General features: G+C 40.5%; 6 protein-coding genes across 9 annotated transcripts; 2 read left to right on the forward strand and 4 right to left on the reverse strand.

The window, feature by feature from the left end:
• Window positions 1-2372: 2372 nt before the first annotated feature.
• On the reverse strand, window positions 2373-57775 carry LOC148828420 (tau-tubulin kinase 2-like). The gene is made up of 16 exons (XM_088925983.1): window positions 57671-57775; window positions 39619-39769; window positions 35588-35735; window positions 29021-29094; window positions 27955-28095; window positions 26350-26454; window positions 19725-19790; window positions 17544-17636; window positions 17067-17192; window positions 16522-16679; window positions 14616-14820; window positions 13995-14203; window positions 13279-13804; window positions 8894-9127; window positions 6534-7432; window positions 2373-5581 (listed from the first exon to the last, which is right to left on the reverse strand). The coding sequence occupies exons 2-16, from the start codon at window positions 39685-39687 to the stop codon at window positions 5164-5166; spliced, it is 3471 nt and encodes a 1156-aa protein (XP_088782109.1). The 5' UTR covers window positions 39688-39769; window positions 57671-57775; the 3' UTR covers window positions 2373-5163.
• Window positions 57776-61367: 3592 nt separating this feature from the next.
• tmem62 (transmembrane protein 62) lies at window positions 61368-82442 on the forward strand. Its single transcript, XM_088926093.1, has 14 exons — window positions 61368-62163; window positions 63766-63877; window positions 64929-65066; window positions 67663-67708; window positions 67955-68096; window positions 69386-69510; window positions 70347-70469; window positions 71002-71157; window positions 71870-72029; window positions 73408-73521; window positions 74531-74615; window positions 75566-75670; window positions 76075-76193; window positions 78361-82442. The coding sequence occupies exons 1-14, from the start codon at window positions 61861-61863 to the stop codon at window positions 78685-78687; spliced, it is 2055 nt and encodes a 684-aa protein (XP_088782219.1). The 5' UTR covers window positions 61368-61860; the 3' UTR covers window positions 78688-82442.
• Window positions 82443-83843: 1401 nt separating this feature from the next.
• ptgr2 (prostaglandin reductase 2) lies at window positions 83844-92365 on the reverse strand. Its single transcript, XM_088926079.1, has 9 exons — window positions 92135-92365; window positions 91913-92031; window positions 90766-90957; window positions 89175-89345; window positions 86970-87179; window positions 86116-86237; window positions 85217-85304; window positions 85067-85106; window positions 83844-84218 (listed from the first exon to the last, which is right to left on the reverse strand). Exons 1-9 carry the CDS (start codon window positions 92166-92168, stop codon window positions 84154-84156), a joined length of 1041 nt encoding a protein of 346 aa, XP_088782205.1. The 5' UTR covers window positions 92169-92365; the 3' UTR covers window positions 83844-84153.
• A 1440-nt stretch (window positions 92366-93805) lies between these two features.
• mideasb (mitotic deacetylase associated SANT domain protein b) lies at window positions 93806-134441 on the forward strand. Of its 3 annotated transcripts, none has more exons than XM_088924620.1 (13): window positions 93806-93908; window positions 102841-104443; window positions 111985-112269; window positions 113181-113517; window positions 114820-114886; window positions 116124-116266; window positions 117772-117875; window positions 122536-122611; window positions 124183-124271; window positions 125410-125559; window positions 126031-126174; window positions 127642-127847; window positions 131687-134441. In XM_088924620.1, exons 2-13 carry the CDS (start codon window positions 103103-103105, stop codon window positions 131898-131900), a joined length of 3156 nt encoding a protein of 1051 aa, XP_088780746.1. In that variant the 5' UTR covers window positions 93806-93908; window positions 102841-103102; the 3' UTR covers window positions 131901-134441. The 3 variants fall into 3 exon arrangements, with proteins under 3 accessions (XP_088780746.1, XP_088780748.1, XP_088780747.1); XM_088924622.1 differs by having other exon boundaries at window positions 93850-93913; XM_088924621.1 differs by lacking the exon at window positions 93806-93908 and adding an exon at window positions 97341-97616.
• Window positions 134442-159299: 24858 nt separating this feature from the next.
• On the reverse strand, window positions 159300-169827 carry crip1 (cysteine rich protein 1). Its single transcript, XM_088924623.1, has 5 exons — window positions 169658-169827; window positions 163155-163249; window positions 162417-162474; window positions 159798-159850; window positions 159300-159541 (listed from the first exon to the last, which is right to left on the reverse strand). Exons 1-4 carry the CDS (start codon window positions 169695-169697, stop codon window positions 159810-159812), a joined length of 234 nt encoding a protein of 77 aa, XP_088780749.1. The 5' UTR covers window positions 169698-169827; the 3' UTR covers window positions 159300-159541; window positions 159798-159809.
• Window positions 169828-203247: 33420 nt separating this feature from the next.
• On the reverse strand, window positions 203248-234372 carry LOC148828425 (cysteine-rich protein 2-like). 2 transcript variants are annotated; one of them, XM_088925042.1, is made up of 9 exons: window positions 234208-234372; window positions 215636-215730; window positions 210073-210130; window positions 208758-208892; window positions 208174-208191; window positions 207119-207187; window positions 205347-205441; window positions 204852-204909; window positions 203248-204322 (listed from the first exon to the last, which is right to left on the reverse strand). In XM_088925042.1, the coding sequence occupies exons 1-9, from the start codon at window positions 234248-234250 to the stop codon at window positions 204255-204257; spliced, it is 639 nt and encodes a 212-aa protein (XP_088781168.1). In that variant the 5' UTR covers window positions 234251-234372; the 3' UTR covers window positions 203248-204254. The 2 variants fall into 2 exon arrangements, with proteins under 2 accessions (XP_088781168.1, XP_088781169.1); XM_088925043.1 differs by lacking the exon at window positions 208174-208191.
• Between the last annotated feature and the right edge of the window lie 11635 nt (window positions 234373-246007).

Below are 246007 nucleotides of genomic sequence, written 5' to 3' on the forward strand. Positions count from 1 at the left end.
GGTGCAACTTATGAGAACATATTTTAAATGTGCGGGCAAGTTCAAATATCAAAATGGAGTATCACATTCAGACCTTGCTAGTAAAATAAGAAAGCTCACAGTAAGACAAAGACTAGTTTCTGATTCATGGACTAGCTGATCATTATGTAGATCTTTAATTAGTATGTCGACTGCAATTACTGGGCAAGTTGCTGATCAAAAACACATTCTCATACTACAAGATCAGCATTTGCTCAGGAATGCAAATGCACTTTGTGGTAAATAAATTCTTCAACTACAAGCATACAAAATTCATAGATCCTCCCCACAAGCTGGCCTCCACTGCAATGCCACTAAATGATACCATAGCAAAACAGAACTCTTTTGTTGTAAAAATAAGTCTACAGTCTGCAATTGTGAGTGTTTATATACAGTCATTAAAAGATTCTTCTATTTTTCCCCAATCATTCAGAGTAATGGAAAGATCTTAAGATTTCTGGGGTTTTGAAATTAATCTACCTTAACAAAAAATGAATGATCTTTTTCTCCTGAGATACTGGCTAAGTGTCTCTTCTTTATTGTAGGAATAAAGCAGTACATAAATTGTAATTGCAAGTTGGAGTCTGTACTTATCTGCTTGATGCAGTGGACATAACATGAACCAGGAATGCAAATGTCTCTGCGGAAATAGCATTTTAATAGTCAAAGTTCTTACTTTGCTAGGTACTTTATTACATGCAAGAAAGTAACTTCAGCCTCCTGTGTTGAGATTCATCGGGACAGTCAGTAAAGGTCCTCAGGCATGCTTTAGTCTATGGCTCTAGCAATCTTATAAACTGTAAATAAAGTCTAAGATTGAAAGGCTTTAGGTCACTTGATTTATCTCCACATTTTTTTACTTCCGATGCATTCACAATATTTCTTACAGGTAAAAAGCAGCTTTGTGTCAGTTATTTGAACTGATTTATTTGACAGTGAGAAATGGTACAATCTGATCTGTCTGGATAAATAAATGTCCTAGTAGTAGTTGCTCATTTAAAACAAAGTTGAACAAGTAGAATATTACTATTAATAAAATACAGTAAACAAGGATGTTCTAGGTATTCGAAGGACACATTTCATAGAAAAGGTAAACTTTACTTAAAGTAAAAAGGGTAACACTTCAGGATAACACTAATTTGTAGTGTAACGTTTTCCTTAACACTGAGGAAGCCCTGTTCCGAATCGGCCACTGTATACTTTCAGCAGAGCTAAACGTCTTCGAACAAGGCAGAGCTACTCAAGCTGGCCATAAACAGGTTGTGTTTGCTTAGTGGAATTTCATATCTTGAGGAAGCAATCACACATGCTGAGCTGAAGAAGTGAGCAAACAAACAGTACACCTTCAGACAGACTGACATACAGGAAAAGTGTCCACAGTTCAGTAAACAGATTGTTTAAAAAAGTTTCTATCATGTTAGCAAGTCCCAAACACTACCATACTTGAGTCTATTTCCAGATTTTACAAATAACATCTGTGTGTGGAGCAAACAATCACATTCAGATTGTGTTAAAACACTGCTGGGACTGGATGTAGTGTGTAATTTTGGTACAGCCAGTACCTGTTCAATGATCTAAGAGATGGTTTTATACAGTTACCACATCTCTTTTACTATGTTACTGAAGGTCTTGTTATATTCAGTCTTGAAAATCCAAAACTTTATCTACAGTAAAACAGATTCACTGGAAGGTGTGATTATGTAGTGAGGGGTCCTCACTTTCAAATCTAATAAAAATTAACAGACACAGGGGTTCCTGATTTCAGTTTTAAAAAAAATGGAAAAAAGTAAGGACACTGCAGACTGAGTAAAATGGGTATTTAGAATAACTACACTGATGATCATGTTGTTCTGAAAGGACACAAGAGCCCTATTTTGAAGAAAGCTCAATGTCAGAGAACATGAGATAGCAGAAAACAGGGACTGACCGTAAGAGGATTTAAAGTATTGATGTATGATATATGAGAAGCACTTACAGCAAATGCTATGTTCCTTCAAATGTGGAAATGAATTTGGATTCTTTTTAAATGGAAAAAATGTGATTGTTTCTCACACTGTAGCAGTGTATGCACAACACAGGCGTTTGTCAAGAATAGGAAAAATCTATTCGGCAGCAAAAACACCAAGAATAGGAGAATTTTGCGTGAATTCTGCCAGGCTCAGCCCAAGCCCAGCCACATTTTCTAGCGGAACAGTCACCAAATGAGGAGGGGCTTGTAAACCTGAACCTCATTTCTCATCTATATTTTCAACAGGACTGAGATCTAGAGTCGTTCTGACCAGAGGATTGAGGAGGAAATTCCTCAGTCTTCTCAAACAAATCTTTTGCCTACCAGTGATTAATCAATGCATTAATTTGAGTGACAATTTTATTTACAATTACAGATTATCTACTGCAGTTAGATACAACAGCATGATGCAGATGTATCAGCAGACAGGAGGAGCATGGTACTTTCCCCCAGCCAAGAGCTGAACTTTCAAGCCCAGCTGGTAAGAGTTTCATATGGAACTGCTAAGGCCACTCTGACAGAAGGGGAGCTGTCAAGGACACTCTGACCTCAGGGCACTCACATGGACTGGGATCCAAAAAGAAACAATACGGTACATCTATAGCTTATTCCTTCTCAGAGTCCAGTCTTCTGAAAATGGCAAACCTATGAATAATTATACATTAGTTACGTCTTGTTCTGCATGCAAATATTATTTATTAGATCCTATAGTACAGTATCTTACAAATTCAAAAGAAATAAAAAAAGTTATGGTTGAAGTGTGTCAGTACTTGCAAAGTAATGTCCTGCTTAATCAAACTTCTGGAGTGTTCAGAATGCTGGAATGCCCAGCTATTATTTTCAGATGAACAAATTGTAAACCGTTAAAGTACCCCACCTTAAATCCAGAATATCCATTCCGAAAAGCCACAGATTGAAATGGGCATCACCTCATTCTGAAGCATTTTCATACTATCTCTCACAGTGAAGACTGCATTGGATGGGGTTAATGTAGTGTGTGGTAATTAAGTGCAATGTTTATCATTTGTACCTACAAAAAGGCACCAAACTAGGATCCTTTAGCATATCTGCTTTTAAACAAGCTCTGTTTAGTTATAAAATGCAGTCTTCAGTGTGCTTATTAGTTCTTAACTTTTGTTGCCAAAATCTGGCACAGATCTTATTTTCTGTTTCTGCAAACATCTAAAGTCATGTATTGCACAAATTATTTCAACACAGACCGAAATGCAGGCATGTGATTTCTAACCCATTACTTATGTTAGAAGAAAGGCTGAAAAGACATGTGGGAGAGTGAGGGTTTTTAAGGTCTTTTCTTTCCCAGAAAAAAGAATATTCTCCAAGATAACTAGCAGCATACCTTTCTCTTAGGGTCAGATAATTTCAGTACAGACACAGTTTGACAATGAGAATGCTTCCAATTAAAGGAGTCTTTTCACAGGATGGAGGCAGGCATCTCTATTCTAAGTGCTAACAGAGTGCTATTTAATGTTTTGCCGTTGTGGAAAGACTGTATTTCAAGTGCAACGCATGTCACCACAGACTTGTTCTGATTTTTGAAGCAGCAGGGCAATTTCAGTTCTACACCCCCTTCGTTTTACTTTTATTTTCTTCAAGATTGAGGAGCAGATCTGTTTCCCCACTTCTTTATTACATTGTGGGAAAACTGCACTGTAATAGAAAAAACTGAACACTTGAAAGGATGGATAACTACTGAGTGAACAGATGAAAGAGGGATGATCTTCCTTTTTTTCCCCTCAAGCCAACTGGACTCCTCCATCCTAAACATGCGATTGATTTTCTCCAAGAACCGAAGCAGGAATAGACTGCTTTCAAATGTACAAAGACTAAAGTCCTCTTCATGAATATGGCTGATAAATACATCAATAAATACCTATCTGCCCACATATTGGAATACTGGAAATACTTGTGTGATGTGTAGCAAATACCTGGGCATATGCATCTATATATTAATATGAATACTGTAAGCACATGTAATGTTAGCTACATAGGGGGTGCCCAGTTGCAAGAGAGTTCTGACATGGAACAGGAGGTGGTCTGACTCTACACTGTACCCCTCAGCTTTCTCCTGACCCCTGTTGGACATCTGGGAAGACAGCAAGCTGCTTTCCCTCCCAAAGCACAGCTCTACAAAAATAAATACAGGATTAAGTGTTGTCTGTGACAGCATCTGGCATTTCATTATCCTCTGTGCAAAGCAGGAATGAGACAGACTACACTGGATGTTCATCAGCCTGTTATAATCATGAGCTGAGACAGTGCTGATGCAATATAATTTATGTGTGTAGCTTAGGTGCTGAGCAAAAGTATTTAATATTCAGGTTTGGAAGTACTACAGCTTTGGGTCTGAAGTGCGTGAACAGGACTGTTGTTGAGGCCAGCTCACTAAAACAGAGAGACTGGTATTCTGGCTTGGCAATAAACACAATTTTAAATGACCACGGATGACTGTGCATTGATGGCAGACATGATGTCAAAACAGCAAATCAGCCCTACATGACCTTTTTTGAGGATATTGGTACGTGTCTCCACACTATAAGCCTGAGTGTTCAGAACCCAGCCTACCTCCATTCTGGAAATTGGACAGGAAAAAAAGACATAATATTAACTGTCCAGTTAGTGTTTTCCATGTTTCAGTATCGGAGAACAACATTCTGATATTTTGGTTTCTTCATAATTCTTGATCTTTAAGCATGAAGGGTGAGTCCTTTCTCCCATTCTCATTCCTGCTTTTCTCTTTGATTTCCAAACCGCTTTTATTGCTTCTGCACTGTGTACTCCAATGGTAACTGTACAGCGTGCCGCAATTCATTACTGAAACATAAAGCTGGGACTTCTGCTTTCTTCCACAAGGCCCACTCCCTATGCCTTAGGCTGTGTTCTTTTTTCTCCCAGGCCTGTATTTAGCGAAGCGTCCGGCGAGGACGCCTTCGGACCTCTTGGAAGTTTTGGAGAAGCCGTGCAAGGAGAGAAGAGCAGGAATGGGGGGGGAGACAGGCACAGTGCATATCGCATTTTAAATGCGAAAAGAGAGTGGAGCAGAAATGCGCCAGCGCCCTGTGTGGGGCGATCGAGCGGGGCCTGGGAATCGAACCCGGGGCTCGGTCCGTGCTGCATCATTATCTGCTGAGCTTGCTGGAGCACTTGCCCTCGCGGCTGGAGCCCTTGCCCCGGGGGCAGTGGAAGGAGCTGGAGCGGGCCTGCCGGCTGCAGCAGGTCTCCTGGGGGTAGGCCCGGCGGGGCGGGGGCGAGCCCGAGAAGCTGGGGGGCGAGCGGCTGCGCCCCAGTCCGCCCCCCCGGTGTTCGTGGCGGGACGGGGAGGAGCTGACGGAGCGCTGCAGGGAGGAGGAGCTCCGGGGGGAGGCGCTGGCGCTGCGGTGGGGGGTGGACGGGCTGCCAGCAGGGATCCTGGCGCTGCTCCGGGTGGCGGCCGAGCCCCGGGTCTTGGGTCCGCTGCCATTCTGCATGATGTGGGCCAGGCAGGAGAGCAGGTCTGAATCGCTGGTGCTGCTCGCCCGGATCCGGTACCGCCGCAACCTGCAACACCGATACAGGCATCAAGGGATGGGACTTACCATTACCCAGTAGATCCAAAAAACATGCAGAACTACTAAACATCCGTGCAAGTCAGAAACATGCACTGAGAAAATGGGAATCCTGCACTTGTGCACTTAGCAGGACCTGAAAGAGACAGCTGTGTACATACAGTAGTGCAAGATAGCATAACTTCACTAGTGGAAAACACACGGAAGTAGATTTAAAACCATGAATGGGAGGTACTAATTCGAAGTATTGTAGGAGTATGTAAGAATCTACGCAATCATGTTGTTCAAGCTACAGTATTACCCTGACATCTTTCAAGAACGTGATGGATGAGATCAGATTGGATGAGATCAGATCAGTTAACTACAAACAAACTAACCTCTTGTTTGTCAACTGTTCAAGCTCATAAAGGTGAATTCTGAAATCTACAGGAGCCAGGTCAGGGACATTAAAAAGTGTGATCTGCTTTCATGTACTTTAGTTTTTTTAAGATTACTGTAGCTGAGCTTCGAGCATGCAACAATGTGTTAAAGATACATTTCAAAAGAACAGCAAGCACTGCATTACAAGAATTAAGCCTGGAAAAGACTAAGACATACATTATCTGAACAATAAAAACTCACATGCTACTACCCACAAAAACACCAAAAGCCGACAAACTGCTCTACTGACTAGAAGAAGGCTACAGCAGAACAAAAACTGCTATACACTACAACAAACCAAAGGTATGTCCCGCTAAATCCTGAGCAAATGGCAACCAACCAAAAGATATCGAATTGGAAAATGTCATGAAGGAAATTTATTAGAGATGAATTTAACTTGCAAAAGATGAATACTAAATAAAAATGAGGACCTCTCTCTTCACATTCTCCTTCGCCTGTAGAGGACTGTACAGGAATAACAGAGGGAGGACACGACACCGCCTGAATGACATTCCGGCTCTCACCTGCTGTCCACTGCGGACCGGCTGGGAGGCTTTCCCGGAGGAGGACGCGGCACGAACTGTCCGGACAGTGGCTCGGAGGCCGGGACGGGAACTGGCCGGGGGATCTTGCTCTTGCGGGACAAAGGACCAGAGGAGGAGGAGAGGGAGAGAGGATCCTCGCCTTGCCGGTCCGAGCGGGAGACCAGGCAGGACTCATCCTCCTGCGAGCGGTCGGACGCGGAGGACACCTCTCCGCGCAGGCCGGACGCCGGACGCCGCTCGGAGGCGGGGCGCCCGGGTTCGGAGTGATGCGCCTTCTTCTGCAGCAGCTTCTCTTTCGCCGAGCCGGGCGGGGGGCACTCGGAGAGGCCGGGCTCCAGCACGGGAATCCGGCTGAGCCTGCGGGCGGGATCTCTGCGGGGGGGTGCCGGGCCTGTGCCAGCAGTCCCGGCAGGAAACATACCCCTCTCTCCTTCCTCCGCTGGGTGGGCATGGGTCTCTGTGGATCCATCGGGATATCTGGAATCACTCTCCATGTCCTTGAGCTCAGGGAAGGCACCCCTGCAGCCCGGGCCATTCACCAGCGGGGACAGGCTGCCATTGGCGATCACTGGACTCCGTGGAGGGCTGGGCGAATGGTGAGCCAAGACCTGGCATGGCACTGGGCTGGGAGCCTTTTTCTCAGGTTCCTCAAAAATGGAGTCTGCAGGCCTGGGAGTTGTGGGAAGAGGTTTCTCATCAGGCTGTCGCTCCGCATACCCTGTGATGCACAGGTCCCCGTGGCGGTCCTGGGGAGAGTGCATGTCAGCAGTAGTGTCCATGGGCTGGCAGTCTCCCTCCCGTCTCTCCACCAGGAGGCACTGTGGCACACTGTCCGAGGCAGACTGGGAGGACAACACTGAGGGCCGAGGGGCAGTGAGCTTCAGGAGACAGGAAATAAAAAAATGCCCGTGTCAGAACAGAAGAGACAGGGGCACCATGCCCTTCGCATTTACCTTTCAAAAAAGGGACAGCAAGATTGTTTGAGAACATTAACAGGGCTTACTGGGCTGCTGCTTCTTCAAGGATTTGTGTGGCTTTTTCTGTCCATGACAATCACTGAGGTTTCTTCGATCATCATTATTATTTAATTGTGAATGATCAAAATACACCATCAACACTTTTATTGATATACACTATGACAAAATGTTGGGCTGCTTTCCAGAAATTTCTTAGCTCCTTCGGCCTAATACATCCCTCATCTATACCCTTCTCACGTTTTCTCATGGTGTCACATTTCACAACCTCTCTGAGATTTCTACATAAAACAACATCAGGGATACTTACTCCTAGTTATAGGCTTCTACTGTATCTTTGTTCCATCTTGAGCTCTTAATGACCTAACTAAAACAATGCCTGACAATTAAATGGAATTGCCACTGTATCCAGGTTATTATAAAGCAAGCAGAACCACAATCCTGAGCTGTGAATATTTAGTTCAAGAAAATTTAAGAAAACACCGGAGAACGTATTTCTCAGTAACTGAACAAGGCCTGCAAGTTGCAAATGCAAAGCAGTTTCCAGTTCTAACATTGCTCCAAAATTGCTTTCAAAATCTACAGGAGTCAGAAAATCACAAAAGGCAAAGAAACCAGGAAACCCACCAGATGCAATGACTCCCAGCCTTCATGGGTATTTTGCTTTGAATGTTGGGTCAAGCACAAAAAAGCATGCACTGAAAAAGTTCTTTTACAGTACCAACGTGACTTGAAGTCCAAATACAAAGACATTTTCTGTACAAAAATGTGACATTCTTAAGCCAACACCAGAAATGACGGACAGGAATTGAAGCTCTAACACAAATCGGTTGTCGCTTTAAATTCCTTTAATCGTTACATGAATAAATATCGTGAAATGGTGACTGTGGTGTGCCCCTCTGCAGTAACCTTTGACCCATACTGCAAGAACAACTATTTTTTCCTTCCCTTCGCGATGATGGGTTGCCAGTGTGGTCCCCTACCTGTTGATGAAACTGTTCCTCTGGTAGGAGGTAAAAGACACCCAACATTGTCCGAAAAACCAAAACCGAGAAACACTTTTACTGTACAAGTAGAAGGTTCAGAGGATGAAACCCTTACAAAATAGCACTCATGGCTTGTGCCTCTGTGCTTCAACAAGACAAAGCACCTTAGGAAGAGTTCAACCAGCAAAGGAAAGGAACCTGAATCTGTCATGGGATCTACCTATCATGTGATTGGGTGTGCATCCAGAGCCCACATGGGCTCCCTCAGACTGATGAGCTGCAAAAATTGTCCAAAAAAAACACAAACATGAAGCAAGGAAAGAGTGAACCCAACCAAGACAAAGGTGATGAGGGTGTGCCAGGGAGGGCAGATAGTCACCTGCTGGAGCTGGGCGCGGGAGATGCGTATGACAGAGGGGTACCTGGCACCCCCCGGGACAGCCGGCAGCTTCCGGTGGCCCGGTGAGCGGGAGAGGACAGCGGGGTGCTCGGCCGACTGGCTCCTGCGGAGGCCGGGCGCTCGCTGGTGCAGGGGGTCCGAGAGGGTGGACAGGAGCGCGAGCGGGCTGGGGGAGCGGCTGGGCTCGGGCAGTGAAGGAGGAGAGGTGGGGAGCTGCGAGGACATGAAGGATGGGGAGAGGAATGAGAAGCGGATCTTGTGGTTGCCTGAATTGAGGAGTCAGCATCTCCTTAGGCAGACCTTTACCTGAAGACTGTGAGGGCAAAAAGATACTCACATACAGTACCAGTCAAAGGTTTGAGGACACCTCCTTGAAACACGGTTTTTCATGATTATCTGTGCTTTAAACTGTATAAACTTGTCTGTGCCACTTAATATTTAATTACATGATATGTGTACTTATATTCTTAAGTGAACTGCATTGAAAATGTTAATTTTTCATTTTCAATAAAATGAACACCCAAAGCAAGCAGATTTCAGTTTGAAGCCCAGGTTAGTTAAAAGTCAGAAATGTGTATAACATGGTGTTAGAACACTTGAAGTTTAAAATTGTCTTTGTTAGATGTTCTCACTGTTAACTAGCATGTTACCTCATTTACCTTTTTTCACCAATCAAAACGTTTCACTGGTACTGTATACAGTCATATGTGCATATGAGAGGAGGCATTACAGCCCATCTAACCTGTTTTGTAGTTAGCAGTTAATTGATCTGAGGATCTTAACCAGTGGCTTCTTGATAGATTAACTTAAATCTGATTAGGTTTCATCAAAGCCAGAGTACCAATGTACAATGATGTGGCTTTGTAGCTTCCTCCATACTCCCACAACCCTTAGAGTAAAGAAATGTTACATTAGGTGGTCAGACTCCAGGACCCAATGGACACAGGATATTCTGGTTTGAGCTTCAGAATTCTTTGAAGCTTCACAATCAATGCAATTGATTTGATTAGTTTATCATTCAAACATTTTTCCCCCCCAAAGTTTTACTACCTTTGTCTAATTCTTTAAAAAATCAGATCAGTTAAGTGACTGTACAAAATGCCAGGAAAAACTGTGGTCGTCCAAGTTTAAGTTTGAAACCTAGGATGAATGAAGCGATAAAACATTCTAGGTTCATGAGGTATGAGAGACATGGGTGCCTTGGTTATTTAAGAGCATGGCTTACTAGAAACATATTCAAGTGATCCTGTGTAAAGGAGATCTTAACTAACAAAAAATGACTCAAGTGGAGTGAAGTGATGCTAAACAAAGTAAGAAAGAAATAAAGTTAAAGCAAAATCCAAAGGATAACAACAAAAAATTAACTTGCTGTTCATTTATCACAATCTTTTCATTTTTTTAATATAACTGATATTGTTAACCTGGATTAAAATGTAAATTAGAAATGTTACACTGAGAGGAATAAACCTTTGGAGTGTTTCAGATCAGACTACAGACAACCAGCATGTTAACAAAGATACACACAAGAAATTACTGTTTTTTAGGCCAATGAACACATACTCCAACCGAAGAAAGTGAGCAATGTATAAGAAATAATATGTCAAGTGTACCTACTCAAACAGCACGGTCTACATGTACTGTATGACTATCCAGCATTTACACTGATCTACTCCTGGCCCTGTCTGCATTAAAACAGTAAAAGAATAAAGAACATTATGATGATCAGCTTGTGGTATTTGAATAAAATTAACAATGATACATCTGATCATACTGTATTGGTTGTACAGATTACTAATTGTGTGCTATGTGATTTTCCTGCACGTATACTATTAAGTCTATTATACCCATACGAGTTATCTACTCCAGCTAAAACAGGAGGAGCACATTAGTACTGCACTTGGTCTGCTTCATTTCAAGCATACAGTAGAGGTGACAGAGCTGTACTGTATTTCCAGAAATCAGTTTTTTATACAGTAGATACTTAAAGGGGTAATGTAATTATATTCCATACATATATGTAAGACATCTTACAAGATCCACCAACAGTTTCAGGGGCCATTTCAGAGGAGGATCAGAGATCTCCGAGCCTGGAGACACATTTCCCCTCTCCCAGCCATGATCACACTGACCTTTCTATCTGTGGTCCTTTCCAGGGTTGTCAGGGAAACACATCAGAAGCCATAATTATTCTCAAACTAGGATCGCACCTTCCACAAGCTCTCATTGATAGACTAAGTGCTTTTTAAGACCTCTCCATTCATTTATAGATTTTACTCTTCTCCTGGAATTTCTTTCCCTGATTTCCATTTGTTTGGACACTGTTCTTCATATGTCCCTGTGCCCTTTGCCTAGCATCTGAAGAAGGCTCAAAACCTTCTTCTTGTTTTTTTTCCTTTCTATTTTTCAGTATGGGATTAACCTCTGTTTCTTTCTTATATTAAAAAAAATGCCTGGTTGTCCTCTGCAATTGTCACACTTGTTTTCAAATTGAACTGTTTTTAAGTGATGTACTTAGTCATCCAAAAACAGGACAATCAATATGAAAATAGAGAAATAAGGCATAAGACCTAAGATATGCCTTTTATGGATGGCCACCTGTCTCTAATGCTTGGAAAGAAATGGTGATTCTACAACCAATATGACTAGAAATGTTCACTTGAGCTCTTCACCTCCATTTTGTAAGGAATGAGGAGTAGCTTCTCTACGCTGACGAAAAGAGTGCTGGTACATTCTGTGGATGCTCAAAGGCAAAATTAAAGATGTATTAAAGACAGCTTTACATGCTTTAGGAATTTCAATCAAAGCTATGATTAAATACTCATTGGACAAGCAATAGGCTACTGCATGGAGTATAAATACATAATACAGTCTGTTTCACAAAACTAAGTTAATTTTTCGTTATTCACCAGTTTTTCCCTACATCTGCAGAGACAGAGACATATTGAAGAAGACTGCTGTACTGAACTTCCACCGATAAAACAAGGTCTGAAACCCTTTGAATCACAAACTCAAGTGTCTCCAAGAAAGAGTCAATGGAATGGATAGGATAGCAAGCTGCACAAATTCACAATCTACATTACATGCCCAGGTCTTCTTTTAGGAAACTGTCTATAAGCAGCCAGTACACTAAGGCAAGAACCTTTCAGACCATTATGAAGCCACCAACCTCCTGTGTTGGAAAGGCCCTGGATAATGGCCTTCATAAACATATGAATTTACTAAAGGAACTATGTGCTTTGAAATACAACCTGCAACAAACCCTATTCATCAGCACCTGTTTTTATGTATCCAACTCTATTACAGGTGTACAGGTGAATCCTAGTAAACTGCTGCTTTGAGTCCCAAACTCTCAAACAAAAGGACTGCAGTAGAGTTGCACAATTGCAGACACAGCAAGTGTTGAAATGCTGATATACATTGTATTCTTCTATCCATATACAGTACAACATGCTTTCAGGGTTGCAGGGCAGGTCTGGAGCCTATCCCTGACAAACAACGAGAGCAAGGCAGGATGTACCCTGGATGGGGTGCTGTTTCATTGCAGGGTATGCACTGACACAAATGCGCACACTCACACCAAGGACAATTTTTCCAGAAGCCAATTAACCTATCCATTAATCTGGACTGAGGGAAAAAAAACTGAGCACCCGGAAGACACCTACAAGACCACAGGGAAAACAAACTCTACACAGATGATAGCCCTGGAATTGAATCCAGGACCCCAGCACTAAGAGACAGCAATGCTACCCACTACACCACTGCGCTGCCCATTATGTTCTTCCATATAAAGCTCTCCTTCACACCTGGATGCATGTACCCCAATACTCCAACTTACTTAGGAATTATAAGGAAAAGATGCTTTAGTTGAGGTGAGAGCAAAGTTTCTGAAAAACCTGAAAAATGTCATGGTAGAAGATGGCTACAAGAAAATTCTAACACTCCGGTTTTCATTTTACTTGAGTTCGTGCAAAACTAAAGCCCTGGATCTACACCCTGCCCCCCTCCCAATCCTGCAAAACAGGAATAACAGTTTCATTTGGATTTTTCCCTCTGTAACCAATAATAAATTGGAATTACTAGTTGGTCCTAATCGACAATACATGTACCACATGGGCAGAATAAGATCAAGCAGACAAGCTTGTCACGCTCACTAACCCATTGAAACACCTATCTTTTGACAGGCTGCACACACAGCATCTCACAGGAGAGTGAGCGCCGAGGGCAGGAGATCACTCCACTCTCACCAACATCACCCCACAAGTGTGCAGAAGCAACATATGGACCACACAGGTCAATCTCCACTCAGCACAAGCACCTCGTTTCATTTTCACCCTGAAGTTTCGGGAACTCCGACGTGCACATACCTGCGTGAGGACTCCCTCTGCCAGGGCCTCCGCTGGACTGGTGGGGGTGGCAGCTGGCAGGAGCGCAGGCTGGCCCACGCCAAGTTCTAGCCGTTCCACTTTGAGGCCCGGCTCAGGCCCAGCGCTGACCCTCTGGGCAGCAGGGGGGCTGTTGCTGAGCCGCTCTTTGCTGGGCATCTCCTCGACCAGCTGCAGAACCTCGGGTTCTTCTTCTGAAGGGCTGCTGGTGGCTTTGGCTCCTGGCCCCCCAATGCCAGCCCAGAAATCCTGCAGGTCCTGCTCACGGTCCACCACGACCCATTCCCGCGAGTCCACATCCTGCTGCCCAGAGCTTAAGTTCACGGCCACAAAGCCGCTGCTGGCTGCTCCCTCACCCTGCTCCGGGGAACCTGGGGAGCCCGGTTTGGACCCACCTGGCAGGAACTCCTCATCATAGTGCCACACCCTCTCAACACGCCCTGCGCTGCCCATCACAGCTGGGTTTCCCTCCTTGTCCTGGGCCAGGCCTCCCTGCTGCTTTCCAGAGCTGTGGACGGAGAGGGAGGGGCAGAGGACAAGTGAGAAGACCAACTAAACAAGAGAACAGAAACAGAACTTTAAAAGCTAAATTCCACTGAAATGGAAAAAGAACATATTTAGCATCTGGTGGTTCTGCCAAGAGCAGCAAGCCGGGTCTTATCTGGACTCGGTACAGTGAGGTGCTGTGTGACACACACCAGGCTTCGAGGAAGCGCTCCGTGTTGGGTTTGGGCTCCAGGGTCAGCCTCCTCTCCAGCTCGAAGCTGTGGATGGACCGCAGCTTCCTCAGCAGGGGTGGGTCCGACTGGGCTGTCTCCGAGCGCACCCTGACAGGAGACCCAAGGCTGGGCCCGGCATATGGGCTGTGGTTCCCCTGGTTCTGACTGTTTTCCTCCTCAGTCTCTACCTGATCACAGCAAAACAACCAAGGTGTGTCAGAATATTGATCTGTTCTTAAGACTAGCTGAGCAAGACAACCAATCCAGGTTACTGTCCTTATCTGTACAAGACAACTAAAGATAGGCACTAAAAAGAGTCACATTGAGTGTTAGTCCATTTTTGTGCTTATTAGTGCTGTGAACATTGAAACTAAAGGAAATTTACTCACTTGCATGATGTGTTCAAAATTTCAGTGAAATCAAGAAATGTCAATAATGACTTAATGCACCTTTTTTGGTCTGTGTGCAGCCACCTGTTTGAGTAACATGTCTCCAAGGTGGCGTTCTCTTCATATTAGGCCCAGAGAATCCTAGACCCCCTTCTGCACGCTTGGAGTGCGGAAGCTGGCTGCCCTGAAGCGACAGAGGGACCGGACTCACCTTCCAGCCCGCTGTTTTCACCCGGTTGCGGTTCCGGTCCAGCTCCTCCCAGACGTCGGGCTCCTGTGGGCGGCGCGGCAGCCCTGGTGAGCCAGGCAGGGCCTTGTCCAGACCATTCTCCCCGTCACTCAGTTGCTCGTCCTGTAGCACCTCATCGGTGTTCTCTTTCATGAGGTCTCCCGGCATCAGAGAAGCGTTGGCCATGCTGCAGGAAACGACAGTAACACAGCGTTATTCAACACCACCTTCTTTTCTAGGGAACATTCTTTAAACACCGGGGTGGGTAGGCAGTTGTGTATGTAACAGTGTTAATAGAGAGAGAATTCTGTTTGCTGTAGAGCCTTGTTGTACTTGAGTGACACCAGTGTTGTTTTCTCTACCAGCTCTTCCACAGAACACTTTCCAATACGTAAGAGAGGAAATTTCTTACAGAACTCCAGAGGTAGCTCGTCAAGAAAGAGGCTTCTTTAATGCAAGTCTAAACATTAATATTAAGTCCTCATTGCCATGTATCACAGAAACACAGAAGAGGAAAAAAAAGATTGATTAGTTGAAAAAATTACCTGTTTTGCATTATTTATGGTAATTCATTTAACAAACTCCCATTAATAATTTAGGTGCTTGAGTGCTTTTATGAATGAGACAAACAAAATTATCAGTAACAGTTCAGAACCGCTCTCCCCATGATCAAATAATTGTTTTACAACAGCATAATTTTTCAAATGTTTCTTTTATATACCAGACAGCAAGGTTTTGTTGGTGGGTGACAAGTTTCTATTTCAAAGCATAAGCACAGCATGTAGGATGTTTGTGAAAAACACTATTCTTTTAATTTAGTACTCAATTCACAGCGCACAGAAATATCAAGTGAAAACTAGTCAGAATCAGCATTTAGAGAAGATAAATATCCATATATATTAGTTCTGTAAAGGAGATGTTAACTGTGTACTGCACCTAGAGTACGATGCATGTAACAGGTTCTCAAATGCAAAGAAAAACTAACTCTTCTATATGCTTTCTGAAACCTTTGAAAATTAAGATGTTTTAACATCTGTTATGAAGTAAAATGGCAGTGATATCCTTAAGTTTTTGGAATGACTGAACTTCAAGGTTTTGTACAGTGACACTGATTCTTTATGTTACAAACATTAAATATTTCATCAGTGGAAAGCAGACAGCAAGCAAAAAATATAGGAGCGGGTTACCAAGGAACAAAGACAGATTAATTCCACACTGAAAAGCTCAAGGAAAGATGAATAAGACAACTTTTTCGTGAAGCCCTTACAGGTGTGCGAGTTTCACTTCCTCTGAGTTATCAAGTTAATCTGATAACAATGCAGCTTGCTGGTGGTCACTAACAGCACAAGATTTATCATGCTGACTGCACTGCCTATTAGTTTCAAATGTGATTGTTATTTGTTATGCTTCTTTTGATATAGTGCCTGCCAAAACAAAAATTAAATATGTAATCAAATGCATATGACAATTGTTTGATTATATTGTGTGAACATAATGCTGGAGAGCTCAGAAAATTACACAAATGCACATGGTATGTCTTCTACCACACCACTCCTGCTAAATGAATCACAAAGGGGAGATACAATTCTTTCAAATCTTCAATTCATTGTAATGATTTCACTTTCACTTGCCAGCAGCCCCCCTGAGTACTGATGTCTTGGGATGGCAGCTGAGGAAAGGCTGCTTCTACAAATCTGTCTCCATTACTACAGCAGTGTCAAAGACAGGACTAGCACAGTGGAATACTAGTTTCATGAACTACAATTGTATGGAGGCAAGAGACAAATTATGCCCCTTCAAATACCTTTACAACACAGATCATGAGGAGCCTGTAGAAATTCCTCTATCCTTCCAGCTGCTGTCAGTCTGGGAGGCGACTGGTACATACCCCAGCTGTGCAGGAGTGAGACGGGTATGCTGCTGTGGTGTGTTAGATGTGGTGGCAATCGTCAGCGTGCCATCCAAGCCAGTCCTCTCCCAGTCATAGGGGTCATTCTCCACCACACCAAAGGTCCTCATGCTGTTCTCAAACACCGACATCAGCAGCTGCACAGACAGAGAACAGCCATTAGGCATGTATTGCCCTGCACTGACACACAAACATGGCGCAGCATCAGTAGAGTATATAAAAGCATAGGAATGTAGGTAGACAGACGGGCAGTACTGTGGAGAAGTGGTAAGGGTGCTGGGCTCATACTGTAATTAGCAGGCTGTGGGTTCATATCCCAGGTGGGATCCTTGAGCTTCATCCAATTTGCTCTAGTAAAATGCCCATGATTGGGTGCAAATGTAAGTTTCTTTGGATACAAGTGTAAGCAAATTAATTTAGTAATTTGTGATAATTAGATGGGCAGACAGATGCATAGACATACTTTACAGTACTTAAAAAAAAAACACATGGAATTCTAACCTACAAAGGTCTTGAGGACCCACCTGGTAATCAGGTTTGGTGAAGTAGTCCAGGCTGCAGATGTGATCGAGGAAGATGCTGAACTCTGGAGGAAGGTGCTTCAGCATAAGCCTGTGGTCATAGGTTTCTTTCAGCTTCCCCACCTGCTCCTGTAAGGGACAGTAAGAACATGGCATCTGTAAATACCAGCATAAGCAATTAAGAACATCATGACAGTTACAAACAAGCAAAGTCACTGCACAAGGAACACAGCTTTCAGAATATGTAAGTGCTTCCTATTTCCAGGCCTAACTGCACTTGTTCTTGTACATTCATGCTTTCAAAACGCAGTCCGCTTAAACCCTTTCATGATGTGTTTCTTTACATTAATACTACACCTTTCCAGCATAGTTTTTTCTTCTTTTCAAGGTCTACATTCCTAGATGCTTATTCGTATAAGTAAGTAACTTTTTTCCAGACTGGTGCTTTTAAATTTATAGAACACAAAATGTGTCTCTGACCTTATCTTTGATCTTCCTCCAGGGTAACTGACCAATCATAAATTCCACCAGCATGTAGAAGAGGGACCAGAGGTCATCATGGCGCCCCATCTCCTATAGGTACACAATACACAGGAAATGTATGCTCAGTACAGCACACCCTTCACCATTTCATCTGGAGCATCACAGAAGAAAGGGAATAGGTTACAGTTCATCGATAGCTATTGTTTCACGAATGGAGTCTTAAAGGATCCTAGAATCCACCTGGTTTTAGAAGATTGTGTTGGTGAAAATGCCTACACACTTCATGACAGAATGATGTAAAATGAACATAAAAACATAAGAGAAAAGCCCATTCTGTCCATGTAGCCAGTTTGGCAGGTAGTAGCTTTAAAGATGCCAGGATATCAGCTTCAACAACATAGGTGGGCAGCATATTCCTGACCTCCACAGCCCTTGTGTAAAGGCATGATTTTCAGAGTTAAATGGACAGCATCTACTTATGTCTGCTCCTTTGTGTTTACTGTTCATTCTGAAGAAACCTGTATCAGGTCCTCTCAATCTTCTCAACTGAGGACTAAAAGGTTTCAGTTTCTTCAGCCTGTCAGTGTAGGAAATTCAAAAGGACCCATGTAAATCTCTATTCAAATCATAAACTTATGCATAGAGTAAAGAATAAAACACAAATACATGTTAAGACACCATTTAGTCCATTATGTCTCCCTATTATGCAATCAAGTTTAGTGTCTTAGTAATCTATCAAGTTTATTTTCAAGTCATTGTCATTATATTTATACACTGGTATATGGTATAACGAAATGCTTTAGCTAGCTCTCAGATGGTAGATAGCACAAAAAACAACAATACAATTGTGTAAGAAAAGAAAGACGGAGACAACAGGCAATGTGCAAAACAACAACAGTTGTGCAAAATCATAGGTCAACAGAATAAAATAAAGGATACAAAATTATACGGAGTGGAAGTCTTAACATGTGAGGCAGAAGTAGATTTCAATGTGCATTTGAGTTTTGATAGAGAAGGCACCATAAGGGTTCAGATCATAGGTGAGATGCTGCTGGGATTTTAATCATTTGATAGTGCGGGGGTAAAAACTGTCTCTGAATCTGGTAGTCTGGGCCCCGAATACTCCGGTACCGTTTTCCAGATGGTAGAGGGTCAAACAGTCTGTAGCTGGGGTATGTGGGGTCTTTGATGATGCTTAAAGCTTTTCTCAAGCACCGTCTGTCATAAATGTCCTGGATAGATGAGAGAGCAACCCCAGTGATGGACTGGGCAGTTTTCACCACCTGCTGTAGGGCTTTGCGGTCAGCAATACTGCAGTTGCCATACCACAACCTGTGCAACCTGTCAGTATGCTTTCTGTATTGCATTAGTAAAGGTTCGTGAGGATCTGCGCTTTCTTAATCAGACAAGTGGCATTGAGAGACCATGTGAGATCCTCGGTGATATGGACAGAAAGGAATTTGAAGTTACTGACCCTTTCCACTTCAGTCCCATTGATGTATAACCGTTTTGCAGTTTTCTGAAATCAACGATAGCCCCTTGGTTTTGCAAAAGTTCAGGGTGAGGTTGTTGTATTCACACCACGTTGTAAGGAGATTGACGTCTTCCCTGTAGGCCCTCTCATTATTGTCTGTGATCAGACCTACATTACAACTGTGGTTTCATCGGCAAACTTGATGATGGAGTTGGCTGTTTTTTTGCAAAAAAACTGGTAACTTACTGACCTTAAGTAAGTTTCTGGTTTTGTACTACAGTTCTGTGCACAATTTCAAATAATATTACTCCCTCTTGTTTATTTCCTTTTAACACATGGAAAATCTCATTCAAGGTGAGAAGTCATGTTCTACTTAGACTGAAAAAAGCTCCTAAGATCCTTCAATGTACTGTAAACTCATAACAGATATTGAGAGCCTTACACTGAGTCTTCCGGCTCTTCTCTGATGTATGGGACCTATATGCATTTTGTATCATATGCAGCATATGCAGGCTATAACCGTGTTTAGTTTTCCAGATTATAGTCTAATAATCACATAAAGTAAACTAAGTGATAATGTCTTGCGTTTTTTTTAATGAGATTTTCAAAGATGTCAACACTGGATTTTTAAGCAGTTTAGTTCTTGGCATCAGGAGTGTAGGCAGAAATTCACTGAAAACGGGAACACAAGGGCCACTACATACCTTATTCTTGTGCGCATTGACGGAGGCGTACCGCACTGTTCCTCTGAACCCTGCCACAGGCCGAGGCTGCAAGACAAAGAGACAGTCTGTCAACATCCCTCTATCCAGTACCCATCAGGCGAGGCCAACATAAAGCCCTTGTTTTTCAGCACGTGATTCGTCAATAACAGGGTGTCCTAGCAAAACCAAGAAAAAACCATGCATACTGACGCATCTTCAGCAGGTTATGTATGATTCCTCGTGACTAGGACTTGATTAGGATTGTTATTTTGATTGGCCACTTTTATTCCAATGAGGTTCACATCCTTAGATGTTTACCAGAGAATTTGCTTACTTTTATCTTCAAGAAGGACATGGCAATTCATTTTGCAGAAATATGGTAGTTATCTAGTTTGTATATAAGAGGTAAAATCTGCCATTACTGAGACAGATGCAAAACATATAAAGATTTTCATCCTCCTCCATTGCTTAGAGGTTAAAAAGCACCATTTTGTTAAAACCCATGACATCAAGCCAATGAGGCAATTACACTGTACGACTGTTGATTTGCCGAGTCTGAGGTCCATGGGAACATGTGTCACAGCTGGGAAGGAAGAGCAAACCTCCGGAAACCCCCAGGGTTCACTTCAGAGCAGTTTTCTATTGTGTGCAAACAGTGCCCCTGGGGAAACGTGCTTGCTACTGCCCAAGGATTTGCATGCTTAGACCTACAGGATAAAAACACACTAGAGACATTCCTAGCTATTTTGTTCCTAGAGTCCAAGCCTAATGACATCTTAACATTTTGGGAATTTCAACTGAAACATATATTCAATATATATATATATGTCCTGCATGAAATTCAAACAGCACAACACTGTTTCTGACAGATCTTTAAATCTCATCATGAGGAAACAATATAGGCTGCAGATTTTTGTAAGTACATCAAAGACAAGTGTAAAAGTTTTTTTTTTTAACATTAGGCCAAACAGGGGTTTGGGTGCTAGATTTCAACTGCAATCTGTTTGAATAACAAATTTCCTTAATATCTGACAAACATTTCCAATTTTGTTGCATCTTCTAAGAATTAGAAGGGGCTGTGAGCATAGACCTTTCTTCCCTCTAAAGCAGAAATAGCAAACCTTTCACAAGTTGTGAACAAATTCTGTAAGCAGAAAGTGCAATTGCAAGCCCATGAGTCTCCAGTGAAAATACTTCATTATTAACAGAACGTGTGCAGAGCCTTTCTTTTCTGTCTGAAAACATACTGACTTTTGTGCTTGTTTCTGTTCATGTAAATTCCCCCGAGAAGCAGAGTCAGGGGAATTATGCATTTGACGGCAAAACCGCGAGAGGAAGACGCTGAAATCTGGCCATCATGCTCCTATGTTATCCAGAGCAAAAGACATTCCATTTGGAGCTCTACATCGGCACTGCAGCAAAGCGCTATCCAATCCAGGCAGCCAGCCCCCACTATTCAAACACTAACACTGCACTCGGGAAAAGCTGATTTATTATTACTCCTGTTTCACATATCACAGTGCAGGTTCTGAATATGCATAGAGTTGTGAGCAAATAAAATACTAAGTAAACAGCATATTGGCTCTAAACCTCAAGCGCCATCTCAGAATGCTGCTTCCTCTGAAACTATCAAATTGCTCATCTCAGATTGTTAAAAGCATGAATAATGCCCCTCTTATAATTGTTCAATGACATGTTACTCATAGGTAATGTAGACAGACAAAAATAACAATGGTCACTTAAACCAGAAGAAAACCACTTGACTTGAGAGAGGATTTTGAGGCTGAGATAATCAGAATACAAACCAGTGTTCTTAAGTTACATAAACCTCCAACCACTTTCTTCAACAATTCATGTAATTCTCGCACCATTACTCTAGTAAAACCAACCACATCTGACAGAGGTGTTCAAATACACAATCTTTACACCACCTACAGTACTACTGTACAGGTGCTCCTCACATAGGATTTACCCAGAGGAACAGCTCATTCTGCATTCCCTCCCCAACGTGCGCAGAAGAACAGAACTGGTCAGACTCTGCTCCTTGGGGACAGGAGATTGCAGTTTCCCTTGAACACCACACCCATCCATTAACCTGCATGTCTAACCCCCACTTATGCTACCTATTCTCAAAGAAAAACACTCCATGCTAATTGTAAAATTAATTGTTTAATAATGCATATCTTGTTACTATGTTTCAAATGTGATTTACTTCTGATAGACTGCAGTGCAAGATGTAGGAGGTCTTCTTCATTGGACACAAATGATGTGTTAGGCCTCCAAATATGCCTCCGCAGTTTTAGACTAATTACTGCCCATCTCTAGTTGAGCTTTCAATTGGAAATTCTTCTTGGACCTGAATTGATTTCCAGGGACGTCGGAATAAGCCTGAGAAATACTATACATTTTTATAATAGCCAGGCCACATTCCTAGATTTCAAATGAACTGGAAAAATCTCAAAATGAATTTAACAGTTTGTTGCTTCCTGTTGTTATGCTTTAAAAATGTCTTATTTGTTAGCAAGTTCATGTTGTGTTAAATGTATTACGTATTGTACACATGTATTGTGCTATGTCTTTTACCTGCCTGTAAAGCAAATTTCCCAATCTGGGACAATAAAGGAAGTTCCTTTATTAAGTGTCAATTAAAAAAAAAATATCGGATGTACCAGTGCACACAAAATAATCGAACCTCACCATGTCGTTTATCCAACCCACTATATATAAAATCAATGAGGAGCTCTGCTAGACTGCACTAACACAAAATTCTTACCTCTGAACACAAGCTGTCTCTGCCTTCCATGATCTCTCCCTGTCAATATAGCATACACTGTAACACTTGCCTTTTTATAATATCTGTTACATGATAATTACAAATTTAACTGCAACTGTAAAATGAACAGTGCTGATCAGGGAAGAAGTGTGCTCAAATGTTTGTTTCCAATGATCTCAACATAACTAAGCACATCTCCTACTTGACTGATCACAATTAAATTGTTCCAAGTCTCTAGAAACTAAGAAAAATCTAAACTAACTCTTACTGCACCATTGCTGACCCTTACTGTACATCCTTTTCTTCTATTTTAAGAATCCTAAGTCATGAATTTTACAATTACTTTGTGTGATTTTTTTTTAACATGAATACATCTATAATGCCTTCACTGCTCACGTGGTAAAACAGTCAGTGAAGGGACTTCAAAGAGCTCTGTTTGACGGGTTAATGCTTTTTAGTAATCCGAGTTGCTGTGTGAATCTCAGTCCAAAATTTATTTCTTCCAATGACTGACACATTCTCTCTTACCTCAGACATGTCATCTCCGTGGTCACTGATCTCTCTCTGTTAAAACAGTGTCTGTCATTGTTAGCAATATCTAAATATTTGCTCCTTTCATAGAAATGTTTAAAGAATCTGTTATGCAAATCTGAAACCATATTCTTAAAAGTATTTTACTACACCTTTGTTACAGAAAAAGCAAACCAAGAATAAAGAACTACATACTGTAGCATCATTGAAGATTTTCCATCTACCACTTTGCAAGTTCACATTGTTTTCTTAAAGAAGAGACAAGGTATATATTTCTTGTTGTGATAAATGCTTTATCATCTTTTGCTCCCAAAGATTCAAACTGATGTTTGATTTGGCCTTATTAATTTGTCCTGAAATACCTAGTAAGCATTATACCTAAGTCACATTACTTTCCTCCTGCACAGAACATGGCAGACAAGGACTCCTCTGGCAAAACTGCCAGGTTTCACGTTGCTATCTGCAGCAGGAGCAGCCACGTTTAAATGCTGACAGGGGCAGACAACGTGGCTCGTGCTGACATTGTGCTGTAGGGCAGGAAAGCGCCGAGTGACAGCAGTGCAGAGAGACGAGGCTCGAGCCAGTTCAGTCACAGCACCACCCCTGGTTCTGTCAGCATCACTGTTTCCCAGATCCAGCTTTACTGGTCCGGAGTCCAGAATCACATCATTAACTGTTTGATTATTTTTTATTTTTTAACAGGTATGATTTACAGCGTCACATCACAGGCAATAGGCCTCTAGGCTGCAAAACATCTGCAGCTTACTGCATTCTCGAAGAAGACCCTTAAATCCAGCTCATCCACATGGAAGACCTGTGAAGGAACAGAGCCCCCTTCAGAATATCAAGTCCTAGATTCCGAGTTCCGAAATGCAAACACACACCTTGTCCTAACAGCAGCAATGCCCTGAGAAAGACCTGAACATTAGCCCTTTTGATACAGTCCATGACACCCTCTAAAAAAGAATAAATGGTAAAACCTCTGGCTTTCTTCAGGTTTGTGCTAAATGGGTTTTACTGTTCGTCCACAGATACTGAACTCCAACTATCCTAGTCTTACCTGCGATAAACTGTCTTCACTGCCCTCTCCCTGTTAAAATAACATTAGAAACAGTCATTCACTCACTTTCCTGCACACTTTTACTCTGAATTGTGTCCAAAACGGCAGACAATGTTACTGAATGAAATTCAGTTCAGTGAACCTGCTCATACAGAGAATGACAATCTGGTTCAAGCAGCACAGAAAATAACCCTGTAGATATACTAATACAAAATACAACGAAATAACCTATATTTTAACTCAATTCCTAATTGGGTACATGAATGCTATTTACATTTTATATGAGTTTGTTGAATGTTAAGAAATTTCTTGAATGTGATGACAAAATATTGAACTCTAGTCATGTGATTTCATAAAAAAATAGGCAATCAGTGTTTCATGCTTCAATTCAAAAATGCCCACACGAGGTATTAAGAAACTGTATAAACAACCTAAAAAGGCCAACAGCGCGTTAATAACTCATGAAACAACAACAATAAAATAAGGAGCAAAATCAGGCCGGATTTTTGGTGGTGCACACACTGAAGATTGTGAATACTTTTCTATTCTTCAACATTATCCAGTTCACAGTGAATACCTTTCTATTCCTCAACAACAATTATGACCGGAATACTTACGGATGGTCCTGAAAACTCTGTGACGATTCCTTATTTAAATCACATCCTCTTATTCCTAAACTCTTCTTTTGAAGTGAGCTTTTAAAATATGCTTTTTTAAAATATTCCAGTTAAACTGCAAAAGCTCATAAGGTATGGCAGAAAAGCAGCTGTGGGATGGATTGCAACAAGCTGATGTCATTGTTCTTAAGAGATGGGGATGAAATCTGAAAAGGCAGGGTCTTGGTAAGCTTCAGCACACTGTCCAAGTAAAATGTCATTAACAGGGATGCTGGGGTGGGGGGATACATGCAACACTGTTGACAGAAGCTTTGAAATGCAGAAACATTCATCCCTCCATTGAGAAGACAGTATTTTGGCATTGGAGTAGACAGTATTGTGCTTTCCCTCTTATGCAATTCATCAAGTTGTAGAGCCCTCTATTTAATCTGGCTGATAAGACTAATAAGGACCCAAATTATTAACAGAAATTATCACTCAGTGGTTTATATACAATTAAATAAGCTATTTTCTTTTAAAAGGTGGCAATGACAGTTAGTGCTACCGCCTCAGAACTCCTGGGTTAGGATTCAATTCCAGAGAGAGGAGCCCAGACCGTGTGGAGTTTGCACATTTGCCCCCAGACTGAGATTTTTTCCCCAAGTTCTCCAGTTTCGACCCACATACCACAACCGCACTGACTTGCATCTGCTTTCATTGCCATGTGTGTGTACGTGTAACGGCCATGTGATTGACTTGCGTCTTGGCGATCCAGAGTGTGTGGTCCCTGCTTGTGTCTCCCTACCTTGGGTTAGGCTATGGCTCACTAAAACCAAACTTACGGAAAATGGATGGATGATTGTATAAAAGCTGAATTTAAATCTACAGACACACCAGAAGCAGTGACAGAGGAGGGCTACTATGTGAGTGAGAAAAGGGGAGTGAAACCTTCCTCTCTATTTCTATTCCTGGTGGAGATCTCCAGCATTAAGCAATTCTTTACCAGCCGTGCGTTTTTCCATAGACTCTCTCATTTATCAGTATTTATTAGCTGAATGTCAACATTACATGGGAAAAAAATTCAAGAGGTTCAGATTTCTACATTTTGAGTCTCTTGTTTTCTTCACTTTTTCCACCTATAACACGGTGAACTAGAGCAAGATCAAATAAAATAATTAGCTAGCTTGGGCAATGTTACTCTAAGCAGAAAAGATCAGGGAATCTGGGACCACCTTTTGCTCTTTTCAAATAGTCGGTTCAAAGTTTTAAAACTAATTAGAAGACTCCTTTGTATTCCACACTTGTATCCTTTTGAGCAAAAAACATTAAAAATCCTCCTGCTGGTAGATGAAAAAGTCAGAGACAAAATAGTGGGACATGGCGAAAGGGAAAACATAAGAATCAATTAAATAATTGCTAACAGAACAGGATTGACTAGTACTAAGTACTGTGGAACAGCTACAAAGTCAAATGAAAGAAGCACATCCCTGTCTACAAGCCAGGCCTGGAACTACACTCCAGACAGCTCAGGCAGGCTGAGTGCAGACAGTCATGCGGCAGCCTGATATTGATACCACACGCATCTCTGTTGGTTTACTCGATAGGACTGGTGAGTCAGAAGAGTTGCTCTGTAAAAACAGATAATAATAAGGCAAAAGGACTGACCGGTCTCACTTCTTGGGTGATGGTGGTAAACTGGCGCGCAAGGCCGAAGTCCAGCATGTAGCATTTCCTGTAGGTGCTGGAGAAACGGCCCATGGCAAAGTTGGACTGGAAGAGAGCACAGGAAATGGTCCGGTAATGTTCCCAGCCACTGCCGCTCTTTGAGCGTTACTGAGATGACAAGAAATTAACTCAAGAGCTAGTTTTGCTAGCCTGCTGAAACAGACCTGCTGTTTGAGATCACCTCAATACATGTATCCATTCAAAACAGATGACCTCTAACCAAGGCATCTTAAAATATGCAACATTGAAAAACAAATGACAGCAAAATCAATGTGTTTAAAATATCTGCTATAAGTTTACATGCGATACGAATTGACAGGAGTGGGGGAATACAGTGGACACTTCCACACTGTTCCAGCACTACACTAAGAGTCAAAATCTTGCAAGCACACATGTACAAGCCCAGTCTGAGCTCTACAATCCTGGGTTAGAGCCTGGGTTAAGTCTCTAGTCATTTGTGACTGGAATTCCCCCAGCACAATTGGCATGTTGCACAGCGGCTATGGCATGTGAAAAATGAGTAGCTGGATGGCGTGTGGGTTGGAGGAGTCTGATTGCACTTCTTCATTCTCTGTTGTGTGTGGTCACAGGAATCGTAGCCGACGCACAACTGGCGACTCCAAAGTGGGTGAGCATAAAACATATTTGACCGTACTAAATTTCTAAACAATTAGCTTCCAGCTCAATCAATTCTAAAATCGAGGTCTTGACTTTGTGGTCATTAAAAACCCAAGGGCATTTCTCAAAAAGGGTAGGGGTGTTACCCCGGCATCCCGTCCAAATTTCCCATTGGCCTTTACCAATCATGGCCTCCTAATTATCACCATCTCTGAATTGGCTGCATCACTCTCCTCTCTCCACTGATAGCTGGTGTGTGGTGAGCGTTCTGGTGCACTATGGCTGCCGTCACATCATCCAGGTGGATGCTGCACACTGGTGTTGGTGGAGGGGAGTCCCCATTACCTGTAAAGCTTTTTGAGTGGAATGTCCAGACAAGCGCTACATAAGTGTAAGGAATTGTTATTATTAAAACTCTTAATTTTATTTATCAAAGCTTACCCCAGCATTACAACAAACACTTTAAGAATAAACGTTTTTGGAAATGAAAAGTAATGCAATAGAGATATCTTACACGACTATATGGCAACACAGGGCTGTTTTTCTTCCATATGGGTCTTTGTCAGGTTTCAATGAAAATAGCACTTGCATACTTTTGCAAATAAATAAATGACAGAATTATTTATTTTCTAATATTTGCTTTAAATGTTTCTCATTTAATTACGATGGGCAAGAAGAGCAGTACACAGTCATTCCGTCACACGTGATGGGACACAGAGACACATCACTATAGCTCTTGTGAACCCTTCTACTTTAACTTACAGCAAGAAAACAACTAAACCCGTCAGGTTCAGCTGCAATTACTGTCCACTCCTGTTCTCAGCTCTTAATGCCAGTTCTGGCTGAAAACAATGCTCAGAATGTCATTGAAAAGGTCCTTCACCTCCCTGCCCTGAATTAAGAAGCCATCTGCTAGCCCTAACTCACCGGCTTGATGTCTCTGTGCAGGAAGCCCACAGAGTGGATGCTCTCTATGGCCTCCAGGATCTGTCGGCCCAGCCGCAGGGTGGTGCTGATGGTGAAGGTGCCCCGGGTCATGCTGCGGCGCAGATCTGCCAGGTTCCGGCCCTGTGGGATGAACGGACACATGCTGGAGGACTGTGGCCTGAACACGTCACTGTCACGCACGCTCTACGGTCACATCTCGCTTGCGGACACACGGTCAGGTCAGCTCACGCAGCGCCATACACATGCTGACCCACAGCACAGAGAAATCCAAATGCTGCAGGAAGCACAGCAACCAGCACAGTGCAAATAAGAAGCCTTGTCACCGAAATAAGCTTTACAATTCACCAAACATACAACACAAAAGAACAAGTACACTCATATCCGGTAGCATGGCCTTGTGTATATTTATGGTGATAGCATGGAAAGGTACTCGTTTTAAGATGGCAGAGCTTGGTAAAATACAGAAACCAAAATGTATCATTTTAAGGTTCTACATTCCATCCACTTTCTAACTGCTTTTTCCAATTCAGGGTCGTGGGGAAGCCAGAGCCTGTCCCATCAAGCAATGGGCGCAAAGCAGGGTGCACCCTTGACGAGACGCCAGTCCATCGCAGGGTACACACAGACACAAACACATGCTCGCATCAGGGCTCATTTTCCTAGAAGCCAATTAATCTTCCAGCATGTTTTTTGAGCTCTGGGAGAAATGGGAGCACTTGGAGGAACATACAAGCTCCCTACAGATAGCACCCCAGTTCTAGAATTGAACCCAGAGCCCCGGAGCTGCAAAGCAGCACTGCACCACCATGCCCATATTGTCACTTAAAATACCTCCATAGGTCCCATATTGTCACTTAAAATACCTCCAGCAGTAATTAATTTGTGCAGTGCACTGCCCACAACAACCAAGAGAGAACAGCTCATTAACAAGAGTGCGGGTAGCTAATTAAATCCCATAATACTTTGCATCACAGCACAAACTTGAAGCTTCTTCAGAACCACGCTCCATCTCCCCAGTGGGCCAAAAGCCTCCTCCTTCCCATACCTGCAGCTCCATCACCACGTAGTTGAAGCGATCGTTTCGTCCACACCCGATGAACCGGCACACATGGTCCTTGCCTGCCAGAGAGGAAGAGGATCAGCACTGCTTTGAAAACTGATGCTAGCAGCACAGTATTCACGACGATAAAGTCACTGATTCAGTCAAATGCAGACTTCCTGGAAAACCGCAATTGCAATAGCCACATTAAGAAATACTTGCCTTCATAATGAAACGTACACATATTAACACACTCTGAACTGCGATGACAACCTGCAGCAGTTGAATGGGGGGTATTCATCCACCCTTCTAACTGCTTCATCCAACTCTCGGTTACAGGTGAGCTGGAGCTTATCGTAGCAAGCAATGAGTGCAAGGACACACAGAGACACAGACACTCTCACACCAGGGGCAGTTTTCCCAGAAGTCAATTAACCTACCAGTATACCTTTGGATTGTGGGAGGAAACCGGAGCTGAATGGGAGTATTGTTTTACAGAAAAACACCATTTGAACTGCAGTGCTATTTCTGTGAGGCGACTTTCCCCATTGGGACAGCCCATCAACAAGAGAAAATAGTATAGAAATCTATGTTTAAGTCAATGGTTTCCCTTTTAACCAAGTGTATCTTTAATCTCTCCTGTTAATTAACTTAACACTGTCTTTGAAGCATCTTATTTGCATTTTTCTTTCGAGTTAGGACTGAAAATAATCATGCAAACTAATTGAATTCCGCAATTTTACGATGCATCACGTATACTAATGGAGTTGTGCTAAGAACTGGTTTTCTGAGCTTCTTGCATTCTTCCTTTCTCAAACACTTTTGCTGTAAGTCATTAGCAGCTGTGCAGGTCATTTTTCATCAGGTCATGAAAAAGGCCACTGGACGTTTGCTTCACTGCTGCAAGAGCTGGAGAAAAGGAAGCCAGACAATTTATGAAGCAGTTTACAGCTCCTCAGGTACTCTGCACCCCAGAGCTGTGCCAGAGATGAACAGGACTGAGTCATTCATTATAGACTGCAGCAAGCAACTGTAGCTGACGCTCTGTCCTCTCCTTGGGGGCTGGGAACGTCCTTTACTCCTGAAGGACTAGTGGAAGGAGCTTTTAGTCTCCGCTTCACCCCCGTGACAGGCGGAACGATCCAGGCCTGATGCAGGAATCAGACGCGATGGACTGTTCAGCACAGAAACGCGAGGAGGGCGTGTGTTTCGCTGCCCGATTAATCAGCCAGCTGTCAGGCTAGGGCAAACAGAACACTGAAGGGGGGCGGGGGGAGACAACAGTGCAACACAAACCACAGCGGTACACATAAGAGCAGCAAAATTCAGCACTTGGCAGGAGAAGACTGTCCTATGTTAAATCATTTTTCTTTTAGTACACCAGTCTCACAGACAGCCTGTTTTGCCACACTAAACCCCGACTCCAGACTACCTGCTATTAGTTACGTTAGGCTACACAACACAACAAACAAAATCACAAGGCAGTTGTTCATTATGTGGGTTACATTTGATTTTCACACGCTAGTCTTTCTAATCTTTGCCACAGACCCAAAGCGATGCGTATTCCAGGCAGGCTCAGGGGGAAGACAGGCTGACATACAGAGGTCACCCTTCTCTGACAAGCCACGGGCTCACTCAGGTGAATAAAGACAAAAAGATGGAGCTGAAGGGCAGAATGAGCAGGGTTGAGCTCGGTTGTGAACTCGTCACAAGCCAGCCCATCATCTTGGGTGGTTTTTACACAGCAAGGCTGCAAGGCCATGAAAAACACTCAGATGTTTATTTCTCACACAGCTTTCAAAGATTCGTTCTGATATTTCAACACAAATAAATGCCCACATAATCTAGCACAGTGGTTCTCAAACTGTGGTACGCGTACCGGCAGTGGTACGTGGCGTGCCGCCAAGTGGTACAGTACGCCAAATGACCCTGGAACTGTGTCGTGTGCGCTGAAAAATCGAAAAAACTGAAGAAGTTTTCATATTTTGTATTTTAATACGTGTCGAATACGCAGCCTACGTACTACGATACAGTGCGCGCTAATACTTCAGTGGACACAAGAGATACTCTGTAATTCTATACCACTCTATAGGAATGCGTGCTACGGATGCAAGTGACCAATTGTATTTAAAAAAAGCTACTGTATCTCCAGCAAGTAGGGAGAAAGGAGAATGTGCGTGATTTTGGAACAATGCCAACGTTGTAAACACAGGAATGCATAGAAATTTGTGCTACGAACGCTGGTAATCTTGTGAGCACACGAAAGCGTGATAACAGAAAAAATATTTAAGAACTGTTCTAATTTGAGAAAAATACACCGAGCGTCTCTGTTTCGCTCCCATGCGCATGAAATAAAAACTTTAAATAAATACGGAAATAAAAACGGAAACGCGTAAAAATGCAAGCTTGCGGATTGCTAAAGCAGGTAAACTACAGTACACTATTTCTGAAGAACCTTATTTACCGTTGGCAAAAGAGCTGACATGTATTATGTGTAGAGAAAAAGGTGCTAAACAGCTCGACCTGCTGCCCCCCTCCCCCTGAAAGAGACAGTCATTCATGGAATTATTGAAATGAAGGATTATATCAAAAGTACACTGAGTCTGTAGTCGATTTGGCCAATTTGCTCGTTTACGTTAGATACAAGTTTGAGGGCATGTCCCATGAAGACTTTCTGTTCTGTAAACCGCTACCAACAGGAACTACAGGAGAGCACATATTTCAGCTTCTGAATGAATTTATCGAAGAGAATGGCCTCGACTAGATAAAATGTGTCGGAGTTTGTACAGACGGTGCTAGAGCAATGACAAGCCGACATAACGGTGTAGTTGCACGAATTAGATAGGTTGCTCCAGAAATTAATGTACGCATTACAACATCCACCGCGAGACCTTTGCCGTCAAGAAAATGCCTGACGATTTAATATCTGTTAGACTCTGTTGTGAATTGTATCAAGGCTCGAAAAATTAATTCACATCTGCTTTGCTCAACTAAACAGGCTCACCCCTCTCACTGAAATTGTGCTTTTTTATTAGTTGTTGTTAATGTTTTTTTTTTCTGTAAAACACTTCGAGAAGCCACCTTTAAAGGTGCTATATCAAATTAAGTTTATTATTATAATATTTATTATATGTATGTGTGAGTGTGTGTGCACGCACACTCATGTTGGTCATTGAGAATTTCTGGGGTTCCTATGAGATGATGACTTGTAGGTGGTACTTGGATGCTTTGGTTGGATTAGGGGTGGTACTTGGTCCAAAAAGTTTGAGAACCACTGATCTAGCACAATCAAATTACCCAAAATCTTAAGATGCATAGGATAGCATAAGGCAAAAGCAGGTAACTTAGTCAGTGTTCAACATTCTTCTCTATTAGACCATCAGCTGTCTGACACTGGAGAAAAATATTTTTGTGCAAGTAGTGTATGCGTAGCTTTTACCATTTCACAAAATGACAAATGCCAATAATCATTTGATGTTTCTTAACATAAAAAGAGTACAAAAAATGTCTCTAGGTCACACACAGAAGCCGTCTTCACTTGAGACTCTTCCAATGGGAAAGTACAAAAACACTCACAGTATTCCCTTGTACATTAATCTGAATTATCAATAATACCTAAATGGAACAAATAGAAAATGTTTGATGTTTCTTAATGCACTGATGGGAATTAAGCTCTTTGCACTTACAACACTGCAGTACAGCTGTTTAAATGACTGCTGGAGCCCCCCAGGAATTACATTAGGAAGTCCAACTGGTATGTAAACACTGTATTCCGATTACCCCGGGCAGATTCGCGGAATCGCACTAGCCCGTGCCAGGTAAATCTACAAAGTGTAAGGAAGGGGTGTGCAATAAAGTAAAAACTAACTGAATGCAGACAATGCAAATTGGACAACTTAAGAGTGCATACAATATATAATAACAAATGTTAATTTGACATACACCATTAGATTTTGTATCTGAAACACAGCAGGTAGTTAAGATTTGGAAAATCACAAAATCACATATTCTTCTGACCCTGAATAGGATTTAAAAAAAAATAATCTCATCTTTGACAGCAGTGCCTGCGCAGGCACAGGGAGGGGGAGGATTCTAGTGTTTCAATCTATTACCCTCAGATGAGTTGCAAATTGACCTGCAGTGCAGCATAACTTCTAAACATATTAGTGCTATTATATAAGGCAAACCTGATCCCAGGGCATTGATTTTCTGCAGCACAGCAAAAAAAGTAAAAAATGGAGATAGCTAAATGTCTCCTTTCACCACTTAGGAAATCTAATTGGAGTCTTGATCTGAAGCCCAGGTGCAGAAATCTGGAGCCTGTGGCTTTATTCCCACTGGACCCATGAGCTGTAGGATCCACAGCAGCTCCTCCATTCCTGAACCCTGTCCTGACGGCGGCCTTCTACATTATCTTGCCACAAAACATGAGAGTTCAGGCTTAAATGAAGGACTGAGAAAATTAATTCATAAAACATAATATCCAGGAACTGGTGGAGAACACTGTACAACATTTAGACTTTCATTAAATAGGTAATTACAAAACTTTGCTGTTTTTTCCCCCCCATTTCTCATATTTCTAAAACTACATTGATCTTTCTCTGTTTATCCCTACACAATCCACTCTTTTTTGTCCATGGTATTGCAAGTATCCTACTGTTATTTTTTGGCTATAATGCACAAAATCGATGCTTTACAGACAGAGATAAGATGCTCAAGGAGCAGGCTGTTAGTTTAAATGTCTCTTGGAAAACCCTACCCAGCTAATCCTCAAAGAGGTTCTCAGCAAGGTACTATTAAATCCGACAGCCCGTGAGCATGATGCGAACAAAATTTCAAAACCACCAGTAAACTTCCCCCAGTCAGCTTTGACAAACATTTTGATAAGCCACTTCCAACAAGACCATTTACAGTGCACAGCCCAGCAGAACTAAGCTGAAACAAAAAAAACACACACTTTCAATTATTAAGGACACTCTGGAGGGATGGATTATCTTACATGAAAAGATTTCTGTGACGTCATTCTATGATCTTTTAGTGGATTTTTTTCACCTTAGCCAACCTTGACCTTCGAATCCCCAGTTTTAATTAAAACCGGTATCTGCTATATAGCAGACAGAATTCATAACAAAGCTTTCTCGCTGAAAAGACATTTATATATTAGAAGTGCCAAATATATCTCAAATTAAGAGGCAAGGAACTGTATCGGGCACATATACCCAACTAACAGATCAATTATTCACAGAAGAGCAGACTGCCATTTAGTAAAAATCACTTAGATGAAATGTCATAAGTAGCATAAAGAACCGAGCTGCATTGAAATACAAGAGAAAATAATCTTGAGTACCTTTTTTACCAATTGTACATTCTCTTTCTTATCAAGACCACTCTTTTTGGTCATTTTTTAAACATGCACATTTCATTGTTCCATTTAGCGCTCAACTTGTGTCACTTCGAACTGCAAGACCTACACTCATCTTCAATATGCAAGACAACAGCAGAGCCTGTACTAGTTGTTTCTACAGCAGCTATAATTGACATGAGGCAAAAGCTCCCTTTCAGCTAAGAAGAAAACCCTATAGGATGGCTTACTAATACATGGAGAATGGTCATAGCAATATGTGGTGATGTGTAACCGTATACTGTATGTTGAAATTTACTTATAAGGTTATGCCACTGAACTAACAAATGAAACTGCCTCTGAAATGCCTCTAATCAGTCACAGCTGCTTCACATGCAGAGCTGCAGAAAAAGGAGATTCGCAATGACATTCTCTTTTCATTCTTCTCCATTATCATTTAAAGTGATATGACATTTGGCATGGTCATTTACAACTGAAAAAGCCACTGTTTATGTCAAAACATTGATTTAATAGATAAGTACAAGAAAAGCGATACACTGATTGCTTATTTTCCAACAGGACAACACAAGTGTACACAATGCTGAAGTTTTGCCGGACATCTTTGTCCTCTGACAAAGGTCCAACAGATATCTGTGTGGGATCAACTCACCAACACGCCAGCAATAAGGGACAACTGTGCCAAACCCTGCCAGGACTGAGTTAATGCTCATGGAGGTCATACCTTATACTGTATTAACTATGGAATGCTTTTATTTTTATTGTATGTTATGTTTCTTTAATCTGCATTTGTCTTCTCCTTTTCAGTGATTTCGTTTCATTTTAATGTTTAAAATATTCAGTTAATTAAATTTGAAAAGACCTGGGTACCGTCTTTCTTTTGTGCATACAACTCGATAAAACGAATTAAGAATTACTAAATTTTTTGTCAGAATAACCCGTTTGGATTGGTTTCCCGGTATACTGTAGGCTGGCAAAGTATAGCGACTAAAATTATTGTACCTCCAAGAGGAACAGTCTAGTATAAGAAAAGGGTATTTTTATATAACTGTTTGGTGACTGATGTAATTATAAATAATTTGTATATTTGTACTTATATGTATTATGAATAATACTGTCTTACCATAAATATTCCATATTTTTCATAACAAACTTTTTTAACCCGATCTTTAAATCGCACTAAAGTCAATACAAAGCCAGAAGGGGATACTGACCTTGCAGCTTCTTCAGCACGGCTACTTCCATCTTCAGCACCTGTTTGGGCTGCTGCGCCGACTCCACCTTCAGCGCCACATTCTCTCGCGTCAGATGGTCCACGGCCTCATAGATTTCCCCAAAACCGCCCCCACCAATCTTCTTCAGCTGGTGAAAACATGGCAGCATTAAAACCTTCTGGTCGGACCCCAGAAGCTCAGCAAGCCTGGGCCTGCTCAGTACTGGGACAGACTTCCCAGGGAAAACCAGGCTGTAGCTGTAAGTGGTTCTGGTGGACCTGTAGGTGGTGCTCTTTCCTCCAGAGTGCAATTTGACCATTAAAGAGCCTATAGTAGTGTATGGAAAAGCAGGCATGTTTAGTTCCACTGTGGTACTAATGCCTGTAGCAAATTACCCTCAGTAATCATAAAAATATTTGTATAAGCTGCTAAGGGACCCTTTAAAATTAAGAGCTTTATAAAAGCAATGAAGTGTTATTATGTATTAACCCAAGACAGAGTAAGCAGACAGGATAATTTGTGCCAGGTCTCTCAACTTGAGAGCTAACTGACTGTTCTGCTTTGACCTTACAAGAGTGTTTGTTTTCAAACTTCTAGAAAACCTTTCTGCTTTCTATGGTACTTTCTCTGAGCTTTGGTTGGCTTCTAGCTTTTTTCCTGCAGGATAGGAAACTGCTATAAATAAGTCTTCTGGCTCAACAAACTAGAATGGTTACTTCATGCTTTTAGCCATAATCACATCCTACCATTTCTTTAATCAGTAAATAAAATACAGTAATACTGAATAAAACAATGATAATGTTTGGCTTTTCCCTCTGATTGGTTATTACTTTTTTCAGAATGAAGAACGTAAAATTGTAACAACAAAAATAATAATACTGTTACAGTTATTGGAAGTGGCTATTGAGGTGTCTTAAGAATCTATAGAAAATGCTCAACACCAGGCTAGTGCCAAGATTTTCAGATCTCTCGGGAGCTTCAAAGCAGGAAAGGACCTGAGGTGTTAGCTAAGACACACTGATCAAAGAAATCATCTAGTTTACTTTTAATTAAGCTCTGGGTAAATGATTAAGAGTCATTAACCATCAAGGAACAAAGGCAGGTAGAGAGAGACAAGGAAGAACAAGTAAAGAATAAAGTATGTGCCAGGCAAGAGGTACTTGCTCGGATGAACAGTAAAGACCAGATTCTAATAATTAAATATTTGAACATTGTTAAGCGAGCTTGCCATTCTATTGTTTTTAGGTAACTGATTCCCTGTATAAAGAACCCCTAGATTAAAAATGGTCTCTGCTGGTTAACGGATGCATTTTTTAGAATAGGAAGACAGGTTTCTCATTCACTTGGCACATAGATTTTCAGACAGAGAGAGTGATTTAATAGTAGGTCGTATTTAGTTTAGTGTAGAACACAGATTTACTGTATCTCTCTTGTTGGCCTGTGTAGGTGTTATAGAGGATTTGAATACTTAGTAGCAGTGTGGGTTTTTTTTGGGTAGTCAGGATGTAGGCTACTGGGATGCCTTGTTTGTAAACAGAGTAACTTGTATGTTTTATGTTTTGTCTTGTTTAGTGCGTTTGTTGCTAAATATTTATTCAACCCTGCATATCTGACTTATTATTCCTTTCACCAAAGCTCTACCAGAGAGCAAAGATCTCAACTGCCTCTAATTATACCAACTGTTTGAGTATAGTCTTGGCATAATACATTTAGGTGTTGTGATTATTTTAATTATTGATTATCCTTCTCGGTCTATAAAATGTAATTCTCTATTTTCCAATTTTCTTATTTGTAACAATACAGCAACACTGACATTTTTAAAATGAATGACCCCAAAATAATGGAACTGTTACCCAGCTGTAGTACTGCTTTTTCAAGATGGCTGATTTGAAAAGGCCAGGGCTCTGTACACAGCAGCACATGATTGAAGGATTACTGTTTGCAAATAAAAGCATTACAAGTGGCAATCCAAACTCATAAAAGAACATAAAATTCTCAGAGAATACTGTGCAGTGGTTAGAACTAATATGGTTAGAACTAATATTGTTTACTGTACTTATACAACTCTGGGTATAACATACTGTAAGATGACAACAGTAACACAAGCTTTGTCATTGAAGAATGACATAATGTTTTAAGCATTAGGAATAAAACAAAGAACAGAAAACTTTTCTTTGCCATTTCTGATATTAAAGCCTGAAGAAAAACCTCTCATTGATTCAAAGTCTGCCCACAGGGATTCTGGGGCTTGCTGTGGAAAGCAGATTGTGTGCAGATCAGCATTTTAATGAGCAACATGTTCCTGCTCAGTACATCATTTGACCATTCCAGGCTCCAATTACCTCTTGAAAAGCTGCCCAATTGTTCAGATGGGAACAAATCATCCTTAAAAAAAACGCAAATTGCTTCAATGTGGGGGGGTTGGATGACGACTCCTATTAAGTATAAATAAGCCATTTAACTCAATGGAGATGAACAAACTCCATATCCAGCAACAAGCAATGTTAAGTGTTGCAACTTAAATGAAGCTGTTCATAATATAGGTGTAAATCCTCAATTTGCATTTACCATTTGTCAAATCACCTTGTCTATCCGCTGCGACCTTTGACGTATGACATATGTCTCTTCCTCTCCAGCCTGCTTACACTGCACAGATGGCAAACAGAAGATTGCTTGTGCCAGTAAAGGAAGGAGAAGAGATATACATCTTCTCAAATACTTTCAAGGAAATCTGCGAGGTCATCTTCAGGACTTTTGCCGACAGGACACGATGATGTGAAGCTTGGTTCACTCTTCCAGTCCATGAACTGGTTACTTTTGTGGAAACACTACATGAAAATATCTGTCCCTATGGGCACCGTAGCTGAGCCCATAGGCACCAACCTTTCAGACATACTAGGGGTGCTCATCCTGAAATGTATTCACATTAAAGCACTTCTCTACCCATTCACAAAAAATAAATCATTGCTTTCTATTAATTAAAGCTTCATCAACAACGAGAATGTTTTAAGCAGGATGTGTTTCTTAGAGTGGCGCTCCTGCTGATAAAAATATTTATTGTGTCTTCAATGTTCAGTGAGACAGAATCTCCGTGAATGAGGCGTTGAAATATTTCACTTAGCTGAACCTATCATCACTCACATTAATTTGGAATAAACTTCTCCTTAGTGAGACAAAACCCGTCATATCTATTCGCAGCAAATGCACGTGCCACCTTTAAAGGAGAAAACTGTTAAGTCCCCATCTTCTGCATCTTAATTTTTGTAAAATAGCATTTCCTTCTTGTCATGAAAGATTGTAGTGTGAAAATAAGACAGCCTCCCCACAAAATTTAAAAATGCCCCACCTGGGTAGCTGGCATCACCCACAGGGACTCCGTTTTTTTGCCTTAGAAAAAGGCAAACTCCAGCCAGCAGCTCCATCTATCTTAACGACACTTTTCAACTCATGACAACAGCAAATCTGTTGCATAGTCCACTTATACAGGTGAACCTTTGACTGCATCAAAGGAAACCTGGGACCAATTTCCTAAAAAATGTGAAAAAAACTAATACATAAGAATGCTGTTCACACTTGTACAAAAAGCTTATTTTTTCATTCCTTTTTTTACACATTACATTGAGCATACTACAGGTGACAATCTCTGCTACTTTCTGTTATGACTTTTATCTAACATGTCTTTCAGGAACTGCTTAGGAAGCATCTCAAAGCTGAGAGCATCTTTCGGAAGTTGAATGAATCATAAACCTCCAGCTGATTGAGGAAAGTTTATTTGCTTCCCTCAACACTTTTCAGCAAATGGGCTTGTTTAACTATTTTCTGAACGCATTATTTCTACAAACCACTTGGCAAAAGTAAAAGGAGAATGAAGGCAAATTAAGGTACACCACCTGATAAAAAAATCCCTTGGCAATATTTGCTTGTGCATGGCTTCCTGAGCAGTGATCATCTCGAAGGCTTCAGACAAAGACAAAGGTTTCTTTTATAGAGAGTGAAAAGCACAAAGGCTGATTGTCTGGCGATATACCCACCACTTTCCATCGCTCCTTGACCAGGAAGCCCACCGAGAGGATATCGGCCTGCTCCCCTCCCCCGCTCATCCTGCCGTCCCCGGAGTGGACTGGGCGCTTCTCCTAGGCACTGCCCAGGCCACACGCTGGCATCGGGACCACCTGCTGCTCACTGCGGAGAAAGCGCACAGTCAGCAGTCAGCACTGCAGGTTTCACGCAGCTCGGAATGGAAGGGTTTTAAGACCCATTAAAAATGAGAGGAATAATCATTGATCTCAATCAGACGTTTCTTGAAAGACAGGATACCTGCTTCAACAACATGGCTGGATAGCTTGTTCCACACTCGAATTCGAACATCGAATTGAAAGCAATGAAGATTCTGGTATTCAAGTAGGTGATCATCTTTGACAGAGACTCCATAATCGCTCAAAACCCTATCTTAAAATAGCAGCCAGAATCCTGACCAGGTCTGGTGCAAGTGTTCACATTACTCCTATCCTGGAGTCCTTGCACTGGCTTCCGGTCAAATTCCGTGTAGACTTTAAAATCCTCATGCTCACCTATAAGGCTCTGCATGGCTTGGCACCTCAGTACCTCTCTGAACTATTATCGCCCTACTCCCCACCTCGCAACCTTCGCTCTTCTAATTCTGCCCTCCTTACTGTCCTCCAAGCCCTTCATTGTATGGGTGACAGGGCCTTCTCCCATTATGCCCCCAAGCTCAGGAACTCTCTCCCCAAGGATATCAGAGAGTCACCTTCTCTAAACTCCTTCAAATCCAAACTCAAAACCCTCTTCTTTAGAAAAGCCTTTACTTAACAGGTTCCATCCTTCACCCCTCTGCTTTTCTTAGTACCACCATCCACGGTCTCCTCTATATATTGTAATTGTGTTTTATCTTGTGTATTCTTCTTATTTATTGTTGTTGTCATCCTGTAAAGAAGTTTGAGAAACCACCTTTAAAGGCGCTATATAAAATAAAGTTTATTATTATTATTATAATAAAATACGTCAGAACAAGGTAAGGCATGTATTTTAAAACGGTGAGCTCACCGAGTATACAAAACATAAGAGGGCTCTGGAAAATGCCGGACTGTACGAGTAAAAGTAGATTTAAACTTATTTTCTAATTTAAGTACTGTCTCCTGAGAGCCTCAACTGCTAAAAGAGCTCACCTAATGGCAGGCTGTGCCATGCTGGCTGATGTGTGACTGCAAGTGGGATTCCCTAAGTGGTGGCACATGAGAGTCTGAACACCTCTGAGAGTAAGGTGAAATAAATCAGCTGTCACTGCAACTCGGAGCCCCTCCAGTTTCTCTGGTGCCTGCCAGCTAAGTAAAGGATATGCCTCTCCTCCAGTCAGCGCTGGCCCACTTGCACCGGGCTGCGCAGCCTGTGATGGTGCTAAAGTAGACAGGTGGCTGTAAAGTGGGTGGGTTGGCCCACACCTCCTCATTCTCCCCATGGATGTGTGTGCAGAATTCCAAAATAGGGGGTTCCCAAAAAACCTGAAGCAAAAGTACTGCACAGAACTAAACAAATCACATTACGTTCTGCTAAAATGAATGAATTTCAAATTGCTTGTCCTGCATTTTTTTATATATTTTTTTTACAATGTTTGTCAACTTAAGTGGTGTATGTCTTTAATCTGTGAAACAGCAGGCTTGTTCTCATTATTTTAAAAGGCTTAGCAGATAACATTTGACAATGAGATAGTCATTAACCATGTTATGACTAGCTACATCACAAAAAAAAGTATCTGGGATGCCCTCTCAGAGAAGGTTAACCAAGAATTAATGAGAAAGATTGATATTGAACAGCATACTAAAGATCATGGACAATTCAAGGTCACACAATACTGAAGCTCCTTCAGGCTCCAGTCCTGTGTCATGCAGAGCCACAATCCAGTTATTCTTATAGGTCACCCTGTATCACCTGTTATTTCAAGATAAGGAACATGTGTTTAGACGCTCAATCAATTAATCAAGTTATGTTTCAATTAAGGAAGTACTGATTTTTCAGGGCTCAAGGATATTATGATTCTTGTTCCAAATTATCACTAAATTAGATAACAGAACACCACCTGTTCGACTGATCATACTTACATTGATCCTGGCCTTTAGAAATTTCAAGTCTACTGGATGGGGTCCCTCCAGGACTAGGATTTGAGACTACAGGTCTGCAGTGATTATTTTCAACACAGGATCCAGGGATACCTGTGTGTACCTGGGGACTGTAGAAAGCTCCAGGCAGCCAAGAGAAACCTCCCAGCCTAGTAGAGTGAAAAACCAGCACTCACACACCAGATCAGTGCTGAAAACATGTACAGTGGATCCATTTTGTTTTTTCACATTTCACTATTTCTGATAGCAACAGACTTCATTTTGATTGCATGTTGAAAATCTTCATGAAGGCTGAAAACCTTTGACCTAGCGAAAACTTTAATGGATGCTCCTGTTGCGGATATAGGCCACTGTATGGGTACCCTCCATCTCCAATAATGTTAGTTGCTAATTTAGCAAATACAGGGAATACAGCAGAGCTGCAGAAATAAGTTTTTAAACACCGCATCTTAAATTTTTGTTATATTGCTAAAAATCTGAACTATATAGGAAAAATGAGTGTTCAATGTACTTATAAAAGATATCACTGTCCATAAGTATCTTTTATGGACAACATTTACTACAGTTAACAAATTAGTCAAGAACACTGTCAGCATCAGCGAATGTCTGTGACCATAGCTATAGTAGAAACAAATGTAAAATAACAACCCTTGCAGATAAAAAGTTAGCACCATGAATACCATAATATTTCTAATATTAATATTTTACATTTAAAAATCCACCTTATCACCAATCTACCTGCTTTTTTGTAAAACAAACATTCATCCAAATTAGAAAAAAACATTTCAGCTAGCAATAGGAGCTCCTAATTAAAATGTATACACCAGATGATGCTGACAGGGCACAGCGGTGACATGTTCCCACACTGTAAACCCCTGTTAATACAAAGAAACATTTGCAATACTATGCTGAAGAAGGGAAACAATTTTCAAACCTGACAGTCTTTCACAACAAGAATCAGCCACAATTCTTTTACGTTTGTAGAAAGCAGATTATGTACAAATCCTTACCAAAATGTCCCTTTTTTCACCTTGCTTTGCAGCTCTGTGCCCGTCAAAACCCGTAGAAGTGCTCAAATAATGAATACTATTTTAAGTCTTACTATATAAACTATTTTAAGCCTTCCTAAGAAAATGAAATGGTACTTTGGAATGGTGGACAAACTGCAGAGGAATCTTTCAATTCTGCAGCTGTGAAAGCTATTTGGGTCAAAGTGCATGTCCAGTGTCCAGTTTACAATCAGAAAAAAAGGCTGCTGACAGGTCTCCTGAAAACACTGGCAATTTAAGTACAAAAACAAAAAAGGGGCATATTAACAAGAAAGCTGTCTGTTTCCATGGATGCCTTGAATCCAAGGACACTGTAATGAAGGAATAAAAGATTTTCCCATTGGTTTTCTATTCCTAAACACAGCAGTGCATTGCACAGGTGGTGGGTGAAATTTGTCTCCTTTTTGTCTTAGTCATGCCACGGCTCAGCTGTGAATGAGGGTGTCCACACTTGTTCAAAGCATCATGTATGCTGAAGAGTAGCCTACAATCCCTTTAACCCAGGTTAAAGGTCAAAGAGAAGATTAAAGGAGAGCAATCTGAGATCACTGGAGCTGACCAAGAGTTTATTTTATGGGATGACTCCAGCCCATGTCGCAGGGCTAAGAAATCAAACCAATTCTTCTCAGTCTTATTAAAATTGGAAGCATTTAGTTTTTCTGTAAACTTCTGGACTACAACATAATCCAACTGAGAGAAGGTCATTTGGTCCATCTAGTTTGGTAGTTTGTAGTTAATCGATCCAAGAAACTCATCCAGCCATGTCTAGAAAGAAGCCAGGGTATTGTCTTCAACAAAAGAGATGCATAGCTTGTTCCATAATCTCTTTTGGGGAAAAGAAGTGCCTCCTGCACCTCCACATTAGTTTTCACTTGTGTCCTCTACTGTTTCTCTGTTGTTTCTGCAGGGTTGACTTTGTCAGTGCCTTTGGGAATTGAGAATACTTGTGTTCTGTTAGCGTTTCCTCTGTCGAAGACTAAAATGGTTCAGTTCCTCCAGTCTTGTCAGTGGAAGACAATCCCTAAGCCCTTGAATTCATCTGTTTGCTCTTCTCTGGAATGATTCCATTCTATAATGTGGAGACCACATTGTACACAATATATAAATGAAGCCGTACTAATGAGTTTATACACTTTTAAAAGCTTGTCCTTTGATTTGGATTCAACAGGTCAAACTATATATACACTAACATTTTGTTTGCCTTTTTAATTGCTTTCCCACTGGACAATTCCATTGAATTGGTTTATCAGCTTGTTCTGCAATCACCACCGGATACAGCTACATATAGTGTGCAACACTGTAATATTGGACGGACAACATTAAGTCTGCTTCAGGTTTTGCAGGTATTCATTGCCATTTACAGAGCCTTTGTTAAGTTAAAAGCCAGCATCGTACTTCTATCAAAGCATGCAATGGAACAACACCTAGCGTTACCATAAGTGATCACAAAGGCTATATACATCATATTGTATATCATTTTGTGGCACAATCACAAACAGAACAACACAGCAAATTCCCAATCTTTTTTTAAAATACTTTAGTCACAAGCATTGAACCAACAAAAAACAACTTACTATAAAGGTAAACAATGATGTTCTTTGTTATGTTGAAGACTATCCTATAGCAAAATGGCAGATCTGTCCAATTTCTGTAACTCATATTTAATAAAAAAACTTTGACGTATGCATCAAGTGACAAGAACAAAGTAATTGTTGTTTAAGCTGGGCCACTGTGGTATAAAACTGCCCTGCAGATTTAATCATTAGGGTGGTAAAACTGAAACGTGGATCAACCATCTTCAACTGACAGTTATTCAAATACCATTTTAGAAGATGTGGTAATCAGATAGGAACGACAAGCCACAGCCAGGATAAGAAACGCATAATTAAATATTGCTCAGCTTTCAAGCAATATTAACCCCAGTATGCCATTAAAACATCGGTACCTGCATCAACAGCAGAAGCTTTTGGCATGCGGCACTGTTTACTCTTGCTATGTAACTGTGTACCTAAAAAGGGCTTAGGAACAAACAAATAGCCAATATGAATAGACCCTAGCTTTGCGATCACCTCAGATGACTTAAGAAAGATAAATAGATTGCAAAAACAAGAAAGCAAATCGGAACCAATTGCCCAGCACTAAATTTATCAGACTGCTTGTGATCTCTTCGCTCTTTAAGTTTTTTTTTCACAGTTGGCTTGGTATGAACTGAAAAACACAGCAAATACAGAACACACACAGCTGGTGATCTCTGCGGTCTGTATCTTAGTGGTTTGAAGAGTACGGGACGGATCAGAGCACAAAACTGCTCATCAGGTGCGAGTGTTTGTTAGGGACACCTGCTCATCAGCATTACATTTTCACACATTATTGTATGAGTCTGCTATTAGCAGGCCTTCTCTGACACTCTCCACTCCCTACAGGGGCACCTCAGCTGTCCGAACGTCTACAGGGGACAGCTTGAACTTATGCAAACACAAAATGGCATTTTCAGTCCGATAAACATTGCTCTTGCACCATGTGTTTGCACACTGACAGCAGCTCTGGGACAAATTCACAGCAACTGTCATCTCTGCTGGTTCTCAGGATTTTAAAGGGTCTCTCATTTTGCAATTAAAACCTATTTAATTAGCAGCATGATTCCAAAACAACTTGATAAAGTTGTTACTGTCAAGACTACAATTTGCATTGATTGAAATTCACTTCAGCATGTGACTACACAGTATAATATATGGATATGTCTGGGATCACAGGAGTTTTTTGGTCACCGATTTATTTTTCTGAACTAGATCTCAAGTGACTAAAAGGGTCCAAGAAGATATTCACTGGAAACTGACAAGACGAAATCAATGAGTTCCAAGGACCCAGCTGCATGACAATCACTAGACAGGAGATTTCGGGAGAGATCTTAATCTAGCAGTGGAACAATGAGGTCTGATGATGTTTACCTTAACAAGATGCTGAAAGTCAGAAAATATGATTATAATTTAGAAATATTAGCCAGTAGTTTTAATGCAGAAACTTGCATCCTGTAATGTAGACCTGTGTATAGGTGTCTTTAGGCTGCCATTTCTAGTACCTTTGATCCTGATCAGAAGATATGATCACTCTAGCTGGAATGACTTTTACTCCATCACTCTAGCTGTGGTGACTGTTAGCACACAAGCTGGACTCTCATATAAGTTACATTTCCACAGACCTCAAAATAGAAGAGTAATATAATGGAATGAAATGCTACCGATGCTTTTGATTGTCATGAGAAATTAAAATTCTCATTCAACCCAGTCCTTGTGAAAGCCCTTGGGAAAGGGATTCACGCAGAGCACCTCTGTGGACACAATGAGTTGGTAACAGGCTATCCATCACCTGCAGTGACCCCTGTGGCCTGCAGGGCAACCGTAAGGTTGCACTGCCGTCAGTGATGTGGTGCTAAAATTGCAATTGACACTATGAGGCCTGCAGAAAGCCTAAATTTCAGTGTATGCATGCATAGTTACCAGCACTCCTGTAATGACAGGAAAAATGCAAACAAACTATAGCCAGTTTAGCTATAAAGCTCTAATTGTGTTCCTATAGAATGCTGTGTTTTGGAAATGTTGTGTTACATTAACCAATGAGTAATATGACATTTGCCATTATTGATACAAATTGCTTATTTTATATATTACTTTTTTGGTAATTGTTTCAGTGAGCCAACAACCCTTATTAAGTGAATACAGAATGAATAAAAGTAAATTGCCCTAACATGATGTAACCACAGCAGTTCAGGTGGGTAGCCGAGTCAGCATGTGTAGACTGCAGAGGAACAAGTAAAGGTTTATTCCATGCTGAAAAGAGAAGAAAGGTTCCCGAAGAAGGCTCCACAGCCGAAACGTTGCGTTTCCTTTCTTTTCAGCGTGGAATAAACCTTTTACTTGTTCCTATATGATGTAACTACGTACTGTCTATGAGTCTTTGTTGTTGGAGAAGAGAGGTAAGGTCAAGCAGTGGTAAGAAGTTTTAAACAGGATTCACCATTTAGTTGCATATAGCTACGTATAGGTTAAGAAAGGCTTTAGGCAAACCTAAAACCATTTTGTATGAAGAACTACATTCTACATCAGCAACGTAGAAAGAAAAGAAATGGAAGGGGATGGAGCCTAGTGAAGAAAAAGGCCAAAGGGAGAGGAGTCTGATGTAGGAAACATCCTTGTTGGAAACCCAAATCGAACCCGAATCGTTAAAGGACACCCATTTTAAGGGTTTTAGTTATTCAAAAAACATGTGAACCATTTATAGCACATGTAGGCCACTCAACTAATTGTGAACACCTCATTTAGGTTTTTCATAGCAAAGTAAATATGCAAATCAGCACATTTTTTTTTTTTGCACTTTCTGCTGACATTTGTCTTGTGAAACCCATAACAATGTTCATTTTTAGCATTCAGGTTTTTGATTAGTCACTTTAAAGATAATCATTACATCATCAAGTATAACTCAACAAAGTGGAACATCACTGGACTAGGAGGAAAGGGGAGTACCATTTGCAAGGCACTGTATATTTTAAGATATGTGAAAATGAGCTTTCTTCTGCCACACCCAGAAGAACTGTGGTATGGTTTTAACCATTACATTTTCTCAGTGCACACTTAAAACAATAACACAAGGAACTTTGCAAATTCAATCAAAATGACTTCTTTTAGCATAGAGAAAAGAAAAGTAGCAAAATCAGAATGACTCAATGATTTCAGCCAGCATTTAAAAAAGGTACACAAACACTACAGAGTTGCAGAAAGTAATTCTTCTTAAATTAACACACACACACACACACACATAGTAAGCAAATTGAGGCATAAAACCTTGTTCCCTTGTAGCTTCAGAAGCCGAAAAAAAAAGTCCCTTCTGCGGCTTTAGAAAAAAAAAACGGCTTCTGAAATATCCTCCCCAGTGAGGGAGGTATTTAAAAATCCATTCACATCTTAGTGACTGCAGGTTCTGGTGAGGAGGGCTGCTTTGTCCTTGGGTCACTTGAGCTCCTCCCAGATCACTTGAATCATTTCTGGGAACGTTAAAACCAATGTCATTATTTAGTCTGCATTATGCTGCCAGCTGTGCATTATTGAACATTATCCATACCTGTCAACATTGAGCTTTTAAAATCCCTTGAAGGAAGATTCTGCAGTCACAGCTCTCAGTTCCTTGACTGGCCTGCACTGGAGATGATGTAAACCAGCACTACTTATACTGTACGTTTTACATTACAGTTCACATTTCTTGACTGTGTTGTAGAATCATGCCTCTCAGCAATGTGCGTGGTGTTGAAATTTATCTTTACCATAAAATAGTTTGAGTACTTAAAAAAAATTATTCAGGAGACTTGGGAGGTGTATTCGACATGGTCCGTTTTGCGTTATGTCATACTTCCAAAGGATGGAGAAAGAAACTATTTGGAACTGTACATATAAACAAACACAGCTGTAATAAATCATAATGTTTCATCTCAAAACCACAGAAATTTTTCCCCACAAAAGATTAATTAATTTGTACACTTTAAAATGTTGCACAATTCAATGCCATGAAAGTCTTTTTTCACACAACCCCTGATACAACAAATCCAAATGAGTCATCAGGTAGATCAACAAGAAATGATCATTAAAATTAAGTCATACTTATTTACTATTTCTTACATATTAGTGCAAAATTGTTCACTACCCATTTCTCACATTAGGAGAAAAATATTTCTCAGTAGGTACCAAGGGCTCCCAATGCTCTATACAAAACTACAAAAACAGAGCTTACATGTACTGTAACTCCACCATCCTTTTAAAAGAACGCAAAAATGGTTCTAGTGCAGATGAAGTAATTTAATGTTAGGATCCCTTATGTTTATCACGTGGAATGAAGTTACTACCTACAGTATGTACTGTACTTAAGATCATCCTAAATAAAGTGTCATTAAAACACCAGACAGCACACCCAAGCATGAGTCTTTCAAATGTCAAATAAAGATTTAGTGACAAAGGCACCAGTTTGCCAACTACAAACATTAAGATCTTCATTCAGGGAAAAACAGGATTTTCTTGCATAGATATAGGACTCCAAAGCTTTAGAATAGTGTACTGATAGTACTCATGGAAGCAACACTTGGTTTTCAGATCACATTTCTTTTTGTGCATTTTATGAGAAGCTAGAAATGGTTATCACCTGGCAACAACTCATAAAATCCTGTAGAGTCTAAGTTTGAAATGGGAGCCTCCTGAATGGCTGAACCAGTAAAGGTGCTACACAATCACGGGTTCAAGGTTGTGTTGTGTCACTAGTCAACTGAGAATATGAAATCACAGCAACACAACTCAACCTTGTGTAACAAGTAACAGGAGGATAGATTGGGAGTAGTTGACCAGGGAAAGCAGCAACATGGCGCCCCCTGCTGATTGCTGGGAGACTGCAGGTTTGAAGCACTGTTGGTGAGGGACGTGCCTCTTCTTCGGAAACTGGACTGTGGGGTGTGCAACACAATGGAGGAGTTTGCCCCCACTTTTTTGGATTCAAAAAAAAAAATAATTGAAAAGGATCAAACTGCCATGGATCCCCATTTTGTGAAGGTGGAACAGATTTACTAAACAACTCAACAAACTCAAGTATGCATTAAGTGCGCGTGCGCGCACACACACACACACACACACACACACACACTAGCATTCTGTCAGGCTCTAGCAAATGCCTGCTTCAGACTTCACTCTGTTGTGCAGAGAGGCCGCTACTCCTCCACTGACAAATGCATAACTTCCTCACACAGATCGGGAGGGTCAAGGTCAAAGAGAGAAAGAATCCGAGATGAAAAAAAACAAACTATGATTATCGCAGCAGGCCTTCCAGAACAACAACACTCATTAAATGAATAGATTAAAGGCCCCCAAAACCCAGTGTACTGAAGTCAGGCATTCGTCTATGTCAAGCTTTCAAGACACTGCCAAAGCCGGCAAATCACCACATAAGAGGTTTAAGAAAGTGCTAAACTGCTACTCATAGGGATGTTTTCTCACTTTAAACTGCCAAGTATGAGGAGATAGAGTAAAATGTCATTTCTGAGGCGGAAGGTTCCAGAGCAAAACACTAGGCTCCCATATGGGTTAAAGAGTTTTTCCAATTCTATAAGCAAGAATGCAAATCAAAATGCCCCTTATTAAACATCAATTTCACATGACAAAAATCAACTAATGTAGGACACTTGGAGCTCACGAAAAATTAGGAAAGGAGAAGTGGTAAGGCTGTCTTGATAGCTTACAGAACCATTTTTTAGAACCAGCTTATTTCCCCCTTTTTATTGGAATGCTTTGGAACTGCAGCGGTGCCCCATTACTTGGGATACATGAAGGCCAAACACATCCAACACGTGTGACCGGCAGTATGAATTTACATCAGCACTGCTTTAAACAGGGATGCTGTGCACAGTGAACGTCAGCCTTCCGCATTACCGTCTGTATCAGGCCCTGCATAGCGAAGAGGCCAAGCTAGCCGATACAGGAGTGCTTGCATTTTCTCCTCATCCTGTTGCTTCTGTTTGAACACAGGCTCATTGTAATGCCTGCAAGACATCTATAAAACCAATCAAACATTTGCAAAATTACATATGAAACACTGCTGATGAACATAAAAATACCATTGACCATTTATTAATGAAGGCAGCAATGCAGTTTATAGCAGTCTGATGACAGTGATATTTACAGAAGTGCAGAGGCTGACAAGTAAAGAACTCTATAACCAGTTAAATCTAGAATAGTGCAGCACTTCAAGGCATGACATGAAAAGCAGGGAAAACAGATTTTTATAATGAAAACCGGACAATGCAACCTAAGAAAGTATTGAAACTAACACATTCTGCTCTACCATGCCAGAAGGACTTAATAGAAAAATTGTTCCTGCTAATCTACCCCTTGAATTTTACACCAATTCCAAGCTACAGTATATGACTACAAACCACACTTATGCATCATCGACGTTTGTAGTCATATACTGTAGCCTACCATCATTGTAAATATGATTTTCTGCGCTGCAGTTTGGAATGACTCACAAATATGCCAGCAGGTTCCATATTAAACAGTCATTGTCTGTTTTTGGCTTATAGAAAGCTCCTAATTAAACCTCCTTCAACAACGTAAGATTTGCCATTGGAAGGTACTGCACATATTACTGTTTTGTTATTAACACACCAATTTATACTGCTTAAACAATCATTCTGATTTCTAATAAATGTTACTATGTATGCATCATATCCTGCAGAGCCATGCAGGCGAGGTGTGACTGTCTTGCGTGCTGTACATCCAGGACAGGATAATGAGGGTGATTCGCACACATCAAGAGTCTTTCTGATGCTGGACAGATGGGTAAGAATCAACCTAACCTGAAGGGAGCAGCCTGAGAAAAATGTTCAGCGTATTCACCTGGAGGAAAAGACAGGAATAGCCCAATTCTAACACAGAAAGAAATAACCGCTTACGATAAACATAGGTCATCATGTTTAAGCTGGGGCACCACCTATGTTGAGCTTTTGTTATTCTTTTCCTTGTGTTTTTGTGGGGTTCCCCCCCCGAGATGCTTCATTTTACGCCAGTCTTCCAAAGATATGGCGGCTATGTTTACTGGTCATTATATTGTTATATTGTCCCTCTGTGTTTGTGTGTATGATGGACTGGCCTCCCAAACAACTGCAGTCCAGGTTGAAACCTCTGCTTTCAGGGTTTGTAATGACTTTCACCAACAACAAGCACCTTCCTTATGATGGACTGAAGCATGATGCCCACGTTCACTCCCCCACCCCACTGGAAAACTGCTAAACCCTAATTAATAAGCCAGCTCCTGCAAGACCTGGAATTGTAACCACAAGCTCTCAGAAAATCTGTCTAGATTCCAGTGGCCTGATGGGTAAAAAGGTCTACCTCAGATCACTGTTTTGACACAGCACAGCCGTCAGTAAGGAAAAAAAAAAAAGCGCCGTATTCATTGACTTTCATAAGGCATCTGCTGCCACAACATAGGAGCTCGTCATCTCTAAAGCAAATATTTCAGCTTCGCCACATTTGCTCCAGTTTGTCTGAGGCTGAAGCCTTCCTTTTCGCAGCTTCTGACATATCTTTTGGATGCACACATATGCCTTTTTAATTTTTCATTTCTCTTTGCGAAAAAAATATACACACATACTCTTTTCACAAATTCCCCAAACGGTCTCTTAATAGAGTGGTTTAACACACTAATAATCATACATATGATGTTACTACTTTTTCCCCAAGGAAACTAAAACAATGGTTTTAAAGTCAGATGTGCTTAACGCCACCAAACAAACAGATGTTCAGATGCATGCTTGGGATTCTAATCTTGTTGGAACCATAATTTTACACCTGATCTCCTAACTCACTCCTTTAGATTCCACTGGATATTTCTCTACTTGCGGCGCATTCCGTTATAAGGTCACCATCGCCATTTCTGGATCCATTCATTTGGATTTTCAGGATTCTGGTTTGGATCCATTTACTAACCGCTTCATCCAACTCAAGGTTGCCTGGGAGTTGGAGCCCGTCCCAGCCAGAAACGGGCGCAAGGACAGGATGCCAGTCCATCGTGGGGCAGACACAGAGACATAGACACAATAGGACCTATTTTTCCCAGAAGCCAATTAACCGAGCAGTATGTCTTTAGACAGTGGGAGGAAAGCCATGTGAACATGGGGAGAACATACAAACAGATAGCACCCCAGGTCTAGAAGTGAACCCAGGGCCCTACAAGGCAGCAACCCTAACCACTGTGCCACTGTGATCCCCGCCCATCAACTTCAAATCTGGATGACATTGTGAAAGCCTAGAGTGGAATTCAGGCAATGCAGTGAGGTGGATACCCCTTCCTCTTACAAACAGTACCATGGGACCATTGATGGCCAAATAATCAGAACCTTGCTGTCACTATTAAAAGGGCACTTCATGGAGCACAGTGTGCCCAGTAATCATAGAGGGGACCTTGCATGGAAATTCAAGTCTGAAAGAAAGAGCACCACCATCACAGGGCTCCATCCAAGTACTGACCTGGCCCAACTCCCCCCTCTGGAGATCTGACAAGATCAGGTTACAGGGTAGCAAGACTATTGTCACAGACGGCAGACAGCAGAGAAATGAAAGAAGCCCATAACACAGACAATTCATTTCTTCCCTGGCAACTCCTTCAAAAAAAACTTTTACCTACAGCTACTGTAAATGTTAAAAAAACTCTAATAAATTATATAAGTGAAGCACTATAAAATGCTCAAACCTCCTCGTGCTAGGTGCCAATAAAGGCTCTGTGCTTTTGTCAGAGTTCTTTCTATTTGAATAAGGATGATGATTAAAACCACACACTGTAAAGGACTCAAGGATCAAATAATTCTATATTTTAAATGATTCATCAAAGCTTATAAATTTTTAATAATTGGTAAATATGCAAAGTTGGTGTACAAAACACATACATGCATGTTTTTTTATAGGGAGTTATTTGCACAAATGGAACAGAACTGATTTTCAGGGTTATATTATTTCTGTAATCTCTATTTTATTTAATAGGAGACCACTTCCTTTTGTCTCGATTTTGAAATATAAGATGTGGGAGTTCTTGATTGCACTATAAGACCTCATACTGCCAGAAACCTTACAATACACCTCATTTTAAACTACGACTGAAATAATGAATATGTTCACAAAGGAGCTTTGTAGCACAGGTATTGAATATATTTTTAAAGAATTAACAGCAAGATCTCAGCTAAGAAAATTACTCAATCAAAACTGAAAGGGGCTTTGGAGTTCTATACCCTAAGGTTATTTACTCTGAAACACTAATGTTCTTATGTTCATTTTAGTGTTCCATCACACGAAATAGCAGTAAGTTCCATTTCATTGGAGAGATGTCCATTCCTATGGACAAAGACTCTTTTTCAACAGATGACATCTTGAAATATATGACCAAACACGAAGTGTAGTGGTTTGAATTGTGAATTCTTGTGTTCACACCTCCCTAATCTTAAGAATACAAAACATAAAATACATAAAGCTAAAATATAAAATATAAGTAACAAGCACATCAATAATTTAATTAATCTCAAACTGCTGAATTTCTAAACATAACTATGCAGCATATTACCTACTGCACTAACAGTAGCACACAAAAAGAATTATCTCCTCAGATCAAACCTTGGCATCCGTCTACAAAGTCCATCTCCACATTCCAGCCTTGCCCTACACACAAATAAAAGCCCTCTCAAGACATTCAACAAACTGAGGAATAGAACGACTCTCATGACACTGATCCATTTCAGTTTTTACAAGCTGTAGATTGCTAAACATGTATTTCAGCTAATTAACATGATCAGCAAATTTGTACTCGCATGACAAACATATCGGGTTAAAAATGAAATACATGAAACAGATCAGACAGCAATGCATTAGGAGTCCTATTTGATTTCCCACATACATTTTTTAAATTGTTCCACCAAGGCTTACTGCATACATGTGCATCCTTCTCCTGATATCCTGTTTCACGATATTTTACTGCAGAAATGCATCTATCCCGAACTGGCACTATGCAACCTTTTACCGAGAAGCTGCTGACGAGCCGATTAGATCTCTCTCATAATCCCACTCCCTGCTAGAAACATTCCTATGGACAAAGACTCTTTTTCAACAGATACACCCCCACGTGGAATGTACTTCGAGTAACAGGAATATTCATAACATTTAGAAAACCTTTGTCACACACCCCATCTATGTGGACCTATAGGTGACACTCCCCCCTGGTTCAGAAATTCTACTGCGATGACAGGCGCCACTCCGCGGGAGGAGATATCATTCTTCAGATGAGATGTTAAATTAATTAGTCATGTCTGTCTGTGATCAGGAAAATCCCATGGACCTATTTGTCAGATAGGCCACTAACACTAGTTAAACGCACTTGCAGGCTTGCTCAATCTAGCTTAGATAAATGCTCCTCTCAATTAAATTCTTACTTGTCTACCTGATCTTTTGTAAGCCTCCCAGGCGGGTGCTGGATTTAAGTAGTGACTAAAGTAAGTTCCTTCCTACAGGCTAAAAACTTTAGGTCCTCTTGAACAAAAAAGCACTGTACCAATACAAAGCCTCATTAGGCACAATAATTATTACTAATCAATACCAGCATCACAGTAAGGCCTACAAGCATATTTCCATTTCTCATTTTCTGCGTAACCATGCTCTGTTTATATCTCGATCAGATGTCGTTAATAAATTCATCTTTCCTGGCTTATCGGTCCCCACACCATGTCACACAGTGAGAGCAGTTCTGGTTTCTCCTCTTCACTTCTTGCCCAGTGTACACAGTCTCGGTTTTACTCAGGGTTCAGCTCTGATCTGTTCTTGATGATGATAGAGTACAGTGGCTATTTCCTTCTGCCTTGCACCCAGCTCTGGCTCTCCTTGCATCTTTTAAATGGGACCTTTGTTTCCTTTAGATTTCCCTGCAGGACAAGCCCCCCCGTAGATCGCAGCCAGGCCTGGGCCAGGCCGACGGGTGGCGTGTTTGTGCGTCAGTGCCTCTCTTCCTCCTCCTTCATGAGCAAATACAGCAGGAGAAAATACTTGATTTTGTTTAACAATAGAGCTCCTGCCATGTGGACACACCACTCAACCTGACCCAGAGCTGTCCCGTGGCTGGATCTTTTCATCTCTGTGTGCACATACCCAGGGAGTGTTGCCCTTTTCCTTGAAGAAACTTTGAGCACTGAAAAGAGGACTTTTTAAGACAAATGTAGGCAAGGAGCAGAGCTGACAAACCTGTGTCTCAGCATCTTCCCAGACTCAGTCACAAACCAGGATTTGCTCGTGTGAGGGCTACCTTTACCGATTAGCTAATCACTGCATATGAACCATATTAAATATCACTCATCTGAGGCAAAACACATTACAAAGTATAATACCAACTCTTTGGATTCTGTGTGACAGGTCCTGAAAAAGAGAGAGGCTGTTCTCTCACCAGTGAAGGATACTAATTTCAGCCTCCTTGGGAAAGGAAAATATGTTCCTACTGAACCTTAAGAAAATGACTGGATCACACTCCACTCGATGACACTACACTTCATTTACGTTCTTCCATGTTTGAGTTTTTTTTTATGAAAAGGTGCTCAAATATTTTGTCCAAATAATAAATGAAAATTGTAAAACCAGGGTCTAGGTTCAGTTTTTGCCTGTATGTGTGGCCTTGTAAGACTCCAAATTAGTCTCCCTCACTAATTTACAAGCTATGCAGCTAAAATGTTAATTTGACTAATGATCCCATTAAAGACAGAGATCCCAATGCCATGTTTCCTTGTTTGAGTAACTTTATACTAACAAATAACATTATTTTAACAACCATTCTATTGTTTATTGTATTTTCTATATTTCATGAGAACTTACAAAGCACTGTACATGATAGCAAACAAAAAACAGGTACGTGTTAAGTTAAAGCAGTACATTAACCAATATCTAGAGGATAAGACTGAGTTTTTAAGACAGGAGTTGAAAGTGCTGAGTGACTTGCAAGATCAGATTAGGAATGGGAGATCATTCCACAGTCTGGGAGCAACAGAACAGGAAGTCTGGTCTCTTGGGGTCCCACAGGATTCAGAGTCCTGTACTGGGAATTCAAAGAGGGCCAAAGCACCAACAGTGCAAATAACACGGACCTGCATAGAGAGTTAACAGCTCACTGATGTAGCCAGAAGCCGAACCATTCAAGACCTTAAAAGGTAAGCAGCGGTACTTTGAATTTCATTCTGAAAATCCACATAATCGGTGTCCCTTCTAGCAACGTGGTGACTTGCCCAAGCAGTAACACAAAGGCAACAGTCTTACAGATCAGATGCTGTTGCTTCTTGAGTTTTAATTGATGCATAATGGCTTTGTTAAGATTTAATTCTGAACCACATTCACGAAAGTGTTACATTTAGACGCATACACGAAATTGGATTACTGCACAATAACCACTTAACGCATTCCCGTGCAACTCCTAATTAGATCAAACGAATAAACGCAATTGGATTAAGGAGAGAGGAAGGACAACTGTAAAATTAAAAACTACGAAACAACTCGCATCCAAGAGTGGTCAAATTATTTTACTACGTTCTACTGCACGTATTGTACTGAGACATGTCAAATTTCATTTGAATATCAACTCGAGGGCTTGTCTGCCACGCAAATACACAGAAGTCAAAGCAGGAATGCACTCCATTCGACTGTCATGAAATCCTCGGCTCAGCTATGTGATTTTTATTCATCTCCAGACTGTGGAATGAGACCAGCTGCTGTCCCCCGGCATGAACAGACAGCAGACCGAGGGTAAACTGATTTACAAAGCCAATCGATACACTTTCCCCCGTACCTCCCCTTCCTTTGAATTATTTACAATTCGAGGGCCGGGGATATATGCACTACAAGCCCGTTTCTGTAAAAAAAAATCAAAGGCATATCTTAGGCTGCTTGAAAGTCGTTTTCTTACCACAAGTTTGCAAGCGCATTAAACGGTACAAATCAGCCCGGAATGACGATTTAGTCTGCAATTCATAGAAACCGAGAAAACAGCGTTAAGAGCTTCGCAGCCGGTCTCAGCCCCGGACTCCTGCAGCGTTAAATACCCTTGCACCTAGCATTACTTTCGCCTCCCACTCGACTTGCTAGCAACGGAGTGCAGATTTATTTCTAACCAACAAACCCCGGACTGTGGACAACGCTGTTCCTGCCTGACATTTCTGAAAACCGTGCTCTGCTTCACACAACGACCTTGAAGAACCCGGGTCCGACTACGCCCGTGATTCCTTGCCATTATAAAAATCCCTAGTTTCCCAAACGGGTCCATATTTGTTGTCAAAACAGCAATTCCTCGGATCCCCCTACCTTCGCTGTGCGTGTATCCCTTACAGGGACACGGGTGTGGTGAGGAGACCTCCTTGGCTCTGCTTCAGTGTCGACGACGCTGTAAAATCCCCATGGTTAACGGTGTAGTCAAGACGCTGAATAGCAGTGGCTTATTGTTTATGCTGGCATCTAGATGTGTAAAAAAATCGTCCCTTTTCTCCTTCTCCGCTGTCACCTCAGCATCTCCTGCGGCTCCGTGGTGACGTCACGGCCTACCCTCTCGGCCACCGGCTTGCGCGCGCGCTCCCTAGCATCGCAACAGCCGGGTCGGAGGCGCGCGCCTGTGCTATTCAAACGTGCCCGCGCTTTAAACCCTTCCCCTCCCGAACATCAGGACAGCCCATTGACCAATGAGAGAGAGGACTGTGGACTAACGACGCAAGCGATTGGTCAGAACCGAGTTTTCAGTTCCTGGTAAGGTGGCTGGGCTCTCTTGAGAGTCCCACGCATTCATTGAATGAAGGTTTTCTAAATTGTTGGGAACGATACACGGAACTGTACACAATTTCCCAATGACAATTTAAGATTTGACTGTATTTTCTCTATAGATAATATATGGCGGTTTTCTATAGTTTAGCCCATATACCTGTTCTAGGGAAATTAATTGCATGAAAATACAAAACATGGTTTAAAAACTATGACGTCGCTTTTACAAAATGGTATATTGCTGTTTTTACAACGTGGCTCTTCAGGAATCTAAATTATTTCCTAAACGTTATTGAAAAGTATGATTTTGAGATAAGTTTAAATTGTCACCTTTTACTCCAATTTCTTATAATTCAAACCTGGAACTGAATCCATGCATGCTGTATCTTGGTATCTTCCCTTTTGCTGTAACATGTATATTATTTTAAAAATACGTTTTTAAAGGAAGTCCCATTAAAAGCGCGTTCACGCTGCACACGCAGTTTGGAGAATGAAACAGACGCGTGGATTTATCAGTTTTTTAAACGCTAATACAGGGGGGTGCCTACTGGGATTTTTTTTCTTATTTACGTCTAAAGAGTGTCGTTTTATTCAGTAGGAAAATACACTGCATAAAGGAAACAGGATTACGCAAAGAACTGTTTCCTAGGCGACAGGATATTTCGTAGCTAGGAATACGCCTTGGTACGATGAGATCCCTGGGAGTCGTAGTGCGTGCGAGTGGGACAGTAAGGCTTTCGCTACTCCAGCGGCAGCTCGCCGGGTACTGTGCTGCCAGACCGACCCGGGATCCCTGAACACACGACAGACTTTCAATGGCAAACCGTTTTAAAGTAATTTAATTTACTTGAAAGGTCCGCAGAATAAGCTTCGAAAACAACGAAACTGAAGAGCTGCCGCCTTATCAATAGTTTCCAGACAACCTTCATACTGAACAATTTAGTAATGCGTAAATACATCGTAAATTAAATGTGATGAATTCACATTGTTGATTTACTTCCACAATGAGGCTGTAGTGAGCTTCATTTTTAAAGTTTACCTTTATGGTTTTTAACTACCTGCTATATACATATTCCTGTCGTGTCCCTTCATTTACAGATCATCCTTATTTGCACACACTCCCAAAATATGAAAACTCTAAACGATTTTTTTCAGCAATACGCATTGAATTGTATTTTTTTCGTAGGTTTTATAGTTGCATGATTTTAAGAGTCATATAATCAAAGTACTGTATGATATGGAGTTATGGCGCTCGAGAATTCATTTCACGTCAGGTGCGCACATTTCTAAACAGCAGTCCGCTAGTTATTTTTTAGCAAAAAAACAAGACGATGTATTTTTACATTGCACCTATCGCCACCACATGAAAATACAATCCTCAGCAATTAGAAATCTGCTTGGATGAGTCTGAATTACTTCAAACTTCAAACATTTTTAGTCAAAATCTGTTACTATACGTCCTACAGTATATTCAACAGGGTCAAATATTCTTATTTAACGGCTCTTTCGTAGGACTAATTAAAAAGTCCAGGTTTTACTTCTGGTACAGATACAGAACATTCTGATGAGTGCTGATATTTTTCCTGCATGCTCTCCACTTCAGGTGTCTGGCACAAACATGTTTCTTAATGCAGGGGTCCCAGTCTTAGGCCTGGAGCTTCGTACCCCTGCTGGGTTTCATTCCAGCCGAGGCCTTGACTGAACTAACGAGGTGATTGAAATCTTTGCAAGTAAACGTTTTGGGGGTTTATTTTACTAAACAGCTAAAAGGGTGACATACAATATATTAAAGAGATGAAGTCAGCCATCCCTATTATTAAGTAAATCGCTGGTTCAATTGTGGAACCGAGAGCTTTTTCCAAATTGAAAAATTTCAACTAGCAAGCTGCGTCTGCATGCGTAGGCTGCAAAGCAACAAGGTTTATTCCATGCTGAAAAGAGAAGAAGGCTCCACAACCGAAACGTGTTTCTTTCTGTTTTCAACATGGAATAAACCTTTATTTGCTCTTAACTGATAGCTTACTACCTTACTTATCTAATAATTTCCTCATTTAGACATTTTTCAAAAGTACGGCTCGAAAACACTCAGAAACTTCAAGCTACCTAAAATATCTGAGATTTGAAGAAAGTAAAAAAAAGGTGTTTCAATATGGGGTTCAAATAAGTGAGGATAATCTAGAATGTTCCATTCGTTCGTTGTTGCGTGACGTTAAAAGACCTAACTTCAAAGTTTGTCTTAAATGTAGTACGAGAATTAAATTTCAGATGGTAAATTGAAAAGTGCTACGTGTTCTTCACTACGTTTTACTCTAAACATAATCTGACAGTGGGTGAAACGAGAAGAAAACGCACCCAGGTCACCAACCCATAGCATGCACGAGTTTAGATCCAGCAGTCAGCAGCGCGCCCCCTTCTGGCCAACATGCAACAGTGTGGAGTCCTGACTAGAGCTCTGGCAGGTTAATCCTGGGTGTATCATGAATGCGGTAACCTCGAGATGAGGTGAGATGATTGGCACAGATTGCCCCTGTAAAATGTTAAGCTATATAAATCAATGAAAACGTCAGCGCTTTGAATAAAAAGAATCAGTATACTACCAAAACCCTTTAATGCCGGTAATAACTATGTTGATCGGGATTGCTGTATTCAATTGTAAACGTTCATATTTTTGTGCATATTCAATGCGAAGAGAAGATAAATACATTCTTTGTCTTTTGTAAACGTTACTATTAGCTGCCAATTAGTTTGGTTACTGATGAATATCATTCAGTTTAAACTGTGGTGACGAGAGCGACATTCTCCGACCGGAGGACTTAATTACACGCTAAAATGCAGAGACCAGTGAAAATAAGATGCAGTACTCTTTACGAATATTGCATTCTTTTGCCAAAATGCAAATTCTCTTTACACTACTCACATGGGATAGTGGCACCTCATTTTAGTTAATAATAAACCACATTTTCCATAAATCATTAAAACTGAACACAACTACAACAACACGAAATATAAATGAAATATTATATCGGTGGTCGTGAATTTCAGTTTTATAGGGCTTTAATCCAGTTGTTCCCTGAGCGAAACAAACGGTTAGGAAATGTGTCGCCACGTTACGATGCACAGGCGGCGTCCTAGTTGCTCAAGGATGTCAGTGTGACGTCACACGCTTGGCCAACGTGTGACGTCACACGCAGCTACTCCGGATTAGGATTTTTGATTAAAGCTGTTAAACCGTAGATTTTTGGGCATAAACTGTAAGTGTATAAAAAATGCCTTCAAAATAAACAATTGAGTAGAAAGACAGTTGTTAGTCCGCTGCATAATATTTTGCAGCTGTGGGTTCTTTTTAAAGAGGCGCCGATCTGCGGGTGATCTGCGCAGACTTGTGCTGAAATAACTGCACAACAGACGGTGCGCAACAGCGGCCAGGCGAAAAACGCAAACCTGTGCAGAACTGCGGGCATCAGCGCTACAGTAACGTAATCCTAGTGGCTGTTGCGTGTTCCATAAATCGGCACTTGGGTTCAACATCTTAAAAATAAACTATTTTACGTGGTAGGAAAACTATGACGTGCTTGTCGGTGTCATCGTATTATTATGGAAAAACAGAATGACGGTACGGCACTGTGCAGCTGGTGGGGACAATAACAGTAACATTTGGCCTGCTGTTGTTGAATGGGGACTGTGTTGCGGAAGCAGGAAGCGCCGTGTGTTGAAGGCTTGCGCGTGCCGGCGAAGCAGAGGGCATGCCCACATATTACAAATGGGGACGCTTTAGCACTGCTGTGATTTCACCTGCTGTTTCCGGCGCCCAGAGCTTGCTCTGTCCCCGCTTTGCTCAGAGTCTGTTATCTGCCAGGATGCTCAAGATATTCAGCGGCTTGGTCATTGGAGGTCTGGTGTTCGCCTGCTTGGCATCATTGCTACTGGATGTGTACGATACCTCACGGTTTCCCAAGCCGAGTCGCAAAACAACCAATGAGACAGACTGGAATACCATCCCTCCTTATCCCGGCGAGGAGCCGGATAATATCTTCTGGTTTCTGCAGGTAAGGATCTGCACACAGTACGTATGTGCGCTGAGCTCATAGAACTTACGTCAGCTCAAGCTAATGTGAAGACAGTTTGGGCATGTCAGGTCACTATACAGTATAACTGATATGTTATTGCAGGCGGTTTCCTCGTGGTACGTACAGTAACACGATTAGATTGAGCAGGTGAAGCCATGGGCTAATGACATCTCTGTCAAACAAAACGAATAAAGAAATTGGTAATAATAAATTATCTGTATCGATCTTTGAGAGTACAATACACAATCTGTTGTCAGCGATTTCTTGTTTTTAAAATGAGGAATTAACTACGAAGTCTTATTGAGATCAGGATCTCTCAATCGCAACATATTTCCAACTTTTAAAAAAGGAGAATAATATATTTAAGTAGTCAATATGTTTTTTTTCACGATTAATTTTAAACAAGAACATTTATAAAAAATGTCATAGTCCATGGGTGGCATGGTAGCACAGGGGGTTAGCATCCGTACCTTGCAGCGCTGGTGCCCTGGGTTCAATTCCTGGGGTGTTATCTGCATGGAGTTCGTGTGTTCTCCCCGTATACATCTGGGTTTCCTCCAGGTGATCCTGGTGTTCCTTCCCAGTGTTCAAAGACACAGCAGTAGGTTAATTGGCTTCTGGTGTGAGTGCGTGTGTGTTTGTGTCTGTCTGCCCTGCGATGGACTGAAGTCCGGTCCAGGATGTATCCTGCCTTATCCCATTGCTGTCCAAGATAGGCCCTGATCCCCCAAGTCCCTGAATTGGGGGAAGTGTTTAGAAAATGGATGGATGGATGATCAACCATCATGTCTTTAAAATCTTTGTATGGATGAAGAAGGTTCGTAAAGATAATCAAAACCCAGTTTGTCTTCTGGAAAGTTTATCTGTTTGAGGTTTGAAAATAAGAGATTCATCTAACCTCAACAGTTTCAGCTTTTTCATTTTTCTTAGACATGGTGAATGACAGTAGTTCAGTCTTATATGATTTTTGCAATCCTTAATTCAGAATGGCAGTACTAATTAAAACTGATCAGTGTTTTTGGTAATCTTCTAGTGACCTTTTCGCAAGTAGGGATACAATCTATTGTTATTATCAATGTTGCCTATGTGCAACATTGGTACATTCTGACCTATATTATTAATGTTTAGTAAATAATAATTAACCTAAACTGGAACCACATGGCTCTCCTTTATGCTGATTTAGGAACATAAAGATTTCAGTCCTGAAAAATCCAATTTTAAATAATCTCGAAACCAGTGTACAGTATTGTAACTTAATAAGTGTAGGCAATATTAATGTACAGTATTATATATCTATAATGAATCTAAAGCTTTGGAAAGATCGTTTATATGTATATTCAATAGGCTACAGTGGAGAGTTATTATCTAATTCTAGGATAATTGACTTTATTCTTGGTAAATACTGAAATTTGAATTCTTGTTTAATTGTTAATAAAATTGTGAATGACAAGTAGAATTGTTCAAATATCTCATTATTGTGTGCATTAATAGAAATGATATTTATCGAGTCAAGTGTCGGTATTATTTATGTGAACATAACAATATGTCATACACTGCTTTGTCAATGTATTTGTAATCCAGGTGTCGGACATCCATATTAGTCGTTTTCACGATCCCAGAAGAGTTCCAGACTTTGAGAAGTTTTGCACAGAAACAGTGGACATCATTAAACCTGATCTAGTCCTCGCAACCGGTAATCTCTTCTTCATGAAAAAGTGTGGAGAGAAGTCATAAAATTTTATAGACCACCTAGGGAGATATTAGACTCCATTTCATGTTTGGTATAGATTTCTTTCTGCTAAACTGTATTGCGAATATGTACTGCCTAAAATTCCATTCTTGGTAGTATTGGGGCTTGGGCTATGATCAATATCCATTTTTATTTATTTGATGACTCAGGGCCCTTATTCAGAGTAACATTCAGAATATAAAGTAATACATTAACTATTATCAAAAAGAAATTGTTCAAACACATACAGTATCTATTTTGTAGATAAAAAGTGCATCAGGTCTGAAATAGACATTGTGTAGACAAGTTAGTGACTCAGGGATAGTGCCCCTTCTTGAATATTGTTTAAGGGGCTGTTGTTTCAGATCAAACTAAAGTGTCCTGTCATTAAGATGTATTTATAAGGACCTGGTAATGAATGTCAGTTAATGTCAAGATGGAAATATAATTTCGTTTTCCTTCTAGTATATGAGGCTCGTTATTTCCATGCTGGTCAGAATCAAGGACAACAGGTCGTTCTTGTTTCTTGACACTTTTTTTTGTTATTGTCCTAAGTGGACAGACATTACCATTTTTGCTTCATCCAGATCAAAGCCATTTACAGTTTAAAGATGCCTGTAAGACATGCTGGACAGCCTCCCTGTAGCAGCAGAGACTGACAGTCCTGCCTTTGTTAATAATTCAGCATCAGCATCAGAGTCCTGTTGTAACTGGTTCATCTCTCCAGGGCATAGGAGGGGGAAGGAGGCTGGACCGGACATTATTATATGAATTATTGAGACACAGAACCATATGCATCAATCAATTAGTGCTGCCATATTCCATATTTTAAAGTGTTCAGTGTCCATGAGTTCTGTAATAACATGGTAGCATTCACCTACAGTATGATTGGAGTAACACTTAGCAGATTTAGAATTCTGGGACAGGTCAGAACTGCTCAGAATGGACACACACTGTTCTTTGTGTGAAGGATTTGGACTTGAGGCACCTCTTTGTGTTTGCTTTCCTGTGTCAGGGGACCTGACAGATGCAAAGACCGAGAGCAAGGTGGGCTCTCTTCAGCACGAAGTGGAGTGGCAGGCCTACCACAACGTCCTGAAGCGCTCGAGAGTTCTGGAGAAAACCAAGTGGATAGACATTCGAGGGAACCATGGTACGAAAAGCAAATGCAGGGTGTCATTGCTACAGGCACACACTACAGGCGAACATTACACCATTACCTCCATCTTCTCTACCTGTTGTAATTAACATTGACTCTAAATTAGATCCTGTCCAAAGCATGATTGAAGTTATGCTGACGAGGAGACAATCTGTAACGTTTTTCAAGCTGTTCTTTTTATAGAACACCAATGACATAGTGTAATTACCGCATGCCAGCATTTTAAATAAAAGAACGTATTTCATCTGGATGCGTGCCAGAATTTGAATTTAGCCGGGAAGAAAATATGCAAAAACAACAATCAAAAAAAGAGGGTGGATTCATGTAAATGAAGAAGGATGTTGTTTAAGAACACGATGGAATGTTATGACTAGAATCTGTCATAACATTACGTCACAAATTTCAGATGAAGTGTGGGAGATCCCAGAATATGTTTCCCTAATATGTTTCCTTCTCTTGGTAATCTGCTTTCATGCAGTGCACCCTACCCTTCAGCCTTCTGTATTCTCAATGTGGGTACAGTATATGTAGGACTGGGGTGCCCAGCTCCAATCCTGCAGGACCAGAAGGGTTCAGGTTTTCCTTACTCTTAAGCCCATAATTACCTAATTGAAGTCATTAATTTCTTACTAGCCAAGTTGAAGCCTTTCCTTGTTCTTAGGAAGATGGAGAATTAAAGAGACATGTAAAATCTGAATATCGGCCTGGAGTACGGGAGTTAGGCTCTATTGAAGAAAGAAATCATTTGGCCAAATGACTTCCTCTTGTTCTCATGTGTTTAAAGAAACACTAGGTCCATCTCTAGGTCTACAGCATGTAGAATTCAGGTAGAAGTAATTATCTTCAGGAAATATGAAGGCACAGTACTTTGCCTTTGGTCATCTAAAGACTTTAAATACTCAGAACTATACATTATTATTTATTTATTATTTTGATTTTTTTTCCTCTAGGCACTATTGATTTTAAGAGGGTTTGTTTCAAAGAGGGGAGGTGAAGAGTCGTGGTTAGGACTCGGGGTCCCCGGCTGGAAGATTGTGAGCACTGCTGTTGTACCCCAAACAGTGTCCTTTACCCCAGTTACTCTAGTCCATACAACTGTGAAAATGGACACCCACATTTTCTGGGGATAACCCTGCCATGAACTAGCATCACGGTTGGGGGTGGGGTTGTCATGTGCTCTCAGTTTGCTCATTGCCATGGAAACTAGAATGAGCTCTGGTCAGGTGATGAGTTCTACACACTTCCTAGCTGGTTTGCAATACAGGTTTAGCTTCAGCTAAGCTGAAGCACAGAGCTGCAGCGCTGTAGGGTTGCCATTTTGTGTACTAGCAATGCCACTTTTCATATTCCACAGCGAAAACTGAAAATGAGCTTGGTATTTACGTGCATGCTGTGCATCAAAGACCCTAATTATAAAATCTCTTTGACAGCAGTACTCAGCAGAAGATCTGGTTTCATTATTATTAACCCAAATCAGCAAGCTCCTTGGCTCAGGACACCAGGATAAGGCAAATAATTGCCTGCAGATATACTCCTGAGGAGTCACAGACTTTGGGTGATTGCACGTGCTCAGTTCAGGAACTCTTTCTCCCCCCAAGCCAGAATGAAAGCCATATTTCCACCAGAGAAGAAGCCTCCCAAGACCTCTTCTGTGCCATTTTATTTTTTTCAGGAAGTAGCATTAGCCTTCTAGAATTAGCAGCAAAGTTCCTTAAGAGAATACCGGTACTGGTAAAGGTAAATCTTGTAAATGTAATCGCAAGATTTGCTGGATCCCTAAAAGTAGCTTTGTTCTGTTACATTTTCCAGCTCTAAACCAAAAATGATCCCCCATACACCCCACATTCCTTTAATTACTACGGGTATGAGCTTTCAGATGGGCTAACTGAATTACTAACTTGAGTAACTTGACTTGAGGAGAAAAGATTGATTTTGATGAAGAAACAAACTGTTATTATTTGGTATTAAAATCATGAAAAGCACATGTAGCTGATGCACAATTAGGAGTTTCATTTTCTTTATAAAACACAGCCTACTGTAGTTCAGATTTTAAAGCTGTCCGAATATTTCCCTCAGAGTACAGTTAAGACACACTGCTTACGGAGGACGTACCAAACACTTATATACCTGTTTAAGTGTAAAATGAAGCATTTGATAAATCTTGATGAATATTTCATCATGAAATTGAAGTTTTTCATCAGCACAGAAGTGGCATGATTTTAGCTCTGGGCCTGGCTCATTAGAAATGCAGCCTGTCAGTTTGCACAGGGTACTGACATTTATATAACATTTATGTGCATGTGTATTAATGTCTCATCCGAAGAATGATGCTTCCTATAGAGCTGTATTCCTGTTCGTCATACAGAGACATTGTTTTGGAAATTCCTCCAGAGGGAGGAGTGCCACCTACTGGTCCACAAGCACTTCTTGCAGTGATAGCCAGGATTTCTCTGAAGGTCTCTGTCCCATCCAAGTACTTACCAGGCCCAGCCTTTCTTTCTGGAATTTAGCTGTTTTGTAACTTTTGAATTTTAGAAGGAAATGTGCTGAGGACAACACTTTTTTCCCAAATAGTTGTCTTTCTTTCTAGATGCTTTCAACATTATATCTGTGGAGAGTGTCAACAACTACTACAGGTAAGAGGCTGGTCCTACCTTCTCTTTGTATGCATGTCTCTAGCAATGCTATAGAGGCAAAGATAATTTATAATTACTGGTTAATAGAAATATTGCCAAGAGGTTCATGAAGAAAGACTGTCTGTACCACAAAATACTCTAGAATGCACAGACACATTAATATTAAGGAACACCAGTGCCAGTCTGAATTTTTACAACAGTCTGTCTTCATTTCAAGTAACCTATGTTGTCGTTTTGTCGATTCAGGAAATACTCTTCTAATCAGAAAGTGGGCTCCTTTCACTACGTCCACCAGACCTCCTTTGGAAACTACTCTTTCATCTGTGCTGATGCCACTCTAACACCAGGACCCAAAAGGCCCTATAACTTCTTTGGAATTTTGAATCAGGTAGAGCTCAATTTTTCTGGCTTTCCGGCACACCAACCACAGTGCCTAAAAGTACAAAGGCTCCAGTTTTTATTCGCTGCAAATTTGGAAAAAGAGAGCATAGCAGTGGAAAGAAAGTAAGGTAGTTTATTTCACAATTATTTCACACGGGCTTGGAAAATGGATTGGTGCTCATTTTTCGTAGCACCTGAGCAAATGTTACTGCAGTGCAAAGCATTGTGGTGGTCAGTTTTTTTGAAGGATGTACTAGACGAGTGGGCTGTGTACCCACTGAAGAACATTATAAAAGGAGGGGCACAAGGCGGGTATGTTACACACTACTACACTACACACAATAGATGGCAGATGCAAAATATTGGAAGCAACCACGTCCTGATCTTTAAACCAACACCTGTCCATTTGTCAGAAGGCAGTTTGGTTGGTTTAAAGATGAGGATGGCAGGTCATGTGTGATTTCCTTTTGGGAAATATGGTTAAGACGTGAATTGCCATCTTGTCTGCACCTCCTGCCTTTTTACCAATAAGAGGAGGCCATTCGACCTACAGTATCTAGACCATTTGATATTGGCTGACAGATCTGAGATCTCATCCGGCTGTTTCTTCACAGAAGCCAGCTTCAACACCATGGCTTGGTAGCTTGTTCCGTACTCCCACAAACTGTAAAGTATGCTTAAATTACAAAACAAAATTTTTTGAAATAGGTCTGGATGTAGCACAGAAAACACAAGTTGAACAACCTATTAAGAATCAGTTTATGTTACAAGAGGTTGACAGAATGAAATATTATTTTAGATGTCCAAACCTGTAATGTCTCTCACACTGCTTAATACTGATTCTGATGCAATTGTTGTGTAATCTGCAGTTGTAACACTGTTGTCTAGGGGAAAATATGGAAAAGTAATAAAACATTTCTTGCTGTAGAAAATTCTCATCCCACAAGAAACATAGACTGAAGTAAAGAACGAGACCCTTTAAAACTCTTAACCTAATCCCATGCCATACAATGGTTTTTAAGACCAATTTATGTAAACAAGTCCATTTAATATCTTTGAAGGCTCAATGAACAGATCTGAAAATAGTTTCTTTATCCCTGTTTAAAACTGTATCTTCTGTGACCCAAATCAAGCTTTAGAATTTACTTTTGACGCAGTTGTTTTCTCCTTGCTGAAAATCATGCAGTAACTTAAAATCTGCAACTTAAAACGTGGTTTTATTTCTTTAGAGGGCTGAAAAGTAAGCAAGCAACTTTGTGTTGTTTAAATTGTAGTAAGCAAATATTTTCCTTTCAGACTCAAATGGATGAGCTTCGCAGCTTTGAATTAGAGAGCCAGAAGAGCAACCAGTCTATCTGGTTCGGACACTATACCACGTCTACCATTATCTCCACCTCTCCTGGGATCCGACAGGTGATGAGGTAATCAGACAAGACATACGTGTTTGGTTTTGTACAGGTTGCAGCTGAAGTGGTGTTTGTAGCTGTAGATGGCATTATTCCCTCAGACTCCAATCCAAAAGTGATGTAGGGGCTCTTACAAGAGGGTGACAAAATGTTAATCCAGTTACCTCAATTCAAATCAATAAGATTGAAAATCACATTTAACTACCATGTTATGGTGAAATTCAATAAAAAAGATTATGAAAAGGCCTACATGAAGTCATCCTAATATAATTCGGGTCACTGTCTGTTAGCTGTCACTAGGCTCAGTCAGTAAAGGTGCTGGTTGAGTGGTTGGGCCCTGGGGTCCTCCTGGTTCATATACAATGAACATTATCTTTGACAGTTGCAGATGGTTACAAAATTTACCATGAGGCATTAAGTTCCTTTAGTACATAACATAGACTTTAAAAATTGCCTCACTGTCTTTTATTCTAACATACAAATATGCTCAACATTGGAGACGCCATTAGAAGTTGAATTTCTTCAAAAATGTTAGGAAAACATGAAAGAAACATAGAGAATGCTAATGTGAAAAAAGGCTTCAAATATCAGTCTTGCTTTTTCATAGCTTCACATGTCTTCCTCGCTGCCAGTCCCAACTATAAAAGGCTCGTATTAAACTGTATTTAGTCTCCTGCTTTTTGCTTTTGCTGGACACGTTTGAACTGATAATACAGACAGAGTAAGTTCTTAAAGTGTTTGGCTTTAAAGTGAGATAAACATCCCACTAGATGGGATCTGGAGGGGAATCTGGGAAAGCTTTCCTCAAAGCGTCCCAGGCCTGAGTGCCCATTTCTGTCTCGGCTCTGCAGCTCGGCTGTGGCATACCTGTGTGGGCACCTCCACACGTTAGGGGGCCTGATGCCAGTGCTGCACAGCCGGCACCCGTGGGGCACCCTGGAGCTGGAGCTAGGAGATTGGATGGACAACCGCAGGTGAGACCACGCTCGTCTCCACACAGTACTCCGTTTGAGCCTCTGGAGGAACGGCTTTTGAACTGGAGCTACACAAAAACTCTCTTTTCTGGGAAGAGGGTGATAATGGCTAAGTAATAAGACACTTTAAGGTCTCATGGCCATCCATTAACAAATGATCAAACAGTGGTTCTTACATCACAGTTTCCCCATTTTTTTCAAAATCCATGGCGTTTTTAAAAATTCTTTGCATTCAAATTACAATCTGAAAGGTTACAAGCCAGACGGTAAGCCCTTTGGCCCTTCAACCAGATGTTTCTTGAAAGAGACCAGGCCAACAACATAGTTGAACACCTTGTTCCATACACCCACAACCCTTTGGGTAAGAGGTGCTCAAAATGCACTTTCATGTAGTTTCTACTGGTTTTTTGGTTTGTGTTTCACTGTTCAGTTTACAATGATTTCTGAATGTCCCCGTGGCCTGAGTTCTGTTTGGCAGCACACCAGAGTGGCTCTAAATACTGGCTTCTGAATACCTCCTTGCCTTTGTTAGGTACCGTGTGCTGGCCTTGGACCACGACATCCTGAGTTTCTCGGACCTGCGGTTCGAGGAGTGGCCAGTCGTCCTCATCACCAACCCCAAGGCTGCTCTGTATGCCCACCCTGACGCCGAGCCCCTAGGCAGGATCCGGCACTCCACACACATCAGGTTTGGGGAATCAGTCTCCAGAGCACCGCATACATGTTCCCATGATCACCAGGACAAAATAACAGTCAAAGGAATTTCCCCTTACAACTGTATGATAATTGATTTTAATACACCTGCTCATGTTTTCACTGCAGTTCCGAGTGTTACAGAAATAAGGCTCAACAAATACACTACAAAGCCAGTGGGTTCAGAGCCACAGTCGGTGATGCCAGCAGATTGTCTGAGGTTTTGCCGTAACTATTTACATGTCTGGAAACCTTTGAAAATGTGGTTATAATTCAATGTCTGTGGGACTTTTTCAGCCATGCACAGGTTACAGGCCCCAGTGATTTTTTCCCCCTACCTCAGAAAGTCAGTTAATCTTCATGGTATTTTTAGAGTAGCATTTTTCTGTTTTTAATTTTGCTTTAGCGACATATTTCTGCCTCTTTGGGTGCCTTGCCCCATATCTGGTCTCTTGTCAAGGGGAGAACTCCCATCATGAAACATAAACCCCTTCAAACAGATTGTGAATATGTTAGAAATTAAAGCTAGGGTTCTAGGTGCAAACAGTCTATGTAAATGTAAAACAGTCCGTGCAAAGTTGTCAGACATACAAAACATAGGTGACCTTTAGTCCACAAGCCCACACTGAAAGTATGTGATCAGGATTAGGAACTGTGGAAGACTGTGGGGCACGTCATCGGGCTGTCCTTGTGTTGGATCTTGTCAGAATCTTGGCTTTCTCGGAAGCGCCGATCACGGCGGTCTACGTGAGCATCGACCAGAAGCCCTTGGGTGAGGCCCGTCCTGGGAAAGGACCGCTGTATGTGCTGGCCTGGGACCCCAAGAGCTATTCTAAAGGGCTCCACTCCATCAGGGTCAAAGTGGAGGTAAGTGCAGTCAGTGCGTTGGGATGTGTGGAGGTGTCCTCTTCACTTACCAGGTTGTCAAAACAATTTTTTCATTCGAGTTGCAGTCTTTGAAGCCACTGTTTTTCTCAATTACAGAGCAAGAGATGTCGCTCCTTGTAGTCCCGGCTGGTTTTAATGTGAAGTATTTTCTGTTGAAGTTCATATTGGGTGTCCACAGGGTGTGTTTCAAAATCCCAGTTAAAGGAGTAGGTGCCAATTTTGCACGATGTGGTGAACTGAACTGCTCTCAAGATTAGTGGAAAGAAGGACAGGACACTGATGTCATACATGGGCAGGGCTAGCTTTTCTGGACACCATTACTGGAGCTCAACAACACACTGATGGTGCTCTCACGCTGCTGAAAACAGTATCTTATCATTTTTCAAAAACAAAATTGAGAAAATAACTAAAACCAGCTGAAAGGCAAATGGTCCATCTGTTAGAATGGGTAATTGTAAAAATAGCATAAAAAATATTTGTAGTGATGGAAAGTATGTAAAAGTGCATTTAAAACCAAGTACTAGAAAAAGCTGCTCAGCCACGTTGTGAAAGTCAATGCCCTAACATTTTTCTAGAAAAGGCTGGATGAGATCCTTGGATCACATACAGTAGCTACTTCCTGCCAAATATTCTAGATGGATTGAATGACCTCCTCTTATTTGTAACTGTTGTCATGTTCTTAAGAGAAAAATTAGATTTCATTGCTCACTCCCATTTTTTTAGCTGACAGAATAACTGGGTTTTGTGTGTGATATAATTTCTTATGTTTATGTTTCAACCTTGATACTAAGTGCTAAGTTGCTCATTTCACACATACAACACAGAAAGACGCATAGACAGATATCTGTTTTTGGCACTAAACGGGACTATCCTTGGAGCTCACAGGATCCCAGTAACTGCACCTACAGTATTAAATGGAATTATTGAGAGGTAAAATGGAGATGAATTGAGAGATGCTTAGAAATGAACTGTCCCGTCTTCACTGCATCCTTTCTCCTCTCAGGAGGTGAGAAGAGCTGATCAGCATCTGCTATTGATTAGCCTGATCTGGTACTAGTCACAGGGCTACCAGTCCCCTTATTTAAGTGTGTTTCATAAGTGCAGTGCCCGAGGCACTTGTTGGGTGGTATTGTGCGACGTTTGTCAGAGAGTAGATTGTATTTGAAATGTTTGAGGCTGACAAGCATAGCACAGCACGGCTTGTGAAACACATACAGACAGTTCCGTGAGCTCTGTTTTAAATCAGGGCTTGCTTTAGCTCGTACTCCAGAATGGGGAGAAGTGAAGCAGGGGAGAGGAGTAAGAGCACAGCGCAGCGCAGCGTGGCGTGTGTCACTCAGAGTCTCTCTCTGGACAGGACTCTGCTGGCCGCTCGACAGTGAGAGAGCAGCAGTTCACGCTGGACGACAAGGTGACTCTGGGCTTTGGGTTCCTGCAGTCCTTCATCCTCCTCACTGACCACTACATCCTGGTGAGAAGCTCTCCTGCTCGCACAGCTGCCTACAACATCACTGACTGTTTCCTGTGTGTGTTTCTGACTCATTTCCTGTCTACATTCCTACCCTGAAGGACAGTCCCTTCTTATGAACAGATGAACTGCAGTTAAATGGGAAATGATCATCTGAAAGTAGGGTCTGGGCCATGTCCATTCACAACGTAATGATCTGTAATCCTAAAAGATGAAAACTGCTAATGTCACCAAATTAAAAAGAGACCTTCGTCAGCCTTGTAACATTCTGAAATCTGACATATTTACACGATAAAGGGTTCTTTATCTTATTTGGAACAAACCAGTGGATTTTATAATCACTTATACAGCCCTTATATAAGGTATCTACTTAAAGAATTATTTCAAATGTTTGTCTGGTTTGCCTTTTCCATACACGTACAGTCCCATGATGTCTGCAGAGTTAAGTTCCAGATGTGCTTTTGGAAGTTTATTATTAAAAAGTTATATAATTTAAGTATTTTATTTCAAGTCATGATTCATCTGTGCAACATTTCTGTGACATCAGAAGAACAGCTGAATTTAATTGAATGATTCTTGACAGTGAGCAGTGTGAAAAGTGTGAGGGGGGGAGGAGTTTTGTCTTTTAAGAAAAAAGAATGAAAAGTATGCAAGCACCCATATCACTAAAATAACCAGATATATGTGACACACTAGGGAGCACAAAAAACAATAGTAATTGTGTGCTATGCAGGGCCTACAGCAGATGCTTAGACAGTTTTATGATGTTTCAAATACAGATATAAACATGATCTGGAAAAAGCTTTTTTTTTTAAAGCTGTGAAGTAGTTAAACGTTCCCACATCCACAACCAGGGATTTAAGAACTGCAGCAGATCTTTCTTCAGGAGAAATCGATTCTTCCCTCCCCACAGTGATAACCTGTAATCTCTCTGATGCGTACCTGCTTGACGACTCCCAGGAGTGTTGGAACCGCAGTTTGACAGCATTCTTCGGGACTTGTTTGTTTTTAGGCTAGAGTCGCCTTTGTGTTCCTGGTGCTGTTTAATGTTGCCCTGATTGTGGCTTTCCGCTACCTGGGAACCCCCTCTCTGAGAGGTAAGACACAGGCGTTTGTCCCAGCTCCTCTGATTTCTGTTCGGCACAAAGCACACCTTCTCCACGTCAGACTATCCCACTTATTCACACTCCTTGTTTCTACAAGATCGGAGAGGTGCACATTTTTCTTGCTCCCCCTATACCTGACAGAAACACATTTGCAGATTTTGGGGTGTTTTCCAGCTTGTCATTTAATACCCCTGTTCAAATCTGCAGTCTTATGAAGTCTTTTTTAGAAATTCCTATCATGCCATTTATTTCAAATGGTGACATTTAAAAGTATGGAGACCTTCAAAAGTACCTTTTGATTTATTAGCGTTTTTTTATTATCTCTCATTATTTTACTCATGGAGAAGCTTTCATTTAACTTTATGAAGTTCAAATTAGATCATTCTGGATTGTTAGAAAACTTAAGATGTAAATCAGTTCCTGCTCTGGCATGAGTTTAGTAGCACAGATCGAGTAGCAAATCCTTCTGATTTTCCATCTTGCAGGCCTGAAACCTATGAAAAAAAATTGAAAAATAAAGTCAAACATTTCCCCCTTAAGTTGTTTTTTACTACGTTGCAGAAAATGGCTAGGTAACTTTATAAGCTGAGGAAGAATGAACACAATAACTGCCAGAACAAGTGGCAGGCAATGCAAAAATTAAATATTAGAAGTAATTGTTTGAACCAGAAAACAATAAATGCAGAAGAGAAAGATTATAAATGAAAGCAGGTTGTCTGGGACTGTGTAACAAACACAGCAGACACTCAGATTCTGCTCAGACTCCACTGTTGCTCTTTTTTTACTTGATGTAATTACTGATTTGGTCCTTCAGTTCAAGACCCATAGAAATAACAGCAACGAGTATTTCTTGTACAGTAATTGTAATTATGCTGTAACTGTCTGCTGCTGAACTACTTTAAAACATTCTAAAGTTTTTATTGTATTTGTATTTTTTCCAGGATCTTCAGGTTTCTACTCCCAGGCATGTCTGTCTCTTCATGTTTTCAGCAAAGCCAACATGTTCTACTACTCTTTACTGCTCTTCAACCTCTACACTGCCTTCGGTGAGGCCATAGTACACATTGCACTGATGAGATAAGAAGATAAGAAGAGTCCAGTTTAGTGCCCTTTTTAAACATTCCAGTCCCACATTCTCTTTGCTGTCTTTCACATAGTTTAGCCCAATGCCATAACTCAGGCCATTGAGCCCCGGTGTTTATTTTCACAGATTAAAGAAAAGTGTTCCAAATGCAGTCTACCTAGGGCAATTTACATGTTCACCTGTCTGGACTTTAAGGCTCCTGCATTATTTTTGCTGTTTTATTCCATCATTAGGAAAAGAAACTGTAAAGTGTTGTTAAGATGCTCTTTTATTTTCCATTAGTGTTGGTGTAGTTGGTAAGTGTTGGACATACCAAGGCATTTTTCTGAAATAGTAACCGGCTGTAATGTCTTGTTTTTCCTCCAGGTCCCTGGTTTGTTGGAGAGGTTATTGATGGCCACAAGGGGGCCTGCTTTGCATTTGGGGTGTTTGTGGATGGCCACTTTCTAGAAGGAAGCTTGACGTTTGTCGTAGGAATCTTTCAGGTGTGTGATCTGAATTGTTTGGTGGCTAGTAGCTAATTATCTGAGAATATCTTTGCCGTGGGAAATTCTTCATCAGAGGAGCAGGACACAGTCTTGTGCAGATTCAGTTTTATTGAGCTCAATTAGTCCAACAACACGCGCCGGGTCTGCCCCACAGAACAGACAAACTGCAAGGGTTTCCCAGCTCTTGTATACAGTCAGAAGAAATTTTGTTTCACAATCTGAGTGCTTGTCCTGTTCTTTGATATGTAATTACTTCTAGTCCTACTCTGTCTTGCTCTAGGTTCTGTCCTTTGATATGCAGAAGACATTGGTCTGGTTTATTCTGTTTGTGGGTGTTGTTCCTGTCTTTTATTATGTAGCGTTAAGCCACTGGGGCTGCTAAAGCAAGTCCGCTTTTTGATATCTTAGTGTAACTTTTGTTTGAGGTTAGATTAACAGACCCCATCAACACCTCTCACAATGTGCTTAAGTGGTGATACTGTGATGCTGGATAAGTGAGATATATACATGTCCCACTTCAATCTTCCTCCTGCTTACAGTGGGTATCAGGTCATCAGCCTTGACAACATAGCTGGGTATCTTGTTCCAGATTCCCATAATCCTTTGTGTAAAGATTATACCTTCTCTTTTTAATTTTAAACAATCTGCGTCATAATACTTGTATGGGAATTAATGAGTTGTAATATACTTACAAGACATTCCTGAACTAAATTGTAGGGGTCACCTTGGACCAGCAGGAGAAGAGCAGAAATAGTTGAATTTCTTGTTATGTATGGCCAGTATTCACTACGAAGCCAGTATACAATAAATACATAAAACACAGCTAACCCAAATAATGTATATTAACTCTGGCACACAAATCAAGCTTCTTTAGGACATTCATCCCCTTTCCACATGTTTGGAATGAGATGGGCATGTTTCTTTTTACATTTTTAACAGAGAAAACACTGACACAATTGGCAAATGTGCAGTCCCATCTGTTTGTGCTCACGAGTGTCCTTCAGTTTTTGCTGCTTTTTCTTACTCTCATAAGCTATGTAATGTAATTGTGTTGTAAAGCGCGATAAAAATGCAGCACCATGTATTTAATTGCAAAGCGCACGATTAGAATACAAACAGCTGCTTAGCACTGCCTGGTATGCCCCTCCTGGGCCGCCCCTGTCATGGGTGTGGTTGTGTTTTTATGAAAATCAGCCCCACATTATTACTCCCGCCCCTGAACACTGGCCTGAGCAGGGCAAAGGTCAACGTGACAGTTGCTGGGCAGATCCAGATGATAGCCTCTTTAAAGACACGAGTATCATCAGAAAATGATACGCCGTCTTTAATCATGTCCACAACAAACTCTGCAGAAATCTGGTGTTACCGTGTCCTCTTTTCTTCTCATTTAATTGAACAGTGCAATTTTATATTGTACATTCACATTTCAGGTCAACCTAACTGACAATTTGTGCTCAGTTTTACATAGACAATACACACAAGAAGTAGCCCAGCTAAACCATTAGTTACCAGTACTCATTATTCATATAGCAAATTCTGTGATCGTAGAGGCCATTCACTGCAATGGTACTGCACTTTCACTGGGCACTGGAATGTTGTTTTTGTTCATAATTTTGTGTTGTGTGTGAGTTTACACTTATGAGCTTCATGTTGTAGTTTTTATAAAAAACATCGCCTTTTTATCAAGATTTATATAGTATACCTACATCATCAGTCACATAACAACATAACAATATATCAAGAGTTACATAATTTAACAATATTTGAGATAGTATATCCAGAGTTACGTTACAGTATTTCTAATACCCCTTAAAAATGAACTTCTGTCCTTAGACACTTAATTATCTCTGAAAGTATAATTTTTTTTAATTTACCTTCAAGAATAGAAATATTATTTTTTATTGAAATCTTACAAAGTTATACACCACTGTATTTTGTATTTCCATAATATTATAGTTAAGGTAATTCCCAATTAAGTTGAGTTTTCTTCATTATGTGTCAAAAGAATAGTAGTTCAAAACATTTTTAAAGTAATGGTGGACTTAAAATAGCTTTGTGCAAATCTTTCTAAATAAAAATTAAAACTCCCACTATATGATGCTGCGCTGTGCTGTAAATTGCTAATGTCTTCTAAAAAACAGTTGTGTTCTTTGTTTTGTTCCAGATTGTTTTCTTCAACATGCCCCTGACTTGCTATCTCTGCTGGAGCCTGAACCTGCGTTGTCGCGGCAACTGCTTTCGCTCCCATTTCCAGCGTGCTGGCAGGGTGCGGACGTTGCTGGTTAACCTGACCATGCTGGCGCTGCTGGCCTGGCAGGCGTACTCCTGCCACTTCCTGCTGGAGACATACGGCCTCCTGGCCTTCTTCCTGTCTCCTGTTCGCACCTGGGCTCTGGCCCTCGGCCTGCTCCTCGCCTATAGGGCCTGGACATGTCCTCCACCGCGCCTCAGTCAGTACACTGTGGGCTCCAGGGCCAGCTCAGCCTCTTGACAGCTGCTCATTCGCTTTTTCTGTACGTCCGCATTTTCCTTCCTATACTGAAAACACAGAGATTTTCTACAGACTGATAGCATTTATACTGTATTACCAAAAGTCTTGGGACAACAGCCATAGTAACAGACTATATCTGTTGACATTGTATTTAACATAGTGCTCAAGTTCATGCGTGGCCTTACCAATGCTGCAATCCTGCCAGGGATACTTCCCACTACCTTCTGAAATCCGACTTGCGGAATCCTCTGTGCTATTCCTCCTGCAGAGTGTTTTTTCAGTGCAGCAGGAGAAGTTAGTTTCTTGCTGTTACAGTTCAACCCACAGGTGTTGTACACGAGTGAGGTCAGTTTTCTCTCTGAAATGTTTTCAAGTAAAGTTCTTCCGGAACTGCTGTGTTAAACTCATAGCTTTGACACAGAATTGTGCCAGTAGATGTTCCATAAATACTGATAATTTTCGCTAGAACTGTTCAGAATGTCCTAATACATGAAAGGGATCAGGGCATCCATTACAAAAAAGTGGCTGCCCTGGACAAAACCGTGAGACTACGCAGCACCACAGCATCTCCTCCACATTCAACTATAAGCTTTTTGCGTGCATTGACAGACACACACTTTGGCTTGTGGATGCCTGTCCTGCGACAAAATCCTTATGTACATGTTGCAGTTCTTAACATAGAAAGAATACAGACAAATCTGTTGGTGTCTTGATCTCCAGTGTGGTGGTGGTTTTTAGTCCTGAAAACCAGTTTGTTGTTAACACGTTTTATGGTTAATACTGTAGGACTTAGTTTCTTCAGTCTTACAATTTTCTCCTCAGGGGACTTTAGAAATCATAAGTTCTCTGTAGTCTTATGGACTCTACCATTCCTTAGACTAACATGCCACTATAAAGCACTTGGCCTCTGACACGGTCCCAGTACTTTTGGTAATGCTGTCTTTATCCATAAAGATTTGTTACATTTGGGGTGTAATGTCTTCATTGAGACACTGTGAAACACACACCACTGAAAGATCTCCGTTTTATTTAGAAGCCCCTATTTAAAGATGAAAGGCAAAATGAAATATCAGCTCTTAAAGAATTCTGAAACATACATGTCAGTCTAATATCCACAACTCCCTGAAACTTCAAGGACCAAATGTGGGTGATAATATAAAGGCACGGTTACTTTATTATCATGTCTAAAATTGTATATAAAGGATGAGTCATAACTAATAAGGGATTTTCTTTTAGATAATTGCAGGTTCTGCTTGCAATATATCAGTGTTTTTTTAAGTGCACACTTTCCTTTATCTACACCATATAGGGAAGACAGTTTATCAGTGAATATTCTTTTTAATAATGTGACTTTATGTAAAGCAGGAAGTCGCATTGACATTCCAGTCTTTTGTTCTAGGAATAGCTTAGGTGTGCACTGGGAACAATCTTTAAAAGTAGACACAAGGTCTTGAGGCAGATACAAGATACAAACCATTACCTGGTTTTAAACTTGGCTCTTAAGAAAAAGGCTGTGGAATCTTCTGAACTGTGGACAAGGCTGCAGTTTAAAGTCTAATGTGAAAGGTTCTTCTTGTGCCCTACTGGAATACAGAACTAGTGTGCAATTTCTGGTCCAGGGAGATGAGAGTTACCCTGTCTCTCATCATTGTATCTCATCTCTCATCACTGTTGTTTACTTGATTATAATATCATGTAAGGAATATTCTCTATTGACTAGATTTCAATTGATGGCAGTTATACTTAGTTAAATGAGGAGATATTGTTTCATCTTAAGAGTTTTAAGTGCTTTCACCTCACTACATCATGTACAGTATATTCACGTCTGAAGCTGCACAAAAATGTCAATATATTGCTGTTATTTTCTCTTATACCAAAAAGAATATGGAGTTATGCAATATTAGTAACATTAAAATAATTGTGTTATATGATGCTAAGGTAAAAAAATTAGAGATACACAAGAGCACACCAACTCGGTGCTAAGTTTCTTTCCGTTTCACAGAGCTATCGGAGACCTCAGTTCAGAAAGTTGAAGAATCCCTCTGAAATTGTAAAATATCTCTGTGAAACTTACTGAGGTATAAGATAATGCCACGTTTTCAAAACCAAGCGCCATACTTTAGATTTTATTTTTTTAAAATAGGACTGTAAGCAATCTCAGAATTGTAAAGGCCTTTTAAAAAGTTGAATCATTTAATTAGGGGGCTTTTCAACAGTAAGGGGAACATTCTCTCCTCCCTTTGAATTGCTGACTCATCCTCTAGTATACTGGATGTCAAAACCAGTAGCATTAGTCAGTTCTCTGAGTAGGCACTTTGGGTTTTCTCTTCAAATTTTTTTTTTTAATAAAAAAATATAAAATATTCATATTTGGATATATCTGACTATGCTACAGATAGTAGAGAAAATGACTTAGTAGCTTGGTCCAGTGACATAAAAAGAGAAACAGCACTGGAAAGAAATGTATCAGTGACTAGGGACAGGAACAGATCAGTGGGAATCTGGTAGTGTGAATAAGAGAAGAAATCATATGAAATTGACAGAATTACTTCGATCTGGGTTTTTCCTGTAGTTTAGCTTCAATAGGCACTATTCAGTATTTATTAATAGACTACCTTCATACCTGTAAAGCAGCATTTAAGGCACATTAGCCCAAGCCAACTGCTTGTATTGAGCAATTTTTAGACCCCACATGTTGCTGGTAAGTAATGGTGTTATGTCGTAGTCTGTCCTGCCTTAACTGTTCAAAAATGTAAGATGCATCTGAAAAAATGCATTGCATTTCTTGTCACACACCTCACTTGTGTAAGTTAAAATATTGTAATGTACATTTCTTGTATCTGTTGCTTAAATGCAAAACACATTCATACTAGAGGGTTTGCTTGTCAACCTCTCACCTACAATTGTCATCAGGTTCTCTGACCAAATACGGCCGTATAATCCACCAGTACAATTCGAAAATCAGCCAGCACCAAATTATCTTTTTGACACATCAGATCAGCTAGTAATGTGTTTTGTAACATGTGGATGTGCTTGTGGAAACACTTGTTAGGCCATTACTGTATGCTTGTGGAAATCACTACTCTTGCCTAGTGTGGCAAATGTTCGTTGTTGTGAACAAATTTGGCAAAATGATTTTACAGGGACTGAAAATCCTGCTACTGTTATAAAATTAACAAAACAAATCAGCCTTCAGATGCTTTTGAAGTCAAAATGGGTGACATATTCAGTGCAATACAGGTATCTAAATTGTGGTGTTATTGTGTACAGAAATTGTGAACTTATGCTTCTGGACAATGGTTGCACAATCCTGCAAAATGCATTATATGTGCAGAAATCTGAAGTATTTCCTGATCTTGAGTTGCATGAGCAAATGTGCAGGTAGCTGCATGCTTGTGCAATTCAGCCAGTTTCCTGTTCACGATTTACTGTAATTCTCGATACTACAACAAAGTTGAACACTTTCTCTTTGGCCTTGTAGCATGAGGATAGAGAAACTGCTTTAGAAAAATTGCTAAAAATGAAGAACTCATTGATGCAAAGTCTAGTGTCTTTTAAGATACTGCAGTGATCTTAAATTTAGACTATGGGGGAAAGAAGGCTCTTTGCTTAAGTTGTCCGTCTGTTTTATGTTCACTGGCATTGTGACATGGAGATCTCTAGATTACTTACTCTCCAGCATCTTTCATATTTGGATGCTAATAACTCTATAATAACACTCAAGGAAATAAATTCTGTATGATAGTTATTTACAGAAGGAACCTCTTTATTTCATTTGGCAATCCACTTGAAATGATAAGTATAGCAGACTCAATGTCATCTTCTACATTATGTTGTCAAGGTTTTTGATCAAACACATGTCAAACCCAAGTGAAGGAGTGAGTATCCAGTTTTATTGCATTGAAAATAAATAGTTGTGTATGATATTTCTCCAAAATTAAGCAGACAAGATCAAGGTGGTATTCAAATAGCACTTTGTTCCTGACAACTCTGAAGTTTTCATTAATTTTTTTGTTAAGCCAACTTATATTTGATGGAATAATGCATTGCTTGAAATGCAATCAGATATAGTGAGGGATGTTAGTGATTATCTTAAGAATACTAAATGTGCAGTGCAATCTTGATTTTAAACATTTACTGCGATGTGTAGTTACTTGGTTTTAATGTATATTCCAATTATGGGTAAACAAGGCACAGCCATTGGCATAATCACAGGGCTTGCCTGTGAACTATGCATGCAGAGATGTTCACTTATAAGAAGGTAGGAAAACAAATTAATCACTACTTACAATCTGGTTACAATCCCAGTTTGTAACTGCCTTCAATAAACTGCCTGAGAATGCCAAAAAAAAACAGGGCGCTTGCACACTGCCAACTAGAAAACACTAAATCAGCCTTCAGTAATGAGCATGGTGGACCTGAACCCTGTTCTTTTAGTGCCTCACCTGTAGCCTGTAATCCTGTCACAAGCACTAATGCTCACGGACCAGGGTGGCAGGACCTCAGTCTGTACTTGATTCACCTCATTCTGAACCACAGTTGTCAAGACACCACAGGATGTCAGCTGTGAAGAACACATGCTGTTGTGTTCCTGGTTTAAAGCTGAGGTTAGTGGTCGTCTCCATGAAAAAAAAGCAGTAAAATAGTTGATAACTCACAATGGATTCGTATGACGTGATGCTACACTAAAGCCCGGTGGTGAATACAGGAATTATATTTCTGCCAATGTTTTTTTGAACATAGGAATGATATTAATGAATCCTCTGTGCATTTTTAAATTGTGAGATCGAGTGCTGTGATTGTAATTCCAATAAAATTTTTATTTTGAAATGTATTCTGCTTTTTGTGTCGAATCTGAATGCCCTTTGCTTTGCGGTTTTGTTGTGATAGCAGCTAGTCCCAAGTGCAGCTTCTGTCACCGTCAGGACAGAGGAATTGAAGGTGGAAGTCGAAAGGCTGGTCACCAACCAGTTTCGTACTGTTTTTAGAAACTAATGCTGAAACTAAACTGGGTGGAAAATATTGCTGAACATTCAAAAACAAATAACACCAGGTGTTTGTACTGTTAACTTGTTTGCATAGTTGTTCAAATGAACTTTTTTGTATTTTGGAATAGAAAATGAATACCCTAATAATCACAGCAGTTCACATTATTACCAGTATAGACCATTTTATTACATTTTAAAGTATGTTTAGACATTTCATTTTTAGACAATGCTACATTCAAATATGATGACGGACAGACAAAATTATAGCCATCCAAAACAAATGTACTCAACACAATTTTGGGGGAAGGGTGTTAGTGACAGTGATTGGTAGTATGGTGAAACATATTGCGTTCTTTTACGGTCTTTGTGAAGACAAATACCCCAACCACTGTTCATAAGTCTCCCCTTCTCTCATACCCCACTGGTCATAAGGCACTGTTCTGGGCATTCCAGGCTGCTCGGATGCATCTCATCCTAGTTACACTGATATCTGCACTATCTGCTTACCAATGTTCCCTCCTTCCATCATGGAGCAAAATGTCTCTACAGAGAAAGCAAAAATGGTGCCATTACTCAATTGTCTACTTCACCCTCAGTTAATGTTAATGCCCTTTCTTTACACAGAACAATGATTCAAGCAGTTCACTCATTAGAACAGTTCCAAATGAGAGGAGGCCATTTCGTCGATCTTGCTCTTGTTCGAGTTAGTAACTAATTGATCTAAGGCTATCATTCAACCATTTCTTGAGGGAAGTAAGGGTATCGCTTTAACAACATGGGTGGGTAGCTTGTTCCACACTCCCATAACCCTTTGGACAAAGTTGTGCCTCCTGTCCTAATCGGAGGTTGTCATCCAGCTTTTTCTTGAAAGAAGTCTAATCTAATGGTAACGGCTGAGTAGCATGTTCCATATCAATTAGATAAGTTAACTGATTAAGTAAGGAATGGTCAACTGTAATCCTTCACCAGCTTCAGTGCTCAAAAGAAAACTGTCCCAAGTGTTTAGGAATTGATGATTCAAAGGTGACCCTTTAAACTTACTGCTTAGTGTCTCTCTGGGGCCTTATGCCTACCTTAGATGTTTAACACTTTTTTATATTATCATCTACCTATGAAGCAAAGACTGCAGCACTGCTTTTTGAAGTGGAATACTCCATATATTTAAAAACACATTAAAACTACCAAAGATGACCCAACCCTGCGCCGGTCTTTTACTTATTAATTCCAACTACTTCCCAATTGAAAGACCTGGCTTCTCTCTGGGCCTCCACAGGCAAGTGAAATATATTGATATCCCACAACTACACTCCCTGAACACTGTAGCTGAACTGGTAGCTCTGTAGACCAGATGTTTTCAAGGACACGTCAAGCAATTAGTTGACATTTCTCACCTCCCATGCTCTCAATCCCCTGTACAACAGTCTCCAAGGCCTGTGAGACAAACAAATCCACAGTATAATTCAAGAGAAAAGTACTGATTCCACATTGATGGTTGAAATGGATAAGGTTAGACCAAAATAATTTAAAAACATATTCCTTACTTTCAATTTCCCAGTTTTCATCCACTGGCTCAGCTGCATAAGGCCTTCTTCGTATTTCTCAACATAGTTCAGCACAGTAAACCTCTCCCTGCAGAAAGGACACATTTTTGTGAAGGTCAGGCAGCCCCTGAGCACTACTGTTCGGTTTTCAGAACCGAATGACACAAACGTCACCATTTCTTCTCTTTCCACTAGCTAAGGGCCCCAGTTACAGTCCTAGAGACCCATGTCTACGATTCAGGAAGCACTTTAAAATAATACATTCTAGAGTGTTTTACATTGCAATTAAAATGCTCTCATGCTCTGGGAACTTTTCACAGGTGACCACCTCGCAACAAATATTTATACATTTTTAATAACATGGAAAAATAAAGAAAACTCTGGACTGTGTTACTGGACCCACAGCCAGGGCCTGGGTTACATCTTTCAGACCTCCTGTCAGTGGCTGATTGTAAAGGTGGTACTTGATCAAGGCTTTCTGTATGGGACTTCTTTGTAACCCCAAACTGATGCAAAGAAGTTAGAAAATGGATGGATGGACATCAAAGATTCTCAGATTACTTATTGTGCTCCCTAGGACACAGGGTCTGTGAATGAGTGTTGTAATGTGGATCCCTACTTGAAACATCTCAGCTCACCTTTCTCATTTACTCGTATTATCTGCGAATTCCAAACTTACCAACCCAGCACAAGCCCTGCTGAAGAAATCACCAAAGAAGTCATATTGAATTGGCTTCTCTTTGTTTCAGTGTCACACAAAACATCAGTGAGTTTGCGTGTAGAATAATATGCAAAGTCTTTGGTCACATAAATATGGTTCATTAAAGAAAGGAAGAGGAGGATGAGAAATGAAGAGGGTACGAGGATGGTAAGAAATGCCCAGCACTGGGAGGAGGTACCTGGTGATATTCTTCCTGAACAGCAGCTCCTGGGAAGAGGCAGTCAGGGGAGGGGGGTAAGGGACATCCTTGTTGTACTGGGAGATCTGACCACACAGGATCACATGGCTGTCTTCATTCATCTGCAACGGCAAGACACTCACGCGTCTCGAGTCAGAGCCTCGTTGCCCTCTTCACAGCAACACAGCACAGGGCCAAAACATCATGTCTTCACTCAAGAGTTGAGAATGGTGTACAAAGTAGGCAGACACTTAACTTTAAACAGAAGTGAACATTTCAACTGCAATGAAAAACCTTACATTTAATTTAATTAGACGTCGGAAAAGGTAAAAAATTCCTTTCCTGCATTGCCAATTAGTAGTTCCTTCTTACAGAGTGCTGATCAATGAGGAAAAATGCTCGCAGCTGTTCATCACCTCAATGTAATCAAACCTTCTTCCCGAACACAAACCACTCTGCCTGTAGCTTGCATCTTTGTGAAAACATTTACCTGTAATATCAGTTGGAAACCTTATCTTTGCACTGGTCCAGAGACTGGCTGTACTGTCACAGTGGAATCACGCCTGCATTTGTGGTTGGAACAGCATTTTCAAACAAAAAACAAAATCATGACATAGCAATTACTGTATATTTTTGGGGAGTCAAGCCATGTAATTATCTGGATACCTTGTAGCCCTTGTCAGTTTGTGAAATCCAGATTGCTTTTAGCTTGTTGAGCTTTATTTTTATGGAAATGTAATATTAAAGTGTGATCCACTGGTTTAAACAAGGCAACTGCTGGCAAACTCATTTTAGAATAAAAACTTTTCTTGATAATTTGGCTTTAAAATGCAAAGAAGGATATGGTGTTTTACCTGGGCGATCACGGTGTCACTGATGGGTCCACCCACGTTGTCAAAGTAAACGTCCACTCCCTCGGGACAGCACTCCCTCAGCCGGCTGGCCACATCCTCACACTTGTAGTTGATGGCGGAGGTGAAGCCCAGCTCGCACACCAGTACGCGACACTTCTCGTCGGAGCCACAGACTCCTACCACTCTGGAACAGCCATCCAGCCTGCCAATCTAGGACACCAGGACAGACGGCAGGGCCTGAGGGATGGTATATAGCCCAGCTCCCATCTGTTACTCACTACAGCCCACGCCGAGTCAGCACTCAAAAACAGGAAACCACATTAATAAACAAGTGGTTTAGAACAACTCCTGTTGTGTCTAAATAACTGTTAGAATTTTGATTGTGCAGGTTCCAAGTTGCTCAACCAATAAAGATTTTCACTCTAAATGCTGGTATTTCCCCTATGAACTATACTTGATCATACCCAAAGGGCAGAGAAGTCTGCCTGGTGGGATAGACACTGTAACCTGTGTCTTGTCACTAGCCCACTGTGACTAGGATTTCTTAAGGGACAGTTCACAAATGGTGGTGAAACAGTGCCTCTCTCTGGCAGCTTGCCAGGGCACACACTGTTCCTCCAATCAGTGCTAACGCTCCTATAAGTCACTGTGGAGGGGTCAGCACATCAAACGATGAGCGAGCTTGTCAGAGAAGCATGTCTGACTTCCCTCATTCTCGAGCACGTGTACAGTGTCACTGATAGCAACACCTTTTGTTGATAAAGAAAGCCGGGGTCATTGCTGAAATGTCCAGTTAAGTAATCGGAACTTCCAAACTGTGCAGGTATACAATAAAAAAGTAGTTCAAGTAGGGAGCTGTGTCAGCATGTGTAGGCTGCAAAGGAACAAGTAAAGGTTTATTCCATGCTGAAAAGAGCTCACACTCGAAGAAGGCTCTACAGCCAAAATGTTTCCTTTCTTCTCTTTTCAGCATGGAATAAACCTTTACTTGTTCCCTTACAATAAAAAAATCCAAATTTAAAGACATGAAGTTGATAAGCCCGACGGTATGTGCTGGCTCTGTGTTGCAGATGTACAACTCTCAGCTGTAGGACAGCATGTTTTCCAATTTTGATGTCAGACATTTGGAAACTTATGTTGAGAGATCACAGTAGCACAAAAAATTGTTTCTTCAGGTGAGAAGCCCAGTTCTGATGTTGCTCATTTGGTTCTAAATACAAGGCTTCCCGAGGCATGATAGCAGTCCGAATGTTTCCTGCTGTCTAACAGCTAATGTCTGGAGTATTCGTGCATTTTGGACTGGGCGTACATTTTGGATTGAGCCACTGCCATACAGTTTGGAAAATGATCTTGTTGTTCTCGTCTAACTTCTTTGAGAATGAAGTCAGTGTCAATCCATTTAAAAAATACTATCCAAGCTTTTCTCAAACTGCCAAAAACCTGGCCACACATCATCCCCAGAATCCCCACCTGGCATGATGGGAGATCTCACAGCAGCACTTGTGTGCCTACAGGACATTGTGTTGCATGAGCATGCCCTCACTAACAACCAGGACACAGCTTTTATTTCTAATGCTCTGTCACTAAGCTGCAGCACCACTGTGAAGTACTATACACAAAAACTACAGGGCTTCTTTAATTCTGTGTGCACTTTTCAATTCTGCTGCCTGAGATGAACCTAGTGTTTTAAATTCCTGCTAAACCAGGAAAATGTAACCACTTACGTATGAGTGCTTAAAGTACCAAGGTCCCCCAAAACACGTCATGTGAACCATGTAGTGGCCACTTGTGACTCGTTCACATGTTGACAGTTTTTCCAATAACGCATAGTGTCATCAGAAATGCCTCACGTGAGACATTTAGTAAGACAGTTATCGTAAAGTGTGAAAGAGAGGTAATGAGACTGGGAACACTTGGTCCCTGCAATTTTCAATGTTCCCTTATTTCCAGGGCAAGTCATTAAACCAGCGTCAGGCTCCAGCAGGCACCAGGCAGCACAGAAAACGGCAAATTCCAATTTGTAAGATGGAGAAAATAAGACCTGTATTCTGGCCTTGGGGAGGCCTTCATCCAGCAGTGGGTTAAAAGGGCCGTGGTTGCTGATGACGACAGGCACCTGCAGTTTCAGTCTGTAGGAGGCCTCTGAGTGCTGCCAAGAGTGACAGTAAACTCTGGCCTAAATCCAACTGCAGGCGGGCTGTGTACCTGTCCAGCCAGTGAGCCGCACGCTCCAGCTGCTCCGCTGATCACCATGGTCTGGCCGGCACCGGCGGTCACATGACCCTTCTCCCTCACCCCCAGCAAAGCTGTGAGTCCGGGCATACCCACTGCGCCCAGGAAGTAGGACAGGTGGCCGTCGACCAGCTGAGGGTCCAGCTAGCGTGTGAGAGAGAGAGAGAGAGATACTGTATCAGCAGCACAATCACACAGGTAAATCTCCCAAGCATAATGGACCCTGAAAATAAAGACACCAGAAACCAAGCGCTGTTTTGCTTCACACTTTGCAACGCAAGAACACACTGAAGCTCCAGAAATAGATGCATACACGCAAGAATCGTTTTCTAGAATCAAAAATGTAACTGGTTTTTAAAGTTTTGGTGTGTATTATGGCCCAGCTGCAGCAAAGCAGAAATAAGCACCACAAGCATGTTACTGTGCCTGGAGTATAAGACATGAGAGCAACAAGGACCTCAGTCTTTCCCCATTAGGATCAGAATGTCTCGAATCCAGACACTTGTGAAAAGCTAACAGTGAAAACTCTCTACACACTACTTTTATGCATCTTAAGAATGGCACGCTAAAAGAAAGAATATGTCCAAGAAAACGTACACGCTGGAAAACTAGAGATGATTAATATTACCTCAAGCCTTAATTTAAATTTTCAAACTGAACTGCACACACATTCATTTACATATGCGAATCTGTGAGCAGTACCTGAAAAAGCAAAAAGAACCAATCTTTAGGCCATTGAAATCCAGGGACCATTTAATTTAGGAGGGCTTTTAAATATAAGAAGACAGTAGGTACGACAACACACTAACATTGTATTTATAGTCAAAAGTGAAAGACAGTCCTGTGAACACAAATGGAAACAAAGGGGAAACGCAACTGAAACTAAATACAAGTACACGAGGCTCTTTCACTGCACAAAGGGTTGTGGGAGTATGGAACAAGCTACTCAGCCATGTTACTAAAGCCAATATCCTGGTTTCTTTCACATAAAGGTTTACGAGTTCCTCAGATCAATTTGCTACAAACTACTAACAGGCTAGACAGATCGAAGGATACAAACGAGAGGGGGCCATTTCTTGGGTTCTCGGTGTTTAATCGGTTTATCAAATCTTATTTCACTAGGAATAACAACACCCAAGTATTAACTGTATTCAAAGCATTATTGAGTGCTTTAATCACAATAGAATTTGGCTTAACTTGCTTGGCTGAGTACTAACCTCCTGACCATAGAAAGAGGCTGGGACAGCCCCATACAGACTGAGGAGTGACCAATGGGCAGCTGCAGAGGTGTGCAAATGGGGTGGAGGGATGCAAAAGACGTATGAGACAGAATGGGATTACGCAGAGTATTTATAATGTTGTAAGTGGGTAAATGAAAGCAGGAGGACGTAACATGCTGGAATTCATAGAAGAATCAAGTCATATCTTTGACAATATATTTCTGCCAAGAGACTGCTGGCCTTTTTATTTGAAATACATTATAAAAGTAACACGTTAAAACGTGCGCTAACTGAATACAGTGTTGAGGAACTGCGCCTCTCTCAGCGGGCAGAGCTCGATTTACCTTCTGCAGCCCTGCGCCATCCACCACGTCCTCGGTCTGCCAGCGCCAGTTAAATGAAGTCACGGTGTCTCCTTCCGAGAGCGCAGCGTGCTTGCTGTCCTCCACCACGCCCACACCCCCGCCGTCCACGCACTCCGACAGCTGCCACGGCAACAGATAGTCTGCGCCCGTGTCCTCGTTCATTCGGCAGCGCTGCAAGACACACGCAGACGCCGTTTTCCCCTCTTACTCCTGGACTGTCGTTGTGGAATACGCGTCCCATCCCGGAGAAGCTCTTCCCGGGAGGCCCCAAGTCTGGTTCACAAGGCGAACGTGTTAGCCTGCGAGTGCACAATTCGTACAGCTCTGAAGTGCTCCTCGGTAACGTTCAGGTGACAACCAAAACACACCGCAACCTCAACAGCAGTATTGCGTTCTAATAAAACTGATTCTCCATTCCTCATAACCTGAAAGAAACGACTCAGTAATATAATGTATAAAATATGAAAGCATACAGCCTTCTTCATAATTTCTTACCTCTGGGAAACATTTTCTGCCAAACTTGGTATTTGCATGAACAGGGAATCTGATTTACTTTTTCTAACAACATTATACGTTATCTTAATAGCTGCACATGAATGTCATTTGAGATTTTTTCTGTGCTTTGGGAGAGAACAGACAACTTTGATACGATGTCAGTGTACTTTTAGGATTACGATGAAGGCTGAGGTTCGGGCCTTGTGCTCGGGGTTAGGAATAGGGTTTGGAAAGGGCTGGAATGCCACAATATAGGCTATAGTCACTGCAGAACAGAAACACAACACAAGCACAGAAAGAACTACAAGAGGGGTTTACATCATATACATATGGTTTATAAATATAAAACTGATTTAAATTTCTTGTTCATCCATTTTTATATTTTGTCAGGACTTTTAAAAACAAGAAAAAAGCATGTATTGTGGTCATTCCAATCTGCGAATATATACTTTTGCTATTTAAGAAGAAGAAGAATTTGAGTCTCATTGTTACTTATAACATATAACAATGTCCTAAATAGGCGGCCCTGTGCGTGTTGTTAAACAGTAATGTTCCGGGGTGAAGGCGTGTTGCCGCTTGTAGATGTTGACACCCGCAGTGCCGCGGCAAGCAGCGTGGGGCGCCCACTCACCATGTACGGATCCACCGAGAGGAACAGGGTTCTTACGCGGACTTGTCCCGGCTTCAGATCTGAGGGCAGGTCGCCCTCTTCCACTCGGAAATTTCCTGGAACGGGCTGTCCATTGTTTCCTTAAATACATTAAAAAACATGTGATTTTATCAAATTTTAAAAATGCATTTCAGGTTTAGTGTTCAATCTAGTGCACAATGATAAACACCGTCAACAACCTACCCGGTCGTGAATTCAAGACCACTTTTAGTATCATGTTAGTGTTAACTTTTAGTCCAATAAATCGAGCATGCGTTAAATATATCAGGAAGACCACGATCACCGCGACTCCGGAGAAAACCGGAATTGCCCTTTTCTGTTGCGGTGAATTTTATCGAGGTTAATCGAGTACTGTCAATATCTGAAGCAAGCACTTTATGCCTCTCTGTATCGAGGTTGTTTAAAAGCAAGAGAGCGCCCCCTGGGGGGTTCGGTGCATATTGTGTACGGGGATTCATCGTGTACGTGAAAGTTCCAACTATGGAAATAAATCCTGGCTATATCAGAACTAACCCACACATGCATGTCGAGTGGGAATAATGATTATTTGGCCCGCCCTATTCTTATGGTTATTACATTTTTGTACGTATCCGTCAAGCTACTGGCACACTTTTGTGTCTGTCGGACTGGGATGGTCCAAACGTGTTCAGTAAGGCTTATAGTGATTTTTCAGGTATGATACATGCACTTCCTTCGGCGAAAGCAAAGACAACACGTTCATATTGGTCCTACATGTGCAACTGATATTTGTGCCAAAGTGAAAGTTAAAACACGCTTGCATCCAACGTTACAAAAACAACGTCACCTTCGACTAACATAGTAAAAGCGCAAACAGATTAATGTGATTTTTAAATTCTTTATATGAGGGCCAGGAAAGACCAACAAATAAAAATCCAATTGCACTTGCTTTTTCCTATCAATGTTGAAATTCAGATACTTAATTCGATTTCACCTTTTCGTTAACTGCTAAATAACAGAATATCGGCATGAATTAGTCTTTAATAAGAACATGAGGATGTGTAGACCCCCGTGCATGACCGAAAACAATAAGCGTGTCTGACACATAAAATCAATCTATCCGTATGGTGAATGCCAATTCCAACAAAACTAAAAGCCGTGATGAAATCAGAAAGGAAGGTTAATATAAAATATATTTTCCAAGATTTCATACCAGAAGCAATCCGTCTGAGGGTGGGCATTCACGCCTTATAAAATGGTCACACCTGTTTCTTATCTTTTTTTCAACTCGTGGAACTTACACGCTCCCACGAACTTTTGTTGAGCCAATTCAAAAGGCGGTGAATGACAAGTGTGTGTGTGATAGCCAACACTGCCTTTCAACAAAAGCCAGCTTCACTTCTGAGTGACCTTGAATCCGTTATAACTCCCCTGTGTGCTCAGGAAACCCCCCTGGTCCCTTGAGACAGATTGATTACCTGTCATCAGTTTAAATTGGAAATCCCCGAAGTTCCCGATTCTTTTCGATTTCTACCTCTCGGGGGGTCAGCTTGGACTCCTGGCAAATTTTGCCACTATCTGAAATGTTCAATCCGCAACCTTATTATGAGGCACAAGGTATCATGATCTCGGACGAAAAAAACCCTATTAAACTAATTTTAAATATCCTGTATGTACACTGAGTGAAATATTTTGCTTAGGCACACTCGTCGATCCCCCTTTTAAACTTCTGTGTACACTGGTTTACATTTCCTTCCTGCGCTATAAGTGAATAATAATGTTAAGACTCAAAGCAGCACAATGCCCCAGTAACACCATTTGAAAGCGCTGGGTTGTGACGTCACAGGAGTGGTTACAGTGTGCAACATTCACACACTGGAAGCATTACCAGCGCAGCACAGTAGGAAGTGACGACTTCGAAGGGAAAAAAGTTTTTGTTTGTAGGAAAAAAAAAGTCTCACTGGAGTGAAGTTTACGTCGCCCGATGCAGAAACTTAAGGTAAGGTATGTACGTTTCTAACACAGCGATTTTACTTTTTTTCACGTTTGCACACGTAGTAGATTGTGAATGTCGAATGCCGATGGTCGCGGTGTAGTTTCGGCGTTTTTGAGTTTTGTTTTTTTGACATTTGCTCGGTCGTGGAGGGAGTTGGGGGAGCAATTAAAACGCACTGCGTAATTGACAACAACAGCTGATTTGTTTGCAAAATGCAGCGGCCGAAGAAAGAATCTGAGATTAAATGTAATGCTTAACTCCCAGCACCAAAGCACCACGTTTGTGGGTCCGGTACGGTCCCGTGACGATTAAAATCTCTGCAGCAGCCTCTGAAGGAAAAGGGGCTGTAGCAGTTTTCTTCTGAGCCAAGGGTGGAGGTTATAGTCACGAAAAGTTTCTCCCGGTCTCGAGTTTGCTTGACAGAAAGCCGTGCTGTCCGTCATTGCTAAACCATTTTCAAGCCCCGCTAGTACAGAGGTCTTGCTGCACTAACACATGAAACTGCTGACTAGACCACCATTTCATCATTTAACTCTCGCCCTAAACTCCGTCGGTTTTCGGGGAGAATCCAGTCCCCCAGAATCCGTTGCTGCTGCGAAGTCCTGCCACTTCTGCTGTTTCGAACTGAAGTAATGGCGCTTTTTTTTCTTCTCTCGCCCTCAATTAGTTTCACTTCTCTCGATACCAGCGCTGCGAGCTAAAGGTGTTAGTGCAGAACATGCACCGCCGTGCAGCTGAAAAAGCTCAACGTAAATTTTTAGATGGTATCTTCAAAATCTGCTAGGCTTACAATGCTGTGATAAATATTTACAATCCAGGCGGCGGCAGACGCGGCACTGAAAACTGATGCGAACCTTCTGACTGGATGTGATTTACAAATTACATTACACTGCTTTACGACACTTTCGAATAGAAGTTAAGAAATACTGTACATGTACACTGCTTTGCAACCTAGAAATGTCCTCCCGACGCCAGGCAGCAGTGCACAAAAATGACACTTTGATTTTCATGGTCTTTTTTTCTCATATTTTGCATTCGACATCTTTTGCAATGTTAAAGCAATTTAATCTGATTAAAATACAGTGGCTTTGCGAGTCCTTATGAACGCCTTAGGAAACGTAATCGCAGTAATAAAATAAAAGCTACTCTTAAAGAGAACAATGCCAATCGCCAATCATTTATTATTTAAAGGATATGAGTGTAAAGTGCTTGGAAGCAGGTACTGTATCCAGTTTCTACTGTGTAGAAGGGTACGTGGAATTATGAACTTAAATTTACATGTTGGAAATAACCTGTAATCCACATGTGAGGGGTACTTCTCTCCCTGTTTCATTTTCTGTGGTGAAGAAATGAGAAAGGTGTAATATTCAGACTCATTATTGTATTCAGCAATGCAAAAACATAAGCTAGCAGATATCGAATAGGGTTTGAGAAACAGATATCCTTTTGCTGTGTCCTTGGATATAATTTGAAGGCTTTGCTTTTGATGCATGAAGGTAAATTTGCTAAACCACTAGAAAAACACTTTCCTTATTTCTCTGAGCAGTCTATGACATCCTAACCACTTTTCAGAACTTAAAACCACTGCCTTCCGCATAGTCAGTAAGATTATAAAAACTGCTCCATGAACACAACCTGTCACATTCACCTTCATTGCAAACTACTTGGTTTCGGTAGTGAGTGTTGCTGTCAAAGTTGGCACAGATCTGCTTAAGTGGACAAGCATGCAGTCTTTCACAATTAGTCACTTGCCTGCATTTCTGACTACCCCACAAACACAATTAGCAGGGCTTACACACTTGGGATGTCAGGTAGTTTTCCTTTACTCATTTATTTTTGGGGAATGAACTTTTTAATACACTTTCACAGTCGGATGGGTTTGGGTAATGAATTCACTTGATTCTCTCAGACAATGAAAATACCCAGCTATAAAAGTTAATTATTGTGTTCTTTTCTTCCAAGCAGAAAAAAAATTCTAGATTGGGGCAGCCCTGATTGCATAAAACATTTTACGGAAGTTGAATATAGAGTTAGTATCCCTTTAAGCAGATTAATGACTTTAAATGTGTTCTACTGCTCTGTGCAAATCTGTTTAAACACAAACTCACACTGAAAGGGCAAAACCAAGGGGGAAAATAACTAACTGTATTTTATATAGCTCTCTGGTGGTTTTCAAATGCTGTAATCGAACTGGTTAGGTAAATCACCCATCAGGCAAGCAACGGGCACAAGGCAGGATACACCCTGGAGGGGAAGCCAGTTCATTACAGGGCACACACACACACATCAGAGCCAATTGTCCCAGAAGCAAATTCACCTGCCAGTGTGTCTTTGGACTGTGGGAGGAAACTGGAGCACCCTGGGGAGCACGGAGAGAACATGCTAACTCCAGAATCGAACCCAGGTGCACAGTGCAGTGGGCAGCAATGCTAACCACTGCTCCACTGTGCAGCCCTTCTCTGTAAATCATCAATAGCTTAAACGCAGAGAAGGGTGAAAATAGTTCAGACAGCTCCTCTGGTCCTTAAACTGTACTGATTATAGCAAACCTGCTGGATTATGGTCATCAGAGGTCAGAGTTCACAGGTTTGGGTATATTTTCTATTGCTGAAAAATATTGCAGGCCATCGTAGGATAAATGTACAGTAATGAGCTACAATGCTATTTTAATAGCTGGGTATATCTATGTAGGGTATACAACACCTATAGTTCGCGTGCAATATAGCAATGTGTTTTATGACTTACATTTGTCAGTGTATATTGAATAATTTGAGTGTAAATTATAATGTGAAAAAAACCTAATGGTGCTCTGGTACTTAACCAGAGCATAATAATAGTGTTTGGTGTATAAAGCATGCAGGGGACTCAGGATAAACTGCAGTAGTGCCCCGATTCAGAGAAAGTGATGATAAAGTACAGAGAGACTAATTTGTAGGTTTTTTTCGTCTCTGTAAACGAAAACAATATGCATGTTTTTTTTTCCCCCTGAAGTCACGCAGTCGAGGCTTAATTGACGTCCCGCGTGAGCGGCCGCTTTAATTTCAGTTGATTATTAAGTGAAACGGTGTCCCTTTTTACTCCTGAAGAGAAATGCCGGTCGTAATTTAAAACCGCGATTAGTATATCTGCTTCCCCCCACTTTTTAGTATTTTGTTTTTTTAATTGCCTGCGCCCAGATAACCGGGCCAACATGAGGAGAAAGCACTCCGTCTTGCTTGCATGGTGTGTTTTTACCTCCTGTTTCTAGGCCTCTCGGATGGCGGAATTTCCCTGAAGGGATAGTGTACTGTAATTTACAGGACTCCACATGGATGGGAAGCGCCTTATATGGAAGTGGAAGTGGGCGTGGGGAACTGAGTGAAAGGATCACAAGACTACTCAAGAGAGTGTTCGTGTATGTGTGTGTACTGTGGAAGGGGGAAGTTGCAGAGCTGGTTTTTTACAGTTGTGCAATCGCAACGCAATAACGTGCAACGCAGGAGCGATTTAACCTGGTTTTTGAATTGCTGTCCCCTCCTTTCCACGCCGGCCTCGCAGGGTCCGCGAGGATCTTGAGGAAGAATGTAGTGTGAGGTCACCGAACCATGAGTCAACCTTGGCGATGCGTGCAGTCATTTTGATGCGATTGCAAAGTGGGTGCGTGGAGGAATACAGCCTCTTATTACAGTTAGGGGGGACAGAAGCGAGGAGGAGTGGAAAATGACGAAAACGGTGAGTCTGTTACGAGCGCCGGAAAGTCGGCTCAGTCTTGCACAGCAAGATTGACGTGCATGTTCTTTTCCCGAGTATATTTTCAACATATTTTGCCCTTTTGCGAACATGACGTAGTTCCAGAGTTGATGGATGGGCAAAACGCCGAGGCTACAATTTTGCAGCCTGCGCTTGTTTCGAGAGCTCCTTGCTGTTATGTATTGGAGAGTGTTACAGTATTAGCAGTGCCAGATAATCCTTTTCTGCAACAAAGGGCTTCTGGTAAATAGCGCCGGGTTGGCTGATGAGAGGGGTCCGGAAAGGATTTACTAACATCGCGGCGTGCTGTTTTCATAGAGTCGTGGTCTCCAGGCACAGCAAAGAAATCGTTGTTTTAGTCTTTTATCAGTTGCATTTAACCGTTTTACTACATCAAAGTCTTGGATGCGTGTTCGGACAGTAGACACTGACTCAGGTGGGTTGATGATGAGGTAATTTCTTGGCGTTACATGTCCTTAATACTTGCCATCGCAGCCTGACCGTGGGATTGAAATCTGTGCACTGCTTCACCACGTCTGCAGACTCAATTAGGAACCTGCTAAGAAAAAAAAACAGCAAATTGTGCCACCTCGTTTTGTTGCATGTGCTCCCTTCGTGACTTTAATGGACTTTAAAACACACCATCCTACAAGGGGATCGTAAATGTGTTAGCTAACTGCTCAGTTGTTGTTCTCTTGCTGGCGGAAAAAGTGTCATTTTACAAATGAAACTGCACGCACTAGTCAAAAAAACGTGTATACCTTGTTGTGATATTAAGTGCTTATTTGGCGGTGTTTGTCTTTAAACCAGTGGGTGGACAGGAACGAAATGACACGTAGGAACACATTTTATGCTGTTGCTTATGCTGGAAAATTGGATTCGCCAATACCTTCGAATACCGCCAGCCTAGTTTGTCTGTCCCCCTAGTCTGCCTTAAACATTGGTTCAGACTCAGAGGTCTTATTCTCGGATTGCATTTATAGAGCTGTGAGGACTCCTGCCTAGAATTATCTGATAGGGCAACTGGTAGCAGGCTATTTTCAGATGGCTGTGTGCGTGCTTTCTTGTGTGCAAGCACTCGTGTATTTTTTCTTATAAATAAGTTTTAACATAATTGCGCCAAATGTATGCGATGTCTTTGCAAACCTAGACAGCAGACATTAGTAATCATTGACAGTTAGGATGTCTAATTATGTATTTACGCATACAATAGCGTTAAGTAGTCGTAATTTTCTACTGTACAGAAGGTCGGTGATGACAGTTTTATCCACTTATTATTTTTCCGCTTCCGTGTTGTCTTAAACGCTATTGTTTTACTTTTAAAAGCATACCGATGTTGTTAGACCTAGTTTCCGTGTCCAAAAACTGTGCTGACATTTGTTAGTTTAGGGGGGAGTTGTTGCAAAAAAGAGGAACTGAATAATGGGGAATCATCATCGTTTATTTCCCCCCCCGAATACATCCTATCTACACCGAAGACCGAGATTGTAATCCTGCAGCTCAGATCCCGAAATGTGGTTTAAAAAAATGTCTCTCTCTCAGCCCTCTTAGTGTCCTAGTGTTCTTGTTGTGAACCGGAGTGGCGTCATTTCTGACGAGATAAGGGACGTGGAACAGATCACTCTCTGTTTCGAGTTCACTCCCAGGATGTAACAGGGAGGGCCCGGGACTAGTACAATAAGCATTATGCCGTCCACACTTTCCAGCGACACACAATAGCACAGGCTGTGTTGGATTTTCATTGCGGCGTGCAAAGTTAAAAAGTCAGTTTAAGAAGGAAGCTGTCAAAGTTATCTTTAAAAGCTTACATTTATAAATTTTAAGTTGTTTTTATACCAGTTTTAAGATGAGTGTTTTCAATGTGATGCTGATTCTATATATATATAAATGGAGAACCCATTACAGCCAATAAATTTGAGATTGTAGGCAGTAATGTCTGTTATACACGATTTCTATTTTTCCTAATGTTTTCTATGGGGGCCAGAGTCCTTTAATTTAAATTTCTTGGAAAGGTTCACCTACAGCTCGTTAGGAGGCATAGTATCTGTGAAAGATGCGTTATCAGGGTGTAGTTCAGGTCCAGTACAGTTCAGCTGTGTGAGCTGTAATGCCAAACTTAAGAGGCCAAACTCTGAAAGCAATGGAAGTTTCCCAGAAATGTTCCCATTTAGCAAAGTATGGAATCCTGTGTGAAGATGCCAACCATTTCCATTTATAATTTAAAAGTTGCACATTTAATATTTTTAGCTTTTTTGTTTTTTACTCATTTAATCACTACAATATACTCTTTTCCTTTAAAACATTTGATAGAGTTCAGGATTGTTCTTAGTAGTTTCAAGTGAACTTTTCAGAGATTGAAATACAGATTACAGATACTGTAAAAAGGCTGAATTAAAATACAAATATGAAGACTTCAGTGTCCAGTTGCTGCTGTACAGTGTACTAATATGGATTTGAGAATTGAGAGTGAGCCCTCTGACACAGTAAGGAGTTCAATGTCTTAATAAGGATCAGGTTTGGCTCATCTGAGAAAAGAAAAAGAAATCTGGATGATGCACTGTTGCCATGGAGAAGTGTCTCCATCTGTGTGTTCAAGTGTGCATTGACCTGTTGTGAGCACAAGCTGAAACATATGCTAAATACCCTTGTCAATATTCCTTTTACAGAAATCTTTGGGTTAATGATGTACACATAACTGTCTGACAAACGCATGCTGTGTGAGATTAAGAAAATACATATTGAATGGTTTCCATGCGTGCAGTGTCTTGTGTGTGCTGTTGTTAAGAAAATACATGTCTTTGATTGGCATGAAGGCATTTACAATATACTTGATTATGCTGTTCGTGAAATGTTTTGTGCATTTTTTTATCAGTTCATTTTGACTTTCTCCATTAATTTCATGGCCTTTCTGAAATTTGGTTTCATTGTCTTGCATCTAATTAGGCCGCGTCTCCTGCAGGAGCAGGACAGCTCGGAATGAGCAAATTATACTTATTCTTTTAGGAGTCTCTTTCTTTAATTTCCATTAGCTTGCTTCATTAATTCTTGGTGTGACACTGGGATTCGGGTGGTTGAAAAGGCTTAGTATCTGTGTGGTTGCTGAGAGATTGCAGTGCGTTTTGATGAAGATATCTTGGAGTTATTTGCCACAGTGTGTTGCAGTGCTTCCTGTTTTTAAGTTGCTTTCCAGTCGCAGTATGAAACTTAAGTGTGGTCTTCTTCCAAAGACCCCACCAAAATAAGCCCACTGGTTTACAGTGGTAGTCTCTGTTAAATTCCTTGATTAATGATACTACATGATAACTACCATGCTGAATATATTTTGTAGTCAAAGCTCACAGGAAGTCCATAGTTGTGAGTAATTTCCCTTTTACAGAGATTTGTGAGTGCAGTCTAGAGGTACCTTTGCAGACTCTGTCTGTGAATAAAATATCAGGCTAGTGGCAGGAATGTGAAGAATGTGAAGTCTTGGAAAGGATGTGAGGTTGCATGATAAAATATAGGTAGCCAGTACATAAACATGTATATTTGTCCCTCTGTGTTGGCTGGCTAGTTTTATTTACATGAAAAGGTCAGTGGTTTACAGGGGAGCCACCCAGGAAGGCACACCCATTTTAAAAAGCATTCTGTGTTTGAGGGTTCAATATTGGGCTGCCGTTACTGTTTCAATGCTTCATCTTCAGAGGAGTGAGCTTTAAGCATAGGTATACAGTGATGACCCTATCCCTTGATGTGTAGGATACGAAATTCTTCTAAAATCTATGACAAATGTGATGTGTTGGTAAGCAGTGATTGCTTATCGCTGCGAGTTGTTTCCGATATGCAGAGGCCTCGTTTTCACAACTCCGTGCAGCATTTGAAATTCGTTGGCGATTGCACAAATGTCTGAACAAATGCCAAGGGTGTCCTGTTTCGCTCTTGTGCAAGAAGAGCAGCTGGGGAAACTGCGGAGTTGCGGTGGGTGATGTTGTTGTCCACGCTCATCCCGAAGGTGACCTGCCCCTGCGGTGCTGTGTGAAAAGCCCAGGCCAGGGATCTGCAGGGGGTTTCTGAGGTGGCAGGCATGGTGAACAACACGACTTCTGGCCACGTGAGCCTGTGAAGATTCATGTGGTCTGTGTCGAAAATGAAGAAAAGCCCCACACGTGATCTTCTGGAGCAGGTTCACCAGTCGTGTCAGAACGGTGGCACCGTTCTGTCCATGAATATGTGCTTCCGGTCTTCTAAGGACATGAGAACGCAGGACTTCCTGTCGTATTTACCCAGTTAGCTGTTTTAGGTGCTTTCGGCTAATCATTCTGAGGATTTCAGCTGGCCTCAACAACATGGCTGGAAAGCTTGTGTGTACTTTCACAACCCTGTAAAAAAGTCCCTTCTGTTTTCCACTTGAAGTGCACTTTCTTGTAGTTTTTCTTGTAGTGGACAATGTTGTGCTGTTGGGTGTTCTTCTCCAAACCAGGAAACTCTTTCTTTGTAAATTCTAGAAGGGCAACATTGGCTGACCAGAGCAGGTCTGAATAGCCTTACAGTAGTAATAAATACCCTAGTATAAACTGCACTGCAACCATGTGTTTTCTGTGTTTTCTTGACCCAAATGCAGCTGTTCCATAGCTTTGAGTTAGATGTCAGCAGTTATACAGCAATGTCTGCAGCATCGGGTTTCTGCATGATGAATGAGATGGAACTGCCGGACACTGTTTGTGACCCCTCCTGTTCTTGTGTAATTTATCTTTAGAAAGATATCTTTATCTTTTAGAACAAGGGAGATGGGCTCAAAATCCGAAGCCTCATATATTAGGATTGCATCACAGTGATGATGTAATGATTTACCAGAAGACTGAACGAACTGTCTGTGTGCTGTGTTCCGAAGATCCTGAAGGCTTTCCGATGAGGTGCACAGTGATTAAATCTGAAGGGAGACGTTTAACAAAAGGGCACAAATCTGTGACTGGGATGTATGTGGGATCACTAATTTCACACAGTACTAAAATGGTGTGTATTTTTTGCAGTTTATTTTTAATTGCATGAGCTAAACCACTAGTGATAATGATTGCCTTTCATTGCAAAGAGTTGCCAAAAGATATTTCACTGACGTGAAAGATGTTGCAGCACTACCTTTACAAGCTCTTTTTGCATTGGGACACCCACTGTCTCCTAAGTACACACTGACTGTTCTTTTCAGCCCTGGTCTTTTATTTCCTTGCAGGATCCCAGTGATGAATGGAGGGCGTGACTGACTCCCAGACGTCTCAATCCCTCAGTGGCTTTGGAGCTCCACCTCCGTCAGAGGGGGGGTCTTTTAATTCCTTGGCCATCTGCGCTTGATCCCCCTCCTCTCTCAAGGCCTCGCATCCCCTGCGGTGGAAATCCGGTCAGCTATTTTCTAAAGGGAAAACAAACGAGAACAAAACTCCAGAACTTGGCTAGTTGGCACTTAACCCCAGCTGCCCTTCTTTCCTACTCTAGCCATGAGCCTGCCACCTCAGCAGAAGGGCACAGCCAAGAGGACAGGCAAGCGCATCTCTTTTTTCAACGAGGCGGGCGCTCAGAGTCAGCTCAAAGAGCCACTGCAGCACGTAGACGGCCCCTATTACACCTTAGGAGCCCAGGGCCAGGAGCCAGTCCATGGCGAGCCAGGGGCCCTTCCCACTTCGGAAGTTCCTACAAGATATCTCTCCTCGGTGATCTTCAGCCCAGAAAAAGGAGATCAGAACCGTGGGCACTACCAGCAGACCGTCCCCATGAAGTGGGGTCATCAGGAGCAGGGTAATGCTAACTGGGCTCAGGGCATTCCCATGGGAACCTGGGGACAGACCTTTCCTGCTTATCTTGGCGGGGTTAATGTGGACATGAACACAGCACTCCAGAGTTACGGTAGCCAGGCATTCTCCAAATCCGGCCATGAGGTGATGCAGCAATCCAAACGGGGCCAGGAGAAGCAGCTCCCAAACCCAGCTGAGGCGTATCGAGACCCAGCGAAGGTCCGGAATGTGGAGTGGGAGCAGCAGCAGCAGCAGGCTGCCATGGCCAGGCACCAGGCCCAGTTGCAGGCATTTCAGCAGGGACAGAAGCAAGGAGCAGCTCTTGCACAGCCAAGTTCAGTCCTCCAACCCTTCCAGCTGGCTTTTGGGCAGCAGAAGCAGCAACTCCCATCGGGATATTACCAGGTCTTTCAGACCAATAGGACTATGCCAAATCTGAATTATAGCGGACAGCCTAAATCTCAGCACCAGCTTCAGCAACCACAGCAGTTACAGCAGCAGCATTTGCAACAGCAGCAGCTACAACAACACCAACAAAACCAACATTTTCTGGACACTTACTACCAGAATGCCCATCATCATCACCATTTACAATCACAGCAACTGGCTTCGCAGGGTCTAGGACCCCAGTCTCATCAACCGGAGCCCAATGTCCAGTTTCAGCAAAGCAGTTTAAACCCTGATATGCAGAAGTTCCCAGCCGGTACACGGCAGACAGAGACGGCTTCCCAACAGCCTCTACCCCGCAGGTCGCGGCGGCTTTCCAAGGAGAGTGTCCCCCCATCAGGGGAGCAGCCCGGGAACCCATTCCTCACACCCTGGAGCCAGGCCACCCAGGGGCCCCAGGCTTCTAGTGTTAGCGTTGGAGCACCCCAGAATGGCGCCCCGGAGGTCAGAGTGAGCAATGTACAGGAGGATGTCCAAGCAGCCCCTTCCGGAGTGATCCAGAGCACGCGCAGGAAGAGGAGAGTTTCTCAAGAAGTCAATCTGGAGACCTTGGCCCAGAAGGCTTCTGAGATGGAGTCTTTACCTCATAAAGTGGACAAGGTATGCCTTTTATCATTTCATGTCTTGTCACAGAGGCTTTGAACTGTTTATTTTCATGTCTCCTTGGCAGTTTAGAAAAGGAAAAAAACACTTGGCATATCCTTCAGTAAGAACACAGGGGTACCTAATGTGACGAATGGGTGAAAAAAACATGTAGGAACATCAGCATGTTAATGCTTTGGAAAAACCAAATCCATGCTTATTTTCTTAAAACATTGGGCTGAATTAATAAACTTTATTATATTGTTTTTATTTTGCCAACCATTTTTAAAATAAACGTGCAAACTTCATAAAAAGTGAAAGAGACATTTCAATATCTTAACGTCCTGAATGATTTCAGTCCTTTTCAGAACAATTGTGGAGTTTTCTAATGTGGGGAAAAAAAAATCTGTGTTTCTCAAGCAGGGCTGTCACCACATGATAAAGGCCATAGTAGTTTCAAACAAACTAAAAGTACTCCTTTGCACTGTTGTGTTGGGCAAGTAGCTTTAGACATTCTGTGCTATAAACCTTAAGAAATAATCAGGGCTTTAATTGAGCTGTTTATGGCATATGTTCAGGCATATGTGAATATGAGTCGGTGTGTTGACTATCTGTTCTTTTATGTTCAGATCATGGTCATCCTATTTTAAAAGTGTAACTTCATTACAGCTTGGCTGACCTGATGGCTGTTGACTTACGCACTTTTGCAAAATGCGTTTCTCAATGAAAAGGGAGCACACACACTCACATGCTTTCGGTGCAGGTTTGCTTAAAACTTGAAAGCCAGGATTCAGGCGACTGAAGGGTGGAGATTTTACCAGTCTTGCGTCACTTGCTTTTCTGTGAAGATACAAATCTCCTGGTTATGAGAATGCTACCGTGAGATGGCATTCTCCCTCACATACTAGCAACACGCTGCACTCTGTGCGTGGAGTCTTGACAGCAGGGGAGGCTGCACGTGTTTCTTGATTTACTCGGGAGAAGGGGGAGTGGTTTTTGCCCGGTCAAGTTCGATCTGGTAGCAATTCCTTTGAAACCACAAGGAAGTTAGTGTGAAAGGGGAAATAGTTAACTCTTCGAAGGAAACAAAGTCCACTGTTTAGAATGTAAATGGCCAAAGTTGCCAAGTGGCAGACAGGGAGTCTCCCTCCCAGTCAACCTTCCAGAGAGACCCAGGAGAGGAGGGGAGGGGGTGTCGGGCCCATGGTTGTGCTAAGGGCTTCAGTGATCTGTGAAAGAAGACTTGTTCACCTTTTCAGGGATGCAAGTCTCACTAAACCAAGGACCAGACACAAGAAGAATAATGTAGTCTTTTCTTGCTGCATTAGTTCCTACTGTATAACATTCCAGTTAACTATTTATCTACACACCTGAACCTGTCTTACTGTGTGTGAATGGTAAAGCTCATTTACGTGCATTACTTGATTTTCAACAAATTCTATACACCTGTTATGAAGTATGGGCTTAAGTGGATTTGTGATCCTATTTCTTAAGATAAATGACTGCTACCTGTTACGCAGTGCTCTGTTGTTGGGTGATCTACAAGTGCTGTATTGATGTGGATTGAACTGTACAGATATTTAATACATAAATTCAGTATCAAATTGCAGATGGCACCACGGCTGTTGGGGACATGCACAGACTTAAGCAGGGTTAAGGAAACTTAATAGACCAAGTTATTCATTGGATTCATATTTGATATATATATATTTATCTGTAGTAGGCTGTACTCATGTGTACTCATGGGGAGTGTCCAGAAAAGCGCTATATAAGTGTAAGCTATTATTATTATTATTATTATTATTATTGTTTTTATATATGTATATACAAAAACATTAAAACAGCTTTGAAAATCTGTTATTTACCAGGATTTCCCAATAGTGACATAAATATTGGCCTTAATTTTCTTCTATCAATATAGAGAACATTCACGTGAAATGTGATGGAATTTTATTGAGACATCAGTTGATCAGTATATATTCTATATTTTAATCGCTATCAGCTGACAAAACTGTACATTGATATGTTAATACTTTGGACTTTTTGGAAGGCGACGTACAAGTAATAAATGTACTGAAAATATACATATACTGTATGGCACACTTGTATGCAAAATATATAATTATTACTATAAATTGATTGCAAAAATCGGACCCCAGCCTTACCATATGTGCTCCATTTTGTGCTAGGTGTTATAGTGTCCTTGCATTATGTCTGTTACCAAGATGCTTGCCTTTTCAGCATATTTGTGTGCAACTGCGATGGCATAATTTAACTGAATGCAGCACCGTTAACTTAGCATTGCTGTAGTTTGTTCAAAGCTGCCAGCATCTGATGTTAATTAGAATAAAGTCATTTTTGGCAGTGCTTGATTAAGAATAACAGATGTACTGGGCAGTTTCTTGATGTTCCCTTGTATAGTGCCAGATTTCTAGCTGATAGTGCTGCCGTGAAGATAGAAAATGATGTATAGACAAAAACTTTTTTATTATTTTTCCATTTTGTTTGCAGTATTGATGCTGCAAATATTTTATGTTTTCTTGTATGAGTGCATTGTTTTTTTTATTGAAGATGTGACTGAAAGGTAAAGTGGTTGGTCTGATGACTGTGGTTTGATAATTCAGGGGAAGAGGAGACACTAGAGAGAAAGGGTTCATTTTCCCAAGATAAAAGGCTTTGTTCTGTAGCATGTCATGTGACTTCCAATAACAATTTGCACAACTGAGTCTTGTAGCCTGTACATTATTAAACAGTAATCTGCATGATCAGGATTATCAGTAATACATTCCATGTATTTGTGAAGCCATGCATTGCTTTTTTATGTTAGGTTACCCATATACTTGGCATAAAGCTGGTGACAATACAAATGAGTGTTACACTGCTGTACAGAAGACATAGACATTGTAAAATGTGTGTTACAAACATCAGCAGTTTACTCAAAGCCTGCACGAGTGTTTTTGACTATAATGACCTGAATTTGACTTGTCATTCATACAGCTAGAATGGTACCATGGCGCAGTCGTAAGCACTGCTGCCTTGCATCACTAGGGTCCTGAGTTCAGTTTCGGATCTGGGGTGCTATCTGCATAGAGTTTGTATGATCTCCCTGGGTTTTCATAGGATTTTGCCACTTTGTACCCATTGCTTTCCAGAATAGGATCTAGCTTCCTCCCATCCCTGTATTGTATAAAGCAGATAGAAAATGGATGGATTAATGCAGCCTTAAATTAACTTTGGTCATAGTCTTCCAAACCACAGCAACTCAAGTTAAACTGTACATGAGCAGTGAACGTGAAGTCTTGTAACAGCTATGGAATCTCCCATTGAAGTCTGATTGGTTAATTATCAGGTGTTCATGGTTATTTGTTTCTCTAAACATGTCAATAAAACTAAAAGGCTACTTCTTGTACCACAAAACGGATCAATCAGGATTAACTGTTATCTTTAAAACAGAATGTCTAAAATGTCAGTGGAATCACCACTAGAATTATGTGTCTGGATAAAAGTGGGAAGAACGTTAGATAAAAAATACAGTGCAGAATATCTGTGATTTATGCGTAACAGTGTATATTGGACATTTCTAGTCTGGCCGTGTTTTCTGATGTATCCAAGTTCTTATTTACTAAATTAAGCAAGTCATTAGCCAATTAGCCTAAGCTTATGTTTTGTAATGTTCTGTTTAAATTTATCTTTGAAACTATTTTTGATGTTTCAAGCTGCCTATTAAAACTAAGAATATGATATTAGTTTTTAAGAGCTAAAATTTTGGATGCTTAATTTAGTGAAACGCTAGTAATTAAGAGCTCAAGTCGGATAAAATGTACAAGTTACCTGTGATCCTAGGGATTGCAATAAAATATTTAAGAAGGTGAGTTTGAGTACATGTTATTCAGTTCCTACAGCTTAGGGCTACAGTGTATTAAAATTAGTCAAACGTAGTCCTCACAACTGTTTGATAATCAAAATGTATTAAATTATGATTATTTCGATCTTTGTTTTAAGGACAGTGTCTCTTTTGAAAATTGTTTCAAGGGGTAAGAGTCCTTGATATTTTTCAAGCAAATATCCAGTGGCTCGAAATTAGCCGAGACCCTTTATGACTGAAATGCCAGAAGTAAGAATCTTAGCAGTTTGTGATTCCAGATGAATGATGAGCTCCCACATTTGAATGGCATTTTAATTGTATTTATATAGCTCTTTTGATCCCACAAGACTCTAAAGCATTTTATACTTACAGTGCCAAGAAACAGTTTGTGAACCCGATAGGATTTTTACACGTTTTACACATTTGAAACCTAAAATATTATTATGACTAAGATTAAGACTTCATAACAGATAAAGTTAATCTGATGAAGCAAATGAACCAAAATGATACTCTTTCAGAATTTATCTATCTTCAAATGCTGCAACGTTCAATATCCATGTGTGACAAAGCATATGAACTCAGTAATTGGGGCTCCCCCTTGAGCAGCAATGACCGCAACTTCATTCCCTGTAACCATTGATCAGTCTCTCAGACCAGTTTTGAGGAATTTCGGCCCCTTCCTCCAGGCTAGCTCCTTCAACTGTGTGACATTTGAGGCCTGCTTTGCGTGGACAGCTTTCTTCAGGTCCTGAACATTTCATTGAGCTGTAGATCTGGACTTTGACTACGCCATTTAAAAATTCAGAATTTCTTCTTTTACAGCCATTCTTTTGTAGATCTGCTTGTATGTTTAGGATCAGTTTTGAGCTAGATCCACTTTCAGTTCAGCCTCAGGTCATGGACAGATGGCCTGCCATTCTCCTCTAGGATCTTCTGACGCAATGCTGAATCCATGGTTGTATCAATGTCCACAAACCATCCAGGGCCCGAGGCAGCAAGGTAGCCCCAAACTATCTCACTCCCACCACCATGCTTGACGGCTTGTTTGAAAGCAGCGTTTGATTTTCTCCAACCATAACATTGTTTATGCTTGCTGTCATTTCATGAACACTTGTGCAGTTGACTTCTGATAGATGAGACAAGGTCACATTAGTTAAAGCCAGAGTCTCCTTGCTGTTACTCTGGATTTCTTGTAATTTCCTTTGACAGCCTGTTTTCAAGGGAGCATCAGCTTTCACGTTTTCAGCTACATTTCAAGGAATCAGATTTGAAATTGTTTTCCTTATGCAGTCTCTGCAGTAAGTCTGTGAGCTTCCTGTGAAGTGAAGGTTTGTGGTTCTAAAGCATTTTCCAGTCTTTTGCAGAAGGAAATGTGAGCTAACCATAATTTGCTTATTGTCGTATTGGATCAGCTCTGACTTAACTGCCCAAACCTTTGTTACACTTTAAAACTTCCTATCTATAACTATAATGAGTATGCCAAAATCTGAACATTTTAAAAAAATAATTCTTGATTGATGAAGACACCCACCACAGTGCAGGTTGAGCTTTATGAATTAGGCATTGCAGGTTTGAGCCTTGGTTGTGTCCCTAGCTGACTGTGAACATGATTGCCCCACATGTATGTACAGCTGAGGGCTGGGATTAGTCAGCCAGGGCTCTTGGTTCATGGGGACATGGTGACACATGTAGCCTCCCAGTTGATGCCAGTGGATGACAGGCCTGTCCTCCAATCAGCTCTGATCTTCCTGCCCAGGGTGGTGCTGCCTGTGACAAATTAATAGATATTTGGCTGGAAGATGAGCGGGTTAAAAGACTCTGCCTGCACTTCCTCATTCTCCCCCTGCGTGAGGCCACGGGGTTTGTAGCCATGAGCCGAGATATGAAAAACATACAGTTGTCTATCCCAGTTTGAAAAATTGAAAAAAAAAAACTCCCACTAAGCCTGGAATGCTTGACTTGTAGTGCACTGCATACCAAGTGAAAAGCATGTCTGCACACACACAAATTCCATCATGACTCAGTGTCTTTTTCACAGGTCCCTCTCATGGCCTGGATTGTAGGTGGAGTTTGGATGTGTGGCAGGGATCTGAACTGCCCCGTGTGATAGGAGACAGTTAGACAAATTGTTTTGCCAAAAGTCTAAGCTCCCTTGATGTAGAAGGGGGAAGGAGTACCCCCCTGTAATTTTTAGAAAAGCAGCACTGCTTCTTTCAATGTCTTTTTTTTTTCCCCATGCGCAACCAGCAATTGAACAGCAGATTTAATTCCCAGATTCTTAAGCCTTTTTCCGTTTTCAATGATAACTGTAGCCGCAGAGAAGCGAGCCCATGGAAAAGGAGATGTCAATTTTTTTTCCCCTTTCCAAAAAACAAGCGAGAGTTTTGGGGTCTTTTAGTTTCTCTGGGTTAACCGAACCCATGCTTGTTATTGTGTTTTGATCGGACATTCTGATATTCACTCTCAACACTTTCACTTCTTTCAGGCACAGTAATACCCTTTATGAGTCACACATACTTTCAGCACTTTGCAGTTTTTTGCAGTTCTGTTTCAAATCAAATGCCAGGCTTTTTTGCTTTGAAGAAGAGGAAGCAGACTGATATTAATGCCATTCGGGGGGTTAGGCCAGGTGTTGTGTGTGAGCGTTCCTGATGTAATATGGAAAGGAGGAATGGAGCATTGCACTCGTGTGGAAGCATGTTATGATTTTTCTTGCCAAAAAGCCTCTTTCGAGTGGGTTTTTCGAGTGTTTTTCTAAGACCTGCATATATTTTCATCTTATTTTTCATAATTGAAGAAGGTAAGTTTTCTATTTGCTGATTATACATGCACAGACATTACTTAAAATTAATGTGAAGTATTTTTCTGGATTTAAACCTTCTCACTATCTAGCACATGCAAGCTTAATATACTTAATATACTTTTAAAGACCACTTATAAACACTCTCCGGATAACAAAAAAATGAAGTTATTTGCATTAGTTGCAGTTCGGTATGAAATGGCTTAGAATTCATAGTTATTATAGCACTTGAAATAGATGTCCAAACCCTCACCTGTTTGAGTGTCTTGGCCAAAGTATCAATCTGCTTACATATTACAACAAGCTTAAGAAAAGATGAGTGCCTTGGGAAAGGAAATAAAAAGAAATGGAGATAGAAACAAAGATATGTATATCTAGTTAAAATGCCAACTACACAGACAAAACGCTGGCCTCTTCCGCTGCTGAACTTCTCATTTCCAGGACACAGGGAAATTCAGCTTAGCAAAGTGAACACACACGGCCTAAACATGCATTGCCAGGAGTGTTTCAGAAAGGAGGGTGCAGTCATGCAAATGCTGCTCGTCTGCTGTCGACAAAGGCTGTAACTAAAGCAGCAGCCGTCGTCAGGGTCAGGAGGAACAATGAAGGATTCACTGCCCTGATGCCATCTGTAGCATTTGCCTACTTGGCCAGCACAACGGTCAAAACCCTTCAGTCGCAGGTTTCCAGTGCCACTTTAGAATGGAGTTGGATTGTCCGGATAACGTTTGCGCAGATGTGATTTGGCTTTAGTGAGTCTGTGTATGAGATTATCTCTGTCATCGCATCCTCTGTGGAAGACGATCATTTTGCATGTGGTTTTTCACAGATAAGAGCTGGTAGTAACACCAGATGTTGTTGTTTTTGTGCGCGTGTCTGTTTTCCCGGACGCAGGAGGCTGAGGATGATCGGGCCCGGCCCTCCGTGGTCCTGAGCAGCGCCGACGGAGACACCACCAGCGCTAAGCGGGCCCGGGACGAGAGCCTCGTGCCGCTGGTCATCCCCGTGTCGGTGCCGGTCCGGCAGGTGGACAGAGCGTCGCCGGGCAAGGAACAGGGGGAAGCGGGGTGGGGGCAGAGGAGCGGCCAGCAGGACCAAGCGCAGCCCGAGCACAAGGCCTCGGTCATCGTCACACGCCGCAGGTCTCTGAGGAACTCCCTTTCCGAGAGCACCGTCCAGGTCTGACCCACTTTCCCTGCCCTTTTCTCTGGTTGGGGGAATACTCCATAATCTCTTTTCCCTTTGGTCAAGGCTTAGTGTTGTTGTTATAATTCCAGCCTCAGACGGACCGTTTGTGTGGCTCATTTTATCCAGATTTATTTTCACTGCTTCTGGTGTGACGCCTTTGTGTTTGACCGTACTGAGGATTCTGATGATCCTAGCTTTCAACCTTTTCTTGCTCTGACGTCTGATTGGTTGAGCGCTCCTGATCGAGTTAGAAATCATTTTGGTCCAGCTGCTCTATAGTGTGATGAAAACAGGGCCAGAGCAGAATTATCAAATTCATGCTAGACTTACTAATCAGAATTAGTCATTCATAGAAGGTTATTTGACATTGACATTCTGAAGAATATATGCTTTAAGAATCCACCATTTTGATAAAGGAAGCTAATAAGTTCTTTGAATGAAAACTGATTTGTTAACAGGATTACTGATAAAAGCTTGCTGGCTGTGATTAGTAGAACAAAGCAGAAGTAAAAAAGTGTACTATCAGTGCACTTTGTGCAGTCAGTTACGTGTGGTGTTTTTATTTTGCATGTTTTGTCCCAAAACTAAAAATAATCCATTCTTAAATACTGATATTTGGCTCTGTTATGTTTAAAAACGAACACTCCCAAGAAGAGTGGATCCATTTTTCCACACACATGCGGTAAACAGAAGCCATTTGCTTAGTATCTTGTGTCTGGCCCTGCAGAATGCAGAAGGCCACTCTATGTGGATGTGTTGGGTGTGCTCCGTTTTGTGAAAGGTGTTTTGTTTGAGTCGCTCATTTTGGTAGAGGGGTTCTGTACACAGTGCAAGCATCCCCTTTGCCTTTGCCAGTCAACGGATGAGAAGCCACATGTCGTGTTTTGATCTCTGTCCTCTAGGACGGCGAGGGTTTAAAGGAAGATGAAGGCAAAGGGGGGGCCAAGTCGAAGCGCCGTCCTCGGCCGGAGCCCCTCTTCATCCCTCCCAAACCAGGCACCTTCATTGCCCCCCCGGTCTACTCCAATATCACCCCCTACCAGAGTCACCTCCGCTCCCCGGTGCGCCTGGCCGACAATCCCCTCACCATGCCCCCTTACACCCCTCCGCCCATCCTCAGCCCCGTGCGTGAGGGCTCTGGCCTCTACTTCTCCACCTTCCTGTCCACGGCCTCCAACAGCCACGCCGCCCCCCCGCCCATCACGCCCAAGTCCGCCACGCGCAGCCTGCTCAGGTCCAGTAAGTACCTCTCCCTGCACCTGCGCTCCACACAGTAGAGCACAGCCACTTCCTTCTCCAGAGGCGTTTTTATCTTAGCTTTACGAAAGATTGTGACACTGTGGTGGCGGTTGAGGCGGCAGTGATCCACTTTTTGTGTGTGTGCTCCTAAATAATTCACCACTTTTTCAAGACTGGCTGCTTTAATACAGATGTTGCAAATAAAACCTCCTTGAGAGTAAATTGGGATTTTTTTTCCCCTGACATCATCCTTTGGTTTCAAGACAAAGAAAGTGAAATTATAATACATTTGTTGAAAAAGCTCTGGGAATGCCAGTTGAACATGACTTTTATTACTATACTTCCTTTAATATAGCAATTATAATGTAGGTCTTTTGCTAATGGATTTAATTACCTTTGAATATATTTAAATGTATTAAGCTCCTCAGCAGACTGCAGTGCAGTCTTTCCTATCTACATAGTTTATAGTACATAATAGAAGTTCAGTGCAGAACTTGCATGAGGAGGTCTCTTATCGCTGGCGTGTGTATATCATCAGTTCTCAGTGTCAGTTGCCCAGTGCAAATTTGTGTTGTGCTTGCTAGTGTATTTCACAACAAATCATCCCTAATTTTACTTTCATTTTGCAATTGAGTATCGGTGACCTGCTCCCTCGAAACTGGCTTCATCAAGGCTGATTCTCTAGGCTACACTGGTAATCTTTACAGTGAGCTCTAAAATCACTTCAGATGAACTGCAGCTGTCAGTTTTGTTTTGCATTTACAGCTCGGCTATGGTTTTACAAACTTCATGAGACATAATTGGCAGGACCTGGTTCTGGGGGCAAGGTTACATTTAGAAATCTTGTAATGGTTATATATAATGTTCCCATTATGTTTTGTTGAAAGAGAGCTAAATGGTTTCTAAACCATCAGATTTAGAAACTCATTACTCTCATTCTATTACGCATAATCTACCAAAGTTCAAAAGACCCATTAGTATGACATAGTAACATTGTATAGATATACATATCCAAAGACCACAATAACTAGTATAGAATATTTTTCTTTATATTAAAAAATGTGTGTTGTGAAAGCGGTTGGAAATATGAATAGAAAATATAAATAAAGTATTGGAAGTCAGTAGTGAGTATACAACAGGTATTTCTCTTAATGATAGTAGTTTTGTTTGGTATGTTGAGGATAGGCTAGCACCAGACTCATACAGGACCCCAGAACTGTTGTTCTAGATGTGTGTATTCAGGAAGTTTAGAGGGATTCAGTTCCTCCCTGATCAATGGCTTTCATCTGTGTACCTCTGCAGACAGCTCTGATATCACCCCTCCAGTTCTTCCAGCAATGGGAGAGGCCACCCCTGTGAGCATAGAACCGTAAGTGAAGATTGTACCGCTTGTATGTTTACATGTGAATCCAAATGTCCAAACCACTGCTCCAATGTCATGACCATGGACACTGTGCTGTAGGGACAGCTGTCTTTCCTATTAGATGTTAACCCAAGGTCCTGTTTACTTGGTGATTAAAGATCCCCTGCACGTTTTAAAAAAGCAAAGGTGTTAACCCTGTCTAAATTTAACTCTGTCTTGTACAGTGTTCCTAAATTTCCCCTCAATTGAACTAATGAAGTCACTTCTCTCTCCCCCCCGATCTGCCCCTGTAGTGGGGCCACTGGTGCCAATGGCCAGCCGTGTGTCAACCAGGAGGTGGTTCAGTGGTGGGTGAAGTGGTTCCTCTCCTAAACGTAAAACACTTCAAGACCCTTTGAGATTAAAAGTGCTGCGCATGAGCAGCCTGAACGACCAGGAGTCTTTTCTTCTTGTGTCAGAAGGCACAACGTACTCAATCTACACAATACTTTTTGTTGTCTCCTTCCTGCCTCAAAAAAAAGAGAACCGTAAAGGCTTGTTTGAATGTGTAGATCTTCACTGATCCACGTTTGGTCCAAGTTTGAATCTTTGTGTTGGTGTGTTCGAAGACGACGGCCTGTAGCTGGTGGTGTCTGTCTTGAGCAGTTGGCACATGGATGCCACGGCTGTCGGCAATGGGCATGCCATGGGGTGGCTGTAAGCCTGCAGAGCCTTGCAGAGCGTGGTGCAGCTGAGTGGAGTGAGTCACACAGCTAACACTTTCGCAACACGAGCTGTCGATCTTGTTTTGTAAGACCAACTTGAAAACCAGGCCGGTGTTCCTGCATATTAATACAGGCCAAAGACTAATTGTCCTCTACTTAGTATGAAACAATTTGCCACAGAAATTCATTGTGCCTTGCCTTATTGTGTCTGTGGCTCTTAGAGAGCTTGAGTGTAATTCTGAACAGTTCATTTTGCTTTCAGCTAACAACAGAGCTCTTTTAATGTAATTCAGAAACAGAATTCTCACCTGAGTGAGACATTGGATAGCTTTCTAGCTAAGTGTTTTTATGTGTTTGGACCTTAGTGATTGTAACTGCACTACCCCAGCACTTATTGATTCCTCCTGCAGTGCTTCAGTCTTTTCTTCCTTTCGGTTCAATTCAGGTGTAGACGGCCTTCCCCGGTTATTGTACATGTGGAGGTATTTTTCTGAGCACAATGGAAAACGTGAGCTGGCCTGTGTTTCTGCCCCTGGCAGGCGGATCAACATTGGGCCGCGGTACCAGGCAGAGATTCCAGAGATCAGGGACCGCACGGCCGCACAGAGAGACCAGCACAAGGCGGAGCTGGTGTGGTGCCCCCTGCAGGAGCCGGAGGCCAAGCCGCCGCGGGAAGAGAGCGGTACGGATTTCCCGCAGATGGGTTTCCTCAATTGCATTTCAGCGTTGGACAAACCCAGTCTGGAAACTAGAGCGTTTTTTTTTTGTTACTTTTGCAATACGGTACCCAGTTGTAACAGAAATCTGTGCATTGACATATGAAAGGTGGAAAAGGTCGCATTTTTTTTTCTCTACTGGAGCAAACGTGCCAAAGCACTGCCTGTCTATGACGACAGGAAATGAATACTCAATGAAAGAAAATTGTTGTATTACAAGATGTTAAACTGTGGTCCTTATAACTTGTGATTATTAGGCTTTTTAGCAAATTACCCTAGACACAATTTTGGGGGTCAGCTTGTGCAGTAACTCTAAGCCCAGCTAAGGTTGTTTCAGTCAGCGGTCATGTTCTGCTGTGCACCAGTAGCAGCTTATTTACATCAAGCCACTAACGAGTTTTGATATCCCTTGACTCTTGTTTAGGCTTATCCTGGTGTCCAGGTTGAATTCTGCAGGTTTTCTCTGTTATCGCTACCCAAGTCTCCCACTTGAGTTATGTTTGTTGAGTCTTCTGCTTGTCTGCGTTGTGGTTGAGTTCCTGTTGTAGAAAGCCATCTGCACAACATCTGTGGAACACTTTGAGGTCCTTCAGGATTGCGAGCACTACACAGTGCTGTGATTGCAGTGTTGGGTAAACAAATGTCAGGAGTTCCTGGACACATCCTAGTCTTGAAATTAGTTTAGCATTTTTAGGATTGGTACATACACTGTAGGGGACCACCCTTCTCCGTCTGGGAGTGGTTTTCGGATTTGTGATGGTTCTTTTTGGGCATTGCAAAGTTCTGTTAGTTTCAGCCTGGATTGTTTTTCATTTCATAATGTCAGACAATACTTGACCTAAATCTGAATATTTTTATTTAACAGTCCAAATGATACAAAAGGTCATCGCAACGAATTGCAAAGTCATGTCATTTTTTTGCAAAGAAATTGCAGGGAGGAAAACTTTATATCTCATAAATGTGGGTTTACTTTCTGTTTTTCCAATTGACCAAAAATGGTTATATGTGGGATCTCTTAAACATTTATCTAGATGACCTAGATCAGCCCTTTTACAGATGCTGAACTGTGCCTGTAGAAAGCTGTAGAACAACTAACTACTCAGAAGGCAGATTTATCTGCTGTGTTTATCGAGGACTTTGATCTAAGGCGAACTGGTAATGCTGGTGTGTTGTCGGTTGCTTCCCTCCCAGTGGCTAACAGATGTAATCACAGTTTGTCCTTCAAAAAAGATGCTAAGAAAGTTCTTACTGGTTTGACACGTGCTTTTACTCATGTATCGAAGAACTGCCTTTGGTCCAAGCCTGCCATGAGCTTTTGTTCTTGGTTGGACCGGGTCTGAATGCTGTGTGCTCCAACCTTCCCCTTTTGTATTCTGTGGCGGAGAGGTGCGGCGCTGTTGGCCTGAGAGAGCCTTGTGTTCTGATGCCTCCTTCCTGATCCAGAGTGTTGCTGCTGTGTTTGTGTTTGCAGTGGAGAACCTCATGAGTCTGGCCTGCTCCAGTGCACTTTGTGGGGGAGGTACCAATCAGGAACTAGCCCTGCACTGCCTGCATGAAGCCAAGGGAGACATCCTGGTAAGTGGGGGATGCGGAGAGGGATGACCTCTAATGTTTGTAAATACTTTAGTGTGTGTCCAGCCCAATGGGGCCGTACGTTACTTCTCTCCTGGAAGGGGATAAACCAGGCAGGGTGAGTTTAGAGCTTAATGTCTTTATCTTTACATAACACTTTTGCTTACACGCTGACTTTGTTCCAATATTGAATTTGGCTGTTTTTAGTTTCAGCTGTGAATTAGAATCTGGCCTAACTTGTCAGATTCTCAAGTAAAATTACTTACTTGCTTCGATATCCAGCATTGCCCAGGAAAAGAAATGAACAAACTTGACAGTAAAGGCAGCTGTTTAAGTCAGATCTCTCTAGGGACAGGTTCTGTTCAGGCTGTTGCACTAAAACATTTTAGTAGGCATTTAATGGAAAAATGTGAGCTGCATTAGGAAGGATATGTTTCTCAGTTAATCAGAATATGAAAAATCCAAAATCCGATTTGGCAATATTTTTCCCTGTGTGATATTTTTTTAGTTTTTCTGTTACTTTAAAAATAATAATCTTAGTCAAAAATGTATGTATTTTATAGATCAAATACACAAAAATGCAGAAGTGTCTGTATCAATCTGAAAAAAAAATGTTTTCTAATCCTTCCTCCTGTTAATCTGAATCTATAGTATGTGTCAGATTTGCAGATTCGGTTGAGTGGTTTTTCAACAAAAATAACAAAATTAGGGTGAACGGTAGGATGTTTTTGTTTACGAGCAGGATTTTTTAAAGCCGCACTAGTCAATACTTTGTGCTTCAGCACTTTTGTGATGACATGTATGTTCTCCAGGAAATGTTTTTCTGTCGTCTTCAGCTTTCTTGTCACCCTTCTTAGAAGAGCGTAAAAATGAATAATGTGCTGTTTTGCTTCAATGTTTTTTTTCACCAATCTTTTCTGCAAACAGGTTTGTGCTTGTCTAGGATTATAACTTTTAAAAGTTTTATAACCTTTTCTGTAAAGATGTATCTGATTTAAAATCCCTGTCAAATTAAAAACATCCATTTAAGCTATGAAATTTTGTTAGAGTTGAACCAAGTTTATTTTATTACTAGCATTAGTGAATTTGACAAAATTAACATTAAATATTGCTTAATTCCAAAATGCTTCAGTTTAACTCAGAAGTTTCATTAAAGCATTTTATTACTGTTGTTTCCTTGCTCAGCAAGCACCCTTATCTAGAGTGACTAATATCCAATAATAATATGGGGAATTTAAAAAAAATCATTAATTTGATCATTAATCAAGTACATTATAAAAGTTTTAAAAAATCACAAAAAAAGTGATGCAGCTCATGTTGTAAGTGCAGTACTGTATGCACAATATTACTGTATGCACAATATCCACAAAGCAGTAAACCACAAATTGGGCCTTTATGTTTCAGAATTGAAGCATTTTTGAGGGAGGAGCAGTTTCCAAATAGGATGTTAAAGTGGCTGTCGATGTTCAGTACCCATCATTCTGAGTTTTAAATAATCAACCTTATTAAAACTTAATAATGAATGAAAATATCATTCATTAATAAGATAAGAAAATCCTAGACAAGGACAAACTTACAATTCTCTAATTAATCTGGCAGTAAAATATAGAAAATAATTTGGGGTGGTTCCCAGCCAACACCCAACGAAACCGAGTGTTTTGACAGTGCGCTGGTTGGTGTGGCACCTCACTGTAGGCCTGCATTGGTCTCAGCACGGCGTGTCTAATCCATCTACATTGTATGGTGGATAGTAGGTAAACGTGACACCTCTACTCCTCAGAATGAGGGAATCTTGTTCACGTATGCTTTCAGCAGCATTTTATAATGGCTTTTCACATCACTTGGTCAGCTGGAATAACAGTGTGAACATGTGCTGTTCCCGTTGGGTTGTTCCCATAGCTGTGGTTTTCAAGTGTGTTTTCTTGAAATTTCAGGCATGGATGCAGTTAATTTGCAGGTTGATCAAGTAGGAAACAAAAGTTCCTTGTTTTGTAAATCCCCATTAAAGGCAGATCAAGATTAGTTTCTTAACAGGTTACGTCTTTTGTAAAAAAAGAAATTTGCTTGATATTTTATTTTTGTACATCTCAAGGTTTGTTTCTGTATTGTTCCAGCATTTCAAATCTTAACAACATATCCTCTTTATGGCTTTAAATGCTTCATAGCTAACTTACTGTAAAAAAAGGAAATGCATTTTTGCTTTCACACTTGAAAACTTTGACCATAAACAAAACATCATCATCAAAACATTTACAAAATTAGTCTTTTCCATAGATTTATTCAATTCCACTGTCCCACAAGAACCGCTCTTAACAAACCTTAAAATACTTAATTAAGAGGCTACAGTGCATTTTAGGTTCTGCTCTCAAACAAAACACCATTTAGAAGGAGCTGAAGTGTAATTGCACTGCTGCTATAAAGGAAGCCTTCCTTTGAAAAACAAAAAGCTTTTCAGTTGTTTAAATATCTGTGGTTAGGGCTCAGAATTACTGAAGTTTTTTATCAAATCTTTTTTTGTCAATCTGGATTTTGTTTTTTTGTACAGGTTTTTAAACTGATCTTCCTTTCATTTATGTGACAAGTACAGGCCTGGGCAATTCAAAGATGTGTTCCAGAGGTACTGTAAAGTAGAGGATTAGGATTTGCGCTTATACATTTCATGTCTTGAAAAGCATCTCTGAGCTCTTTTTTCCTCTCTGTGTATGTGGGGGTTTACAGGACTGAAAGAATTAATTTCAAATCTAGCACCTAGTTAACAAAATTGAAAACAAAATTGATCGTGATCCGTCGTGTTCACTTAGTTTTGTAGGATACAGGCTGTCTTTACCTCAGAGTAACCTACATGCTCACTAAGGCCCTCACTGCCTAGAGAAACACTAGCACTATTGTTGTCGATCAATGTACCTCACCTCCCTAGTTGAAGAAACGTAGATTGTAATTGGCCGTAGAACAGCCAGCCCTGCTGTAGCAGTAAAGCAGTTTTCTGGGTGTTACTGACGGGGATAATCCAAATGTGGTATGACTTCCACTTCTATTTCTTATGTGGTTCTTTGCTTATGGTGTCCTGCCTTAGTTCAGTTCAAACATCTTTATTGGCCTGAATTACAGTGTTGCCAAAGCAGATGAGATTAAAATAACATCTACAGACATTTACAATACAAACACATCATAAGACGTTTACATGTAAAATACAACACATAGACCAGGAGAGAGACTGGCTCACTGTTCCTCAGGTTGTGACAGTTGCTGCTGAGCTCAATTGAGTGCCCTCCCCCCACTCCCAGTAGGATTGGGAGCTGTTCTGATTCTGGCAGATGTGGGAATTCTGGGATTAGATTTGTAATTTTGGGGGAAAAATATTTGTCTAATCCCAGAGTATTTCTCAGAGTGCAGCAGAAAATGCATCTCTGTCTCCGTTTCTGCCTGCTGGCAGTGGGAGCACAAACTTTCCTCTCTGAGCAGCCAGGTCTGCCTGTGTCGCCCGGTTTCTGTGGTCAGATTGTGGTCACTGAACCTGTACTTTGTCTGGGTCAGTTTCTTTTTGTTGTTTTTTACCTTGGTCAGATATTCGGCAAGTATGTATTTTCTGTACAGGGTTTTGTAGCATTCCAGTTCATGTTGTGTTTGTGTGTTTGATCTGTGCTGTGGTGTTGTTGATTCTGATTTGGGGTGCTCTAGCAGTGCGGTCCTGAGGTCGGCTGGTATCCGTGTGCCTTGGTGCAGTGAGCTTTAGGACCAGCTAGCTCAGAGGTTAGGGTTAGGGTTAGGGTTCTTTACGCTTAGCTCTTGGCTCAGCAGGGCCTTGTTGTGATAGGAGTTTTGGTCACTGCTTTTGAGATGTAGGCCATAGTTTATTACTCTCTTCTGTATGTTGTGTAAAAACATCCCACATGTGCAGAGAAAAACTACTAACGATGCAGGGCCGAATATCTTTAGGGTGTTTATCCCATTTTATGTAATCCTGATCTGTGAGTGGACCCCTCATTTCACTGCCATATAGGGCAATTGGTTGGATTAGACATTCACATATTTAGAGCCAGATTCTTGTAAAAAAGAGATGGTATTGAAAAGAAAGAACAATGTACCTTCTCCCTCAGTGCCTTTACTGCCAGGTCAAAACTCCTATGAGCTGATAGTCAGACCAAGATATGTGTAGGTGGATGTATGTTCCAATGTGTTGTTCAGTGTGAAGACTGGTCTTGTCCAGATTGACTGTCAGTGTCCAGGTCTGACAGTACTACTCCAGCAGTGCCAAGCTCTGCTGCAGCCTCTGTTCTGTGGGTGACTCTTGTCTTGTTGATTATCTTCATATTTACAGTTGAATAGGATTAAATAATAGTGTAATTTTGTTTCTCACGTTATTGTGCATGACCAATATAAATCAAGGTACATACATGCAAAAATATAAATTGTTCTCTGTCCTCTTTACTACTTTGAAGTACACGAAAAAGTGCTTTATGTATCTTTCCTTTTAATAACCATTTTCTATCTTTCATTTAGCAGCAGCTTTCAAATGTTTACTTTTGGATGTGTATTTAAGCGTCCTTACAATCAATTCTAAAAGAGTGTAGGAGTATGTCTGTTTATGAACCAGATTTTGGAATTAAATCAACATCTCTTTCAGCCTCTGCATTCAGGTGTGTTTCTTGTCTTGCCTTCTTAGGAAGCCCTGACACTTCTGCTCTTAAAGAAGCCCATTTTCTCCAAGAATCACCCTCTTGGCAACTATCACTATTCAGGTACTAAAACCACGTTACCTTTTGAGTTCTTCTGTTGCTGTTTCATGCTTGATTAGCACGGTTGTTTGGTTGGTGGGTCAAAGCAGGATGTTGACCCACCACGTCATAAAAAAGCTGTTGTACTGTGGTTTTAATGAAAAAAAAAGGCTATATGTGGTTGTGTTTGAGAGGTTTTGTTTTTCAGATGCATAAATTCACATCACAAACGGTCAACAGTAGAGTCTGGCTAAGTCTAAGCAATGATTAAATTGTCCAGTCATCCTACAACACTTCCACAAGCTTTGGGGATAAATATCAGTTTTTTTGCATGAGAATCTGCCTCAGGCCCTGCATGATACACAAGGCAAAGCTGCAAGGCAGTTGTACTGCAGTGTTTGAGCCAGTGCTGTTTTGTGCTTGGCATTGTGTCATGTTTTCATATTGCCTCTGTACTAGGACTGTACATTTTATGTGTGACATGGCTGTGGAAAATGCTAAATGTCTTTTCTTCTTTCAAAAATGTAGAAATACAAATTATTTTAATTATACCTACTTGTATGTTTTCCCCATCTTGCTATGGACCCTGTGACCACACACAGGGTAGAAAGCAGAAGTGCAGGCAAACTCCTCAGCCCTCCCAAAAGCCTAATGGCACCACAGCCCTGTAGCGGAGGTTCAGTGCCAAACGACACGTCGCTCCAGAAGGCGCCACATGTCTGAAATTGCACTGGCTGTCACAGGGGTTGCTGTGTCACCGAGAGCCGCGACAGGCCCTGGCCGATTAATCCCCCTCATCTCCACCACACCAGTGGTGCGTGGCCTCTTGGGCGATCGCTGTTACAGTCAAGTGCCTTCGCCAGTTAGCCACCTGAGAGGCCCCGCCATGCAGAGTGGTTAATCGTTTATAGCGTGATCTGGCTGCAGTTCGTAAAACTGTGTTCCTCTTTTTCTGTCATGAGATAAACTCCCCCTTAGGAAAACCAGGACAGACAATTAAAGGGTGGTGTGGCTGCATCTTGGTAGTGCCGATGGAGACACTCACACACAAGAGCTTTGAAACTTGAAACTTGTAAACTCAAGACGTGCATTTTCAAAACTTGTCTTTTTTTAGAGATTTATTCAGTGCCGCTGTCCTGCAGGTCCCACTCTAGCCACTTCAAAGTAACTTGGCGTTAACTTTATGTTAAAGACGCAACTAAGAGGCTACAGTGCTCCTTGGGTGCTGCTCTCATAACAAAACCCCATTTAGAAGTAGACGAAGTGTAATTGCACTGCTGCTGTAAAGGAGGCCTTCCTTGAGAGTGGTAATCTCCCCATGGTGAGGAAACCCGGACAGTTCCACTATGTTTGGGGATAATTATGTTAGAAGGACTAGGACTATTTTGAAACCCCTGTGTTTTTCAACAATGACAACCCCTGTGTGGTCACTGGCTGTGAAATTATGTTGAAGTGATGGAAGAGAGTGGGGTGTGTGTGGCTTCCGGTCCTGTCATGGATGAGCTTGTTGTGAATAGTGCAGAGCCTGTGTGTCTCCTGAAGCAGAGCAAGCAGCCACCTGGTCACGCCCGCTCACTCTCTCCCTCCCTTCACAGGGTCAGACAGGTGGACCTCTGCAGAGAGACGGTATTTCAACAAAGGAATCACTGCTTATAAGAAAGACTTCTTCATGGTACAGAAGCTGGTGAGCTGGAGAGTTTTTTCTACTTGTATTTAAAGGCCATGTTGAATACATGGCCCCACCCTTCACCGTGACCTCCTAGATACCAGTAGTTAGTTTTACAGTTCTCTGTATTTCTGGGTTTTGACATTTCCTGCAAAAATGTTTACCTTTTTCATAGTGAGACCATTTCTTTGTTAGTTTGAGAAAACTGTCTTAAGACATCTTTGTCATATTATTTCTCAATGACCGTGAGACATGTAAGGAGTGTTTTTGGCAAAACTAAGCCTGTTGCTTCTGTTCTCCAAGTCCATTTTTGGCTCTTTCACTTGATTTTTTTTTCAGTGTTTTAATGGGACATATCTTCAATAACATTGTAGAATATTTAGATAATCCATCATTTTGAATAATTAAATGCAAAAGTTGTTAAATCATTTAGTTTACACTTCTGCATATCTTACGTATTTGTATAAAAGGGCAACAAAATACTTTCAGGTGCAATTGTGATCTTGCCACATGTACATCATGGCAAAATCACAAATCATTACCTTTTACCTTATGTGGTTTTCTGAGTATTATTCTGTGTAGGTTTTTCAGGCTAACCGTTGTTCAGATATCCTACATAGGCAGGAAGCGCTTTTAAGAGTCAATATAAAACAAGTGCAGTTTCATCTGATTTTAATCCACGCAGCACTTAAAACACCCAAGTCTCAAAATTGTGCATTACTTTGTTTTTCAGAGCTAAAACTTAATGGGAAATAATAGATGCAATTGTTTTTTCACTCTCAAGAGCAACCTCTCGCATATTTCTAGTGCAAGAGAGCTCTGAATCACAAGCAGTTTATGCCTGAATTGAAGTATTCCCTGCCATCGAAATCCAGCATCTGCACTCTGGTTTGTGTATTTGTGATGTTCAGTATGCATTATGGTGTACCTGCAGAAATAAGGAGGAAAGCAACCTAAAATATCGCTCCTTGGCTGTCTAAGAGGAGCAAAACAACTTAAAATATTGTACATTTTCCGTCTGAATGTACTTAACATGGGCATACTCAGAGCAATGGCCACTAGTGGTTTTCCAGAAAGATCTGAAAACAGTTAATACATGTTATCTGCAGAAGGGGGGTCACTGTCTGCTGGCAGTAAAATGTGGTTCTTTGTTCAGGTGAGGACGAAGACGGTGGCTCAGTGCGTGGAGTTTTACTACACCTACAAGAAACAGGTGAAGATCGGACGCAACGGCACGTTGATTTACGGAGACTCGGAACCGGCAGAAGGGAAGAGTCTGCAGGATGAGATGGAAGTAAATGTGAAGGTCAGTTTGGGATGTGGCGTCATGTTCATCTGTCCCTCACAGGAAAAAAAAAGCAGAATTTATCTTTGAAGAGTAGTGCAGATAGTGGACTTGCAAAATGCTTCACCAACAAATGGTGATGTAATTTAAGTTTTTTTTAGGTGAAAGGCTACGGGTGCTGAAACAGGGTGATGACCGAATCCTCTAATAGTGTGCTGTCAGCGAGGTTGCTACTGAGTGGGTGAGGGACATTAGTCTTTTTTTATCATGAAGGTCTACTGGGCCACAGTGTCTGAGATCCCTCAGCTGGCTAATCGATACCCACAATTAAGATGTAGGAAGCGATCTGTAAGGATGAGTAGATGAGACATTTTGATGAAACCAACTTTCCCTTTTGTCATCACCACTGACCTTGGCATTTTGCATAGCTGTGATTTTTACGTTGTACGTCTCGAGTGAAGAGACCAAGCCTCTTGGCTCTCTGGCCCACAGAGTTCCCAGCGGTATGAGCCCGCTGTCAGGGACACTGCACAAGACGAAGATGAAGATGAGAAAAGGAAGTGGGTGGAACTGGCAGACAAGAGGCAAGGCCCCAGCCCCCCAAAAGTGACACAGGCGCTCCAGGCCTGCGAAAACGTGAGTGACGAGCTGCTCCCCAAGTTCATAGGTCTCACTGTCACAGCTGTGTGTCACCTTCATTGATAAGACTGGGGGTTAAGAAACATCTGAAATGTTGTGAGTTTTTTAATGGTATCTTATGTGTTTCTGAGCTGTTTGAGTTTTTTTTTCATTAAATCCAAAATCCCTTCTTGAACATATATATGTTCTGAAACCTACAAAAATTATACATCTGACAGATTACTCTGCATCAGCTTGAAGAAGCAGACAGTTCATGATGCATACATTTATTCTTCCAAATGACATTTTGTGAGAAAGGGATATAAAGCAGAAATCACCTGAAATCAGAACTTATATCAATATGGAGAGCAGCATGTTACAAATTAAATAATTTGTTTCTGTGAAAGGCAGGAATGCTACTCTGCTGAATTTGATGTTAGTCATCTTCCATTTGAAGAAGTTCTTAAGCATTTTTAAGCAGTGAACGCACGACTTCTTGTACATTTTATACATGAACTGGAGTTGGTTGATTCCTGTGCATAATGCTTTGTAGGGATACTGCCCTCTAGTGTTGACTGATTGTAACTATTGAAATAATCTAGATCCCTCAGAATGCACTGGGGCAGGGCTGCCCAACCCTATTCCCTTTTCTTTCCCAGTTAGGTCACTTGCCTGGACTCACTGTTTTGTAAGACCTTTTCAGGTTTTTCACTTCCACAAATAATGCAAGATTTATGTATGAGAAACTTCACCAAAGGTGAAAATGATTTTAAACTGAAAACTGTTGCAAAAGACTGAATTTGATTTTTAGTTAGGCTAAATAATTGGAGACTGAGGAATGGAGCAAGCAACCCTGTAAACCAAAGCAGGTTTGGCCTCGTTTCCCCAATACAAACAACCCTCATGTTATTTCAGTGCCCATTCCATCAACTCTGTTTGCACCACAGCTGCATAGCTAGCTCACCGTCCTGTTCATACCCATACAGGCCAGTCCATGAGCTAGATAGAAAAACGATTTTGTTGGCAGCCAAAACAAATATATGTTACGCGGTAGGGTGGAGACCAAGATCATACTTGGTTGCACATATTTACAGAAGTGTTCTTGTGGAAGGAAGTATATAGGTTACATTTTACTAGTGCAAAAACTGTGACAGCATTTTCTGCAAAACCTGCATGGGTTTTTATGCTCTCCTGTTTCTTAGTCTGTGAGCTGTCATTATCTGTATTTGGTATTGGTTTTTACTTTTCTTGTTTTTTAACAAATAAAACAAATGCTCCTATACCAGTCCTAATTTTAGCCTTTAAAAAATGTAAATTGGATAGTGAATTCCAATATAATTTTGGTGACTGAGCTGTTATTTTTTTGGTCATCATCATACCAAGGGCATTTTCGCCCAGTAGTGTGCTGTAGCTGTAAGGCACATTGTGTAGGCCTGTCCTCCAAATCTCCACGAGGCTGATGGTGTTGTGTGTTGGCTGTTTCAGGCCGGCGAGGTACTGGTCTTGAGGAGTCAGGAGGCACCCGGCGAGGAGAAGAAGAGAGACCGGCAGGCACCCCAGCCCCTGCCTCCTGCCCCAGCGCCGAAACCACGCCAGGAACCTGCTGCCGCAGACAAGAAGAAAGCCGCACCCTCTACCGTCAACAAAGGCCAAGACCAGGAGAATATTTTCCCCTGCAAAAAATGTGGCAGGTGAGTGACCAGTACCATAGCTGGGGAGACATTAGTGGGCCAGGTTGCAGACCCACGCTATCATCTAATCTAGGGGAAATCAATCGTGACCCTTGACCTTTTTTGGAAGGTTCAAAGTTCAGTAATACTATAGAATGAAATGCTCTGGTAATGTCCTCTGTTATTTTACATTAATCACCCAACACCCAAACTGACTAGAACAGCACCCCACTTCTGTCCTCTTCTTGGTAGCTCTTGACAGCTTAAACAGCAAAATCAAAGGGCGCTGTTAAGTTCAAGCAACGGAGGCAACATATAACTCTAGTTCATAAGTTTGGATTTTCATTCATCAGTTTTCCCTAAACTTTCCTGTTGTGGCTAGTGGTCATTAGGAAGAGCAGATTCGCTTTTGTTGTCCAGTAACAATGACTGTGATGACTTACAGGCAGATATTCGCACTCCGAGTTTCTATGGAAGTTAAGAATAATCTTAAACATTAAAACTTTTATGTTTTAACTCACCATTGTATCATCTGTTACATTTGCAAAATATGTTCTGCATTTCCTGTTCTCCTGTTTGCTGTCAGATTGTCACATGTTAGTGGAGAAGCCGGGTCACTTGTGTCTGTGAAATTGCCATTCAGCACACACTTCACTGACGCACAGCACAGGTCAGGGCTGAAGAGACCCTGTGTATCCCACTGGCTTACCTCAGAAACAGCATAGGTTGAGATCAGCTCTCCTACTAAACCCGTTTAGCTCTTTAAAAAATGTGTATGTTGTGAAAAGGCAGGGAATGTAAAACAAACAAAAATGCATGAATGACTCGGTGTTTAAACTTATTTCCAGTGAGTGTCAGTTTTTACATTTGGCGAGCTCTAGGTTAGTCACAAATCCAAGTGGAGATTGCATCACAGATGTTTTTGGTGTGTGCTACATCTTTTGCCCCCCAACAGCTGAGCAATGATAACTCTGGTGTCTGGGAAAGCGGGAACATTTTGATGTTTTTACATTTAGCTTATACATATTATACATATACATACAATGAGACCATCTCTTATTCGATTACATTTATGTAAGGTGTAGAGCAATCAGCATGTAAACCTGTTTGTTGACATAAACACTTATTCCATTTTGACTCGTTTGTCTTTTTACAGTTCAATGCTGGTTTCACTCTCGTACGAGCGGTGTAAAACAGCTTTCCCTTATAAAGATTAATTGATCTGTTTTGACATGCAATAAGCTTGTTACTGTGTTCCATGTTTCATGGTAGTTTAACCTGTTTGAATTATTCCTGGCTACACTGAACCATTAATCCACACTGACTGATCTTTTTCACATATGCTAAGAGAAAACAGTACTGTATTTATTGTGTTAAATTAGAAAACCTTTCCCCTTAAATTCTCAGTTCTGCATACGATACGTGTTAACATTTAAAAACAAATCTGGACTGCTCTGTATGGTATATAAACCTGCTGTGAAGATCTTGCTTGCTGTAGAAATTAGTTTGTCTGTTGTCTCAAACACTAACTACTGCCTTCTAATAGGAAACTGTCATATTGCTAGTTGTAAACGGTGAGCAATGGTTTATGTTCTTCCCCACCCCTTTCTTAAACCTTCTCTTAGAAGAGCTCATGGCAAGAATAGACTAGGGCATACAGATTCTTTAGTGTTTCAGTACTGTGCACAGAACCTGTTATTAACAACCGTTTCCTAGCAACTTGAACACACGAGAAGGAAACAGAATGGCATGTCAGCACATCCACTTTGCTGCTTTATTAACTGGAAGAAACAAAAATAAATAATTGTACCAGAATATGGAGGGAAAAGTATTATATAAGGTAACATTCCACCTGAATTACCCTTAACTGTATCTGAATCAGCACATCCTTTTCACCTTGTGTCTATAGATTTTAGTAAGGCATGCTTTTTGGTCTGATGTTCCTAGTCCTGGTAACAAACAATTCAGTGGAAGAAATAACCCTTTAGACTACTATAAACCTAGGGCTCAAAGTCCTGTTACAGGGCCCTGGGTGTTTAAGTTAACATTTTATGAGACCACAACACATTGTGAACTAATGGGAAAAGGGTCTAAAGTGTTTTTTTCATGCCAGGTACAAAACCAAGCATCTCTTTTTCTAATCATGGCGGGGCAGAGGAACTGAGACAAAATTACAAATCAATTTTAGATAACAAGCTGAGCTCTCATGTTCTATGTGAGGTACAAACTCCACACCTTGTTTTATCACGATTGGTACAGGTAGACGATTTAGTAGATAATTAATTTTTTGGAGTGTGTAGATCATAAAAAACTGCTCCCTAATGTTTAACAGCTAACTGCAATTTGCTACATGGCCAGATTCAGAAAATAATTGATGATGTCTGGCAACGTTTTGCAAAATTAGCAACTGAATACTGCCACAGAGCAAAGTAAATTTCAGGGTACCAATTCAGCTGGGCTTTATTTCAGCTATGAAAGGAGCTACAGAATTGTACGTCATTGTGCTTTCTTGATTGAAAGAATCTAACAGTACTCTAAGTTTCTGCCTTGTCTCCCTTCTGGCCTTCAATTGCAGCTATGTTTAGACTAATTGACCCACTTGCTTGGATGAACCTTTTTTAAACATATGCTATAGATGGCTGGCAAGAGATTTAGCAGACAGAATTTGTGTTCAGCCTGTCCTTGGCTTCCTTCTTTTGTTGTTGTTTGCTTGCGGCTCTCTAAACGACCCTTACTAGGTTACCAGTCAGTGACCTAAAGTACATACACTGGTGGAAATTCAAACACTCTCAGAATAAACCCTGTTTATTCTCAACAGTCCAAATTGCTTAAATTAAAACTCGCCTAAACAGTGGGAGTTCTCAAACTTGTAAACTGGGACAGGCTAGGTGCTATTTCCTAACCCTATCTAGCTTTTTAACAGCTAAAAATAGGAATTAAAAAAACGCTAGGTCTCTGGGCAGCTCACACAGTAAAGAGCACGGGGTTGAGAACGGAGGCCCAGATGTTCTGAGCTGAAGCTTGAGTGGTGTCACCAGACAGTTGCCGATGTTACTACAGTGAGACAGGTTTAGGATTAGTGGGCTAGAAATCTCAACAGATAGACACATTGGGGCTTCGGGAACTTTCTGTGCACCTGCAGGCCTGCAGTGATGCCATCGAGCTGCACTTCCATTCAGGTGATACAGAGCTTGCAGGGTCGGATGACAAATATTTTTGTAAGCAGGCCAGTCAGTGAAACGCTTCTGGCCTCCTGAATGGCTCGGTCCGTAAAGGAACTCTCCCTAGCGCAAGCTGAACTCTGTGATTCAGGTGTCAGCCCGGGTTGTGTATTAATAATAGCCAGTCGTGACTGGGATTCCCCAAGGGATGACACAGAATTGGCCGAGTGGCGCTAAGGGGAGGGAGGGATTTGTTGGTCTGGGCTCTCTCGGCTCTCAACAGCACTCTTGTGGCCTCCCGGGCACTTGCAGGCATGCGCTGCTATTGGTGAGGACCCCGCCTCTCCTCCAGTAGGTTCTTAACAACTGGGGATGCAAAGCTGAGAGACTTGAAGGTGGGCAAGTCGGAGGAGTCTGTCCTCACTTCCCCATTCCCTGCTGAGAGCAGCTGCAGGGGTCGTAGCGGAAAGCCGACATGGAAAATACAATTAGAGAGTCCACATCCTGGGGGGGGGGGGGGTTAATAATAATAATTAATAACAAAATTGTCAACCCTGGCCTACCCTTTTAAGAAAGGGCCTCCCCAGGGGTGCAGCTGAAGTCATTCGCGAGGCTCAGCTGGCGCGAGAACGAGAAGGGCCCCGGGTGAGAAAGCGAGAGTCCTGCTGTGTGACGGCTGCGGCCTGTGCTCCTCTGCAGGGTCTTCTACAAGGTGAAGAGCCGCAGCGCCCACATGAAGAGCCACGCGGAGCAGGAGAAGAAGGCCGCTGCGCTGAGGCAGAAGGAGGCGGACGAGAAGGCGGCGGCCCTGGCGGCCGCAGCAGCCCGGCAGAACGGAGCGCAGGCGGAGGAGAGCAGCAGCGAGGAGTCGTCGGAGGAGGGCGAGGACGAAGACGACGAGGACTGGCACTGAGGCCCGGCGTGGAGGCGGTGGGGGTGCCGTCACCATGGAAACCAAAAGGCGCGCCGGGAGCCTGGAAGGTGCGTTGCACTAGCCAGGCAGAGCTGCGTGCGGCTTGGCCTTGTGAGAGGACAAGGGATATCCCCTGCACAACCATGGAAATTTGTTTTTCATAGCACAGAGCACAACACAGAGCCTGCTTCCCCTCCTTGCTCCCATTTTTGGTCTGGCTCCTTCAGACACTTTTGTTTATCTGTGAAATTTTATAGCCTGGTCTATTTTCTAGCCTGTCCTGCTCGCCCTGCTCCTCTCAGAGCTTAATGCTGGCTGACACCATTGCACGTCCGGATGACATTTTTATAGGTCCACCTAAAAAAACATACACCTCTGTTTGACTGTGTTTCCAAGGCTGTACTCTCAGACGGCAGAGTTGGGGACCCCTCCACTCCAGTGAGCACTTTAACAGTGTTGCCTCGAAGGCTCAGAAATCTCAGTTACCCCTAAACCTGTACTGGAGCTCCCCCTTAATTCGGAAGGGTTTGGTTAAGACATGTGGAGACCAACATCCTCTGGACTAGCTCATGCAATGCTTCAGTTGAGATATTGTTCCACTTTCAATGCAAAAAATCTTGACTGAATGGAAAAGAATTGATTCTGCTCCTTCTGGGCTAGAAAACTGATTTTCTCAGTAGCTGACCCTTTAAGCAGGGGACTGCCAAAAAAGAACAATGTGATTTGGTGTGTTGAAAAGTGCTGTAATTTCCTTTTTATTTTGTCACTATTGATGCCTTGGATGTTTTTAAATGCTTTTTATCTCTACAAGACAATCAATGTATGAATGCCCTTTTATATTCCTGAACTTATGGTTATTATTATTGTTGTTATAATATTGTTATTTTATTAATATTATTATTTTGTGTAATTGGATTTTGCAGTTCTTTTTCTCATTGGGCTGTTTTAGTTGGTCTCGTGTTCTAGAACTGAATTGAAAAACAGGAACTGAAAGTGACATTCAGTGCAATATGAAATTCTCCTTTTAAAATCCAAGGGCCTTAGTCTTATATGACTGTTTATTTCTTGGTTCATTTATAACTATTTTTGAAGCAGACATCATGGTTTTATAACTATAACAACGTTAACACTGTAACTGTGTTAACGGTACAAACAGCACATTCAGCTCTTTACCCACAGGTGTATACGGCAGTGGTCTTTAAAACTCTGCTCATGCCAGTTGTTTTTGCGGTTGTCAAAATGGTGCTTAAAAGGGTTAATCTATCACATATGAAGAAATTGATTAGGGGTTAAAAGTTTTGTCTCTTGGATTTAAATTATAGTCTCACCCAAAAGCTTGGCAATTATGTTTGCACTGCAGGAAACAGGATTCTCAGTTGTTCTGCTTAAATTAATTGGCCATTGTGAGATAAGGATGCTTTGTGTTTTTCCTGATTTTTTTAAACAAGCAAAGCTCTAGCTTTCCTTGCAGTGTAAGTGCATATTAACACTTAATTCAGCATCCTCTTCACATTGTAGGGAGTAAGATGAAGTACATTTACGGACAAATGTACAAGCTTTAAGTTGTGTGGTTTCAAAACCGCGCCTTGCTGTTCATTACTGTGTATATAATTGAATTTGTTTGCGATTATATGTGCGATATTTAAATTAAGTAAGGACATTTTTCTTTTATTTAAAGCTGCACATTTTAAAAATGAAATGACTTCATATTGAATGCAGTAGTGCAGAGTGGAACCTGTAACCAACAGGTTGCCAAAGTGATCATCACACAAGCCTGATCCAACATTTGTAAGATGCTGAATTTTAGTTCATGAGATTTGAATGAAGTTCAGTACACTGGACATTTAATTTACTTTGCTAAGGTGTTACGACAGGGCATCTCTCCTGCTTGGAACCAAAGCTAACAGTTTTGGTCTGTTGCGCCCAGCAATTACGCCCAGTACAGTTCCTTTACGGGAATGCTCAATGAAACTTCCCTTGTGTTTGTAAAGGCCTAACCCAGCTAGGCTATTATAAGCTCGTTTCCATGGTTACTTAAACAGGAGCTTTCTTGAAACCTATGCTATTTATTTACTAGACCAGGAATTGAGGTCAGTCACAGTGGGGGAAAAGAGGTTGAAACCAAATTCAACAGCACAAAGTATTGTCTGTTTCGCTGTGGTGTTTATGCACAGTGTGCTTTTGTGTGTCCATCTCTCTAGTAAAAAAAGATGCCCAGTCTCCTACTGAAATTCAGAGCTGCTTGAGAAAAAGAAACTGCCTGTTTTGTATTTTTTATAAATATATTTGCGATTTAACATTTCTGATCGCCAAAAAGGCATTCTGTGATGATATTGTTGTAGACTGTTTTTATTTAAGAGAGGTAATACCCAAATGATATGAACGCTAAGCTTAAAACGCTAAATGCTTTCATTCTGTACAGTTGTTAAGGGATTTGAGAATTGAAGGTTTATATAAATATATATACACATTTTCTATATTATTTTGATAACGAGCAAAGATACACTAATGTTTGAAAAAAATAAAAAGAAATTTCTCAAGTGCATTTACTCCAGTGTAACTTATTTGCATTAATTATTTGATGTCTTTTATTAAAATGCTTAAAATGCTTAAGCAGTGTTGCTCTTCTGTTCCACCACTGAGTTGGCGGTGGATTAACGATCAGGGTTTCTTGAGATTCTTTACGGGTATTAAATACGGCTTGGAGGGAGCTGAGCTTTTGCAGAAGCTCATCATGTTGAATTTAGCAGCATCCCCAGTATTTCCACATGGTTTGTATGTCCTGGTGCTGCATGGCTGTCTGCATCAGGCCAAGTATGATGTCCACTCAGCTAGACGGGGGTGATTACTTTTCTCAAGATTTAAGGTAATCAGGGAATAGTACTGTGGTATGGGGCAGTCATCTTTGAAACGGGGACAGAGTTCTGCAGAACATTGTACTACTTCGAACAAGGGGAATGTATCAGTTTTGTTAGGCGAATCGCTTATTCTAACAAAGGAGGCCACCTTCCCCCTCGGTTTCCAATCACACTGGATAGATAAATAAGACTATTGATCCCGAAGGGAAACTGATGAAATTATGTTTGCGTCTGGTAGATTTTGTGCTTGGAAATTGTCCACAGCATTAGTATTTTTAAAGGAACAAGTAATAGGTTTATTCCATGCTGAAAAGAGAAGAGAGCAAACACAACATTTCGGCTGTGAAGCCTTCTTCAGGTGTATATTCTGCCATCTGCCATGAATATGGTTTGGATGTTCTTTGCGTGGTCTGCAGTGGGGAAACGTGCTGCTGTACAGACTCACCCAGCAGCTCCCGGCAGCTGCAGCCCCTCTGTCGGTCAGCTGCTGTAGCTTCTGTGGTCACAGGAGTATTTCAACAGGTCACACTTGAAGAAGGCTTCTCTTTTCAGCATGGAATAAACCTATTGTTCCTTTGCAGACTACGCATGCTGATGCAGTTACCCACCTGGCTTAGTATTTTTAGTCAGAGATGTTCTTGTTTATATGGTTCAAGACCTGTATGGTTCGCCATCTAGTGCTATGTAGATGAGGCAAAAGCCACTGTTGTGTTATGTGATTAAGTATCATGTGCATGTTGGAGCAGCATCAAATGCCCTTTTGTACCTGACTCTCCTGGAGGCGAGCTAAATGGTGGTGAATCATTCTGGTGCGATACTGCCCATATTTGTTTGTTTCTGCCTTGCCCATCCACAGCGGGAAGGATTTCTTAACTGCCTACACGTGCTGTGTTATAATGAAATCGGCTTTTTGGGTCATGACTTTCAAATCTCCTACTGTGTAGTCTTGCACTGAGACACCCGAGCCTTAATACAACCACTGAGGATCTCTGCAGGACAGCCCTTCAGCAAGTCAATGGAATAACTCATTAGTGTCCTACTCTCTTAACCTCCTGATAGAGGTTATAGATTAGTTTCTTCATAAAAAAACAAATACCCTCCTCATCTGTTGTCTTGAAATGTTTATTGGCATTTAGTTGACCTTAAAATATAAGGGGCATTTTATTATGACAAAATGCAATAATTGAAAAAAGTAAGGGAATTTAATTCACTCAGAAAAACATTACAGGCATTGAAACATTGCCACATCCAGGTTCAAAGTCTAGGGTGGCGTGACAAGTTGTTTTCACAAGACGTCAGAAAGTCAACCATTAGCAGCATGGCAGGCTAAACGGCAATAACCAACGCCTCTGGTGTGGGGATGGCGCTGTGCTTGAGGGTTCTGGTGCCATTTCACTTCGAGAACCAACGCCCAGCTCGTGGACGAGTTGTGGAAGAGCAGATGTTTAGGACCAGTTTTTGCAGACATGTTTCATATATCACAGTCATTGGTCATATGACATGCTAGCAGCTCCACAACACCTGTCAGGAGAAAGCCTGTCAACTGATGGAGCAACATGTCTCTCACTGACTGTCACTGAAAACCAAGAGGCCTTCATTCTGAAAATTCCCCCTGGGAATCAGATCTTCCCTTCTTCAAATATATCCATCATCGGGAGGCCAGTCCTGGTCAGGGGAGGTAATGTGAAAAAGACCAGAGTTAATTTCACTGAAGGTGGAGTCTGAAAGCGCTGGGTGCCAACTACAGTGTTTGGGGAAGGACACAGTTGAATATCATGCAAAACATGTTTTAGTTATATATTCACATAATATAAAATTGCCACAACTGGAAGCAGTTTGAAATTATAGTAACACACATAATCTGTACCTTGATATGCAGAGTACAGTATGTGGAGTTGTAAAACTCTTCAGAACAGATAAAATATTAGTCTTTATTGTTGTGGGTCTAATTTAATTCAGTAAAACTATTCAAAAGCATGAAAACAAAGAAAAAGCATTTTCTTAGTGCTGGCAGTTTACTATTTAAAATATCTACAGATAAGTACAGTAAGAAAGGTCACACACAAGTTAAAGTAAAAAATACCTTCAGTGCTAATAATGTGATGTTAGTGTAGTGTTCGTTGCATTCATCATTGTATCACTGAAAAATAAAGTGATGTAAAAAATAATGTTAAAAGGCAACAACAAATTTTTATTGCCATTATAATTGGCCTGAAACCATTTGTATCAAGACTTTCAGAACACGTTGTCTTGTGGCATATCTTTGAAGACAAATGTTTCCTGGCATTTTGTTTTTACAATATCATCATTTGGGAACTGTGGAAACATATTCTAGTTAGTTTACATTAAAATCATGGTTCCAAGGTAAACTAAGATGTCTAATCCTTTAACATAATGCATATCCTTAGTAAGAATTATAGGAACACCTTAATATAATAGAAAATTCACCATAGGGTGGCAGTATTTCACTAGGAATCATTCAAAATGTACTGTTGAGTCTTAGTAGTTTTTTTAAATCTGTCAGTGGGTGGAAATAGCCAGGTTACTTGGTCTAACTGCTTGATTAAAATCTAGATTCCCACCAAGAATTATCACTTTTCAGGCAGAGCTTAATCACTCAACACCAAGAACAGTATTCCTCTAATTCCTGTCATAGAATACAGCCTTTGTTCTGTGAGCTCGCCAAGCAATAGGTGATCAAAAAAAAATCTGTATAAAATAACAGTACAGGCAATGAATTATACTGTAGTTTTCCAAAATGTTGAATATTTGTTTTAATAATTTAATGGAATAAACCAGAATTGATCATTTGACAAATCATCCATTTATTTTCTGAATCTTATACTGTTCCTCCATACAAAATCTTTCCAGGACCTCGATATCCTTCAGTGTGCTTATGGATTGCCCCTTCAATTCAGACTACAGGCTTTCAATTGGGTTCAAGTCTGGAGACTGAGATAGCCATTGCAAACTATTGATTTTGTGGTCAATTAACCATTTCTTTGTGGATTGTGATGTTTGCTTGGGACCACTGTCTTGCCGGAAGCCAAAGACCAGCGGAAACAAAACAGCCCCAAACATACAAAGATCCAACACCGTATTTTACAGTAGCTATTAAATTGTCCTTAAACTGCCCCCCCCCCCCCCCCAAGGGATGAATAAAGTATTTTGAATTGAATTGATATGATGTTCTTTTCTGCATATGCAGTGGTGTGTGTGGCCAAACAGCTCTGTTTTTCTCTCATCTGATGATAGCATCTTGTTCCTATATCATTTGGCAAGCTCCAGGCACTTACATTTGTTGGTTACTCTCAGTATTTTTTTTTTCTGGCAGCCCTTCCAAAAACCCTATTGGTGTGGCGGTTTGCCTCTAATTGTAGATTTGGAGACCTGGTGACTGAGAATTTTCTCTCATTCTCCAGCTGTGGCCCTTGGATTTTTCTCCACAAAGATAAACCAGGCAAATTTACCACTCCTCCAGTGGTCTCAAACTAGTGGTTTAATTAATATACCTAGGTTTTTATTTTTTTGTACCCATTTCCTGATTTATGAAGGTTGACAACAATATGTCACGTTTCGTTTGCGAGTTCTTTGGCCTTCCCCATGTTGATGGATGTCAAAGGTATTTTTTGTGTGTCTTACCTCATTTGCATACCCCAGTGAAACAGGAAGCCATGGTCGGCCCCAATGCAGTTCCTTTAGACTGAGTTGAACATAAAATTAGACTGTTAATGTATATTTAATTTTGTTTGAGTTTATTTAGAAGGATCTTTAGGGATGTTATTGACACATTTTTGAGAAATAAAATTAATACTTGTTAACAAAAACCTTTTTCTCTGAGCACTGGCAGAATACAGTAATATGTTTTTTCTCTGCATATTTTTATCATAAAATATAGCTCATTACCTATGTTGTTTATTTTATACAGACGTTTTTGCTCATCTTTATCAAGGGTGCCAATACTCTTATAACTTTACACTTAGCTTCTTCTATATATAGTATTATTACCATTAAAATGCAAATATTTCAATGTTCCTGGTGTGTGTATTTCATAGAGTTTTGATATTCAGAGTTTCAGTTAGTGCAGTGTCTTGTCGTCTCTACTACAGTCAGAAAAATAGAAAGAGTTTTTGAAACTCTGTGAAAATTACATTCTCTATAGACGTCAATCACTTAGCTGTTTAATTTTCTACAGTTCTTGCTCTTATGTCCCACCATCTTATTCCCTTTAAAACAGAGCTTATCAAGATCACGTTACACAGCTCAACAGAAACATACAGCTCTGTTAAAACTTCACGTCAAATAAAGTCAGATAGGCAACTCAGAAGTGGTGTGAAGCTGGCAAAACAACAAAATTCGTCTTGATAGAAAGCTGCAGCTGTCTCCACAAGATATTGTGCAAAATCCTGGTATGGTTTACAGAGTCAGACAATCAAATCTGAAGTGATCAGACAAAGGCAGGGTGGAAGAAGAGCATTGAAGTTGAAGGAAGGTCACAAACAGCTAATGACGTCTGTTTAGTCCAGAAAAAAAGTGATTACTGGTTTCTGACAGAAAGGCAATGGGTTTCCAAGAGGGAACATCCCAGGTTACTGTTGCATCAATCCCAGGAGAATCAAGGAATGATGGTCCAAGGAATTATGGTAAACCTTGCAGTACTATACAGTGCAGCTCACTTCCAGCTTCATTGTCAAACACAAGGGGGGGCTATGTGTTCATTAGGCTGTTCAATGTTTGCTAGCAGCTTCGTAGACAAGTCATTCTTTTTTCCCTTAAGCCTCTAAAATTGTCCTAATGGAGAACCAAAACTCTCCGGAATATCTGTCCCATTTCCCACGAGGGTGGAAGTGCCTTTCTAGGAGGGCTGCTGTGAAAGCAGAGGGGACATTTTCTTCTCTTTATTCCATAATTCCTGACAGCAACTACTACACTAAGCCAGTACTGTTAGCGGCAGCCACTCCCTTACTGCTGTGGCCTGGTTTGTAATGCAAAATGTGTTGACCAAAGTGGAACACAGTGTTGGTTTAGCTGCTGAAACAATTTGCCTACACTCTACTGACTGTAGGCCTCATTTTTAAAATGGGTTACTAGGTGGAAGTCCACCAAAATAGAATAATAATATAATAATAATAATATAATTTCTTACACTTATATAACAATGGGGACTCCCCTCCACCATCACCAATGTGCAGCATCCACCTGCCATAGTGCGCCAGTACACTCACCACACCTGCTACCAGTGGGGAGGAGAACACAGTGATGAAGCTATTTCAGAGATAGGAAATATTAGGAGGGCATAATTGGTAAGGGCCAATGGGAAATTTGGCTAGGACGTCAGGGTAACACCCCTACTGTTTTCAAGAAATGCCCTGGGATTTTTAATGACCACAGTGAGTCAGGACCTCATTTTTACATCTCATCCAAAGGACAGTGTCATTTTACAGTAGTGTCCCTGTCACTGTGCTAGGGCATTGGGACCCACATAGACCACAGGGTGAGCGCCCCCCTATTAGCCCACTAACACCTCCTCTTCCAGCAGCAACCTTAGCTTTCCCAGGGGGTCTTCCATCCAGTTATTGTCCAGGCTCACACCTGCTGAGCTTCAGTGAACTGCAGGTTGTGGGTTGAAGGGTGATATGGCTGCTGGAAAAGAAAAAAAGAGTTTTTAAGGCCCCATGTACACAGATAATCAGCTCTTTGCAATTATTGCTGTACACCCATCTGCCACACCTCTCTTTCACTCCACCAGGCCACACACACACAGCTGCTCTTTGGCAGATTCCACTTGTGGGGCGTGACTGTCCTGTATTCAAAGAGTTTGAACCGGAGAATGTAATTGCTCTCAAATTCCCGCAAGAAGCAAACTCTGTAATAAATTAAGTTGTGTGGAGTAGCCTGTGTTCAAATCCATTAATGTTGAATTCAGGCAGGAATAATTATGTTGCTATTTTTCATGGAATACTTTCATAAGAAAAGCTTATTTTTTTTGTAACATCCCCTACTCATTACAACTTCAGAGAAATGCTGATCACTGAAATGCACTTGGTTGCCTTTCTGGTTAAGGAGTCCAAGAATAGAGATTTGCCAAATCAAACAAGGCCACTTGTCTTCGATTCCGATTATTTGAGAAAAAGCACTATTTTAATGCAGTAGGTACCCATAACATAACAATCAACGTCAAGTGTGAAGACAAAACTATTCCATTTGAGAAAAGCCCAAAATATCTAGGAGTTGTCCTTGACCGCTCACTGACCTTCAAACAACATCTTGAAGAAACAGCAGCAAAAATCCAAGCAAGGAACAACCTCCTGCGAAGACTAGCTGGCACTAGCTGGGGTGCAAGTTTCACTGTCTTACACACCTCTGTGCTTTCTCTAGCCTTCTCGGTAGCTGAGTACTGCTCTCCTGCCTGGCACAACAGCAGCCACACGAAGAAGGTAGACACAGCCCTGAACAACAGCATGCGCATTATAACCGGGTGCATTAGATCTACGCCCACTGAATTACTACCAATTCTCAGCGGCATCTCTCCACCTAACCTTCGCAGAGAAGCAAGTTGCATCAACCTTGCACTGAAAGCCTCGGATGACTCCGACCACCTGCTGCATGATGCCATCTGCAACCGGAACACCACGATCCTCCGATTAGAAAACCGGCACTCACCTTCTAACACAATGAGGCGCCTTATGAAAGAAGCAAACAACTACAATGGCACTAATTGGGCTAACAAAAAGTGGCAAGACGAGTGGAATAATAACAACCACAGACTGAAACAATTTATTGACAAAGTATCCAACAAACCCTCTGGAAATGACCTACCCAGACAAGCCTGGGTCAAGCTGAACCAACTAAGAACTGGACATGGCCGTTTCCGGGCCACCCTACACAAGTGGGCTCTCACTGATGACCCAACTTGTGAATGTGGCCATGGCAAGGAGCAGACGGCCGACCACATCCTATACTCCTGCCCTCGCTTCAGATGCCCCGGCAACTTTATCGATTTGGATGATACCAGTCACAACTGGCTGAGGCACCTGACTGTGACAATATAACTATGTAACCTCTGCATGTTAAGCTCATACGAATATATATATAATCACCTTAATAAAGTTATTAGACTTTGGCGCAGTGTTGCAAATTAGCACAAAGGTTTAAATGCCCAGGGTTACATGTGAGGAAGGCTTGTTGAATTTCACAAGGAGAAGTAAAAATTGTCCCTGTGAACTGAGAAAACTGAATGTTAAGAAAGGTGTAGCAGACATAGAACAAGACAAGAAAAAACAATGTGATATCTGTATCTAAGGAGATTCTGCGCAGCATAACATAAAAATGTAAGATCTCCGGTTTTCAATGTTTTCTACTGCTGTTCATGTGATTGGTATCCCTGCCTTTCTATATGTGTTTGACACACCTGCTATGAGACAAATATCAAAGGAGTGACCAGAAACTTGTGCCCCGGATAGGATAAGGCTCTTCAGATTCCAACTTTGGTTCATGGTTCAGTTTGTGACTTTTCTCTCCATCAAAAAAGGTCTGTGTTTTTGGTATATCTGGCTGCTGGAATTACTGTATGGTGGTATGTGGGAAATTCTTTCCTGTTGCATAAATCAGACAAGCAGACAGCCATCTGTGGCCTCCTGTTACAAACATGGAGGTGATAATTTGACCAAAAATGGGAAGGAAAGGCCTGGGAAATAGCGGAGTCTTTTTGGTTTCAACCATCCAAAACAGTGAATCAGATTAATTAACCACTGAACTGGCCCCAGGCTGCTTCTTTTGCTAAGGCTCAATTCATCTCCCAAATATTCCGCACACAGGTCAGTAGAAACCTTGGATTAATAGAGAAGGAGCGTTTCAGAAAAAGTGTGGGGAGCCTTTTGGCTTGAACATGTAGGCACTTGGAAAGCCAGCCTGAGACCACAGACTGAGCACAAAGCCAAAGCACTTGGCAGCTTCCTGTTCTAACCCTTGATGCCAGGCCAGGGCAAATAGAATTGTTTAATAAGCGTTTAATGCACACTCCTTTAAGACTGGTCAAAACATATTTCATGGGTAGGTGGTCTTTATTACCTCACCTCACCACAGAACCACTCTAACGTGACATTATTCTATAGAATTGGGGTTCAGCATATGTACTGTGGTACTGTGGACAGCTAAGCCAAAAATTTGGGGGCTTATAGCAGGGCTTTATAGTGCCGGGTAAGTGCTTTCTTTATTACTCTATTTAGTCACGCTAGACAGACAACCACAAGCTTGTGAACTTGAGCATCATGGTCTGAGTTATTCTACTGGAATGCCTCTTTAAAATCTTGAGCTGCTCTTTTTTAATAAAGGTCTAGATGTTTAAAATGCCACAGTGCGGTCAAATTTGTTTTGAAAAACAAAAGAACAACAGCTTCACCGAATACCAGTCATTGAAGTCGAGAGAGGTTTCTGTTTCTAGTTGCTATGTTGGGACCACCTGTTTATGCACTGGAGCTATGATGTAAATAGCACACTGTAGATCCTTTGTGGTGCTGCCCTTTTGTCTAATGCAAAGCAGCGGAGTGTCTGTGCATTTGGGGGAGCAGGAGACGCAGATCTAGTCTGCGAGAATGTAGCCCATCCCTCGATTAGAATGTTCATTAGTGAATCCCAGGATGTGGATCAGCTGGGATGGTTTTGCAGGGAGGGGTCAAGGCACCCCACATGTTCAGGGAGGACTACATCCATACAGGACTGAGGGGGAGCCAGAGCCGACGAGACGCCAGTACAATTAATCCATCTCAGGGCACACACAGACACAAATGCACCTACATTATTGAGGCCAGCAGGGGGCGCTCACCCTGTGATCTATGCAGGTCCTGATGCCCCAGTATAGTGACGGGGACAGTGTACTGTAAAAAGGCGCCGTCCTTCGGATGAGATATAAAACCTAGGTTCTGACTCTCTGTGATCATTAAAAATTCCAAGAGTTTCTTGAAAAGAGTAGGGATGTAACCCCAGTGTCCTGGCCAAATTTCCCATTGGCCCTTACCAATCATGGCCTCCTAATAATCCCCACCTCTGAAGTGGCTTCATCACTCTGTTCTCCTCCCCACTGATAGCTGATGTGTGGTGAGCGTTCTGGCGCACTATGGCTGCTGTCGCATCATCCAGGTGGGGGCTGCACTTTGGTGGTGGTGGAGGGAAGTCCCTATTACCTGTAAAACACTTTAAGTGGAGTGTCCAGAAAAGCGCTATATAAGTGTAAGGAATTATTATTATTACATCGAGGCTAGTTTTCCCAGAAGCCAATTAACCTGCCAGTATGTCTTTGGACTGTGGGAGGAAACCGTAGTACTCAGTGGAAACCACCCAGTTACAGGGAAAACATACAAACTCCACACAGATAGCTCCCCAGGTCTGTAATTGTTCTAGATTAAGGTATTTTTCTTTTTTTCCTTTTTTTAAAAAAAGCATATGAGATATTTTTACCATGTAACACTGCTTTGCCGGTAGTGAACGTGAACAATAATCAGACTCATTAGCATCTAAAAGAATTTGCCACTTTCTTTGATTAAAGGAACAAAAATAATTATCTTTGAGTAATGAGCACCATCTTGGTGATTTATTACTGGAAGAACTTATATTAAAAACAAATCTTACTGCAGCATGATCTGAAATGGTAATTAATGGATGGTACAACTGATCTATTAACTAAGAAATAATTAATTTGAGACTATGAGTTGTGAACAGTTAAAAAAGTTTTTTAAGTTGCCATGTATCACCAAACCAAGCTCCTTCATATAATTATTAAATATGGATCTAGCAGAAGAACGTTCAAATTAGGTGGAACTGAGGATGTATCTATTAAATCTTGAATGACCAGGTCGAAGTCATCATCCATTATAAGGGTGGCATTTGGATAAGAATCCAATTCAGTAAAATAGAATGAAAAAATTGTGAATTATCTTCATTGGGACCATACAGGTTGACAATCATAACTAGTTCAGAAAAAATACTTCCATGAACAATGAAATCCCCACGTCTGGAATTGAACCCAGGACCCCAGCAATGCAAGGAAGCAGTGTTAACCACTGCAACTGTGCCATCATGGTATCCTAGCTTCTTAATAGAGTACACGATGTCTAAGACTTCTGTACAGTAGTGTAAAACTCTTTCATGTTGTTAACAACTTTAATCTTTAAGTGCTGGGAGGCACCAATGTTAACCAATGCACCACTGTGCCACAAAGGGAACTCATGTCCAGTCAAAGACTGCCATGAAACTAGCCTCTTTGTTGTAAGGTGAAATTTGAGCTTCTAATATAACATATGAACTCTGAAGTCTGTTACGACACTGTAACTCCATCTTGGAGGAAATACCACAACCAAGACAGACTTCTGCCTGTCTCTGCCAGTGATCATCTCCCCAAAAATGGAAGAGGCTGACCCACCTCAATGCATCCAAGCAATGGAAGGAGGGAATGATTGTCATGGTATTACAATGATGAGGTCACTCACCACCCAAGAAGCCTCCAAAACCTTTGTTCTGTGATGAGAATGTGGTGCAGCAGCAGAATGATTCTGTGCTCTTTTTACACTTTGTCCGGTGCACATCTGTGCACCTCTAAAGAGAGCCCTACTATTAATTAGCTTGAGTTCAGAGCCTCGTGGAGAAGGTTGGTCACTGACTGGAGTCTGACCGAGAAGGAGGCTTTGAAATGGGGTGTAATTTAATGAAAGGATGGCTAAGTTCACATGATGATTAGAGGCTCCGTTCTTTCCAGTGTTATTGAATTTGATGATATTTGAATATCCCAAATCACTTTGCTATTGGACTTAAACTCATAGCATGCCTGCTGCATTTTAACATTCCAGTTTCTAACACTGGTAATCTTTGTGTCCTTAGCAATGCTTCAGAAAGTCTGGGTGCAGATTTCTTATGAAACAGAAACCATTTAGTAATTACAGATTAGGAAAGTTGGATCTGTCTTCAGAAGCCCCAAGCACTGAGCCAGATTATAGTTTCCCCTATTAGTGATGATTGCAGTGCTATTTTTGCACACAGACCATCTGTAAGTTATTTTACTAATATTCAACTATCAGGAATAACAATTTAAAATGTTCCCCAAACTTTATTTGAGAGATGAGTGACATTAAGTTTAAAAGCAAAATATATGTACAATAACTGACATTTTTCAGCTTAATAGATCTGTGTATTAGACCTCAATCTGTGTTTGGTTGGAGGTAGAAGCGTTTCTTCTCAAGATCTCTTTAGCAATCCTTGGGATCTCCTATTGACAATAAAAACTGCCTGCATGTGGCTGATTAAGAGCTTGTGCTGTGGTTTTCACATAGCTAGAATTGCACCAGTGCAATTCTTCTACCTGCCTGTGTACGTTCAGCCACTGACACTGGTTTTATAATCACTAAAACTGAAGTGGCGTTACAAAACAAAACTTTAAAATGTACCTTCTTTCTTCTGTTCAAAGGGGGCTTTAAGGCATGTTTGATGTGTAGAATGCAGACCATTACAAATAAGTGTAGGAGGAATTTGGGAATATTTTTTAGGAAATTGTCTGAAGGAAATGCTGAGTGTTTCTGGGGTGCAGACTCTTTATAGGTTGAATATGCTGATATTCTTTCCATAATTATTCTTTTACTGCAGAAATAGCTGGAACACATATACTTTTAACATAGATTTTTCAACATATGTCTTCTTACAATTGTTTAAAATAACTGCCAGTTTTCCAGTGTGCTTTTGACAGTAATTAGCAACACCAATTACAGTTGTCAATATTATGTTGTCAGTTAGACCTGCCAGTATAAAGTCCTTCTGAATCTGCAGTTAGACATCTTGACAGCACATGGCAGATCCTTCAATGAGGAAGTCAGTCAGTGTCCAGCAAGCTGTGTCTGGGGCCTAGTTCCTGTCTGAGATGGATCCAGACTTGAGCAGTGTCCCAGGAGCTCCTTTGTCAAACATACAAAATGTTGTTTTTTTTTCAGAGAAGTGCGTCTCTGAAGAGTTTGTTTGTTTGAATCAATTTTTTTTAACTTTGTCTAAAGCATTGTGCTAACTATTAACTTCTCTGTATTAGATTAAATGTGCAGTTTTCTTCCATCTATGTTTAAATCTACTTGATGTTTTGCACAATTAAAAACAATAGCACAAATGCATCAAATCCTTTTGAAAGCAGGTTAAAAAAGCTGCCTAAAAGCTACAGATCATTAAGCAAAATGACAAGAATTTGAAATGTTTAAGATATCTTTGCTAGTCTATTCAACCATGGAATAGCTTCGTATTAAAATAATTTTCCAAGACGTACATGAAACGCAGAAATTGTTTGTTTGTCACCTTGACTTTCTTAATAAATATGAAGATAATTGGTCCATGAGAGCCCTGTTTGTTGCTACAAGGCAACATAATGTCTGAATTCAAAAACAATATGAGAATGAAGAGAAATTTCACATGCCCTCGGGCACAACAGATTTGTTTATCTAGTACAGGGAAGAATAGAAATGACTTTGATATATATATATATGGAATAGTCAGTCCTGAAAAAAACATGCCTTGTTTTCTGTAGTCAGTCAACTGTGAAACCAAACACAGACATAACACAAGTATTTGCATTGGATTTCCATCTTCAATCATTTACTTTAGTGAATCACAGCATCCTACTAATTTAAAAATAACATTTTTTTCACTTCTTAATCTTCTTACTTCCTAAAAAATATATTTATATTTCTTCTTGATTTTTTTACTTCCTTAGAGTAGGGTGCCTTGTCACAACATATCACACCAAAGCCTCTTTCACTAAATTGCTTGACTAATGTTTTATTTTTGGACATTCATGGAGCAGATAAAAGGGAAATTGAGAAAAGCTGGAACAACTAAATATACTTTACATAATCTGTAGCAACTTTCATGTGAGTGTCTGTTTTTCATTTAATCTATTCATGCATTGAACCTTTCTTTTTATTGAGCATGTCCTAATCAATTATTGTTGTTTGTGTGGCTGGGTGGTGTCTCCAATGCAGTTTTGACATATTGTTTGGAAATACAAAAAAGTATGAATGCCCCACTTATACACTCTTGAACAAATTCCTGTAGATTTTACAAGTAACAGATCATACCTTTTCCTCAGTCAGTTGTGATTTTTATCATTAAAGTGCTGCAAAGACAAGCATAAATATACAACTATAAACAAGTACAACAGTACAAAAATCCGAAAACCTGGAGGTATTAAAATGACAAAATAAAGAGGCTATTCAATCAGGTAATAAAATCAGGCCCTGACACCAGCCTGCTGTAAGCAAATAATAAAGATGAATGATTTCACCTAAAACATCTGGGAATACTGGCAAGTATGTTCTTAATTTTTTGTATTAGCACTAAATACCCACTATATAAACACACAATGCTACACAACACGCAATGGGTTATGATATTTACAGGTTTATGGGTTTCATAGCCCTGCCTTTTAGAGATGGCTCTGTACTCAAAACGCTAAACACTTTTTTGGTCCAAGAGAGGAACCTGAATCTTATTAAATATCATGGATCCTAACCAGGACTGAATCATCCTGTGTAAACAGATGTTCTTAAGTGAAGTGGAATCAATTTCCCCATTTTAACAATGGCACCACTAAAGACGGAACGCTTTAAGCCTGTGGATTGCACAATAAAGGAAGTCCTATAATAAACTCCTGACCTCATTCCGTGTTCAGATTACCAGGACGGAATCTGGATTTAAATCTGATTGGAAAGAGGAGCTCATGGCACAGCTTCTGATGACGAGGCTTGTCATTGAGCCTTACACACCAGTGTTCAGGTTAAAGGTTTCGACAATGTACATTTTACACACCTCTTTTCAGGCCAGAACTGAACAGTCTTGTTCCAAAGCACTGTAAAGCTGCCATGTGTGTCCGTATGAGACAATATGATTAAAGTCAGAAGTAAACACCAGGAATTTTTGTATGCTGGAAAATGTGTAAGAAGTATACAGATTCTTTTGAAACACTGACATGGTTTTAATCTGTGTGCTTTATATCCTTTTTTATGCGTTATTCAAAAAAGCATGTGAAATGGCAAGAGCTGTGAAAGAAGACAATCTCCAGAGCATGAAGCACAATGCAGACTAAATTCAAAACACATTTCACTCATGTGTTCCTCAGCGTTTCCCTTCTTCGGGTTTCAGAGCTGATTTAAGCGATGGAAGGAGTGCAGACTCACACTTGGGGGCATCACGATGGAGTGCTCTGAGATCAGTCTATCCATTCGCCATCGGCTTGGGGAGACAAACCCGCCCGGAGGACTTGCTGTTAATCACAAAAACACGGGCCCTTGTGTGCTCTGACACCTTGTCTTGACAGGAAATATTTTTTGATCGTACATTTGTATAGGCAGACTTTCAACAAAGAGCACCTTCATGCTGCATTAAATGAATGGGTGATCGTGATAATGTGCACTGTAACTTGTGGGAAATGGGGCATGACAAACTCAGCACTCAAAATCCTTACATGGATTTAGTGACAACACTTTTAAAAAATCTAAAGTTCTAAACTAAGTTTTTTAAAGTCAGTTTTTCGGCAATTAGCCTACTGTAAGACACAAAGTCAATTTCAAAAACAAAAATAGACTCAAAACCAATGTGTTGGTTTGCTAGCTAAACCTGTGTGTAGGCTGAAATGTCCTACGTATATTTACATGCAAAATGTATTGTTGTTTTTTATCAATTGTTGAAAGATTCATATACAACACAATGATGCCTTTTTTTTGTTACATTATATTCCGTGAGATCCTGTACACACATCTCAGTCACGTCTGACCAGAACATGTTGAGAATATCAGCAGTAATAAGGCTAATTCTTCCAGGCAGTTGCTTATTTGTCATTGGCAATCATCCATCTATGCACAGGAGCCAAGTCTTGTCCAGAGATGTCAACGTAAATCTGCTGAATTCCTACTTTCTGCTTAAGGTTTTGGATAACAAAGGCAGGGAAGCCAAGATCTATGATCTGTATTTGGCACTGATCGGAGTCTGTAATGTGTGAAAGATATTTTTGGCAATGAAGCTAAGCCAACCATGTCAAATAAACTACAAAGTAGTTAAGAAGTGACAATATTTTTGCTCTACCACACAACAGACCTCTTTTGAATATGTATCATTTGCAAACAAAAGGATATTACTGTCAGATTTCATGTTGTTTTCTGGGCATTAGCCTTCAATCAACATCTCATCAGCATCCGTACCATTTTTTATCTGAAAGTCCCGAGAACTGAGAGATAATTGATGTCCTTTTGGTGATTCTTGCTCATGTTATGTTTGGTGTGTTACCATTACTATAAATATTAGTTCCCAAATACCCTTCTGTTTCGTTTACTTCACAATGCAAACATTGACATCTAATCATTAATCATTCATAAAACTCATCATGCTTGCTGGGATAGCAATCACTATCCATTGCCTCTGAACTATGTGAAGCAGTCAGAAGATGGATGGATGGACAGAAAACCTATCATTTCTCATGACCAAAAATCCATGCAGAGCCTTTAGAAGTGTACACACCCAATCTCTTAAGCATCACATGCTTAATTGAAAGCATGTATATAGAGTAAATCTGGTTTACTCTAGAAGCATGTGTATGTACTGTGTGTATATCTTGTACGTGGCAATTGTTCCTTTTGTGGCAGGCTTAAAAAGAAGTGCACCTGTCAATCGCTTTTATACATTTTATAAAAAGAGCCATTCATTTAGAAATGTCTCAATCTTTTGTATCTATCATCCATTTTCTAACAACCTTATCCAATATAGGTTTGTGGGGGACTTGGGGCCTATCCCAGCAAGCAACAGGCATAAGTGTTACGGGTGCAGCTGGTGTCAATGAACTCTCATTATCCAATTTCCATTCCACACCCCTTCCTTCATGGCTCTGCATTGAATGAGGAAGCCTGGAAGCCCGCCTACCATTAAGTCGCCCTACATCCACAGTTTGAGGGCATAGGCCTCCTATTGGCATCCTGACCCGTCTGAGTCTGGGGCTCAGAGCGCCTGGCCTCGTCATCCTGTTTTTATTTCCCTGTCCCTGTACCGGATCCCGTTCCAGTTTTAAAATTTTGTCTTGTTTTCGTCACGGATGGATCACTTGGATTAGGGCCTGGACTTCGCCCCAGATTTCCCCCTGGACTCCCTTGGACTTGTTTCCCCCCCCGAGCACAAGAACTACGCACTGTAACATCCTGGGTCCCAGAAAGGCACGCCCTTGACCGTTCACTTCTCCGGGATTTCCATCGGTCTTTCCCAGACTGTCTATCGCAGGGTTCAGGAGCCCCCCGTACGGGGGGGGTACTGTTACAGGTGCAGCTGGCATCAATTAACCCTCATTATCCAGTTAGCCATTTGGACTCTCTTGGAGACCTGCGTAGGGTTCGTAATAACTCGCCGTAACAATAAGGCAGGATATGCACTGGATTGAATGCCATACAAAGACATAATCAAACAAATACTCACACCCAGGCCAATTTGTCCAGAAGCCAGTTAACCTGTTAGTAACTATTTGGACTGTGGAAGGAAACCAGAGCAACTGGAGGAATCCCACACAAACATAGGGAGAACACACAAACTCCATACACAGGGCACCCTAGGAATTGAAGTCAGGGCCCCAGTGCTGTGAGGCAGCAGTGCTAACCACTGCACCACCATGCTAGCTGACCTTTTGTATCCCTCGGAGGATTTTTAGTCAGCACACTTGACACTGCGAACAAGCCTGGAAATTTCAAAAAAGTAGTATAAAGGTGTTCCCAGTAACAAATATCTCAAACCTTAATTGTAAGTTGTATTAATACTAGCTGAGATGCACACCCTTATAATTAAGCTTTCATCTGGCACCCCTTTTAATATGAATTCCATGACTTATTGTATAATGAGGTCTTATTTTTGTAGCATAATTTATTCCATGGCAGAGGAAAACTAATAAAACCTAGATTGCATGTTGTATTTCCCAGAGTAATGTCTTTTTTTACGAGGGTAACGTAGGAAACATCCTGTCATAAAATCAGGGTAAATAAATGCCCTCATGTTATAGTTTTAGTTACTTCTAGAAGGCTGGCTTTAACAGTATTATGAGCACCCTAATTGGCATTGTTGAGACATTTGGATGCATTTAAATCTGAACCCTGTCATGACTTGAATATTTCACATAATGTTAGACAATCAATTTCTTCATAATACTAAAATGCACTTTTTTCATTTTGCTTTCCTAATTATGTCAAGGCTGAAAGTTAATGCTCCCGTTGCTCGTGTGACAGATCTCTGGCACCCTTCCAATACAGCGGGTATGAGCTGTTTTGAGTGGTACTTGGTGGTTGTGGTCAAACAGGATTTCTTAGCTGTGGTTGTTGTGTTTCATGAGGGAGTGGTGCTGTCAGTTGTCAAAAGACAGGTGAGAAAGTGGTGAGCCAGTACATGCTGTTTCAGTTCACATTGCAGCAGCACATCAGTTTATAATAATAATAATTCCTTACACTTATATAGCGCTTTTCTGGACACTCCTCTCAAAGCCCTCTACAGATAATGGGGACTCCCCTCCACCACCACCAATGTGCAGCATCCACCTGGATGATGCAACGGCAGCCATAGTGCGCCAGTACACTCACCACATACCAATTAACAGTGGGGAGGAGAACAGAGTAATGAAGCCAATTCATAGATGGGGATTATTAGAAGGGCATGATTGGTAAAGGCCAATGGGAAATTTGGCCAGGACGCCAGGGTTACACACCTAATCTTTTAGAGAAACGTCCTGGGATTTTTAAAGACCACAGTGATTCAGAACCTAGGTTTTACGTCTCATCCAAAGGACGGTGCCATTTTACAGTATATAGCCTCCTGCTAGCCCCATTAACACCTCTTCCTGCAGCAACCTTAGTTTTTCCCAGGAGGTCTCCTATCCAGGTACTGACCTGGCTCACACCCGCTGAGCTTCAGTGGGTAGCCAGTTGTGAATTGCAGGGTGATATGGCTGCTGGCCATGTGTATAAATTATGCCAGATATAAGAAGGATAAATATATATGTGTGATGAAGAGACTGGCACCAAGAACGTGGTTAAAGCATGGCTAGCTGAAATGACAACCCAGAAACACGGTGAAACCAGTTGGTAGCAGCTGTTTATCAAGTCTGCAAAGTCTTCCAAAGAAGATAATGTACAGATAATATATATGCACTACAGATATCCTGAGCTCTATTGTATACCATCATCCCCATAAGGTTTGTTATAACCTAGTTTATAGGGGTCCCCTATAAAATAGGGGCACAGAGTTGTGTGTCTGACACTGTGTGTCCTCTCTAGTTTGCCATTGTAAGCTTGAGTAAATAAAGTACATGGCAACGCTCATCTCTGTACATAATGTCAAGTAATTCCACTGTGAAGTTGTGTCTTAAAGACACAATAAGTAGTGGCACTTTGAATTTCAGAAGTGGGACAGAAATCCCTTGCTTACAGCTGGTGCCAGAACTGCTATTCAAGAACAAGGGTTGCCCTCCCCTGCCCTAGGATATGTCCAGAGATTGTGTTTTAGAGATCCCTCACCCTCTGTATATTCATGGCACGTGTATATTCATAGAAAGGCAACATCACATAACTGCACTTTGGAATACGGGTGCCTTTGCACCACTTTGAATTGAATCAGCTAATGCCTTGCATTGACAGATCAGGATTGGGCCCTTCCAAACCACTTCTGGTAATTTGATGTCCAGTTTCGACCTTCCATACAGTATGTTTTTAGTGGTTTCCGGAGTTGTCATTTTATGTGGGAAATACTTCATAAAAGCAAGTAATACATTTTTCAACACCCTATATATTTCAAAATATTTTGATTTAGTTTCAAATTGTGTCAGAAACAAATCTAAGTGTCTGCAAAACATTGGTGTGGGAAGGGAATAGCTTCTCTGTGTAATGACGTGCCCCTGAGGTGGGACTCAGTGCGGTCCAGGAGTGTTAGAGGACCCACTGTTACTGTTCCTACATTTCTTCAGGTCAACAACATCTGACTGGGAAGGGGTAATCGCAACATATAGAGCTATAAATTAAAACGGCGGGTACATTAAAATTTCACTTCACATTGCTTCCATGGAAAAACTGATGGGAAGACATCTTGCCAAAACACCAGCACCCTTAATTTATCAGCCTGTTCCTAATCCTGGAACTATGACAATCCAAATCCAGTCCAAATCCCCAACACATGTAGGCTAGGCCAGATGTTTTTTTAGATAGTCTGTATGAATGGTATTATCATAAAGTCTAGAGATGTTTAAAAGAACATAAGAAAGGTTACAAATGAGAAGAGGTCTTTTGGTCCATCAGCATGTTTGATAGTAGCTAATTGATCCAAAGATCTCATCCAGCTGTTTCCAGGCGGAATTCAGGGTATCAGCTTCAATAACACTGCTGGGTAGTGGTTTCCAGACTCTCACAACCCTTTGGGTAAAGAAGGTTTAACAGATAAAGCTATAAAGCTATGTTCTATAAAGCTTTAATAGATATAAAATTTGAAAATAATTTCAGCAGCTTTTTGGAATAAAACTCTGGACTGGTAGTGGGTTCCAGACCAAAATGAAAACACTTTGTAAGTTTAATGAATGGTCTATAAGTTGTCATTTGCTGAAGATGCATGCAGGCAGCAATGTGAAATATTAGAACAAGCCACAGCTTCCTGTAGATAGTGATAAAATCTTCTTTTAGGGTGAAATGATGTTTCCTGGGGCTCCAACTTACTGCATCCTTCCTTTTACTTACTTTCAAACTCATCTAAAGCACGAGTACAAGATCTACACCCTCCCTTCAAGAAAGTTGCATCCATCTTTCAAGTTCCAAACCGTGAAGTTTTATTTCACTTCTCATCAGTCCTGACTTTGGTTTTACGTTCACTTTTTTAAAGTAAAACAGAAACTCCATTCACTGCTTTTGTCAAAATGACATGCAAGGATTATTGCAACGGATTCACAGCAGCAAATTTCAAACCATCCATCACAGGCAAAAAAAAATAATCAAAATCTGCTTCTTAATTATTTGGGGAGACAAGATGACCCCGTTGTTAGCTGTGCTACCTCCTCACAATGCTGGGTTTCTGGGTTCAATTCCATGGGTGTTGTCTCCATGTTCGTATGTATGTATACATGTGTATGTAAATGTGTATGTATATCTGTATGGGTGTGTGTTTACAGTATACTGTATGTTGATGTGGTGATGTGTATGTGTTTGTGTATGTAGTGTATACTGTATGTGCAGGTATATCTGTATGTGATAATGTGCTGTCATGATAATAACCCTGCTCAGTATGAGATGAACCACAGGTTCGAACATTTATTGTCTGTGGTTAGCAGATAATCTGTGGGATTATGACTGAATGTGTGTTTCCTCCCACAGTCCAAACCTGCTGGTAGGATACTGGGATTCTGTTATGAGTGATGAGTTTGGCCCTGGTCTGAGTGTGTGTGTCCTGCAATGGACTGGTGTCTCATCCAGAGTGTACCCCTCCATAAGGTTCTGGCTCCCACCGCAGCCCTAAAATGGTTGTTGTTGTATGGGCACGCTGTGCAAAAAGGCACAGACAAAACGAGCACTTGAGAAAATAAAACTGAGAAAACAATTGGTAATATTCATTATACATCATTATACTTAATGAATATAATTGATTCATCACTTTATAGTCATAAGACATAGGAGGCCATCATGCTTTGCATTGACGTCAAATAAAAGCGAGTCACTGAGATAGCAGATAGAAAGTGGGATATCTTTTTTTCTGTAGCTTTCATGTAAATTAGATTTAATCTGAATGATTTGCAAAGCCAGATTAGTTGCACTTCCCTCCTTCAGTGCAAGTGAGTACTCAACAGGCTGGCTTTGACATGTCAAGGAAAGAACTACAAATTTGTTTGCATAACAAGCTTCACTTGTAATGAATGTGTTACTGAAGGAGACTTCACCCTCTTAGAACCTGGATAGGGTTCTGAGTTCTGCCAGGAGGATGGGAGGTTTGGTCTCTTGGCACTGTGGGGCTGTCCTGTTTTTGCGAAGTGGGGCTGTGTGGCTCTGAAGCCAGATTGTGACTTCTTATTTGATTCCCTGTGAGGGCCGAGCTGCTTGTGACACTGGCGCCTATTGTTTATCACTATCCTTGTGAATATGTCAAAACATATTGAGAGATCACGGTGCTTGCACTGAATTCCAAGGTTTTGGGTAGCTGATCTAGAAAGTTACAAGTCGGCTTTATTAATATTCAATGTGGCACTTAAAGTGTAAATCAAATCAAGTAACATCAAGTAACTCCTACAGGTCCTGATCTGAGGGACAGCTGGTTATTACCATCCTCTTAGACAAGTGAAATAATTTGTCATGCTCTTGCTCCAGACTTCTTAAAGCTCATTCCTGGCAATATAGCGTGCTTACAGATATTTTAAAACCTAAATATTTTGGTAACACATTTGTAGCATTCCGTGCCAAACATATGTATGACGCCCATTGTAGACAGGAAACCAAGATTCAACACAAGCTTTCAATAAAAGGCCTGCTTATCTTTGTTATTTCAGTTTGTAATTAGTCCGAAATAATAACACGAGAATCTCTGAAGCCAAAACAAGTGTGCGCAGTCCTGCTTGAAGCTGTGTTTTAAGAGCAAGTAGTTGTTGTGAATTATGGGAATGAATATTATGAGTTCTCATCTTTTCATAATGTTTGGAGGCAGAACTGTCTAAACAGACTTCTAATTCTGCTTTTACATATACGTACACATACATAGGCCCATTTCACCTGTCAAACTTAGCTATACCCCCTTAATGATCCCTAACACTGGTGAAGCTGCTGTCCATGGCTGTTAACTTTGATATACTGGAAATGAAAATGGAATTGGAATTCTTTTAGAAGGTTTAGTCTCCAAGTGCAGTGAAACAGTGAGAGATAATTCATGTTCATTCATTTCCATTTCATAGCGACTGCTTGCTTAAAAATACAGCACAAGCTTAAAAAGAGTTCCTTGTTAGACAAGTCTGTCAATGTGTCTGTCTACCCAGCTGCTAAAATGACAGTGACCTTTTTTGTGTCACTTTTTTAGTGTGTGTTGCATTAAATGTATTTTAAAGGTTAGTTGAACTTTGACTGTGTGATAAAAAAGTAGTTTGTGGATGACTAGGATTGTGTTGATTGCAAAAAATAATTCCCTTGGTTTACTCAAGTGAACTGCTTAAAAACCAAACTGCTTCATTTGTTATTGTGAGGCTGAATATACCTTTTTTTGGTATATTTTGAAGTTTTTTGGGTGTTATGGGAATAAGATTTGGTCAGACAACAACTGATAAGGAGAAGATTATCATCTGCTGTTAGATTTGATAGAGATCTGTATGCCTAGGCTTACAGAAAAAAATTCTGATTGCAAAATGCAATTTTCTTCAGTCCATCCGTGCTTAAAGGTTGAGGCCCTATATACTATAAATTGGATGTAAGGATTATGAAAGCCTTGTAATCAGTTTCAAACTGCTTGTTAGATCTCTTCAGAAACAGATGGTGTAGGCCTTATCCGTGTTATAGATGGTATGTGTCCAACTGGGAGTTTTCCTTTCACTCCTGAAGATGGAGAGCAGACAGTGCAGCTCTTTGTCAGCGTGTCGCCACAGGAGGACAGCCGTGGGAGTTTTGAGTTTTGTTTCTGTCTGTAGCCATGGTCTCTTCAGGCTTATGACAGCAGCTCCAGCAAGCAAGGGGGCTCTAGTCAAAAATGAAAATGCAGTGGAAACACAAGGCCCTCAGAGAGTTGGGTATTTTTGGTCATTAAAGAACCGAAACAACTGTGGCTTATGTTGTCATGAGAGACCATTTGTTAAACTTAACATTCTATAAGAGGCACTGGTGAGGGGAGCAGAGGTTTCTGAATGCTTTTCACCATTACTGAAACTCTTGAAAAAAAAAACCCAAATGATTTTTAGTTAGAATTGTACAGAATGGCATTCTCTCAATTAATCTTTACCCTATATAAGTAGACACATTGACTTGTAATAAGACAAAAATCAAGATAATATGCATTCAAATTTTAATTAATATTAGATTTCAAAAGCTATTTTCTTGAACACAAGTTGCATTTAGCATACAAAAGAGCACCATCGCTTACTTTCACCAACGTGGCTTGCAGATTTTAATCAAATTTGAAAAGACTCATCAAATTATGTTATAAAGCCACAAGATTGCTTCAAACATCTAAATGCAAATGATAGTCTGCAGATTTAAATTGGGGAAGGGAAACTCCACATCTTGAGGGATTTATAGGTAGTTTTCAGTTAGCAGATGAGTGACAACTAAAAATGTGATTTGATTAAGGTGCGAGTTGGAAAAACAGAGAACTCTGCAGCTTTGGATGACTAGGGTTGTTCATCCCAAGCTTAGTTGCTTGCAGTGGTTTTGTAGCGGCTCGAAGAGAAAGCAGGAATGTTACATTACCAGTTTCACACACAGCCATGTTGTGAAAGCCAATACCCTAGAGTCTTTCAAGGAACGGCTGGATGAGATCCTGGGTTCAATTAGTCACTAACTCCCTAACTGGCTAGATGGAACAAATGGCTTCCTCTCCTACCGGTTCTTATACTTTTATGTTACAGAATCAGATTAGAAGACCATTATTATCCCAAACCTGAGAAATTCATTACATAGGTGTTTGGCCTCCAGAACTTTACTGTAGTTATTGTTCTTGGTTAATGCCAAAGATTTGACATTTTCTGGCTCCCTCAGATTGAAGACAGTTCTGACATGGGATTTAGACATAGATTTACATTAAGGTGCACCTTATTCAAAAGGATATCATTAGAAAAGGCAATGCATTTAGGAGCTGTTTTACTACAGTATTATTTTATACTTTTGTACATACTGTATCAAGAGCAGCTGTATGGCTATGGTGTTATTATTTCTCACCCACTGATGATTAATTATTAATTTTTTTCTACTTCATACACCATGTGTCGCAAAAAAAACTGATTTGATCAACTGATTTTGTTTATTTGTGAAGACCGCTTTCCATTAAACAAGGGTAGTAAATTGCTGTTAGTGAACATGTACAAGAAACAGTTCTTCTCTAGTGTGACCATTCAAATCTTGCAGGACAATCTTGAAAGATTTAATGTGGGCAAGGGGATCCCCGCTGAAGATACGAGGCATCTCCATGCACTTGAATGCTCAACACTGCCTTCTGGATAATAATTTAGCTCTTTGAGTTGGTGGCTTGCCCCAGTACCAGCCTGGATTTAAATATAAAATAAAAGAGAAGGGAGAGAGGTAAGCTTCGGGCGCACTTTATCTTCTGTTTTGAAGATGGTGGGACTCCACTCCTTGTGATAATGCAATCTAGTAGAAGCCTTGTTTCGTTTAGCCAGGCAATCTGTCCTTTCAACACATATAACACATCAGAATGCAGACAAGCAGGCATTACTGACTAGTTTTGTTTACTGACAGACAGCTCGCACTTCCAGGACAGTAACAGTTTGTATCTTCCTTTCCTTTAAGATTTCAAAAGAATTAAAACAAAGAATACCAACGTCGTGACAATGCAAACCCATTTTATTTAGAAAAGAGAACAATTCAACTTTACTGCAAACACTTCATTCCAGTTGTCAGTGATCAGAACAATGTGGACGGAATATTGCAAGTCCTACATCTTTGTAAGGAATACAGATTTCGCTAAATTAGATTAAAAGGCCCAGTATGTATAATGATTTAAAAATAAAGGTTTGCTGAAAGTTGCCTTCTTTCCACCTTCTGAATTTTAACTCCTGCGGACAACCTGAAAGAAGAGCAACATGTTTAAATGTTAAAAGAAGGCAGACACCTGTGCACAACTTTCAGTACATCAGTCCAATTCATCCTGCCTTTATTCTTGTATTTGATTCAAATAAAACCGCCCAGATATCTCATCAGCTGTAGTAACCTCCTCCACAACTTCAGAACCTCAGGTCATCTTCGCTGTTAAACACATGAGTATGCTTGCACAGCAGCAGGAACTAAAGCTGTATCTCAGACAATCACAGCACAGCGTTTACCTGCATTGTGGTCTATTTGAATGTATGGCTTTCAGTGCCTCCGCGTCCGAATCCTGAAAAGGAAGGGAGAAGAGTTTGTATTTGTAGTCGGCGAGCAGGTGAACTGGTGGATTCCAAAACCCTTTGAAACACTCAATGAATAAGCTGTACAATAGAACGTTTTTTTAACAAGCCTACGTAACAGTGGAAACTTCAGATCTGCATTCTTCAGAAAAGAGAGGGTGACAGAGTTTTGTGATATTAACTAGACTTTGCAATGTTTACATGATACCATTAGTCATATGTCAGCGCATTCCTACACATGCATCACTAAATACTTATAAATGACATATTAAATGCCTAACAAGTTCCTACACACATCACTAAATACCTACTCTACATGAATTGTGCTTTAGGAGAAGTTCCTTAATCTGACAGATGGCTTGTTATGATCAGGTTTCACATATACTGTAGGGTTTGTATGACATCTTTTGATCTCACTTTCAGATGTGTGATGGACACCTGCTATCTTTAAATTCAGAATTCAATTTTCCAGATAATTTTATTGTTATCCTAATTGACTTGGTATCCTTCTGTTACATCTCCTAGCAACAGCCAGCCGAGACAGTGTTGCATGATAACCGGGATCAGACAGTATTAGATAAGGAATCAGGAAGTGTGGGTCAGTGGTTTATTTTTAGTTTATCACCTGTCCCAGTAATCCCACAGTGGCATTGTGGAGATGTGGAAAAAAATAATAAGGATGACTGAATTGTAACGCACTAACATCACATTTTATTGGAAAGGTACCAGGAAAAGAATGGACTCTCTCTCTCTGACCTTACAGAGAGTAACCTAGAATCACGCTTCCTTGCCTCCATAGCTCAAACATACTGTTTAATTCCCACTTCAGTGTCATCTACTAGTAATTTATCTCATACATGAATGTCATTGTTAAAGTGGTGAATATTGCCACTGTATCTTCAATACATATAGCTAAAATACACTGATCTGGTCACTCAGCATGCTGTAGACCAGGGGTTATCAGTCTGGTCCTGGGGACCCAGTTTCATTTCAGATGAGCTCTTTACTTAACTGAAACATTAACTCAATTAACAGGTTACATGACGTGGAAGCTAAAAAAGTCTTTGTTTTCCACTCAGACGATGCTATGCTAAAAAGGCAGCCTCCAATGTGCATTGGAACTGAAAACAATTAGAGTTCATTTAACAATGAATCCTGTTATTAAAGGGTTACAATAAGGGTTTAACTAGCTAACAGGGAGCTCAAATGGAAAAAAAACAGCAGGTGTGTGGGTCCCCAGAAATATAGTTGGACCCCCGCATCTTACTTATACTTTTTTCATTTTACAAGTATAATGTTAAAAATTGTGCCGTCCAATACAGTGCTTGTTGGCAGAGAAAATATTTTATATGTATGTGTGAGATCTCTTAGTTATAAGCAGTTTTTCGCTTTAGTGAACTGATGACAGCATGATTCTTTTTGGATTTTATTTTTCTCCATCCATTAGGATCTGCTTCAAAGGACAAAGCATAAATGAGGAATATCAGCAATAAAAGCAGAACTTGTAAGAGTCCTTGACGTGGATCATACTGTAGCACAACTGGTTTCTGGGGTTTCCTTCCAAATTGGGCTCAGCAATTTCCATTCCACTCCGTATATCCAACACATAGACTGTTTAATCTTGACTTTTTCTCATCATTCCGATCAAATGAACCTGCAGTGCTACAATCCCTATACCATCAAGTGGGGAAGACAATAGTGCATTGAAGTGTGTAATTGTTAGATCCTCTGCTATTGTTCATGCTACAAGCCTTCTAATGCCAAAAGGACAGTTTGGACCAACTAGAAGACTGAAGCAGCTCTCACTGGGAGAACTCCAAGATCAGAGGTGCCCAGCAAGTCACAGGGCATGGCAAGGATAATCCAGGCTGACAATAGCCCACCCAGGGAAAAGAGGGTACTGAAAGACATCAATATCACTGAAGAATCACCTGTTGCAATCTCCAACTTTCACAAGACAGGCAGTGAAAGGGACTTCTGATTGGACAGAAAAAAAGCAGGATCCCTTTTAAGAGTATTTCGTCTAAGGTGACTTTACAGAAACATCTCTCTCCATTTATCTTCTCCTGCATGTCATGTCATCCACTGGCCTGGTCTCCAAAATTCTGGATTAAAAGATGATCTACCCACACTGTACTTCTGGCACATGACTTGCATACTTGCTGCCTCTGTAAAACGCCTCAGTTATATCCTGAGGGGAGCGTAGGTGTCAGCAGACATTTTCACGTAAATATGGATTTGTTCTGGGTTTTTTCTGGCAGAGGGATGTGATCAGTGCTTCTATTTTGTTCTTGATTTCCTCATGGTGTATCATTAACAAATTATTTGCAACTGTCAGTTGCCATGATTAAGTGAAATGGCTATTCACAGAAGCACATCGACAAAATACAATAACCTGTCTATTTTCACCTACTGTCTTTTTGCAGACCTTTTGATTATTATGCTTTATGATATCTTTTTAAGGTTAAAGAGGTAGATCCTTTCTTGAATTCCCTCATCTGATTGTGCCCCTATATTTGTTAGGATTAATTATTTAAGAGAAATAAAACCACATACCTTTTGGCCCAAAGAGTGCCGAGTAACAGGGAGCATTACAGTAGGGCTTCCCCTCATGCTGGAAACAAGATTTAAAGAGAAAAAAAGCAATTAATGACCTGTACATTATGAAAGGTATCACAAATGAGAGGAGGCCATTCAAATCATTCTTGCATGTTAGGTTGCTAGTGGATTAATGATTCAAGAATTCCATAAAGCCATTTCCTAAAGAATTCCCCAATTTAAAAAAAAAGTAAGAAAGAGATTTCTATCTCTGTGACATCTTTTTATAATTGGTTGCAGGCTGCTTGAAAACCTAGGTATTATATTAAGCTCAGATATTATTTTGATAAAGTAGAAAATCTCACCCATGGTATAGGAGACATTTTAGGTGAATCTTAGTGAAATGAAGGAGTCTTTCTAAAAACTTTCTGGTTTACAGCTTAGTTGGGAGTTGTGAAAACATGCCCGCTTCAAGCAGTTTTCTGCTTCAGCTAGACTGAAGCACCTCAGCTAAGGAAACTGTCAGAAGAGAAGACAGTTCTGTAGAACCGCTCAGGAGCTGGTCCTGCTCACACTTAAATTAGATAGCCTGTTTAAAGTCTGTGCTATTTACGGAGAAGATCTTAGATCATCTTAGCTTAAGTAGTTCTTAGACCAATTTTGCATGAAATTTAGTTTTAAACGGTGAGCATATTCACAGTATTTTTGCCATTTTGTCATTACCTGAAACTATAGGCTCCTACCAGTAGGACCTACCTCTGCATGAGAGCCTGGAGACAGGGTCTTGTTACATTTCTCACATTTCAGACAGGGTCTGTGCCAGTCTTTGCCAAGGGATGTCACTCTCTCAGCTGCAAAGGTGCAACACACAAATGGAAATTAAAAATTATGCACCATACAATCCTCACCAATAGCATTTTGCTTATCCGTGCTTTCATCATCTTTGACACCAAGCTGCATAAAGGAAAAATGTCTATTGCAGGTGGAGAAAAGAGGGAGATTCTTGTGTGAACTATGTTTCTCAGAGAGTAATGGGGAATGACCTGCCATCCTCTGTCAGCTGACCAATTGGAGAAAGACTACTGGTCAGGTGACATTTAAACACCAGGAAGCAGAGTCTTCAATTGTCAGTCAATATCTCCTGTTGACCACTGCTGGCTAGCAAGCTAGCAGAGCCTCTGTTATGTGCAGCACTGAGGAGAAAGGACCAATTACAGTAGGTGACTGAAGAATAGACCCAGGCTGAAGCATGAGTATCGAATTATAATCATGACTATGATTACGAAGCCAGTATGTGGTTTACCTACCTGGCTATTTTTATGCAGTAGGAGTTTGGATAGAGTTAGGTTTTTGTTTCTCTGTGTTTTTATGGGGGGGGGGTTCTGTTATTTCCCACACTGTAAAACAAAAGGAGCACTATCTTTTCAACCTTATGGCTCAATTTGTGTGTCTGTCTCCCAGAGACTCGCCAGTTCAAAGATTCTGTTATAGCATCATGCCCCTTGGTATGCCACAAAACCATCCTATCTTCATGGCATATAGCAGTAAGTCATGTACATAAAGGCAGAGGTTTGTCTGTGATATTGTATGATTGAGGCTTAGTAGCGGTATGTGGTGCAATTAATTTTTCATGGTGTGATTATGAATATCATTAAATCCACTCATTAACACTGTGTTTTTGAAACTAAGTACTAATATTAAATTTGTAAAACTGCAGAGCTCTTCCAACCGAAGAAAAAGGATAATGAAAAGTCCTAAAATAACTTGGCTTACCATCCACAGCAAAGATCATATTAACCTCAGTCAGTAAAGGTGGCAGAAAAATGTCACCATTCCGGCCTCTGCTGCCATAAAATTATCTTGTGCTTAAAAGCCTGGGCTGAAAAAATGATATATCACATTCCTTTAACAAACTCCAGTACTAGGTTTGGTATTTGTGCACTTTGTTTCCTGCAATAAAGATATATTGTTCTTCTGTAGGACTTGCGTATGATTAGGGAAAACCATGGTTAGAGACAATGCATTGATCTATCATTAGATTTCACAGCATATAAACTATTCTCAAGAGCCTGATCAGACCTATGGCTGGTGGAAAGGGTGGCTTCCCCTCTTCAGAATCTAATGCAATTTTTTTTGGTCCTTTAGCAAAGCAATTAGCAAGGACAGAGTTCTAAGCAACGTGGTTCTTGGAAGACACTCTCCCTGAGGAATTATTTCCATGTCAAAGCCTAACAAAAAAACATGTTAATCTACTGCACACCGCATTTGTATGGATTTTATGCCTATGAGAAGGTGAAATCTGTCTTGTGCCAAAATAATTTCAAACATTCAGTGATAAGATTGGATCCCTTTATCATGGTTATCATTATCAGCATTACAAACGTGAATTATCTCAAGCTGCGATAAAGTTCTGGCAATTTATTTAGAGTTTTTCATAGAAAAGAAAACTGCTGCCACTGATTTCATACTGTATCCATGAGATTTATCTACTTAACTGTGTTTGGTTTGGTGTTCAGAATTGGTAAACAAATAGAACAAAAATCTTTAAGAGGAAACTCCTCTCCTGCCCATTTTAAAATAAAATTCAATTAAAAAAATGAGCTTTATTAACATGACATGTCAGAAAGGTCAGAGCTTTTGGATCAAAACAGGGTAGTATTACTGGACACAACATGGAGCAGCAGCCCATGTCTCATTGTGGGTCTGGCCACTATCGCCATTGTGTTTAGATAAGCACATCCTGGGGCACAGGAGGGTGTGTTTTGTGTTTATAGATCTTGAAATTGCATTGGATTTTGCCTTGGGTGGTTGCTCATCTCCCTTAGTCAGATTTATATTGTACCAAGATCCCAAAGAAACACAAAGGGTGGAGTAGTCTATAGTCCATTATAGTCTGGAACAACCCATTCTGAAGTAATCATTTCCAACCCCCCACCCAGTGTCCCAACAAGATCTACTGCCCTCTTTTACAGCAGGGTGGATATCAACCTTAACACACAATGAACTGAAAAAATATAAAAGCAAATTCCTGAAGCATGTCTCCTTCAGCGCCACCTAAAAGTCCTTGATACTAACTCATTATGCTACTGCTACAGTACAGCTTATTGGGCTGGAGAGGAATTTATGTATTTATTGAAAGCACAGACACTCCTGTGTCTTCTGGTTTCCATTCTCAAACAGTTAAGCGTATTAAACTCTTAACTGCACCAATTGTGTTTTCTCCATTATGAGTTTAATTTCTGAGAAATATGAGCCAAACTGTTTCAGCTCAGTTTAAAATTTTTGTTCTGCTTTAGGTGGGTTTGACAGTGCCAAACCTTCTCATAATCAGTATTCGTGGTGCTGCATGAGCCCGCTAGTTTGATTAAACCAAGTCAATGAAACAAACCTAAATGAGAGAAGTGTATACAGGCACCAGGGTTCAAGCTAAGCGATAACGTGTTTCACAGTCTAAAAACTGAATCAGTTTTGAAAATAAAAGCAATTTAAGAGCTAAAATAATTAAATCCAGTTGGGAAGAAAACCTGAAGACACTGGAAAGTTAATCCATTTACATAGGGTATCTCTTGCTCTAAGCAAGGGTTATGAGTACCTACCACTCTGTGCAAGATATAATACTTTAAGGGCAATACTCTTGAGGCAAATTTCAAATAAAATATTTGAGCCCTATGGCTGGCGGTGGTGTCATTGAATGAAAGCTACCCCAACAGTTGGCACTATTTGTTCTATATGAAATTTGCTGTGGAGGCTGCAGTGTCAAAAGATGAATGGTCTCAAGAGGTGAGCATGGGCATGAGAAATGATTCCGAGTTGTACACTCGGAAGTGTAGCAGAAGTACCGTATAGCAGGACAATGTAAAGACACTAAATTCATTCACCACAGAAATGTATCTGTTAAGCAGATGACAGTGGCATCCCCAGTGATATTACGGATCCTTCCAAAAAAACACACTCGATCAAAACCAAATGGTGAACCATTCATTCACCCCCAGGCTGGACAGGCTCCAGAAGACAACAGGGGAAGCTAATGTTTTCAGCAGACATGTGCTGCATTTTACCCCACAAAAGTTATTTCTGAGCTCCAAGTTCTTCATGCTGAGTATAATGCCATTTGATTTCATGTTATATTGTGACTTGCACAATCTTAATTATGCTTCCTTACAAAGTACTTTTTAATTGTTTACTTAAATAAATTAATTAAGGAAAAGACACCCTGCTTTCCGGGGACAAAATAAAGTGAAAAGACACGAGAGCATTTGTTCACATTGCTAGATAGAAAGACTTCAGAAGCCATTAAAAGTTCTGTCAGATTAGTCCTAGCCAAGCCCTAATGTACAAAACAGGAAAATCGCTTATATTCTGCTTATGAATTCTTTCAAAATATTTTTCAGCTCACTTCCAGAAGATTTCAGTGGCAATACTCTTGTATTAAAGACAACACAATATTGTTTGACAATAACAGAATCAGGATTTATTTTAAAGGTCCAACATGCATCCTGCTTTGCATATGCATCAATGCGTAATTAAAACAACTCATCTTTGTATCAAATAAAGAAAAATGCCTGAAATTCCTAGCTGTCAGACCTGTACTATAAACACTGTTAGTAACTTTTCACCATCAGTCTGTGGGCACAGCAAACAAAATATGTTTAAGACATGCATTTAGCAAACCTCAGCTTTATGCCTCTGGTTTTATGCCCAAATGTCAAAACAATTTGAGGTCATCTAATGTTGCAATCAAAGTGAATTAGAGTTTTTTCTTTTCTCTTAATTGACAACCTTTGTAGATGTTCCAAAACCTGGAAGAATTTAAACAGAATCCATCATTTAACCATCAATTCAGAGATCTTGTGTTACTATGCTTTGAAAGTGAGAAAAGGTCCATTTTTTTTTCTCACACAAGAAAGTTCCATGGATAACAAAATCCTTTTCACATTTTGGAACTGTGCACTACCATTTCTGCATCTGCTTATTAGAGCCTTCCTTACCAATGTTCGTGTGTTTATGAAAATACATTTGGAAAAAAAGACAAAGCGTAAATAGCATTTCCTTTTTTTGTTTGTGAACACTAATTTGAAAGCAAGATGTTTCTGGCTTAATAGCAGTTCTCATGTTCTCATGTAAGTTCTCAAGTAATTTCACTGAAGCACACAGTACGTTCCCCAGGGTATTTCCAGCAGAGGAACAAAGCACCTCAATCTCGAGAGCATTTGAATTCCATTTTCATATCACACTTGGTGAACAGGAGTCTTACTATGTGCTGGAACAAAACTGTCTCTCGCTGGCAATATTTTTAGCTGTTACAGTATATGGCAGAAACACAGGGACTCTACCTCACCTAACGGAAAAAAGTACCATCATTTCCAAAGCTGAATAAGTCTTAGGGATTTTCAGCATATATTGGTAATGTTATGTTATTTGTTATGCCAACAGATTATACTTTGCAAATCCACATAAGATGAAAAGAAAGGTAATACCCACTCCCTAGTTTTGAGTGCATGATGGTGAATTTAATGTCTTCATTTTAACCTCCAGCATTCTGAGCACTTTGAGTGTTATATTAGAAAAACAATAAGAAAAGTATATTTCTTGAGGGCCTGAATATGAAAAAAAACTGTACTGTTTATTTGCAAAAACATATTTTTTCTGAATAAAATGTAAAAACAGTGATCCCCATATTTTTGTACCAGATGAATTGCACTGTAGTGCACATTGAATTAAAATGCATGAAATTTGTGGTTTGGGTATTTAAGTTTGTATAAAATTTTGGAAACGTGCCACAAAAAAAGACACATTATTGACTAATTTTATTGATGACTTAAATGTTATACATACGAAATCGATGTAAATTAGTAAGCTGTACCATGAGTGAATGGTACATCTTACTGATTTAAGTAATGGTAAGATGCATGCAGGGGATGTCTTCAAAAACTTGGTGTTGGGCAAGTTCACATTGTATATGGAATACATATTCATATACATATACATTGTAGTCCATCATGCCCCTCCGTCTCATAAGAAAAATATGTACAGTATATGGGTAAAATGACACAAACCACCAGTTTAAGTAACTGCAAACTGTGCCTTTAATTATGAAAAGTCCAGTTTCTGGAGTAAATGCACATGAAATGTACTTGATTGCCTGTACTTCGCAGAAGGTGAAGGTCTATACAACATACTGTACGGTACGTGCCGTGCCTGAAGAAGCGCATTAGTCAATATATAAATATCTACAGAGACCGCTGCATACTACAGAAGGCTGAAAATCCCATCAAGGATAGAAACACACAGTGGAACACTGTTGACCAGATGTTCTGGAATGATCGATTTAACTATTGTCCAAGAAAATTAACCGAAACTGGGTGTGGACACTCCAAACACTGCTCATATTTACTTACTTAAAATATCTGATTATGTGTCATGTGAATGAGTTAATTGTTAAGCCTGTATGATATTGTTCACTTACAATACCTAGTATGAAAGGTTGCACATATATAACCACACAATCAGCTGCTCGCTGACAAGGATAGATCCGTTCTTTTTTAAGAAGAAGATTAAATATTAGGATTTTGATTGTTCTTGTGATTCTGCGTGATTGTATTAGAATTAGTATAGCTTTTAAGTCTCTGAAATTGAATTACTGCTGGTATTAACTGTGATGCCTATAAAAATTCAATGTGGAAGAATTTGAACATCTTATTTACAATTTGCCTTAAGTGTTGTTTTTTAAAAAACAATATTTAACCATTAAAACCCGTAACAAATCGTGCAAATCTAGTTATTATTAAAAAAAACATGAATTCTTACTAAAATTCACTTATTTTATTTTCATACATACACCTTTTCCCCAATATTCGTGCACATTTTACAATAAAGCTTTGTGTGCTGCTATTGTGAAACTATTTCACAAGATCGCACAAGACCGTTAATTTCCTCACTTATCTCACGCACAACACTCTGACATTATAAAGCACAAACATCATAAAAAGCACAGTATGACCAGGTCTTTAGAAGTACACAGCAAGCATACTGTACCTTGTTACAGCCTAACTTTTTAACATTTTACGGAGGATGTCAACAAGGCACGATTTCATTGTAACAGCTACAAAAGCTTTGGTTATTTTTGGACCAATGCAGCTGTATTCTTATTATACAGTATGCCGCACGCCACACTAATTAACTAGGAGAAAAAAAAGTTTTGAACTGTTCAAAAAGCACCATAAGAAATACTGCGGTAAAATTAAAAAAAAAAATCTTACCAAAATACACTTCTTTCTGGCACTTAGGACACTTGGGCATGTTTGCAAAACTTGCTGATGTCTTGTTATGAGTTAAATATCCGCTTTTGAAAAGCGCCAAGGTACCTGTCTGAAAACCACGCCTAACTTGCTTTAACCATGCAGAAAAATCAACCCGTCCCCTCTTATTTATAGTGCGAGGAAGACAGTTTGCACACGGGAATAGCTAAGAGAGGGAGAGGCTTAAACTTTTTCTGCACACGACCCTGTGTAAACGAAGCCAGAAAATATTAAAAATGCAAAATTTGTTCATTTAAAGTAGAATATAGGAACCGGCCACAATCAAACAGCGGAAAGGGAAGATGCAGTACTTGTGTGCTAACGACTGTTTAGAAATGAAAGTGCTGCGCAGTGTTAAAACGAAACCTGGCAACAATTGGTTTCATAGGTACTATATATGTATTAATGTTGTAAGATAGCTATCAAAAGGGTTTAAATATTCCCACCCTCTAGTTTTAGCAGTTGCCCAGACTTAAAACAATCGTTTTGACATTCGTTTCAACTTCCAGTTCAAACTTAAAGTATCGTTATACTGCTTATTATACATTTCCATAAGAGTAGGGGTGCACTAATTAACGGTTAGACAATTTTTTTGAAATTATATTAACGATGACGTTTTTTATTTTATTTTTTATCTGGAGAAAAGCCTGCAGCGCTTTTAGATACATGTACTGGTCCTGCAAATTTGCAATTTCATGTTTTATTAGTGAATTAAACACAGTGGCGAGTATTCAGTCTAGACTGTAGATCTTGTTTCTGTCTCTATGTATGACATTTTTTGTTTTCAAGAACAAGAATTATTTTGGTAGTGTGTGGTAACCGATTTATTTTCTTTAGCTATGATTTGACATTCTGTACTTATCAGGAAATGGGTGTTGTCAGGAAGTGGTTTCGGCACTCGTAGACCAGAAAGGAATTGAGTGACAATGTATTAGTGGGGACTTCCAGGGTCATGCCCTGTCTCACCTTTGCACATGAGCTTTTTTTAGTTGGGCAAATACTACACTTTGGTGGTATCCACAATATCAGGAAAATGTGGCACTACACTGTATTTATTAAGAAAAAAAAATACTGTTTTTGAAACATCTGTTAAAAAAAATCTTTGGGGAAAGCCCCACCTGAGTTTCTGAAATATGCTTTCACTTAACATTTTAGCTGCTTTGTGTTTTGTTTTCATTTGATAATGAAAGGTAACAAATTTTGCAGGGTCCCAAAGTGTTTTATGTAACAGGTGTTAAACTGAAACCTGGGCTCCCTGGGTGACATAAGGACATTCTGCTGATATCCACCAGGGGCCCAATCAATTCATGCTCAAAGGTGCTCCTGTGTCATCTTTTCATCTCCGGAGTTTAATTGCCTAGGCTGCACAGGCATACACTGAAGACTTATGAAAAGAGGCAAATGTTTGTAATTGTTATTGGCATGTTTGTAAGTTGTTGAAAACTGAACTGCAGGGTTTTAAGAAACAAGTTAGCCTTTTAAAAACAATCCTTTCCTGTAACCACAGAGTTTCAGACGAAAGCCACATTAAAATAAATCAGCAAAACTAATTTTACCTTCATTGGCATTCATGCAAAAATGAGATGTATTTAGATATCAGTTGAAGTACCTGAAAAATGTGGTTGTGCTGCCAGGGAAGCTTATTAGGTCAAGATCTACTATATGTAAGAAGTGTTCATTTAAATGATGAAACATTGTCTGTAAGCTCCTGAGTAATTATCACCAGGTAAGTTTAACCTCATTGTTCACTCAAATTTCTTCCACTTACATCAATTGGTAGTTTGAAAAGAACACATTTCTTCAGAATGCAAAGGCCTGTTGGTCTCAGAAAGATGTTTCCAGTCTTCAAATCCCTTCCAACAACAGAAACATGATTTCTCTACGTAATCAAATAATAAGCAACAAAAGCAGACCTTCGAAACAAGCAGTTCTGAGCATGATAGCCAGTGCTGAGTTACTGAGTGTGGTGAATGGAAGAGAACATCTATGAACTCCATCATGGGAACATCATTATAGAAAAAAGAACAAAAAGTAGGGTCTACCAGGTTTTCAGAGAATCCGAACAGTGCTAACAACTAACTGTACATAGAGTTAGTAGCTCACTGATGTAGTCAGGAGCCAAATAATTCAAGCCCTTAAAGGTGAAGAGCAGCATTTGGACTGCTGTTCTAAATTCCACAGGGAACGGATGTATGGAAGTAGAAACAGGTTATATTTAGTTCTGGCTAAAATAAACTAGTTTTAGGTTTTAGGTAGGATCTTGAGAGAATTAGCTGTGCACTGCCTGTGTCATATGAAAAGAATCCAGATTTTTTTTTCTCCACAATCACAATACATGACGTCTGTTCTGCAATGAACTGGTGTCCTGTCCTGGGTGTGCCCTGGCTTGCACCAGTTGCTTGCTGGGATAGGCTTCAGCTCCCCTGTGGCCTTGAACCGGAAAAAGGAGTAAGAAAATGGATGGATGGATGATACGTGGCCAGCGCACAGGAAATATGACTGGTGAGTGGTGGATTAATAAAATTATACTTCTGTGTTGTGCATCCATCATTTCACGAGACTCTTGAGGTTCATGCCTCAATCAAAATAGTTTTCTTTTCTGTTGTGGACTACTGATTCTGTTTTCAAATTTAAACCCTACCTCTGAGAAGCGGGAACAAGAGAACTATAGTTGTGTATTCTCCTAAAAACTCTCTGCAGAACAGCTCCTGGGGTACTGACAGGACAAAAACATTGCATAATTCAATGCAGTGCTGAGTACAATGACAGGCGCTAAACTAGAAGTTTGGAACATTGTGTAACAGTGGAGTGTCCCAACCTGACATCGAGGAAGACAATGCTGTTACAGAGCTGCAGATCTTTCTAGAAGCAATATATCATAAAGCTGACCAAGGAGCAACTCATTTAGAGGGGTTGAAGTCCCTGGTGGAAGGGAAACACCCTCTCGTATAGTTTTGGCTTGCTTCTTTCTCTGTGAGTTGCCAAATGTTGTCTTGAAGCAAGAGGACATTGCAGACAACAGTGTATATGGCAGTGCGCTCAGCCGATGTTTTGCAAAAGCTTGTTTAATTTTTGCGCTGTGATGTCCTGAGATAGGGGTTGCTGGTACAGAATGCATTGTTCCCACTAAGATTGAGAATTCAATGAGAATCATTAGAAAATTTAGTGCTGAGGGTGCTCATTTTTTGTGCTTATTTTCCATTTGTTTAGCACCCACCAAGGCTGTAAAAATGTTTTTAGGGGCTCTCTTTGTGATCATAAAGAGAAAAGTATTCAATGGACATGTATATATGTTTGTATTTGGAGTACAATGATAACTAAATTACAATCAGCTTGCAATCAGGTTAGCTTGCATTTCATCTCAATTTCTTTATTAAAACCAGTATATTCCTTCCTAAAACCACCAGTATATCCCTTCTTAAACTTTTCAGTTCCATTTACCAGTTGAACTAGGCAATGAACACATCCCCATGGATATTTATCATTGTCTTATTAGTGTTACAAGCTCTTTGTAGATGAAGCTCTTTAATACGAGCATTTGTTTTCTGGAGGTTAGCTGACAAGCTGCACAACAAACATGGCTGAAAAACGCTTAAAGGTCTGAACAGAAAAGCAACTCACTTCATTTTGAAACTCACTTTCACCAATCCATTCCCCTAAACACTATGTATGCTTAACTAGCAGTTGTATATTTGTACCCTTAAAACTCTTGTTTTTATTAAATGTATTTTTTACCTGAAATAAATAGACTAAAACCACCATTTTTGTTCTCCAATATACCAAATTTTAAAAGGAGTGGCAGCCACATTTAAAAAATAGAGATTTTGAATTTAATAAAAACACACAGACGTCCTTGTAACAAACAGCAGGAGATGGATTGAGCTGCTTTCTAAACCCTCTCGTTTATTTGCTCTAATTAGTAAATGCAGAGCTCTGGTATAAGTGAACACAGTGCATAGCCCTTGGTTTGTGAAGGTTAGTGTCATTGTGTGTTAATGATGCCTTCTGGTTGTTTTCCACTCTAAGTAAAGAAGGCAGCAATATTCACATATAAATGGAATAGGGAAAATTTAGAGACACAAAAGCCAAAACACTAAGTGGTTGCATACATTTAAAACATACAGAATCACCTGAGGAAGTAAAATACCCCAGTATTAAATTTCAATTGACAGTAGTCAAAAGAACTCAGGCCTTTCTTTGCACTTTCAGAACAGAGACTATATAATAAATAAGGTTACAAATGACAGGAGGTCTTTTGTCTCATCTGTCCTGTTTGGTAGTTAGCAGTTCATTGATCCAAGGATCTCATCCAGCCATTTCTTGAAAAAAAAAACAGGATATCAGCTTCAACATACAGTAGCTAGGTAGCTTGTTCCAGACTCCTACTCTCTGGGTCAAAAAAGTGCCTCCTGTTCTTTTTGTCCACCTCGTTTCCCCTTTCATTTCTGGTTTGTGTTTCACTGTCAATGTCGTGTTTCGACTTTGTCTATGCCCTTGAGAATCTTGAATTCTTGTATCAGGTCCCCTCCTAATGTTCTCTGTTCAAGTCTCAAAAGGTTCAGTTTCTTTCAACCCGTTTTCGTAGGACATTCTTTTAAGTGCAGGAATGTATTTGATTTCTCTTCTCTGGATTGATTCCAGAGCCGCAACATTTTTTTGATACCGTGGTGGCCAAAATCGAACAACAATACTCAAAACGAGGCCTTTCTGGTACTTTGTCATTTTAGTGTAATATCCCTTGATTAACATGCTGTGCTTTTAAATGTATATCCTAGCATTATGTGCCTTTTTAATTATCCACAGTGTCCAGAAGATGTACAGTAAATGTTCAGTAAAAAATGTACAGTAAATGTTCATTAAAAAAATGTACAGTAAAAGCGTGTTAACATAAACACCTCAATCCTATTCATTAAGTAGTCTTTTCTAGGGTTTCCCATTTGTATTTATGGATGTGTTTTGACTGCCTGCATGCAGCACCCTGCAGTTGTCTACATTAAACATGTGTCTGCCTAGTTGCGGATGTGAATCAATGAATCTGAAACAACAGGATGTTCCCACTTAAAGAGCTTTGCGAGTTCTGGCAGGATTCTCCCCCGCTCTTCACTCAGGACAGTGAACAGCTGTGAAATTGCCCTCAGGAAGATGTTGCCAGGATGTAGCATGTCTTCTAAGTGCACCTTAGACAAGGCCTCCCATCCTGGTTACAGCTTCATTATAGGAATGTTGCCGATCAGCCAGTTTTAGGGGCAGTGCAAGAGTTATTGCGCTTCACTAAACAGAACGGGCAGACAGCAGATGCCGAAAGTGGAATTACAGCGAAAGCAGTCAACTCCAATATGTTAGAGCAATTACTACTCCTTAACTAAAGAACAGAGATGTCTTTCTCTCAGGAACTCTTACTTCTCCTGGGCTCTGCAGCAGACCTTTTCGTATAGCGAAAATTCATCAAAAGAAAAACCTTTTTCCATTATTTCTTATGGGGAAAAATTACAATCAGTTCCAAACCCCAGGAATGTCACCCCTACTTTAACTTTTTTCACCAAAAAATAACAAAAGAAACAATAATAACTAACATTCATACTGTATTTTGTGTTTTTAGTCATACAGAAATACTGCATACCTAATTAGACACCATTAATCATACCTATGTGCAGCACAGTACTGTACAGTAACCCCTTAATTTGCTTTTTGTGTAATTACACACACACTCGCAATTTTCATATTCTTAATACATCTTAGGCCCATGATAAAGTCTAAACCACAAATTTTCTTACACAAAAGGTAGGAGTGCACTCACTAGTGAACAATGCAAGTAGCATGATGCAGTGAACTGTATCTTACGTCTCCTGTGCCAATCCGTAGGCTCTGCGCTAGCTTTCACCCATACTAGTTAGTGGAATGTGATGTGTACACTCAATATGAAATGAGTCCTATGATGCCTTCCTCTTCACTCTCTACATTTGGTAAAGATTTAGAATTTTTTCTTCGTATTGCTTTTTCGTAGTTTTGAAGTTGGTTTTTGTTATTCGTGGGTAACAATTCACATCCTTTCTGATATCAACTTTTCATAAAAAGAACATTCATAAAAGATTATGTCCCTGTCTTGGAAATAGTCTGGGTCAGAGTCACTTGACACAAGTCTCTGTGAATGGCCATGCATACTCCACACAGAAGGTGCATAGCCTGAACTCCCACTCAGGACCCAAGAACAGCAAGAGCAAGAGACCATCTTCCTCCCCAGACCACACATGATGCCTCTTGCTATTTTATGTAAAACAAAAATGGATGAATGGATTGTTTTAGTAAAGTTTTTTTTCTATTCCCTTGTTTCTTATATTCTTAAATGCAACCTTATTTGTTTTCTTTTCTTCGGGCGGCTGATTTGAATTGAGTGCAGACCACATCAAGGGCTAGCCTGTTGATTGCACAGTCCATTATTGCGATTGTTTCTGTATATTATAGGAACCACTGTGCTTAATATGAGCCTTGAAACTCTATTGCTTCAATGTGTCTTCAGACTTTGACACATAATAAGGCGGAATGAAAGAAGCATTTGCTCATGATGTGGTTTCTGGATACAAATTTTTTTTGGCAGAAATGTACTGTACAAAAGCAGGTGTATGCTAGAAGGGCTGACCTGTTCAGCTTGTCTTTTATTCACCTCACAGTCATGTAGGCGATAAGTGCTGTTTCTTAGTAACAGTGTCAGTGTAATGTGGGAGTGATTAAACAATGAGGTCATAAGGGCCTTGGTGATGTTAGTTGCCTGACTTTATCTAAAGGCAGGGCTTGAAATCTTTGAGCAGTTCAGCTCTCTATCGTTTTTATCAGGCATACTCCAGGGCCACACAATGCATATGTGAACGAAGGAAAGACACATCAGTTGGACTAGTGTGAGAAAGCACTAGACCTGCTCTCTGAAAGCCAGGACTGACATGAAGTCAATTGGTAAGATAAATTGTTTGATTCTGGCCTACAGTACTTGCATTTGCAAGTATGCATTATGAAGTATGTTTGCAACAGAAAACATTTGTCAAGTGCATGATGGATATTAAAATACAAAAATTGCCCTCTGTCGTGAAGAAGTTCAAAAGTATATTATCCCACAGCTTTTCCCTGTTTTGAGTGCACATACCACAGCAGTAATAAACACTGTGGAAAAAAGGCAATAAACATAATGAATTATTAATAGGTTTATTCCATGCTGAAAAAAAGAAGAAAGAGAACACAACGTTTCGGCCGTGGAGCCTTCTTCAGGTGTGAGAGAGACAGGGCAGTAGGCAAAGGTAAAGTAGCGGGAGAACAAAGGTTGGGAGGGAGGAGGAGTGAGAGGCGGGAGTAGGGGCCCTGACGTGTTCTCTGAAGCGGTCTCCGAGTCTCCTTCCTGTTTCTCCAATGTAGATGGCTGGGCATTTACTGCAAGAGATACAGTAAATAAGGTTGCTGGAGGTACAAGATGCTGTCTGGGTGATCCAGAATTGTCCTGAGGGGCCTTGAATGAGTGTGGTGGTGGCTGTGTACTTGCAGGTGATACAGCGAGTTCTGTTGCAAGGAAAAGTGCCAGGTGTGGATGGTTGTTGAGGGCGGTCAAGGGAGCTGTGAACAAGGAGGTTACGCAGATTAGGTGGTCGGCGATATGAGATGATAGGGCGATCAGAAAAGAGGGCCCCAATGGAGGGATCATCCTGTAGGATGGAAAAGTTGTGGTTAATGGTCCTGGGGATAGGAAGTGTGTTAGGGTGGTAAGGAAGCACCAAAGGAATGCGGTTGTTACGGCGGGAGTTCCTGATCGGGTTGATGGTCCGGGGGGTGTTTTTGGCTCGGGCAAGGGCCCTGTCAATCACACTGCTGGGGTATCCTCTGTTGATGAAAAATGAGTACATTTCAAGGGCTTGGTTCTCGAAGTCGATGTCGTCGCTGCATAATCGTCGTAACCTAAGGAACTGTGAAAAAGGAAGAGAGTTTTTAGTGTGGTTGGGGTGAAATGAGCTGTACAGGAGGTAGCTGTGTGAATCCGTGGGTTTGTAATAAACTGAAGTGGACAGTCGGGGGTAGTTGATAGAGAAGTTGATGTCTAGAAACGGAAGAGTAGTGGAAGATATGTTAACCGTATATTTGAGGGACGGGTGGAAGTTGGTGAAATGGTGCAGGAAGAACTCAAGCTGATCGTTGGAGCATGTGGCGGCACCGACGCAGTCATCAATATATCGTTTGTAGAGGTCAGGGACATAGCCAGTGTAGGAAGCGAAGAAGCGTTCTTCTACCCAGCCGACAAAAATATTGGCATAGCTGGGTCCCATTCTGGTGCCCATGGCAACTCCACTGACCTGTTGGTAAAAAAGATTATTGAAAGAGAAATGCGTTCAGTGTGAGGACCAATTCTGCAAGGCGTACCAGGGTGTGGGTGGGTGGATCAAGCACTGTGCGTTTGTCCAGCGTGTGCTTGAGGGCTGTAAGGCCGTCATTATGGGGAATGACGGTGTACAGAGATGTGATGTCCATGGTAAAAATGTAGCATTCGGTACCCTGAAATTGGAAATCATTAAAAAGTTGGAGCCCGTGGTTGGTGTCTTTGATGTATGAGGGAAGAACAGCTGCCTGTTCGTTTCTGCCATTTGTACCACTTCCAAAAGGAAGTGGTATCCACCATTTCTCTTCTTATCAGCAGTAATGAGCTCCCCCATGAGGCAAACCGGCTCATCATGGAACATCCACAGGTATCTCAATTTTACCTCCTCCCCAAAATCCACAAACCGGACACCCCTGGACGCCCCATCGTATCAGCATGTAACTGTCCAACTACTTACATCTCAGCCTTTCTCGACAGCCTCATGAGACCGCTGGTTGAAGATCTTCCCTCATACGTCAAAGACACCAACCACGCGCTCCAACTTTTTAATGATTTCCAATTTCAGGGTACCGAATGCTACATTTTTACCATGGACATCACATCTCTGTACACCGTCATTCCCCATAATGACGGCCTTACAGCCCTCAAGCACACGCTGGACAAACGCACAGTGCTTGATCCACCCACCCACACCCTGGTACGCCTTGCAGAATTGGTCCTCACACTGAACGCATTCTCTTTCAATAATCTTTTTTACCAACAGGTCAGTGGAGTTGCCATGGGCACCAGAATGGGACCCAGCTATGCCAATATTTTTGTCGGCTGGGTAGAAGAACGCTTCTTCGCTTCCTACACTGGCTATGTCCCTGACCTCTACAAACGATATATTGATGACTGCGTCGGTGCCGCCACATGCTCCAACGATCAGCTTGAGTTCTTCCTGCACCATTTCACCAACTTCCACCCGTCCCTCAAATATACGGTTAACATATCTTCCACTACTCTTCCGTTTCTAGACATCAACTTCTCTATCAACTACCCCCGACTGTCCACTTCAGTTTATTACAAACCCACGGATTCACACAGCTACCTCCTGTACAGCTCATTTCACCCCAACCACACTAAAAACTCTCTTCCTTTTTCACAGTTCCTTAGGTTACGACGATTATGCAGCGACGACATCGACTTCGAGAACCAAGCCCTTGAAATGTACTCATTTTTCATCAACAGAGGATACCCCAGCAGTGTGATTGACAGGGCCCTTGCCCGAGCCAAAAACACCCCCCGGACCATCAACCCGATCAGGAACTCCCGCCGTAACAACCGCATTCCTTTGGTGCTTCCTTACCACCCTAACACACTTCCTATCCCCAGGACCATTAACCACAACTTTTCCATCCTACAGGATGATCCCTCCATTGGGGCCCTCTTTTCTGATCACCCTATCATCTCATATCGCCGACCACCTAATCTGCGTAACCTCCTTGTTCACAGCTCCCTTGACCGCCCTCAACAACCATCCACACCTGGCACTTTTCCTTGCAACAGAACTCGCTGTATCACCTGCAAGTACACAGCCACCACCACACTCATTCAAGGCCCCTCAGGACAATTCCGGATCACCCAGACAGCATCTTGTACCTCCAGCAACCTTATTTACTGTATCTCTTGCAGTAAATGCCCAGCCATCTACATTGGAGAAACAGGAAGGAGACTCGGAGACCGCTTCAGAGAACACGTCAGGGCTGTGAAGATTAAAGATCTCTCCAAGCCCATTGTTTCTCATTTCACCTCTGACGGCCACGACCACTCTAATCTCTCCGTCTGTGTTCTCAAAGACGGTTTTCCGAACTCATACATCAGAAAGACCACCGAAACTAAAATTATTCTGCAGCTAGGATCACACATTCTCCCTTCCCTTAACGACAGACTACTGTTCTTTTAAATTTTCTCCATTCATTGGAAGTTTCATTTCACACCTCTTTGCACCCATTCTGACTTCACACCTCTTGATTGGCCTCTCTTTCTGTCCCCTACTCCCGCCTCTCACTCCTCCTCCCTCCCAACCTTTGTTCTCCCGCTACTTTACCTTTGCCTACTGCCCTGTCTCTCTCACACCTGAAGAAGGCTCCACGGCCGAAACGTTGTGTTCTCTTTCTTCTTTTTTTCAGCATGGAATAAACCTATTACTTGTTCCTTTGCAGCCTACGCATGCTGACGCAGCTACCCACCTGAACTATAATGAATTATTTGTTTCCAAAACTGAATTTTGTTTAAGAGGCCCAATAATAAGGTATTGTTCTAAAGTATGTCCAAATTGCTTTGGAAATTAAGATGGTGGTGTGTACAGTATGTTTGCTCTGGCTTCACAGTTCTCTGCACCCTACAGATTTTAAATCTTAGAAGCCAATTTCCATAGCCGTCGTTTCAAACACCTGTTTCATTGCTTTACTTGTTGCCCAGGTAACCAAACAAGGACGTTTTAACAGTGGAGCAGCAGTGATAAATTATGTGCTGAACTTTTTTAAAGTTATTAGCCCTGAGTCATTGACTCCAGAATCTCCTAGTTCTTGATAGTGGCCCTTCAGTTGTCACTGATATTCGCTGATGTACAGTAAAAGCTGATCATATTTATCTAATAGTTACTTCAAGAATATTTTTTGTATTCTTTTGTTTTACCAAAGCCAATGGAGAGCAAGTTTCCAATGACAACCTAGAGGCCAGTTTGTTAACTGGGCCTTTTATTGGAGCAATTTCAGCGTAGTACTTTGCTCAAGGATACAACAGCTGTGTCTTGGATTTGAACCCACGACCCTCACGTCAGGAGTCTAAAACCTCAAATATATATTGAGGTTGATGAAAACTTTGTCACATTTCTCCCATATAGCAGTAGTATAGTTTTTCAGATGTATGTGTAATATTGGCATACTGTAATTTTAGAAACACTGGTGAGACACTAATGAGATTAAGTTCTGAATTTTTCTTATAGCAATTTTGTTCAGTCTGGTTTGTCTACATGTTGGATGATGTGGTTAGAAAGTGGATGGATAGATAAAAAAATCTAATTGTTTATTTCCCACTGTTTAAGTCTTAGACTATGGAAATGTGTCTATTATTATACACCCTAGCTTCTCCACATACCTTACATCAGATTAGGAGGGATGGAGGCAATTAGCTTGCATTGTTTAATACATACAAACACCCTCCCCTCCACAGGAGCGCACACAGCAGAATGTATTGGTTTTAACCAAAAAAGATACACATTTTTGACTTTAATGGAATGTGCTTCATGCCACAATGAACAAGGGTCAAAGTGACACACAGTAATCTCCAGACTTTAGGATCAACTCTACACTCCAGACTTTAGGATCAGCTCTACAGGAACCTACTGCTTGGGATCTGCCCTATCCAGAATTTTCACGTCTGGAAAGCCCTCTGTCTGCAACTGATATTATTTTCTGTATTGGTCTTAGCTGATACATCTAACTCATGTTGGCAATGCAGGATTGATTAAATGGGATTAAAATACATACAGGCCAGTACTAACCCAGAACCTTTCATTCTGATACTTTCACTACAAAACATCAGGAAGAGATCAAGGTATTTTGACTTTCTTTACTGTAAACCTTTAAAATCAAGAGTTAGGCTGTAGTTACCATTTAGGATTAGAATGTGTATGAAATTCCTATTTTTCCATTTCTCATTTGATCTTTAATTTGCATAGTTCTTTGTGTGTAATAACACTTGGATTCCTTTGCTTTTCTTGTTAAGTCTGTAATAGCTGCCCATCCCAGACCTGTCTTGACTCTCATTAGTGTGTGGATTTAGTGCTCATAACAGATAAAGAAAAACCATCACTATCTCAAATCAGGCACAATGCCAGCAGATATCTTGCTTCCTCCTGTCTTTTAGACTTTAAAAAACTGAGCTTCAGCACTTACATGGATGCCCACTAAAAGCATAACCCTGGACCAGTGCCAAACGACAACACAGCACTGCCTACAGTATCTGAGAGCTGCCATCTGTGATGAGAGGAAAAAATAATGATCAACCAGAGGAAGGGTAGAATCGACAAGGATAGATTGTCTCTTGTAATCCATTCTTTGCAATCAGTGCTTGGTTTAATACAATGCTAAGTGGGGAAGAGAAACTCCAGTGAGAACTTAAATATGATTAAGTAAGAAGAACATATGATAACAAGAATGAAGGGTTTCATCTGTTATTAATACATCTAATTTTCATGATAATGCATTACACTGCACAGAGGGTCCATGACAGGGTATTTAGTTTGAGGAAATGGCATTTCGCTATGAACAAAAAATGCAATGAGGAGGCATCTCACGATAAACATTGGTCATGGAAGAGAGGCGAAATGAGCTTTCTGTGATTTGCCAAGCAATTTCATTTGATTAAGTGAGGCTATTCTTTGAGATTTTGCCAGTATTTTTCAGAGATTAGGGAGGTTAGTAGATGTTGAGGGCTTGGTCTGTCACAGTCTGTTGCAACTGCATAGTTGGCCATTTGCCAATCTGCCTAGTTAGCAGGAGGACCTATTTTCAGGTCTCTGAAAAGCTCTGAAAGCTCTTCCCTGGTTGAAAAGCTCTCAGTGTTTTAGGGTCTCAGCATTCCTGATGTCAACTGACAAAAGTTGTACAGATAAGGGTCAGAACTCAGTCCAAATCTCTGTGACCCCAATTCCTACTGGTTTTCCTGATGCGTTCTTGATATTGTGGTGTTCTGGAAAGAGTCACTGCCTGAAGAACCCCTTCCCAGAAGAGAAGGACAGAAGGAGGGTCTACACCCGAAAAGGGACACGAGTCCATTGTGGGGGAATACACACAAACACAAACACACAAGCACTCAAGGACAGTTTAGGGACACCATCTTACCCAGCCAGCCAGCATTGATTGAAAGAAAGATGAAGACTGAGGAAGAAAATTGAGCATCAAGAGAAAACCCATGTCAGGACCACAGGAAAGAACACACAGACTCCACACAGAAGGTGCAGTAGTCCATTACAGCTGAGAGTGAGCTGTGCTAACCACACCACCATGCCATCCAATATTTACAGCTCTACGGGCGTAATAGATTTCAATTGTACCTATACATGTTTGCAAGTAACTTGAAAAACACAACCTTTTAGGAGTCAAAACAATCAGAAATCAAACTTCTTATTAGTTTGGTTCAGGGTTCAATTAAGCAATCACGAGTGCAGCTAAAATGAGCAGCACGAGGACCAGAAATCTTCTGGCCTAGTACATTGAGTGCACTGTTTAGGAATCTGTATTTCCTAGATAAGATGTCAACAGCAAATGATAGACTTAATATATTGTTACAGACACTTTGAAAAAACATTTTGAACACTTGTTGTTAATTCCTGCACTTGTATATATCTTCAGATAGATGGATGTGAGTGACAACTGTGCTTCAGCAGCCTGGTCAATTTTAAGTTAATCAATTTAGAAAGAGTTGTACTTACAGTATATTTGTATCTAAAGTATAAATGTAGAGGTTAATATCATACAATCAGCTCTATCAAGGAGAGGGATTCAGGAAATTAATTTTTTGAAAAAACGTTGTTCTATTTACAAAAAATATAAATAGAAAACAGATGCTCAGAGAAAATCACCCAGATTATTCACTCTTGTTTCCTCTAAAATGGGTTTGTCACCAGTAGTAGTTCTTTTGGGATGGGATATTTATTTCTCAGTTACAATTCTGAAACCCAGGGAAACTATTACACAGTGATATGTCATTCGCTCTACTGAGGAATGTTCAATATTGTTATCAATGTTAGTTTTGTCATGTTAAGAGATAACAGTATAAGGGCCATTTCTAGTGATAATTTGAATTCTATATTTGCTGGTTTTCATAAACATCAGGTACTACACTAAAACAATTAATTGAAAAATGTAAAATAACTAGATGGGTGCTTTTTCTTTTTCAGCTATTGCCTCTTCTTCCATGTTCTTCAAAATAAATTAACTCTTCACCTTTCAATTAGAGTTTTGACACTTCTCTGATGCTGTGAAGGTCTGGGATACACCTTACCTGTAACCAAGTGACAGATCAGCATTGGCTTATGTACTGAAATTGAGTACTGATAATCCTTAATCAAGCAACAAGAGATTATAGGAAGATAACCAACAGGGGTATTGAGGTAACAATTCAACAGTTCAACATGTGGGAATAAAATCAAAACAGGCACTGACAGAAAACATGTGGGAACATAATAACCTGTTTCAGGGATAGTCCTAAATTGGGTAACACTATCAGCTGTCAGACCAGCATGAGAACTGCAGAGTACAATGCAAAAAACTATCGCCCAGGCACTGAAACTGTGATCCTTGGCCACTGGAAGATTGTTCAGTGCTGTTAACATCAGTTCAATGTGGAAACAGTGCAAAACCTGAAAATGATGCCCACGTGTCATGTCATGGCCCTCTAAAATATAGTGGCACCAGCGGAGGCCACTCTCTGGGTGCCATGTTTGCAGCAATAAGCCTGAGATGGGGTCTCCAAGTAAGAAAGTCTAGAGGTGTTCTACTGCACATCATAGTCATTCCTGATGTCACCTCTCGAAGCTGGTCATATCACACTCACATCCTCTTCTTTTCTCATTTCATCTTAAGCTTCCCTCCTCCACCCCATCTTCACCTGTGCACATGCCCCTTGGTTCACTCCCCGTTCTGCTAGGGGGGTCCCAGCCTCCTCGTCCTCTGTCCAAAATGCTAAATACTTAATAAATGCATCTACTTTTTTGGTATTGCTATTTCCTTGTGATTTGTTGTTTTTGTCCTTGACCATCTTCTCCTTTAAACTGCAGTGATCAGAATTGAAGATGTATCCTCATCAGTTTGGAAACATACAAGACATCCGGTTTTCACTTTTGTCCTGCCAAACATTTCTGACCTGAAGGGGTCATTCTATTAACAGAACTGAGGCATACTGAGTAGATTTCATTTGTAGGTGATAGTAGGTGTCATCTACAAATCTAGAGCCTCCCCGTCTTGAAGATGTGGTTCTCCAGGATAAGGAGAGTGCTATAATATAAGGTACAAATTTAAAATAAGCTTAATCTCTCCTTGTGCATTACTTAGATGCTTGGCAGAAGGCATATGTTTATACCAAAGACACAGTGTTGTGGTAAAGCTTGTGTTACATTTGGGAATGCTCACTGTAACACAGCAGGGCCACTGTAACACAGCAGAGATAATTGGAATACACTGTACAAAGCTATGTCCCCAGTTAATATCCTTTGTATTCAGGTTCTCTTTGTTTCTAGTTTCCATTCATGTGTTTATAGTACATACATTAACTCTCCCTACTGTTTCCCCTGTGGTTCTGCTGTAATTGTTGCTAATGCTTCAGGGGAAACTTAATATTCCCATTGTGCCAGCAATGTGAGTTATTTACTGAACATACAAGAGGTTAATTGTTGCTCTATTGGTAGGCTTTCATCTGGGTTGACTTTGGCTCCTGTGGATTCATTTTCTGTAGTCTCTTTGACATGTACCCAAGTCTTGCCTTCAGCTTCATCTGTGGAAATCTCCTATCAATGAGATTAAAGCATGATGTCATTGTACAACTAGGGTTGCATGCTCCTTTTGGTATGAGATATAGCCAAAATCACTGTAAGAGATGCTCCAGCGTGGTGTCAAGAGTGGTGAAAAATGTGAGACCATAAGGTGGGGGCTGAGGCTGCTTTTCAAAGCTCGCAGTCTTCAAAAGTGTAATTTTATGCAATGGCATTTTCTTTTCTTTAGGTCCCTGTAATTTTCCAGCAATAAAGGTAATTAATTCTGATTTATTTTTTCAACCAAATGACTTAGGACAAAATAAGCAATTGGCAAAAGATCCGTTAAATGATTATCTCTATAACTCTGTTTGAAGTGACGGAAGTGAAGAAAAGGAAAATTGTATGAAATTGCATGACACATTAGATGTGTCAGGTATCATTAAACTATTGATTGGCTGTCTCACACTCTTTGGGAGGCTTCTAGTATCTACTGAAGGGAGTCCTGGTTTCTTGGTTTTCAACCAGCCTGAAATTACCCTAAGGGATCCTTGTAACAACCCCACAGATGCAGGCAACAGAGGTCTTTAAAACAACTCGCACGAGTCTTATTATTGGAAAGTAAGGTTGTGGAAAGGGAGTCCTCAAGGACTGTCCTGGGGTCCCCAGACACTGGAAACCTTTCATCCCAAGTCTAACAGTGGGTACAATTGGAGCTCTTATATAATGTATAGTGGATCTGTTAACCTGAAGTACCGTTTTTACTATTTTGTATTTAACAATAACATTATTTTTAATTTAATTTGATTTAGAAATTGAGGGCCATCACTGAGCCAATGTTCTTGGAAAAAAAAAGTCCTCCAGACTGAAATGGTTAGAAAAAGGTGTGACGTACATTTAGATATTAGCATGTTTTTGATCTAGCAGGGCAGAAACAAGGGGCATGGTATGTTATCTGGTATGTGTGAATACTAATAGACCCTGAAGCTTATGTGATATATTTCTACAGTTATGAACCAAGAGATGCAGGCAGTCTTGTACTCTATGTCAGCTTCTGTTTTTGCGACTCTGGAAACAGAAACCAATTAAATCAAAGTTAATTGCTACACTAGAGAAACAATATCCAGTCTGATTTTTTAATAATTTGTTTCATTTGTTTTCATCCTTCGTTCATGGAAATCACATCAGATTTCCTGCACGTTTAAACTCACTGTTTGGGCAGCCTTTATTGTGTAGATCTGCAAACTGCTTTCACATGATGGCAGCTGGAAATAATTCCGCGATAAATAAATAATTCCACAATAAGTAACAAATGGACATTAACAGAATGAGAAGGATACTATTTGGCAATAGTTTTGCTGTGAATATCTTTTTACCATGTGCAGCTGACTGTAACCTTCATCTGGTTTTTCACTAGAGATTCTCTTCCAGCAACGACAACTGACTTGTCATTTTTTGTTTTTTTTTAAACATGCCTGCTACTTCAGAGACACCCACACCACAGATGACGTCCCATGTGTTGACAGGTTCATCCTAAAAGAGAAACCCTAATGTTGATTAATAGTTCTAAATGTCTGTGTTGACCATATGCATGTAGACTGTAGGCAGTCAATATTAGCTGTAAAACAGGATTAGCATGCCTGTGGCCTGACTAGCAATATGGGTGGTGTGCTGATGTCCTGATTTTGTGATGAAGTTAGTAGCTCACCTTTGCTACTGTGAAGCCATTGGATCATTCTGAGCCTCTGTTTTCTAATTTATAAAATTTGGCATCTGTCCTGCAATTGTAGCTTGTATACAGTAAGAGTAAGGCACTTCATGGGGAACCCAGATAATTAGTTGAATAGTGTATCTGTATGTCAGTGTTTCTTTATTACAGCATACAACTGTCTTTGCCTTAATAAATCTGAAAGAAAAAAATGCACGGAACAAAAAGTTTTAATATGACCAGCCACTAGCTTGGGCTTCAAAACTGGGCAAGACTAAGTTTCCTAAAATGAAAACTAGGCAAGATTTTCTTCTTAGGAATTCTCATCCTCAATTAACTTGCAAGACATGCGCTAAAACTGTTCTCATCACCTAAAGAAATATTTGAAATTAGAAATATATTTTAAGACACTTTCAAAATAATTAAAAATACCAAAAAGTCAAGGATATGTTTGCATTTGTTGAGTTCCCAGCAGATCCAAATTATTTTAACAACAAGCAAAACGGTGGAAGGATGACTTCCTATTAGTAAGAAGTAGTAAGAGAATCATGTTTGACATTTTGTTTTTGTAAATAATGTTTCTAATGTAAAAAGCAGTAAGAGTTGTATGCAATGTATTTTAAAAGGTTCTTCTCAGTTTAACTATGAATACCTTCGTTCAACCATTGACAGGAAGAAAATATAGTTTCTGATGGTGGAGTGAGTGATGTTATGTCAGTTGAGTGAGTGATTAAAAAACTTCAGAATGAGGGTGGGGAAAGTAGAAGCAGTTCAGAGCAGATGTCAGAACAAGCAAATGATTTCATTATGCAGTGGTTTGAAATTTTGTCTTAGAATGCAGGACACACCCATAGTCTAAGTGCCAATGAGAGAAAGAGACAAAATAATTCTGTACAAAACGAGCATGTGAAGCCACTGAACCCAAGAAACCTAACTGCGTTACACCACATCCGGAGAGGGTACATCTCCGGCAGTTACACAGCAATTTCCAAACCCTGTTACCATGACAACCACCTCTTGATGTTTGCTAACATTTTCCCCCTCTCCATGGCGACGAGAAATCAAAAAATAAAAACAAGCATCAGATTCTCGACAGTGATTTCCTGCTGCTGTCATTCCGTAGGTAGGAGTGGCTGACAGAAAAGAAAACAACACAGACACTATCTGCAGCGACAAACCCCTTAAAATAGCTTCAATAAACAACATTCACAAGCCTGTCAGCTAGACATAAACATGCCAAGGGTAAATGGAATTCCTCCTAAAATTCTCTGGCTTTTTTCTCATAAAACTGTGGGACCCAGACCAGCAAGAAGTGTTTTAAAGAGTGACATGCAAAGCTCCAAAAAAGTAGTATGCATTACCTCTTACTGCTACAACTGTTTTCATTGTTCACAAATCAGGAAACTTCTAAGTACTGTTGCCTGCTTAAGATATTTATTTTTATCAAGTGCTGAAAGTACAATAGTGTTTTTCTAAACAGTTGTTTTCAGTTCAAAACACCGGACTTTTACCATAAACAAGCTTCCTCTTAAATATGCAGCACTCCTGAGTTACAGAAGTACTAATCTAGTTTGTTCCTAATGTGACCTAGATTAGTTATCTTGTTAACTTTGCAGATGCCAAAATAAGGAGTGTTGCAAGTGGCTGTCCAATTTCAAAAAGACTTACAGAATATTCAATAGACGACTGACTGAAAAAGGAATCACATGTGAACTTGCACAGAATTTGCAGCAGGTAGCAAGGATGCTTGCTATAAATGTAAAATTGGGGGCTTGGAAAAAAGATAAAGAGTGTTTGTTTTGACTTATCTTTGTGGTTCCTAGACATTGTGAGGAAACAATAAAAAGCTAAAGAAAATAATTGGCTACAAAGTGTAAAAGGTAGCATCTATATCAAGACAAGTTATGATAAAATTGCATAATGTATTAATGTATTAATTAATGTATAATGTAACTAGAGGGCAGCATGGTGGTGCAGTGGTCTGAATTTGTTGCCTTGCAGCACTGGGGCCCTGGGTTCAATTCTAGATGTTGGGTGATACATCTTCATGGAGTTTATTGTATATTCTCCCTGTTAGGATGGGTTTTGCTGGGTGTTATATGTGTTATGGTTTCCTTTCACAGACATACTAGTAAGTTAATTGTTTCTGGCAAAATTGGCCCGGTGTGAGTGTGTGTGTTTGTGTCTGAGTGTGCCATGCAATGGACTGTCATCCTGTCCAGGGTGTATCCTGCCTTGTACCAGTTGCTTGCTGGAATAGGTTCTGTATTGGTTGAAGCAATTAGAAAATAGATGGATTAAGTAGGTACATTTCTGAGGGGAAGTACATACTGTATGTAATCTTCCACAACAGGCAAAGTCCATAACATTTTTTGTTGAAGTTTCTATAAAACATGCAATTTAAAATCCATTCTCTTTTTTTTACAACTGAGAAAGTTTATCGAAAACCAGATGCTCTTCTGGGAATCGTGTTATCTTTTATTCATTGCAGTACAGTGGTCATGAGCAAAGTTAATTACTTCAACATCCCCCTCTGAAAAAAAAGCACAGAATGTTCTGGCAAGCTCTCTGATCTTACAGCCCATACATTAACATCTGGTCGATTTCTGTTGGCCAAATATTTCATCTCCTTCAGTCTCTGTGTTGTCATGTTTTAACCTAGTAACACAAGTAACTTTGGACTTGGAGAAATCTTCATATCCTACATTAGAGCGCTGGTTTTTGCTTCTCAGAAACCTGAAGTAATTCCCTCTGAAATTTATGTTTTTCATAAATTGGGTATCTAATGCTGTTCCCTCCCAATTTACAGTATTAAAATACAGTAGTCTGTAGCACACTGGTGTCCCATGAAAAGCTCTCAGGTGTGATGTGGAATTGGAACAGGATTGTGTTTAAAAAGTGGGGATAGGGATCAGGAACCAAATATTAAAAGTATCATGTTAACTGAAAAAAGCTTGTACTTCACATTGCACTTCTGGACTAAAAAGACAAGTCAAATATTTCTCTATAAATTGTAGTCTATGTTTCAGTTTGAAATCTTTCAAAATTCCAGATTGTTATTTCTTACAATATTAGTGCTCATTATTTTAAAAGCAGTTGATGTGCCACAAAAAGTCAGGGAAGTTAGAGTTGTGTTACAAGCTGAAAAGGTTGAAACAGTGTTCTAAGGTGATGCCTAGATTTTATTTGTAGTGATGTACAATAGCTACAGTACATGCCACATTGTACATGTTTTTTATTCATCAATAAGAAACAAGTTGTGACAATAATGGCCACCACTCCTCCATGCTCTTCAGTAACTTTACTCTCTCGGTTCACCTTTCTCCCCTCCATGGCCTGTCTCAGACCCTGCCAGGAACTCCCCTCACTCATTGATACCCTCTCGTAGAAGACTGAACAGACACAACCCATGTCTAATAACACTCTTTCACTCTTTCATTCAGCTTTCTATTCTTGGTTTTTCTCTCATTACTCAGTTCACCAGGCAACACAAGAGAGACTAAAACAGAATTACTAGACAGCATTTTCATGACTGCATTCATGTGCAGCCCAAATAAAGAAGACTGGTTCTCAGTCTACAAAGGTGATAATTCAATTTGAGATCTACTCTGACTCCAGGTTTAGCTCCAAGCTTTTCAGACCCTGAGCCAAGTGGCCTAATCAAGACTACATCGAGGACTGGCCAAGGGATGTGAAAAGTTTTGGCATTCCTGAGAAGTAAGAGAAGTGTGTTTGCCTGTAACCACTTTGTCATACATGATGATACCTGCTCGTAACACCCAGTCGTCAAACTGTCCAATTTCAGATTCACATACCTCACCTTTGCAAAGAAAGTCCCTATTTATGAACAACTCATTACTGTCCTTTGTTAGTCTCTGAAGAGACTAATCCCCTACTTTTAAATACAAAAGAGAAATGTAGCAGTTAAGGTGTTTTGTCAGTTAATAAAACAGGCAGTAAAAGCAGTGGTTAGAACTACTCAGATACCTCTCCCTTTCCTGAGAACAACATGTGTATTAATAAAACATAATTGTATCCATGGGAAAAAAATATAATGCATGCAACTATTATTCTGAAGAATTAGCAAAATAGCGTAAGCTTTATTACTTTTGTCATACTGAAAGAATAACCTATTTGAATAATGCTTTTTCATGTTTCAGAATATGGAAAAAGACCTTGTGAAAACACATTTAATTTAAGTGACTCAGCTGTGTGTTTTATTTTGTTACCTTTGGAACTCTTAATACTGTCTTTCTTACAAAGAAAAATGAAATTGTGTCATTATGGAAAGGCGAGCATTCATTTTATTTTGAACATCTTATAAATCTACCTTCACAGCTTGGTTTCCAAATATCCCTAGAGACTGATACATGTGAAGAATGAATACTTCATTTACAGTGTGCTTGTGAAAGAAAACAAACTTTGAAAAATGGAATGTCAAATCCTGTCTGTGGATGTAATGTGTTCTAACATTCATAATTTTATTGCATTGGGTGACAAATCATATTGCTTGCTACTACATCTTTCAATTTCCTTCCTAAGCATTATGTTGTCCAATTAGTATCAGGGGATAACTCCATTGGAAATGTGAGAATTGAACAGAATGCTATTTTAAAGTCTGGCTGGTACCTTGACGTTGTTCTTCAAGCAGGTCCTGATGCAAGCTCTCAAGTAGGCGTCAAGAAACAGGCACAAGGCAGGATATACAGTACGCTGGATAGGACACCAGTCCATCGCAGGGCACACTCACACAAACACACATACTCACACCTGGGTCAGTTTTTCCAAGGCCCAGGTGTCCCATTTCCAAGGCCAGTTAAGCTACACGGTCTACACATACTACAAAACTACTGTAGATCACCCGAAGGAAACCCATGTTAACACATGGAGAACATACAAACTCCACACATATAGAAGCCCAGGAAATAAATGCAATGATAATCACTGTGCCACCATGCTGTTCCTTTTTCCTCCCTGCATATGGTCTAATGTTATTACTCTAAAGGCTTACACCTTGCCCCTGCCTTGAGGAATGGTTCACATAGCAGTGGTCTTCTTTCCTCTCCTCCTAAACTGGTACTTAATGACAAAATGGGGTGGATGGGCTCATTGGCTTACTTTCTTATGATCTTATTTTCATTGGTTATCCACAGAGTACTGCAACTTTAAGTAGTATGTAGAGAAATTACCCATTGCTCATTTATCTGTTTCTACACTTTACACTTGGTCTTTGTCTATTTCCAGATGCATAGACAATAATCCTTTCACCAGAACAGGCTGATTTTTCCTTGTCCAATACCATATATTCTTGAGTGACATAGCATATGCTTACTGTTTAAAATCTGACGTGTTGGAGATTTGCCTTTGCAGGCTTAGGAACATTTTCCAAGTATACACACCCATTATTTTATTCAATTTTTACCGCTCAGTAATAACCTAATTTTGGGAACAAAACTGCATCTGTTTTATCTCTTGTTTCATGCTGTATGTAGTCTGTAAAGATTATTATTGCTATTCACCATGAATTGAGGGCCTTTAAAAGCTCACATATGCAGCCCGTGAATGTCTGTTGCAATTTAGCCAGAGACCATCCAAATATGATATAATCCACTTCACATACAAAGTACTTAGCCAAATTATTATATCATCAGATCAATGACAGTTTTCTACAATGATTTATGTAATCAACACAGCATTTTCAGTGCTTGATATCACATTTGTCATTTGCATTTGTAATTGATGCCATTAATCATTCTGGCCAATCGAGTTGTTAATTTTGTAACTTAACATCTCAGTGTGAGCCAGTCATGAATCAAATGGTTTTTAAGTGCATGATAGTTTAAAGCTGTTCTTTGAGTTTTTTATTTCAGTCATCACATTATCTGTTGTACACAAACAGCAGATTCCAACAATTATGACCAGAAGCAATTTGTCACCTGAATACCTGAATATGGAAAAGATATTCTTGTCCTTGCCATAACAGGTAAAATAATAGAACTTCACAGCTTGAGATCAAAATTTCTTTGCCAAATCGCCATAGATGTGCCAGCAAGAGTGTATTACTACAGTAATTGCATCTATGGTACAACAACACAAAATAGGAAAGAATATTTGCTTCTTGGGAGAGATGATAAAGTAATCTTCATAAACTTTTAAGACAGCATTCAGACAGAAGGCCTTAATATTATATACAGTACAAACATGGGTAAAATTACAGGACTGAACCTACAGTACCTGCCTTAGGGTTTTGTCTGCTCTGAGTAATACAGTAGCTCTGCTTTCACAGGGAGGTTTATGATATACATGTCTCAAGGGCTTGATTGCTCTGCCATTGAGCTCTTTTCCAGACTGCTGTTTCTTCCACTCCTTCACTAATTGACTCCCCCTGCAAATCACTACTGTGGCATCGTTCTTCACAGAAAGCCCTGTATCAGGTTTTCTGAACTGAATGCCCCCTACCAAGGCAGCAATGTCATTATTTCATTATGTGGTCATTATGTGTATATCCCACACTCCCTATCAAAATCATCAAAACTGCTCTTTGCTTGTTGATCTAATTTTCTTGCCTCATGAGTTTTTAACATGTTGTTGTTTCTAAAGCTTGTTTCTGTTCTTTGCATGTCAAAGCAATCTTCTTTCGGCGTTTCTTCTTTCCTCTACGGTGATGTCTAGGAATTTCCAAATACTCCTTTTCCTTTAATTCCTTTCTTCCTTGGGTTTTCCTTATAAAAAATTACTTCAGAGTAAAACTAATCGAAAAAGGAACAGGGTATGTATTATTTTTAGTGTGTGCTGAATCACTGTCAATAATTGTTAATACATTTGTCATCTGGAAGTGGAAAATTAGTATAGATTCAATACGTTCTTCTACCAGAGTAGATACTGAAGTCTCAGTTTGAGATTTGCTGTGTTCTGTAGATGATCTCAGGGATATGTATTTGTCAGACCCTTTCATTCTCTAGTCCAGACTAGGAGTACTGCAGGCTAGGAATCAGGTACAAGACAGACACCTCTACGCCACTTCTTTACAGTCCTGTATGCACTTGGAACGTCACTGTCACACTGTCAGAACTGTGTATTCAACTCGAACATTCTTTCTGTGGTGCTCAGCCAAGTGTAGAACATATACTGTCCAAGCCACCTCACCAGTCACTTAAAATCATGTTTCTTCAGTCAGGCACACCTCAAAACTCATCTTTTGGCCGCAGTCAGGCACACCTCAAAACTCATCTTTTGGCCATAAAATTTTCTCCACCGAGCTTCAGAATTAATTCATAGCGACAAAGATGGAAAATTTGAAACAAAGGTTTATGGATGGATAAGACCAAGATAACTTTACCAAAGTGATGGAAAGGTTAAATTGTGGAGAACAAAAGGAAATGCAGATGCTCAACATTACTTCATCTGTCAAGCATGTTACTCTTACTCATTTTTATTTATGAAGTAAGTATAGAAGGTAATGGCAAAATGAACTTTAAAGTTTACACAATCATTTGTCTGCTTATATAGCAGGAGAAGCTTCCAAAATTATTGGTTTGGAAGAAAAAAACTGAAGAAAAAATTGAAGTCAGAACATCTCGAGAAGTGGCTGCAACAAAAATATGTCAAATGATCACACAAAGATTTTTGTGAGCTCACAAGCTGATATTCAACCATATACTGTCATTTACTCTCTGAAATGTACTTAAAGTGAATGTGCCCCAATCCTCATGGACACAAATACACTTGCTTGACTGTAAAGCAAAAGTAGCAGTTTTTGGTACTGACAGGTACCAAACTATAGACTTTTTCTTAAGGATCCTTCTGGAACCATTTCAGCATTTTTTTAAAAAGGTCTGGTGCCAGCTAAAAGTACATTCCAGTGTTAATTGACAAATGATGCTGAGATTTGAGGAAGTGAAATACACTCGTAATTGTTGTTTGTTTTTTAATTCTAGAGAGTATTCAATTACCAATAGGCTTCAAAAGGAAAATTCAATGAAAACTAAGCAATAAACATTTATTTACTTACAGTTGTAATAAAGACCAAGCTTGTGGTCTGCTCTGATTTTATATTTACTGTTGCCTGCCATTAACTGACCCATAAAATATGTTGTAAAAACCCCCTTACCTGTGGTCACATACTGAAAGTGTGAATGATAGGTATCTTACATTAACAAGGACAAGATTTCCTGACTTCTGCAGCTACTGTTGAAGCCTTCAGGACAACATTGATTGCAGTTGTAAAGCACAACAATTGTTTTCAATTATCAGCAGTCGTAGAAAGGATTTGTTTTTGTTCTTGAGAGTTGAAACCCTGCATATTTTCTCACAAATTAAAGTTGTCTTACTTTGAAGATTACAGCAATATAATAGTGTATTTTGCACAGAATGGTTCATTCATGTCCTAATAACGCAGAGTTTTGATTGTGTTCCCTAGCTAATTTCAAGAAGTGGTGCCCCATTCAATTTAATGCTTAAACCACTAAAACTGCAGAAGCTATCATATACAGGGGCCCCACTGTATCAAGTGGAGATATGAGAAAGTGCTTCACTAACTGAATTAAGGAGGAACTTTAGGGAGCCTCAACTGTACAAGACCAGAGTGCAATTTAGCCAGGACATGCCTACTTTTTACGAACAGTGTATAGAGATCTTTAATGTCCAAGCAGTCGGGACCTTAGTTTAACTTCTCATCAGTGTATAGGAGACAGTGCCTCTTACATCAGTCTTCATAGTGGGGCATTGGAAGGGAAATTCTTGTTCAGGAGGAAAAGTGTCACCTACTGTACCTACTTGCTTCCCACACTGTCAGCAGCTAGTTGGTGTTGGTAGTTGCCAGTACTCTTTGGGAGATTATACAGAGAGCGCCGATACTGGGCACTTTAGCACTGGTGATGGTGTAAAGTGTTTGTCAAGATTTTTCTCTTCCAACGTCATTTTTTCACTGCTCAAGACAGGACCCCTTGACCAAAGCCAAGCATTTCTCCAGAAAACAGGGGCACTGTTGGAGGAAGGTAATGTAGGGGAAGCCTCAGCTCTTCTCTCCTTTGTGCAGAGAGATTATTTGTTAAGTATTCTTTAAGACACCACCTGAAATCTGTCCTGAAGCAAAGCAAAAGCACTCATGAAGAAACACTTCCTGGTGGTGTGTTTAGACTGATGAGCAGGTCAGCAATTGGGGACAGAATTTTAAATATATTAAAAAGGTGTGACAATCTGACATTAACTTTCAGGGCAGAATTTCCACATACTGTATAAGCATATCTGGGCGATTGCCCCTGACAAACACTGTCATTGGGAAAGTACCATTGCACACTTCTTGTACTAGGCGCAACTTCATACAGTATGTTCAGTGACTGTATTGTGACCTCACGGTAATGGTCAAGGGATGCATTTAGACTTCCTGTTTTCATGAATAACACAACAGCATGTGCTTGTTTCTGTTTTGATCTCTAAAAATGCAATTTGTGATTTAACTTAAAATTGTCTTTAACATGTGAACAATGGTTTTGATTTTCTGAACATCTAATTTTAGTTTAAGTGCATTTTTGAAGCTTTCATGACCACAAATGTCTGAATATACTACAAAGGAAATATAAAATACATTCAGTCAAATACATATTTGGCATTATAATGGTCCTATTCTATTAAAGAAGGTTGAAAACTACATTACTCCACAACACTCCTTTGAATGTTACTTTGAATTTAATTTTGTCTGTTTCTACAACAAATTCTATACTGTATATTTACAAAACCCTTAAGAATTTTATCAAAATTGAACAGGATCAATAACCCTGCTTGTTCTTCCTTCCTTCAAATTGAGAAAATATCACAATTTGGAATCTAACACTTCCGTGTTTCCATAGAAACAGTCTCCAAAATATAAACAAACATGGATTGTAGTGCAGACAAAAAGTGTTTTTTCAAGTGATAGTCAAACCTGCACGGGATCACAGTTGTTTTATTTCTGGAATGTACATTTGAGAATTTATCTAAGAAGAATTCTTTGCAGCTGTGGAGATGCAGCAGGGTGATCTGTAATACGGATTAGTATTTTTTTTCATGACATCCTTTAGATCTTTCTAAAAGAACAATTGGAATGAGTGTTCTAGGAGTTTGCAAAAAAAGGGGAAAAAAAAGTAAATGCATTTTGTCTTCAGCTGCTGGGACATGGTCCAGACCAAGCCCTTTTGGTAGTTGAAAACAGATCTCTTAGGATAATATAAAAGCAAATATTTCTTAGGGTTTGGAAAAGATACATCTGTGCTTCAGTCATCTTTTGAGCTCCTGTTGATATTAAATCTTCTGAAAATGATGGTCTTGTAATGTTTTATCCAGTCTAAAACTATAAAAGAGAAGGCCTGGGTGATTTTCAAATACGATGAACCTCACAATCTCTTTAAGCTTAATGGCTGAAGGTCTTTTACAGGATTGTTTCTTGGGTGCATTATGTTTTTTTATGGAACAATGTTTGGCTTCCTTGACCATGATTCTTATTTTATTGATTAATTGTTCTTGTGTAATTTGGCCTATTAGAGACCAGAAGTGGATGGAGTCTTTATGTAGTATTCTCAGTCTCTTATTTTCACTTTAGTATTGGCTTTTCTGCTCCTACTTAGCTTGACTACTATTGAACTTTAGTTGGTGTTCTCTCTCCCACAATGGTAATCGGCTACAGCAAATTGAGCTGGCAATCAAGAATGCTTAGTTTAAACTAATTATCATGGGCTTTACTTTGAAGAAATGAACTGAGGTCATTCCTTATTCACAAAATCAGGATTTTTTTCTGGTTTGTGCAAAGTTTCTGCTTTATACTGTATGTGTGGGTCCTTCGAGCTGTCAGGTTAGAAGGATCTTCCACAATGTCCTGGCATTTTACCTTTTTAATTGCATCCCCACATTGTCTAGAAGATATAAATGTCGTTTCAACATGAACACCTAAGTCTCTTTCATAAGTAGCCTCGTCTTGCTCAGTGTTTCGAATTTTGTACTTATAGTTTATGTTTTTATCACCTGTATGCAATACCTTGAAATCTTTTCATGTAACCGTCATCTGCCAGGTGTTTGCCCAGCAGTAAATTTGAGCTAAATGTTTTGGAATTTCATTTACTAATCCTCCTAATCTGGCATTTAATGAAAACTTTACTAGTTTTAACCCTCTATTCCCAAGTCTAGGTTACTGATATAAATTAAGAGCACTAGTACAGTACAGATCTAGTACAGTACTGATTGTCCTAGTACAGATCTCTGTGTATTCATCTGTCACCCTGATATGTAAAATGTTTTCTGTTTTATAACTAATTCTCTCTCCGAACACTTTTGTTTTTCCACGAATGAATACTGCCTGCACGTTGATAGTTGAGAATTGTACTTTATGATAAGCCTTTGGAATACCTAAATATACCATATCAAATGCTCTATGTGTATCCTTGCAGTGACTTCTTATTTAACTGTAACATTTGAGTTAGTGGTAGCTAATGCTGTTTCTAAACATTGTATAAACAGAAAATATAAAAAACATATCAATAGGACATAAATGTGATAGTAACCAACTTCTATTGTATATTAATTGCATGTTAGTAACAAAGCACTAATCATGGCCACAGCCTAACCAACACCCCTAATACTAGCCCTGGGGCTATTTGCAGTAGGTTTTTCCATTTATAATGCTTTTATAAATGTACTATCAGCTGGTTCTTTATCCATTTATAAAGTGTAATTCTCTTGAACAAAAGGGTGGATATTATATCTATCACTCAGCCCTGATGAACCTTGGTTGGCAAAAGAAGAGCCATAAAATATGCCAGCAGCCATATCGTCTTGCAACTCACAACTGGCAACCCACTGAAGCTAAGCAGGTGTGAGCCTGGTCAGTGCCTGGATGGAGACCTCCTGGGAAAAACTAAGGTTGCTGCTGGAAGAGGTGTTAGTGGGGCCAGCAGGGCGTGCTCACCCTGTGGTCCATGCGGGTCCTAACACCCCAGTATAGTGACAGGGACACTATACTGTTAAAAGGCGCCATCCTTTGGATGAGACATAAAACCAAGGTCTTGACTCTCTGTGGTCATTAAAAATCCCAGGGCATTTCTTAAAAAGATTAGGGGTTTAACCCCAGCGTCCTGGCCAAATTTCCCATTGGCCCTTACCAATCATGGCCCCCTAATAATCCTCATCTATGATTTGGCTTTATTACTCTGCTCTCCTCCCCACTGATAGCTGATGTGTTGTGAGCGTTCTGTCGCACTATGGCTGCCATCGCATCATCCAGGTAGATGCTGCATATTGATGGTGGTGGAGGGGAGTCCCCATTACCTGTAAAGCACTTTGACTGGAGTGTCCAGAAAAGCACTACATAAGTTTAAACAATTATTATTATTATTATTATTATTATTATTATAAAAGCCAGAGAGAATGAACACATGGGGATGTGAAACACAAGAGCAGGAAAAAGACTGTTGCAGGCTATCCTCAGACTTGGCAGTGATGTTGAATCGCTGTTATAGATGGTTTTAATGGTTTCAGATCGAGGAAAAGAAAAGCATGAAGAAAGTAATCTTGATTCTGTTTAAAAAATGTTATACAATCATAAGTTTTTATTTTTAAACCCCATTTTGCTTCAATGCTTGCTTCATTCCTGTGTGCTACATCATTAGTATAGAAGATAGATTTATGTCAATGGTTGCAGTGGCAGCGGTGTGCAGATCTCAGTAAGATGCCACATTCCACTGTCAATCCATATCGAAGCACTGTGGCTTTCCTACTACTCTTTCATCCTGGCTCAAGTCCCACTGCTCTCCCGTGGTTAAAATGGAAAATGTACACAAGGCGTTGGCAAAGACATTCATCAAGACCTTGGATCGTTTTCTCAAGGGTGAGGCTTAATAGTGTGCGCCAGGTTTGGGTTGTGTATGATCCAGAAAAAAATGTGAAAGCTCAAGGTCTGTGGGCTGTTGTTTTATGAAATGGAAAATTAAAAAAAGTGTGCAGTTCCACATGTATTAGACATGCATTCAAATTCACATTGCAGGACAAGAATAGCTATGTTCATTCCTAACTTGGGAAACTGCTGTGCTAACCCTGGGCATTATGACAGGGTTAGTAACTTATGCAAATAAACAGGCTTGTAAGAAGACAGTAGGTGCAAACAAGAGGGTGGATGTTGTCGGGACTGCATTCCCCAGAAGGCCATGAGCTACATCCTGGTATCTTATTCAGTTGAATACGATTGGTCAGTTGGTGCGTTAATGAACCTGGAAGTGGAGGATTTCATGAGCTTTGTATCTATTGTCTGGTAAACATCATTAACAGTAGCACAGGGGTCTCCAACCTTGGTTCTGGAGCATTTTGTAAACCCTGGTATATTGATGGGCAATGTGTATTTTCCTTGTATCCATTTAAGTAGTTCAATGATGTTATCACACTGTGAACATTGCATGTGTGTTGTATGATGTGTTCATTTTTAGATGGGATGGAGTAGGGTATATAAAAGATAACAAAACCGCAGGAGTTTGGAAGTCTCTCTGATATTTGTGTATCAGCTTATCGAAACACAAGGCCTCACTAACAGCTGCACTTCCATCTTCTACAGTAGTCTGATATTTCAGATCTCAGAAGCTAAGTGAGCTGGGCCAGGTCAGCAGTGGGATGGAACACCACTAGGGAAAATCAGGTTGCTGCTGTAACTTGGTAGACCAGTAGGGATTGCTTTTTCCACTGGAGCAAAATTTCCAAACCAGGACCGCAGTACAGTGACCGGGGACACTATGCTGTAGAGGATGCTGTCCTCTGGATGAAATGTTAAACTGAAGTCATGAGTATGAGTATGAGTAGTGTCCTGAGTTTGCACAATCTGGCCTTGCTAAAGTTCCCTTTTGAGTCAGTCAGTCAAATAAATTCTTACTCCTCCTAATCTGCTTTGTAGTAGCAGATAGTAGTAGAGTGTAGTAGAATACTGCATGTCATGCAGATCCTCTGGGATGAACAGTGCTGTATAAACACAAGGAATTATCATTATACTGTTTTTTAAACCTAGCCAAAACATTTGGCAGACAATGTTGAGACATACTTGGTGGTATTTGTCTGAACTAAGTGACAGTGAATTGAAAAATGAACATCCCAGTGCACTAATTTCCTGTGCAGTTATAATATGAAAAAGACTGTAAAGAGGTTAATGTATACTCTTATCTCTGTTTCATGTAGTTAACCTTCATATCACTTTGCTCCGATGCCACCTTGTTTCAGCTCAGGTGATGTCCATGGTCTGGTCACAGCAGCTCAAATGTCAGGCGTTATTGTTGGCAGTCACAGTCTTCTTGCCTTCATCCTAGTTAATCTAGCAAAGCGGTGTTTTGCTTGGCAGCTCTTATGGAATATTCTCCCCTGGCTTGGAAAAAGCAAGGTCTGGGAAGCACAAGAAAGAGTTATGCTATCATGGTCTCCAGGGCCTGGTTTCCAGATCAACCAGAGTTTAGAGCTGTGTGGGGGCTATGGCAGCTGTGAAAGCCCTGTCCATTGTGGTAATTGAATGGTACTGCAGCACATATCTCACAGCATGTATGGAGCAGAGGCCTATATAGAAAAGATGGTCTCCTTGCTATACACTTGATACCCTCCTGCTGAAGAGCTCTGTGCCTGAGAGGCGTACACTCCCAAGATATTTGTTTTTGATTGTATCCCACAAGTCTGTCTAAAATGCAGCCATCCCTTCAAATCACTAGCTTGTTCTGTATATAAAGTTTATGTAAGGTATAATCAACTCAAGAGTGTTGAGTCAGCAATGCACATTTGATTATATTTTACCCATTCAGCTTTTTCTGATTTGTTAAATCTTGGGAAAAAAGCACTTGTTTAACATTTCATATTTAACCCTGGAACCGAAACATTTTCTTTGAGTCTCTACTCTTTTCTATTGCTTTAATGCCTGGGCAATTACAATTTAATTTGTGATGAAAAGCAAAAACTAGTGAATTGCAGGAAATAGCTTTGTAAATGGGCCTCCACTTGTGAAAGGAATGTTTTTCTTGCAGGCTGTGGTGCGGCCCTGGAGGTCAAGAGTTTTCTGAGACATGTAGCTTTGAACTGACACGTTAACAGCTGTTGAAACGGTGCACTTGTTCTGTCAGGTGCATGATAGCACAAACATTAGCAAAAGTAACGCTCCCCCTGAATATTTCACACAGTGAGACCTTGAACTAGGGAGCGAAATGATAAATACTTCAGAAGTCTACCATTTGCATAGGCATTGCACTGCTAATATTTTAGTTCATACATAGCAAATTCTTATTTTTGAATAGGCCTTCATGGCCTGAATGGTGAAATGTCCTATAGTACTTCTAAAATAAGTTATTTTATTTGCTGTGCACACAACAGAGTAACCAGTAACTCCACAAGTCAAAGTCAGTCAGTAGTACATGATGCAGATGTGCACACGGAGCAGTAGGTCTTATTTGACAGCAGTTTAAATGGCAGCGGAGATGGCTTTTCCTTGTAAACAGGGCTTTTAGCTGACATGCTAATCAAAAGAGGCGAATTGAATTGTTGGCTCGTTAGTATGTAAGTTGCTTTGTATCTGATGTCAGCTAGGCCATTTGAAATAAGATGGGCAGACAGAGACTATAGACAGCAATGACCTCTGAAAAACAGATTTGTGTCAGTTATTTTCTTATCCAATCTTACTCTTGTAGCATACAGGGTGTTGAGTCTTGTTGAGTTCTATCATTTACTGAGTATAGACATTTATTTCCTCAACTAAGTACTGCAAGATAAAGCATTATGCATAAAAATGACTAAGAGTGAGGATGCCCATCACTCATTGTAAGATGATATTCGCTGAATTGAGCTGTGCGTGACAAAATGCAACATGACCTTCGGAAAGTTAGCACAAATGGAAAGTTAACAGTGGGGCAAAAAAGAAACATTTTCTTATTTTGGACTCTCCAAAAATGTTGCAATCACTTTTCTGAGCAATAAAAGGCACTGTAATAAAAACAAACTCAAAAGGTGTAGAAACTTTATTTGGGATTAAAAAGACAAAAGCAGACAGTAACCGGGCAATCAAAATTAAGCCCAGAATTCTTCAAGCCACACTTTACATTACTTATAACTATAAAGCACAAATACAATTTTTTAGAGTCTCTACCCTGTCAGCTAAATGTTCTTAGGCCCATTTTAATAGGTACATATTTTAATTTAAGAAATACAAGAATGGCTGTGAATTAAAGTCCAGGTAAAAACAATCATGTTCACCCAGGCAAAACGTACAGTATGTCAATACCTTTTTCTAGCAACAATCCGTAAAATACTCTTGTAAACCCAGCTCTCCAGTTTCACCCCAAACCAGAACAGGTAGTCTGCACCTAAAGCTACTGTCAGCTGTTTTCAGCATCTAGGGAGCACTGTGCTCGCCTGGGGAAGAAAAAAAAAACATGCCAGCCTTAAATTCAAAGCTGCATTCTTCATGAAAAGAATAGTCGTATTGTCGGTCTGGTACTCTTGAAAAGTCAGACTATATGCAGGAAACCAGCCAGCACAGCACACCAAAATGAGATAAATCTGAATTTAGACCTGCCAAGATAATCTGGATTCTAGCTTTGCAGTCAAATGCATTTACAAACTGCCCTGCCAATGTTTTCGGATAGACCTTTTTCATGCTATGCTCATTTTCGTTTCTTCTTTTCTTTCTGTCTTTTTGAACTTTGACAAATTAGTTCATTTGTGCCGAGGCAGCCTAGGCCTGAAAAACGAATGCAGTAAGCTGTCATTCATGTACTGTTATTATTTAATAAGCCAATGTGGTAATACACTGGAAGGTGAGGGGGCCAAAGTACACAGAACTATCCTGGTAGACCTTCGTATGAAGTCATTAAATATTTATTTCTTAGTACTGCTTCCTGCCACTGGAAAGGCTTTCCAGAAACAGCAGGAATTGAACATGCACTCAGTGCAGACAGACCACAGGGGGGAGCTGGAGAGCTGTGTGCTGGACTGTGAGACGCTGAGGCTGTTAAGGCTGAGCTTCTGTGCTGGGCTCCTTGTCGTAGATATAACTCCCGACACCACCCGTGTTCACCCCTGTAAAAGACAAGCGGGGCCCCTCAGATCACAGCTCAGACAGTAAAGCAGGGTAGTTTTCAACTCAAGTACTGTAATTCACTCTGTCCCGAACAAGTGCCTAAATACAACTCATTGCTCCGAATTAACGGTTGTGTTTCCATGGCTGTGTATATAACACTGCATTCAGAGAAACGGTCTTTGTCACAGATGTACTACACAGATCATAAATTCATTTTAGATAATCATACAACCAGATGGAAAATTGGTGTTTTAAACATCTCATTATTGTTTACACATGTGATACAGCTGCTACAATGCTGTTAACCAAACATCTTGAACTGTTCTGAACACTCACTATCCAATGTGGATGTAGCTTTAAACCTGGAACTCCACCTAGTGGACTGTATACCACTACATTTAATCCAGGCCTGCATCCCATCTACAACTAATACGTTTTCATAATCTCCGCTCATTCTCTCCTACAACCTTCACTGCCATATCCTGCCCTTCCATGGTTTGTCTGGTGCATTTGTAATAAGTACTGTACCTTTAGGCCCAAACAGGACTGCATAGCAGGGCTTGTGGCAGTAAGGTTGTCCATCATGCTGTGAAAGAGAATGAATACATGTCAAATCAAGAGTACAAAGGACATGGGCTAAACTTTGCCAAAGCAATTCCATTTCTGAGCATTCATGTGGCAGAAGAGTGTGGACTGGTACCACTGGTACCTTGATGGTCTTCAGTGGTATAATCAGGCCATTCAGAATGGCTAATGAGAAGAGCCTTTAACGTTCAGGCACATACACTGAAGAGGTGGCTGCAGATGACTCATTTTTGTACAGTAGGTCAAAGAGATGGAGTTACTAGAGAGGGTCAGGGTGATCGTGAAGCTGCAGACAATGAGAGAGGATAAGCAGAGGGAGCTGGCTTATGAATTGGAGAATGTGAAACTCCTCCATGACTTTCCTCTGCTGAGAATGGGTCTCCACAACTGTCTTAGTGGGAAAACAATACCGAGGGCCTCAGCCCCCTCCGCACACACCTCCGCGTGGCTGCCTGGAGCCAGGGTCTTGCTGCAGCGCTCGCAGCGGAGACACGGGCGATGCCAGTCCTTCCCCAGGGACGTCACCTTCTCCGCTGGAACAGAGACACCCACACATCAGCCGGCACCGCACTCCGCTCCCTCCTCTCCCTCACAAGCTGCCCCGGACTATAAACAGAGACACTGTCTTTCGCACGGTGCCCTGCTTACATACAGTACTCTTTTATTTTGGGGAATCAAACTGGTTTCTCGACCCACAAAGATAAAACCTAGGGTTCGCAGACACCTCAGCTAAGAAGCACAGCCCAGTCTAGGTGGGATATTGTAACAGCACCTGATGTCTCATTTGTTTCCACTGTATTTTATAGGAAATGGGCAAGTGCAAGATTTAATATCATTTTCAGTACAGATTGAAATGTTGCCCCTTCCAGGCTATTCTCAGCCTATTTTTTAAAATTGCTGCTTAAGATATGATAATTTCCCACATATGCCTTTTCTGTATTCTATTACTTCTATTTCTAAGGTAAGACAGAAAAAATAGACGTTGATATAGTCTATATATAGTATACTCTATATATCCCCAAATTATGTACTCAGTTTTCTGTTCATAGTTTTTATTTTGTGTTGCTATGTTAAGTGGTTGAAGATCCAAGACGGTACCGCTGTAATGTTATACATGTTATAATGAAATACTTGTTGCAATGTTACACTTGTTGCTATATTACCCTGCAGCTCACAACTGCCAGCTCCCTGAAACTAAGTGGGAGTGAACCTGGACAGTGCCTGGATGGGAGACCTCATGGGAAAACTAAGGTTGCTGCTGAAAGTGGTGTTAGTGAGGCCAGCAGGGGGCCCTTTGTGGGCATTAAAAATCCCAGGGCATTTCCCATTGGCTTTTACCAATCATGACCTCCTAATTATCCCCATCTTTGAACTGACTCCATCACTTTGTTCTGCTCCCCACTGATAGCTGGTGTGTGGTGAGAGTACTGGTGTACTATGGCTGCCGTCACATCATCCAGGTGGATGCTGCACATTGGTGGTGGTGGAGGAGAGTCCCCATTACCTGTATAGCGCTTTGAGTGGAGTGTCCAGAAAAGCGCTATCTTATTATTATTATTATAAGACTAGACTTCGTTTAGGATGCATTTCACAACAAACCCAGAAGAGGGCAGTAAAAGCTATACAGCAGATGCATCCTTGTGATGTTGCCACCAGAAAGTCGTCTACAGATACTGACAGTTTCCTGAGTCTGTAATTTGTTTAATTAGCTTAATTTAAAGAGCGGCTTGAAACAAAACATCTCTGAAAAGACATTCCACCTCAAGTATCTATTCCAAGGGGATCTTTCAAAAGGGGGGGGAAAAAAACAACTTTGCATGTGCACTATGGCTAGTGTGTAAAAGCCTGATAAAAGCTCAGACAGATTTGGATCTGCACTTAAACTACTGGAAAATCATGAGAGCTCTGGGCCCTCAAGGGATCACTTTTTCTGCATCCACTACGTCTCTAGGAAAATAACCACGGTTAGCCTCTACTATTGCACAGTGACGCAGTTTCTTATTTAGGTCACCAGAAGAAAATCAATTACCCAGTTTTAAAAGCCACCAATGTAAACTATATAAGAGCCCAAATGATGCAATGCTTTCCGGTTTCTCCCCAGTCAGCTGTGATACTGATCAAATAGAAATTTTCATAGGTTTAAACTGGAACAGATACCCACAATGAGGAATACAGAGGAATTGGCTGACTTTCAGGCTAACAAAACTTACCAAAATACACTTTCTTGTTGCACCTGGGACACATGTTGGGCTCTCCAGAGAAAGTGGTGATGCTTGCCGCTTTAAAAAAAAAGGAAAGTGTTTATTTCTCATTTGGAAAGCCTGCACGAGAGAATGGTGTTAATAGGTTTGAGCAGAAATGGTGTATTTCAATAATTTTTTATCACTATCATCAATAATAATTTTTATTTTGTATTGTTTTGGAACACGCTAAAAAATCACAATTGTGTATTTTAGTAGCCTTTATTAACACCAAAAATATATCCAAATATTAAACATTACTAGTTATTTCAGATGCCACTTATTCCTGTAACCTTCTCCTGCTATAAAATGGAGGTGTAATAATTTTACGATATTAAATGTTACATATCTCAAAGTTGTATGTCTTCAACTGTGTATTTATTGAAAACCTGGCACTGAAGACTGATGAAGGATGCTTATTTAGAAAAAAAACGATATTTCACTAATACATACAGTACGTAAAAATCTGTTTTTGTGAGAATACAATTTGTGATGTGACGGCAGAAACCCACAATGATAATTTGCTTTATATGTTTCATCATTTAAGATGCTGAGTTAGTATGTCACGTTAGTATGTGAAAATTCACAAACCAGTTTGTAACATCCTAAAGAGATTGAATTTACAGAAGGTACTATAATAGTTATATTAAAAGGAATAAGAAAATCATCCACACTGCTTTTTACACCTTGTATCATGAAGTTTTTTAATTCTTTATTCTTATAATAGCTTGTCATCTGCTGTCTATTTTCTGCATGTGGCAGTTTAAAAGTCAAAAGATCAATAGGACAATGAAAACTCATCAGTAGGATTGCTCTGTTTAAGAGTGCAGTACTGTGGTCTGTAGCAAGCTGTTAGTGTGGTGTACAGCTCTATTAACACTGACATTTTGTAGTCGTGTCAGTTGTGTCATTAGGAATTCAAAGCAGACTTTTTCCAAGGTGTCCTGTGTGTTAATAAATGCTTCAACCTCGATAATACAAAATACTGGTATTAGTTCTGAAATAGAAAAAAATGTGCATCTTACAGTCTTTCACTTCTTCACCTGTTAAAATGGAAATAAGGCAGTTTGATTTAGTCTGTGGGAAAAGTTCTGCTACGCCCTGGTGTCGCAAGGAAGATGGAGAAATGAATTCACAGTTCAGGCCGAACACCACAGCAGCAGAGCTGTCAGGAGACAGCACAGGGCTTTTATTATAAGATAACTAACAACAAACTGAGGGCCAGAACACAGGCATGTCATTGAACGCAGTTGGCCGGACCGTATCAGACAGGAAAATTGGATTTTCTATCTATAGGGACAGGAGGGTTTCCAATACTCTGAAGGCCAGGAAAAAGCATGCAGTAAGCTTCCTGAGGAAAATGAGAAAACGTAGATGAAATCCTGGCTAAACACTTAGGTTCTTATCAAACTGCTGAGGCTCCTTATCACAGCTTTGAACTGTAGATTTAAGTGACAGAAACTCTTGAGACTTTTAGATCTCTGTTTCATTTCATGTGGGTGTCAGATACTTCTTTCCTGCACACAAAACCATTCTATACTCTCTCTTGTCCTGCAAAGTAGCACAGAAGGGGAAACTGTGACTTTTAACCCCAGTGTACTGATGTTACCTTTCACAGGGCCTCTGGGAGGTGCAGACGCCTTCTTCTCCTCAGTCTTGGGGGCGCTTTCCTCTGGAGCGCTTGCTGGAGGTGGGTTCGATGGGGCATCGTAGATGTACGACCCAGCACCCCCAATATTGACACCTAAAACAAAAAGATTAGCTCAATGTGCTTTAGGATTGCTAAATGGGTTTAATTAGCGCTAAGCACAGGAAAAATTACCTTGGTTTTTCTAACAATTCATATGTAGACCTTCTAAAATAAAGAAGTTCAAAGTCCTTCTCCCAATGGTATTTGCTGATTTTCACAATATATACACCACATACTGTAACATCTACCACATTTTATATAATTCCTTTTTAGTATATATTGTGACAGAGTAGAACAGCGACAATAATAGTAAAATGTGCTTGCTGGGATCCACAGTGATTCAACCAGTAAAAGTGTTCTCTCATGACCCAGACAGAGCTATTTGGCCCAGAAGTCAGATGTTCAACAATGCTTACCTGTGTTGGGGACCCCTTGAGTTGACAGGGTGGGCAGATGAGTGTCAAGATTCTCATAGCAAGACAGAGACTCATGCAGTGATGTCAGAGAGAGCTGTACTGCTCCTCCAATCAGCACTAACTCTCCTGCAGGACACCGCTGAGCTTGCAGCCCAGCCACAGCTCCTTATTCTCCCCTCACGGATACCACAGCTCTTATTATAGTTCTTCAACTATCAGTGTTTCCAGATTGGGGTAACATCAAATAAGAAAAAATGAAATTGGAGATTCCAATATTTTTACATGAAAGATACTGCTTGCCTATTGGCCCCTCCATGAAGCAAAAGCAGTTATGCACTTTATTTGTGCTTTGTCTTTTGCAAGAAGACAATTAAAAATAATTATGAAGCACAGCCCTACCGTACATGTTACATTTTTCACACCTTAACACTCTAAACTTCTGTTTGGATTCCATATATGTGGGGTCAATTTATTCCCAGTGCAACCAGTATTAAAGAAACTGAAGAACAACAGGCCAATGGCTCTTCTTATTTGTGGTTTCAGCAGTGGGATCAAGAATTTTGCAACTTTGCTGTTTGAGCTCTAGCAATATTTGTTTCTAGATGCTAAAGCAGCTAGTGACTGGGGTCTTCATGTGTACTGAGCTTTTAGCCCTGCTCCTTCACTAAAAAAATAGGTACAAGGGCTATGAGATCTCCTTTCTTGCAGGACACATTTTTCTTCTTAAATTGTCAAAGTCTACAAGAAGCTGGAATGAGGTGGAGAGACACATTGTCTTCCATGTTCTTAAACTGCAGTAGTAAATGATGGACACCTACCTTTCGGCCCATAAAGAGCAGCATAACAGGGTTTGTGGCAGTAGGGCTTCCCATCATGCTAGAGAGAAGGAAAACCACACTGTGATGAGTCAGTCACATGGCTGTTCACCACTTTACAGCTCGACTGTCAGAGGAGACAGAATCCTCTCTCACTCTAGAGAAGCATCACTGGACTCCTGTAGTCTACCATATGTGAAATACTCTAGTGCTTGCATAAATGAACAATATCAACAAAGAAAGAATTTTATTTTTTAGAAAAGAGGGACATAGGTTTCCTTTTTAGACAAGCCGAACTAAGCTCCTCGAAGGCACTTGCTGTGTTCTTCACTACTGATCTGCAAACCTAAGCTCTAGTCGAGACAGTTTAAGAAACAAGAGATTATTACCCTATTATTGAGAACAAAAATATTTATTTCAGCGAGAAACAAAGTGCAGAAACCAAGAAAATATGGTGTTGATTGTTTAACAGACCACATAGCACACAAATCCAAGATAAAGATAACACTGTATGTATTGCTTATACAATCGTGTCTGGACGAAAGCCACCTATATTATCACGATTCACGATTTACTTCACTGAGAGAAAATGTTAAAATCACAAGAATAATGATTTTAAGCAGGACAGGGACTGGGAGGAGATTTCCCTCCCTTCTCCTGTAATGGAGTGTGAGGTAGGGAGAGGTGGCTTTGTTACCTCTTAGTTGTAAAAACGAGGCACAGCTGATCTGAGACATTTGCACTCAGAGACAGTGAGTTACAGTACCATTTGAGAGAAAGGAGCTGTTGGGGGAGGCTCTTTAGTGGAATTAGTCACTCCCCTGAGTTTATAAGAATATATATGAGGATTAGGGTTTTAGTATGTTTTGGGGCTCTGTCCTGGGAAGAGGGAGCTCTAGGGAAGAGCTTTCATTAGAAAGACTATAGATCTATGGCTCTCAGTGCACTAAGGATACTTGAGAAAATATACATGCATTTCAATGTAATCTGACCCATAATGCACCAGAAGTTGAAAAAGTGGGCACAACTAAGGTCACTCAGACAGGCCTGGGGTAGCAATTAACTGCTCATTTTTTCCTGCTTTACTGCATCTCCAGATATAACAGGCACAATTTCAACAGTACCTAAAATGTGATTCTTTTACTCCTACTATGGAACAACTGGCCGGAACTACTATTTTCCACTTTAATCCTGAAAACATGTTTCTTGCCAAAATGTATCTACCACAACTAAATGAACACTGAACCCATTGTTGTCTATAATGGTACTGCCAAGACACTGGCACTTAATAGTAAAACGAATGTGCAGCTGCAATTGTGCATTGATAGGTAGTGTATAATTTAGGTCTTATTATAACTCTGATGGGTAGGCTGGTCCGGTTTGTTTAAAGGATATTTGGATTACTCATTTTATTTTCATATCCTCTTATATGTGCTCTTTATTTTCATATATACTATATTGTTATTTAGTATTTTCTAAATACGTATTCTAGTAGAGATTTCCCCTCACAAGCTAGCAGGAAAAGCACAAAAATTAACAGCAATATTTAAAATACAGGCCCTAACCAAATTATAATACTCTTTCAGTACACCAAGTCAAAACAGATCCAAAACATGATGGGAGCAGGAAGTTTTACATATTGAAAGTACAAGTTTAATAACAGATGTTAAAAGAACCTGTCTCATTCTGATGAGGATCTTATTTCAACCAGGGAATGAATATACAAAGCTAGCTAACAACATACACACTAACTCCGGTTCAAGAACAATTGTAGCAGGATCTGACGCGAATAATTAATGTTTTTGCAAAACATGAATCCTGAATTTTGCCAGATGTCTGTACGGTGGAACCCCTTTGTGCCAGTTCTTCTTATATCAGTCATAAGGATTTCCATCCAGGTAAGGTGTCCCCTTGGGGAGCTGTTGCCATCTGCCTCCACCATCCACCAGAATTTCTTTAGCACTAGGTTTTGGTCCACCTGTTATCCTCCACCACAGCTCCCACAGCTCTGGAGTAGAAATGGAGCCAGTCTAGGGAGGCACCTGGCTGATTTTGGGCATACATGTATCAGCAGGAAAGGATGCAGTGTGCAGTATGTCTGCATATTCAGAGAAAAGGCAGCCTCTTAACGTATCTAAATATGAACTCTGTCAAATTACCCCATTTTGATTTCAGGCCACTGGTGTAAAGGTACTTCTTTGCTGTGGATTTCCTCTGATTCAATTCCCATCAAAGAGCTTTTAAAATAATAGGTATTTTGTTGCTTTAACTGTGGTTAATAAATATTTACATTCCCATAATTCCTTGTGACTACTTGCTCTTAAAAGAATAAACCTCAAAGGATCCCATAGTAAGATGCACAGTTTTTGTATTGGTATTTATCTTTCTTTGATAAATCTGCAATGACCTGCACAGAAACCATAGAAACATTCAATTTAAAAGTGCCTATTTAACAGAATATTATTCACAAAATTGTATTTTCAGCTGTGCTGTAACATGAAACGTAATGTTAAGAGAAAGAAAAACAAGAGCTACAAGAACTACATCATAAGCTAACCTTTGTTTTGGTACAGGCTGGTATTCGCAAAGAGTTCTTATTTTTCAATCTTGAAGACTAAATTTAAGACTTGTGAGTTATGTGTGACACCTCTAAATTGTTCTGGGGTATTCAATTTGCTTCTACCCGGGGTTCTGCATGGAGTCTGAATGGTTAGCTTTGGGGTTTTTTTTCTGGGTGCTTCAGTTTCTTTCCAAAGTTCAGAAACTAGAATTGCATCCAGGATGTGTCCTGTCTAGTGCCCATTGACTCCTAGTGCCCACTGGGGTCCAAAGGCTTCATTCTTGTGAAGACCTGTGAGTTAATGTTTCACTTCCATAAAAATTCAAATTACAACTGCCCATCTCTGCTCTTCTTTTCATTTCCTAATCAACAGGAATCCTAAAATGGGATTTATGTGCATTGCCTTCGCTTCCTCGCTGAGTGCTTGTCTTCTGTTTTTAAAGCTTCAGTAATGAATACAAGCAAGGTTACAAACAAGAGAAGGCCATTTGGTCCATCTAGCTCATCTGCTAGTACAGCAGCTACTGTAATTGTGAACATCCATCCCTTCTAACCACTTTATCTAATATACTGTAGGGTGAATGGGGGAGTCGGAGCCTAAACTGACAAGCAACAGGTGCAAAGCAGGATACACAGACAAATTTCAAAATAAAGTCTTTCTCAAGGAAAAGATTAAGCTTTCACAGCATTGAATAAAATCATGGTAATGAGTGCAGCATTCTTGAACTAAAACAGGATGCAGTACCAGGACACTGCATTTTGTGCCAAACTTTCACTTTAACACAACTGCAAAGGGAAAAGAGGGGTAAATTGCTTACTGGTAAGAGAAAAAGGAAGAATAATATGAGCTGTTTTAAAAGGAAGACAGGCCAGGGCAGTGGTGACATTAACTAAAACACAAAACAGACTGTATGACCAAATTCTGAACTCTTATAAACCTGTCAGTATAGCTCTGAAGACAAAGTGAAAGGGGCATTGCAGATGGCCTCTCTGGGAAAGACTAGAATATTAAAAAATACGTTTTGATGAGAGAAACATCACAAGATATTCCTCATGACACTTAACCTATAACCGTCATGCATTGTGTCACTATTATAAAGCACTCCAAGGGACAAAGAGAGCCCCGAATAGGGGCAAGGCTCTCTAGGATGTCAGAATCTGGTCTTTAAAGACTGGGAATTGTGTGGGCTGGGACATGGGAATTCCGGGATTACTCGTAAAACTTGGGTAACCTGAGATATCTGTTTCCACATGGGTCAGTGAGCAGTGAGACGCTAAGGATACGAGTCTGCCTCTGTCTGATAAAGCAATTAGATCACAGCAATACAAGGAGGTATAGCCCATTATTCACTTTGTGGAACAGTTGAGATCTTACATACAGTATATAAAAATATTACTGGCATTAATAACAGGCAGCAGTGCTTTTCATCCAAAGGATCCCATTCATAGTAATTATCAACAAGAACTCAGTATCCTATTTTCTTTTTCAACTCGTCTCCAGATAAAGATGAACCTAAAGTTTAAACTCCTACTAAATCAAGTAATGACAGACAGTAGTAAAAAACGCAGGAGACCAGTATCTTTGATTAACTGTCACAGTTGAGAGAACAGTATTATTGCTTGAAAATGCTTTAGTCTATATATTCCCAAGTATTGATCACCTGTGAACTGTTTTAATAAGTTTATTTTCACTGTCCCTTTTAATTCACTGTAGTACCTATTTAGCACAAAGCCTGTCAGATGTGGCTTATTTCATTTTGTGTTACTTGGCAACAAGAGTATATGTTTTATCTTACATTGTTTTAAATAGTTTGGGAGGACATGTTCTAAAAAAAGTAGTTGCCTTGTCTGAAATGGAAGTACAATGATAAAGAGCTGTGAAGAGCACTCTCATATGACCTTTACTGCAGGACGTTGTTTAAAGTGAAAATGTTTTCATATGAAATGCTTGTTTTTGGGTATCTTAAGGAACTAGATTGTTGTTTTCTGCTCAGATATTGAACATCTGGAGAATTAGTATTGCTTCATTCAGACCACAAAATTCAAAATATGTTTCACTGTATGAGCTGAGAGAATTTTAAACACATTTTGTTTCGTCAAGGAAGTTACCAGATTGTTCAGCAGACCAAATTCTTTTCCACCTTTACAAAAACAGTTTCAATCAGTGTTTCACACTGATCAAAGACCCCTCATTTACAGTTCTTCACAATCTGTCATGGAAACTTATTCCATGAATTGGTGGTTTTTCTGTTGTCGGCTAAACTTCTATGGTCAAGACAAACATATGTGTTGACAGTGTTACCACTGAGCAAGTTTTTTGGGGGTGTAATACAGTATTGATACAAAATCAAAATCTAACAACTTGTGCTCTTGCACTGATCTTGATATGAACAGCAGAAGTCAAGTTTTTTTCCCTTTAACAGCTTCAATTCTCGACTGATAAGACTGAAGAGATACTGTGTCCTCAGTTTGTTTGCATGCACCCACAAGCTGCTGTATGAGACGTGCATTGTGGGATTTCTGTCTGTATTCTAAAGGTTATTAAATTCTGTAAATGAGCAGGGAATATTTTCAGAAAAATGTATGTGATATTTGAGCTGTGTAAGACATACCACCATCCAATGGTGATTTGTGTTACCATTAAAGATTAGTCTTGAATATATATCAGTTCTGAAATGCATGCTCAAGAAGCAGCTCTAAAACTGAGATAGATGTTTTAAAAATATATAAGCTGCTTCTGATCATCGATGTGCACACCAGATAGGGAGAGACAACTGTATGTCTCTGTTCTCCACAGAGGCCTTTTCATTACAGATTAAACCTCTTTTCAAACTTTCACTTAACAGTGCTGTAACTTCTTGTGTCCCTACAGCATCACAGATGAAGACAGCTGACAGCCCCTTGAGCTCTTATGGTTGATCTCTGCCAAGACAAACGGTCCAGACAGCAGCTAAGAGTACCTTTTCCCAGGGTGGCGCAGGAGGTTGTGTGCCTGCCAGGACTCACCTCAGCGTGCCCCCCAGCCGTCAGAGTCTTGTTGCAGCGCTCACACTTCAGGCAGAACTTGTGCCAGTCCTTCCCGAGAGATGTCACCTTCTCGGCTGTGGAAAGAGAAGGGAAATATATTCAGGAAACACCCTCATAATAACGCCTTTTCTTCACACACTTCCAGATCCTGTCCACTGCTCCATCACCATCACATGGTGGGGACTCATCATGTACATGTACAGTAAGTCTGAGCTGGGTGCTAGATGCTTTTATATCACTGTCTACCCATTTCCTTAATACTTCATCCAATAAATGGTTGCAGGGTATCCAGAGCCTATCTCAGCAAGCAACAGGTGCAAGGCAGGATACATCCTGGAGGGGACGCCAGTTCATCACAGCACACACACCAGGGCCAATGTTCCCAGAAGCCAGTTAACCTTTCAGGATGTCTTTGAGCTGTAGTAGAAAACCAAAGCTCCAACCCATGCAAATACGAGGGGAACATGCAAACTCCACACATCTGCACCCCAGGAACTGAACCCATGGCCTCAGCGCTGAGAGGCAGCAACACTAACCACTGCACCACTGTGGAGCCCACACTATCAGTAAACTAAACACGTTTAAAGCATTACGAAGTGATGAAATTATTGCCCGCATCACCAGCGTGGAAGGCTTTTTTTGGAAAAGAATATAATCGATTCGCCCATACAGTCTCGTCACACAGGACAATACAAGATGAGAGGATATGAGCAATGATGTGGTTAAAAAAAACAACAGAAGCTGTAATTTAGATTGATATTGTATTTTTCACACTGAATGAGGAATGATGGGCGATGCTGAAGTGACTCAACGCTTGAGTGACTCAGAAAAAAACAAAATGGAGCTATTTTTGCAAATTCTCTGTGGTACAACAGATAACAGCCTCAGAGCTAAGGGTTATAAACGCAAAATGTTGGAGCTTATTTCAGATGTCCTGGAATGCATCGATAACATCCTGAAGCATCCTGAAATGTATAATTTTTCCCCTGCATTGTGTTTGATGTGGAATAAAACCTCCACTTTTTCCATCTGTTTCCAGGTTAACAGCAATCCTGCCTGATATAAATGCAGGGTAGCCTTTGTCAATTCCCTTTCCGGTGTTAAAGTTCCATATAAAATGAAGGGATGTGAAACGCATATGAACTTCCTACTTGAACCTGCATTTTTTCATATTCCTGTCACGTAGCCAGCATGCCTAAGAAACCTCTCTACTACTGCCTGCACAATGCTGAAATCTGAAACTCCATGGGGCATTATTTCTTTTCACATCAGATTGAATTCATACATGAAGAGAAAAAAAAATGATCGCATTCACTTTTAAGTCCTTCCCAGGGTTACGGAGGTCTGAGAAATTGTTTGGAAGAATCCAATTAGACAAACTGCACTTGACAGCTTGTCTTACTATCAGCGAGGAAGGTAAAACACACACCCCTGGAGTTATGCTCCAATGAAAATGAAGTTGTTGCCTTTCACAGAGGACAGGGGGAAAATACAGGAATCCAGGGAATGCAGTGCTGTCAGAGGACCACGGTTCTAATCCCTGGGCAGGAGATGTGTGGAAAAGGACCATCAATCATCCCAAATAATAGCATCTGAGCAGAGCTGCCTGGTGGTGTAAACAGAAAGGGGCCTTTGTGTGGCTTGTAAAATAATACTCCTTCCTTTGGGTTTAGAACAGAAAACAGTCAGCAGTATGAAGAAATGACCTTTGGTGAGATGTTTATTAGAGTTATCAAATAGCAGTGAGGTGAACTGGGTGTCTCTGTAGTCCAGGGATTCTATACACTATATCCATGATATACATGTAAATGTAAAGTAAGAAAACAATGATTTCCCTTCAAGTCCCTCTTTCCCATTCGGTACGCGACTCCCTGAATGTTTAAAAACGGGTTCTGGCCACCTGTTACTGACATTATAAAGAATCCAGCAGGCCCTCCAAGGGTTGGGTCTCTAGTCTCCTGTTAGACTTCATCAGAAGGTTATGAGGAATGTGATTACGAAATACCTCTGGGAACGTCTCTACAGGAAGGAGTAAAGGAGCAGCAATTAGTAATGGTATGCCTACTGCAATCAGGCATTTCATTAAAATCCTTTTTGCTGGAAGTGATACCAGATAAAAGAATTTGATTGTTGTATCAGTATTTCTACAGGATCGCTCCTTCATTCATCTAAAGAAAATTACAGGATACACCACCATCCTGGTCCATTCATTTTTTATTGAAGATGTCTGTAATTTTCATGAAAAACCTTCATAGAGTAGCATACTGTAGCTTATAATATGAATCTCAAGACAATCAATAAACGATGCTTAGTTGGAGGCCTGTTCTTTAGTTCCAACATAATGATTACAATTACAGTAAATGCAATAAGCTTTCCCCAAAGTAGTTTGTTTGAAGTTCATGCTCCATGTTACTGACAAAACCTAAATTTGATCTTTAAAAGGGTCATAGCCAACTGCATTCTCATTTTTTCTTTTGAAGACACATCCTTGTAAGGCAAGAAACAAAAACAAGTTTGCCAGTCTCAGACTTGAATCCTGAGAATCAACTTCAAACATTCGGGTTTTGGGAGAGGATAGAAGCCAACAGACAGCCACAGAGTTTGGGAAAACAGATCTGGACTTCTGCATCTGTGCTGGAAGTCTGCTGCCACTACAAAGTAAGGCCTGCACACAGATAAACGAAAGAGTTAAAACACCCATCCTGGCTGAAGCTGGGCTCTTGTTGGACAAAGGTAGGAAATTCTCACCCACAGCTGGACAGAGCAAGTTAACAGTTTCAGCCCTTTTACACAGTCGTGTCACCTGGCTGAGGTCAACAGACACATTTAAATCCCCAGTCAAGAGTCCTTCTAAATATACCACCACACTTAACAATAGCAGCCAAAAGTCCCATGGGGCTTCTCTCAGGAAACACCTTTTCATTATCTGATGGGATCCAAATGGGAGGACTTCAGTGTTGACTTCCTCAATGTAGACAGATGTAAAATCAGCATGAGGGCAAACTTCCTGTCATTCTCCAGCTGGAGTTCTGTGGTGGTTAATTCTGGATAGGTCTCAGAATGGGCGATTGTGAACAAAGAAGCTAATTGGTCAGGAGATGGGAGGTAATTCAATCAGACTCAATGGTAGAATAATGGTCCTGTTAAAATAAGGCCTTATCTCTTTAAACTCAGAGATGAGATTGTATTGCAATCACCTCTTAGGAAAATGTATCCTGACTGGATCAATACCCAGGGTGTGCAGTTTCCTCATCTACAGTTATCGCTCAGCTACCTTGATTCTGTGCTCCAGCAATTGTGTATTATACTGTGTAGTATTCTCCTGCTGGGAAGGTTATAAATAAATCCAAGACTCTAGACTGATTTCACTTTTCAAAGTTCTAGAGAGTTCATCAATTTTCACAGTATCCCCTATATCTAGATTAACATTACCCTTTTGTCAGTAGTTTGTCAAACATTTGTAATATGAAGTTACAAAAATTCTGCTTTCAATGTGCAGAAAAAGGTTTTTTAAATATATTATTTTCCATGGCTGAGTGACACCACAACTATTTTTGAAAGTGATGTTAATTTGCAATCTCATTTTTTGAAAGTATCACTTTCTCCAGCCTCCCTATTTGGAATTAACTCTTGTTCAAACTTCTCAGACCAGTTATTAAATCCCGGTAACAAAATAAATTGATTCACGTTCTAGAAAAAGTTGACAAATTTCAAATTAAGGACAAAATTGTGAACTTTGTAAAAGTACCGTAAGTTGCCCTGTTCTCGCAAACCCCTGATTGAGAATTCCGACTAATTGTGACGTGATCCAGCTCTTCCTGCTCACTAGTCACTGTAATGACTAGTGTACGGCTACGTATGAGCGAATAACTACAGGTTGTGCAGCAGACATTTCACTGCAGAAATGTTCCAACGTGATCTGCAGGCAGTTAACAAGTAAGTAGTACTTGTCAACAAGTTCTATTGTATTAAAAGAGATGTATTCATAAGCCTGCTTGTTTACAATCTAATAGGGACACAACGCGTTATCAGACATTTTTTTGCCTTGTTCTGAATCACAAAATATGGCGCTGTGCCTACCTGCAAATTCATCTATTTTGTGATGTAAATTGGAGGTTTTTGTGGTTGGAGGTTGTTGTGTACATTTTACTTTTAGTGTGGTTTGAAAGGCACTCCTCAATGCTGATTCTTTCTCACCCAGAAATATAAAAATAGCATTACAGTTGCCCATTAATGTACTGTCCACAGTGCTACAGCCCTCACACCAGCACAAGGCATCATGAGGTACAAGTACACTTCCGAATGTGCACAGAGTCCTGCCACACAGGCGCATCAGCATCAAATGGAGAAAGGATGCAGCTCTGACTGTCAACAGCGTGTTCTCACAGGAAGTAACCAGAGGACATTCAAGTCCACATGACACTGGCGTTGTGTAAATAGATAAGATAAGATAAGATCACTTTATTAGCCATATACAATTTCTTGCAATAGGAATTTGTCTTTTTGCATACTCCAGCTTGCTCTCCATGAGACACACAGACAGACAGACAGACAGACAGGGAGAGAAGCTTGGGGTCAGAGCGCCGGGTCAGCCATTGTACAGTGCCCCTGGAGCAGTTGGGGTTAAGGGTCTAGCTCAGGGGCCCAACGGAGTAGGATTTCTCTGCGTTAGGAGAGTCCTGGCTGCAGTCTGGAACAACAAGGCCCAGGATAGAACAAAGGTGGGGATTGCGGCTAGCAAGCTAAATTAGTGCCTTCACTGGTTGAGCCACGCAGAAGCCCTCGTGATTTTACTTTTGAAAACAAGGTAGTAGTGGAATGTGAAGAAGAAGAAGGTGTATAGGCTTCCACAGGCACGCAGAAAAACCAGAGAAAGAAAGGTCACTGATTGTAATTTTCTTTAAAAAACTGGAATTCTGCTGGAAAAGCATGTTCCAAACACTGCATACTGCTAAAAAAGCAATCTAACTACAGAGAAAGCAAAATTAATGCCTTTCCATTCTGGTGCAACAAGACCTTTAATACAAAAAGGTGAGCAGGAGGAGGAGTACAGAGGACTGGTCAGCAGCTTTGTGGAGTGGTGTGGGGTGAACCACTTGGAACTGAATGTTACAAAGACAAAGGAACTGGTGGTAGATTTCAGGAGGAAAAAGGTCAAACCTACTCCTGTCTACATCCATGGGAGTGGCGTGGAGATGGTGGACTCGTACAAGTACCTGGGAGTGCACATCGACGATAGACTGGAATGGTCTAAGAACATCGAGGCCATCTATAAGAAGGGACAGAGCCGACTCTACTTCTTGAGGAGGCTCAGGTCCTTCAATGTATGTAGTAAGATGCTACACATGTTCTATCAGTCGGTGGTAGCGAGTGCCATTTTCTACGCAGTGGTGTGCTGGGGCTCTGGGATTAGAGCAGTAGATTCCAAAAGGCTGAACAAGCTCATCAGGAGAGCAAGCTCTGTCATTGGGTCTGACCTGGACTCCTTGGAGGTAGTGGCTGAGAGGAGAATGATGTCCAAACTAGAGGCCATCATGGACAACTTCTCCCATCCCCTCTATGACAGGCTTGCAGGAATGAAGAGCACGTTCAGCAATAGACTGATTCATCCAGGGTGCGACAGGGAGCGCTACAGGAGGTCATTCTTGCCGTCTGCCATAAGACTGTACAACGCATCCACCTTGCGTCTTGGCAGAGGCAACATCGACAGTGACCTGTTTCTGGACTAAACGCATCTACACATCTACTGCTACATCTGTTCTCTTTCTTTTTCTTTTCTTTTTCCCGTTTACAACCACTTTTTGTGCAATATATGCCAGGGACCTGTGCAATACATTTATATTTATATCTATAGTTACATCTATATTTATATTCATATGTGTGATACGATTTTCTGTGTACTGTTCTGTTCTAGTTTGTTCTTGTGTGTCGGACTGTGAGTAACTCTTGTATTGTATTGTATGTATTGTACTATTATTATATAATTCGTTACACTGTGTTGTGTGTGTTAAGCTGCTGTTGCACTGCAATTTCCCTCACGGGATCAATAAAGTATCTATCTATCTAAAAACTAGATACTGCCACCCTGAGCAGAATTGAAGGCATCAAATAACAGCTCAAAATGCAGAGGAAGAAAAGGTCTTAATCACTGCAGAAACACAGCTAAAAAGATCACAGAAAGAGTTATAACAATTCTTATTTAGAATTTATTTTAGAAGCTTAAATTAAGAATCATTACCTGTACCTTTTGTAGCTATAAATGTTTCCTGAGCTCTAGCTGTTTTTGTGCTTGACAAGGCAGAAGTAATAATCAGCTCTAACAATGCAGACAGAGATGGATGGAATTGAGAAAACGTGTATTTTTATTTAAACAAGGTTTCTTTTAAATTTGTATTTCAAAGGCTGTCGTGCAAGAATTATAGATAAAAAAAAGATTTAGTCCCAAGCATTTTGCATTTGAGAGGCAACATATGGGGGGAGAAATAATTAGGGTTCTGGAATTTTGTGGACTCACACCTAAACTGTGACACTGCTGTTGTACCACTGGGCAACATACTTGACCAGTATTGTTCTAGTAAAATATCCAGCTGTATAAATGGGTGCAAATGTTAATCACTTTTGATAAAGAGTGTCAGCCAAGTAATGAATAAATGTTGCTTTTGCACTCTGAAACGCCAACTTCAATGGGAAATCGGGGGAAGTTTTGGGTGTGCATTTGGTTGTGGAACCAGGAGCCTGGGTGCCACCAGCAGCTACAGTACATCCATCTCTGTGGTGATACACAGGTTGTGTTGCCATGGTAACATATTGTTTTAACTCTCAGGCTGTCAGGGCAGCGTGGGAGGTGTGTCACAATGGCAAGATTCCTTAGATGGCAGCTCCAGATTAGGATGGAGAAAAGCCGAAAATAATGGGCCACACCAGGCAGAAAACAAAACACTGAAACAGAAGAGAGTCCAGTCCTCAATACTACGCTCACTGTCCCCAGAGTGGATATGACTGATAAAGAGCCTGTTTTATACTAATCTTAAATTAAATGCTTATCCATCTTTTGTTATTGTAGAACTGACAGGTGTTTAAAGGCATGACTTATGGGCAGCTTCACTGTATCAGTTGTTTACATGCTGGCCTGCTGTCAAGCCATTACTTAGTTGGCTAATGGCATTGGCTCAGGGGAAGCTGACAGGAGGGGTTGAAACAATGTTCCAGTCGATTTTGATCAAAGTGCTCCATGCCAACTCCAGAAACTTCTTTAAGCTGCAGTGCATGAACTGCTTTCTCGACATAATTGTTCCATTTCTGCCCTTCTGGCACTTCACATCTCATCACACAAGCTTATTTTTTTAAAGAACATTTTTACTTTTTAAAGTGAATCATCAGTGTCTTTTCAGTATGGTCTTATTCGCATCTATTTCAATAAACAGGTCTTAAAAGTCTTCACAGCAATGTTTGATAAAATCTGTAACCGAACTTGTATACTGTACATGACCAGCTGTCCTTTCAGAATTCACTTCCTTGTTAAAATGTTGCAGTAAAAGGCGAATAGCACTGCAGTTTGGGATATATTAAAAAAAACACACACACAAATACAGCTCATGGAAATTTCCCCCTGAAACTGGCTGCTGTTGACTGGAGCAAGAACACCTTTTCTAGGTATGTAGTTTTCATTGTTTGCAAAGAAAGGTGTCATCGTAACGCATAGACACATTTCACGATCCCAAAATAAGGATCCTAAGTTCCCCCCCAAAAATAAATTTCCATGAGGTATACTGTTGTTTTTTTTCAAATGAGCAATTCCAAACCCTTTAGTGTAGGTTAATATATGATTTTAGGTACTGTCTGCTGCAGTGCTGGAGGACAATCATAACACAGCAGTTCACACCAGCAGCGAAAGCAGTATGTTGCCACAGAACGGAACCCCAAAGAAAGGAAAATGTGACCTTTAAGGAAAAAGAAACACACCTCACAGATCCCAGCTGGCAGACACAAGATAAGCCCAAGGTGGTTTCCCCTAGAGTTATTTTTCTTATTATTTTAAACTAAGACAAAAGTGAAAGATGGGGAGGGGTTCTGATCATTTTAGCTGCACTCAGTCACTCTTGAGAATGAGAAAAAATTACTTTCAGTTACATCCCTTGTCTTTATACTCATGTGGTGCGGCAGCCACAACCCACTGTGCTCCTCCTGACTCCCAAATACCAAGTGCCATGGCAACCATGCAGAACAGGCAGTTTGGTTGTCATGGAGACAGCAGGATCATTTTTGTAGCTCAAAACTGCCGTTATCAAATATTTAGAATCTGTCTCAAGCAGAGAGGCACTGACAGGTAATGTCAGGGGCCTGGACTACAGCAATCTGCCAAGTCACTCTTGAGATGGGCTAAACTCTGCCTGCTGTTTCCTCAATTAAAAAAAAACTAATTAGAGAATTAACCATTTCTGAAGACTTTTTATTGTGTAAAAACACACAGAAATAAAACTGCTATCCAAGAAAGAACCAAAAGAGACAAGTTAAAATTAAAAAAAACTCAAAAGAAAAAGGAAATTGCACTCACAAACAGGAGATGGTTTGTAACAGTAGCACAAAATACTCTTTTATCTTACTCAGCCTCCTCACCCATCAACTATCACCGGCTATTGTTCCTTTATATCAAACCAGACGTCATAACAAATTATTCTGGCATTTAACCAAACTCAGATTATCAAACTAAAAATCTGCATCTAATCTCTGGTAGCAGCACCGCATTCCAAAAAGGTACTTTTTACTGCACATACTCCTAAGAGTAATTACAAATAAGATTACAAAGTGCTGTCTCAAAAGGCATAATTGATTAGCTGGGGCTTTTATCCTTAGCCTAATTTAAAAGAAACGAAAGAGTGCAATTTTAGAACAAGCCTGCCGTGATGCAATCGCACAGGCCGGACAGGCAGTTGTTTCTAATCTTCAGGAACACTTGCGTCGGATCAAAAGAGATAAATTGTTTCAAAACAAACAGCTGCAATCAAGTGGGTATTAATGAGGGAAAATAATCGCCTGGAATCGGTAATTTAATAAGAACCACGGAAGGCCATCAGATGTGCTGCTCTTTCATATAGGGTAATTACCAGTTGCTAATTACCAACTAGGAAAGAAAGAGAATCCAAATGTCAACACTGTTAGATCACCATCTACACAGCACATTACAAATAGGCTCCAGCTATGCACAAGCCATCAGTTTCTTCCTAGGACACTTCTAAAGGATGACACCAATTTTAAATGTCCTAAAAAAGTTTTTTTTTTAAATTTACAGCTGAGATTCAGGTCAAAAGCACCGGAAGAGGATCAGCTGCAAACGTGTTCTGGCAGAAGATCACAAAAATTTGGTTTTATTTAGGTAGATGAAATACAGCACCTCAAAGTGCCTTCAAAATAGTGAGTGATTTTTTTAAAGATATGGCATTGTAATTAATTTAAATCTGAACTGCTTAAGGCACCAAGGACTAAGATCCTACTGCTACACTAGCAGAGCTGGCAACTGGTGGAATTACCTGGTGTTTTTAAACTGGGCACCTTTGTAAAAAATGTCTCATTTTTACTAAATTATTTTACTAACTTTGAACATGATCTGTGTTCCTGTAGAATTGTTTTCATCTCCCTGTGTCTTCCGGTCATTGCTCTATCAGAATAAGTGTGTGTGTATGAGAGAGAAGGTACACGAGAACAGTAATCATACACATGTCCACTGTGCGTCAACTGAAAAGGTTTCTGGTGCTGTAAACCAATGGACTATGTGCACACGCATGACTCTCTTGTTGCTGCTTTGACGAATCTGGGATCCCCCCTTCTACCCCCTTAGAATAAAAATGTATTTCATATTTGAGCGGAATACTTCATTTCTTTACAGTTCTCCCAAATACTGCATATAATTAATCACAGCTTAGCCAGAAATCACACACAATGGCTTATGAACAATTGGTTTCCTCCACTAACTAACCTATTTCCTATAACATAAGGGTTTTTCCATGAAGTACAGACACTTTCACCGATTATTTCTTTAGATAAGCCGAGTTTAATTTCTTTCCCACTTTTTCCAGTAACTTTAATTATGGTCAAATGAACGGAGCTCCCAAAACAGTGGGCACTGGCTAAGGCTCAAACAAGGCAGAAGTCCATAATGGAGGAACCATGTGCAGGGCGTTTTATCTGTGGTCAGGAGACCAGTGAAGTAGCAGCACGTCCAATCATTTTGGAATCAACTGCATGAGCCGGAGATTCATTTCCAAACATGTGAGAGATCAGGGCCAGTGGACCAATGAGAGCACGCAAGCATGAACACCACTTCAGCTGACAAACGACCTACAGAACTGGATGCTGTGAGGTGGAAATATATTTTTGCACAGGGTGGTTATGAATAATAACTGGTGTCAAGACATCACCACAAACTGGTACTAGCTATAGTACTGGTCCTAGCTATAGAAGTGTACTGTATACTACTAGCACTAGCTATAATAATTAATAGTAACTTCTTAAAATTTAAGGTAACACACAGGCAGGAGCACAATTATGGTGGCCGGTGGCCAGTGCAGTCACAACCTTAAAGGTAACAATCAGAACTATTTGAAAGTTGAATATTTTAATTGATCAATAGAGTTTTATATGTGTTCATTTAAGGGACGGTGGCCCTTAAGGGTTGAAAGCTATTGAAATTTTCTTCTGCATGAGCTCCAAACTACTTCATTTGACAACTCACCTGTTCAACTGCTCACAAATTGTTCCAGCTCTTTAGAAACGTTAAAACCTGCTGAACTGAGGGCTTCCCTAACCAGAGATGCTTTATTCATTAAAAAGTCTGTATTTGCATCTAGTAAACTGCATTGTTGTCATGTCTTCTGAGTAAGAGTAGCATGAAGAGGATGAGCAATCGAGAAGAATTTCTGCACTAAGAATTTGAGTATTTTGTCCTTCAGCGTTTTTGCTTTGCACACTGCTGATTAAAAAGAAGTTTGTTTTTGCAAACGATCCTTCATGCTGCAGCAGGGACAGGCACAAGGCCACAGGCCTCTCTGGTTTACTGTACAATTGAATAATGACTAAAATAAAGGAGGACTCCTTAGCACGCAATCAGACCAGATGACAAGTGTTTTGTTTTTCTCCGTACTTGATCAGGAAAAGCAATAAAATACTTGTTGCTGTGGTTATCAAGAAGACATCTGGAAGTGAGGATTCAGTCTATGGACTGGGGGCTTGATTTATATCGAATGTTTCCCCTCTCATCCCTGCTTCTGGTCTATTCTGTGGCCTCCAAGACTATTTAAAGACCATTTATTAGCTTACAGCCTTAAAGCAGAAAACAGGCTTCTCGGTTCTTTAAAGAATCTTCTGTTCCACCCACAATTAAAGAAATGTGGTCTTTTATAGTTCTGACATTTTCTACTTTTCTAACAGCCCAGGAGTAACTATTGCTACAGCAAAGGACAACATAAAAGCCCTAATAGTTTACCAGCAACCATGGTCTCTGAACATTACCTAATAAGAGAAGGATGATTTTTTCATTTACGGCAGGAATTCTGAGCTGCTTTCTGACTTCAAGTGCTAACAAGACACATAAAACTGTGGAGAACCACCCCCTATGAAAGAGGACAGTGTGGCAATTATAGCGAAGGCAGGGGAATAAATCTGGGTCAATGACATGACGATGCTGGGCTTGCAGACCTAAAATCTGAGAAGGGTGGTGCACATCCTGAAATTAGCAGAGAGAGGCTGGAGGGAACAAATCCATGCACAGCTGAAGCCACGGCTGACGTCTTGCGGTAGTCCCTGTGAAATTCTAGTAACAATCACAAGCCTGGTGCTTGTATTAGAATTCACTGGCAGCCGTCAGTGCACTGCTGATTTTTACTTGAGAGAACTGTCTTAGGTACTGCACTGTTGTACTTCAGGTAATTATGCATGACCTATGATACATGATTCGCTATAACCTGGTGTCCTTATTGGCTAGGACAGCTTATTTTCTGGGAGAAAATAAATACATCCCCACTTTTAAGCTGTGCAAAGATCTATATGAGATGAGCTTTCTGCTTCCTTGTCCTCACAGCTGAATACCTGTGCTGCTCAAGAATGTAAAACTCACAGAGTGTCATTTTGTTTGCCTCTGGTGGAGCTTCAAACACTCTGCCACATCTGGATATAAAAAGCTGGTAAATTGCTTAGCGAGGCTTGATTATTCTTGGTCATAATAACAACATTAATAATTATAAGAGTGAACAAACAAACAAACAAACATAATTTTGAACAAGACATTTGCAAAGTACAAACTGTACTAATGGCCACAACACTATCCCTGCATGAGCAACTTGTGTGTCCAAAGCCATAAAACACTACCTGAAGAAACGCTTTGATGCTCAAAAAGCTTCCTTCAAGTCTCATCTCAGTTAAAAAATTTCATTTCCTGCCTGGACTGCAAAGGACAGAGCCCTCCAAACACGCAACGGCAGATGAGCGGAACAATTTATCCACAAAGCACGTACTGTGCTGTCTGCCCAAATCAGAACAAAGAGATCCTTAAGAACTGGCTTAACGCTCTTGCGGAAGGTATCGACAACTGCGCCTAAAGAGCGAATCACCCAGAAATGTTACAGCAGAGCCTTTGTTGTGATAGCATAGCCATCCAGATGGATCCCGACCAGCCCTCCTCAGCTTCCAAAGGCTGATGCAATTCTACAGCAACAGTGTACAAACGTCGCCTCTCCAATCAACCAAAGGTGGGGTTTCCTCCTGCTATCCCCCTCTGTCTGAATGTTGACTTCATCTGGCAATGGTTCTCTAGACCCTTCCTTCCAGAGCTGGTCAGAAAAATAGGCATGGCCTCACTCTTTGTCCCTGTTGGAGGGTGCCTCAGGGGAAATCCCAGCTGAATAGGAGACTTTGGGTCTCTTGGCAATGACGCACATTCTTTTTTAAGAGAATGTTTTGTTTTGGCTTTCTGTGCTTGTATATGACAGGACATAACTGCAGCTCAGAAGTTCAAAAAACTGTCTTGAATGCAAAAACAATAAACAGTGATGAGAAAATATAGTAGCTGAATTCTTGTTTGAGCAGAACACCTTTGGCGTGACACTCTCGTGCAATAAAAATCATACTCTTGCAGCAGAAAACGGCCTGTTTCTTCACAGTGTAAAGATAAACATGATGTTTTTGTAGAGAGATCTGTGAGTATTGGCAAAAGTTATAGGTCAGAGAGAATTACACAACTAGACAGATGATGGTAACATAGTCAGACAGCATGCAAAAAAAATGCAAGGTCTTAATGGACATAATGCAAAAGAAAGTTAAATGATGTATAAAGGAAATGTAGCAGAAGCTCGCTCAATGCATTTACTATAGTAAAGTCCAGGGAGCTAAATTCAAAAGATATGTCAGCACGTATTTCAGTGCATGAAGTATTTTTCATTCTGTGTTAAAAAAGCAAGGTGTATTACATAATCTGCCTACACAGGTTTGCTGGAGACTGTTGAGAGCACTAGTGCAGGGAGAATCAGGTGAAAAAGCCAGGGTTTATACGGCCTTCAGTAAAGAGAACGCCTTCACAAGGGAACTCTGGGTAGCATTCAGTCCCAAGGGCAAACAAGACGACAACATGTTAAGGGTGGACAGCTTTCTCCAGTGAGAATGGATTGGAACATGTCTTGGCCTGCAGTCCTTTCTCATGCTCCAGTGTAATCACTCTTAATATCAGCAGCAGAGCCCTGCCTCTCCGTATCCATTGGGCTGACCATTCCTTAACTCTCCCCATCTCTCCGAACAGCTGTGCGGCACAGTCCATCCTCCTCTGGGAGCACTGCTCTCTTTAGGTAGTGTTTATTGGAACTGTGTTTCTTAAACAACAATTCCCTTCCATAATAAGATAGGAAGAGGATAAGGAAACTGCTCTAATATTGTATATTACTGGCAAGCCCTAATGTGTTTAACTAATAAAAAATATTGTGTTGCACTAACTAAATTTTTTGCCACATTTCATGGTCCAAGCTTCATTACCTTTAAGTACTAATATTTCAGGAGGTTTAGACACGACATCTAATGTGGATGAATGAGAAGGAATAAGTAATAGGTTTATTCCATGCTGAAAAGAGAAGAAAGAAAACACAATGTTTCGGCCTTGGAGCCTTCTTCAGGTGCAACGCAGCTACCCACCTGAACTACATAAGGAATAAGTGCAGTCAAACCAGAATACTAACAGTTACGATACTTATTCCTTTTCTTTAAACGCACCTCATCAGTTTTTATAAAAAGGTGTGGATAGGTGCGGGTAACACAGGAGTGAGTCATCTGAACGTCTAATGAGGTATGATCGAAATAAATATTGCAAGAAATTGTGTATAACACATGGGCTGAGCTCTTTTTTTCTGATTTGATCACACATAGAAAAGCCCATTTAAACCACACATCATTGCTTTGTGCAACTTCGTGTCACAGCTGCATATGAGTCACGCCACTGTAGATGATGGCTTCTATGGCAGACCTCGCTCACAGACGTGTTCGCCCCCTGTTCTGACCTCACACTGGGCCCTGAAGTCCCTGTAGCCGTCAGATCGTGTTATCATTGTTATTTACTTATCTGTTATGCAATCCCTTTAATCGGTTGGTTGCTTTTATTATTATTATTCCACCAAGCTCTCCAGGATTTTTCCAAGGAAATTGGATATGAAAGTACTGTATCTGATCCAAAGGGATAAATCTCTGGTCTCCTTCGTCCAAGGTCACTAGGTGTAAACCCTCCTGCCTAAACTGCTGGGGCAGAGAGAATGCTATGTGAGAGTGTTCAGTGAGAAACAAGCAAACAAAATAATTGTACATGAGGGGAAGAGGGCTAATTTCTTTGCAAACTAATTGAATAGGGGAATAAGGGACACCTGTTCTAAAAATACACAGTACGACACTACAACCATCTTGTAGCTGGTAACACATTTTCTCTATTTTGTTATGTACTGCTGTTCCTAACCACCTGCTGAAAGGAACTCCTTACACATACCATCTGGTAATGGCTTTAAATCAAGGTTTTCCCTGTAACCCTCACAGACCAGGGTTCTTCTGGGATGTGATAAACTACTGATATCTGGGGTCTAATACGACAAGTACGCCCAATAAAATAAATGCTCAAAGTTGCAACCTGACCTTACAGCTCACATTCGTTTGGACGAGTTACTCATGCCAGTTCTCTCATGCCCCTGATACCCAGTTGTCTGAGGTTTGGGGATTTACAACATGGCAGACACATCTCTAGATACCAGAAGTAACAAAGCATTGTGTAAACCTCTGCAGGAATGATTCACCATGACCAGCTCTACCCTGGTTGCTACAATGCAGACAGCTGTTCTGCTTCCCTCTATCGCTCAGTCAGTATGATGGCGCTCTCTCAGAAGTGGGTGAAGCTTATGCCACAGCTCACACCACCTGCCAATGCAAAGCAATCTACCTGCTTGGGTGTGATACAGCCTTATAATTCTACCTCCCTGGGAGCTGTCCTGTGGAACTAGTGCTGAAGTCACCAATGCTGTCTGACCCAGAAACTTGAGACTCTTATTGATCGCTTCTGGGAGACATGCAGGAATACATCTGGCAGTGACCTCTGCTAACAAATGGAGATCGCTGCCCCTGTCATGCTGGAATTGCTCCACAGTAGAGGAAACTGCATGAATCTTAAACTCCTTTTGTCTTTCTGTATTCATTTATGCTGTTGAGATAGCAGAAATAGAAAGATTGTCTGTTTGTGAGAAGAGACAAACTGACGTTTAAAAATACCTGCCTTTGTATCCCATCAACCAACAAAATGCATAATAATAATATTCCGCAAATAAATACTTCTAAACAGCTTTAGGTTATGAGATGGAATTGACTGACGTGTCCATCATATTACCTGGAACTCCTGCACCACACAGAGTTGACAAGGACCTGTGTAACCAGGGAGCTGTTGTTTTCAGTTCTAATTGCTCCAAATTGTCACATTTAGCTAATGTGTCTAGAGACAAGGGTAAGGCCCCTAACTAACTTACAAATAAGAAGGTATTTTAGAATCCTTGTTTTCTAGAAATGGAATCTAGAATAAACAGCAAATGAGCAAACATGAACCAGTTCCAGATGGAGTTCTGTTGAGTTCTTGTCAAGTAGCACTCAAACACTCGCACAGTTTGGTGTTGTACCCTGATATTTCTAATTATTTGTCAAGACAAGTGCAGCGCACTTTTTTTGCAGTACATATCCCACCCAAACCGTGCAGTAGGACTGTTACGTGTAACTGTACTGTACATGTGCACACAGTTTCAATAAAAGCATTATTAAGTCATGGTTCTAAAGTTCTTTCCTCCTCAGAAGAAAAACAAAACAACCCACTTATAAAAAAAATGCACGTGGGCTGTTAACAGCACTGCATAAACTTTGTTGGAGACTCCACCCAAATATCTTCCTGAAACTACTGTACTTTCTAAGAACAGAAAAACCGACTTTATAAAATTACAATAAAACAAATTAAAATCTTTGGTGTAAATCATTCAGGATAAAAAGACAAGTAAATTTAGAGCAAATTCTGCCAAGCGTAAAACACACAAAAACTGCCTCTGAACCCCCATATCTAAAGGTTTTTTTCTTCTAACAAGATTATGTTCTGCAATTTGCAAAGTAAAAAAATAAAACAATGAAGGTTCATACTGGGTTGTGGTCCTGGGGTAGAGTCTGCAAGAAGTTTGTCTGTTTTCCCCATGTTTGCCTGGGTCTTCTCCAGGTGCTCCGATTTCCTCTCACAGTCTAAAAACATACTGGTAGGTTAATCGCTTCTAGAAAAACTGGCCCTGGTGTGAGTGTGTACATGTTTGTGTCTGTGTGAAACAGAAAATGGACGAATGCTTAAGATAGCTCATGACAAAATGAATCACATGATCCTTTACCTTTTCCATCAGCTGCTGCGATTGAAATATGCTCAGGGAGTTATTAGATTGGTTCACCTAATGCTAATACAGGCTTTAAGCCCCTGCTATCATGTCCAATATTATACCTTATTTTACCAAGTCTTCATCCTGTGTGATTACTTCCTTTAAGGTGTATCCCTGTGAATTATTCAATTACAGTAGTTTTGACAACCTTGTGTTTTTAAGGTATAATCACCAACAGACAGCCTTGCATTTTTAGGGTATATAATTTAGGTTATATGCATATTATTCATGCCATTGTTTTCTCTGCACAGCTTAATCAATATTTAGGGGATTTGAGGGGGAAAGGAGAATAAACCATCCATATTTACACAAAATTACTGTATAATACCAGATAGTCAATAAACAATCATCACAAACTAAACAAAGATACAACTGTGAATAGCACTGAGGAAAAGCAAAATACAGATATGTTGATATGTTTTTCACTTTAAATATTGAATTACAGTGGGGACTACTCATACAGTAAAACACACCAGAAAACTCTTCAGAAAATGTTTTCTTCATTGAGGTGTGGATCTTGAGCCACATAATTTTGATCCAAACCAGGTGTCTGCGTGCACAGTATTGAAGGGGCAAAAATCAAGAAGCAATTTTACATACTGTATCTTTCTTCTATAATGAAAGAGAGCTCAGTAAACGTTTCTATGAAATATAAGTAGAGATACACAATTCATGCACTGCAAAAGTATTAACGAAAATCTACAGTGGTAATAACATATCAACAAGCGTCAACCAGCCCTCAATAAAAATGCATCTTTCTCTGGCTTCTTGTCAGCTTAACGTCTCAGAAACAGACACTTGATCAACTGGCCTCATATCATTCATGTCGACATTCCATATTTTCTAATACGGCTCAGTGTCATTTTGTTAATATTTTTATGGAGCACACCTCTGGTATAAAAAAATTAAGTTGCACTGTCTTTGAGCTAGTTTTTTTGGGGAAACTGCGCTAAAAAATATAGCCTAATGTGCTCCTTAGCCTTTTCCCGAATCAAACACAGCTTTCAACTATATACGTAGCATATGTTTCAGCTATGTACTGTAAGTATTTTCATTTTTTATTGACAGCGCAAACCCTCTTCAGAAATGCATCCTTAATACCTCTAGTTCAGCCAAGCCGTGCAAATAATTCTTTCATGCATAGTCTTCGTAATGAATTGTGCCAGAGCTTAAAATGAATAACGAGGGAAATTAGATAGCCTAATCTATTATGTTTATCCTTAATATTAAAAAAAATCCAACACACCACATGCACGATTAATCACAACCCAATTTTACTATCCGACTCCCACAACCGAAAATAAATCGCAGAATCGCACGGACCCACCTAACATCTTTAATGGACATTACAGAACAGCTTGCAGGTGTGAAAGACAGCGCTAGCCATCCCCTTGTTTTACGTGAATCTAGTACATCTCGCTTGCATTTCTTCCAGAAAAGATGGCTTATGTCGAAAATAACAAAATACATACAATATTTAACAAATATTTTTTTAATGTTCGCGTATAAAGTATTCTTGAAAAAAAGCGGGGTACCAGATAGCACCTTCACCGAAACCTATTATACCCATCTTGTAAAGATGTCACTTACCGAAATATACGGTTTTGTCGCATTTGGGACATTTGGATGCCATGATTTTGAAATTCAACGTCACGGTCTACTTTCTCTGACTGCTGCTTGCTATCTCCCTATCCTCCCAGGCACAAGCGCTTTTTCCAGGGAGAGCAGCATCACTTGCGAAGCCCTTCTAGGTTTGCATAAACACGCCCAGTACTCCCTGTAGACCACGCCTCCTCCGACGCTGGTTGGTCACTCTTCGGCCAGGTTGGGGGCGAAATGGACAACGACAGTGGGTTGGGCCGGTTGCTGAAATTCAGAAGAAATCAATGGGGTCTTTCACTTGGTAATGAATAACGTTTCAAACGAAACAAACCGTTACGTTTCGAATTGCTCTAGCTTTTGTAAGAGATGAGCTTCACATTTACTTCATGGCCGGGGCTGTACACGTGAGGTACTGTGAAATTAGGAAAACTGAAATTCTAACTTTCAAACATGAGCAGTAAAAAGACATGTGGCTTGCTATAAACTACTGTTAAATTGATTTTTATGAATAATATATTTTCTTTGCTGGGGATATTTTGGCTTTAACGTGATAACGTAATAAAAGATCCGTGTTTCTATTTGTCCCATGAGAAAATACGATGGTTGAAACATAAATGAGCAAAATCTGAGTGTCTTTCTGTGATTCGTACTGTATTCTGGGAAAAAGACAAAGGGTGAAGAACTTTAATCCTGAACATTAGCAATACTTGCGGTCTTATGCAGTATGTCTCTGCATATCCCCGTTAATTTTGGACATTCAGGATACTGTAGGGTTCAGTTCGCTTTGCTCAGACCCACAGCAGCGAAGCGAAGGGTTTTGGACTCCTGGCCGTCTTCAGTGAACAATTCCATAGGTTCTATAGGCGATATCAACGTCTCCACTTCATTAGTGCTAAGTCATCCGTGCGTGACCTCTGCACATACCCAGTCTTTAGGTTCAGCAGTCCTTTTATTCAGAAATTCATCTAAAGTTTAGTGAGGCTCATGTATAGACGCTCAATACATATAACAAGCTCAGTCAACTTTAAATCCGGTGAACCTGTAGGGGCTATAATTTATCATTTTCCAATGAGTGAGTACAGAAGCATGTTTGAGTTTACCTCTGTGCCACTAATGTCGCTGAACACTGTTACACAGCTGACTGTATTGGGTTTACTGAATTCAAGTGCAGGCTGAAGAAAAATATTTGTGTGGACAGGGAGAGACCAAGGCAAGGCAGACAAGGACTGAGAAAGCAGACTAAACCTGCATTTTCCAGCCCCACTTCCAGGAAACAGCTGTGCCTTCTGTTATTATGCTGCAGCAGAGTTTTTAATCACAATCTGTATCATATCAACTTTCTCTTTAGGGGGTATTTTAAAATTTGGTCTTTAATCTGTTTAAACCTTTGCTGTGATGAAGTTGTTTGGAATAGTAAGAGTGCAGGCTTACTTATTTCTGTATATGAATTGCCTGCATCAATGAGTTCTTAATTTTAGGACAAAAAATAAAAGAGAATGTTTTGCTGATATGGGCCTGTTTACCGAGAGCTTGTTTATAAAAGCTGAACTCCCCACTTATACAGACGTAGTCACTGACAGAAGCTATGAGATTTGTCACAGGGTTAAATATGTCAGAGGGCATTCTGTTTCCTGCCCTCCATAGCAGACAAGAAGAAATATTGGTAAGGCTTTACTTGTTATCAAAGCCTGGTTGGTAATAAGTAAAGTGGTAAAACGTTTTATTGTATTGTGTAGTAATTATGAAGAAGTTAAGTAGGAGTGTTTTTTTAGCTTCATTCAAGTTACAGTAAGTGCTGCCAAAGTACTTGTGCCTTTTATCGACTGGGGTAATAGGCAGACCTATCACCAAGACACATTTTCAGTGGACAGCTTGATAGCATAAAGACATGAGTGTCACTCGATAAAACATGCCAGGCAATACACACTGAAATATATCTTTTGTCTTTTATTCTAAGATTTTGGCTTTCTGCTATGTACTGTATTATTTTTTGAGTCTGCAACTTCACAAATAGGCCATAAACTTTGCAGTAGCAAATAATGAAACCAAAGCAAAAACAGTTTTTAATTCATCATAGTTAAATGTAATTAGACTTTGAAGATTCACATTCTTTAAATAAGAACCATACTCTTTGTAGCTTCATAACACACTCATTAACTTTAACACATAGTAAGGTTCATCAAGCACAAAAGAATTTCATACAGAAAATAAAATGTTCAAAACAGGTTTAAATGACCATCAATCCGAAAAGTTTGCATTTCAGTTTTACATACACAACAGTCTTAATACTGTATCTTTGACATTTTAGATCTGTCTCATCAATGTGAATATTTGAAGTATTCTTCTAAAATAAGTTTATTATCAGATCAAATAAGGAGGTTTTGTTCATCGTGTAAGATAACAATTGTTGAACATTACGAACAAATGAAAACATTGATGTACAGTACCATGCAAACTATGCTTTGAAGATTAATAGTTTTAAACACTCATAATTAAAATTTACCTCATTTTACCTCATACATTTTGTTATAAACAGGGGGTTACGAAAATGGAGAAAATCAGAATTGACCGAGCGGATTAGTCAATAATAAAATCAATATTCATAACCCCCAACTTGTAAGTGATTTCTGCAGAATATACCCAAGAGACTGGTATAATTAGAGGTATGTGAATTCTTTGTTCTCTGGCACAGCTTTGGTGAAAAGAGTAATAATCCAGGAATACATGGTTAAAAAAATATTTATTAACGATGAAATTATTATAAACACTACACTACACACAACATAAACATACAACACACAAGTTACTGTATTTACAGTCTATACAGTCAAGGCGTTTCAGAGGCCTAAAGTTCTAATCATGCAGAACACCCCAGACTGCTACCAAGTATTTGACTCTTGAATTATGCCAACAGAGGCCAAAATAAGAGATAAACTGCCTTATATGGAATACAACCAGCAGTAAATCTCTCTCTCATCAAACTTGGATGCCACAAAAAACTGGGAGCCTATTTCCCTATTCTAAAAATGCACCCCTAAGCAGGAAAGGCCAACTGAAATATTCTTGACTCGGCAAACCCATGTTCTTTAAAAACACAGAATAGCAAGGTCTCTGCGTCAAGGTCCAGATACTTAGCTCTAATCGCGATTTGTTCAGATGATCGTGAAGATCATGAAAGGGCTCTTGCCTGGTGCAAGCTTCAAGTTCCAACTCCTCCTCACTCTTCTGTCTCTTGTGGTCTGACCTTCTCTTTTTCTCCTTTTTACTTTCCTCTCTCTGTGGTCTTGATCTGTTCTTATATGGTTTCTTTCTGGACTGTTGATTGGTAATCATTTACCCAGACCAAATGATTGGTAATCATTTACCAAGAACTTAATTAACTAGGTAAACCAAGATAAACTTTATGATTGATTTTGATTACAGGATCTGAACCCCCTACATCCCACCAAACATCCCCTCTGGAAATGGAAATGTTTACAAAGCCAGGTGTTACACACTTCCTAGTCAACCATATGTGTAACAATATTATTATACTGACATGCAAGAACATCACTGTTTGATAGGCAACCCAACAGAAAGAAAGACAGGAAATGAAGCCCCTGGAGAGTTTCTAAAACGTGGTGAACTAAAAGACAGAATCAGAGTTTTAATTACTGAATGACTACTCTTATCAACAAATAGAAGCCCATTTTCATATTTTAGGGGGCTGTGAAACTGTAATTGTAATGTGGTAACGTAGATATTAGAAAATGTTGAAGAAGAAACCAAATTCCCTAAAATGAATGTCAATTTCCTCAGGTTTCAGCATGAAAAAAACCACAATACTTGGAGAGAATTGATCAAGAGTTCTATCCATAGCACCTCTATTTGAATCCTAAAGTATCTCAATTCATAACATTTGTTTGATTTGTATATGCAGCTGTTAATACTAGTGTTCTATCACTGAATGCCAGAGGCTTTCAAAATTTTCGTTGATGTTTTGTAAATATAACATTCTACCAGAGAGCCTTGAGTGACTAAGAAGCCTGGCTTATAATTCTGTGAGTCACCGTGCGAACATTAATGCATATCAGGATTAAAATCATTTGACCTTGAAAGTGTAAACATTTTGTCTTAATGGAACAGAGGTGCTTCACTGTTATCCCACTTGGACTGATTTCAACATAGACACTATTTAACTGGTGCTTGTAATATTTAGTTTAACAGCACTTTGTCACAGACATGAACAACTTGCCAAGGTAATCATTAAATACCACCAGATAATAATCAATGAATCCATGTTTTTATATAAGAACAGTTACCAATGAGAGGAGGGTATTTGGCCCGTCTAGTCCATTTGGTAGTTAGTAGTTAATTGCTCCAAGTATCTCATCCATCCATTTCTTGGAAGACACCAGGGTATTGGCTTCCACAACATGGCTAGATAGCTTGTTCCACACTCCCACAACCCTTTGTGTAAAGAAGAGCCTGCTGTCCTCTGCTTTAAGTGCACTTCCATGTAGTTTCCAATTATGTAAGTATCAGGATATACATAAACAGTAGGTTGGACGTATTCAGGACATTTTCACATTGTGGAACAAGGCAGTGTCTTCTTTATGCTGTAATAACAAACATAGATCACTGCTGTCTTAGTAGTCTTTAGACTACTTCTTAAGTCTAGAATAAACATTAATTACATAGTAAAACTAGTTGCATGTGAATGCATTATGAAAATACATGACATAGAATCAACGTAATAAAAAACTATTACCTAAATACAAAAATTCAGCAATTGGTGTACCCATTTAGATATTGTGAGGCATCTCTTCTTATATCAAAACTGTCGTTTTTACATCTGGGTACAAGATTTTAGCCCTGTACAGGATAAGCCCTATACAGAATTAATGGATTACATCAGAGATGTATACATCTTTTTACACACCAGTATTAAAACTTACATAATTGTACAGTGGGAGACTTTCGCTACAAACATACTATATACAAACAAAAGGAACAAGTAAAATCCTACAAGAAATCCTAACAAGCTTACAAAAAACAGCAATAAGTAATAAGAGGTTCTATTTATATTTCAATTCATACATGTAGAACAAAGTTCTAGTATAGCCACATCTGTAATATTGTATTTGCTGTATATGTGATCTCTCTTCAAAAAGCATAAACAAAATATGAGACAAACACAACACCTTCTTAGTGAAGAAAAATATTAAAAGGAAAAAAATAGATTGGCTGTGGTACATAGTTTTAAATTGCGTGGCTAGCAGAAAGCTTAATAGAATGCAATTTCACCCCAGCAGTATTTTTATACAGAATTAGCAATAAATACAGGCCTCCCAAGAGACCCAACCAATGAAGGTGTTCACAACAGCAAATGCTGAGCTCTGTGATTTAGTTTCCGCAGTTCGATGGGATGGGATTCTCCAAGAAGTGTTGCACAATTGGCTGAGCATGGCTGGGTGAGATTAGTCAGAGACCAGATCGACCCCTGTGGTCTCCCAGGGGTCTTGCAGTCTTGCCAGTGCCTTTGGTGAGGAACACAACTCTACTCCAATCAGCACTTGTCCTGCATTAGGGGGCGGTACTGCCTGTGATGTGTTGAAAGGCAATTGGCTTGAAGTGGGGTGGGACAGAAAAGGAAAATGTATAGCTTACATAGCCTAAATGCCTTGCTGTTGTCATTATGTTTTTCTGTCTTTTGGCACATTTGGGTAAAAGCCCAACAGGGCTTGAGTCCTCTTCCCTGCTGAGTCTTTCTCTGCATTGGTAGAAAGGAGACTACAATAATATACAGTGGGCACCACCCCTCCACACACACATACACACTCTCACGTACACAAATGTGAACGCTCCAGATGTGAATACTTTTCTGAGACTCTGGATCTTTGTGGTATAATCTGAGAAATCCTAGCGGTGCCTTGTGGTCTTAAAAATATTCTCCCTTTCACACTGCTTGCTCGATCAGCTTGTTGTTGTAGCTTGTTTGAACTCAGCAAAGAAAGCTTTATGCTAGCATTGTCTATCATCTTGGTTTCGTACAGAAATTTAGGAGATTATTTAAAGTATCAAGAACTAGGATCAGAAACCCTAGGAATTATCACCCACATATTACTGTGAATCATACTGCCTGAATGCCTCCATATTAAAATAAGCATTATTACATAACCCTAAGCACAGAATGGAACAGGCACAAACACTGCAAAATCTAGTAGGATGGCCTTGTGCAAGACCAGACACAGAAACACGTGTTGAATCAGTACTGCAGTTTTGTATAATGAGTGGAAAGTTCCTGGATAGCCACTGACATCTGTAGCTAGGCTATTTCACTAAAAACCCAGTTCATTAAGATGTGATGCATTACAATTCTATTTTTTCTGGCCTCTGGCAATATATAGTCTCATGACTTGCTTAGTCAGTGTCAAATGTAAAGAAAATTATATTTGAAATAATCCTGTATTTCCCAGTAAAAGCCACTATTCTCAAGAACCCACTGTTCCCATTTCATCCTTGCATTACAGACATTTCAGCTAGCCAGTTAACCTAGAGAAGAGCAGGGAGCAGACTGCCATTGCTCTCACACAGTAGACCGTATGACTCTCAATGGAATGCTTTATCTACAGCATTTTAAGTACTTTCCATTACCAGCAAGCTTTATAAATAAAATGTGTTTGGAACACATGTCCTTTAAGGTTTAAGGAATGGACAATGGCTTTAACTCCATGTTGACTGATACTGATGGTAAATATCACAATTCTCCAGTGCAGGTTTAAGAATTGGTGTTTCTTAATTCTGGGCACTTTCAACAAACAAAATGAAAACTGTGATTCACTTACTATCCTTCCCCCTCTATGAATTGGCTACATTACTTTGTTCTCCTCCCCCCCCCCCCCCCCTCCGACGGCAGGCAGAGCGACGCACCGGTTGGAGTATTCTCGGTTGCATTTAATGGCAACATCAGCTCAAAGATTTGGTTCGAACCACCAAATGGAGACGGGCGTGCCGACAAGCGGACCCTGCTGATGCGGGATTAACACTAGGATGAGAGAGATTCACTTACTATCCTTATCCTTTCTTACTATTTGGGTGGACACCAAACTACCAATGAAGCAAGATGGTCTGAATGACATCCTCTCTTTCCCAACATTTCTGTAATTAAGGCTTAAAATAGGAAACAGAAATTAACCAACTATATGCTTCTTGACTAATTAATACCTTTGTAACATTCAGTCCATAATAAAAGAATGATTGTTTTGAATGTGTGCTTTCCTTGTCTTAACTGACTGAAGGCCCAGCACTTGAATATGTGGGGTTAGTGTGCAAGGTTGATATATTTTGACTGTGGAAATTAACATGGTTCTATAAATGAAACTTAAGGAGTTAAACTTAATATTGACAAACAGCCGATACAAGCCAGGATACACCCTGGACAGGACGCCAGTCCATCACAGGACACACACAAACACACACACTCACACCAGGGCCAGTTTTTCCTGATGATTATCAACCTACCAGAATATCTTTGGACTATGGGAGAAAACTGGACCATCCAGCAATAACCCATGTGAAGATGGGGAAAACATACAAACACCATGTAGATAGCACCCCAGGTCCAAAATTGAACCCAGGACCCCAGCACTATACTACCATGCCAAAATAATGTAACAAAAAGGCAAAATATAATTAGCAGCATTTGCATTCAGTAGTTAATGACACATGTATGCATAGAGAGCAGAATTATGTGCATCACACAGTGTTTTTGGTAATATTCTCCATACTGACAAATATGTACATTTATTTATTGCTTGAGCGTGCGACTGTCTTCAAAACTGAGCTGTTACAAATGCACGCTACACTATTAGGATTATAATCAAGTCTTATCTGGGCTGCATGGTTACTGAGATGGTTCACAGTTTGCACGTCAGTAGTAGATGTGAATAAGTTTCCTTTTCACAGGCCCAAGAGCTGGTTCAACATTGTTGGTTTATTAGCTAGATATTTCCATTATACTTGTCCACGACTGCACAAACAATGTTCATTTTTCACATGAAGACTTGGAGCTCCCACTGGGGTTTTGGAATGTTGCATATCTTAAAATAAACGATCTGGATTTTTAAACATGGAAGCGGGCTGTCAGATGGAAGAATTGGGCGTACAGCTTGGAGAGACTGACAATTTTCCAGCCCAGATATCGCCTTTCCTTCTCCAGATAGCTGAGTCCACTTGCTGGGGAAGCAGCAGATGGATACCTATCAATGGGTTTATGAAACCCAAGGGCTTTCTTTCCCATTTAGAGCTGTACAGCCAATATGTAACAGAAAAAGAGAAGCCTGCTGATTCTGAGCTTTTTTCAGTTGTCTTTGCAGTCCTTAAATCCTCTGCTCCCGGCAGAAAGCAGCTTTTTGCATTAAGCACATTTGAATAACATACATAAGTAGTGGATTTTTTAATTTATCAAATCTTATATGTTCTGTATTTTATGGTTAAATTACCAGAATCAGGGCATTGTTAACAGAATTGTAGCTCACCGTAGTTTGATTCATGATCTCAGGCCCTGCAACAAAAATGATTTTTCAAAGCTTAGTGTTTGTTCACAGGGTAAACTGTGCAGAATAAAATATCCATGGTGAAAAAAGTAAAAGAACACCCATATTCGAGCCACCACAGCTCATTGGGTCAGAGCCCAGTCCTATACTGGTTGCCTAGCAGAAAAGAGAGCACATCACTTCCTACTGTATTACCTCCACAGCAATGCTGGTTCCCACTTCTGCAGATGGGTGAACTGGAGCAAATGGGGTAAAGTACTGTGCCTCTCACTACAATAACATTCCCAGTAGCAGAGACTTGGACCCACAACCTGCAAGTCATGAGATCAAAGACTTACCCATTACTCTTTGCCACCCTCAAAAATTGTAAAACTACAAACTACTTTCTCAAGAAATATATCATATCATCACATCACTTTCAATAACTGCTTATCCAATTCAGGGTCAAGGTGGCCTGGAGCCTGTCCCAAAAAGTACTGGGCACAAGGCAGGATACACCCTGTACAAGACACCAGTCCGTCGCAAGGTACACACAGACACAAATATACATTACTCATATACTCACACCTGGGCCAATTTTTACAGAAGCCAGTAAAAATATCAGTATGACTTTGGACTGTGAGAGAATCTGTAACACAAAGAAAAGCCACATGAACACAGGGAGAACATGAAACATCCACACATATCACCCCATGAAATGAACCCATTGCTGCAAGACAGCAATGCTAACCGCTGTGCCACGATACTATATCTCGAGAAACACGGTGTGTATTACACTATAATGCGTTTTGTAATGAGACAATGATGAATGATGCACATGCAGTACACAGATACAGTCATATACTGTAGAGTGAAGAGTATTTATTTGTCCACAGCTGGATGAAATTGTCCGTGAAACTGTGGGTTCTTTTAAGCCTTATTTTCAAGCATGTCACAAAAAAACAAACTGTCTTTATTCAAAAGCCTAGCCATAAAGATGTTTTAATTCAGGACCAAAAGCTAAGGTTGTCACAGAAGTACAGAGGCCAGCGTGCCTTGAATGTTTACAATGTCTCAAACGCGAGAATGGGGATGCTTTGGATAACTGGTGGTGTCTGATAAATGACTGAAGAAATTGCTCTGTCGTCGCGACGCTGTGATTCACAGACCCCAGGCTTTCTTCCAACTCTTTTCTCTAACGTTCCTCCTCTGCCGCCCGCAAAGAAAGAGTTCTGAAGACACAAAGACATGACGCCCTCACAAGTGTGCCGTGTCTGTTGGGCTGGAATCCTGCCACACAGTTGCTCGGGACAATCTTTTTTATTTTAAGTGTGAAACCTACACATTGCTGGGGTGGCTGGAGAAAAGCTCCCCGTGTCTGAGCTGGCAGTTGTTCGTACCCCTTCTCAGTGCCAATTCCTGTGTCTTGGCATCTGCACACTTCCCTTCCCAAAGACTGCTGTCTGCGTAAGTATTTACAAGCGTCTGGCAGTTGTCTGTCACCCGAGTTACAAAGAAAGTCTCCTCATGTTCTGCATACCCCCACTCTAGGGTGGGGATGCCATGTAAAGCTATCTTCAAGGACACAGTAGCACACATGTGTTTCTGCTAAATCTCTTACTATAGAAATTTGGCCACCTCCTGCACTTTCATCACCCCCAGAGACTGTAAATCAGTCAGGGTCGATCTCACTTACAATGCTTCTATTTTCACTCTGTTTTGTCCTGGTGGTGACATTTAATTTGGGCTGTTTCTACCTTTTGTGTTCTGACAAATTGGCTTTGTTATGGAGAGCAAAAACGTTTTTTTTTCAAATGTGCTTTTCACCTTCCGGAAGAACCATTCTGTGCCACTTTTCCTCGTTAAACATTAAGACATTGTTTTCAAATACCCCTGGTTTTGCTTTCTGGATAACAAAGTCGGTACAGGAAAATCTAAATCACGGCACCTGTTGTTCTTAAAATTAAAATGCATTATCAAAACATACACACCAATATTTTTATGTAAAATGAAATTTGGACACTACAGAACCTGAACACCAAAGGGAAACTTCCAAACTCAGAAGTTTCTATGTGGAAATCGATGCTTGTACTTCTTATTTTCTGTACTTGGTTGTGGTGCATCTAAACATTGTGACTTAGCAGTTTAAGCATTTTCTTTACCTCCAGCCCCCAAGAGCAACAGTTTGGCAGGTTTTTTAGATTTTATTATTCCTTGTAGATGTGAGGGACGTTACTGTACATGATATTCCAATTAAGAGCTTTGGTGGAATTAAAATTGGAACAAGCTTTGGCCCACAGTCAAGAAAAACTGCGCCACATTTGTGTTTTTGTATTTAATACATATCTAGTATGAATTTATTTTTCTATACTATGTGTGGACTCCATCTGCGCGGCAGTGGTTATCACTGTTCATATGTATTAGATTTCATGAGGACTTCAATCCACCCACATCATCAAAATGTACTCATAAATGCAGAGTACGAGCCTTTGCCATGAGCTATCAAATATCAAGATTTTGCTGATACAGAAAAGAGATAAGTAGTTGGGCACCAGGTGTGTGTTTTTGGTCACAGGGACTGAAGATCATGTTGAATTGCAGCATGCCATTATACTGTATGAGCTGTGATTGAACACTCAACATTTCAGCATGTTTTCTTGCTCAAAATATATGCTTCTGTATGTGCCGGCAGGAGGGGAAATTAAAAATCACACAGCAAGATGAAGTTGAGACCAGTGTCCTTAATGAGCACATTCATTTTACAAAATGGTATGAAAGTTGCTAAAACCTTAAAACCCTTATGTACAAAAAGCACTTGAGATTATATTGTAAGAATCCTTATAACTGCAGCAACACCAGTCTGTAACACTGTATGTGGCCATGTTGTATCATATAAAAATACAACCTTAACCACTTTTTTCTGAAATTATATGTGCTCTATATGTATGTCCATATTTTCAAGAAGAAATCAAATGAAACCATATTTAAAGGTTTGTGTTCAAGTGGTGTAGCACTGTATCATACCTAATTTAGCTAATTAAGCAGAGATTGTTAGCACAGCATTAATAAAGGAATTTGTAAAAAATGATTCATCTATTATTTCCCAGGAAAATGTTTCATTTTCTGTGAAAATTAAATAAATGAAACAATAATAATTCCAAGTTTTGTTCAGAATTGGGCATACCAGTGAAGTACTGCAATGTTTTTATAGTATATGTGTAGTTATTCATCTGTGGTTTCAGCTGGCTACTCTGTTCATGAAAAACAACCAA

This window comes from Atractosteus spatula, chromosome 9 (genome assembly GCF_055471065.1).
Source record: "Atractosteus spatula isolate fAtrSpa1 chromosome 9, fAtrSpa1.hap1, whole genome shotgun sequence".
Lineage (NCBI taxonomy): Eukaryota > Metazoa > Chordata > Actinopteri > Semionotiformes > Lepisosteidae > Atractosteus > Atractosteus spatula.

Bases quoted from the DNA above. Each gene is read 5' to 3' on its own strand.
- tmem62 (XM_088926093.1), top strand. From the start codon at position 61,861: ATGCCCACATATTACAAATGGGGACGCTTTAGCACTGCTGTGATTTCA. The intron at 65,067-67,662 runs GTACGAAAAGCA...CTTTCTTTCTAG, and splicing joins AGACATTCGAGGGAACCATG to ATGCTTTCAACATTATATCT. The intron at 68,097-69,385 runs GTAGAGCTCAAT...TTTTCCTTTCAG, and splicing joins TCTTTGGAATTTTGAATCAG to ACTCAAATGGATGAGCTTCG.
- mideasb (XM_088924620.1), top strand. From the start codon at position 103,103: ATGAGCCTGCCACCTCAGCAGAAGGGCACAGCCAAGAGGACAGGCAAG. The intron at 117,876-122,535 runs GTAAGTGGGGGA...TTGCCTTCTTAG, and splicing joins AAGCCAAGGGAGACATCCTG to GAAGCCCTGACACTTCTGCT. The intron at 122,612-124,182 runs GTACTAAAACCA...CTCCCTTCACAG, and splicing joins TGGCAACTATCACTATTCAG to GGTCAGACAGGTGGACCTCT.
- LOC148828425 (XM_088925042.1), bottom strand. From the start codon at position 234,250: ATGGCATCCAAATGTCCCAAATGCGACAAAACCGTATATTTCG. The intron at 208,893-210,072 runs GTAGGTGTCCAT...TTTTTGTTTTAG, and splicing joins TGCTCTTTATGGGCCGAAAG to GTGTCAATATTGGGGGTGCT. The intron at 205,442-207,118 runs GTAAGTTTTGTT...TCTCTGTTCCAG, and splicing joins CAACAAGAAAGTGTATTTTG to CGGAGAAGGTGACGTCCCTG.
- ptgr2 (XM_088926079.1), bottom strand. From the start codon at position 92,168: ATGATACTAAAAGTGGTCTTGAATTCACGACCGG. The intron at 90,958-91,912 runs GTGAGTGGGCGC...TGTGTCTTGCAG, and splicing joins TCTCGGTGGATCCGTACATG to CGCTGCCGAATGAACGAGGA. The intron at 84,219-85,066 runs GTGAGAAATGTC...CTTTCTCTGTAG, and splicing joins GGGGATTGAGAGCATGGGAG to AGACATTTTGCTCCATGATG.
- crip1 (XM_088924623.1), bottom strand. From the start codon at position 169,697: ATGCCCAAGTGTCCTAAGTGCCAGAAAGAAGTGTATTTTG. The intron at 163,250-169,657 runs GTAAGATTTTTT...GCACCTTTGCAG, and splicing joins CCAGAAAGAAGTGTATTTTG to CTGAGAGAGTGACATCCCTT. The intron at 162,475-163,154 runs GTAGGTCCTACT...TCTTGTTTCCAG, and splicing joins CTCCAGGCTCTCATGCAGAG to CATGAGGGGAAGCCCTACTG.
- LOC148828420 (XM_088925983.1), bottom strand. From the start codon at position 39,687: ATGAGCGGGGGAGGGGAGCAGGCCGATATCCTCTCGGTGGGCTTCCTG. The intron at 29,095-35,587 runs GTCAGTATCCCC...CCTCTCTGGCAG, and splicing joins CGTGCTGAAGAAGCTGCAAG to GCAAGGACCATGTGTGCCGG. The intron at 17,193-17,543 runs GTCAGAGACACA...TGTCCCTTACAG, and splicing joins GGAGGAAGATCAAAGATAAG to GAGCAGGTGGGGAAGCTGAA.